This window comes from Malaclemys terrapin, chromosome 1 (genome assembly GCF_027887155.1).
Source record: "Malaclemys terrapin pileata isolate rMalTer1 chromosome 1, rMalTer1.hap1, whole genome shotgun sequence".
Taxonomy (NCBI): Eukaryota; Metazoa; Chordata; order Testudines; family Emydidae; genus Malaclemys; species Malaclemys terrapin.
The window spans coordinates 135,895,794-136,114,357 of NC_071505.1; the positions used below are offsets into that span (position 1 = coordinate 135,895,794).

The 218,564-nt window shown below is 49.6% G+C and overlaps 2 protein-coding genes across 2 annotated transcripts; one reads left to right on the plus strand and one right to left on the minus strand.

Annotated features, from left to right (window-relative positions):
• Window positions 1-5,563: 5,563 nt before the first annotated feature.
• LOC128843419 (alpha-2-macroglobulin-like) lies at window positions 5,564-139,307 on the plus strand. Its single transcript, XM_054040246.1, has 36 exons — window positions 5,564-5,689; window positions 10,524-10,707; window positions 17,733-17,889; window positions 18,191-18,243; window positions 22,371-22,391; window positions 24,932-25,100; window positions 27,125-27,209; window positions 28,253-28,376; window positions 29,349-29,463; window positions 29,642-29,751; window positions 30,221-30,382; window positions 30,768-30,995; window positions 31,378-31,441; window positions 32,090-32,232; window positions 32,742-32,891; window positions 33,370-33,540; window positions 34,459-34,564; window positions 36,322-36,445; window positions 37,158-37,386; window positions 39,678-39,804; window positions 40,764-40,885; window positions 43,076-43,127; window positions 43,729-43,812; window positions 44,303-44,479; window positions 46,011-46,095; window positions 47,333-47,489; window positions 47,838-47,912; window positions 48,764-48,929; window positions 53,972-54,195; window positions 55,227-55,445; window positions 55,732-55,859; window positions 57,169-57,259; window positions 136,287-136,355; window positions 136,783-136,885; window positions 137,821-137,862; window positions 139,139-139,307. The coding sequence occupies exons 1-36, from the start codon at window positions 5,601-5,603 to the stop codon at window positions 139,162-139,164; spliced, it is 4,431 nt and encodes a 1,476-aa protein (XP_053896221.1). The 5' UTR covers window positions 5,564-5,600; the 3' UTR covers window positions 139,165-139,307.
• Window positions 139,308-149,616: 10,309 nt separating this feature from the next.
• A2M (alpha-2-macroglobulin) lies at window positions 149,617-195,973 on the minus strand. The gene is made up of 36 exons (XM_054040223.1): window positions 195,811-195,973; window positions 192,826-193,009; window positions 189,759-189,915; window positions 188,665-188,717; window positions 187,402-187,422; window positions 186,942-187,110; window positions 184,728-184,812; window positions 183,490-183,613; window positions 182,858-182,972; window positions 182,558-182,667; window positions 181,679-181,840; window positions 179,946-180,173; window positions 179,460-179,523; window positions 178,659-178,801; window positions 176,308-176,457; window positions 175,441-175,611; window positions 173,667-173,811; window positions 169,873-169,990; window positions 169,026-169,254; window positions 168,517-168,643; window positions 163,343-163,464; window positions 162,122-162,173; window positions 161,383-161,466; window positions 160,785-160,961; window positions 160,161-160,245; window positions 158,791-158,947; window positions 158,067-158,141; window positions 155,800-155,965; window positions 155,130-155,353; window positions 153,748-153,966; window positions 153,310-153,437; window positions 152,672-152,762; window positions 151,626-151,694; window positions 151,129-151,231; window positions 150,434-150,475; window positions 149,617-149,792 (listed from the first exon to the last, which is right to left on the minus strand). Exons 1-36 carry the CDS (start codon window positions 195,897-195,899, stop codon window positions 149,767-149,769), a joined length of 4,464 nt encoding a protein of 1,487 aa, XP_053896198.1. The 5' UTR covers window positions 195,900-195,973; the 3' UTR covers window positions 149,617-149,766.
• Window positions 195,974-218,564: the final 22,591 nt, after the last annotated feature.

Here is a 218,564-nt window from a genome sequence, read left to right on the forward strand (position 1 = left end):
GACGGGGACATCCGTGCCGAAGACGCCGGCTCCCCCAGTACCGGGGGTAGAGCCGCGTCCGCCGGTGGAGCACCGGAAACAGGTGCCTCCAGCACCGTCGACTCCGGCGCCGAGGCCGTTGAGTCCGGTGCAGATAGTGTCTCCACCGAGACCGGCGGTGATACAGTGCCTCCCGTCGACTCCAGAGACCTTCGCGGTGGCGAGAGACTTAATAGCTCTCACGGAGCCGGCACCGCCTCAACCACCGGCACCGACTGCACCGTTGACTCGCCCGGTCCAGTCGAGGGGGAAACCTGCCTTGATGCGCCCTCCATCGCAAGGGCTGGAACCTCGGCACCGATCCAGGTCCCGAAGCAGGTCCCCACGCCGCTCGCAGTCCCGGCACCGAATATCGCCTCGGCACCGGTCGTACTCGCGGCCAAGATCTTCTTCGCGGCACCGCTCTACGTCTCGGCACCGATATGATCGTCGGCACCGATCAACGTCGAGACGTAGTTCTCGGCACCGCTACGGTCGACGCTCGACGTCGAGAGGCCGCTCCCGGCACCGGGCATACTCCAGGTCCTCGTCGAGGTCCAGATCCGGCTCCCGGCACCGACGAGGTCATCGGCACCGATCGCGGTCCCGGCACCGTTCGCCGGCACCGCGCAGAGATAGATCATCTCCGGACCGGTACCGTGCGGCACCACAGCACACAGGGATCGTTTCATCTCTCTCGGCACCGCCATGGCCGTCAAGATCGGTGTCTCGCTCCTCGGAGGACCTGTCGAGATCGGCATACCCCCCTCAAGGGCAAGCCGAGGAACGGAACTTGGGCCATTGGCAGGAGTTGGCAGAGGACCACTCCCATGGACCATCTCACTGGTCATTTTGGACCCCGTGGGCGTACCACCAGGAGCAAGGGGTTCCAATACCATCGACCTCTCGCTCGGGTCACTCGGTTAGAAGGGCCCCAGAATCCACCATCTCTCGACCTCCGCCAGGGGGCATGGAGGCTTCCGTGTCCACGCCACCTGACACCATAGACCCGAGTACAGGTGATGCTCCGGCCCAAGAGCAGGGGGATCAGGACCCCCCCTTGGATCCAGTACCACCGGAGGCGTCTTCCTCCTCCTCTCCGGATGAGGCAGTGGCGGGCACTTCATGTACGGGTCCCCCTCCGATAGATCTTCGGGCTCACCAGGATCTCCTGCGTAGGATGGCCCGTAATATGGACCTGCAGGCGGAGGAGATAGTGGAAGTACAGGACCCTATCGTGAACATCCTCGGAGCGGATGCCCCATCGAGGGTGGCGCTACCCCTGATCCGCACGATACAAACCAATGCGGATACGATATGGCAAACTCCTGCCTCTATCCCACCCACAGCGAGAGGGGTGGAAAGGAAGTACTTTGTCCCGTCTAAGGACTACGGGTACTTGTATACCCACCCCCAACCGTGTTCACTGGTGGTGGCATCAGTGAACTCACGAGAGCGCCACGGCCAGCAGGCTGCAGCGCCTAAATCAAAAGAGGCTAAGCGGCTCGATTTGTTTGGCCGTAAGGTTTACTCAGCCGGAGGGCTGCAACTTAGAGCGGCGAACCAACAGGCGCTATTGAGCCGTTACAATTTTAACTCCTGGAACTCTATGGGGAAGTTTAAGGAGTTGATTCCCCAAGAGTCCAGGGAAGAGTTTGGAGCCATGGTAGAGGAGCGTAAGAAGGTGGCTCGGACCTCCTTGCAGGCCTCCTTGGACATAGCAGACTCAGCTGCGAGGACCCTGGCTTCGGGTATCGCTATGCGGAGGATCTCCTGGCTTCAGGTTTCGGGTTTGCCTCCGGAGCTGCAGCAAACCCTACAGGATCTGCCCTTTGAGGGACATGGATTGTTCTCGGACAAGACGGACTCTCGTCTGCAGAGCCTCAAGGACTCGAGAACAATCATGCGCTCCCTGGGGATGCATGTTGTGGGCCCTCAGCGCAGACCATTTAGGCCGCAGCCTCAGCGCTTCTACCCCCCCCCGCCTCGTCAGAGACAGGACTCGACCCGGAGGCGAGGGCGAGGTGGTAGAAGAAGGTGGGCCGGCCCTCAACCCGGCCAGAACCAGGGGCCACCTAGACCACCTTCAGGCCCCAGGCAGAACTTTTGAAGGTGCGGTCGAGGACGGCGCCCCAGTCATCCCCCAGGATCCAGCCCCCTCCTTTCGGGATCGTCTCTCCCACTTCCACCGTGCTTGGTCCCTTATAACTTCGGACCGTTGGGTCCTCCGCACAGTGGAGAGGGGATACACTATCCAGTTTTCTTCTATTCCCCCCTCCCACCCCCCTTCCCCGTCCCTCTTCAGGGACCCTTCTCACGAGCAACTTCTTATACAGGAGGTTTCCACGCACCTTGCTATGGGGGCCATAGAGGAGGTTCCAGTAGAGTTAAGGGGCAGGGGATTTTATTCCCGTTACTTCCTGATCCCCAAGTCCAAAGGAGGCCTGCGGCCCATCTTGGACTTGCGCGGACTCAACAAATTCGTAGTAAAGTTGAAGTTCCGCATGGTCTCTTTGGGGGCCATTATCCCCTCCCTCGATCCTGGAGACTGGTTCGCCGCCCTCGACATGAAAGACGCATACTTTCACATCTCAATTTACCCACCTCACAGACGCTTCCTGCGATTCGTGGTAAACATGGTGCACTACCAATTTGCAGTCCTTCCCTTCGGCCTATCCTCGGCCCCAAGAGTGTTCACGAAATGTATGGCTGTCGTGGCAGCGTACCTTCGTCGGCAAGGGATACAGGTGTTCCCGTACCTAGACGACTGGCTGGTACGCGGTCGCACCAAAGAGCAAGTTCAAGCTCACGTCCACAGAATAGTGCACACATTCAACGAGTTGGGCATCCTACTCAACAAGGACAAATCTACTCTAGAACCTACCCAGAGAATAGATTTCATCGGCGCAGTTCTAGACTCCAGACGTGCACAAGCCATCCTGCCAGACAACCGCTTTGGCACCATCACGAGCCTCATTCAAGGGCTCCAGGCCTTCCCAACTACCACGGTGAGGTCGTGCCTTACCCTGCTGGGTCACATGGCTTCCTGCACGTACGTAACCAGGCATGCCAGACTTCGGCTTCGCCCACTCCAGACCTGGGTGTCATCAATATACCGTCCACATCGGGACAGCCTGAACATGGTGGTCACGGTCCCGAACTCGGTCCTGACCTCCCTCACCTGGTGGCTAGATCACAATGTGGTCTGCGAGGGGATGCCTTTTCACACCCCACAACCCTCTCTGCACCTGGTCACAGACGCTTCATCTCTGGGTTGGGGCGCCCATCTCAACGGACACCATACCCAGGGCCTGTGGACTGCACCCCAGTTAGCCCTGCACATCAATGTTCGGGAGCTGATGGCGGTGCGCCTGGCGTGCCAGGCATTTCTCAATCAACTACGTGGCCGTTGTGTGTTAGTTCTCATCGACAACACCACGGCCATGTTTTACATCAACAAGCAAGGAGGAGCACGTTCGTCAGTTCTATGCCAAGAGGCCATTCGCCTGTGGGACTTCTGCATCGCCCACTCAATCCATCTCACGGCATCATTCCTCCCTGGAGTCCAGAACACTCTAGCGGACCGACTCAGCAGGTCCTTCCAGACACACGAGTGGTCTATCCGTCCGGACATCATACATTCCATCTTCCGGAGGTGGGGGTTTCCCCAGATAGACCTGTTTGCATCCCGAGACAACAGGAAGTGCCACGTGTTCTGCTCCCTACAAGGTCGAGCTCCGGGCTCCCTCTCGGATGCGTTTCTCCTTCCCTGGAAAGACCACCTGTTTTATGCCTTCCCTCCGTTTCCTCTGGTCCACAAGGTACTGCTCAAATTGCGCAGAGACCAGGCACAGGTAATTCTGATCGCTCCAGCGTGGCCGAGACAACATTGGTACACCACACTGTTGGAACTCTCGGTTCAGACTCCGATCCCGCTTCCGTTATGTCCGGATCTCATCTCTCAGGACCACGGCCGGTTGCGTCACCCCGACCTGCAATCACTCCACCTCACGGCGTGGCTGCTCCATGGTTCACCCAGGCAGAGCAGCAATGCTCGCTCTCTGTCCAACAGATTCTGCTGAGCAGTAGGAAGCCCTCAACACGAACCACGTACCTGGCCAAGTGGAAGCGGTTCTCTGGTTGGTGCGAACAACGAGCCACGTCCCCGTTGCAGGCACCCATTCCCCTCATTTTGGAGTATCTCCTCTCCCTAAAACAGCAGGGGTTGGCGATATCTTCAATTAGAGTTCACCTGGCCGCTATATCGGCCTTTCACCCAGGGGAACTCGCGTCCTCGGTATTCTCTAACCCGATGGTCGTTAGATTCCTCAAGGGCTTAGACCGGATGTACCCACAACAACGTCAGCCCGTCCCGACGTGGGACCTCAACCTGGTTCTCTCCAAGCTCACAGGTCCTCCATTCGAGCCACTGGCCACCTGTTCACTTCTGTACCTATCCTGGAAGACAGCCTTCCTCGTAGCCATCACCTCAGCAAGGCGTGTTTCTGAACTCAGGGCGCTTACATCTGAGCCCCCTTACACAGTTTTTCACAAGGATAAAGTGCAGCTTCGTCCACATCCTGCCTTTCTCCCTAAGGTGGTTTCTCCTTTTCATATCAACCAGGATATATTTCTCCCGGTCTTTCATCCTAAACCACATGCCACTCGCCAGGATCAACGTTTGCATTCCCTGGACGTACGTAGGGCCCTGGCCTTCTATATTGACCGCACAAAGCACTTTAGAAAGACGACGCAACTCTTCGTTGCAGTGGCCGACCGAATGAAAGGCTCACCGGTCTCCTCACAACGCCTATCCTCCTGGATTACGTCTTGCATCCGGACTTGCTATGACCTGGCAGGTGTCTCAGCACCGCACCTCACCGCTCACTCCACGAGGGCCCAAGCTTCCTCGACTGCTTTCCTGGCACATGTTCCGATACAGGACATTTGTAGAGCGGCGGTTTGGTCATCAGTCCACACGTTTACAGCTCACTATGCACTAGTGCAGCAGTCCAGAGACGATGCTGCATTCGGGTCAGCGGTTTTGCACACAGCAATGTCTCACTCCGACCCCACCACCTAAGTTGGGCTTGGGAGTCACCTAATGGAATGGATATGAGCAAGCACTCGAAGAAGAAAAGACGGATACTCACCGTTGTAACTGTTGTTCTTCGAGATGTGTTGCTCATATCCATTCCAAACCCGCCCCCCGTCCCCACTGTCGGAGTAGCCGGCAAGAAGGAACTGAGGGGGCGCCGGGTCGGCTGGGGTATATATTCAGCGCCATGAAGGCGCCACTCTAGGGGGCTCCACAGCCGACCCGCCGGTGTTGCTAGGGTAGAAAATCTTCCGACGATCGTGCACGCGGCGCGCACACACCTAATGGAATGGATATGAGCAACACATCTCGAAGAACAACAGTTACAACGGTGAGTAACCGTCTTTTCCCTGCCCTCATCTCGCCCCTCCCGGGAGCTGTTTGCAGAGAGGTATAAAGGGGCGGACCCAGCAGACAACCAGGGTGTAGGGAGCCAGCGGACAAGTCTGTGTGTCTGCCTCACTCACCACCCTCGCTCTGCACCATGGGGAAGGACAGGCTGCCCAGTGGCCAGAGCATCTTCCTCCTGCTCCTCTTGCTCCTCCCTGGAGACACCTCGCCCACCACCGAACCGTAAGCTGCACACGAAGGGGCTCGTGCTGTCTTCTCGTTTCTTTCCTTCATCCCCCTCGCAGCTCTGCCAATGCCCCTCAGTCCAGCCCTGCAGCCCCCGTTATTCCAGTTTCCTTGCCTGGGAGGGAGAGCTCAGAAAAGTGTTTCTCTTTTCTCCTCTTCTTTAAAGCCAGTTTGCTTCCCTTGGCAGCCACAGACTGTGCTTGTTCCCACAGAGAGTCTGTGACCTAGATTCCTGACTGTCAGCACAGACCCTGGCAGTGACACACTCTGCTGGAATATCCACCTGGGGCACTGCAAACTCGCAACTTGGCTGCAACCTCGCCTCCATTGAGGGGCCTGAAGAGGGCGCGTGGCCAAGCTCAGCCAGGAGCTGGACGGACTCAGGGTATCCCTTTGGCAGTGTCGACTGGCAGAGAGTTCCCCTGGAGCCCAGCATAGATTAGAGCATTTACCCTCCAATGCACACTCCCTTCTCCTGGTGTAGCACCCTCCTCGCTGGTGTACATGAGCAGGTGCAATTTACACTGCCCTGATTCAGCGGGCAATGGATCTAGGGTTGATAACTTTCTATTCTCACAAAACCAAACACCCTTGCCCTGCCCCCTGCACTGTCCCCTGCACTGCCCCTCTTCCAAGGCCCAGCCCATGTCCCGCCCCCCCACTCACTCCATCCCCCACTTCCTCTCTCGTTCATTCTCCCCACCCTCACTCACTTGCTCATTTTTACCAGGCTGGTTCAGGGGGCTGGGATGCAGGAGGGGCTGATGCAGAGGTGAAATTAAGCTGGTCCGGTCCGGTCCGGCTTCTCCGGTGGTGATTTAAAGGCCCCAGGGCTCCAGCCACTGCAGGGAGCCCCGGCTCCTTTATATCACCACCGGAGCTCCAGCAGCCTGCAGGGCTCTGGCGGCAATTTAAAGGGCCTGGGACTCCCCGCAGTGGCAGGAGCTCCAGGCCCTTTAATTCACCCCTGAACCCTGGAGCTCCCAGCTGCCTCTGCAGTTGGTAGCTCCAGGGTGATTTAAAGGCCCTGGGGCTCCCAGCCACAGCCAGAGCCCCAGGGCCTTTAAATTTTGAAAGGCCCCGCCTCTTCCGGTTGACGCCATGCTCCCGCTCAGGACTCCGGTGTACTGGTAAGTCCTTTAAGTTACTTTCACCCCTGGGGTGAAATGAGGGATTCAGGGTGCGGGAAGGGACTCCAGGCCTGGGTATGAGGTTGATGTGTGTGGGGGGGTGAGGGCTTTGGCTGGGGGTGAGGTCTCTGATGTGGGGCCGGGGATGAGGGATTTGGGGTGCAGGAAGGGGCTGCAGCCTGGGGCTGAGGGGTTCAGGGTGCAGGAGGGGGCTCTGGGCTGGGGTTGAGGGGTTCAGAGGGCAGGAGGAGGATCAAGGCTGGGGCTGGGGCAGGGGGTTGGGGCCCGGAAGGGGATCAGGAGTGCAGGCTCCGCGCAGCGCTTATCTCAAGTAGCTCCCAGAAGCAGCAGCATGTCCCCCTTCCGGCTCCTACGCAGAGGCATGGCCAGGCGACTCTGAGCGCTGCCCCATCCGCAACCACTACCCCTGCAGTTTCCATTGGCCACACCTGGTCACTCTAGATGGATCTAGTCCCATAACTTCAATATCAGATCTCTTAATCCAATTAACTCCATATTGTTTTGAATTGCCATCCTGCCAGAAATTCTGACATTTCAAAAATTTGTTTCATTGCAAATTGGAACACACAGTCCAAATTTTTCATGGAATGGAAATCCCAGAAAAATTGTATTCATAAAATCTAAACACTACCTGTACTATAATATAAAATGTTGCATATCCTAATATATTATATTTAATATTCTATAACATTCATATCATTATATAAAAGTCCAAATAAAACATGTTTACTTTATTTAAATGGGAAAGTCAAAACAATTCATTTAGACATTTTTCCATTCAAAATGTCAAAATTGATACGCTCCTGCAAAATGTCTCCATTGTGATGAAACTGCATTTTCTGACAAAAAATGGTTCCGTCCAAATTCTTTACCCTAGCTCTGTTCCACTCTGAGCATGTAGTTTCATCTGGTCAGACTTGTCTGGATCCTGCACCTTTAAATGGAGAGACGACCCCTCTGTGCTGCAGAAGCACCTGCCATTTTGTGTTCGGTTGCATCCTACAGGAGAGGCCCCACTATTCTCTCTCCATCTGTCTTACCAAGACCTGCCTTTTGTCCTGTCTCGTTCTCTCGGTCTAAACTAAAGTTTGTTCTTGCTGAAAGGGCAGAGGAAGAACAGAACGTGGGGCACTGTCACCAAGTCTGTTCTGCTCTGTGAGACATTTTATGCAAATATTAATGAAATAATTTGCATATTTGTGAATACTTTGCATACGAGCATAAATGTAAGCTCATGGTCGACAAACCCTGCCCCAAGCAGAGGGGGGAGGGCTGGCCAAGGAGCTCAACACCACATGGCAGCTATGGGAGGTCAGTGCTGAAAGGTCTCTGGGGGCAGAGCTGCTGGGGCTGTTGTTACTGCTGGAAGCTACTGGAGCGGTAAGGCTGCTGGGGCTGGAACTCCTGGGATGCACTGGGCTGTACAGATTGAGGGGGGCTGAGGGTTTGTATGGGGGGGGTTGGCGGCCAATATCAGACCCCTCACACTGTGCTTTTGCCCCAGCCAATGTCTGCAGCCTCTGCCATCACCTCCAGGCTGCTTGCTCTGATCCAGCAGAGGGAGAGGAGGCGCCTGGCTGCCTGCTCAGCAAATGCCACAGCTGCCTCTAGCAGCCATAAGGTGCAACTGCAGGAAACTGCCTGCTGCCTTCTTGCAGCTCAGCCCTTGGTCTCTATTCTATGTAGGTTCTCGTTCTGTGCTAATCACTGTAGTACCAGCGAGCCTGCCACTAGAGTGTTAAGCAACACGACTGTCCCGTGTTGTTCCTTCTGTCATCCTCACCCCAGAGAGAAGCGTGTGCCGTGCAGTGTCTGGCAGAGTGGGTATCAAATGCTACCAGAGCAGAAGGGCTGATTTCAGGCCCCCTTTGCACTCACTCTGCACCAGGTGCCAGGCGGGGGAGAATCAGCCCCCAGCCTTTATTGGCTGAGATTGAAGGTAAAGAGAAAATCACTCAGGGCTTGATCCAAAGCCCACTGAGGGGAATGGAAAGAGTCCTATTGACTTCCATGGGCTTTGGCTCAGGCCTAACAAAGGGCGAAGTGGAATTTAATCAGAGCCAGGTTAAGGCTACTCCTACCTAACTCTGTCATTTTGAAATCTTGGCTAAGCAAGATGAACAGCCCCCCGGCAGAAAGCTGGGTGTCCCAGGGAGCTTCACACTGCGGCACATCCAGCCTCCCAGCAGTGAGGCTCTGCCAGCGTCTCTGCTCTGAGTCAGCAGGCTGCAGCCATGGCTGGTGAGATCTCCTTCTGTAGTAGGGTTGCCGGGCATCCGGTTTTTGACCAGAATGCCTGCTTGAAAAGGGACCCTGGCGGCTCCGGTCAGCACTGCTGACTGGGCTGTTAAAAGTCTGGTTGGCCACCCACAGCAGGACAGGCAGGGTGCCTGCCTGGCTCTGCGAAGCTCCCAGAAAGCTTCTGGCATCTCCCTCTGAGTCCTAGGCTTAGGGGCAGCCAGGGGAGTTCCACGCACTGCTTCCATCCCTCCCCCTGGCGCTGGGTCTGCATCTTCCTGGCCGCACCTCTGCCTAGGAGCCGGACATACTGGCCGCTTCCTGGGAGCTGCCTGTGGTAAACGTCACCCGGAGCCTGCATCCCAAACCCCCTCCCACACCCCAACCCCCTGCCCCAGCCCTGAGCCCCCTCCTACACCCCAAAACCCTCATCACCAGCCCCACCCCAAAGCCTGCACCCCTTGCTGGAGTCCTCACCCCCACCACACCCCAATCACCTGCCCCAGACTGGAGTCCCCTCCCGCACCAAGAACCCCTCAACTCTGACCCCACCCCAGAGCCCACACCCCCAGCCGGAGCCCTCACCCCACTCCCGCACCCAACCCCCTCCCCCAGCCTGGTGAAAATAAGCAAGGGTCGGGGAGAGCAAGCGATGGAGGGGCGGGGATGGAGTGAGCAGGGGTGAGGCCTCAGGGAAGGGGCGTGGCAGGGGCAGAGTCTCGGAGAAAGGGCGGGGTAGGGGGCATGGCAAGGGTGTTAGCTTTTCTGCCAAATAGAAAGTTGGCAACCCTATTCTGTAGCCTAAAGCACTCTGTCATTGCTGGTGAGGAGCAATGAGTTCTCTGGCCAAAGCCCTGTCCACTAGGCCACGCTGCCCCTTTAGCACAATGGCCATTCCCTACAGTCAGATGTCAGCGCACACACAGCCATCCGTACATTTGTATCTCTCCATTACTGAGGGCAGCAGGTGACACACCTAGATCGACAGACAGCTAGAGAGGAGATTAGATTAAAAGCCCTGATCCACACTCCTGTGTAACTGCCTGTCAGTCTCCATGGAGGTACAACAAGCATTTCATCTGAGCTCCCTCCCCCCTGTTTACATAACACAGCAAGGGGCTGTGGGATACACAAACCTCAATTAACAGCCTGGAACTTTTCAAGCCATCCCCACTCCCTGCTGGGAGCCTGAACAAACAGCCCTTGGACAGCAATCGCTGTTAGCACAGAACTAGTTCCTTCGCTCCAGGGGGTGTCCTAGGTTCCTGGCTGACTGAGCAGACTGGCTATTATGTTACAAAAGCAAAATGAAATTCACCATCCTGTATGTACAAATTACAGTGCAGATGGATGGTCGGGGATTCAGCTGCCACACTAGCCCATGCCCTTTCATTATTATTCCCCATCCCCGCCTCTCTGACCTGTGCCCTTCCCCTTCCCAGGCAGTACATGGTGCTAGTGCCCTTTCTGATCCACACCAACGGTCCTGAAAAGGTCTGTATCCAGCTGACCCACCTGAACGAGTCTGTGACGCTGAGCACCACGCTGGAATACGCAGGGGAGAACAGGAGCCTGATCGCAGACGTGGTGTCAGAGAAGGACGTGTTCAAGTGCATCCCATTCACAGTGAGTATCTGACCCCCACAGGGTTTATTACCTGAGTCTATAAGATAGTGACAGCCTGGGACTAACCCCTGCAAGGCCTGGCAGTGCTGTGGGTGACTCATTAGGAGTGATCTTCAGTCAGTGCTGAGCTCAGTGCCCGGCACGATGCTGGGAGAGGCTGTGCTACAGGCTGTGGTGTGGCTGGCTTTGTCGGGTGGTTTTCTCTCTGAGTCAGTGCTGACCTTGCAGCTGAGGATTGGTCTCCCATTTCTCAGGGGGCTCCACAACGAGCATAACGAGGGAAGGGAAATGACCCCCAGTCTTGGCAAGAGGCAGCACAAGGGGAGATGGGCAGAAGGAAAAGCTGAGACTAAGATACTGGGGGAAGTTCTTAAGATATGAGCTGCTGGGGTGGAGGAGTCAGAGACTCCTGGTAGGGAGGGTGTCAAGGCTGCTTCCCCACTCTGAACTTTAGGGTACAGATGTGGGGGCCTGCATGAAAACTTCTAAGCTTAACTACCAGCTTAGATCTGGTCCGCTGCCACCACTCCCAAAATGCTAATTCCCTTCCCTGGGTAGCCTTGAGAGACTCTTCACCAATTCCCTGGTGAATACAGATCCAAACCCCTTGGATCTTAAAACAAGGAGAAATTAACCCTCCCCCTCCTTTCTCACACCAACTCCTGGTGGATCAAGATCCAGCCCCCTTGGATCTAAAAACAAGGAAAAAAATCAATCAGGTTCTTAAAAAGAAGGCTTTTAATTAAAGCAAAAGATAAAAATCATCTCTGTAAAATCAGGAGGGAAAATAACTTTACAGGGTAATCAAACTTAAAGAGCCCAGAGGAATCCCCTCTAGCCTTAAGTTCAAAGTTACAGCAAACAGAGATAAACACTCTAGCAAAAGGTACATTTACATGTTGAGAAAACAAAGATAAAAACTAACACGCCTTGCCTGGCTGTTTACTTACAAGTTTGAAATATGAGAGACTTGTTCAGAAAGATTTGGAGAGCCTGGATTGATGTCTGGTCCCTCTCAGTCCCAAGAGCGAACAACCCCCAAAACAAAGAGCACAAACAAAAGCCTTCACTCCACCAAGATTTGAAAGTATCTTGTCCCCTTATTGGTCCTTTGGGTCAGGTGTCAGCCAGGTTACCTGAGCTTCTTAACCCTTTACAGGTAAAAGGATTTTGGAGTCTCTGACCAGGAGGGATTTTATAGTACTGTACACAGGAGGGCGGTTACCCTTCCCTTTATAGTTATGACATGCCCCCATAATCACAGATAGTGTTGGACAGCCAGTTCCACACTGGCTGTGATTTCTTCCTGGAACTCTAGGAGAAAACAGAGTTAATAAGACACATGCACCTTTAGACATACTACTGATTATATAAACACTAACAATATGTTTCACATTCCAAGAACAATGTTTAACCAGTTGATTCTGGGAAACTTTCCTGGGAAAGTGCATCAGCCACTTTGTTAGAAGCTCCTGAAATATGTTGTATTTCAAAATCGAAATCTAGGAGAGCTAAACTCCACCGAAGAAGTTTTTTGTTATTCCCCTTGGCGGTATGAAGCCACTGTAGCGCAGCATGGTCTGTTTGTAGTTGGAAACGCCATCCCCAAATGTACGGGCGTAGCTTTTCCAGCGCGTACACAATGGCGTAGCATTCCTTTTCGCTGATTGACCAGTGGCTTTCCCTCTCAGACAGTTTCTTGCTGAGAAACACAACAGGATGAAATTCTTGATCCGGTCGTTCCTGCATTAAAACTGCTCCCACGCCCCGCTCGGACGCATCTGTGGTTACTAGGAATGGTTTGTCAAAGTCTGGGGCCCTTAGCACAGGGTCAGACATGAGTGTCGCCTTAAGCTGGTTAAAGGCCTTTTGACACTCATCAGTCCACCGAACTGCATTTGGCTGTTTCTTTCTGGTTAGGTCTGTCAGTGGAGCGGCGATTTGGCTGTAGTGTGGTACAAATCGCCTATAATATCCAGCCAAGCCTAAGAAGGATTGGACCTGTTATTTGACTTTGGAACTGGCCATTTTTGGATAGCATCCACTTTGGCCTGTAGGGGATTTATAGTTCCTTGACCCACCTGGTGCCCCAGGTAAGTCACTCTGTTTTGGCCTATTTGACACTTTTTAGCCTTAACAGTTAGTCCTGCCTGCCTGATGCGCTCGAAGACTTTTTCCAGGTGTTCTGTGTCAATGGAGTGGTATGCCCGTTCGGTCCGTCCTGGGGTGGCTGAGAACATTGGCACAAAGCTAGTGCACAGCTCCTTGATCTGCTGCCGCTGCAGATGTCCAAGGGTCGCGGAGAGGTTCACCTCTTCCACGCCACCATTACTTTTTCCTTCATAGTAGACACCTTCAGGCCACTCCGCGTTATCTGTTTCCTGGGCTGTAAACTGGGAAACCTTTAATTCTCTGGAATAAAAGGGCTTAAGAGAATTAACATGGTATACCTTAGGCTTTATGTTGGAGGTGGAGGAGGATATGAGATAGTTAACAGCTCCTAGGCGCTCCTGGACCGTGAATGGTCCTTCCCACAATGCTTCCATTTTATGGGCCTGGAGCGCCTTTAAGACCATGACTTGGTCTCCTACTTTGAAGGACCATTCTCTGGAACGTTTATCATACCAGACCTTTTGCTCTTCCTGAACATCCTTTAGGTTTTCTTTAGGAAGAGCTAAAGAGTGTCGGAGGGTGCTTTGTAGGTTGCTTACAAAGTCTAGAATGTTAGTTCCTGGAGAAGGCGTAAACCCCTCCCATTGCTGCTTCACCAATTGTAATGGCCCCTTAACCTCGCGGCCATACACAAGTTCAAATGGTGAAAACCCTAAACTGGGATGTGGTACAGCCCTGTAGGCAAAAAGCAACTGCTGCAACACTAGGTCCCAATCATTGGAGTGTTCATTTACGAATTTACGTATCATGGCCCCCAAAGTTCCATTAAACCTCTCCACCAGGCCATTGGTTTGATGGTGGTAAGAGGTGGCAACCAAGTGATTCACCCCATGAGCTTCCCACAGGTTTTTCATGGTCCCTGCCAGGAAATTAGTTCCCGAATCTGTAAGGATGTCGGAGGGCCAACCTACCCTGGCGAAAATGTCTGCTAATGCCTGGCACACACTTTTAGCCCTGGTGTTGCTTAAGGGTACTGCTTCCGGCCATCGGGTAGCAAAATCCATGAAAGTCAGTATGTACTGCTTTCCTCTGGGTGTCTTCTTTGGGAAAGGACCCAGAATATCTACAGCTACTCGCTGAAATGGGACCTCAATTATGGGTAGTGGCTGGAGAGGGGCTTTGACCTGGTCTTGGGGCTTTCCCACTTGTTGGCACACCTCACAAGACCGGACATAATTAGCAATGTCCTTGCCCATTCCCTCCCAGTGAAAGGACTTCCCCAACCGGTCTTTGGTTCTGTTCACCCCAGAATGGCCACTGGGATGATCATGGGCTAAGCTCAAGAGCTTTACCCGATACTTAGTGGGAACTACCAACTGTCTTTGAGGATGCCAGTCTTCCTGGTGCCCACCGGAAAGAGTCTCCTTGTATAAAAGTCCTTGTTCTACAACAACCCGGGATCGGTGAGAAGAGCTGAGAGGCGGTGGGGTGCTCCGTGCCGCCGCCCAAGCTTTCTGAAGGCTGTCATCTGCTTCCTGCTTGGCCTGAAACTGTTCCCTTGATGCTGGAGACATCAGTTCCTCCTTGGACTGTGGACTTGGGCTTGGTCCCTCTGGAAGCAATGCAGGTGCTGGGGCTGTTTCCGTTGACTGTGAACCGCTGTCCGCTGGTGCACTATGTTGTATTTCAGGCTCTGGCTGAGCCTCTTGGGTAGGGTTATCTGCTGCTTCTGCCAATTCAGGCTCACTGGTGCCCCCTGGCGTTGGAGTTGTAGACGGGTTTGCAAACACTGTACTCGGTGCTGGCAATGGTTCTGGCACTGGTTGTGTTGCCGGTTCTGGTGCTGGTTGTGTTGCCAGTTCCGGTTCTGGGACTGGCTTTGGCTGGGTCTCTGGGATTGGATCCACTACGGCTGTTGCAGTCGTTGGCAGGGGATCCGGTTCCACCACCTTTGTCTGGGTCTCTGGTAACACGGACGGGGCCCTGGTGGACGGCTCAGGAACAGGGATGGGGGTGAAAGCTTGCTTAGCCTGGCTGCGGGTGACCATTCCCACCCTCTTGGCTAGTTTCACATGGTTGGCCAAATCTTCCCCCAGCAGCATGGGGATGGGATAATTGTCATAGACTGCAAAAGTCCACATTCCTGACCAGCCTTTGTATTGGACATGCAACTTGGCTGTAGGCAAGGTTACAGACTGTGACAGGAAGGGTTGAATTGTCACTGGAGCCTCCGGGTTGATGAGTTTGGGGTCCACTAGGGATTGGTGGATAGTCGACACTTGTGCCCCAGTGTCCCTCCAAGCGATAACCTTCTTTCCGCCCACTCTCAAGGTTTCCCTTCGCTCCGAGGGTATGAGAGAGGCATCTGGGTCTGGGGATCTTTGGTGTGATTGTGGTGTAATGAACTGTAATCAGTTGGGATTCTTGGGGCAATAATCCTTTATATGTCCCAGTTCATTACATTTAAAACATCGCCCTGCTAAGGTATCACCGGGGCGATGTTGGTTGGTGGAGACTGGTGTGGTGGGGTGAGAAGGCATCTGGGGTTTCCCTTGGGATGTAGGTGGGGCCTTGGGTTGTCCCCGGTGGTAAGGTTTTGTTTTGGGTTGCTCCTTCTGATATTTGCTCCAACGGCTACTAGTTTTTTTCTTTTCTGCCACCTCCACCCATTTGGCTCCAATCTCCCCTGCCTCGGTTACAGTTTTGGGCTTCCCATCTAGGATGTACCTTTCTATTTCCTCAGGAACACCCTCTAAAAACTGCTCCATTTGCATTAGGAAGGGCAACTCTTCTGTAGATTTAACATTTGCTCCTGATATCCAGGCATCCCAATTTTTCCCAATGTGGTAGGCATGTCGGGTAAATGACACATCGGGTTTCCACCTTAGGGCTCTGAACCGCCGACGGGCATGCTCGGGTGTTAGCCCCATTCTGATTCTAGCCTTGTTTTTAAAAAGTTCATAACTGTTCATGTGTTCCCTAGGCATTTCAGCCGCCACTTCTGCTAAGGGTCCACTGAGCTGCGGCCTCAGCTCTACCATGTACTGGTCTGTAGTGATGCTGTACCCAAGGCAGGCCCTTTCAAAATTTTCTAAGAAGGCCTCAGTATCATTGCCTGTCTTGTAGGTGGGGAATTTTCTGGGATGGGAAATGGTACCTGGAGAGGGGTTGCTAGGATTGGCTGGTATATCCGGCCTAGCCCGTGCTAATTCCAGTTCATGCTTCATCTCATCTCTTTTTCTTTTTGCTCCATAGCTCTCTTGTGGGCCTCCTCTTTGGCTTTTTCTTCTCTTTCATGGGCCTCCTCTTTGGCTTTCTCTTCTCTTTCTGTCTGCTCCATAGCAGTTTCTTTCTCGAGTTTTTTTAATTGGAGCGGTCTCTGATGTTTCTTTTCATTTTCTTCTGCTTCTAGTCTGACCAGTTCTAGTTTGTTAACTGCGTCACTGGTACTCATTTTCCTGTTTTCTTGTGCTGGGTCACACCCCCACTGCAGTTCACTGAAACTGGGATGCACTCAGCTCAGGCTGCTCAAGTAACAGAAACTTTCTAACTAGCTATCCCCGAGAGGTAGAAAGAAAAAAACAACAACAATTCAGCTTGTAAATTCCTTTTGCCAGCTGTTTGCTCACTGCTTGACTCCTTCTCTTAACAAAGATCCTTGTTAAAAAAACTTAACACCTCTGCCTTCAGGCAAGGAGAGATAAGATATGTATCTACCTTCAGCTCTGCTTTCCAAGCAGCTAGAAAGGAGAAAAAAATCTTACTGGCTTTTGGTTTAAAATGATCCCACTGCTCTGCCACCATGTCAAGGCTGCTTCCCCACTTTGAACTTTAGGGTACAAATGTGGGGGCCTGCATGAAAACTTCTAAGCTTAACTACCAGCTTAGATCTGGTCCGCTGCCACCACTCCCAAAATACTAATTCCCTTCCCTGGGTAGCCTTGAGAGACTTCACCAATTCCCTGGTGAATACAGATCCAAACCCCTTGGATCTTAAAACAAGGAGAAATTAACCCTCCCCCTCCTTTCTCACACCAACTCCTGGTGGATCAAGATCCAACCCCCTTGGATCTAAAAACAAGGAAAAAATCAATCAGGTTCTTAAAAAGAAGGCTTTTAATTAAAGCAAAAGGTAAAAATCATCTCTGTAAAATCAGGAGGGAAAATAACTTTACAGGGTAATCAAACTTAAAGAGCCCAGAGGAATCCCCTCTAGCCTTAGGTTCAAAGTTACAGCAAACAGAGATATACACTCTAGCAAAAGGTACATTTACATGTTGAGAAAACAAAGATAAAAACTAACATGCCTTGCCTGGCTGTTTACTTACAAGTTTGAAATATGAGAGACTTGTTCAGAAAGATTTGGAGAGCCTGGATTGATGTCTGGTCCCTCTCAGTCCCAAGAGCGAACAACCCCCAAAACAAAGAGCACAAACAAAAGCCTTCACCCCACCAAGATTTGAAAGTATCTTGTCCCCTTATTGGTCCTTTGGGTCAGGTGTCAGCCAGGTTACCTGAGCTTCTTAACCCTTTACAGGTAAAAGGATTTTGGAGTCTCTGACCAGGAGGGATTTTATAGTTCTGTACACAGGAGGGCTGTTACCCTTCCCTTTATAGTTATGACAGAGGGGATGGCCGGGGGTGGCAGGCAGAGTCTCCTTTGGAGGAGAAGGTGGAGGCCCCATCACTGCAAAGATTCTGGCAGCATAGAGGAGACATTAGTGAGGATGGAGGAGAAGAGTCCTGCAAAACCAGGGTGAGGTCAGACTGGCAGAGCCCAAGACCCCACAATCCCTGATTCTGGTAGGTACGTGGGGACCTTTTTGGCTGGGTTCCATGTACAACTCCAGCCTCCAAAGGCTCAGTGCAGAGGGGAGCGTCTCTAAGGCAGCGGCTCTTTTGCTGTTCTCCAGGTTCCAAAGTCCAGCAGCTCATCAGCAGCGTTTCTCACGGTGCTGGTGAAGGGGCCGACGCTGGAGTTCAGGAGCTGGAAATCGATGATGGTCAAGAACTCAGAGAGCCTGGTCTTTGTCCAGACGGACAAACCCATCTACAAACCCGGACAAACAGGTACAGGGAATCAGGTGGGGAATTAGATACAGAGCAGGAAATCCTCCCTGCCTCCTCAGAGACCCCACAACTCATCACCAAGTTAGTTCAGCTGGCCGTAAACCTGCCTTCCCACCTCCTCCCCACTAGTCACAAAGCTGGGGAGTGTGGTGCATGCATCCAACCCTGCATGTGTCCATGGGTCATTGCATTTGGGCCAGGCATGCACACAGCAGCTGCCTCAATGACTGATGGTCCCTGGGTGAGAGGCTGCAGGTGTAACAGTGAAAATCTCTTCTTCTCTCTATTTTGCCCTCTGCAGTTCTGTTTCGGATCGTCTCTCTGGACGAAGACTTCCGTCCCCTGAATGAGAAGGTAGGTCTGATCACTGATCAATTTCCATGGCTGACTTGATGAGCGCTGATGATGACCCCTTTAAAGTCCTTTGTGATTCCCGGGGAACTTATTTCTATTAACATCTGTCTAGAGCCGTAAAAGCGACTCTGTAAATCAAATGATCCCATCTGATTCCCCACATCTTCTACGTGGGGATCAGTTTCTGCCATGATTTACACTCCATTCTATTTCATTGACAGAGTGTACATAGGACAGAATATGTCTCTTTATGGCACAATATGAATTATTATACTAGATTACAATATTGTAAAGCTGGCTAGTGTGTAAATGCACCACTGCCCTCTACTGGTTGGAATCTGAAATGCACAATTCTGTATCTTAAGGCTACTACTTTGTTGCAGAGGTCACAGAAATTGTGAATTTCAATAAAATCCATGAAATCTTGGACATGGCTGTAAAAACTCATTTGATTAGCCCCCAGACCAAGTGGTGTTGTGACCTGGCACATGGGAATGCAGCCCCACTCAGGCTTCGCCTGTCTGACCCTCCTTCTCCATCTGTAGCGGGGTGGACAGGCCAAACCTGAGCGGCACTGTGACCCCATGCACCAGGTCCCAATGTCCAAAATGGGGAGTCGGGCTCGGTCCTGCAGGACAGGAGCTGCCGCTGTAGGGTGAGCACAGCATGCCCCCCTCACTGCTCCGGGCCTCCCCTTTCAGCATCCTCACCATACTGTTGTGCATGTTGATGTAGTGCAAACTACATTATTTGGTGTCCTTGCCATAACTTACCATTTCCCCCCCCACACCGCTGCTGTGAAATGTACTAAAAATTTCTGTGCTGAAATCGTAGCCTTAGCCATAGGCCTTATGCTGCGGACAGCTAACATAGATTCTTCTTTGGATTCCATGGCTGAGGCCTGGGCAGGTGGCTCAGAGTTCTGTGCCTTCTGCTGTTGCCATGAGTTTTGAAAGGCCATGGTGTATGGTAGAGTGACAGTCATGACATCAGAGATGGTCACAAATTTGCTATAATGTTCAGAGACAGTGATCGGTTGTTCTCTATGTCCAAGAAGTAATTGATTTTGTTGGCAACAAGGGAGATTTAGACAGTAAAGTAGGAAAACCTTTCTAACTCTAAGGATAGGTAAGCACTGGAAGAGGTTACCAAGGGAGGTTGTGGAATCCCCATCACTGGAAGTTTGTAAGAACAGGTTGGACAAACAACTATCAGGGATGGTCTAGGTTAACTTGGTCCTGCCTCAGCACAGGGAATGGACTAGATGATCTCTGGAGGTCCCTTCCCGCCCTACATTTCTGTGATTCTATAATTCTGTCCTACATGACAAATTGCTCACAGTTGGTGGAGCTAAGAACCTCCCTCTATATTCTGTGTTACATATAAAAAATCATAATCCTCTGTTTGTGGCATCCTTACTGGCCTTCTGAATATAGGGAACAGGACTTTGGGGCAGAGGGAATGAGTAGCAGGGCAGATGAATCTCCAGAGGCAAAAGATGATCATTGTTCTGAAGGTAAAGGAGCAGGCTAGTGTAACAGGGAGATTCTGATCACTTCATCTGATCACAAGGAAACGTAAAACACTACTGGAGAAGTTAGTGCTTTGAACAGAATTGCAAAGAATAACTATCAAAGAAGAAACCGTTGGTTTCAACATGCACAGTAAGACAGGAATAACTGGCTTCTCCAGTGCTTAATTTGTAATGAAAGAGGTGCTGGGGGTTCAAGCAATTTTTTTTACTTTCGTAAGTGATGCAGCAAGCCCGGAGGTGCCGGGGCTATTTACTGCCAAGCCCGGAGGTGCCGGGGCTATTTACTGCCAAGCCCAGAGATGCCGGGGATCAGCCCTGGTACAAATTAAGCACTGGCCTCTCCATTTGATAAGACTGGAAATCAAAGACTTTCAGTGGTGGCTTTAGGAACATCCTAAGGGCCTGATTCCCCAGTGCCGTGCACCTTGCGGCATCATTAACACCAGAGCAAAGTGGGCATAAAATGTTGTCAAATGAGGCTGGTTCTGTGTGCCCCACTTTGCACTGGTGTGAGTGACAGCACTGGGGTGGGCCAGCAGTGAGTCAGGCCCTGAGGAGATCACTTCTGTCTTGAGGGAAGGCATGTGACTGGGCCTCAAAACCCCTATACCTGGCTCTGTCACGCCTTCCTGCATATCATACACTGTGAGCTAGCTGACCCGCCTCAACCACCTCACTGCGAGTTTGCAGGAGCAGGGGTCCCTGAGGAGACATCCCAGCAACAGGCCCCGCCTGATCCTGCAGAGCAGGACACAGAGAATTCAGTTGCCACCTGAAAGCCCTGGAAACCAGCAACTTTCCAAATGGCTACACGCTCGGGGCACATTTCCAAAGTGCCTCAGTGACTTAGAAACCCAAGTCTCATTTTCAGAAGTGACTTGGGCACTTTGGGCCAGATTGCCAAAGGGATTTAGGGCCTAAAGATGCAGGTAGGCACCTAGTGGATTTTCAGAAGCACCTAGGAGGGTTAGGAGCCTAACTCCCATTGGCTGTGGTGGGAACTAGGTACCTCAGCTCTTGGAAACTCCTCTAGGTACCTGTCTGCATTGTTAGGCACCTAAACACCTTTACAAATCTGCCCCCAAGTCTCACTGAAAGTCAGCGGATCTTTGGCTCCTAAGCCACAGAACTGCAAAGGTACGTAGGTGCCTGACTCTCATTGAAATCAATGGGCGTTAGATACACAAGTCCCTTTGTGGATGTGGCCTAAAGTGCCTAAATCACTTTTGAAAAAAGGCTCCTGTGATAAATGAAGAGGGGGCGGGGAGCTCCCTTTTATGGACACCCAGCCAGCCAGTTAGCTACAAAATCCCTGTTAGTAGCTGTTCTCTACTTGCTTTACCTGTAAAGGGTTAAAAAAGCCCATAGGTAAAAGGAAGGGAGTGGGCACCTGATCAAAAGAGCCAATGGGAAGGCTAGAACTTTTTAAAATTGGGGGAAAAAATTCCTTTTGTCTGTCTGTTGTTGGGCTCCGGAGAGAGGAGACACAGAGCAGCAATGATGTAAGAAGCTTTAAATCATCAAACCATACCTTGAAACTACTTATCTGAAACTCCAGATATGTAGGTAGATCAGGGAATGTCTAGGAAGATGCGATTAGGTTTATTTCTTTATGGTTTGTGGACTCCTCTGTGCTAACCCCAGGTGCTTTTGTTTTGCTTGTAACCTTTAAGCTGGACCTCAAGAAAACCATTCTTGATGCTTAATTATTATTATATTTGCTCTTTTTTAAATCTAACAATAGCCTATGTTCCAGATGTATTTTCTTTCTTTTCGTTTTCTAATAAAATTTACCTTTTTTAAGAACAGGATTGGGTTTTTGTGTCCTAAGAGGTTTGTGCATATATTAGGAGGGGGGATAGCTCAGTGGTTTAAGCATTGGCCTGTTAAACCCAGGGTTGTGAGTTCAATCCTTGAGGGGGCCATTTAGGGATCTGGGGGGGGGAAATTAGTCTGGGGATTGGCCCTGTTTTGAGCAGGGGGTTAGACTAGATGACCTCCTGAGGTCTTTTCCAACTCTGGTATTCTATGATTATTTAATTAGCTGGTGGCAACAGCTTGTTTTCTTCCTGAGCTCTTCCCCAGATGGGGGCGGGGTGAAAGGGCTTGAGGGTACCCCACAGAGAGGAATTCCCAAGTGTGCCTTCCTGGGTTCAAAGGGATTTTTGGATTTGGGTGGTGGCAGCATCTACCCATCCAAGGTCACAGAGAAGTTATAACCTTGGCAGTTTACTACCAGCCTGGAGTGGCCAGTATTAATTTTTAGAATTCTTGCAGGCCCCCACCTTCTGTCAAAGTGCCAGAGTGGGGAATCAGTCCTGACAGCTCCTAAGTCATTTGGGTGGGTTTGAAATTTTTACCCTGAATCCTCTACATGCAAAACGAAGTGTTTAATTTCACAGCTGTGTTAAACTGACCAGTTCAGGCTCTAAAACATTAGAAGGCCCCGCTGGAGTTTGTCATTGAGTAACAGAGAGCAAGGGGCAGAGGGAAATGCAGAGAAGAGACGCAGAAGTCCCCTGAACAGGGTAAATGAGCTCAGTGCACGTCTGACCTGTATTTCTAACTCTGCTTCTCCCTGTTTTCCCCACAGTTTGCACTGGTCTTCATCAAGGTAAGTGGCACATTGATTTTTACTCTCAAAGCCGCTAGCTGAAAGCTGGGGCTGCTGTGGGGATGGGGAGACTCCCGTGCTCCACAGCAGAGCGGGGCTGTAGTGTGGTGTTCATTGTGAATGGGTAGTGCGGCCACTAGGGGGCTCAGAGCAAGGAAGTAAGGGTGAGTCTGTGTGAACAGGAAATAGAGTCCTGCATGCACCCGACCCACCCTGGGGGCTGGGTCTCTGGCATATCAGCATTGGATCAGCCCTCAGCTGCAGCGCAACATTGGAACATTACCTGCAAAGGGGAAAAATGAGCCCGTGACCTTTTCTGTTTCTTTAGGTTGTTTAAAGGAGCCTGGAAAGGGTCTTTTGTGAAAGTGAGCCCTGGTCTGCACACGAATTTCATTCCAGTTTAACTTTGTCAGTCAGGGGTGGGATTTTATATCAAAGTAGTTATACTAGTGCAGGCCCTAGCGTGGGCCTGGTTATACCAGCATAGAGGTGCCTTATACTGGCATAGCTCATTCCCCTTCCTGTACAGAAATAAGCTAGACTGGTCAAAGGCACCTTTATCCTGGTATAACTGTGTCCACACTAGGGGGATTGAACTGGTGTCACTACACCAGTATAGCTCAAGCAGTACAACTTTTATATGGAGACGGGCCCTATGTTCATTATTTCTGCCTCTTTTTCCATTAGAAGTTCAGATCTTGTCCACCCTGGAAGTCTCTGTGGGCACAAGAGAACTAGGGAATTTATGATATGTTACGAGTCCATGGCAGGAAAACTGAACGCCTTAGATGGGAAGGGATCTTTAGAACTCTAATATTATTTAGGGTTGTTTGTTTTGGGCTCTATTCCTAACTCTCCCACCCTTCTACTGATGACTTTAGGAAGTGAGTTCACTTCTCTCTACCTCAGTTTCCCCAGATGTGAAACAGGGATAATGATACTGACCGCCTTTGTAAAGCGGGTTGAGGTCTATGGATGCAAAGTGCTAGGTATTTTGTTTATTATTATAATTGTTTCCAACTCCCACCCCTTCAGTTAAGATGTGGCCGCTCACAATAAATACATCTGAGATCTGGTGAGAAACCAGGGGAGACCAGATGTTGCATTCCTGCTATTTCTGAGGTTAAAACAAGAAGCAAGTGTTGGTGGATAGTCGAGACTTGTGCCCCAGTGTCCCTCCAAGCACACATTTTTTTTTTTCATTTGGAAAAAGCTTTCAGGCCTTCTGTCTAAATCCATCATAAAGATGGCAAAGGCAGCACAAGCCCAATAATAAACATTCTTTGCCAGCCTCCTCTGAGCCACATAGTCATGTCATCCCCTGATCCGCATCAGATTGGGCTCCCCACTTTTCACTTGACTTAAATGTGGGGCCAACTCTCAGTAACTGCGACAGCACAGTGGAACTTGTCCGCTGAAGGTCCTTTCACCCACTCTGCCTTCGGTGTCACCTAATTGGGGCTCTTGGAGACAGGGCCTGCTCTCTCCCAGTCAGCCATGAGAGGTCACTCACATCCCCTGTCACTTGGCTCAGGGATAAAGTCGGAATGAAATAAATCCTCTTCAATCAGTCATTTACCTGGGGCTATCTAAAGTAAATAGACTTTTGATGGTAGCCAAGATACAGGGGAGAAAACGGATAGAAAATGAAAGAGTGTAAATTAAACATGTTCCTGAGCGGTCTGGAAAGGGCACATCAAACTATATATCGCTTTTAGTTTAATCTCTTTGATGGTTTCTACTAGAGTTGGGCCTGAGCTGCAGAATTTACAACCAGGTTAGAATCTGGTCACATCAGACCTGGTTTGGGCCATTGCTTTGACCTGTTAATAATCTATTTGTAATTAATATTACTCAGCTTTTACAGAGATGAGGTTTCAGATCCAATCTCCGGACCTGCCTTCAAATTTGCCCCAAACCATACTCAGGCCCTTGTCTAATTTATTCAGATTGGCCCCCACATTCCCCATCCCCCATACATATTGTGCATTGAGTAGCAACCTAAAACAGCAACATATTTAAGCCCAGATGAGCATTTCCATAGCCCATTGCCTTCCACATACCTGCATGGGGAGGGTTTTCTCAGCCCCAGTGGTAAATTGAGTATTTCAATCCTCAACCAGAGCAGTTGCCAATTCTCAAACTGCAAATAGAACATTCAAGCTCCCAGGCACAGAGAAACTCACCGCATCCTGCGTCTGTGCATTGGTCTCTTAGCCTTGCTCTCTCCCATCCTCCTTCCCACTCCATGCGGCCGTGGGCATGTTGATCAGTAGGCAGACAATGGAGTAGATTCAGTGCTGGTATCTGGCTGTTTAATCACACGCTGATTGCACAGGACTTGACTGGTTAATCCTTACAGACTACTGGGAAAGTACAGAGCCAGCCACCAGGTGCCCTAACCTCAACTATAGAAGAGGGCGATGATCGTATATATCCTGTATCTCTGCCGAACATTGGACTGCAGCTGCCCTGCTCTGCAGCCTCGTGCCGTGTAGACACCCTGCCTATAAATGACCTTGTGCTCTCCTCACCTCTAGGACCCACAGAAGAACCGCGTGTATCAGTGGCGAGAGGTGGAGTTAAATGGGGGCCTCACCCAGCTCTCCTTCCCCCTCACCTCCGAGCCCATCCAAGGCACCTACAACGTGGTGGTGCAGAAGGAGTCGGGGACCAATCTCGAACACTCCTTTACTGTGGAGGAATATGGTAAGGAAGGGTCCCACTCGTGCTGGGGTGGGGGTGTTGGAAGCAGGAGCAACCGTCTGGGATTCATCCATTCCAGGCACAAAAATCCAGTTCAGGATTGTCTGGGGTGTAGATGAGTGAAGAGAGATCTGAGGAATGGGCCAGGAAAACACTGGAGGCTTTAAGGGATCAGGATCTGAGCCCCCATCCAGTGGTGTGTAGGTTTCTCCTCAGCACTTGAACTGCCAGGGTCACTGTTCACTGTAAGCCCGGGAGTATCTGGATCTGACTACAAAGGCCTATTCCTCAGGCCTACTGGATTTGGGCTGTGATTCCAGCCTCAGTACAATGCAGCTTTATTTTTGTGTAGGGTCTTTCCTACCAGTTGTGTGCAGTATATGGTACGGATGCAGAACGAACTATGTGCATGCTGCATTACAGTGGCACAGTTTGCTCCTCCTGTGCTCTGCCAATGAAACTGGCTTAACTCACCTCTCCTGTCTACCCTTCTCCCACTCGGGTCTCCACACCTTTGTCCTTGCAGCCCCTGACACCCAGAACATCTTCAAATGTTCAAAATAAATAAATAAAGACACTTTGGCTGGAGACCAAGCCTGGAAAACATCAGCCCCAAAGGACAATCTTTCGGAAGGTTTATGAGGAAAGGAAAACGAGGCCAGCAGGAGTGGTAGATTCTCAAAGAACCCATTTTGCAACCTTAATTATAGTGGTTGCCACTAATCACTCAAGGAGAGAGAAATTACAGCTCTGTCTAGTCTAGGGAAATGTACCATTCCAGCCCCCACCCCGACCACTTGTGAATCGTCCCACAGAGATGCTCCAGCCACTTACAAGCATTCCAAGAGCTTCCTCTCAGCAAGCCTAAGAACCAGCTCATTCTGAACGGGTCAGTAACGGTGGCTCCACTACTCCTCTCCCTGCTGTCCGACAGGGCATTCTGAAACTTCCCAGAATCCACTGCTTCTGGGGTCTGTGCTGGGAACTGCGGGATAGGTACCACATGGTGTCGCAACTGAAGGGCTTTAAAGCAGTGCTCTTGTAGGGCAAACCCGCAGAGCTCCGAACACCAGTGAGCATGGCAGTGCGGGCACAGTGACCAGCCTGTGCTCCAACTGGGCCGATCTCACTGGTTCCAGTGCCCCAGTGTGACCTGGCTCTGGACAGACTGTCACCTCCTTGCTTGGGATGCCTCTGCATGTGCCACTCCAAGCCATGCTGGCTTTTGCCTGAGCCTTATACCTACAGCAGCTCTTATTGAGTTTGCTCTCCACTCTTCCCCCCCCCCCACCCCCACCAGTGTCTCTCTCCCATTATTACCCCTCATTCAGTTAGTTCAGAACTGCTGAGAAAATTCACTTTGGGGCTGAAACTTGACAGTCTAGTGCCCAGCCAGGAGGCGAATGCAGTCTGTGAGCTCAGTCAGCAGGAAACAATATTTGCTTTTACCGTGTTATGAAACAGCTTTTATCCGACTCTTTTCACTCAGGGATACGTTTAAAATGGCTGAACTTTCGGGCCCGGTTCCCTGGTGCAGTCGGTCTGCTTTGTACCACTCCAGGAACGCAAAGTAACCGGGCTTATGGCTGCTTTGCTTCACTGGAGCAGCACACGAGCCAGAGCACACAGTGAATGTGGCCCTTTAAATCTGGTGAGTGACGATGGTGCACTGGGGAGTCGGGCCCTCACTAGGTATCACTTGCGTAGCATAGTTTGGAATACAGCCTCTAAAGCAACAACAGCCGGCGGTTGGGGTTGGGCAAGGGGAGCAAAGGGGAGGGGAGCAGGGTTACGGTGTCTTTCTCTTCAGTTCCACAGTCCCTGGCCAGATACTCAGCAGGTGGAAGCTGGCACAGCTGCACTGCCAGCCATGGAGCTGTGGTGATTTATAGCAGGCTGAGGATTTGGCACCATGCCTTGGGGGTGGGAGAGGGAGAGGCTGTGTCTGTCACTCAGTGGGGAAATGACAGTGATGTACACGTGTTCCCTCTGCTCTGCTCAACGTCTGGCCCTTCTCTCCCCCTCAGTGCTGCCCAAGTACGAAGTGTCGGTGAAGCTGCCCAAGAAAATCACCATCCAGAATGAGGAGCTGAAAGTGGCCGTCTGTGGTCTGTGAGTAGCGGGGTTTGAGTCTCCGTTCTTTGTGCTCGTCCACCATTGCCTTCCTGCTGCTACCCCAGAAACCAGAGCTGGAGAAGGCCTCTTGGGTCACTTTCTCTCCATCCCCAGGGGCCCTGGGCAGGATTGTTCCCTACTGTCTAATCTGCACCCAGCCCAAGCTTTAAAGATCCCAAGAAATGGGGCTCCTCCCCCTGCCCCAGGAAACGATGCCTCAGCCTCATACAGCTCCCTCTCAGAAAGGTTTTCTCCATTATTCAACCCAAATTTCCCCTTTCTTAACATCCTTCCATCCTTCCTAATCAGACCTCAACGTGCCCCCTTACATAATCCTGCCCCCCGCCCTTGGTGATGCCTCCTTCAGGCACTTGTAGGCAGAAATTACGTCCCTACTTAGACATCCCGTAACCAGACTCGCCAGATTTAACTCTTCCTTCCTTCCTTCCTCATAAATCCCTCCCTTCAGCTCCCTGCTCATATTTCTTGCTCTTCTCTGAACACCCTCCAATTTGTCAATGTCTTTCGGGTAAAGAGGTGCTTGGAGCTGAAAACAGTGCTGCAGAGGTGTCGTGTAGCGGTGACAGGAGATGATAATCCCTCTCTATACAGCTTTAGTGTGACCCCACCTGGAAGACACTGTTCAGCTCTGGGCCCCACAGCTCTGAGGAGGCTACACCTGGAATATTGTCTGCAAGTCTGGGCTCTTCCGTACCAGAAAGGTGTGGCCAAATGGGAGGGAGCCGGGAGAAGGGAAACTCAACTGATTAAGGAGGAGAGGAGCCTGAGTATCAGGCAACATTTCCTAATGGGGCAGGCCTGCTGGGTAATGGAATAATCTCCCCTGGGAAATGGCTGGAGTCCCATCATTTGAGTCACTGAAAAACAGGACTAGACCAAGCTCCAGAGATTAGACATTAGGAAACCAGCAACAGAGTCCTCAGGGGCAATGGTATAAAGGGCCCCAAAAGGCCTCTTCTGACTGATTCTTTCTCCCTGTCTAAGCACCTTGTGTCTCTTTAACCCCTCTCTGGTTTCAGATACACCTATGGGACCCCTGTCCCCGGCCTGGTGAATGTCCGTGTGTGCCGGAGATTCTCCCAGTCCAGGTCACACTGCTATGGAAGAGAGGCCGAGGCTGTGTGTGAGGAATTCACCAGACAGGTGAGTCCAAGGCCCATCCCATAGGCAGGAAGCGATTGTCTTGAGGAGGGCGATCTGTGTCTGTCAGAGGGGATTGTTAGACCTCAGCTGGGATTCTTTGTTCTGGGTTGGGCTCTGTCTCACAGGAGGGAGGTATTGGTTAGAAGGAGGTGAGACCAGGGCTGGGGGATATAAATTATGAAGAAAAACCCCTCGGGTGAAATCCTGGCACCATTGAAATCAATGGCAAAACTCCCATTGACATCAGTCAGATCAGGATTCACCCCAAATGGGTATTTCTTCTAGCTGGGAAAGAGAAGACCTTGAGAGGTTTTTGTATCAGTGAATGGGATTGAGATGGGGAGGGGAGCAGGAACAGAGCAGAGGAGAAAGCAAGAGGGAACTGTAGGATCTGGAAGAGAGAGAGAACTCAAGAGGAAGAAAAAAGAGAGAGACAGGGCAAGGAGGTAGCGAGAATGGGGTAGAGCAATAAAGAGAGAGAGGGAGAATATAAAGGAGAAGAAAGTAAGAGAGAAAATAGAGGTAGGTTAGACAGAGATAGTTGGAGGAAAAGAAAGAGAAAGAAAGAGAAGGAGGAAGAGAGAAAGAATGTGCATGGAGAAAGAGAGAGGATTCCAAGAGTGGATAAAAGACACAATGAGATTTATCACACTAATGGGAAGTTTCAGATCTAGGGGATGTAATCTGAACAATCAGGGAACCAGGTGTGTAACTTGGAGAATTTGGGGTGAAGTGCATCAGAGAGGGCAGCATGTTGGATACGTCACTGGGGACCAGAGATGCCTTGATTGGTTTGTTGAGGAAGAAGGGAAGAGAGGAAGTCAGGCCGGATCAAGCCAATAAGAGGATGGGATTAAGGCAAACCAAGCAGTAGGCAAATGTCTTGGGTGCTGGAGTATCTGTTCCTGTTTCACATGGACCTGAATTGTACAGGGATTTCCATGGTAATTTCCTTTTTGGTCTCTGGCTCAGGCAGACGTTCGAGGCTGTGTCTCCAATGTGGTAAAGACTAAAATATTCCAGCTCAAGCGAAAGAGTTATGAGATGAAAATTGAGGTTGAAGGCAAGATCACGGAAGAGGGTACAGGTATGCATCATGCTGACCTGCTGGAGCTGTGGGGCCACACTGCAATAGCAGTGGGCGTTGCAAGCCAGCACTGAAGGGCACTGGCAGAACTGGACAACGTGGGGCAGGATTGGAGCATCTGGAGGTGCTGCAGGTCAGTGCATTAGTTCAAGCCCCTCTTTGCTGTGTTTTCTTTCAGGGGTGGAGTTAACTGGGACAGGCTCCAGTGAGATCACAGGCACCATGAGCAAAATCAGCTTTGAGCAGGTGGACTCTCATTACATACCAGGGATCCCCTTCTCCGGGCAGGTAGGGAACCTCTGAGAGCCCAGGAAATTACCTGACACAAGTGTGCTTGTCTGGGGAGAATGAGAACTTGCAAATGGAAAAGGGAAAACGTGGGAGGATCACAAACCACGGGAACAGGAGCCATCTCCCTCTGCCTCTACACATGCTGCGGTATCCTTGCCATTAGTGGGAATTGCAGCACCTTCCACTGACCCCCTGGTGCTGTCACAGACAAGATACAGAGGAGAAGGCCCATTGGTTTGGCCAGCACAGTCCTTCCCATGTTCCCAATCACACACTCTGTGAGGACACTCCTCAGGTGGTTCAGACTCACCCAGCACATTCACACACACCTGGCCCTTGGTCGGCTCTGTAAGAAACACCCTCTGGAGTTGCCTCATGGGAATAATGTGGGCAAAGGGCCATTAGGAGTGTGAGGACTGCTTTCCCTGCCTCGTATAAGCAACAGAGATTGGATTTGTTCCTTTAGGTGAAGCTGGTGAATGGGACCAATGCTCCAATCGCCAACGAAACAATCCGGATTTCCATAGGGGAAAACAAATACAAAGCCAACTACATAACGAATGAAGAGGGACGAGTCTGGTTTTTCATAGACACTGTCAACTTCACAGACACCTCCATTCAAATCACCGTGAGCGGCTGAATCCAGGGAGCTAGGGGATGGGAGATGTCACCAACTGAGTTTCAGGGGAGATGTCTGTGGGTTTATTGATCTCTCTGCCCATCAGGAGATAAAAGAAAGAGTTTGTTGGCTGGGAATTTCAGTCTCCTCCTCTCTGTCTTGCTCTCTCTCTGTCTGTCCCTTGCTCTCTGTGTCTTGCACACACTTTGTCGCTCTCCTTCTGGTTCTCCATCTCTCTCTCTCCATACGAGCATGGAAAATGCAGATCGATGCACTGTGCACTGAAAAATCTGCCAAGAACATGTTTTTAAAATTACCCACTTTTCCCTTCTGAAATGCTAGTAGACTTGTTACTCACTTTTTGGTCTGATGTAAAAATGTTCTTCTTTATCAGGCAAAACATAAATCTGAACTGAACTGTTACGACAGAGACTGGGTCACCCCTGTGTATGGTAAAGCCGTTCACACAGCAACACGCTTTTACTCCCCGAGTAAGAGCTTTCTCAAAATTGAGCCCCTGTCTCAGACTTTAAGCTGCGGCTCCAGTGAGATGATCCGGGTGCACTACATCCTGAAGCCAGAGGCTGTGGGGGAGCAGAAGGAAATCATCTTTTACTATGTGGTAAGCCCGGACCTAGTGACCTCTACCTCCGTACACATGACACAGCACTGGAGGCCAGACACCCATATATGTCCCAGGTCACCAAAGTGCCCCGAGGCCAGATTCACTTGACCTTGACATTTGCATGTAAAAGCCAGTGAAGGAAATGCAGAACTGGCCAGCCAGTGGATGGTTTCTGCAGGGAGAGAGAATTTCTGACTTGGTCGAGGTTCCGGTAAACTCCAGTCTGGGTCTGGGACTCTGTATGGCTCTGCGGGATTTTCTGCTCCTTCCCCATAGGAAGGCATCGGTATAGACACCCTCCACCCCCAGCATTCCCCCGTGAGCATCTCCCACCTCCAACCAGGACCCCTGTAACAGGAGGGTTTCTTCTTCCTGGCAGGTGATGGCCAAAGGAGGCATCGTGAGGGCAGGCACCGAGGTGCATCCCATGGGGGATGGAGAACGTGAGGAGAGCTGTGTGAATAACTGATTTTCCTGTTTGATGGCCAAACCAGAAACCTCAAAAAACAATTGTTTGGGGGTGACTGAACCATTTCACTTTTGAGCTGCTTTAATCTTTTTAAATAGAATTGAAGGGAAATGGTAAATGAGTTGTTTTGAATTGAAAAATGGAACCTTTCATTTAGGATTTCATTTCATTAATGGCAGTCTCAAGGGATTCCCAGTTTGACTGATTCAGGCTGTCTGGGCAAATTCCACCTTGAGGAGCAGGAGTGTGGAATCCCACCCCCTCTGCAGCCCTGTGTGCACAACCCTCCGCACAGAGCCCCTGTACATGCATGTCTTTCCTCGCCTTCATTATTGCATGGGCATGGGGGTCCTGCACTGATGGAGGACAGTACTAGACTCTAGCTGATATGGATTTAAGGGACATGCTGAGATCCACCAAACCCATCTCACCTGAACATCCTGCACCGGGTGTTTGCAGTAAGAGTCAAAGGCCTCAAGTATGCGCCAAAACTCTTACCCTTGGATAGCGAATTTTTTAGGGTGGCTGATGTTGCAGCCATAATGAGGGAGCCTAGGGAAATGTGTGGCCCTGGAGCTGATTCTCTATAGCTTAGCCCCCGCACCCTCTCTCTGTTTGCCAGATATCCAGGTGTTTGAGCTGAGCCTCCCTGTGGGGCCTGATATCGCCCCCCTGGCCTGGGTACTCGTATACACCACTTTACCCAGCGGGGACGTTATCGCCAATTCCGAAGATTTCAAGATTGAAAACTGCTTTGCCAATAAGGTGAGCATCCGGTTTCTATAACTCGCATTCACCTCATGGACAATGGCCCACCTGTGGAACCTGGAATTGCAAATTTAAAGGAAGACTCAGGAAATATTCAATGGCTCCATGAGCCCATTGGGCACTGACCATGGATCAGCAATTGAATATGAGAGATGAATGCACATCAGGAGTAATTTGCATAGGCAGAATTATGGAGGGTGGAAGCAGAACTGACGTATGGGGGCACTGCTGGTCATGTTTGAATTGCATTGGTCAGGGTTGAGGGGCATTGGCAGAGCTGTGTGGGGAGCTCAGCACTGGAATAGCAGGGGGGCTGCAGGGCAGGACTGAGGGGCATTGGCAGAGCTGTGTGGGGAGCCAGGACTGGAATAGCGGGGGCTGCAGGGCAGAGTTCAGGGGCATTGACAGAGCTGTGTGTGGCGGTTCTAGGACTGAGCTGTGCTGCGAGGCAGAGTGTGAAGGTACCTGGAGAAGTAGCTCCTCTAACTCCTTTCCTGGGTTTGCAGGTCAACTTACATTTCTCACCGGCCGAGGGCCTCCCCGCCTCTAATACTCACCTCCGGATCGGAGCCTCCCCGGGCTCCCTGTGCGCCGTCCATGCTGTGGACAAGAGCGTCCTCCTCATGAAGCCTGAAGCTGAGCTCTCACCCAACTCTGTAAGCACCAGCCTGGCCCAGTGATCAACAGGTGCAAGAGCTGGTCTTGTCTGGAAAGTGCCGAGAATCACTCGTGAGAGCTAGGGCAGAGCAGTCTGTCTGTTATTGTAGGGTCCCTTGTCAGCACAGGGGCTGCGCCCACTGCTTGAATTATGTAGGGCCCTCATGAAAACTATTGCTGCACCCAGTGGTTTATAGTTCTGGGGCCACTTGTGAGGACACAACCACACATACTGATTTATTACTGGTGAGCACTGGTCAGCACTAGTCAGCACACACTGGGTTATTATGGAAAAGTCAGAGCTGAGCCTTGGAATCAGACATTCTGCTCTGTTACTGTAGGGTTTGTAGGGTCACCCTTGGTCACTGGGATTGCATGCATGGATGTGTTGCAAGTTGTCTTTGATCACTAAGGAGGCACACGCTGGTTTATTATTATTGGGCCTGTGGTCACTGACATCAAGACGTGTCCCCACAGGTGTATGATTTGCTCCCGGTAAAGGAGATCAGGGGTTATAATTACCGGGAGCACCATTTGGAGGAAGAACTTGATAACCCTTGTGTGGAACTCGACAACATTATTTTAAATGGATTCATCTACAGACCCACTTCTCCTGACAGTGAAGGGGACGCCTACAATGTTCTCAAGGTGAGCGCCACATCTCCCTTTAGTGTGTGAAATTGCTTTTAGTTCGGAAGATTTCCTCACTTGATGCTGTCTGAGCTGGGTACTTGTTAGCCAGCACATTCAAGGTAATAACTAAAGCTGGTCCAGGAAACCCCAGATGGGAACCCCCCAGCATTGAGGCCTGAGTGCCTCTCTCCACCATTGAACTCTAGAGGTTTCCCATCACTAATTTAAACATGACAAGGAGACATCCTAACAGCTGGGACAAAGAAATGGAGCCCAGAATTGGGCAACTCAGCCTCTGCAGCCATTTTGTCAAAGAGATCCTGTCCCACACGCTCTCTATCCCATCTGTGTATGTCTCAATGAAGTTCCAGTCTCCATTTTATCTGCACACGCACACGCATGCACACATGTGCGGAGTGCTGCTCTGAGCCAGCACCTAGGGTAATTACCCAGCCCCAGCTGGTGAGGGTTTGGTGTCCTGCAGGATCTCAGGTTTGTTCCCAGTGGGACTCGCTCCCAAATCAGCCAAACCCCAGCACACCTGACAATGACTGTTAGGCATCTCAGTAGAGAGGCAGGGGATGGACTGGGCCAGAGAGCCTGAACTCCCTCCAGGGCAGGTCCAAGGCAAGCCGGCAGGGGCTGAGTGCACAGTGGAAGCTTGCACTGCTCATGCCTCTGATGAACCTGCTCTGAGGACACAGAGGACGTCCGTCTCCAGCTGCTGGTCCGGCGCCTTTCACTGACATAGATCTCGCCCTTGGCTTCCCGCCAGCCACACTGGCATTGACCTCTCAGGCCTTAGTATCTGCTCTTGCAGTGACCCATCCCTGCACTGTGATAAGCCCATCAGAACCCGATCCAGTCCAGACGGCACGTTTATCTCCTGACGTATGGTTTACTTTACCACATGGCTGGGTTATCTTTTTACAGGCGATGGGTTTAAAAGTCTTCACCAGCACCAAGCTCCAGAAGCCCAGACTCTGCATGGAGAGAATGTACAGTAGAACATATGTACCTACGAGGGCTGGTATTGGCGGTAAAAGAGCCTGCTTTGTTTTACCCTGCTTATACCCCCCGTTAGGTGCGTTTCCTGCTCCCCTCCCTTTCACCCTCTCCTCTGCATGGAAATTAGACCAATTCGACCAGACTCTGATCTCAGCTATGCTGGCCGAAATCCACTAACGTCAGTCCTCAAAAAGGAATCTGGTCCATTTCCACCTGCTTGCTCACCTACCTGCTTGCTCCACCTGCTTGCTAACCTTCCACCAGCTAAGGAAATATGCACTGTTGTAACTACACTGATGCAGTGGCACCTTGCACCCCCTAATGTAGATTTGGTGCACTGGCAAAAAACAGCTGCTAAATCTTGTTGACTTTGGTTGCAGCTCTCTCAACCTGGAACAGGACAATTTCCACTTCCAGGTTTTCACCTTCCAGCAAGTGCTAGAGAAAAAAACTAAGCAGAAAGAGAGCCAGGTTCAATGGGGAGGGAGTGTGAACCCAGGGGGAGAGTTTAGGATTGGGAAGCAGGAAATATGTTCTCCATTCTTAGCTGTCCCATCAACTTGACCTTGGATGAATCATTTCACTTCTTTGTGCCTTAATATTCCTATCTGTAAAAGGGGACTAATTATACTTACACAACCTTGTGAAGAGCTCTGAGATTAGATGGCTAAATATTAGTGTTAATTATGCTCTCAGTTAACTAGTGGAAATGAAGAGTAACCAGATCAGATTACAGAGTAGCAGCCGTGTTAGTCTGTATACGCAAAAAGAACAGGAGTACTTGTGGCACCTTAGAGACTAACAAATTTATTAGAGCATAAGCTTTCGTGGGCTACTGCCCACTTCTTCGGATGCATCACGAAAGCTTATGCTCTAATAAATTTGTTAGTCTCTAAGGTGCCACAAGTACTCCTGTTCTTTTTTCAGATCAGATTACTGACCCTCTAATCCAATGTCCCCATTCCTACTGTAAAACATCAGACTACTGGTCTATATATGTCAGTGTCCTGCCTCCTGACCATATTGGATCAGCACTGTTGTCTTTTTAGTGCAGGATCCCTCTTCAGACAGTGGCCAATGGTGGCTGCTTCAGAGTAAGGTGGAAAATCTTGGTAATATACCTCACTGGGGCAAATTTCTTCCTGGCCTATGGCTTCTTATCAACTTGTATCCTGATGCACGAGAACTGATATCCCTGATCCTGTGAATCCTAACTGATGTCACTAGTGTTGCTGCTACTCTTAGTCATATACAAACACAATTTTTTTCGCTGTGAATCTGACTCAGCTACTGCATCTATAATGTCTTGGGGCAGTGAGTTCCACAGGCTAATTCCATATTGAAGTGGATATAGGCAGGGCTCTAGGGGTTGCTTCAACACAGTCATTACATCTGGGCTTCCCATGCACTCTGGGATTGGAGGTGGGGGAACAAATATGTCCATCCATCCATCCCACCCCTGTAAGGGGCGCAGAAGTCTTTAGAAAGCAGACAGTTTGAGATCACAATAGGGCAATAGAGATGTTTTTTCAATGGCTTTGAAAAAGGTTCTAAAAAGATGATGACTCTGGAAGTAGCAAGTGGAAGAGAATAATTGGTTGCAGGCAGAGACAGGTCTAAGTTTGGGTCTGAACATGGCTGAAGTTTGTGAGGATGGGTTATTAGATCTTGGGTTTAGGATCAGGTCTATCACTAACTGGAAACAAAGTGCCATGGTTTAGAATAAGATCTAACATGTTATGTCCTCTCTCCCTTCGCCACACCCTGCACCCCTAATGTCTAAAAAAGACCGTACATCTGCACCGAGATATGCACTCAGTTTCGATCACATCGATCGTTTGGATCATGGCCCAGTGGAGACCATCCGGAAGTATTTCCCTGAGACGTGGATTTGGGATTTAGTTCCAGTAAAGTAAGTGATGATTATGGGATGTGGTGAGTGTGGTCAACTGGGTTATACAGACACTCAGAAGAAGTTGCTCAGACACCCATGAGATGTGCTTATTTCCTTGTGTGATTGATTGAGTACCTTTTGTAGATAGACTAGAGAGAGACAAGCATGAGGGATGGATAGGCAGGTAGAGGAAAGACAGGAAGTAAGTTAACTAATTCTATAATACACCACATCCACTCCTTCTCCTCTCAATAACTGGGAGACAATTAATTGTGTGGATCACAATAGACAATCCCCTGTAAAGTGATCCATCACTATGTGATCTGCCTGGGGATGTGTTTGTGTTTGTGTGTGTGTGTATGTGTGTGTGTGTGATGTAATTTCTTTTTGGTCCCAGCTCTCGTGCAGAAGTCGTTATTAGCTATGCATCTCATCCTTTTCTGTATCCGTGTGTCTGAGGATTTTCTGTTGTTCACCATGGAACCCCACCCCCAGTCTTGTTACTTGGATGATTCTTCTGCGAAACTGGATGTAGGATGGGATGGAAGGAAGCGCTCTGCGGTGAGCCTACAATAACCACCAGCATGCACACCGCCAGTGTTCCCGAGGGACCCTGCAGTTACAACGGGGGGAGGAGGGGGAGTTAATTCAGGATGCTGTGAGGGACACTGTTGTTTCGCACAAAGCTAGGAAAGCTCCCCCCATCTCCTTGTTCTTGTTTTGTTACCAGGTCCGTCGGAAGTGCCAAACTGACTGTGACCATCCCCGACACCATCACAGAATGGAAAGCCAACGCATTCTGCAGTTCCGGTGACACTGGCTTTGGCCTGTCCCCGACCGTGTCCCTCAGAGCCTTCCAGCCCTTCTTCGTGGAGCTCACCCTGCCCTACTCCGTGGTGCACGGCGAGACCTTCACGCTAAGGGCCACTGTCTTCAACTACCTGACCCGCTGCATCAGGGTAAGGGACACTCGCAGCTTTGCTCAGCAGGGGCCAGGGAGGAGACCACATAGGCCAGTTGCAACATGGCTTCCCATCCAGGGGAGGCAGCTGATTGGCCCCTTGGAAAGTGTCTTCTTACAGTGGAAAGAAATGGGTGATGGAAAGGAGGAATCTGATTGGCTCCTAGGTGTGTGTTACTATAGGGGTACAGAGTGGGCGTTATGAAAGAAGGAATCTGTTTGGCTGACAAAGGTTTGCGAGCTGCAGATATACCTGAGCCCAACTTCCTGTGTGGCTGAAGGCACGTGGCCTTAGACCTCCTATGCCTATCTCATGACCCCATGGTAAGCAAGGTACCTGGGGTGACCACACACTGTGCATCACCCCTTACTCTAGTGGAGACTCCAGGCTTCCTGGAATGGACACATGTGCTTGGCCTTTGGCCTCATGCCGCACAACACCCCCTGCTGCACTACAGCCGCTGGGAAACTCGCTGGCCTGTTGCATCCATGGAAACGGCACTGACTCTTTAGCCCCACTAGCCTACAGTGTATTCCTGCTCCAGCACAAGGGACTGGAGGAGACTCAGGAAGGGGGTCCCTGCAAAATTGTGGTGACTTTTCTCTCAGCTTTTATTTAAATGGGTTTCATTCTAGATAAAGTGAAATGGGAACAAGCTTTACAGCAGGGGTCGGCAACCTACGTGCTGTGAGCCGATTTTGAGTGGCACGCAGCTCCCTGCTGCGGTCCCAGCCCCCAGCCCCACTCAGCCTCCCCACCCACCGCTCTCCCCTGTGGGGGAAGGAGGCAGAAGCTTGGTTCTGCGGCAGCCAAGCTTCCCCCCTCCCCCGCTTCTTCCCCCAGCGTGCTGCTTTCCTGCCCCGCCTCCTCTCCGTCCCTGGCCAATCAGCTTATGGGCCTAGTGAGGGGGAGGGGGAAGAGCGGCAGCGTGCACACAGCTCCGTAGAGGAGGCAGAGAGAGGTAGGGGCGGAGCCTGGGGGAAGGGGGTGGAACAGGGCATATCCCTTCCAGCCCCCTCCCGTGAGCCGCTCAGGGCAGGCGGCTGGGAGCACCCCCATGAGCCGAGCACCCCAGCCTTCTGCCCTGCACCCCCCACACACCCTCCAGCCCTCTGCCCTGCACCCCCACCCCTAAACCCCCCCACCCCAACACACACCCAGCCTTCTGCCCTGCACCCCCACAGCCCCATCCCTCTGCCCTGACCTCCCCCAACACCCAGCCCTCTGCTCTGAACCCCCCACACCCCAACACACACTCAGCCTTCTGCCCTGCACCCCCACAGCCCCATCCGTCTGCCCTGAACCCAACACACCCCAACACACACCCAGCCTTCTGCCCTGCACCCCCCGCCCTCTGCCCTGAACCCGCCACCCCCAACACACACCCAGCCTTCTGCCCTACACGCCCCACACACACCAGCCTTCTGCCCTGTACCCCCTCCCCCAACCCTCTGCCCTGACCCCTGAAACACCCACCCCCAGGTCTGGGGTCCTGGCCGCAGGCCCTACTCAGCCCTCTGCCGGCCTAGGTGAACAGAACCCCAGGCTGGCAGTGAGCTGAGCAGGCTGGCGGCGTAAGATCAGCATTTTAATTTAATTTTAAATGATGCTTCTTAAACATTTTGAAAACCTTGTTTACTTTATATACAATAGTTTAGTTATATATTATAGACTTATAGAAAGAGACCTTCTAAAAACATTAACATGTATTACCGGCATGCGAAACCTTAAATTACAGTGAATAAATGAAGACTCGGCACACCCCTTCTGAAAGGTTGCCGACCCCTGCTTTACAGTATTAAGGGCCCTCAAGGCCCCTCTTATCCGCTTCCCCATCCCTTTCCTGCCCTTTGCTACGCTCACTGATGGTCCCCAATTCTGTTCTCTCTCAGCTATTCCCAGATAGCCCCCCGCCCCTCACTGCCAGCACTTCCCCTCCTCCCCTAACAAGACACCAGAGGGCTCTCAGACTCATACCAAGGTGGTAAATTTGGGGTCACCACTTTGTCTTTATTCCCACAACTGGTCCCGGGTCCCTCAGGCCCTGCAATCACCTGTTTCTTCAGAGCCATGCACCCAACTCTCTGCCCCTCCTCCGTCTCCTGCACCTCCCCAAACCTCAGTACCCCTCAGCTTTCCCCACCTCAATCCCTGCCCCACCAAATCCCTGTGGCCCCCAAACTCCCTGCCCCATCTCCTCCCCTGCACTGTCCCATCTCCACTTACCCCCAAACCCTTCGAACCCCTCTCTCTCCCTGCCTGATGGCACCTCTCTGTATGATTGACAGGTCAGCATCTCACTGGCTCCATCTGATGACTTCCGGGCTACCCCTGTGAAGAAGGAAAAAGAATCTTACTGTCTCTGTGTGAATGGCCGGAAAACAGTGTCTTGGGCTGTGACCCCAAAATCTCTGGGTAAGGGACCTGGCAACTCCAAAATCTCAGGATCAGGAACTAATGGATGGCTCCAAAACCTCTGTGAAAGAGACCAAGTGGCACCGACATTTCTGGATAAGATTTCTGGTGACTCCAACCTCTCTGGAAGGGAGTGATCTGCTGTGAAAGGAGGAAGGCTGGCCTTGTGGCTGAGGCACTGGACTGGACTCAAGAAACCTGGACTCAGTGACCAGCTCTTGGGCAAGACAATGTCCCTGTGCCTCAGTTTCCCCATCTGACTACTGTGATGGGGGCCATATAAATACCTGGATTGACAGACTGGTTGGGTCTGAAATTTCTGGAAAAGGAAGATGATGGCTCTGAAACCCTGCAGGGGCCCGGGAGGCAGAATCTGAAGAACTGACCCTGCACTCCCCTCCTCTCCATCTTGCCCAACCCATTCGATGTAGCCATTGGAGTCTAGGGGTTGGAACTAAGGCTGCCGCAGAGCTGTGCTAAAGTGCTAACCTACATGTGACTTGAGCTCTGCCCTCTTTAGAGAGGTTTCCATGTAATCAAAGCAGAACACCAAGCGAATGACACTGACACCTCTGTAGCTGCAGTGCCTGGCAGAACACCTATCCTTCTTTAAAAAGAACAGGAGTACTTGTGGCACCTTAGAGACTAACAAATTTATTTGAACATAAGCTTTCGTGGGGCTAAAACCCACTTCATCGGATGCATGCAGTGGAAAATACACTCTCGTTATAGTGTGTATGGTAACACCCATTGTTTCATGTTCTCTGTGTGTGTATATATATATATATCTTCCTACTGTATTTTCCACTGCATGCATCCAATGAAGTGGGTTTTAGCCCCACGAAAGCTTATGTTCAAATAAATTTGTTAGTCTCTAAGGTGCCACAAGTACTCCTGTTCTTTTTGCGGATACAGACTAACACGGCTGCTACTCTGAAACTTATTCTTCTTTGTTTCAGGTAATGTGAATTTCTCAGTGAGCGCTGAGGCCCTGAAGACAGATCTGCCCTGCAGGAACGAGGTAGTGGAGACCCCGGACAAAGGGCAGAAGGACACGGTGATCAAACAGCTGTTAGTGGAGGTATGTGGGCTGTTTAGTCCCTGTGCTGAAGAGAAGCCATGATAACTTACTGATGTGTCGTGACAAGTGATATAATGCTGCAGGTCTTCTTGGTTTTATAGGGAAGCCATAATGACTTAATATGATCTCAGCAATAACACGTTCTCTAATGCTGTAAAGGGAAGCAGTGATAAGTCACTATATAAGCCAATATAAACTGTAATACTGCATAATTTCTTGCAGAAAAATACTGGTATCTTGTTACACCGTGTGACTGAAATAATAAGCAAAGGTGATAAGTTTCTCACAGTCATATCTTTTGGGACAGAAACCAAAGGAGAGTCCAAAGGAGAGCAACAAAAATGATAAGAGGTTTAGCAAACCTGACGTATGAGGAAAGGTTGAAAGAATTGTGCATGTTTAGTCTAGAGAAGAGAGAGCCGAGGGAAGAACAAGATAACAGTCTTCAAATATGTGCTATAAAGAGAATGGTGATCAATTGTTCTCCATGTCCACCAAGGGTAAAACAAGAAGTAATTGGCTCAGATTGCAGCAAGAGAGATTTAGGTGTGATACCAGGAATAACTTTCTAACTGTAAGGGTAGGTAAACACTGGCCCAGGTTACCTGGGAAGGCTGCGGATTCCCCATTATTGCACGTTTAAGAATAGTTTGGACAAACAGCTGTCCAGGGTAATCTAGGTGTACGTGGCTCTGCCATGTTCTGAGGGTGATGGATTACATGACCGCTCAAGGTCCCTTCTAGCCCTACATTTCTATGGTTTTGTCCTGTTACAGTCAATCTGTTTTGGCTTTTGCTTTAAAGTTATCCTATGTGCCAAGTGACATTTGAATTATAACTTGGCTCCCTTTTCAATATATAGGGACCCAAAGAACTGTGAAACACTTCGCAAAAAAATTCAAAATAAGTGATTTATAAACCTCTTCAGCTGAAGAATATTCACTTTGCTTCCGTCACCCTAGTGGAAATTTCCAACTTCATCTTTGGCTGATCTGACAGTTATGGAAACAGAGATGATTTTTCTCAGAATTATGAAGGAGGTGAAAATTGAGCTTAAAATAATAGGAGCCTAGTGGCAATTTTATGGGATGTAGGGGGTGTACTGGTCTTGCCCTGTTATTTTAAAGAAGGGGGAGGGGGTCAACTTTTGGATTCTCCCCCCTTCCCCCTGCCATACACACACACTTTTAAAAACTTTTTACCTTTTCCGACTGAAGAAAGAGAGGTAAAGGTTTTTTAAAAGTGTGAGAAAGTGAGGGAAAGCCCCTTTTCACACTTGGCTACAGTTTTCCACCTGGCAAAAGTTGGAAAACAGTTATAAAAAGGGGGGAAACTGACTATTCTCAGAATAAAAATTTGTGGGGGAGGGGTGTGTTCCAAAAACAAAAATTATTTTGACTAAACCCACTTTTTTAACAACATTTAGTTCCTGAGTTTTAGTCAAAATTGTTTTGGTCATCTCAATAAATAACAGGGCTTCTTCTTTAGCTCAAGCCATGGGGGTCTGGGCCTTTGGAGTAGGAGGAGCTAAGTTCTATCTCTACTGTAGCCCTACAGTACTAATTGGCCACAGTGTGTAATGGTGAATTTCTAGGTGGCCCTGCAGTCACTACAATATGTCATTTCAGGGCACTGAGCGCTTTGGCTCTGACCCAGCAAAGCTTGCTTTACTTTAGGCACATGACTTGTCCCATTGACCTCAGACAGCCTTAAAGTTAAACACTTGGCAGGATCGAGCCCCTACATCCCTTCATTAGCATCACAGCATATTATCAGCACCAGCACATGGTGTAAAGCTGGAAGTTCTCTCTGTGTAACAAGGAAAGTCCACGTTTTACGGTGTTCTAGCAGCAACTAATCACCCATGGTAGAACACTGCAATATCCTCCCCTGGGGAGTGAGGAGGCAATAACTTGTTAGTACCAATTTCCAACTATTATCTGCTGGCTTCATGAGAATTATTATTACATGAGAATTTGCAAGTCTCCCTCTTTCTCTGATTCATGCCCTGCTCTTTCTTTCTTTCTTTCTTTCTTTCTTTCTTTCTTTCTTTTCCCCAGCGTTTTCCCTTCTCCCCATCTCTCCCCATCACCCCATGCCAGATGTTTTTGCCACCAGGTGCTCAGTGTCTCTGCAGGTTCTCACCTTTCTCATTTTCCTTCCCCTTCCCTTTTCCTCCCCAACCCAAAGCCTGAAGGGCTTGAGAAGGAAACGACCTACAACTTCCTGCTCTGTGCAGCTGGTAAGAGCCCCACACACCTGACCTGCCTCTGCAAAGGGAAGGGTGGAAACCCCGGATGTCCGAGGGGAAGAGCTAACTAGAAGCAGTAATATGGAACTGAGAAAGTGGGACACCTCCAGCTGGATAACAAGCAAACGTTTCCTAACACTGAAGGGCTGGAATGGCCCCCACGGGAAGGGCTGGAAGCATAGGTCTTAGGGAAGGTTCCTGCCCGGTCCTGGGGGGATGGGCTAGATGGGATTTAATGGGGCTTTCCCCTTCTCTCACTCTCTGATTCCATGGTGTGAAATTACAAACTGGAAGGTGCCAGGGAAAGAGCTGGAGACTGCAGTTCCCTTGTCTCACCAGGTGGTGGCACCTCGCTCCATGTGAAGGGCTGGGATGGCGGGTGAGGGGATCCACTCCTGAGAGGGGAGTTGGGGATGCGTGGGGGGTTCACTATAAAGCGATGGACGAATGGAGCTGCTAAAGGCAGGGAGCCCCTGTGCAGTGCCAGGGGAAAGACACCAGCAGGGGCAGTGTCCTAGCTCCTGTGCTGGGGCCTGGTCACTGCTACACGGGGGGATTTTACTACAATCCCATCTATGTCACTTTTCCCCAGGAAAGACAGCGCCGCAGCCAATGTCCCTGAAGCTCCCAGAAAACGTGGTGCAGGGCTCGGCCAGAGCCTATTTCTCAGTGCTGGGTAAGTGAGGCAGTTCGAAGAGCCTGGCTGTGCATGCTGCTGCCGTCCCTTCCCCGTGCCTGATGGGGTACTGGTCTTTCCACCCGTTCCACTCCTCACCCCGTTGTGCACCCGTCACAGCCCCTCCCTTTATCCCCCAGCTACCCACTGCTGTAGTCTCTATCTAGCACTTCACCCCTTTTTCTCTCTCCTTCCCCCCACCTCTGACTCTGGGCCCAGGACTCTAGCTATTCGTCCAGCCTAGTGCTCCCATCTGTCCTTCCAGCAGCACGCCCTTCACTTTGCCTTTCATTTGTCCCTTCTCTCTCAGAGCATATTTCTCTGTCTCCTCCTTTCTCTGTGTTGTGTGTGTCTCTCTCTTTCCTTCTTATTGCCTGTGATCTCACAAGCCTGTTATGGATGCCTCACACTAGCATCCTTGCTCTGCGGTGCACTCTGCCTCCGCAGGCCGACTCTGGGCCACACTGACTCCCTGTGTCTCCATCCCCAGGAGATATCCTGGGCACAGCCATGCAGAACTTGCAGCAGCTCCTCCAGATGCCCTTTGGCTGCGGGGAGCAGAACATGGTCCTGTTTGCCCCCAACATCTACATCCTGGACTATCTGAATAAGACGGGGCAGCTTAGCGAGGAGACCAAATCCAAGGCCATCGGATACTTAGTCAGCGGTGAGGAGGGACGGGGCTTTTGTTTCTTCACTTGCTCCCTTCCAAGCTTGTGCTGGGAGCTTTTTGTGTCTGCCTTACTCAGATAATGCTCCAACTGGGAAGGATGGATGGACTGAGGGAATTCACTCTTACCCCAGCAAATTAGACTCGGCTCCCCAGATGGCCTATAGGCCTTCCTAGCCACCAGTGTATTGGCAGCACCGTCACAACTGACCACTCATCATTCACCTTTGAACCAGGGCCTCTGACACTCCCTCCCCGTCAACCCTGCACCAGCGGTCAGAGGTTCCCTTTCCCAGGAGCTACTCCGAGTAGTTACTTCATTAATGGTTGGTGTTACAATAGATCACTTCCCAATAGGGGGTGCCATAGCACGGTAGCATGCTTAGATCTAGGGTGACATCTAGGAACGTAGAAACTCTACTCTCTGGAAGTGCTTGATGGGAGAAGATGGGTCCATGTGGATGAATGACACAGCCTGGGTGCTGCACTGCACTGGGTGCATTTCTGCTGATGACATGCAAGGCGGAGAAGAAGAGCTGGGTTGGTTCTGCAGGTCAGGCAGCAGTAAATGGAGCTAAACCTGGGTTTAAGCCTTGTTTTCACTAGGGGAGATGTGTCTATTTGTAACACATTTAGCTGACTTGTAGTTTTAATACATGTTAGTTGATCAAGGTATACTCTAGAGTCCTCGCTAAGGTTAACTCAGCCAGCTAACATGTGTGAAACTACAAATGCCTTGTCTGTGTTAGGATTGAAACACGTGTTAGCTAGCAATGTTGGTAATGCTCCTTTATTCCTAATGTGGACATGACCTTTGCCAGTAAAGCCAGTAGCCATGACTCTGAACACACACAGGGCAGAGCTGCTGAGTGACAAGTGGCCTTTTCCACATAGTCACTTTTCAGAACAGCCCCAGTTTGGATCACACCTTTGATTATTCCTCATTCTCCATTTCTGCTCCACCCTGTTTTTAATGAGGGTTAGCAATCTTTCAGAGACAGCCTTCCCATTTATTTTAGGTGCTGCAAAGGGATCCTTGAACCTGGTATAGGTGGCTAGTAGATGCACATCATAACCCTGTTGCCTGTACTTTCTTTTAACGCCTAACAGAAGACCCAGGCCTCTCTGCTGAGACACTGAGGCTGTTTTTAGGAATGGGAGGCCTGCCTGGCTTGTGTACTCTACATCGGACCTGCTTCTGCGCCTAAGGCTTGATCTAAACCCAGCTTTGTACCAGTGTAACTATTTCAGTTAGGAGGTGATATTTTACCAAAATAATTTAATCAGTTCAACCCCTAGTGTGGATGCAGTTCTATCCCTTTCCCATCTGGGAACAAGCTGTACTGGTATTAGCACTTTTATACTATCCTAACTACATCCACACTGGGGGATTCACAGCATTTTCATGTTACTGGTACAATTAAAGCAGGATGTTTGTGTGTAGACAGGGCTGAGGATTCTCTTTTCTTGGCTGATGTCTACAGCTGGACTTTATTGCAGTAAAACCCAACTTCATTCTCCCTTTCAGGTTACCAGACACAGCTGAAGTACAAACACCGGGACGGCTCCTACAGCACTTTTGGGCCACGTTATAGGCAATCAAGGAACACCTGGTAAGATTTCAGTGCTGCTGAATTCTTTCCCTTCTCTTGTTATAACCTGGAGCTTGCCCATTGTTAACAGGTGCTGATCATGAAGGGGCAGAGGAGAGGGGAGGAGCTCTAGAGCTGATGATGTGGGATAAGGCAACTATGAGAGGTGGTAGGGAAGGGAGATCTCCTTTAGTTCATATGCTAGAGGCCTGCGATTTTGGATTAATAACCATTTACAGCCCCCTGATTCCCTGCTCAGCTCAGGTTAGAGCAGTCTGGGGGCTGTTCTAACTTGCTCCAGGTGGTCACAGTCCCCTGAGGACCATATATCAGCTCGGTGTGTCCAGAACACAGCACACTCCAGCCAGTCACTCTCTGTACCTGGGGTTGTATGGAGGATGATGTAAAAGTGCCGGCCAAAGATTCCCCTGCTGGGTGACTTGCTGGTAGTTTCAGCTCCCTTTGTGTTACCTGAGCAGGGTGCAGGGGTCAGAACAGGGCAGAGAATCCACCCAGAAGTCCTGATTGTGGATACTTGTCCTTTCTGAAATTATGTGTTTGACCCTCCGATGGAAAATTTAGCCACCACTGCCCTCAGGATAATGAGGTGGCTGGTAACTCAGGGTGGAGCCATCACAGCCCCTCAATGCTTAGTGTATGCCTTGCTGGGTGAACAAACAGTTCTGCAGGGAGTGGCAGTGGGCAGCTCTGTAGGGGTTGCTCTTCCCTCTGCTGCTACTGACTCCATTGCCCCAGTGTGGTGCTAGGGGGCGCTGTGCTGCAGGGAGCGGGGTGGGTGGCTCAGTAAGGGACATTCTTCCCCTCAATGCTGACCCCAGTCTGATGCTAGGGGGTGCTGTGATGCTGTTTTTATAATAAGAAAGTGCAGAGCCAGTGTCCTGGCCATTCCTGATCACTGAAGATTCTGAGGACTGTTCTCCCAAGGGTTCTGGACAACCACCTTCTACCCCCTAAACTGTGCTCCGTCCGTTTGAAACCAATGCAGGAAGCTGGCTCACTTCCTGTCCTAAAATGGGCAGTTTTGCTGTGCCCTGTCAGACAACTGCTGGGTTTTGCCCCCAGGCTCTGCTGCATGTCAGTAGGTGGCTGAATGAGATAATGGTTCCCGGGCCCATGGCCACGAGTTCTCCGGCCCCTGATGCTTCCCCTCAGGCTGGCGATGCCCCAGGACCCCGTCCCCTCCAGCGAGCACAGGGCATGGGAGGGAGCTCTCACTGCTGCCCGCTCTCTGTCGCAGGCTGACGGCCTTCGTCCTCAAGTCCTTCGCGCAGGCCCGCTCTCACATCTTCATCGAGGAGAAGCACATCCAGGACGCCCTGGCCTGGCTCGCTGGCAAGCAGAAGGAAAACGGCTGCTTCCGCAGCTCCGGGACGCTCCTGAACAATGCCATAAAGGTGACGTATCTGCCCAGCTGGCTTCCCATGGGCCTCATAGGACCCATACAGGACTCCAGTGACATGGAGAAAGCCTGCAGCTGTGCATGGGAACAGCTCAGCCACTGCAGCACATGGGCCTGGGGCAGGGGGCTTAGAGATGGGGCAGATGGGATCTACCAAGGGAGGCAAGAGCGGGGGAGAACCATACTGTACATGGAGTGACCATGGGTAGGGGAAGGGAGAAGAGGGGCAGATACTTGGAAGCTACCATAGTGTGGGGAAGAACAGGGATGTAGAACGCTCCTGGGAGGAGGGGCCAGTGGGCGGGGTTTCGGGGTTAATGTCTCTCTCTGTGGTTCTTTGCAGGGCGGGGTGGACGATGAGGTCACGCTCTCTGCCTACATCACCATCGCGCTGCTGGAGATTCCTCTGCCCATCACTGTACGTACCTGTAACCCCTCAAGCCACAGACAGAGCTGGGGACCCCCCCAGTCAGCAGCCTCCCATCCCGAGAGAGAAGCCTTTAAAAAAGGGGGAAATCCAGTCAGAAAAGACTTTAAATTGAGATCCAAATCTGGAATTGGAATTTCCCTGCAGCTTCCCTTCCAGTCCAGGGCGCTGGTTCTGTCTCATCTCTAATCCTTTTATTTGATCTTTATTTAAAAACTTTTGAGGTGGCGTTTGCTTGATCCTCTCTTATAAGTCTACAGCTTAGAGTTTTACAGATATTTAACACTTGGGTAAATAACACTTAACCCCTTGGCAGGTGGCACCAGCCAAATGGGTCCCCATCAAGGGCTGATTTCTGTTCTCTGTCAGTTAGGTCTGCTCCACACCCAGAAATCGCACTGGCAAAAGTTTTATCATCAGTGAGCAACCGAAAAGACTATATTGGTGCAGTGAGTTGACACTGGGCCAGTTGTGCCAGCGCGTTGTGTTCAACTAGTATCGGTCCAGATTGGCAAAAGTGTAGTGCGTTGTGGGTAGGCATCCCAGTGCCCTCTGTGCCGCTTTCAGCAGCACTGCCTTGTGGGGAAATGTTGCTGCGTAGCTTTCGCTGTGCTTGTGGGAAATGTTCACTCAGCACGTGGGACAAGGTAGCAAGTAGCAGGAACAGCTGTGGCTGTGGAGAATGTGCTGACTGTGTAAAAGCCAGGCGGGCTTCCCATCATTGGGCCCTTGGTTCAAAAGTGCTGCCAGACAGTCTCTGCTAAAGGGAATGTTGCACTGTGGGATTGCAGTGGGCGACCTCTCCCCTCCCTCTCTCAGCCCATGTCTCTCTCCCCACACAGCACTCTGTGGTCCGTAATGCTCTGTTCTGTCTGGAGACGGCTGCAGAGCAGGGAGGAAACCACGTGTACACTAGGGCACTACTGGCCTACGCCTTCGCCCTGGCGGGGAAGGAGGAGAAGCGCAGGGCACTGCTGGACTCGCTTGACAAGGAAGCTGTGAAGGAGGGTGAGAGTTCCTGACTGGCCCTTCTCCTGCATCCCAGCCCACTGGCCCTACATCTCCCACTTGGATAGTGGCCATGTATTGAGAATCATATACAGGTGCTCAGAGGGGAAACCACAGCAGAGGAAAGTTAGGAGGGACCAGGACCAGGCGGGAGAATGTTATTTGACATGAAGAAACAAGATTGAGAGAGAGGCAGCCCAGGCAGCCAGAGCCGGCCCCTGGCACATTTCTGACCTCACAGCATGTTGTATCCCTGCCCTTTCAAACTGGGTCATTGATTGTATCCTTCAGTGTCCAACCTACCTATTAGGTAAAATGTCAACATTCCCTTTGCATTTGTCTCCCTTGCGTTTGCCCTTTCCCTTGTCCCTGCCTTCCCTTCTTTTGCCCCCTTCCTCTACTCCAGAGCTTATTAGCTTTTCCTCTGTTTGTTTCAGTCTGTTTTCCCCTTTTGTATACTGTGAAATAACTGATCTCTCCTTTCTTTTCCTCATGCTCTCTTTCTTCTTCCCCAAGTCTCCAAATCTCTCACATACTCCCTTCTTCCCTGCCCACAAAATCTAAGGCATACTGTCCTGCTTCCTTGCACCCCACAAATCTCTCTCTCCCCACACACATACTGAAGCCTGCCCCAGGCACAAGCTAATGCACAAGCACGTGCAAGGTTGCCCCAGGACCCACTCACACAGATAGGCTCCTTCTCCCCCACCCGAAAGCCATTCACACACACACACACACCCTGTTATGCAGGGTCCCAGCACACGCACACTCCAAGTTCCCTTCCCGTCACAACAGACACCTGGGTTCTCTGTCCCCTGCCCTAGCCCCCACAAACACAGAGCCTCCCCCACAATTTTCCCCTTCCCCAGCCCCACACTCACAGGCCTCATGCAGGTGAGGAAACTCACTGTGTTAGAAAATGCATTAGCTGACACACTGCTAAAGACAACTCAGCACCTTGTCTAGACAGGATCAGCTGGGGTGAAAAACAGCAGCTGGTCATGGCCAACCGAATCACATTAGCTGCCTGTAGCTCACCTGAGGGCACCCCGGAGCCTAAATTTACAAACAGCAAATGAATTTATAAGCCCAGCCATCCCTGTTTATGCTAGGTGCCAAGTATTGTTTACCAGCGTGCTGCTTAATGCATTTTCTTTTCTAACACAGAGCATTTCCCCAAGGTAGATGGACCTTCAGGCCTTGGCTACACACAAGTCATACTGCTGTATCTGTACTGGTATAGTTAAAGTGGTGCGACTCCCGCACTGTAGACAGAGTTATAGTAGTGTAAAGGTGTTAATACTGGTAGAACTGTTCCCGTAGAGATCTACCCTGCTTTGAGCAGGGGGTTGGACTAGATGACCTCCTGAGGTCTCTTCCAACCTTAATCTTCTATGATTCGATCAGTATATGTGTAACCCTTCTGCCCATCAGAGTTGGCAGCAACAAGGGCTGGCTTCAGAATCTAGGGATTCCTTTTCAATAACACAATGCAAAACCCGCTCGAGCCCCCACCCAGTGACCTGGGACAATTACATACCACCAGTACCTGATTTACCATGGCGCCGGGCCCATGGTCCAAAGGGGCCCTGGCCCGCTCTTCTCAGAGCCCCTGCTCTCTCCTCTGGGGGCAGAAGCTTGATGCTGCCGGCTGCTGGGGCCCCTGCTGCAGCAGGGCCGGCTCTGCCGGCAGCCAAGCTCCTCCCCCGCCTCTTCCCCCAGCGTGCTACATTCCCTCCCCTCCCCATCTCCCTGCCACCGATCAGCTGTTTGCAGGCAGGAGGGAGGGGGAAGAGTGGAGCCTCAGCATGCTCAGAGGGGGCGGGGCCTTGGGGAAGGGGTTGGAATCGGGGCATACCCCCTCCAGCCCCCCGCATGAGCACACCCACAGCCCTCTGCTCACCCTGACCCCTGCACCCCCCTCATGCCCCCCAGCCCCCTGCCCTGACCTTGCACCCCCCACACCTCCCCAGCCCCCTGCCCTGACTCCTGCATCCCCCTCACACACACCCAGCCCCCTGCCCTGACCTCTGCACCCCCCTCATACGCCCCCAGCCCCCTGCCCTGAGTCACGCAACCTCCGCACACACACACACCCTGCCCTGACTCCTGCACCCCCCCATCCCCCCCCCATCCTGAGCACCAAACAGGAGCTGCCCCAGGTAAGCGCTCCACACCCCAAACACCTGCCCCAACCCTGAGCCCCCTCCCTCACCCTAGCTCCTGGCCAGACCCCGCACCCCAACGTTTTTTTATAATATTTGAAAAGATTGTTAAGTGGTCCATCGAGACTCTCTGCAATTTTCAAGTGGTCTGTGGAAAAATGTTAGACTACAAGGACAATCAAGGTACCGCACTTTATTTTCATTTACTTGCTATTACTTATAGGAGGAGGATGAAGAAAAAAAGAATGAAAAATGGGGATTGGGGGGGTGATAAGAGAGAATGTTCTTTTTTTTGGCTGGATCCCAAGGAGGAGCCCCAAAAATTAAGCTGAGCACAGGGCCAGGGGGCCCCACTAACTCTAAATCCACCACTAGCTGTCATGTCACCTGGGCTGGGGATACTGTGTCAGTTGATCCCCACAGTCTCCAACCTACCTGGGTAGTACAGCAGACATGGCCCTGCCCACTAGCTCCTCTCCACTCCCTAGCCCACTCACCACTTGCCCCCCCCCTTAAGCTTTAGCCCTCTCACTTTTAAAAATGATTGCTTGTCCCGCCCCCCCCGGTTTTTCTGGCAGCCCTGTTGCCAGGTATCCAGTTTCAGACTGGAAACTCCAGTAGAAAATGGGACCTGAGTGTCCGGTTAACAGTGCTGACTGGAAACTAAAAGTCCGGTTATAGGAGTAACCACATTAGCCTCTGCTCCTCCCACTCCCAACACCCACTCCAGAGGGCTGGAAGAGAACCTGTCCTGCTGCTGTGGGAGGAGGGGCAGCTCAGTGCAGAGAGAGACAAAGAGACTGGGCTAGAACCAGGTAGGTACCCGCTCTATGTGGGCAGGGGCAAGGGGGGATCCTGTTTACCCCCTCCCCAGCCCTGCTGCACTTGCAGTTTACTCCTGGCCCCTCCCTTGCTCCAGGGACCAACTCTAGCTCCTGCCCCACTGTGCTTTTGCCCCCAGCCCCTTTTATAATCATTCCCCAGGGGAGCCCACAAATATGTTTGGTGCCGGGCCCACAAAAAGTTAATCCGGCCCTGCATACCACCCCCCTGGGCACCTTAAGAGGCAATACTTCCCCTCTCGCAAACACAGAGTCTGAATGAAGCAAAAGCCTTTTAATAAAGGAGGGAAACAATGCGGCATGATGTTGGGGAAATACCACAAACAGGATTCATAACACAAACCATGAGCAAAAGACCCCCCAGGTAAGTTTGGCTAGGCCGATGAAAACTCTCCATCCGTCACTCAAGAAGATGTCACCCCTGCCCCTGAAGTCCTTTTCCACAGTTCACCACCAGATGTCAGGGTAGAGCTCAGTCTGTGCCCAGACTAGAGGTATCAGTAGAAAAATTACAGCCCTAACCAAAATAGTTGTAGTGGCACAAAATCTGTGTGTTGGCCAGGTCTTAGAGGCGTCTTCTCTCCCTTCCACCCTTCTTGAGTGTCTCTCCCCTCCTCCCCAACCATGTGTGCAGGTTCTCTCCCTCCCTTTCCTGCCCTCCTCCCTAGGATCTCTCACCCAAGGTTTTTCTTTCCTTCTCCCCTGGTTTCTCCTTCTCTCTCCCTCTCCTTGCTCCTTTGGGTCCAGACCGTCGCTACCCTCCTCTCCCCCTTTGCCTCAGGAGGATTCCTGTCCCCCCCCCCATCCTCCTCCCCAGGACTGTCGCCCATTTTGAGGAGGCAGCCTGTTGCAGGGGGAGGAAGCAGCTCAGTGACATCTAGCTTCCTCCTCCCCCCCACCCCAGGCTCTGGTGGCTACAGCAGCCCAGGGGTGGGCCAGCACCGAGAGCAGCTCAGGGGGCAGCAGGTGAGGCAGAGGATGGTTTGGTCCAAGGGGCATTACATGGAGAGAAGCATCAAGGGGGCACATTTTAGGACACTGGGAGATGCCTTACAGCTCCCCAGACATAGGGGTCATAACCAGGGAGGAGAGAGTTGGGGCCGGGTCCCCTTTCCCTAGGGCTGGTTCCTGTGGGGATGGTTTGATTGTTGCTTTTTTTAAGGTGCTGAAATATTCATATAAAGACAAAGGGAACTTTTTAAAAATGAGAGCTGGGGCCGGTACTGCCGGTGCCTGACTTTGCATTGACACGGGTGTATATGGGGGTCCCACCCCCCCCACACCTCAGTGCTGTGAGTGAGCATATCGTGAAACCTGACCAAATGGTACCATTCCCACTGAGCAATAGCACAGCTCTGCCGGTGTCTTCGCTGGCTCTGCTCCATTCCTCACTCCAAACACTGCTCCTCACTCTGAACACTCGTTCCATGGGAGTGATGGCCCCTGGTCAGCACAGAGTGACGTCTGCTCCCTATAGCAACAGACAAACAAAGAGGAGAAGCCTGATGTTTGGACTGATAAAATGAAAAAACAGATCATTCCGGAGGGGCCCAAATTAAGGTCCTGGTGTCCCAGGAAATCCCAGGAAGAACTGGGACTGTGCTGGTAAGAAAAGGACTTATGGGCTCTTCACCCCGCTAGAGTGGGGTGTGACCGTCACTGCTGTAACCCTTCGGCCTTGAGCGCCTGGGGCCACTTAGCGACCTCACACTTTTTGGATCAAAGAGCCCAATAAAGGCTGCTACTGTCCATTCCTGGGATGTGCCTTCATAAGATAAAGGGGATGTAGGCACAGAGGTGGCAGCCTGATTACTTGCTGAGAGTTCGTACCACGAGGTTTGTATAAATCCACTAGACCAGCAAGTGAGGGATTATTTAATCCTTTCACGTCTCATGTCAATATGCCAAACGAGGACGGGGGGGTCTGTTCTCCCACCTGCAGCAGCAGAAGGTCAATAACCCCCTTAGAAATGGCATGTACTGAGCATCTGTATTTCCTTCTCTCCTGCCCACCCTCTCCCTTCTCCCACGGCAGATGGCTCCAGTCACTGGCAGAGGCCCGGGAAGGAGCCGAAAGCCGATCTCCCCTTCTTTCACCCCCGTGCTCCTTCCGCCGAGGTGGAGATGACGTCCTACGTGCTCCTCGCTTACCTCACCACTCAGCCGGCGCCATCCCAAGACGACCTGTCATTAGCAGCTCAAATTGCAAAGTGGATCAGCAAGCAGCAGAATCCCAACGGGGGCTTCTCCTCCACCCAGGTGAGCTGTTCCCATCCCCAGCCTCAGACACCCAGGGCAGGAGGGACAGGCAGACAGGAGAGGGCAGGAGACAGACAAGCAACCTGGTGGATGGGGGAGGCTGCCCTGGGGAGGGGGCAGTCCCCTCACTGTACAGTTTAGATCATGGGATAGTCACAGCATGGAGCATAGTGACATCCAATCCCCACAGGCTCCAGCGGGCTAATGAGGCGAGAGACTAGACAACTGATACTCCTGTGTACGTAGGGCAGAAGATTCGCACTGAGCACCCACGAGTGCAGTGCCATCCCCCCAGCACTGACCTTATCCAGCCAGGCCAATTCAGCTCAGGAGTTGAAGTCTCCCCAGAGAAGCAGCAGCAGCCAGTCACTTCCAGACACACCCAGGGGGAAGCACCATCCTGAGTGACAACCAAACAGGAGGTGCCACCTCCCCCTTTGAGTAGGTGCAGGCCATGCTGGTGCTTGGAGGCTGGGACCTCTGGGAGTGACCTCTCTAGACAGGACCAATCATTGGCTCCATGTTCCACCATATTCCTGGTTGGCTTGATACCCACAGGGCTGAAAGACTTTCTCATACTCCATTACTGAGTCTCCTGGCTGCCTCGCCATGGTCCTCTCTGAGCCACAGGCAGCTCCCATTTCACTTGGTCTGTCTGTCCTGAGCTGCCCCTTCGGGCAGGGTGTCTTCATGGGAGGGTGGATGGTATCTTCCCCCAGCTCCTTTCAGTGGAGTGTCAGAGATACCAGATCCCCAGAGTTCCCAAAGGTATTTAGACACCTGGCTGCTTTCAATGGGAGAGAGGTGCCTAAATACCTTGGATGATCTGAGCCCAAGGGAATAGGGAGCATGGTGTGTGCTGGTGATGGGGAGAGAATGGGTGGAAATGGGAAAAGCCGACCTTTCTGTCTCTCTTCTCCACCTGAGCAGGGCATTGGTGTGTTGGAGTTGCTGTCAGGATGGGGACTCCAGGCCCATGGAAATGGCTAATTTATCCCCTTGGGTGCCTGGGCCCATCTCTTGTCTGGCAGGACACAGTGGTGGCACTCCAGGCACTGTCCCGATACGGAGCCTCCACCTATGCCAAGAGCGGAGGAGCGTCCACAGTGACCCTGCAATCCACAGGGAACTTCCAGGCCCAGTTCCAGGTGGATCATACGAATCGTCTGCTGCTCCAGCGTGTGGCACTGCCAGAGGTGCCAGGGGACTACAGCACGGGGGTGACAGGAGAAGGATGTGTCTACGTGCAGGTATGGGGCCCTGGGACAGAGGGAGAGGGAGAGGCTGCTGCTGAGGGGAGCCCATCTCATTCCCATGGAGATGGCAGGGTGGGTAGGCTGGGTAAGGAGGGAAGGAAAAGAGAGGAAGAGATGGGGGAGGAGAAAATAGGAAAGAGGTGTGCGGGGGAGAGAGAGTTGACAGAGAGAGTTGGAGAAGGGGGAGAGAGAGAGAAGAGATAAAGGAAAGAATGAAACTGAGCGGAGGGAAGGAGATGGACAGATGGAGACACACAGAGAACCATGTATTCTCTTTCAGACCAGCCTGAGGTACAACGTGCTCCCCAAGCCAGGCGAGGCGCCATTCGCGCTGGAGGTGCACACAGTCCCCAAGACATGTGACAGCCCCAGGGCCCAGAGGACCTTTGACATCTCCATAAACATCAGGTAACTCCCCATCACAGGGCCAAGCCTTCTGTAGCAGCCTTAGGGCTGGGGACACATCACTCCAAGAGGGCCCAGGAGTGAGGGGAGACCCCAGAAAAGTAGATATAAATAATTATTTTTCTAAAAATTAAAAAATGGATCTTTACATTAAATCGTGGTATTTTCTTAACTGCAATTGGTCTTTTCAATGTCAATCAGATTTTGTATTTCTGTGTTATCCGCTCTTCTCCCCCCCCACCCCCCCGTGATTGTTTTGTGCTTATTACTCTGAGAGCTTCAGTAACATCCTTTGTGTGAGAGAAACACAAACTCAGACACAAAACTGCCCGGCCAGTAGCCCGTCCTCTATCTGCAAACACCACCACCCTCCCACAGAGCGAACTACCCCTAGTCACAGGAGCTGAATGCTTTGACTTGACCATTCTCCTTCAGCAGGATTTGCAGTCTGAGTTCAATCAGACTCGTGCTCCTAGATCACTTCGGTGCTTTTATAAAACTCACCCTTAGCTGCCAAAATATGGGCTTAGCAGTGTGTATATAAAAAAGCTCACAATTGCTTTGCTAGTGTATGGAAATAACGTCCCAGTGCTAACACTAAACCAGTTTGGATCTGAACTGACAGAAATTTTATCCCAATAAAACCAATGTTTTTAATAATAATACAGTTTTAGCCCCTGATGTTGCAAACACTTCTGCACGTGCGCCAGTTTCCTCACCTGTGCCTCTGTTCATGTGACTGGAACTAGGTACCTGCTAAAAAGTTTGCAGAAACAGTACCTTCACTTCTAATATTTTGGTTTTTGTGTTCAGAAGTTTTGTAAACTTCTAATAGGATCCTCTAGCAGTAGTAGCATTTAGAAACACCGGTTTTATAAGTTAGTTCAGCACACACTGTAATCTAAAGTTTTAATTGCACAAACCTTTCCACTGATTTTCAAAACCTGAATCACATATAAATCAATTATATTTTTAAAAAATCAAGTTATTTAAATCCCAATTTCAGTTGCTCCCTCCTCCTGCCCCCACCAATGATGGGCATATTTTAACTAACCCCCTTATTGGATGGGAAGCCCTGTGCTTGAGGGACTTTCAGCAAACTTACACTGCTCCAGGGCAGGACTGAGGGGCATTGGCAGGGCTGTGTGGGGAGCCCAGGACTGGAATAGCAGGGGCTACAGGGCAGCAGTGAAAGCTAGTGGCAGGACAGGGGACCACTGAGGGTGGGAGATGCTGCAGGTCAGGGTTGAGGTGCATCAGCTCTGTGCTGAGATGCATGAAACCTTGTTTCGTTTCCCGCTTGGTCTCCCAGTTACACAGGGAAACGCCCCGTCTCCAACATGGTCATCGTTGACGTTACGATGCTGTCAGGATTCATCCCTGTGAAGACATCAGTGAGGAAGGTAACGGCCCTTCTGTGTATGGGCGGCAGCTCCCCAGGGGTATCTGCCCCACACCCCAGCGGAATCCAGCTCCCCACAACCCCAACCTCATGCAGTGGCCATCCAGGGTCCCTTCACTCCAAATCCACTTGAGGGGTAGCTAGCCCCAGGTTAGCTCCAAACCCCAACCCCTCATTTGCAGTCTGGCCCCTCCCTTGTCCCTTCTCCAGCATTAAGACCCTCCTTGTCTCCCGTCTCTTTGATCCCATCTTTTCTTTCTGACCCTCCCCTGATTCCCCACTCCTTCCCCGTCCCGTCCCATCCCCCTGAGCTCCTACTCAGTGACTCCCTGATGAATTGTTATGCACAGGGTGAGCAGGCCCGGTTGGAGGCACCTCACAGTCTCCCTTGGAAGGGGCAGCATTCCTGTAAGGGGAAGTCAGGATGGGCTCATGGGGTGCTTGGGAGAGAGAGTGAGGAGCCTCCACCTCCCTGTGCCCCTCTCTGGTCCCACAGCTTTAGCACCCACCCCACACACACTGCAACTCCTGAGCCCACGCCAGGCCGTGCATCTTCTCAGTGAGACCCAGATAGTGGGAGGTGCCCGTTCAGGGGCCCTGAGGTGAGATCTCACCAGATTAATGAAGCCTGTGAGAACAGAGAAGGTAGTGCCCACAGCCACAACCCTCCCCTCAGGGGACGGGTCAGACACTGATCTGATGCTGCACTTGATAGAGGCCCAGTCCCACAGGGTGACTTAGGGTTGCCAGATATTTCAAAACGACAAGTCCAAATGAGTCTCAAAACAAGCCCCAAATGCACCACTCCTTGAACAACCACCGTAAGCACTGAGGATATATTCCTCCCAACTTCCCCACATAACACCCCCCCACACACACTGCGACACCCCCCACACTCTTTGCCAAACCGGATGATCCACGGTGGCAGGTAGCCCCATAGGGGCCTGCCCGCTGTGGGGCTGACTCACTAAAAGAGCCGTGCACCCACCCGTGGGGATGGACTGCCTGGTCAGGACGCTGGCCCCAGGTCCAGCCATACAGCTGCCAGCACATCTAAGCAAGAACCTCCTAACACCACCCCCCTGCACCCAGTCATTGTGGGAGGGCTCTGGCATGGACAAGGGTGACTCCAAGTGCCAGTGAGGCAGGGATGTGTCTGCAATCAAACAGTGTCTGATTGTTGCCAGCTGGGGCCCTTAGTCTTACCGGGGGTATCGGAGTTTAGGGAGTCCAGGCTAGTGCTCCTCTAAGTCCTCTGTGTGCTGAGCTGTCTCCCAATCCATCCTGGCTTGCTGCCACGGTCGCAGTGTTCTTGCTGCCACTGGCAGCCGCGGGCAGGGTGCCACATGGTGGGCAGCGTGGTGGGTGGTGGCGGCCTGGTCCCTGGGTCAGGTTTTGGAATTCGGATGCTCTCAATCTGGGGCATTTCACACCTCAGTGCACTAGGTGGGTAGGGCCACGCTAGAGACTCCACCCCTTCCTTTAAGGCACCAGTATCCCATTGCTTAGGGCTGTGGGGTGGTTTGAAGTGGGGCTCAGTAACATCCTGCTTCTCTCCCTTGGCCACTGGCAGCTGGAAGGACATAACCACATCCACCGCACAGAACTGAGCACCAACCACGTGCTGCTCTACATGGAGCAGGTGAGTGCTCAGATGGGGCCGGGATGGGCCAAGGAGAGTCACCCCCATCATATCTGCAATATAGGCACTGAGTGGAGGGAATCTCCCAGGCCAGGGCCAGGAAAGACAAATCCATGTATCCCCCGCCAGCTGCTGCTGCTCCTCAGTATTTCTCTTCAGCACTTCCTGCTCCCCGAACATACAGAGCCTACGGGTACCGGGGAGAGCGGCTCGTACCCGGGGAGCACTGCCTGTTCAGCGACTGCCCACGCAGTTTCAAGGGCAAACCCCATTCCCTTCTCCTCCTGCTTCCAACCCGAATGGCCCTGCCGCCACCATCCCTGACACTGGTTCACCCCACACAGACAGCGTCCCCCTTTCATCTCTGGACACAACAGGCCCATCTCAGCAGCGTCACCCCTCTCCCAGATGAGAGTGTGGGGCACACCGGGATTATGGGCGAGGGATCATATTCCACTGGCCTCATGCTCGCACCACGAGCCCCAGACCCCTCCCGCACTGTATAGGGAAGGTGCCAACCGAGGTGGGTCAGAGCCAAAGGGATCTGGGAGGGTCCTGGGTTCAGATCCTGCCCTGAGATCCCAGCTCTGGGTGTGACCTGGGCAGGGCCGGCTTTAGGAAGTGCGGGGCCCAATTCGAACATTTTCAGCGGGGCCCCGACAGGGATTACTTAAAAAAAAAAAAAACACGTAAAAAACACCTTTCATTTCTTCCATGTATTATTTACTTTCCATAACTATATAAATAAAATTATATATTACATACATTGCATAATGTATGTGGATGCATGCTAAGCCTACCTAAAGTTATTGACACACACCCCGGTACCCCTGCCCCATCCACCCCCCCCTTCCCTGTCCCCTACTGTCCCCTGCCACCCCATCCAACCCTTCTTCTCATTCCTGATGGCCCACTGGGACCCCTGCCCCATCCAACCACCCCTTCTCTCTGCCCCCCAATTCCCCCCCTTTAACATAGCACCCCAGACCTCCTCCCTCACCCAAACTCCCTCCCAGAGCCTTGGGCGGGTGGGTGAGGGGGGTGGAGTTTGGGTGGGGGCGGGGTCTGGGCACCACCAAAATTTGACATGGTTGCAGAGCCGTAACTAGGTATTTTTGCGCCCAAGGCAAGAATATAAAATTGCGCCCTACCCCAGGGCCAGCTCTTCGGCGGCAGGTCCCTCAGTCCCTCTTGGAGGGAAAGGCCTGCCGCCGAATTACCGCCAAAGAATGAATGAAGCGGCGGCGGTAGAGCCTGTGATTTTGGGGGGTCTAACTCATGATTTTTGACTGCTTGGGCTGGTAATATTGCTTCCAAGATGGTCTTTGGTTCCAGTCCAGGTCCAATCCAGAGAGGGACTCACAGGTTAAGAGAGGAGGGAGGTGCTGGATATCAGCAGTGGCCACTAGGGATCAGCATGTGTCCTGAGAATGCTGGGAGTTCAGGTCTGCAGGGCAGGATCGGGGGTGGCAGCTTTAAATATGAATGAAAATAAGTGGTTCAATGCACCTAAAAGGTGGCTATCTTTAAAGTTGTCATCTTGTCAATAAATTGTATGGTTTTGAATTAATAACCCTGCTGATACTTGTGACAGTAGTTTTAGAGCCTGTGGTTTCAGGTGAGTGAGTGTGGACAGTTGCAGGGGTCTGCACACATAATACAACATTATGGCAGAGAACTCTGCATAAGTGCTGAATATTGTAATAGCTGAGACATGAGGGTTTTTTTATTAAAACAATCTCTATCATAAGTGTTGGAGATTGGCAGGCAGGACTCTTGAGTTTTCTAACTAGCAATGATACTTGATTGACTTTGTGTGTGACTGTAGGCAAGTCACTTAACCTTTGGGTGTTTCACTATACCCATGTATAAAATGGGGGGGAAGAAGAGGAACCGTGGCGGGGGGGGAGGGCAGCTCCACGCAGGAGGGAGGGGAAGGAGAGGGGCTGCGGGGGAGCAGCTTCGCATGGGCCTCGACCACTTCAGCCAAGGAGACCCCATTACATGCTAGCCGTATCAGGCCCCAGCTCATAGCTGAGTATTTCTGTTTATAACCTGTAGCGGGCAGAGAGACTCTACAGTCCCACAGTTCATGTTTACAAGTAAGGAACATCCCGCACTAGTTGCTAGCTGGAAAAGGTGAGGGCTATTAGACACAATGGTGCTTAGCAGATCTTTTCCCATAGACCCTTTCCCCCGGCTGGCTGCGCAGGGCAGAGCCCTAGCTGGATGGGACACACCTGGACCTGAGAAGTCTTGGGTGAAGCTGTGATCTGGGGCTGAACAGGGATAAGCGGGTTGGGAACAGAGAGGCCAGGAGCCATTGGTCAGGGCGGTAAATTCATTTATTTGTAATGTTTGTTTCCCTCTTTTTGCTGCTGTTTTCTCTCTGTTGCTCCATCCATCCACCTCAGCCTGCACAGGGGCTAAGCAGGTGGGACGTGGGAAGCTCGGAACACGACTCCATCCCTCACACTTTGCTCTGCTCAGCTCCCACTGTGAGGGGAAAAGGAGCAGGAACGGATGGGGTTTAGAGAAGAAAATTGCCATGCCTCCCCTAGGCCTTGATACAGAGCCAGCAACACACATCCAGGGCTGGGTATGGCTGCTCCACTGCAGGGAGCACAGCACAGCACGGCACAGCACAGCACTGCCAGGGCCCTGGACAGGAGATTCCATGGCCCTGAGGTCTCCCTGCCAAGGGCAGGGCCATGCCTCATCTGCCTCCACACGGAGTGTCTCAGAGCGCTGGGGAGTTGCAGCACAGGATCCAGCGCTGGCTGTGTCAGCCTAGGGTCCGGCTGGAACCATCCCTGCTGTGTCTGACACTGCAGAGCAGCCATGTGGCAGGGAGACAGCCCAACTGGGATGGACGTGGGGCCACAAGATACTCGGTGCCATAGACATGCTGAGGCTCAGCTCGGACATTGACTTCGGGAGCGAGGTGCGGATCCGAGGAGCACGTTCTCTCCCCGCCCCTTTGTTCCTCTGGGACCCAGCGCAGACTGGAGTGAATCCATTTACACAAGAGCCAGCAGTGCCCAGGGGAGGGAAGGGAGCTCCCTGCACTGGGACTGAGCAGCTGCCTGTGGATCAGCACCAGGGGGAATGGAGCCCAGACCTGCAGAACAAGGCCTCTCAGACCTGCAGAACAAGGGCTGGGAAAAGGAGGCTTCTGCTGAATCCTGCTGCTGGGAGACCCTCCCCTCCTCTGTCTGTCTGGCTCTCCTGTGCTTTGGTTCTTTCATTCACTCTCTGATCCTCCCTGTCACGGATATTTTGGCTCCTCTGATCCTACCCAGAAGCAGGAAGTTCAGACCCAGCTGCTGGGGAAAGGGGGTGCAAGGAGTCGGAGCTTAGAGGACAGGCTGAGCGGCCTCAGGTTCTTATTTGATCTGAGCCGGGACAGCCCATCTCTGAAAACTTCACACAGACAAGTGACCCAGGGAGATGGCAGGGACTTGCTGGCTCTGATTGGGCTGGAGCCTTCGCCTTGCCCCTGGAAGTGCCTCTCATAAACCACTGCAATGACACAGTTTCAATACGGCTCACGAGGCAGAGGCTGCAGCAGGGAGATGTGTAAAGTGAGGGATGAAAGGAGCATCTGTCCCCTGGAATAAGCAAAGACGCCATCAGTGCAGGCAACAAACCCCTGTGCAGGGGGAAAAAGCCACCAGCTCCGACTGCACCGGGGATGCACTGCCTGGAGCTGAGCTCTCGCAGTGGGGAGTAGATCCGGGGGTGCTGTGAGCAGGACGAGGGGAGGAAATGGCTCTTCATACGCTACCTTTGCTGCAGGGGGCGCTGTACTCAGCGATGGCAAATTCGTCTGGAAGACACAAGGGAAGGGAGATGTGATCAGGGCTGTGTGAGACCCAAGCAGGACTCCTCGCACTTCCAGCAGGCCCTGAGGCAGAGAGCTGGCACCGCACCAGAGATCTCAGGCAGGAGGGGAGGGAGCCCTGTCTCCAGGGGCACTGGGGGAACCTCAGCTGGGCTCCATGGGAGGAAGGCAAAGGTTACCACAAGGCTACAGCGCAACAGGCATCTCCAGCGGGTCTGTGCCAGTTACCCTATGGCCGTTTGCACCTCGTCTGACACATGACTGCCGGGGTTGCTGTTGGGCTCTGGTTTTGTCACCCGATGTCCTAGCTGGGGAGGTGGAGGAACGAATGTGCCTCCCCCAGGTCCAGGGCCGGCTTTAGGCCGATTCGGCCGATTCCCCTGAATGGGGCCCCGCGCCTAGAGGGCCCCGCGCAGCTGTCCATCAGGCCCACGGCCCACTTACCCCTCCTCCCCTGAACGCTCCACCCACCTTCTCCTCCCCGCGAATCAGATGTTCGCCGGGAAGCTTGAAACAAGCAGCAGGCAGGAGGTAAGCAGGGGGTGGAGGAGAGTTCCAGGGGGGCTCAGTGCGGCCCAGGTCGAGCGCGCGCGGCTCCCTCAGGTCTGGCCCCGGCCGAACACCCCCAGCCCGGTCCCGACCAAGTGGCTCTCGCCCGGCCTGGCTCGGGCCCCGCAGCGCCGGTCTCGGTCCCGGCCAAGTGGTGCCGGCTCGGCCCGAGAGGCTCCGGCCCGGCTCAGTTCGGGCCCTGTGGCGCCGGCCCGGCCCGAGAGGCTCCGGCCCAGCCCCGAGGCCCCGGGCCCGGCCCCAGACCCGGACCTGGCCGAGAGGCTCTAGCCCGGCTCAGCTCGGGCCCTGCGGCGCCGGCGCCAGCGCGGACCGAGAGGCTCCGGACTGGCCCTGGCCCAGCGGCTCCGGCCCAGGCCCAGACCGAGCGGACCCGGCTCAGACCCGGACCCAGGCCTAGACCGAGCGGACCCAGCCCAGACCAGGACCCGGCCGAGCGGCTCCAGGCAGCGCGGTTAGGGGGCAGGGAGCAGGTGTTGGAAGAGGACAGGGGAGTTCGGAGGGTTGTGGGGGGGTGGATAGGGGTTGGGGCGGTCAGAGGGCAGGGAACAGGGGGATTGAATGGGGGCAAGCCAATTCCCCCCCTTTAACATATGTTTGGAATAATTGTCCAGCTGGGTGAGCACACCTAGCAGCTCTCTGTGGCTGTTTGCAACTGCCCAACTGATTGTGCTGGCTACAGATGCGCCTCAGACAGGGAACAGAGAGGTTAGGAAAACCATGTTCACCAGACCTTAACACCCCACAAGGAACGCCCCTCCCTTTGAAATAGATAAAGATACATGCTAAACAACACATTCATTCAACTCGCCCTAACGTAAAACCTTAACTTCTGGCCTCAGCAACACGAACATATTTATGGCTGACGCATGTAAACTGGCCATATATGCGACCATGGGGAATATATGAGACTCACCCCTGCTTGCTTAGTACCCTCTTCAACTCAAGAAATGTGTTTCAGATTCCTGCTGGCACTGCCAGTCTAACCTGCCTTCTCTGGCTTGTCAAATTGGGTTTATAACTGCTGGTGAACCACAGCGCCACTCATTAGACTGCTTCCCAGGCTGGTGAACCACCTGTGGTTCATTAATTATATACCAGTGTAACTCCACTGATTTCATTGGGGTCACTCCAGATTTACACTGCTACAAGTGAGGAGAGAATCGGGCATAAGTGCTGAGTCTATGGGTGCTCCGGGGCTCAAGCAGCCATGGGGAAAAAAAACAGTGGGGATGGTCAGCACCCACCAGCCACAGCTGGGCTGCCGTTCAGCTGTTTGGCAGCTGATGTGGAGCCTCGGGGGAGAGGGAGGAGCAGGGGCAGGAAAAGGTGGAACAGGGCAGAGCCTTGGGGTGGAGGAGCGGGGCAGAGCCTTGGGGTGGAGTGGGGGTGGAGCACCCACTGGGAAAAATAAGTCAGTGCCTATGCTGCCAGCTCAACAATACTTAGGGCTACAATGTAGATGTGGATGGGCACATTTTGTGCATGCATGTGTGCACACATGCCCCATCTCAACGCTGAAATCCTCACCTCTGCTTCCCTTACTTCTTGGCTGCACTATTCCAACTCCCTTTTCCATGGCCAGCTCATGTTCCCGTTTTCCAGACTGCTGAGACCCAACTCTTCACACAAACCATACTCATTTTATGAGTAAAACGATGTTTTTCCCCACTGCCAGTGCCACAAACTTCTCCAAACTTCCTCTGAGAGCCAAGATGGGCTCTTTCCTTCATCAGCTGCAACGGAGACCCAGCAGGAGAAATTCTGCCCCCAGGGTCTTCACATCTCCCCTCAGTTACACCTGCACCACGCCACTGACTGCAAATGTCATTGAGGGAAGAGTTTGGCCCTGCAACTGAAGCTTAGGCCAAGATCATCCCCAGTGCAGGAAACAGGATAGGAAACCTCAGAACTTCCTCAGGATTGTGCCATCAGGGAAGGGTCTATTCCCTGCCTGCACAACTAAACAGGCCCATGTGATGCACAGATCTTCACAGATCACAGGCACCAGAGCTGTTCCCAGAGAGACCCTCTGTCTCCAGTCACTTCTGATGTCCTGCCAACCCCTCCTTGGCACCGATGGCTGGGAACAGCTCTGGATCTGTTTTAAGGTTGAGGCAAAGGTTACCACAAGGCTACAGCACAACAGACATCTCCAGTGAGTCTGTGCCAAGTGCCCTATGTCCGTTTGCACCTTGCCTGACACACGACCACTGAGGTTGCTGTTGGGCTCTGGTTTTGTCACCCCAATTTCCTAGCTGGGAACAGAGGAGTGAATATGCCTCCCCCAGGCCACACCCAGAGCTGGGATCCCAGGGCAGGATCTGAACCCAGGACCCTCCTAGATCCCTTTGGCTCTAACCTATGTGGATTAGCAGACTGAGGGGTCTGGGGCCTCAGAGACTCCCATGGTGCAAGCATGAGGTCAGTGCAGGATGATCCCTAGCATGTAAACCCTGTGTGCCCCGCAGACTCATCCTGGAGCAGGGAGATGCTCAATCCCATATCCCAGCAGGTTCACTGTGGCTCTGAATGTGACTTCTCCCCCCTTATGACAGGCCCACCAGCCTCCACTGCTGCCAGCCCCACCCGCACACACACCTGTCTCATAGTAATCATAGACTTTCACCACCGCCGGCTTCAGGCTCTGCACGGGGAAGTCCTGTTCCACCGCGAAGGAGAAGCTCTGAGTCACATTGCTCACCTAAGAGGGAAACAGACCAGGCTCAGGAAGCTCTGAGCCACTTCACCCTCTCGTTCCACATCTCCTCCCCCCATCGGTGCCCCCCATGATCCTGCAGGTCCAGCATCTGCCCCCCTTGGCTGCAGGGCCTGGCAGGGATTCAGGCCCTGAGGGAGGTGGGATAAGCCCTGCCCAACCCCAGGGTATGAGCCGCTGTCCCTGGTACCCGTAGGTGGGGGGAGATCAGGGCCCTGGCTCTGTGTTGGGGAAGTGCTGAAGGGAAACACTGGGCAGGAATACATGGGTTTGTCTTTCCAAGCTGAGGCTTGGGAGATCCCCTCCCCCGGGCACTTCTATTGGGAGTACATTGGGGGTGACTCTTCCTGGCCCATTCCGGCCCCGTGCAGCCACTCACCTGCTCCATGTAGAGCAGCACGTGGTTGGTGCTCAGTTCTGTGCGGTGGATGAGGTGATGTCCTTCCAGCTGTCAGCAGCCAAGGGAGAGAAGCAGGATGTAACTGAGCCCCCCTTCGAACCACCCCACAGCCCTAAGCAATGGGATACTTTCACAAATTCATGGAGTCCAAACCCAGAAGGACCATTGTGATCATGTAATCTCACCTCCTGTATAACCATGGGTGTAGTTTGGGGACACTGGGGGGTGTTGTCCCCCCAAACTGCAATCCTTAGGCAGGTGTGGAATTTGCCCCCTCCCCCCCCACACACACACACATGCGCAGCCCCATTGCCCTGACTGGAGCTGCCCCCACCCCCTGCCACAAATACAGAAGTCAAATTATGCCTATGTGTGTAACACAGGCCAGAGAACTTCCCCAAAAGAATTCCTAGAGCAGATCTTTTAGACAAAGACGAACATCCAATCTCGATTTAAAAATGGTCAGTGATGGAGAACCACCGGGAGCTTTTTCCCCTGGTGCTGTCAGGGAAGAGGCGGAGTATGTGTCCCCACCCAATTGGTGGACTGAGGTGTAAAGTGCATCTGAGGGGCTGGACCCCAATCAAAGGCAGCACCAATTCCAGTATACCCAGCCTCAGTCAAACAGACCTAATAGTTCTTCCTCATTCTCTAGGTCTTAGACTGGCTAACACTGTCTGCAATGCCGGGGTCACTGCACAAGGTCTCCATAAGCCCAGGCTGGAGTCAGACATGGAAGGAGCTGCTGTCTACACTGCAGATCCTGCAGCTGGGAAATCTGCAGGTGAAAGGCTGATCTGAACTGGCCCCTGTGACAGAAGTGGGGTGGGGACTCTCAGACCCTTCAGGATTCCAGTGGAAAAGAAGAGAAACAGACGACATGGGGGGCCCTACTGCTGGAGATGAGACCAGGCTGCACCCATAATATGAGGAGTCAGGAATTGGAGCCCACTGGGGGCCAGATACCTCTGAGGTGGGGCTGAAGGCAAGGGGCTCTGGAGAGGCTATAGCCCATACACAGAACAGGCTGTTACCTTCCTCACTGATGACTTCACAGGGATGAATCCTGACAGCATCTTAACGTCAACGATGACCATGTTGGAGACGGGGCGTTTCCCTGTGTAACTGGGAGACCAAGCAGGAAATGAAACAAGGTTTAATACATCTCAGCACAGAGCTGATGCACCTCAACTCTGATTGGCACAGGTGCACACTCCCCCGATCTGTAGCATCTCCCACCCCACCTGCTTGTCCACCTGCAATCTCCTGGAGTGACCCATCCCCAGCCGTAGGACTCAAAGGCGCTGACTCCATGGGTGCTCTGGGGCTGGAGCATCCACAGAAAAAAAGTGATGGGTGCTTAGCACCCACCGGCAGCCCCGCTATCAGCGTCTCTCCCTCTCCCCAGTGCCTCCTGCCCTGAAGCGTCCAGGAGGAGCTGCGGAGAGGGGCGGAGCAAGGTTGGGGCGCGCTTGGGGGAGGGGGTGGAATGGGGTGGGAAGAGGCGGGCGGGGGCGTGATGGGGGTGGGAAGAGGCAGAGCAGTGATGGGGCCTTCAGTGAAGGGGTGGAATGGGGGCAGAGCCTGGGGGGGGGGGGAGCACCCTTTGGCACATTAGAAAGTTGGCACCTAAATTAGGGCTGCTCCGGAAGGCCTGGGCCTGTGAGGGGAGTTACCTGATGTTTATGGCAAGGCTAAAAGTCCTGTGGACCTGGGGGCTGTCACATGTCTCGGGGACCGTGTGCACCTCCAGCGCGAATGGTGCCTCTTCCGGCTTGGGGAGCACGTTGTACCTCAGGCTGGTCTGGAAGAGAATGCACAGTTCTATGTGAGCCTGTGTGTATCTCCTCTCTGCTTATCTCCTCTGCCTCCTTCCCCCCGGTCCATCTCATTCCCTCCTTTGTCTTCTCTTTCTCCTTCCTCCTCTCACTAGCTCCCCATTTCCTAACTCTGGACATGCTCTCTCCTCACACCTTTTCCTATTTTCTCATCCTTATCCCCATCTCTTTCTCCCTTCCCTCCCCTATCCATCCCACCTCACCCTGCCATCTCCAGGATGAGCCAGGCACCCTCAGCAGCAGCTTTGGGAACGTAGGCCTTGGGAATTCTGACACTCCACCCTCCCGTGAAGGAGCAACCTGAAGGGACAGCTGACAGGGCAGACAGATAACAGAGGCATATGCACCAACGTGCCTCAGCAGCAGGAAAACAGAATTACAACCCTAGTGTGTTAACCAAATCCCTCCGTGAAGTAGTCTTCCAAAGGGAAACACTTCATGCACTGTCTTCAAGAGGGATGTGTTTTGGGCTGCCTTTAATCAGGTGGCACTTTCTGGTTCTACATAACTCGGGATGGTGCCCCCACCGCACCTAGGGTGACCAGATGAGAGGAAGAAAATATCAGGACACATGGGGCGGGGGGGCTGCCGGCAGAGCAAAAAAAAAAAAACGGAGCAGGACGTGGGACAAACACCTAAGTATAGGGACAGTCCCGATTTTATCGGGACGTCTGGTCACCCTAGCTCCACAAGGTGTGTCTGGCAGTGGCTAGCTGCTGCTGCTTCTCTGGGGAGTCCTCAGCTCCCGAGCTGGATTGGCTGGGCTGGATGGGGTCAGTGCTGGGGGGAGCTGAGGAAAGCGTCATGTTGGTGGATGCTCAGGGCGACAAGTCTGCCCTCTGTACACAAGAGCATCACTTGTCCAGTCTCCTGCCTCATTAGCCCTCTAAGGCCTGAGGGGATCTGATGTAGCTATGCTCCATGCTGTGACTATCCCATGATCTAACCCCCTCAGAAACAGAGGTTCTCTAAACCCTGCAGCGAGGGCACTGTCGCCCCCTCCCCCTCCCCAGAAGGAGTCTGTCTCTGTTCCAGTGCTGGGTTATTCATTCTTCTCTGGCAACCTGATATATATATCTCCTGCCTCCCCCTCCTGCCCTGGGTGTCTGAGGCTGGGGATGGGAACAGCTCACCTGGGTGGAGGAAAAGCCCCCGTTGGGATTCTGCTGCTTGCTGATCCACTTTGCAATTTGAGCTGCTAATGACAGGTCTTCTTGGGATGGTGCTGGCCGCGTGGGGAGGTAAGCGAGGAGCACGTAGGACGTCATCTCCACCTCGGCGGAGGGAGCGCGGGGGTGATAGAACGGGACATCAGCCTCTGGCTGCTTCCCGGGCCTCTGCCAGTGAACGGAGCCATCTGCAGGGGGAGAAGGGAGAGGGAGAAGAAAAGGAAATGTTTATTACTGAATATCTGGTTTTTGCCAAGAGGGTTACTGACATACTGTCACTGAGGATGGAGAATGGAGTCCCAACCCTTGCTGGGCATGTCAATACAAAGCATGAAGGTATTAAATAATCCCTCTAGTGGGTTGATACAGTCCAGATGTGGAAACTCGCAGTGTCTAATTAGGTTGCTGCACCTGTGCCTGTGTCTCCCACATTTTATGAAGTCAGATCCCAGGAATGGCCAGTGTCAGGGTTTTTAATGCTCATTGATCTAAAATGTGTGAAGAGGCTAAATAATCCCGACCTGCCGCAGTACACACTGAAGGTTATAGCAATAACAATCAAACCCTTCTCCTGCCAGGCTACATAGGGCCAGTGAACCGGGATGCAGAAGAAGAGCCCATAAACAGGTCTCACCCTCTTTCACAGCTTCCTTATCAAGCGAGTCCAGCAGTGCCCTGTGCTTCTCCTCCTTCCCTGCCAGGGTGAAGGCGTAGGCCATCAGTGCCTTTGTGTACACGTGGCTTCCTCCCTGCTCCATGGCTGTTTCCAGACAGAATAAAGCACTATGGACCACAGAGTGCTGCGGGGAGCATAGAGGGGAAATAATCAGTGTTTGTAGTGTGACGATATGAGCTAGGCTTTGGGCAATGCCTGTGCTGGCTGTCATCTCATGGCCCCAGAGCACAGATGGATTTAAATAAGAGGTGCAGTGGATCTAATATAACACAGATGCTGGTGATGGGATGAGTGACTGTTTGACACCAGTCACTTGCATGGTCCCAGTGAACTCAGACTCTTGTACTAATTTGGTCACCCCATCACTGTGGGCCACTGAGCACAGAAATGTGGCTTAAATGTGTCTAGCTGAGACAGCCTCAGCAGTTACAAAAATCACATTCCTGCCTTCCATGGGGGTAGCCATGTTAGATACGAGGCCTTCACAATTTGGAGAAATTAAGGTAATCTGAGGTGTCTAGGGCTATTTATTGAATTTTAACCAAGAAAACATGTGGAAGGCGAATGAAACAGACTGCCATGGATAGCTATGGGCCAACAGCTGTCAACTAGTATATAATCCCTCCCAGTCATTCATCCAATGAAAAGCATGACTAGATGTTAGGATATAGATATTCAGGCCTGTCTGTAAAGGCCTATACTTTAAGAATTTAGGTGTATTCTTATCACTTAGCTAGTTATAGAGGTATAAAAGAAAGAATCAAAATCGCTGTCTGCCTGTGTAAGGGCCTTCTTGTACTGTGACAGTCTGAAGCTCTGTTCTTAGGCTAAGGCCTTCAGCTGAGCAGCAGAGGCAGCCATAAACTGGGAAGCAAACGGTCACATCCTTACATTCCAAACTAGTCACATTGAAATAAGGTGCTGTTAGGCATTATCAGGACAGGATTGTATTCCTATCATCTCCAGAGAAAGGGAAGAGCCTAGAAAATGTAAAAGGAAACTTAGTTTGATAGCATCCTGTCTGGCAAGAATGGCTGGGATGTGAAATCCTCATCTCTTTGTTCTTCTATAGTCTCCACTTCCCTATTGTTTGTCTGTATAATCTCAGTTTGGTTCTGTGATTGTTTCTGCTTGCTGTATAATTAATTTTGTTGGGTGTAAACTAATTAAGGTGGTGGAATATAATTGGTTAAATAACCATGTCATAATATGTTAGGATAAGTAGATAGCTCAGTGGTTTGAGCATTGGCCTACTAAATCCAGGCTTATGAGTTTGATCCTTGAGGGGGCCACTTAGGGATCTGGGGCAAAATCAGTACTTGGTCCTGCTAGTGAAGGCAGGGGGCTGGACTTGATGGTCCTTTCCAGCTCTATGAGCTAGGTATATATTTTATTTATATTATTGGTTAGTTAAATTTCAGTAAAATGATTGGTTAAGGTATAGCTAAGCAGAACTCAAGTTTTACTATATAGTCTGCAGTCAATCAGGAAGTAAGGGGAGGGATGGGAACAGGGACTGGGGGTGGGGGAATTAGAATCATGTTTTGCTGGCTGGGAATAGGAACAGGGAATGGGAACAGGGACACAGGCAAGGCTCTGTGGTGTCAGAGCTGAGAAGGGGGACACTGAAGAAGGAAATTGGAATCATGCTTGCTGGAAGTTTACCCCAATAAACATCAAATTGTTTGCACCTTTGGACTTTGGGTATTGCTGCTCTCTGTTCATGCGAGAAGGACCAGGGAAGTGAGAGGGTGAAGGAATAAACCCCCTAACACTAGACCCCTAGTACGTTTACAGAGACTATATAAAACAAACAGGAATAATGAAGAAGGGAGTAGCCACGCTGTCAGGCTGAAAAGCTTCCATCAGTCAGACCCATCTGAGCTGCAGCCAGACACACAGGAGACAGTGACCGAGCACTACAGCTCTTTTGACATGAATTTGGAATTCTTTTTTTCCATTGTGCATATTAAAAAAAACAAATAAATAAAGAGCCAATCAAAGAAGCAGAGCTCGGCCAGAAGCAGTACTGCACACCTGGATGCTTCTGAGGCCTGGGGACTGTCTCATTCTGGAGCCAGAGCCAAAGCCTTTCCAGACTGTTTTTTCCCTCCTTTCCTTAAAGGTCCCTTTATCAGGGCAGCAGGCTGCCACTATCAGGACTCGGATGGGTAAAGGGAGTGGGGGAGAGGGGAGGCTGCTGACCCAGGGGAACTCATGAAGGGGAATTTGTGTGTGTGGATACGTACAGTGATGGGCAGAGGAATCTCTAGCAGTGCGATGGTGATATAAGCAGAGAATGTGACCTCATCGTCCACCCCGCCCTGCAGGGAACCACAGAGAGAGACACATTAACCCCACGCAGCACCTAAAGCCTTTCCCTGCTGGGCCCTCTACATACTACATCCTCATGCCCTTTATCTGCCCACTCTTGCCATGCCCCATGATAGCTCTCACAAATGGGTATGTCTACACTGCAGCGGAGAACGTGAGACATGCACACACCAGCTCCGCCCAAGCTGGTACACTAACAAAGGCAGTGTGGCCATGGGTGGCAGCTCTGGCTAGCTGCCCAAATACAGTCATGCTCAAGCTTGGAGTATGAACTTGGGCAACTAGCCTGAGCTGCCATGGCCACACTGCTATTTTCGTGGCTGTCTGCCTGTGCTGGGAAGTACACTCCCAGCTGCCGTGTAGACACACTCTGCGTTTCTGTCCCCACTTACCTCCCATGGTAGTTACCATGTATCTGCCCCCTCCTTTCTCCTCCCCATAGTAGGTCCCACGTACAGTACAGTATCTGCCCATCCGTATCTCCAGGGTAATTCCCAAGCCCACGTCATCCCCTGCTCCTCCCACCCTGGCCCCATGTGCTGACGTGTCCATGCGGAGTTGTAGCTCTCTCCATGTCACTGAAGTCCTGTATGGGTCCCATGGGAATCCAGCTGGGCAGATACGTCACCTTTATGGCATTGTTCAGGAGCGTCCCGGAGCTGCGGAAGCAGCCATTTTCCTTCTGCTTGCCAGCGAGCCAGGCCAGGGCATCCTGGATGTGCTTCTCCTCGATGAAGATGTGAGAGCGGGCCTGCGCGAAGGACTTGAGGACGAAGGCTGTCAGCCTACGACAGACTGCGGACAGCGGTGAGACCTCCCTCCCATGCCCTGTGCTCGCTGGAGGGGATGGGGTCCTGGGGCATCGCCAGCCTGAGGGGAAGCAGCAGGGGCCAGAGAGCTGGTGGCCATGGGGCAGAGAGCATGAATACACTGCCTCCACCTTCACCCACCTCCACAGTCTGCTTCTCACTGATTTCAGGATCCAGTTCAAACTCTCTCTTCCTGTTTATAAAATCCTCCCTGGACACAACCAGTCTCTCAAACTTAGGAGCCCTCTTCATGCTAAATACAGCTCTTATAGCAGAGGGCCGCAGGGTTGCAAATGTTGAATCTATATTTAAACAGGGCTCCAAGGGAGTTCCAGTGAGTTATACACCAGTTTGCCTGTACTTAGTAAACTAGTCAAAATGACAATTAAAAATAGCATAATAAAAGATTCAGAAGATCATGATCTGATGGGGTCTAAGCAGCATGGCTTCTGCAAAGGAAAATTGTGTCTCACTAATCTCTTAGAATTCCCTGAACATGTCAATAAAGAGCTGAATGAAAGAGAATTGATTGACATAATTTCTTCAGTAGTGTCTTATGTCAGACCTTCTCGAAAGCCTTTTGGAAAGTCTAAATGAATTGAATAATCATGGGATGAGGGTCAAAGTATTTTCGTGGATCAGAAATTGGTTCAGGGACAGAAAACAAAGACTAGAATTAAATGATCAATTCCATCATAGCACAAGGCTAACAGTGGGGTGCTGCGAGGTTCAGTACTAGGACTGGTGTTGTTTAATATACCTATTAATGATCTTGATAATGGGCGATCGATAGCATAGCAATTCCTATGGTCCTATCTAGCACCAGGTTGCTCTCTACCTCTAACCCAGTTTCACCACTACGGGTATGAGAGTCTCCCCTCTGCAGCTCCCTGTCTGCAACAGCCTCCCCTGGATTTCTTCATCTTTTTTCAAAAATGATCTGAAACCATCCCATCCCCTTTGCCTCTTCAGTTCTCTCTCTCCTCAAGGCCAGTGGGAACAGGTGCTTTTTATACACAGCAGGCTGATGAAACCTATTCCCTTTGGTGTGATATGCCAAGAGACTGTGAAAGCTCCAGCAAGCCATCAGGCCTTTAACAGCATCACCAGTTGACTAAAATTTAACACTTCCTTTATAACTATATAACAGAGGAGGTTTAGGGGAGGCGTGACTGGCATGAAATCTCACCAGGTATTCCCCGGCTGCCTGTAATGCTCCCCAAATGTGCTGTAAGAGCCATCCAGGTGCTTGTAATTCAGCTGCCTCTGATAACCTGAAATGGAAAGTTAAAGCAGGATTTATACATCAAACAAGAGAGAGCAGCTCACCAGCTCAGCCAGTAAAGGGGCTCCTGGCCCTGATGTGTACTAGCCAGCACTGGTACACAAACATACACGTCTCCATCCCACGAGCTAGTCAGCAGAGGGAACTGACACACAACACATGGGCAGCACCATCGTATTCCAGTAGGGGGAGTACCACACAGTCTGGTTAGCTAGAGCACCCAGGCTGAGAAGCCATTTCACCTGGCTACTCTGCAGCATTTCCACACTATAGGGGTGACTCATAGGATGGACACAACAGCCAGTAGCTCTCGTGGAGCAATGAGTGCGCGTAACTGTAGTGCTCAGACAACTGACAATAGTGAGCCAAGAGTGTGTCGAATGGGGACCCCACTCCCCAGATACACAACCCAGTCCCTCTGTCCTCAGCTGAGGGAAGCTCTGTCTGCAGGTCAGGCAGAAACAGAAAGCTCCCAGCACAACCTTGGAAGGGAGCAAGTGAAGAAAGAAAAGCCCCGTCCCTCCTCACCACTGACTAAGTAGCCGATGGCCTTGGATTTGGTCTCCTCGCTCAGCTGCCCCGTTTTATTCAGATAGTCCAGGACGTAGATGTTGGGGGCAAACAGGACCATGTTCTGCTCCCCGCAGCCGAAGGGCATCTGGAGGAGCTGCTGCAGGTTCTGCATGGCTGTGCCCAGGATATCGCCTGGGGATGGAGACACAGGGAGTCAGTGTGGCCCAGAGGTGGCCTGCGGAGGCAGAGTGCACTGCAGAGCACAGGCAGTAACAGGTGAGAGAGAAGGACAGAGGGAAAAACAGGACAGAGCCATACCCTGAAAGAGGAAACACAGAGAGAGAGAATGGGGAGAAGGAAGGGTAGGAAGATGTCTGGGATAGGAATAGGGATACTTAGACAGAAAGGCCAACACACAGAGAAACTGATAAAGGGAGGTGAGGGAAAGGAGAACAGGAACAGGAAAAGAGACAAGAAGAGATGAATGGGGAGATGATGGGGACACTGATGAAGGGAGTGAGTAGCTGACCAGGTGGAAAGGCTGGCACAGCAGGCAAACAAGGAGCAGTGGCCGCAGCTGCCAGGGCAGGTCCTTTCTGAGTTGCTGCACTCACCCAGCACTGTCACATAGGCTCTGGCTGAGCCCTGCACCACGTTCAGTGGGAGCTTCAGGGAAATCTTCCCTGCTTCTGAATTTCCTGAGGGAAAAAATCAGACAGATAAAATGCCCCCATGCTCAGCAGTGAATGGGTCCCAGAGCAGAACCTGGAATGCTGCCTTCCACCCGCCCCCTGCATGGGGAACCCCTGCTTTCAGCAGCTCCATTCCTCCTAGCTGGACAGTGAGACGCCCAACTGTCCCCTCTGGCTTGGGGTCCTGTGACCCATGGGAAAAACTCCGCTCTTTCTATGGAGTGAGGTGCACCACCTGGCCCGATGGGAAACTGCAGTCTCCAGTTCTTTGGCCCTTCCTGTTTGCTGGCAATTGGCAGATGGTAGAATCCAGTTTGTAATTTCACTCTATAGAATAAGAGATTAGAGATGGAAAAGTCCCATTAAACCCCTTTAAACCCATCCTCCAGGGACTTGGGCCAGGATTGCTCATGCAGTCTATTCTCCGGGGCTTTGTCAAGCCCTAGATCTCAATGTTCCAAGCAATGTCCTCATGATTAGGAAATGTGTCTCGACTCTCCACACAGAAACATCCCCACCATTGCTTAGTCTCTATCCTGACACCCCAAGTTCTCACTGCACCCTCAAGAGTCTCCCAAATAATCCCACTCCCTCCTTGGGGCTGTCACTCTTCATCCGCTGGCAAAAGACATAGATGAAGAAGGAGCAGAGAGGTCCTTACCATTTGCACAGAGCAGAGAGTTGAAGGTTGCTTCCGTCTCAATCCCTTCGGGCTTGGGAGGGGAAGGAAAATGAGAAAGGTGAGAAGCTGCAGACAGACTGAGCATCTGGCATCAGGAACAAAATCTGTGTGAGGACAGGGAGGGGAATCTTCAGAAAGGGACAGAGAGGCAGCAGGAGAGGTGGGGAGAAGAGAGAGTTCGACAAAATTGGAGAGACAATGAATGAAGACAGAGAGAAATGTAAAGGGCCAAGTGGGTGAATCAGAGGAAGGGGGAGATTTGCAAATTTCCATGGACTGATGCTTGTAGATTCATAAAATAATAATTGGTTAGAATAAAATAAAAACCAGCTACTAATAAGTTATTGTCTCTTCACACCCAAGGGAAGAATAGTGCAGCTCTATTGCATGGGTTACTAGTTACCTGAAGCACACTGTGCAAGATGGTACCTTAATGCCCCTATAACAGAGAGGACATGCACTATGTGTCATTGCTAACATCAGATGATGCGATAAGTTAAAGACAACTTACTACATAGTGGAATATCAGCAATTCTACATACTGTAATGCTGCAGATTTTCTCTTTCCATTACAGGACAGCAATAGGGTATACGGAGAATAGGAAGGGACAATATTATACATTATTATAACTGGTGTTACTGTTGGTATCATGAAATGTCATTAGTTATCGTTGCTTTTTTATGACACACGGAGAGGCTATGCAGCTTTATGTATCATTTGTTACTGATTATAGATGCTGTATAATGAGCTATTGCTTTCCTGCAAAGATGAGGGTATGCAGCATTGCCCTGTGCTATTTCATTTCACTGGGTAACAATGTCAGCAACCATTGCTGCCCTAGGAAAGAGAGAGGTTATGCAATGTTACCATGTTATGCTTATTTGGCACACTATGCAATGTTTTTTCTGTAAGGGAATATACATTATTATATCCTATAGTGGGTGGGATTTTCCAAAGCACACCTAATTCCCCTAGGTGCTTTGAATCTCCCACACGTGTGCTTCTGTTAGGCTATGTAGCAAGTTGTCACAGCTTCCCTGTAACAGAGGAGGCACGGATAGTTATAGTGTCACACTCTATATAAGTTATTACTGTTTTCCTATCCTACACAGAGCATTATAGCACGGCTTATTGCCTACGTCACACTGTGTGAAAACTTACCACTTCTCTATACCGCAGGGACTAAGAGGCCCACATACCTCCACTAACAGCTGTTTGATCACTGTATCCTTCTGCCCTGTCTCAGGGAGCACTGCTACCTCGTTCTCGCAGGGCAGCTCCGTCTTCAGGGCCTCTGCACTCACAGAGAAATTCACATTACCTGAAACAAAGAGAAAGAAGTGTTCTGCCAGGCACTGCAGCTACAGGGGTGTCAATGTCATTTCCATGGTGCTCCACTCTTCAGCACCACTGATTACATGGAAACCTCTCTGTAGAGAGAGAGCTCATGTCATATCTCATGTAGGCCTGGGCTACACTACAAAGTTAGATTGACGCAAGGCAGCTCATGTCAGTCTAGTTGTGCATGTGTCTATATTTCAGTTTGGTTCCTACATACGTAAGTGCCCTGTTGCACCGACTTAATAACATCACCACCCCAAGCGGCATAGAGCCAAGTTTGATGTCCTTAGGTCAATGCAGTGATAGTGTAAATACTCCACTGCTTATGTTATCTGTTACTGTCCTCCAGCTGCTGTCCCACAATGCCCCACGCTGACTGCTCCGGTCACCATTGTGAACTCTGCTGGCCAGGGGTCACAGAAACCAGAAGCCTCAACCCCCCCTACCACCCCCTTTGAAGCCCTGCAAATTTTTGAAATTCCTTTTCTTGAGTACCCGGCTTTGTGGGCACACCTAGCTACTCTCCCTTGTCGAGTGCAACTGCTCAGCTGACATGCCAGCTACGCACTCCAGGCATGCTCCTGCCTGGAACAGACAGGAGATATTGGATCTTCTGGGCTTGTGGGGAGAAGAGGGCTTGTGCAGGCACAGCTCTGAATCAGGCATAGAAACATGGATATCTAAGAGCAGATATTATGCAAGTGAACAATGCCAGTGCCCCTTCCAATGAGCAAAAGGACATTCAACTGTCATTCTGCACCTGCTGAGCCTCTAGTCGAAATATTCCTTGGTGCTGTCGAGGTGGCCGGTGTATGGCTTCATGAGACAGGGGAGCAAGGGTTAGGTTGGGTCGCCCAGGATCACAACTGGCATTTCAACATTGCCACTGGTAATCCGTCAGTCAGGAATAAGGTCCCTGCTTGCAGCTTTCTGAACAGTTCTGTGTTCTTAAAGACGCGAATGTCATGTGTCTTCCCTGACTAGTCAACACTGATGTCAGTGATCCACTAACACTTGAATAACCACAGAAAAGTAGCCTCTTTTGTTGATGTACTCTGAGGCAAGGTGGTCTGGTGCCGAAAGAGGGATATGTGTGCCATCTATCACCCCACCGCAGTTTGGGAACCCCATTGCTGCAAATCCATCCACTATGTCCTGCACATTGCTGAGAATCATAGTTCTGCATAGCAAGGGGCGATCAATGGCTTTTCATACTTGCATGACAACAGCCCCTGCGGTGAATTTCTTGACTCCAAAGTGAATTTCAGCTGACTGATAGCAATTTGGCATAGCACATTTCTACAGTGTGATCGTCACTTGCTTCTCCACTGTTAGTGCACCTCTCATTTTGACGAGTGGCAGTGGAATACCTATCCATGGTGCACCACACTCTGCATCGATACAAGCACTCCTGGTAAGTATGCATATCTCTGACATAAGGAGCCAAGTATGCGTGCATACAAGTAATGTGCTAACTGTGGCAGCTGTATGCCGATGTAACTTGAGTCGACATAAGTTTGTAGTGTAGACATGGTAGTAGTACCTTAGACCATGCCTGCACTGGGTTTTTCACACAGATGCAGCTGCACCAGAGCAAACTCTGGGAACAGCCTTGCTTCACTGGTGTGAAAAGTGACTCACCCCAGTGAAGCAGGACTGTTCTAAGGGTTTGCTCTGGTGCAGCTACATCTGTGTAAAAATCCCAGTGCAGGCATGGTCTAAGACAGGGATTCTCACCACAAATTATTTGGTGGCCTCAGAGTACAGCCACCAACTTTTAGGTGGCTACTCTGACACTTTCATTTCAAACCAGGGCACGTGGCACTAGTGCAAGTCACAGGTTACGCCAGTTAGTGTGTCTACACTAAGAGTTTGTTCTGGTGCTGCTACATCAGTGACATCAGCAGCTACATCACTAGTGCACTACAATAGTGAAAAAAAAAAAAACAGTGCAGACAAGACATGAGGATCACTCTGCAGCAGCCTTCCCAGTCCTGGCAGGAATTGGGCAAGACGGATAGGAGTGCAGGGAGTAATGGCTCCGATTTCTGGTTGAGGACGATGGCCTCTGTTACACAGGACTAAAGGGTCATTATAGCCCCTTCAGGCCTTAGAATCTATGAATCATAGAGCCCTGGCTGGGTCAAGCAAACAGTTAATGCTCCCGTTTAGCCCATCAGGGCCATGAGGGGAAGAAATAATTAAATTCTCCATCAGATCCACAAATTACTTAACAGGGTCAGCACCACTTATTCCAGATGTGCTCACCTGAGATGTTTCCCAGGAAACGGTTTTAGCCTAATGACAGTGAATGGCAATGACAGCTGCTGAATTAGGATAGTATTTGAAAAAATTCTGTTCCTTGGGGACGGAATTGGCTAGAACCAAGGAGTTAAGTGGAGGGTAGTCAGGAGTTTATTAAGGGCATGTCTACACTACAAAATTAAGTAGACCTAAATTAGGTCAATGTGCAGCCACGGCAGTAATTAAATCGCTTTTGAATGTCCACACTATGCTCCTTGTATCGGCAGTGCGCGTCCACACTAACAGTGCCTGCACTGATGCAGCGAGCAGTGCACTCTGGGTAAGTATTGTACTGTGCAACTCACCACCATCTAGCACGGGGTATTTTGGGAAGGGTTTGCAATGCATCATGGGGGCAAAAAAGTCATGCAGGAGTGATTGGGAACATGGTTTCAACATCCCATGATGCAGTTTTCTCCATCCCATAATAATATCTGCATCCCATAATGTTTTGCACTCTTTTCAAAAACACTGCAAACCTGTGCATCCGCCATCTCTGTGGGAAGCATGGATCCTGCAGAGCTCTGCACTGTTGTGGTGAGCATTGTGAACACAACACACCTGATCCCACAGAATTTCCGGAGCTTAAAGAGCAGCACTGGGGAATATGACAATTCCTTGCAGGCTAGCTTGTCATGCACCATGGAAAGAAATAATTCAAGGTTGTTGTTGGCAGTGATGGAGCAGCTGCAGATGGTGGCACGCTGGTTCTGAGCCTGAGAAACAAGCACTGACTGGTGGGATCACATCATTCTTCAGGTATGGGATGACAAGCAATGGCTGCAGAACTTGTGGATGTGCAAGGCCACTTTTCTGGAACTGTGTGCAGAACTCACCCCAGCCCTCTGGCACATTGACACCAAAATGAGAGCTGCACAGACAGTGGAGAAGTGAGTGGTGATCGCTGTGTGAAAGCTTGCAACACCAGATTGCTACCAATCAGTTGGGAATCAATTTGGAGTGGGAAATCCACCGTGGGAAGTTGCTGTCATCCAAGTGTGCAGGGCCATTAATCATTTCCTGCTACATAAGACTATGATTCTCAGCAGTGTGCCAGACATAATGGATGGTTTTGCAGCGATGGGGTTCCTGAGCTGAAGTGAGACAACGGATGGCACACATATACCTATTTTGGCACCAGACCACCTTGCCAGAGTACATCAAAAGAAAGGGGTACTTTTCTACGGTAATGCAAGCTATGGTGTATCACTGGGAAAGTTTTACCAACATCAACACGGGATGGTCAGACAAGGTGCATGACACATGCAAAAAACTGCAAGCAGGGACTCTCTTTCCAGAACAGAGAATTACCAATGGGGATTTTGAAATGCCAATAGTGATCCTGGGAGATCCAGCCTACACTTTACTCCCCTGGCTCATGAAGCCATACACTGGCTACCTCTACAGCGGCAAGGAGTGCTTCAACCACAGGCTCAGCAGGTGCAGAATGATAGTTGAATGTGCCTTTGGCCACTTGAAAAGCCGCTGGTGCTGTCTACTCATGAGTTTAGACCTCAGTGAAAAAAATATCCCCATAGTTATAGGTGATTGCTGTGCACTTCATATCTGTGAAGCAAAGAGGGAGACATTTCCACTGGGATGGAGGGCAGAGGTGGAATGGCTGTCTGCTGATTTTGACCAGCCAGATACCAGGGCTATAATAAGAGCTCAGTGTGGAGCTAGACACTTCAGGGAGGCTTTGAGAAATGCTAAGCTCTGATTCATTACTAACAAAGCTGCCAAATGAAGAATGAAAGAAGAAACAAAGATCAAATAAAGGAGAAAGATAATGAATCTCATTGTCACACTTGTATTTGTATTCAGTGGCAAGATGATCTCAAACCACAAAGCTGTATCCAGATCTGAGCTGGATTTCAGATACCTCAGAGTTCAAAGCTCTTTTGGATCAGTGGATTGGCTTCATGCCTGTCTCTAAATCAGCACAGGATTTTACAATTTAAGTTCTTTCAGATGGGCTCTTCTCTTTGTCAGGATGGCCATTTAACCAGGACTTTAAGTTTTCCATGGGGTATATCAACTAAATGGTTTCTCCACTATGTGATATGGGCAGGTATGAAGCAGGTGGGTGATGTGAAAGTTACTAGTGACCCCCCCTTAACAGAGAAGCCTTTATGTCAACCAGTGGCCATTAGGGGGAAGCAGACACTTCAAGTACACAGTAGCCTGAACTTCTCAACTGTCTTCCATTCAAGACCTTAAGGTAGTTGGAGCTGGTCCCAAGCCGGTTTTCACTGACCAGATAGCAAAAGCATGGGTCTGACAACCACCAATCAAGTGTTAACACTGCAAGGACCTTTGTCTGAATGTGTATAAAGGATCTGTAAAATGTGTGTAAGACAGAGTTTTTGTACTAAGGTGCAAAGCTCTCCTTTCTTCTGCAGAATAAAGCAACTCTTCCTTATCCCTGTCTGGCTGTTATTGGCTCTCAGCTAGGAGGACCCGATATTTCGGTAACAGTGATAATTGTATCTCAGGCTTCCAGTCTCATCACAAATCACCCTCATTCTGGATGACTGTCCTGGCCCAAGTGAGAACCAAGGACTATAACCTGCTTTTCTTGCTGAAAGAAGAAACCCAGCCAGCTCTCATCTTTCATTGGTGTGTTAGAGAGCAGTATGTTGATGGAGATCCTCACTGTACAGACAGTGTCTTTTGAATGGAGGGGTCCAACAGCTGAAAACCATCTAGGGTTCTCTGTCTTGTCTGAGGAGGAGCTTAGCACTCTCCAACCAAGGATGGGAGTAAAACACCCCAAAGAAGGGTCTTGGGGAAGTTGAATCCCCTACCAACAGATTTTTGAGCTACCAGGTCCCTGCCCCCTGAAATTTCTGTGCCACTCTATCTGGCCCCCAAACATATCAGAGCTAGAATGCTTCTTACCCAGAGATATTGGGGTCACAGTCCAGGACACCGTTTTTCTTCCATTCACACAGAGACAATAAGAGTCCTCTTCCTTCTCCACAGGGGTAGCTCGGAAGTCGGCAGATGAAGCCAGTGAGATGCTGACCTGTCAATTGTCCAGAGAGCTGTCATCAGGGAGGGGGCCAGGGAAATTAGTAGTAACTAGAGATCTAGACAGTACGGCAGATGGGATGTGCAGAGAATTGGGCAGAACAGGGTTTGTGGTACTATAAGGGACAGAGGGGGTTGAGGGAACACATGGGTTTAGAAGTGTAGATGGTTACAGGGGTGTAGAGATTTGGAGTTACAGGGCTTTGGGGTGCTTGGGAGTTATAGGAGCATAGAAGCTTGGGTGCACATGTGTTTGGGGAGGACAGGGGCTGCAGGGAGACCGGGGGCTAAAAAGAGCTACAGACACAGGAGTTTGTGAAGCAGAGAAGTGTGGCCTGTGGGTTTGGTTGCACGGGGATGGTGTGAGTGTCTCTTACCCTGATGCAGCAGGTCAGGTAATTGAAGACATGTGAAGGCCTCGCCACGCACCACGGAGTAGAGCAGGGTGAGCTCCACGAAGAAGGGTTGGAAAGCTCTGAGGGACACGGTTGTGGACAGGCCAAAGCCAGTGTCACTTGAGGTGCAGAATGCATTAGCTTTCCATTCTGTGATGGTATCAGGGATTGTCAAGGGCAATTCAGCACTTCCATTGGAGCTGGTGACAAAAAGAGAGATCGGATCGTGATCACAGCCTGGTCAGACACTGAAGGAAAACCCAAGTGTTCCAGAGAGTGATGTGGGGAACTCAGTAGATAATGCTCTCCCCTGTGAGTCCACACTGAGCTCAATGCTCAAGTCTGATGCAGTGCTTCAGGGAGTGATGTGGGGACTCAGTAGGGGGTGCTCTCCCCTCTGAATTAGCACTGAGCCCATTGTGGTGGGAGGTGTTGTGCCAGAGGAGGTGCTGTCTTTCAGATAACACATACAGCTGATATTTTGACAACTTGTGATAATTAAAGACCCCACAACCCTTTTGAGAAGAAGAGGGGGGCTCACCCTGGGTCATTACAATCCAAATGCTTAGATTCCCCCTGCAATTTCAATTGGAAATGGGGCTCTTTTTCACTTTCCTTTCTAGATGTTAGAGCAGTGTTGTTCTGCACTGTAAACATCTGCCATTGGGGAACAGCCAGCAGGTGGCTGAGTGATTTCTGCACACACAGAGTTTGAAAAGCACTTTGGGATGATGAAAGAGGCTCAGTAACCATCAGGAATTCATATTATCATCACAAAAAATAAGGGAATGTTAAAACAGCAACAACCAGCTACTCACGTCAAAGGCACTAAATCCCAAATCCATGTCTCTGGGAAATACTTTCAAACTGTCTCCACCGCTGCTGGAAGGGTCTCAGCCATGACAGGGTAACCTGAGTCCAGTACCCTTGCATGTCCTGGGTGGAGTGAGTACAACTGATTAACATAGATATAATGCACCAATACCAGCCTGATGCTTCCATCTCTGAGGGTGGGTCAACAGATGTAATTTCCAGCTTGGGTAGATGTATGTACACTACACTACCTGTGATCAAGCTAGTGTGCTAAAAATAGAAGTGTAGCAGTGAGGGCATGACAGGCTAGCCTCCCAAGTACATACATAGGGTCCCAACACCCCATCGGTGCTGCAACAGCTACACTTCTCTTTTCAGCGCACTAGCTCTTGATCAAAGCTAGCACGTGTGTGTCTGTCAGACCTGGAAATTACACCTCCCACTGCAATTTAGACACACCCTGGGACACTTTCCCCTCCAGCTACACTGGTGCAATCAGACACCCAAATCGGTTGTGGTGGGCAGGGTGGGAATGGAAAGTTCCATGTCTGAAGCATGTTTGAGGGGTCACATCACAACTCCAGTGTGTCATTTTCTGCTCCACCATCACTGCGAAGCTCCCAGCCTTTCAAAGGATCGGCCTTAGAACTGGTCACAACAATTTTCTCAAAGATTTTATTTTGACTCAATGGAAATTCTCATAAAAAAACTGTTTCCATCAACAGTTTCTGGGGGGCGGGGTTGTTGGAAAACTGAAAAAAAAACCACTTTTTTATTTTGGATGAAAATTTTAAAAATCCACAAAAAATATTTTTAAAAAATGATGTTCCCATTTTTCCTTATTTTTTCGTGTGTGGAAAATAACAGCCATTTTTTGCTCACCTGTGTATTAGTATTGTTAAACTAGGCATTAGAGTTATAAAAATGTGTTCAGTGTTTAGACTTTACGGAATCCTTGTAAGCAGCTGGAGGCATTAATCTCACTTATAATATCATATCCCATGTTCTAAGGTAATATTTAGTGTTTCCTCTGTAACCGTGAATCACCAGACAGAAAAGAAGCATCAACGAGTGTGAAATACCAGTCTGACACAAAAGAAGGCCCATCAACACCAGACAAACCATTGTGGAACATCAGTTGATTGTTCCCCCTCCACCAAGAAGAGGAGACGGGCCACTGAATTACTCCCAATGACTGAATTTGCAACTCAGAGAAGGGGCAAAGAGATAAAAAGCCCTAATAAAGAGGAACTGTATTTTTTATGCTGCTTGGAGTCTGAGGGGCAAGGATCACACAAGCAAAAGATCCCCAGTGCTTGGCCTGGATTAGCCCTAAAGGTTATATAGATATTGCTTATCATATAGGCTACTATTACCATTTGAACAGGACTGGACTAGCAAGAGGTTGCAGGGCAGGACTCAGGGGCATTGGCAGAGCTGTGTGGGAAGCCCAGGACTGGAATAGCAGAGGCATCAGAGTTTCTGCCTACAATATGTTTAACTAGCCAGATCTATCGGCACCTCACCACTATTTATTTATTTGGATTTATAATACACACGAAACCCCACCAATCCAGTGCTCTAGGCTCTTTGCCATACATTGAAAATGCACCTCTGAAAATCAGATATACACCAATTAAGAATCTCTCCTGCTGGTGGGAAATGTTCAAATCCGTCACCAAGCAACAAGAGCCCAGGTGTTTCCAGACTACCCACCACTCCAAAAAATCCCACTTACTCTATGATAGTGGCAAACAATCCTTTTTTTTTTTTTTTTTTTTTTTTTTTGCCCCCTGTACAGCTATGGCATAAGAGTTAAGAAAATCTTTATATTGGAATTGGTCAGCTTCAACCTCTCTAATGTCTGGTGGTAGAGGCAGTCCAGAGCAGTGATCAAATGTGGGCAGATGATGGAGCAGCTGGGAGGTTGATCAGTATCAGAGGCAGCCTGGGGCAGTGGTCAGAGTTTTCTCAGGGGTCAGTAGCTGGAAGCTCCAATCCAAGGGGTCAGGTCAGTGCATCAGGGAGGCCAGACCAGGCGAGGCAGCAAGGCAGGGTCAGGCGAGGCTGTCCAGGCAGCAATCAGCAGGCAATGATCTGTTGCTCAGACAGCTTCCTCTTCCTGGTGGGGCCTTTAAATAGCCCAGGTACTCACTGACAGTGCTGCCTGTCCATCCAATTGGAGGACCGGGGCATGGCTGCTGTGGGTTTGTAGGCCATTAGCACTAAAGCTGTTGGTCAGGGGCAGCAACTAATGATACCACCTAAAGACCTGGGTTCACTATCAGGGTCTAACAACCTGGGGTCTATTGGTGCCATAACGTGCCAGTGGCAGAAGACCCAGGCTGAAGCTGACTAATTCCATCATCAAGATTTCTTCCTCCCACTTCAATTGTCCCTAATCATCCATAAACCACGGTTGTGACCCTGACCGACCAGGTGCCAGCTCATGCCAGAGCCCCCGGCCAATTCACTTGTGGGTGAGTATAGATCAAAGTGATTGTTAAATGTATCAGAGTGTATGTGGTGTTTCAACTTCATGAAAACGAATGGGATGTTACTTGCTTTGTTTTCACTTATCTGTATCCTGTTATAATGTAGTAGCAAACATTTACATTGTGTAAACCCTGTAACTAAATAACCCATCAAACAAGAAAGAAGCCTTGTGCAATGCAAATGAAGAACTTTAACAGAAAAGTGCAGATTTCAAAGCAAGTGGTCATTACGTGTGATGATCTGAGGTTAAACACGCTAAATGCATTCCTCACTCTGTCACCAAAAGAAAAACCCACGTGGTTAGTAACCGTGTCAGCTTGTTTTTGGTGAGAAGAAGCTATAAGTATGGATTCAAGGAAAGATCCTGCATCTCTGAACTGTTTGGACTCTTACAGGGAAGTGTGCCAGATGCGAAGCGGAGAGACAATCTGGGCACCCTGAAAAGACTTGGGAAACTGGCAGTTTATTACATCACTTCCACCATTTGGAATTACAGACTGTGACTCATCTATGCATATATTTTACCTGCTTTAACCTCTCAATAACTCTAATTTCCTTTTCTTAGCTAATAAACCTTCAGTTAGTTTACTATAGAATTGGCTACCAGCATTATCTTTGGTATAAGATCTAGGGGTAAGTGACTGGCCTCTTGGGACTGAAAGCCTTCTAAAATGTGAGGTGATTTTTGTATAAGTAACTTTTTATCACAAAGTTCAGTTTGTCTGGGTGGCAAGATAGACTGGAGAATCTAAGGGGATTGTCTGTGACTCCATGGCAAGATTGATATAGTGATCCAGGAGTTAACATTTGTCCCTGGCTTGGTGAAATCTAACTATAGAATACACCACCAGTTTGGGGTGTTGCCCTGTTTTCTGACAATCTGCCCTGAGGTAGACAGTCATGGTTGTGAGCCACTCCAGACAGCGTGACAATGATGACTCGGTAGAAAGCTGTGCTTGGGAAACTCTCTACTGGTGCCTGAGGATGGAGGATCATTGTAAAGTCTTAGCGAGCTACCCACAGATTTGTCTGCCAGCAGCATAATATTCTCCCTCAGAACTCCCAGAAACAATTTGGTTCCATTAACCTCCAAGGGTGAGGCTATCAAAGCAGGCCCCTCACTTTGTCAGGAGAAGTGTGCCCCAACTTCAAACTTCAAGACGGAGTGGTCACCTCATGATGTGGGAAAAACTTCCAAATGCTCAATCCACAACTCCAGTCCCAACACTAGAGCTAGCATGCGGCCAGCTATGAGCAACAGCATTCACCCCAAAACACAGATGCGCTCTCTGCTCAGAACAGAATGCTTGTGGCCTTTACCAGTTCTCCTGAGTGCTTGTGCTGATACCCCGGCTTCACTGTGAAATCCTTCAGAACTTCTGTAAACCCAAGCAACTTGAGGGAACTGGAGGCAATAATGTGACTTTCTCACCTTGGAGTTTGTGAAGACCTTTAAACCCATTTCCTGTAGGGAAAAACCCAACACACATTTTGTTATTTATTTCTGTTGAGGTTGAAATTCCAGAACTGACACCAGTATTAGGGAGACAAGGTGGGTGAGGTAATATCTTTTATTGGACCAACTCCTGTTGGTGAGACACAAGCTTTTGAGTTTACACCAATTGGCCCAATAAAAGATATTACCTCATTCACCTGGTCTGGGACCGACATGGCTACAACACCACTTCATACACCAGTATTAGGGGTTTAATGAGCAAGGAGGAAACCTTGACACTTTTCCTTGATGGGATATGGAGCCTATTACCCATTGATAAGGCTATGATCTAGTCATGGAGGTCACAGCAGTGACGGATTCCATGACTTTACCGGCCCTCCGTGATTTCTACAATTCAGGAGGTGGAGGCAGGACTGTGTGACCCTGCCCTGTAGCTGGGGCTGGCTGCAACCAGGACCCTGCAGCCCCAGTCCTGTGGCATCCAGGCTTGGCGAGAGCTGCAGACGGGTCTGTGTGCCCCAGCCTTGTGGCTTCTGCTGGGGGCTGCAGCCAGGGCCATGCACCCCTGCCCGGCGGCTGCAATAGGGGCCATGTGCCCCCCTTGCAGCTTCCCAGGGCCATCCACCCCGCCAAACCCTCCCCCACTTGCTGCAGCCAGGGCTTGGTGGGAGCTGCAATAGGGGCCGCGCACCCCTGTCCCGCAGCTGCGGCCAGCTCCAGAGCGGGGGCTGTATGCTCCCCATGGCTGCACCCGCCACTGCAGCCCCTGGGACTCCATTCCCCCTCCTACCTAGCCCTGCGCCGCCCCCCCCCCCATTATTTTTAGTAAAGTCATGGACAGGTCACGGGCTCTGTGAATTTTTCCTTATTGCCCGTGACCTGTCCGTGTCTTTTACTAAAAATAACCGTGGTGAAATCTTAGCCTTACCCATAGAGCACAGGGTGACACTCAGTCTCAGGTCTGGGAGACTGGATGGCTCAAAGGGATAAGGGAATAGGATACAGGGTCCTTTTATCTCTAGGGCACTGGTTCCAATTTCCAATCCAACCCCAGGTCAGAGGTCGGAGTGAATCAGGGAATGGAATACAGACTCTTATCTCTAGATGTCTGGTTCCAATCTAGCTCCAGCTCAGAGGGCATTCGTTAGTCTTGGGGGATGGTAAGGGCACATGGATTATTTTGTTTCTAGTTCACCAGTTCCAGTCTAGTCTCAAATCAGCACTGAATCCAAGGCGTTCCTATATACTGGTCATTCATTGCTATGTGAAATGAGCTGGTGAGTATTAGGCCAGTTCTTAGTGGCTCAGGTGCCCCCCTTTACAAAGAACACCTTCACCATAAGCACTAACACACCCCTTTTTAGCAGCCTTGGAAGAGAGGTCAAGGATTGAAAAGCCCATGAAGACAGCATTTGCCTCACCCTAGAGGTGCTCAGACCTGATCTTTCCAGGTCAAAGGTGAAGCACATTGATGAGGGACAGTGCATGGTGGAAGCTTGCACCGCCATTGTACTTGCTCCAGATATAGCTCCGTGATCGGCACTCCAGAGCAGCTAGCCCTGCACCACGTGCCACTCACAGCAGGTTTAAATGTCCTCATCTCCCCACAGCCACAAGGACTGGATGAGGAGACTTTACCTTTAAGATGCTATAAGTGTCCTCTTCATCTGGCTCCGACACTGGAGCATAGATGACTCCATTCACAATTATCTTCTCTGCGGCAATGCACTCCTCCTGAGGATCCATCGGCACCATGTCTGCGCCATGATGATACCCCTGAAGTTCCTTCACTGGTAGCAGGTTATACACCTGGACAAACAGAACTGTGTCACTTGGCCTCATCAGTACCAAGTGCCATGAAACACCGCTGGGGGAGACAGACAGGCAGAGGCAGACAGACGGATATATACAGAGAGAAGGTGGAAGTGATAGAAAATAAACCAAGAACAGTAAATACACTACAGAGCAGGGAGAAGGAAAGAGGGAAGCTGCTTCTTTGGCTGAGGGCAGTTTGTTGCTCTGGCTATTATGATCAACTATATCAAAGTACCTGCTAAAGGCTCTAATGCTCATATCAATGGCCCTTCTTTCTTAGCCAGGGACTGTTACTTACTATATGTTGGTCAAATGCCTGAGACTGGTCTAGGCCTGTAGGCGCTACACCAATATAAGTAAATAAATAAATGAATAATAGGCCCTGAACAAGAGAAAATCAGCAGCCCCATTGACCAGGGCTGTTTCCAGACATGGTAGCATCCCAAAGGAGTTGAAAAAGTTCCTGCAATCTAAATGGTGCCCAGTTCTCTGCTTCTCACCTAGTGAAAGAAGATAAGATAAGGGCAGGACAGCATTAAGACATCCGCACTGACAGAAGGGATTTTTTTTCCCAGTAGATGCCACTCCTCAGCACTGAGTTGGTCTTGCTTGGACCAGGCTGCATCATTTTCTGCTACCACGGCCCCTAAGAGAAGACCAGCTCTTGCAGCTGCTGATCAATGGACCAGGCTGGCACTTACAGAGCTGGGAGAGAGCTCGGCTTCAGGCTTCATGAGGAGGATGCTCTTGTCCACAGCACGGACGGCGCACAGGGAGCCTGGGGAGGCCCCGACCCGGAGGCGAGTGTCGGAGGCGGGGAGGCCCTCGGCCGGTGAGAAATGCAAGTCAACCTGCAACCCCAGAAAAGGTATTAGAGGAGCTACTTCTCCAGGTACCGTCACACACTGCCCCGCAGCACAACTCAGTCCTGGAACCGCTGCACACAGCTCTGCCAATGCCCCTCTGTCCTGCCCTGTAGCCCCCTGCTAGTCCAGTCCTGGGCTCCCCAAACAGATATACATTATTATCTACTGAAATTCAGTTACTCTCTAAGGTGGCATTGGAGCAATTGGTGCTTGGTAAATTCTCTGTTCACATTGATGACTCAGTTCATGATTTTATGGCTACCATGAAAACCAAGACACTACCCCAAGTGGTTGCTGGCTCTGCTTGTACAGTGGACACACCCGTGCTCTCGGCCCAGAGCCTATATTGCATCCTGAATATACCAGGAGGGATTGTGGGCCATCAGGGAGCTGATTTTACAGCAGCCCTGGTAAAATGAAGAACAGCCTAGGACCTGGATGCTGCAGATGGGTAATGGCTCCCAAGAATCCCTCCACCAGCTGGAAATTGCCAAAGCAGTGGTTTGAGCATTGGCCTCCTAAACCCAGGCTTGTGAGCTCAATCCTTGAGGGGGCCATTTAGGGATCTGGGGCAAAAAATTGGTCCTGCTAGTGAAGGCAGGGGACTGGACTTGATGACCTTTCAAGGTCCCTTCCAGTTCTATGAGATAGGTGTATATATCTCCACTCCTCATTCTATCACCTGACAAACACTAAGCCCTCCTCTTGTTGAGTTTAGGCCAGTGATCCTCAATGAGGCTCTAGAGGTATTGGGAATACACTGAGCTACACAGGCAGTGCTTTGGACCCATGTCTTCGTTGGCTGATGAAGGCTAGCGGGGAAGGACTGGGGCCTGGTGGAAACTGACAACCGTTCCCAGGCTGTCAGCTTCTCTTAAGGAAGCTACTGTGTGGCTGTCACTTGATGCTGACAATCTGGCTGACTGGGGCCCAGTACCTGTTCTTCTATTTTTTGGTTAAGATTATTGAGAAGGTTGTGGTGAAACAGCTCTCACAGTATCTAGATGCCTCAGCTCCCCTTGACACTGGCCAACCTGGATACAGACCTAGATCTGGTATACTGACTGCACTAACTGCTTAGGTAGATGATCTCCAGATGATGAATAAAGATCAGGGCCCAGATCCTCAAAGATATTTAGACCCCTAACTTCTATTGAAATTAATGGAAGTTAGGCACCTAAATACCTTTGATCTGGGTACAGGTGTCCAAGCAGATATTATCAACTACCTTTGATACCACTGATCTCAAAGGGGCATTCATTTGCCTGTGAACCCTAGGAGAAGAGGGGCAGCCCTTAGGTGGCTTGGTTCCTGTCTCTCAGACGGGTCCCCAAGGATAGTTTTGGGCAATTGCTCTTCCGCTCTGAGGGCCCTCTCATGTGGGGTTGCACAGGGCACATCTTGTCCTCTCTCTTCTTCAAAGAGTATATGGGGTCATTAGGAGGACATAGGCTATGGTCTTTCAACAGGCTGAGGACACCCAGCTCTCCTCTGTCTCATCCGATCTAGTCAGTGCTACTAAATGATTTACTGATTGCTTGATACAACATGTGGCTTGGATAAGGGTAGGCTGGCTGGAGTTCAGTATGGAGGAGATGAAAGTGATGCTGGTAGGATGCAGGGAAGCAGCCAGAAGATACAGCAAGAATTAGATCTGTCCCTTGAATGGAGGCTGTATGGCTGTTACCTGTCCTCCATGATCTGCACTGGTTGCCTATCAGTTACTGGGCTGCGTTTAAGGTGATGGTAGTAAGCTAACTAGATTGTGACCTAGTTACCTGACAAACCCACCTCCCTTGCCATCCCACAGTGCCACAGTGGAGATCAGTGGAGGTGCTAGCGCTGGAGCCCTGTCAGTTTTACAAGGAGGGGCTCTTGGTAGTGTGTTGTGTGGGAGGACCCTTCGGCTATGAAATCTATTCCACCTCCTCACCTCATCTGAAATACCACGAATCAGTTAATCTTAGGGCTATTTTTAAAATATGGTAAAATCACCCAGAGCATTCGACGATAAGTGACTGTTTTAATGTTCGCAAATCTAAATAAATAGATACAAACAGCTGCTGCTCTCTAATCAATGACTTCAAGTGAATTGGGGTTTCTCAATCAAGACACCCACCTTATTGGCAAAGCAATTTTTGACCTGGAATTTGACTGAATCAGCAATAGGCTCCTGATTGGGTGAAATGGTGTATATGAGCATCTGTGCCAGCGGAGCAATATCAGACTCCACGGGGAGCATCAGTGAGAAGGTCCCATTAACTGGCAAATAAAACAAGAGAAAAAGGGTAAGTTACAGGAAGTTGGCTCCAGGCTAGGGCCACACACCTCTCTAGAGTCTCTAGGCTTCCCTTCATGCCAAACTTGTTACAGCTGGGATTCCGACCACATGGAAACACAGGGAATGGAACTTGATTTACTGATGAGAACATCGGCTCTTACTGCTTTGGCAAATACTGGTGACATGAGTTTGGTGAGACTAAATCTAGTTTCTAGACCCTCATCATTAACTGTGTCCCTCAGGAACCCCAGAAGCCCCACGTACCCCAGAAAATAAAAGGGAGGATTTTGTAAGAGCCTGGTGGCTGAGGAAGGGATGCAGATTGGGTGGGATTTCTACACAAGGGTTAAAGCAAACCCAGCCTGAATTACTCAAGATGAGAGTCTCCTGAGACTGACATCAGTGACAAAGAATATATCAGTCAGGAGATGTGAGGAGCTGGGGGGGATTAGAGCTCGGCAAGAGCTGCAGAGCTAGAATGGCTATAGAGGAAAGAAATTCGTTCTCCCCCTCTTTTTCCCCCCATCTCAGGGGATGGCACACGATGATCCTCTCACTGCATATGGAAGCAGCCTGTGTTTCAGTCACAGTGGCCTAGCCTCCTGGGACAAAGATAAGGGAAGGGGTGGTGAGAGCTCACCATCACCATGCTCCACAGCCAGAGCCTGGGTCCCTGCTCGCACAATGCCTCCTTTGGCCATCACCTGCATGGAAGAAGAAGCCTTCCTGTTATGGGTATTATGAGTAGGAGGGGTGTTAGAATGGGGGAACCTGTGAGAGGAATGTCAGGAATTTTGGGCCTCAGGTGGCTGGAGCCAGCAGAGCTGCTCTATTGATCTCTGCTAGCAAAATTCTTAGTGTTTAATCAGGGGCAATAGAACCCAGTTCCTCTTCTTCTCCTTATAAAATGTTGGTATCCAGCATTGGGGCTCAGCAAAGAGCATCAGCCCAAGGAAAAGAGTGTGAAGGATTATGGGTAATATAGGTACAAGTTCTTGCCCCAGGCCACACATAATTTGAGGCCCCACCTAGAATTACTGTCCAGGGACTGATTGTCTGGCAGGCACTTGAGCCTATCAGTTGTTGTCACCTATATGTAGACAAAGTTCAGGATGTCCAGGTTTACCAGATAGTAAAAGACGATTTCCTTCTGCTCCCCCACGGCCTCTGGCTTCAGGATATAGTGCACCAGGACTTCCTGAGTGTGGCCACAGCTTAGCGTCTCTGATAATGGGGTAACTAAAAAGAACAAAACAAAAAGAAAAACCAGGCCCATAGGCTTTATCCTTCATGTGTAATGGATTAATTTTTTCTGTCATGAGTTTGTTCTTTTTACTGTTTTCACAAAATATGCAATACACATCAACTTCACTATGGGAAAAATTTGTCACTCTCAGGTTTGATTAGCCGCTTCTCTTGTTCGTGAGCTATTTTCTGAGACCGGTTTAAAAACAGCATCTGGAGAGAACCTCTCACATCAGGCCAAATCCATTGTGTGATGTTGCACTCTATATGATTTTATGAAAATATGCTAATGAGTTAAATATAATGTAACTGGAATATGCTTCATGCAAAAGGTCTCTTGTAAGGTATCATTACAAAGCTTATCATCTACTGAGTGTGGTCATCCTAGTTGTATAAATGTACCACTCATGTATCTGAAACTAGAAATATGAAATAGAACTCTGAGGGCCTATTGTAATTATGCAAAGTGTGGGCCATTAATAGTGGTTTGGAATCTTGATGACTCCCATTAACCAGGACAATCGTCTGCATATGGCTCTCTTTTACTTGTAAGTCTCCCTGTATACCTGTGTGCTGGCAAGTGGGTAATGTTTTCCCTTTAAAAAGGTGATCAAAGTGTATGTGAACCCCTCCAGGTATTTAATAATTTCAAAAAGCCTGATTCTAGTATCACTTATACTGTATAAATCTGATATTACTCTAAACGAGTCAATGGTTTTATAATGGGGTAACTAAAACAAAACAAAACAAAAAGAACAAAACAAAAAGAAAAACCAGGCCCACAGGCTTTATCCTTCATGTGTAATGGATTACATTTTTCTGTCATGAGTTTGTTCCTTTTTCTGTTTTCACAAAACATGCAATACACATCAACTTCACTATGGGAAAAATGTTCCTAATCTTCAATCTATTGGGGAAATGCCTGAAAAAAAACACAGAAATCACCTCCCAGAATCTACACGATTTAGACATTTACGCTCCAATACGTCTGTTGGTCTATAAGGTGCCACAGGACTCTTTGTCGCTTTTTACAGATCCAGACTAACACGCCTCCCCTCTGATACTTGACACCATTTAGACAATTTCTGATGTCAATTTCTTAATGAAATGATTGAGTTCTATCTTTCTCGGCTTTTATACCACATTATCAATGCAGCTACCTGACCAACTGAATGATCCCTTAAAATTGTAGGATAGTAAAAGAGGAAATTAATTCACAAAAGAAGACCAGGCATTTTAACTGCTTTTATTAGACCATACTGATGCATTTGAAAAGAGCCTTGCAATCAAGTCAATGTCATTTCTCCCAAATCTGGGGTGGCAGTCTCCCCTTTGCTCTGTTCTCACTTAACAGGGACAGGAGCAGGGGCAATCCTTCTCTTGATGGCTCTCCTGCCATTCCTCTTCTTGGAAGGTAAAACCACAGGCTGATTTAAGTGCAGGACTCCGCCCTGAGAGATGGTGATACTTCCCAGCAGTTTCTTGAGCTCTGAGTCGCTGTGAATGGCCAGCTGCAAGTGCCGTGGGGAAATCCGACGCTTCTTGCTGCGTGCAGCGACTTCCCCAGCAACATCCAGAAGCTCATGAGTCACTTATTGAAGCACCGCGGCCATATATACTGGGGCTCCAGCTCCAATACGGTCTGCAAATTGTCCTTTGCGGAGCAATCTGTCTATGCGACTGACAGAGAACTGCAGCCCAGCTCGGGAAGAACGGGTGATTTTGACCTTAGGGTCTTTTGCGGTTGAGGTCTCACCAGAGTGCTCAGACTCAGACCCAGACTCAGACTCAGTCTCAGACATGTTGCAGACTTCTAGTGTTCCAGCAACACTTGGCTTGACTTTCTTGGCTTTCTTTTGTTTTCTCTGCTTGGTTTCCCTGAGTCTTTCCTCAGGAATTGGCCTGCCTAGCTTTTTTCTTGACTTGCTTGGCTTCAGTGGATGTTTCCTTGCTTGGCTCCACTTGCCCGTGTCTTTCTTTGCTTGGCTTGCCTGACTCTCTTTCCTTCTGTTCCTGGCTCTGTTCACTTGGTTTTCTCGCTCTTATTTTGCCTTCTTTGATTTCTTCCTGGTCTGGCCTGATTATGACTGGCCTGACAAAGGGTGGCTTGGTTAAGCCACCTCTTGAAATCACCACAGTAGTATGCTGACCCTGTCTGAGCCTGCAGCCTTTTATAACCTCAGTGCAGACAGAGAAAAAACATACTTTCTGATTGGTTGTCTGAGAACCAATGGGCAGCTACTTCATTTGTTACCCAAGCCGGAGGGGATATGTCATCCTTTGATGACATCATTCCCATTCATTCACCGTTTGTGTTGGATTTTTAGTCAGTGATATCTGCTATTAGCAAAACTCATCCTGTAACGGCATGAAATAGGCTTTGGTTACATTTTGAAAATTAGATGCCTTAAATTAGGCACCTAAATAACTTAGACGTGGCCTGATTTGAAGAGGAGCTGAGCACCCACAGCTCCTCTTGATTTCACTAGAAGTTTTGAGTGCTCAGCACCTATGGAAATCAGGTCACTTGTAGTTAGTTGCTTAAAAGTGGGTTGCGGGGCGGAAATTCAGGCATCCTAAAGTTTGAAAATATTGGCCAGTTTCTCTGGAGCCCTTAACTTGGTGATGCTTCCCGTCTCTTAGAGAACCCTCATGGCACCCAAGCCCACGGTCGGGGTTCTTTGCCATTCCAGAAACCCAAGTGTTCACCATTTGTCACTCTCAGGTTTGATTAGCCGCTTCTCTTGTTCGTGAGCTATTTTCTGAGACCGGTTTAAAAACAGCATCTGGAGAGAACCCCTCACATCAGGCCAAATCCATTGTGTGATGTTGCACTCTATATGATTTTATGAAAATATGCTAATGAGTTAAATATAATGTAACTGGAATATGCTTCATGCAAAAGGTCTCTTGTAAGGTATCATTACAAAGCTTATCATCTACTGAGTGTGGTCATCCTAGTTGTATAAATGTACCACTCATGTATCTGAAACTAGAAATATGAAATAGAACTCTGAGGGCCTATTGTAATTATGCAAAGTGTGGGCCATTAATAGTAGTTTGGCATCTTGATGACTCCCATTAACCAGGACAATCGTCTGCAGATGGCTCTCTTTTACTTGTAAGTCTCCCTGTATACCTGTGTGCTGGCAAGTGGGTAATGTTTTCCCTTTAAAAAGGTGATCAAAGTGTATGTGAACCCCTCCAGGTATTTAATAATTTCAAAAAGACTGATTCTAGTATCACTTATACTGTATAAATCTGATATTACTCTAAACGAGTCAATGGTTTTATAATGGGGTAACTAAAACAAAACAAAACAAAAAGAACAAAACAAAAAGAAAAACCAGGCCCATAGGCTTTATCCTTCATGTGTAATGGATTACATTTTTCTGTCATGAGTTTGTTCCTTTTTCTGTTTTCACAAAACATGCAATACACATCAACTTCATTATGGGAAAAATGTTCCTAATCTTCAATCTATTGGGGAAATGCCTGAAAAAAACACAGAAATCACCTCCCAGAATCTACACGATTTAGACATTTACGCTCCAATACGTCTGTTGGTCTATAAGGTGCCACAGGACTCTTTGTCGCTTTTTACAGATCCAGACTAACACGCCTCCCCTCTGATACTTGACACCATTTAGACAATTTCTGATGTCAATTTCTTAATGAAATGATTGAGTTCTATCTTTCTAGGCTTTTATACCATATTATCAATGCAGCTACCTGACCAACTGAATGATCCCTTAAAATTGTAGGATAGTAAAAGAGGAAATTAATTCACAAAAGAAGACCAGGCATTTTAACTGCTTTTATTAGACCATACTGATGCATTTGAAAAGAGCCTTGCAATCAAGTCAATGTCATTTCTCCCAAATCTGGGGTGGCAGTCTCCCCTTTGCTCTGTTCTCACTTAACAGGGACAGGAGCAGGGGCAATCCTTCTCTTGATGGCTCTCCTGCCATTCCTCTTCTTGGAAGGTAAAACCACAGGCTGATTTAAGTGCAGGACTCCGCCCTGAGAGATGGTGATACTTCCCAGCAGTTTCTTGAGCTCTGAGTCGCTGTGAATGGCCAGCTGCAAGTGCCGTGGGGAAATCCGACGCTTTTTGCTGCGTGCAGCGACTTCCCCAGCAACATCCAGAAGCTCATGAGTCACTTATTGAAGCACCACGGCCATATATACTGGGGCTCCAGCTCCAATACGGTCTGCAAATTGTCCTTTGCGGAGCAATCTGTCTATGCGACTGACAGAGAACTGCAGCCCAGCCCGGGAAGAACGGGTGATTTTGACCTTAGGGTCTTTTGCGGTTGAGGCCTCACCAGAGTGCTCAGACTCAGACCCAGACTCAGACTCAGTCTCAGACATGTTGCAGACTTCTAGTGTTCCAGCAACACTTGGCTTGACTTTCTTGGCTTTCTTTTGTTTTCTCTGCTTGGTTTCCCTGAGTCTTTCCTCAGGAATTGGCCTGCCTAGCTTTTTTCTTGACTTGCTTGGCTTCAGTGGATGTTTCCTTGCTTGGCTCCACTTGCCCGTGTCTTTCTTTGCTTGGCTTGCCTGACTCTCTTTCCTTCTGTTCCTGGCTCTGTTCACTTGGTTTTCTCGCTCTTATTTTGCCTTCTTTGATTTCTTCCTGGTCTGGCCTGATTATGACTGGCCTGACAAAGGGTGGCTTGGTTAAGCCACCTCTTGAAATCACCACAGTAGTATGCTGACCCTGTCTGAGCCTGCAGCCTTTTATAACCTCAGTGCAGACAGAGAAAAAACATACTTTCTGATTGGTTGTCTGAGAACCAATGGGCAGCTACTTCATTTGTTACCCAAGCCGGAGGGGATATGTCATCCTTTGATGACATCATTCCCATTGATTCACCGTTTGTGTTGGATTTTTAGTCAGTGATATCTGCTATTAGCAAAACTCATCCTGTAACGGCATGAAATAGGCTTTGGTTACATTTTGAAAATTAGATGCCTTAAATTAGGCACCTAAATAACTTAGACGTGGCCTGATTTGAAGAGGAGCTGAGCACCCACAGCTCCTCTTGATTTCACTAGGAGTTTTGAGTGCTCAGCACCTATGGAAATCAGGTCACTTGTAGTTAGTTGCTTAAAAGTGGGTTGCGGGGCAGAAATTCAGGCATCCTAAAGTTTGAAAATATTGGCCAGTTTCTCTGGAGCCCTTAACTTGGTGATGCTTCCCGTCTCTTAGAGAACCCTCATGGCACCCAAGCCCACGGTCAGGGTTCTTTGCCATTCCAGAAACCCAAGTGTTCACCATTTGTCATTCTCAGGTTTGATTAGCCGCTTCTCTTGTTCGTGAGCTATTTTCTGAGACCGGTTTAAAAACAGCATCTGGAGAGAACCCCTCACATCAGGCCAAATCCATTGTGTGATGTTGCACTCTATATGATTTTATGAAAATATGCTAATGAGTTAAATATAATGTAACTGGAATATGCTTCATGCAAAAGGTCTCTTGTAAGGTATCATTACAAAGCTTATCATCTACTGAGTGTGGTCATCCAAGTTGTATAAATGTACCACTCATGTATCTGAAACTAGAAATATGAAATAGAACTCTGAGGGCCTATTGTAATTATGCAAAGTGTGGGCCATTAATAGTGGTTTGGAATCTTGATGACTCCCATTAACCAGGACAATCGTCTGCAGATGGCTCTCTTTTACTTGTAAGTCTCCCTGTATACCTGTGTGCTGGCAAGTGGGTAATGTTTTCCCTTTAAAAAGGTGATCAAAGTGTATGTGAACCCCTCCAGGTATTTAATAATTTCAGAAAGCCTGATTCTAGTATCACTTATACTGTATAAATCTGATATTACTCTAAACGAGTCAATGATTTTTTTATGATGGGGTAACTAAAACAAAACAAAACAAAAAGAACAAAACAAAAAGAAAAACCAGGCCCATAGGCTTTATCCTTCATGTGTAATGGATTACATTTTTCTGTCATGAGTTTGTTCCTTTTTCTGTTTTCACAAAACATGCAATACACATCAACTTCACTATGGGAAAAATGTTCCTAATCTTCAATCTATTGGGGAAATGCCTGAAAAAAACACAGAAATCACCTCCCAGAATCTACACGATTTAGACATTTACGCTCCAATACGTCTGTTGGTCTATAAGGTGCCACAGGACTCTTTGTCGCTTTTTACAGATCCAGACTAACACGCCTCCCCTCTGATACTTGACACCATTTAGACAATTTCTGATGTCAATTTCGTAATGAAATGATTGAGTTCTATCTTTCTAGGCTTTTATACCACATTATCAATGCAGCTACCTGACCAACTGAATGATCCCTTAAAATTGTAGGATAGTAAAAGAGGAAATTAATTCACAAAAGAAGACCAGGCATTTTAACTGCTTTTATTAGACCATACTGATGCATTTGAAAAGAGCCTTGCAATCAAGTCAATGTCATTTCTCCCAAATCTGGGGTGGCAGTCTCCCCTTTGCTCTGTTCTCACTTAACAGGGACAGGAGCAGGGGCAATCCTTCTCTTGATGGCTCTCCTGCCATTCCTCTTCTTGGAAGGTAAAACCACAGGCTGATTTAAGTGTAGGACTCCGCCCTGAGAGATGGTGATACTTCCCAGCAGTTTCTTGAGCTCTGAGTCGCTGTGAATGGCCAGCTGCAAGTGCCGTGGGGAAATCCGACGCTTCTTGCTGCGTGCAGCGACTTCCCCAGCAACATCCAGAAGCTCATGAGTCACTTATTGAAGCACCGCGGCCATATATACTGGGGCTCCAGCTCCAATACGGTCTGCAAATTGTCCTTTGCGGAGCAATCTGTCTATGCGACTGACAGAGAACTGCAGCCCAGCTCGGGAAGAACGGGTGATTTTGACCTTAGGGTCTTTTGCGGTTGAGGTCTCACCAGAGTGCTCAGACTCAGACCCAGACTCAGACTCAGTCTCAGACATGTTGCAGACTTCTAGTGTTCCAGCAACACTTGGCTTGACTTTCTTGGCTTTCTTTTGTTTTCTCTGCTTGGTTTCCCTGAGTCTTTCCTCAGGAATTGGCCTGCCTAGCTTTTTTCTTGACTTGCTTGGCTTCAGTGGATGTTTCCTTGCTTGGCTCCACTTGCCTGTGTCTTTCTTTGCTTGGCTTGCCTGACTCTCTTTCCTTCTGTTCCTGGCTCTGTTCACTTGGTTTTCTCGCTCTTATTTTGTCTTCTTTGATTTCTTCCTGGTCTGGCCTGATTATGACTGGCCTGACAAAGGGTGGCTTGGTTAAGCCACCTCTTGAAATCACCACAGTAGTATGCTGACCCTGTCTGAGCCTGCAGCCTTTTATAACCTCAGTGCAGACAGAGAAAAAACATACTTTCTGATTGGTTGTCTGAGAACCAATGGGCAGCTACTTCATTTGTTACCCAAGCCGGAGGGGATATGTCATCCTTTGATGACATCATTCCCATTGATTCACCGTTTGTGTTGGATTTTTAGTCAGTGATATCTGCTATTAGCAAAACTCATCCTGTAACGGCATGAAATAGGCTTTGGTTACATTTTGAAAATTAGATGCCTTAAATTAGGCACCTAAATAACTTAGACGTGGCCTGATTTGAAGAGGAGCTGAGCACCCACAGCTCCTCTTGATTTCACTAGGAGTTTTGAGTGCTCAGCACCTATGGAAATCAGGTCACTTGTAGTTAGTTGCTTAAAAGTGGGTTGCGGGGCGGAAATTCAGGCATCCTAAAGTTTGAAAATATTGGCCAGTTTCTCTGGAGCCCTTAACTTGGTGATGCTTCCCGTCTCTTAGAGAACCCTCATGGCACCCAAGCCCACGGTCAGGGTTCTTTGCCATTCCAGAAACCCAAGTGTTCACCATTTGTCATTCTCAGGTTTGATTAGCCGCTTCTCTTGTTCGTGAGCTATTTTCTGAGACCGGTTTAAAAACAGCATCTGGAGAGAACCCCTCACATCAGGCCAAATCCATTGTGTGATGTTGCACTCTATATGATTTTATGAAAATATGCTAATGAGTTAAATATAATGTAACTGGAATATGCTTCATGCAAAAGGTCTCTTGTAAGGTATCATTACAAAGCTTATCCTCTACTGAGTGTGGTCATCCTAGTTGTATAAATGTACCACTCATGTATCTGAAACTAGAAATATGAAATAGAACTCTGAGGGCCTATTGTAATTATGCAAAGTGTGGGCCATTAATAGTGGTTTGGAATCTTGATGACTCCCATTAACCAGGACAATCGTCTGCAGATGGCTCTCTTTTACTTGTAAGTCTCCCTGTATACCTGTGTGCTGGCAAGTGGGTAATGTTTTCCCTTTAAAAAGGTGATCAAAGTGTATGTGAACCCCTCCAGGTATTTAATAATTTCAGAAAGCCTGATTCTAGTATCACTTATACTGTATAAATCTGATATTACTCTAAACGAGTCAATGGTTTTATAATGGGGTAACTAAAACAAAACAAAATAAAAAGAACAAAACAAAAAGAAAAACCAGGCCCATAGGCTTTATCCTTCATGTGTAATGCATTAAATTTTTCTGCCATGAGTTTGTTCCTTTTTCTGTTTTCACAAAACATGCAATACACATCAACTTCACTATGGGAAAAATGTTCCTAATCTTCAATCTATTGGGGAAATGCCTGAAAAAAACACAGAAATCACCTCCCAGAATCTACACGATTTAGACATTTACGCTCCATTTCGTCTGTTGGTCTATAAGGTGCCACAGGACTCTTTGTCGCTTTTTACAGATCCAGACTAACACGCCTCCCCTCTGATACTTGACACCATTTAGACAATTTCTGATGTCAATTTCTTAATGAAATGATTGAGTTCTATCTTTCTAGGCTTTTATACCATATTATCAATGCAGCTACCTGACCAACTGAATGATCCCTTAAAATTGTAGGATAGTAAAAGAGGAAATTAATTCACAAAAGAAGACCAGGCATTTTAACTGCTTTTATTAGACCATACTGATGCATTTGAAAAGAGCCTTGCAATCAAGTCAATGTCATTTCTCCCAAATCTGGGGTGGCAGTCTCCCCTTTGCTCTGTTCTCACTTAACAGGGACAGGAGCAGGGGCAATCCTTCTCTTGATGGCTCTCCTGCCATTCCTCTTCTTGGAAGGTAAAACCACAGGCTGATTTAAGTGCAGGACTCCGCCCTGAGAGATGGTGATACTTCCCAGCAGTTTCTTGAGCTCTGAGTCGCTGTGAATGGCCAGCTGCAAGTGGCGTGGGGAAATCGGACGCTTCTTGCTGCGTGCAGCGACTTCCCCAGCAACATCCAGAAGCTCATGAGTCACTTATTGAAGAACCGCGGCCTTATATACTGGGGCTCCAGCTCCAATACGGTCTGCAAATTGTTCTTTGCGGAGCAATCTGTCTATGCGACTGACAGAGAACTGCAGCCCAGCTCGGGAAGAATGGGTGATTTTGGCCTTAGGGTCTTTTGCGGTTGAGGTCTCACCAGAGTGCTCAGACTCAGACTCAGACTCAGACTCAGTCTCAGACATGTTGCAGACTTCTAGTGTTCCAGCAACACTTGGCTTGACTTTCTTGGCTTTCTTTTGTTTTCTCTGCTTGGTTTCCCTGAGTCTTTCCTCAGGAATTGGCCTGCCTAGCTTTTTTCTTGACTTGCTTGGCTTCAGTGGATGTTTCCTTGCTTGGCTCCACTTGCCTGTGTCTTTCTTTGCTTGGCTTGCCTGACTCTCTTTCCTTCTGTTCCTGGCTCTGTTCACTTGGTTTTCTCGCTCTTATTTTGTCTTCTTTGATTTCTTCCTGGTCTGGCCTGATTATGACTGGCCTGACAAAGGGTGGCTTGGTTAAGCCACCTCTTGAAATCACCACAGTAGTATGCTGACCCTGTCTGAGCCTGCAGCCTTTTATAACCTCAGTGCAGACAGAGAAAAAACATACTTTCTGATTGGTTGTCTGAGAACCAATGGGCAGCTACTTCATTTGTTACCCAAGCCGGAGGGGATATGTCATCCTTTGATGACATCATTCCCATTGATTCACCGTTTGTGTTGGATTTTTAGTCAGTGATATCTGCTATTAGCAAAACTCATCCTGTAACGGCATGAAATAGGCTTTGGTTACATTTTGAAAATTAGATGCCTTAAATTAGGCACCTAAATAACTTAGACGTGGCCTGATTTGAAGAGGAGCTGAGCACCCACAGCTCCTCTTGATTTCACTAGGAGTTTTGAGTGCTCAGCACCTATGGAAATCAGGTCACTTGTAGTTAGTTGCTTAAAAGTGGGTTGCGGGGCAGAAATTCGGGCATCCTAAAGTTTGAAAATATTGGCCAGTTTCTCTGGAGCCCTTAACTTGGTGATGCCTCCCGTCTCTTAGAGAACCCTCATGGCACCCAAGCCCATGGTAAGGGTTCTTTGCCATTCCAGAAACCCAAGTGTTCACCATTTGTCACTCTCAGGTTTGATTAGCCGCTTCTCTTGTTCGTGAGCTATTTTCTGAGACCGGTTTAAAAACAGCATCTGGAGAGAACCCCTCACATCAGGCCAAATCCATTGTGTGATGTTGCACTCTATACGATTTTATGAAAATATGCTAATCAGTTAAATATAATGTAACTGGAATATGCTTCATGCAAAAGGTCTCTTGTAAGGTATCATTACAAAGCTTATCATCTACTGAGTGTGGTCATCCTAGTTGTATAAATGTACCACTCATGTATCTGAAACTAGAAATATGAAATAGAACTCTGAGGGCCTATTGTAATTATGCAAAGTGTGGGCCATTAATGGTGGTTTGGAATCTTGATGACTCCCATTAACCAGGACAGTCGTCTGCAGATGGCTCTCTTTTACTTGTAAGTCTCCCTGTATACCTGTGTGCTGGCAAGTGGGTAATGAAGTCTTACAGTGACATGTGATCATGTCACCTGAACTGGAATCCATCTTTAACCTGGTGCTTTTCCATTGAGAAGGAGGGGGTGGGAATCCAGAGAGGGACAAAGGATTCCCGCCTTATGCAAAAGATATATAAATGGGTGGAAGAGAACAAAGAGAGAGCCATCATGAGGAATCCCCTAGCTATCACTTGTGCTGGAACAAGGGCTGTACCAGAGGAAGGACTGTGCCCAGACTAGGAAGGCATCCAGTCTGTGAAAGAGACTTATTGAAACATCTCTGTGGAGGAATATGGTAAGGAAGGGTCCCACTCGTGCTGGGGTGGGGGTGTTGGAAGCAGGAGCAACCGTCTGGGATTCATCCATTCCAGGCACAAAAATCCAGTTCAGGATTGTCTGGGGTGTAGATGAGTGAAGAGAGATCTGAGGAATGGGCCAGGAAAACACTGGAGGCTTTAAGGGATCAGGATCTGAGCCCCCATCCAGTGGTGTGTAGGTTTCTCCTCAGCACTTGAACTGCCAGGGTCACTGTTCACTGTAAGCCTGGGAGTATTTGGATCTGAATACAAAGGCCTATTCCTTGGGCCTACTGGATTTGGGCTGTGATTCCAGCCTCAGTACAATGCAGCTTTATTTTTGTGTAGGGTCTTTCCTACCAGCTGTGTGCAGTAAATGGTACGGATGCAGAAGGAACTATGTGCATGCTGCATTACAGTGGCACAGTTTGCTCCCCCTGTGCTCTGCCAATGAAACTGGCTTAACTCACCTCTCCTGTCTACCCTTCTCCCACTCGGGTCTTCACATCTTTGTCCTTGTGGCCCCTGACACCCAGAACATCGTCAAATGTTCAAAATAAATAAATAAAGACACTTTGGCTGGAGACCAAGCCTGGAAAACATCAGCCCCAAAGGACAATCTTTCGGAAGGTTTATGAGGAAAGGAAAATGAGGCCAGCAGGAGTGGTAGATTCTCAAAGAACTTTAATTATAGTGGTTGCCACTAATCACTCAAGGAGAGAGAAATTACAGCTCTGTCTAGTCTAGGGAAATGTACCATTCCAGCACCAACCCCGACCACTTGTGAATCGTCCCACAGAAAACCTCCAGCCACTTACAAGCATTCCAAGAGCTTGTTCTCAGCAAGCCTAAGAACCAGCTCATTCTGAACGGGTCAGTAACTGTGGCTCCACTACTCCTCTCCCTGCTGTCCGACAGGGCATTCTGAAACTTCCCAGAATCCACTGCTTCTGGGGTCTGTGCTGGGAACTGCGGGATAGGTACCACATGGTGTCGCAACTGAAGGGCTTTAAAGCAGTGCTCTTGTAGGGCAAACCCGCAGAGCTCCGAACACCAGTCAGCATGGCAGTGCGGGCACAGTGACCAGCCTGTGCTCCAACTGGGCCGATCTCACTGGTTCCAGTGCTCCAGTGTGACCTGGCTCTGGACAGACTGTCACCTCCTTGCTTGGGATGCCTCTGCATGCGCCACTCAAAGCCATGCTGGCTTTTGCCTGAGCCTTATACCTACAGCAGCTCTTATTGAGTTTGCTCTCCACTCTTCCCCCCACCCCCACCCGTGTCTCTCTCCCATTATTACTGTCTTGTTCAGTTAGTTCAGAACTGCTGAGAAAATTCACTTTGGGGCTGAAACTTGACAGTCTAGTGCCCAGCCAGGAGGCGAATGCATTATGTGAGCTCAGCCAGCAGGAAACAATATTTGCTTTTACCGTGTTATGAAACAGCTTTTATCCGACTCTTTTCACGCAGGGATACGTTTAAAATGGCTGAACTTTCGGGCTTATGGCTGCTTTGCTTCACTGGAGCCAGAGCACCCAACTCTCTGCCCATCCTCAGTCTCCTGCGCCTCCCCAAACCTCAGTACCCCTCAGCTTTCCCCACCTCAATCCCTGCCCCACCAAATCCCTGTGGCCCCCAAACTCCCTGCCCCCTCTCCTCCCCTGCACTGTCCCATCTCCATTTACCCCCAAACCCTTCGAACCCCTCTCTCTCTCCCTGCCTGATGGCACCTCTCTGTACAATTGACAGGTCAGCATCTCACTGGCTCCATCTGATGACTTCCGGGCTACCCCTGTGGAGAAGGAAGAAGAATCTTATTGTCTCTGTGCGAACGGACAGAAAACAGTGTCTTGGGCTGTGACCCCAAAATCTCTGGGTAAGGGACCTGGCAACTCCAAAATCTCAGATCAGGAACTAATGGATGGCTCCAAAACCTCTGTGAAAGGGACCAAGTGGCACTGAAATTTCTGGATAAGATTTCTGGTGGCTCCAACCTCTCTGGAAGGGACTGATCCGCTGTGAAAGGAGGAAGGCTGGCCTTGTGGCTGAGGCACTGGACTGGACTCAGGAGACCTGGACTGAGTGTCCAGCTCTTGGGCAAGTCAGTGTCCCTGTGCCTCAGTTTCCCCATCTGACTACTGCGATGGGGGCCATATAAATACCTGGATTGACAGACTGGTTGGGTCTGAAATTTCTGGAAAAGGAAGATGATGGCTCTGAAACCATGCAGGGGTCTGGGCGGCTGCAAATCTGAAGAACTGACCCTGCACTCCCCTCCTCTCCATCTTGCCCAACCCATTCGATGTAGCCATTGGAGTCTAGGGGTTGGAACTAAGGCTGCCGCAGAGCTGTGCTAAAGTGCTAACCTACATGTGACTTGAGACTTGACCCTCTTTAGAGAGGTTTCCATGTAATCAAAGCAAAACACCAAGCGAATGACACTCACACCTCTGTAGCTGCAGTGCCTGGCAGAACACTTATCCTTCTTTGTTTCAGGTAATGTGGATTTCTCAGTGAGCGCTGAGGCCCTGAAGACAGATCTGCCCTGCGGGAACGAGGTAGTGGAGACCCTGGACAAAGGGCGGAAGGACACGGTGATCAAACAGCTGTTAGTGGAGGTAGGTGGGCTGTTTAGTCCCTGTGGTGTAGAGAAGCCATGATAACTTACTGCTGTGTAGTGACAACTGATGTAATGCTGCAGGTCTTCTTGGTTTTATAGGGAAGCCATAATGACTTAATATGATCTCAGCAATAACACGTTCTCTAATGCTGTAAAGGGAAGCAGCGATAAGTCACTATATTAGCCAATATAAACTATAATACTGCATAACTTCTTACAGTAAAATACTGGTATGTTGTTACACCATGTGATTGAAATAATAAGCAAAGCCATGTCTTTGGGGACAGTAAGCATGACTTTTAGGTTTTGTCCATAACAAGTCATGGGATCGAGCCCTCAGCAGTGTAGATTGGCATAGCGCCATTAAATTCAATGCAGCTCTGCAGATTTACATTAGCTGTGGACGTGGATCGTGGTCCTTGTAAATAGAGCTGTGCAAATAACTGGTTTTTTGGTTTGCTGGCCAACGGAAAAATAAAAAAAAAAACCGTTTTGGGTCAACCCAAATGAAAATGTTTCAGGGTTTTTTGATGAACCAAAATGGACAAAAAAAATGTAGTTTTAAGTCCAACAAAAAGTTTGATAACGACCTGACATGAATCATAATGTTGTTTTATCAAATTGTTTTACATTTTTTCAACATAAAATTAAACTAAAATTTTAAAAAGTAATATTGAATTGAAAAATCAAAATATTTTGTTTAGAAAATGTCAAAACAAAATGTTTTGATTTTTTTAACTGAAACAATTTGGTGAATTTAGCACAAATGTGAGAAATGTTTTTGTCGATCCGAAGCTGCATTTTACTGCAAAAAACAAGCTTTTCCAAAAAATTTCTCCCAGATCTACTTGTAAACCCTGCCGACCCATTCCCAAACAGGACACTTCCAGGAACTGTAACAAATCTTGTGCTGTATGTGACCAGTGTAATGGAATATGGGACAGTGCCTTCATTTTAAAACATTTGTGAATGATTAGTAAATTATCATTATTTATTTTAAATCATTTGATTGCAAACAATTAAAAAGTGCTCAAGGTAATGTGAGCCAATGAATTTTTTGCATATTTTTCTATAAATGTTTGTCTCTTACAGTATTTTGTGATGAGGAACCCCTGGCTTTTCACCTTTTTTTTTTTTTTTTTTTTTTGACATGACACCCAGCCAGCATAAACAATATCTCATAATATAGACCTCCATAGCTATTCTATGTAATAGGGAAGTAGTGATAACTTGTTACATGTCTGATCAGAGCAATATCACGTGATAGAGGTGGCCATTCCTCTCTCCATTATAGGAAAGCACTAATCATTTTTAAATTGTGTGACGTAAGCAGTAACACGTGATCTAATACTGCAGCTCCTCTCTGCGTTACAGAAATGCATCCCACCTTTTTCAGTAAGGCAAAGATATGATTCACATTATTGTATCAACCCAGAAAAAACAACTCTGTAAGCTTCAAGGTAAGAATGAGTCCTGTGGCCAGTCCTGGGTGCCACGCTTTAGGAAAAACATGAGCAAACTGGCGTGAGGACAGCAACAAAAATGATAAGAGGTTTAGAAAACCTGATCTATATGGAAAGGTCGAAAGAATTGAGCATGTTTAATCTAGAGAAGGCTGAGGGGGAACAAGATAACAATCTTCAAATATGTTACTCTTGGGAGAATTCTGCACCATGTCGTCTGCAGATTTCTTTGGTTCCCCACAGAAAAATGACTTCTGAGGGGAAGCAAAGGGAAGTGCAGTCACTCCCCCGTCCCTGGCGGCCTGGAGCAGCTGGAGGAGACGTAAATCAGCACGGTGGGGGGGCAGGTGAGCGAGCAAGTGAATGAATGAGAGAGACTCTGTCCCTGTGATTGCCATTGTGACAGGCCTGGTGTGGAGGGACAGGGCTCTGGGGTGTTTGGAGGAAGACATGAGGCAGGCTCTGTCCCCTGAGGCAGAGCATAATGTAGCAGCCTGCCTGCTTAGTTGTTCCCATTCTTAGTGAATTGTTCCCATTCTTAATGAATTCCCCCAGGAGCATCAAACAGGTGTAAAAGTTTTAAGGCTCCTTTACATTGCCAGAGTGGTGTAAAGAAGCCCTATTGTAAATGACAGTATGGCCTTATAAATGCTTATGGTGCTTGAGTGATTAGAACTGGTCTAAATTTTTGGACTGAAACATTTTCCTATCAAAATGTACATCATTAACTGTTTACTTCTGACCTTTCTGGGGAGGGACAGTAGCCAATATAAACTATAAGTTTGATTCCCCAGCCCTCACTTGCTCTTCAGTTCCCTATGATGTAATATGAACATATGGCTGCATAGAACATTGTTATATCTTGACTAATAACTAGAAATAAAGGGTCAAGCCTAGCTACATTACTATTAGACAAAGAGGATTTGGGGATTTCCTCCAATGATCCCTACTTCTATTCTCCATCCATTGTATTGTAGTTTAAATAAATTTCCAAAATAATTGAAACCGGTGTGATTATATTGCGTTATTTTGACACATAAAATATGTCGAATATTAATATATTGTATGTAGAATTTTTAAAGTTTTGGTGCAGAATTCGCCCAGGAATAGTATGTGCTAGAAAGAGAATGGTGATCAATTGTTTTCCATGTCCACCAAGGACAAGAAGTAATTGGCTTAGATTGCTGCAAGGGAGATTTAGGTGAGATATTAGGAAAAACTTTCTAACTATAAGGGTGGTTAAGCACTGGGACAGCCGTGGCGTAGCTAACATGGGACATTTGGGTGGGCCCCGACTTTGGGTGGGCGGGCAATGATGGGGATGAGGGGGAGCAGGAGGGATCGAGGTCCCATCTCCTCCAACTGGCCTTGCGGGGGGCGATGGATGCTTTGGCCAGGGACCCCCAGAGGTCTCACAGGCGCACCCAGCTCTGGAAGGAGATGCTACTCTCCAGCGCTCACAGCTCCTGGCACCCATCCCGTCCCACCGCCCCATGCCGGGCGAAGCTCCTTGAGATGGCACGGCAGGCTGACCTTTTTTGAGGATCTCCTCTGCCACCGCCGAGCCACCCACTCACCCGCCCACCCTCCTCCTGCTGCTGCACGGCACGTGCATCTGGCACTCCGCTGCTGTGCCACTGCTGTCCCTCTCCCTCCAGCTGGCCGGGGCTGTGTGTAATGCATCCAGCATGCAGGGTCCTCCAGGTCTGGGTGGAGCTAGTGCTAGGGCTAGAGCAGAGCCGGGGCTGCGGGGTCAACCTGGATGCTAAGTGGGTGAAGAAAGAGAGGGAAAGCCCAATTTTCATGCTTGGCAAATATTTACCACCTGGCAAAAGTTGGAAAACAATTATAAAAAGGGGGAAAAGCAACTATTCTCAGAAGAAAATTTGCAGGGGAGGGGTGTGTTCCAAAAACTAAAAATGTTTTGACTAAACCCTCTTTTTTAACAACATTTAGTTCCTGCATTTTAGTCAAAATTGTTTTGGTCATCTCAATAAATAACAGGGCTCCTTCTTTAGCTCAAGCCATGGGGGGTCTGGGCCTTTGGAGTAGGAGGAGCTGAGTTCTATCCCTACTGTAGCCCTACAGGACTAATTGGCCACAGTGTGTAATGGTGAATTTCTAGGTGGCCCTGCAGTCACTACAATATGTCATTTCAGGGCACTGAGCGCTTTGGCCCTGACCCAGCAAAGCTTGCTTTACTTTAGGCACATGACTTGTCCCATTGACCTCAGACAGCCTTAAAGTTAAACACTTGGCAGGATCGAGCCCCTACATCCCTTCATTAGCATCACAGCATATTATCAGCACCAGCACATGGTGTAAAGCTGGAAGTTCTCTCTGTGTAACAAGGAAAGTCCACGTTTTACGGTGTGCTAGCAGCAACTAATCACCCATGGTAGAACACTGCAATATCCTCCCCTGGGGAGTGAGGAGGCAATAACTTGTTAGTACCAATTTCCAACTATTATCTGCTGGCTTCATGAGAATTATTATTACATGAGAATTTGCAAGTCTCCCTCTTTCTCTGATTCATGCCCTGCTCTTTCGTTCTTTCATTCTTTCTTTCTTTCGTTCTTTCTTTCGTTCTTTCTTTCTTTCTTTTACCCAGCATTTTCTTCTCCCCATCTCTCTCCATCACCCCGGCCAGATGTTTCTGCCACCAGGTGCTCAATATCTCTGCAGGTTCTCACCTTTCTCATTTTCCTTCCCCTTCCCTTTTCCTCCCCAACCCGAAGCCTGAAGGGTTTGAGAAGGAAACGACCTACAACTTCCTGCTCTGTGCAGCTGGTAAGAGTCCCACCCCTCTTGACCTGCCTCTGCAAAGGGAAGGGTGGAAACCCCGGATGTCCGAGGGGAAGAGCTAACTAGAAGCAGTAATATGGAACTGAGAAAGTGGGACACCTCCAGCTGGATAACAAGGAAATGTTTCCTAACACTGAAGGGCTGGAATGGCCCCCAAGGGAAGGGCTGGAAGCATAGGTTTTAGGGAATGGTTCCTGGGGAAATGGGCTAGATTAGGGTTACCATATTTTAAGTGTCCAAAAAGAGGACACTCCACTTGGCCCCCTCCCCTGAACGCTTCGCCCCCTGACCCTCCCCCTCCCCTGCTTCCCGTGAACATTTGATTCGCAGGAAGTCTGAAGCAGGCAGGCAGCAAGTAAGCTGGGGCTGGGGCTGGGGGGGCGCGGCCCAATCCGCCCCCCCTGGCCAAGCGGTTCTCTCCAGCGGCTGGCCGGCCGGTCCAGGCCAAGAGGCTCTGGCCCCGGCGTCTCCTGCCTGGATCGGCTCAGCCCCTGGGGCACTGGCCCCCGGCCGAGCACCGCCGGCCCTGGCTGGTCCCGGCCTCCAGCCAAGCACCGCCGGCCCCGGCCCCGCACCGCTGCCCCAGCCCCCGGCCCTGCACTGCCGGCCCCAGCGGCTCTGGCCCCCAGCAAAGCACCGCCGGCCCCTCCCTCCCTATTTTCCCGGACATGTCCAGCTTTTTGGGATTTCCTCCCGGACGGGGATTTGAGGCCCAAAAAGCCGGACATGTCCGGGAAAATACGGACGTATGGTAACCCTAGTGTAAGCAGAGTCAGGATGAGCTCTACCCTGACATCTGGTGGTGAATTATGGCGAGTGTGGAAAAGAACTCCAGGGGCTGATCTTGTTTGCATAGGCACACCCACTCGCCTGGCATGAAACAACAGCAACTCAAAGTGGTTACCTTGGCTGGTGTGGGATCCCCAGTTTCTTTGTTATTGGGGCAGGAAGAATAAAGTTTTGTTACCCTGATTCTGTGAATCAAGGGCAGTGAACCTGTTGTATGACAGAAGGACTGAGTGAGTCCTTCACCATTACCTAAGTAGCACTTGCTTGACAAGGGGCATGGGTTACAAAACCCAGTGAATAGAGAGAGGATGGGGATAGGTATTTGTACTTGATGGTAGGGGTCCTCTCTGAGGGGTTGGAACACCAATTGCACTATCTCCTCTCTCCACTGTTGAATATCAGAGCTAACTTTGAGTCCATTAGGAGTCTAGTTACAGACTGATGAACTGAATTCACTTTGGGCCAATGGTGCACTAGCACTGGGGCTCCCCTACTCTGAGCTGGAATTGCTAAGAGCTGAAATCACAAAAGAACTGAGATCACTGAGGCTGTGTTAACTAGTGGGGGAGCCTGAAGCTATAATGCTAAGGGGCTGGCAGAGCAGCTAGCGGAGTGGAGCTGAGCGACTCACAGGTCGGTGAGTGGAGTGGAGTGCAGTGGCTGGAGGAGCAGCTAGCAGAGCGGAGCCTTGTGGGAGCGGCCCAAGGGACGGCTGAAGTGGAGCAGAGCTGAGCGGCTCACAGGTCGGTGAGCAGAGTGGAGCAGCTGCTGGAGCAGTTCGTGGGATGGCGGGAGCAGCTCACGGGACAGCTGGTAGAGTGGAGCGGCTCGTGGTGAAGGCTGCGGCGGAACCCCGTTGGCCTCGGATCACGTAAGGTGCCCCTTAATGCCCTGTGTGCTGCCCCCCCCCCCCAGAACTCTGGGGCTGCACTGACCAGGGACAGAGACTTTGGGGGGGTTGCTGGACTTATGGGACTTTGGTGATCCTTGGGTTGCTGGTTTCAAGAACCCAAGGGAAAGGACACAGCCAAACTTGCTGGGGTGGGTTTTTTTTTGCTCATGGGTTGTGCTATGAATCCTGTTTGTGGTGTTTTTCCAATTTAATGCTGATGTCGTTTACCTCATGTTATCAAACATTTTCTGTTACACTCAGACTCCGTGCTTGCGAGAGGGGAAGTATTGCCTCTTAGAGGCACCCAGGGGGTGGTATGTAATTGTCCCAGGTCACTGGGTGGGGGCTCGAGCCGGTTTTGCATTGGGTTATTGAAGCGGAACCCCTAGATACAGAACCCGGCCCTTGTTGCTGCCAACTTAGATGGGCAGAAGGGTTACACTAGGCTAGATGGGATTTAATGGGGCTTTCCCCTTCTCTCACTCTCTGATTCCATGGAGTGAAATTACAAACTGGAAGGTGCAAGGGAAAGAGCTGGAGATTGCAGTTCCCTTGTCTCACCAGGGGGTGGCACCTCGCTCCATGTGGAGGGTTGGGATGGGAGGTGAGGGGTTCCACACCTGAGAGGGAAGTTGGGGATGCGTGGGGGGTTCACTATAAAGCTATGGAGGAATGGAGCTGCTAAAGGCAGGGAGCCCCTGTGCAGTGCCAGGGGAAAGACAGCAGCAGGGGCAGTGTCCTAGCTCCTGTGCTGGGGCCTGGTCACTGCTACACGGGGGGATTTTACTACAATCCCATCTATGTCACTTTTCCCCAGGAAAGACAGCGCCGCAGCCAATGTCCCTGAAGCTCCCAGAGAATGTGGTGCAGGGCTCTGCCAGAGCCTATTTCTCAGTGCTGGGTAAGTGAGGCCGTCCGAAGAGCCCGGCTTTGGGTGCTGTTGCCGTCCCTTCCCCGTGCCTAACGTTAGTGGTCTTTCCACCCATTCCACTCCTCACCCTGTTGTGCACCCGTCACAGCCCCTCCATTTATCCCCCAGCTGTCCACTGCTGCAGTCTCTTGCTAGCACTTCACCCCTTTTTCTCTCTCCTTCCCCTGTCTCTGCCTCTGGGCCCACGACTCTAGCAATTCGTCCAGGCTAGTGCTCCCATCTGTCCTTCCAGCAGCACGCCCTTCACTTTGCCTTTCATGTGTCCCTTCTCTGTCTCCTCTTTTCTCTGTGTATCTCTCTCTCTTTCCCTCCTATTGCCTGTGATCTCACAAGCCTGTTATGGATGTCTCATACTAGCATCCTTGCTCTGCGGTGCACTCTGCCTCCACAGGCCGGCTCTGGGCCACACTGACTCCCAGTATCTCCATCCCCAGGCGATATCCTGGGCACAGCCATGCAGAACCTGCAGCAGCTCCTCCAGATGCCCTTCGGCTGTGGGGAGCAGAACATGGTCCTGTTTGCCCCCAACATCTACGTCCTGGACTATCTGAATAAGACGGGGCAGCTGAGCGAGGAGACCAAATCCAAGGCCATCGGATACTTAGTCAGCGGTGAGGAGGGACGGGGCTTTTGTTTCTTCACTTGCTCCCTTCCAAGCTTGTGCTGGGAGCTTTTTGTGTGTGTTTTGCTCAGATAATGCTCCAACTGGGAAGGATGGACAGACTGAGGGGACCACCTGTCTCTTGGGTGGGAGGGGGAACGCACTTGTACCTTCTCAGCCCTGTCATCCCATTGCTCTCCAGTGTGTGAGCCTAGTGGTAATTCACTCTTACCCAGCAAACCAGACTCGGCTCCCTAAATGGCCTATAGGCCTTCCTAGCCACCAGTGTATTGGCAGCACCATCACAACTGTCCCCTCGTCATTCACCTTTGAACCAGGGCCTCTGACACCCCCTTCCCCCTCACCCCGACCAGAGGTCAGAGGTTCTCTTTCCCAGGAGCTACTCCGAGTAGTTACTTCATTAATGGTTGGTGTTACAATTACACATTAGCATGCTTAGATCTAGGGTGACATCTACGAATGTAGAGACCTCTACTCTCTGGAAGTGCTTGATGGGAGAAGATGGGTCCATGTGGATGAATGATACAGCCTGGGTGCTGCACTGCACTGGGTGCATTTCTGCTGATGACATGCAAGGCGGAGAAGAAGAGCTGGGTTGGTTCTGCAGGTCTGGCAGCAGTAAATGGAGCAAAACCTGGGTTTAAGCCTTTTTTTCACTAGGGGAGAAGTGTCTGTTTGTGACACATTTAGCCGACTTGTAGTTTTAATACATGTTAGTTGATCAAGGTAAACTCTAGGCTCCTCGCTAAGGTTAACTCAACCAGCTAACATGTGTGAAACTACAAATGCCTTGTCTGTGTTAGGATTGAAACACGTGTTAGCTAGCAATGTTGGTAATGCTCCTTTATTCCTAATGTGGACATGACCTTTGCCAGTAAAGCCAGTAGCCATGACTCTGAACACACATGGGGCAGAGCTGCTGAGTGACAAGAGGCCTTTTCCACATAGTCACTTTTCAGAACAGCCCCAGTTTGGGTCACACCTTTGATTATTCCTCATTCTCCATTTCTGCTCCACCCTGTTTTTAATGAGGGTTAGCAATCTTTCAGAGACAGCCTTCCCATTTATTTTAGGTGCTGCAAAGGGATCCTTGAACCTGGTATAGGTGGCTAGTAGATGCACATCATAACCCTGTTGCCTGTACTTTCTTTTAATGCCTAACAGAAGACCCAGGCCTCTCTGCTGAGACACTGAGGCTGTTTCTAGGAATGGGAGGCCTGCCTGGCTTGTGTACTCTACATCGGACCTGCTTCTGCATCTAAGGCTTGATCTAAACCCAGCTTTGTACCAGTGTAACTATTTCAGTTAGGAGGTGATATTTTACCAAAATAATTTAATCAGTTCAACCCCTAGTGTGGATGCAATTCTACCCCTTTCCCATCTGGGAACAAGCTGTACTGGTATTAGCACTTTTATACTATCCTAACTACATCCACACTGGGGGATTCGCAGCATTTTAATGTTACTGGTACAATTAAAGCAGGATGTTTGTATGTAGACAGGGTTGAAAATTCTCTTTTCCTGGCTGACATCTACAGCTGGACTTTATTGCAGTAAAACCCAACTTCATTCTCCCTTTCAGGTTACCAGACACAGCTGAAGTACAAACACTGGGACGGCTCCTACAGCACTTTTGGGCCATGTTATGGGCAATCAGGGAACACCTGGTAAGATTTCAGTGCTGCTGAATTCTTTCCCTTCTCTTGTTATAACCTGGAGCTTGCCCATTGTTAACAGGTGCTGATCATGAAGGGGCGGAGGAGAGGGAAGGAGCTCTAGAGCTGATGATGTGGGATAAGGCAACTATGGGAGGTGGTAGGGAAGGGAGATCTCCTTTAGTTCATATGCTAGAGGCCTGCGATTTTGGATTAATAACCATTTACAGCCCCCTGATTCCCTGCTCAGCTCAGGTTAGAGCAGCCTGGGGCCTGTTCTAACTTGCTCCAGGTGGTCACAGTCCCCTGAGGACCATACATCAGCTCGGTGTGTCCAGAACACAGCACACTCCAGCCACTCACTCTCTGTACCAGGGGTTGTATGGAGGATGATGTAAAAGTGCCGGCCAAAGATTCCCCTGCTGGGTGACTTGCTGGTAGTTTCAGTTCCCTTTGTGTTACCTGAGCAGGGTGCAGGGGTCAGAACAGGGCAGAGAATCCACCCAGAAGTCCTGATTGTGGATACTTGTCCTTTCTGAAATTATGTGTTTGACCCTCCGATGGAAAATTTAGCCACCACTGCCCTCAGGATAATGAGGTGGCTGGTAACTCAGGGTGGAGCCATCACAGCCCCTCAATGTTCAGTGCATGCCTTGCTGGGTGAAGAAACAGGTTCTGCAGGGAGTGGTGGGTGGGCAGCTCTGTAGGGGTTGCTCTTCCCTCTGCTGCTACTGACTCCATTGCCCCAGTGTGGTGCTAGGGGGCGCTGTGCTGCAGGGAGCGGGGCGGGTGGCTCAGTAAGGGGCATTCTCCCTCTCAGTGCTGACCCCAGTCTGATGCTAAGGGGTGCTGTGCTGCTGTTTTATAATAAGAAAGTGCAGAGCCAGTGTCCTGGCCATTCCTGATCAATGAAGATGCTGAGGACTGTTCTCCCAAGGGTTCTGGACAACCACCTTCTACCCCCTAAACTGTGCTCCGACCGTTTGAAACCAATGCAGGAAGCTGGCTCACTTCCTGTCCTAAAACGGGCAGTTTTGCTGTGGCCTGTCAGACGACTGCTGGGTCTTGCCCCCAGGCTCTGCTGCATGTCAGTAGGTGGCTGAATGAGATAATGGTTCCTGGGCCCATGGCCAGCAGCTCTCCGGCCCCTGATGCTTCCCCTCAGGCTGGCGATGCCCCAGGACCCCGTCCCCTCCAGCGAGCACAGGGCATGGGAGGGAGCTCTCACCGCTGTCTGCTCTCTGTGGCAGGCTGACGGCCTTCGTCCTCAAGTCCTTCGCGCAGGCCCGCTCTCACATCTTCATCGACGAGAAGCACATCCAGAACGCCCTGGCCTGGCTCGCTGGCAAGCAGAAGGAAAACGGCTGCTTCCGCAGCTCCGGGACGCTCCTGAACAATGCCATAAAGGTAACGTATCCATCCAGTTGGCTTCCCATGGGCCTCATGGGACCCATACAGGACTCCAGTGACACAGTGAAAGCCTGCAACTGTGCATGGGAACAGCTCAGCCACTGCAGCACATGGGGCTGGGGCAGGGGGCTTGGAAATGGGATCTACCAAGGGAGGCAAGAGTGGGGGAGAACCATACTGTACATGGAGCGACCATGAGTAGGGGAAAGAAGAGGGGCAGATTGCTGGAAGCTAACATAGTGTGGGAAGAACAGGGATGTAGAACGCTCCTGGGAGGAGGGGCCAGTGGGTGGGGTTGTAGGGTTAATGTCTCTCTCTGTGGTTCCCTGCAGGGCGGGATGGACGATGAGGTCACGCTCTCTGCCTACATCACCATCGCACTGCTGGAGATTCCTCTGCCCGTCACTGTACGTACCTGTAACCTCTCAAGCCACAGACAGAGCTGGGGACCCCCCAGTCAGCAGCCTCCCATCCCGAGAGAGAAGCCTTTAAAAAAGGGGGAAATCCAGTCAGAAAAGACTTTAAATTGAGGTCCAAATCTGGAACTGGAATTTCCCTGCAGCTTCCCTTCCAGTCCAGGGCGCTGGTTCTGTCTCATCTCTAATCCTTTTATTTGATCTTTATTTAAAAACTTTTGAGGCTGCGTTTGCTTGATCCTCTCTTACAAGCCTACAGCTTAGAGTTTTACAGATATTTAACACTTGGGTAAATAACACTTAACCCCTTGGCAGTTGGCACCAGCCAAATGGGTCCCCATCAAGGGCTGATTTCTGTTCTCCTTCAGTTAGGTCTGCTCCACACCCAGAAATCGCACTGGCAAAAGTTTTGTCATCAGCGAGCAACCGAAAAGACTATATTGGTGCAGTGAGTTGACACTGGGCCAGTTGTGCCAGCGCGTTGTGTTCACCTAGTATCAGGCCAGATTGGCAAAAGTGTGGTGCATTGTGGGTAGGCATCCCAGTGCCCTCTGTGCCACTTGCAGGAACACTGCCTTGTGGGGAAATGTTGCTACGTAGCTTTCGCTGTGCTTGTGGGAAATGTTCACTCAGCACGTGGGACAAGGTAGCAAGTAGCAGGAACAGCTGTGGCTGTGGAGAATGTGCTGACTGTGTAAAAGCCAGGCGGGCTTCCCATCACTGGGACCCTTGGTTCAAAAGTGCTGCCAGACAGTCTCTGCTAAAGGGAATGTTGCACTGTGGGACTGCAGTGGAAGGACCACTTACACTGGTACTTCCAGTGAGCGTACACCTTACCGCTGTGCTGATGTAACTCCACTGACATGGGGCTTATGCCACTCCAGAAAAGGGAGTCAGTGTGCCCCCCAAAGTGGAGGATTTTTGTCAGTAGGCAAGTTGAGTGTGAACGTGTGCCAGGCTATGCCCAGAAAAGCTGAGTTCTGTAACTTGAGTCTAGACCAGGCTTTAGATGTGTGGTGCTACTGGCTGCGGTCAGACAAGACAAGTGGATGTGGCCCAACATGGCCTGCTTGTTAACATTGTCCTGATGATGTGGCAGCCAGTTCCCATCCACTGTCATTAGACTAACCTGATCCCCTGTATTTAATTGAGGAAAGTTGATGTCCTGATTAAGCCCTTCTCAGTTAGAAGGAGTATAAACCCCAAAGGCATTTTGTTTTCAGGCTTTCCTGTCTCAAAACCAGCTGAACTCATTCCCTCTCTTAGCAGACACCAAGTGCTAGGAAGGTTCAGATCAAAACATTTTGAAAAGAGTTTCAAGCCACTGAAAATGGGACTGTCTGCTGGACTTTCCATTCTCAGCCATTGACCAAAACAGATGAACTGCCCTGCTGTGTATGCACCTGTGCACATTGGTATCCCTTGGAATGTCATTATGGGAAATGTCTGATTCCAAACTTTGCTTCTCAAATGTTCCTAAGTGAGTACTGACCACAGGACAAATTTAAAGGGTCAGGTTCCCCAGTACACCATCGCCATTCACCAATCACTGGTTCGCTCTGGATGCTTAGTGCTAGCCTAGTGATGCAACGCAGCTGTAAACCAGCCACTACGCATTGCTGGAGTGGTGAAAGCGAGAGAGTGTCCTGGGGAATATGGCTCTGAAAGGTCAGTTATTGTTTAGAGTTACCCATATGTCAGGAAGTCCGGAAAAAATACTTCATAAAATGGAAAAAGTGCATATTGTTTCCTGCCTGCTGAGCTCACAGACTGAATTCACCTCCATGGTGACCTCTCCCTTCCCTCTCTCAGCCCATGTCTCTCTCCCCACACAGCACTCTGTGGTCCGTAACGCTCTGTTCTGTCTGGAGACGGCCGCAGAGCAGGGAGGAAACCACGTGTACACCAGGGCGCTACTGGCCTACGCCTTTGCCCTGGCGGGGAAGGAGGAGAAGCGCAGGGCACTGCTGGACTCGCTTGACAAGGAAGCTGTGAAAGAGGGTGAGAGTTCCCGACGGGCCCTTCTCCTGCATCCCAGCCCACTGGCCCTACCTCCCCCACTTGTAAGGTGACCATGTATTGAGAATCATATACAGGTGCTCAGAGGGGAAACCACAGCAGGGGAAAGTTAGGAGGGACCAGGACCAGGCGGGAGAATGTCTTATTTGACATGAAGAAACAAGATTGAGAGAGAGGCAGCCCAGGCAGCCAGGACCGGCCCCCGGCACATTTCTGACAGCACAGCACGTTGTGTCCCTGCCCTTTTAAACTGGATCATTGATTGTATCCTTCAGTATCCAACCTATCTATTAGGTAAAATGTCAACATTCCCTTTGTAGTTGTCTCCCTTGCGTTTGCCCTTTCCCTTGTCCCTGCCTTCCCTCCATTTGCCCTCTTCCTCTACTCTGGAGTTTGTTAGCTTTTCCTCTGTTTGTTTCAGTCTGTTTTCCCCTTTTCTATACTGTGAAATAATTGGTCTCTCCTTTCGTTTCCTCGTGCTCTCTTCCTCCTTCCCCCAAGTCTCCCAAACTCTCTCCTGCCTCCCATACCAAAAGCTCTCACATACTCCCTACTTCCCAGCCCACAAAATCAAGCCCTGCTGTCTTGTACTCCACAAATCTCTCTCTCCCCACACACACACTGCAGCCTGCCCCAGGCACAAGCTAATGCACAAGCGCATGCAAGGTTGCCCCAGGATCCACTCACACACAGGCTCCTTCTCCCCCACCCGAAAGCCACTCATACACACACGCAGGCTGCCCCAACCCTAGTGCACATGGGACTTGTTATGCAGGGTCCCAGCACACGCACACTCCATGTTTTCTTCCCATCACAACAGACACCTGGGTTCTCTGTCCCCTGCCCCAGCCCCCACAAACACAGATCCTCAGCCCCACACTCATAGGCCTCATGCAGGTGAGGAAACTCACTGTGTTAGAAAATGCATTAGCTGACACACTGCTAAAGACAACTCAGCACCTTGTCAAGACAGCATCAGCTGGGGTGAAAAACAGCAGCTGGTCGTGGCCAACCAGATCACATTAGCTGCCTGTAGCTCACCTGAGGGCACCCCATAGCCTAAATTTACAAATAGCAAATGAATTTATAAGCCCAGCCATCCCTGTCTATGCTAGGTGCCAAGTATTCTTGACCAGTGTGCTGCTTAATGCATTTTCTTTTCTAACACAGAGCATTTCCCCAGGGTAGATGGACCTTCAGGCCTTGTCTACCCTCAAAATTTGTTCTGCTGTATCTGTACTGGTATAGTTAAAGTGGTGTGACTCCCCCAGTGTGGATACAATTATAGCAGTGTGAAGGTGTTCATACCAATAGAACTTTTCCCGTACAGCTCTACCAGTACAAGACACCTTCATGCTGGTATAACTGTGCCCAGACTAGAGGTACCAGTAGAAAAGTCACAGCCCTAACCAAAATAGTTGTAGTGGCACAAAATCTGTGTGTTGGCCAGGTCTTAGAAGCGTCTTTTCTCCCTTCCACCCTTCTTGAGTGTCTCTCCCCTCCTCCCCAACCATGTGTGCAGATTCTCTCCCTCCCTTTCCTGCCCTCCTCCCTAGGATCTCTCACCCAAGGTTTTTCTTTCCTTCTCCCCTGGTTTCTCCTTCCCTCTCCCTCTCCTTGCTCCTTTGGGACCAGGTGTCGCTACCCTCCTCTCCCCCTTTGCCTCAGGAGGATTCCTGTCCCCCCCCCCCCGCCCCCCCAGGACTATCGCCCATTTTGAGCGGGGAGCCTGTTGCTGGGGGAGGAAGCAGCTCAGTGACATCTAGCTTCCTCCCCCCCTCCCCCCCAGGCTCTAGTGGCTACAGCAGCCCAGGGGTGGGCCAGCACCGAGAGCAGCTCAGGGGGCAGCAGGTGAGGCAGAGGATGGTTTGGTCCAAGGGGCATTACATGGAGAGAAGCATCAAGGGGGCACATTTTAGGACACTGGGAAATGCCTTACAGCTCCCAGTACATAGAGGTCATCACCAGGGAGAAGAGATTTGGGCCTGGGTCCTCTTTCCCTAGGGCAAGTTCCTGTGGGGATGGTTTGATTGTTGCTTTTCTTAAGGCGCTGAAATATTCATATAAAGACAAAGGGAACTTTTTCAAAATGAGAGCTGGGGCCGGGGCTGCCGGTGCCTAACTTTTCAGTGACACAGGTGTATCTGGGAGTCCCACCCCCCACACCTCAGTGCTGTGAGTGAGCATATCCTGAAACCCTGACCAAATGGTACCATTCCCACTGAGCAATAGCACAGCTCTGCCGGTGTCTTCGCTGGCTCCGCTCCATTCCTCACTCCAAGCACTGCTCCTCCCTCTGAACACTCGTTCCATGGGACCGATGGCCCCTGGTCAGCACCGAGTGATGTCTGCTCCCTATAGCAAGACACAAACGAAGAGAAGTCTGATGTTTGGACTGATAAAATGAAAAAACAGATCATTCCAGGGGGCCCAAAATAAGGTCCTGGTGTCCCAGGAAATCCCAGGAACAACTGGGACTGTGCTGGTAAGAAAAGGACTTATGGGTTCTTCACCCTGCTGGAGTGGGGTGTGACCGTCACTGCTGTAACCCTTCGGCCTTGAGCGCCTGGGGCCACTTAGCGACCTCACACTTTTTGGATCAAAGAGCCCAATAAAGGCTGCTACTGTCCATTTCTGGGATGTGCCTTCATAAGATAAAGGGGATGTAGGCACAGAGGTGGCAGCCTGATTAGTCACTGAGTGTACGTACCACAAGGTTTGTATAAATCCACTAGACCAGCAAGTGAGGGACTATTTAATCCTTTCACGTCTCATGTCAATATGCCAAACGAGCACAGGGGGCTCTGTTCTCCCACCCACAACAGCAGAAAGTCAATAACCCCCTTAGAAATGGCATGTACTAAGCATCAGTATTTCCTTCTCTCCTGCCCTCCCTCTCCCTTCTCCCGCTGCAGATGGCTCCATTCACTGGCAGAGGCCTGGGAAGGAGCCAAAAGCCGATCTCCCCTTCTGTCACCCCCGTGCTCTTTCCGCCGAGGTGGAGATGACATCCTACGTGCTCCTCACTTACCTCACCACTCAGCCAGCGCCATCCCAAGATGACCTGTCATTAGCAGCTCAAATTGCAAAGTGGATCAGCAAGCAGCAGAATCCCAATGGGGGCTTCTCCTCCACCCAGGTGAGCTGTTCCCATCCCCAGCCTCAGACACGCAGGGCAGGAGTGGGAGGCAGACAGGAGAGGGCAAGAGACAGACAAGTAATCCAGGGGGAGGGGAAGGCTGACCTGGGGAGAGGGAAGGGGTGGCAGTCTCCTGGCTGTATAGTTTAGTTTAGATCATAGGATAGTCACAGCATGGAGCATGGCTACATCAGATACCCACAGGCCCAGGGGGGCTAATGAGGCAGGAGACTGGACGAGTGATGCTCCTGTGTATGGAGGACAGAAGAGTCACCCTGAGCACTCACAAGGTAGTGCAGTGCCATCCCCAGCTCCCCCCAGCACTGACCCCATCCAGCCAGGCCAATTCAGCTCAGGAGCAGAGGCCTTCCCAGAGAAGCAGCAGCAGCCAGTCACTGCTGGACATACCCGAAAGGGAGGAGGGGAGCATCATCCTGAGTGACAACCAAACAGGAGGTGCCACCTACCCCTTTGAGCAGGCGTAGGCCATGCTGGTGCTTGGAGGCTGGGACATCAGGGAGTGACCTCTCTAGTTAGGACCAATCATTGGCCCCATGTTCCACCATTTCCCTGGTTGGCTTGATACCCAAAGGGCTGAAAGACTTTCTCATACTCCATTACTGAGCCTCCTGGCTGCCTCACCAGGGTCCTCGCTGAGCTACAGGCAGCTCCTATTTCACCTGGTCCTGAACTGTCCCTTCGGGGCAAGGGTGGTGGCATCTTCCCTCAGATGCCTGTGGTGGAGAGTCAGAGATCCCAAGGCCTAGGTTCCCTAAGGTACTTAGACACTTGGCTGCTTTCAGTGGGAGAAAGGTGCTTAAATACCTTTGAGGATCTGGGCCCAAGGGAATAGAGTGAATGGCTTGTGGGAGTGAGGAGTGGAAATGGGAAAATCAGGGCACTGCAGTGTAGGAAGAGCTGGTGGGGTAGCGGCTCCAGGCCCATAGAAATGGCTCATTCATCCCCTTGGGCACCTGGGCCCATCTCTTGTCTGGCAGGACACAGTGGTGGCGCTCCAGGCACTGTCCCGATATGGAGTCTCCACCTATGCCAAGAGCGGAGGAGCATCCACAGTGACCCTGCAATCCACAGGGAACTTCCAGTCCCAGTTCCAGGTGGATCACAAGAACCGTCTGCTGCTCCAGCGTGTGGCACTGCCAGAGGTGCCAGGGGACTACAGCACGGGGGTGACAGGAGAAGGATGTGTCTACGTGCAGGTATGGGGCCCTGGGGCAAGTGGAGAGGGAGAGGCTGCTGCTGAGGGGAGCCCATCTCATTCCCATTGGAGATGGCAAGATGGGGTGGATTGGGGAGGGAGGGAAGGAAAAGAGAGGAAGAGATGGGGGAGAGGAGGAGAAAATAGGAAAGAGGTGTGAGGAGGAGAGAGAGTTGACAGAGAGAGTTAGGGAAGTGGGAGAGAGAGAGAGAAGAGATAAAGGAAAGAATGAAACAGAGCAGAAGGAAGGAGATAGAGGAGATGGACAGATGGAGACACACAGAGAACCATGTATTCTCTTTCAGACCAGCCTGAGGTATAGCGTGCTCCCCAAGCCGGGCGAGGCGCCATTCGCGCTGGAGGTGCACACAGTCCCCAAGACATGTGACCGCGCCAGGGCTCAAAGGACCTTTAACATCGCCATAAACATCAGGTAACTCCCCCTCGCAGGGCCGGACCTTCCGGAGCAGCCCTAGGGCTGGGGACGAGTCATTCCAGAGGTGAGGGGAGCCCCCAGAAAAGTTGATACAAATCAATATTTTTCCAAAAATTAAATCATGATATTTTCTTAATTGCAATTGCTCTTTTCAATGTCAATCAGATTTTGTATTTCTGTGTTGCCAGCTCTTTACTTTCTCCCGCTAAATTATTAGAGTGATTGTTTTGGGCTTGTTTCTCTGAGACTGAAAAAGACAAGTCAGCATCTTAGTAACACCCTTAATGTGAGAGCAACACAAACTCAAACATAAAACTGCCTGGCCAGTAGCCTGTCCTCTATCTGCAACCACCACCCCCCTCCCACAGAGCGAACTGCCCCCAGTCACAGCAGCTGAATGCTTTGACCTGGCCATTCTCCTTCACCAGGATTTACAGGCCAAGTTCAATCAGACTTGTGCTCCTAAACCATTTCAGTGCTTTTACAATACCCACCCTTAGATGCCAAAATATGGGCTTCGGAGCCTAAGGACAAGTCTACACTTAAAACACTGCTGTAGCACTTGAATGAAGACGCTCTACACCGACAGCAGAGAGCTCTCCCATCGGCGTAGTTATTCCATCTCCCTGAGAGGCACTAGCTATGTTGACAGGCGAAGCTCTCTCACCAACCTAGCTTTGTCTACATGGGGGGTTAGATCCATATAACTACATCACTTGGGTTGGGATTTTTCACACCCTAGAGTGACATAGGTATAGGTCTGTAGTGTAGACCAGACCTAACTTTAAGCTCCTATTTTTGAAAGTGTGTATCAAAAAGCTCACAATGTCTTAGCTAGTGTATTGAAATAACTTCCTAGTGCTAACACTGAACCAGTTTGGATCTGAAGTGACAGAGATTTTATGCTACTAAGGGAGAATTTTTTACCAAAAATACAGTTTATATATCCTAGTTTCAGGGCTCCTAAGAGGGTAAGAAGCATTCTCTTATTCATATTCTTTCCATTTGCTTGCTGCTTCCATTAGTATCCAGTACATGGCATTTGTGTATAACAAATTTCTTCAATTCTTTTCTTATTGGAGGCTGTTTATGTTTGATTCATTTCAAGGACTGTATTTCATTTTTAGCCCCTACTATCAATTAGGATCCCTGCTTTTAAGCAATTTCTGTCACTTTCCCAGGTTATACCCTGGTTTATATCTTTTAACATTTCTTCTTCCTTGTGCCAGACAATTCCTATTATTGTTAGACCACAGCAATTATTTACAATGAAAACCAACAAAATCCCTTATCTTCTAAATTTGGAGGACACACTCCACACATTCTTTTATTGTACATAAGCATTTCACATTATGTATTAGAACAAGAGATATTTTCCACATATAGAATGTTGCAAGTTTGAATTTAATAATGATTCAAGATTGTCAAATAACAAGCTCAAATGAGATTATTTAAACAAAGATTAATACAGCTCTATACAGAATACAGAAAGAAGGTCCATCTAGCCCAATATCCTGTTTTCCAACATTGGCTGGTACCAGATGCTTCAGAGGGAATGAACAGAACAGGGCAATTATTGAGTGATCCATCCCCTTTCGGCCAGGCCCAACTTCTGGCAGTAAGATTTAGGAACACCCAAGAGCATGAGGTTGCGTCCTTGACCATCTTGGCTAATACCCACTGATGGACCTATCTGCCATGAATTTATCTAATTCTTTTTTGAACCCTGTTATATTTTTGATCTTCACAACATCACCTGGCAACGAGTTTCACAGGTTGACTATGCACTGCTTGAAGAAGTACTTCCTTTTGTTTGTTTTAAGTTTGCTGCCCATTAAATTCATTGGGTAACTCCTGGTTCTTTTGTTATGTGAAGGGCTAAATAACACTTCCTTATTCACTTTCTCCACACCATTCATGATTTTATAGACCTCAGTCATATCTCCCCCATTAGTCATCTCTTTTCTAAGCTGAACACTTCCAGTCTTTCTAATCTTTTCTCATATGGAAGCTGTTCCATACCCTTAATCATTTGTGTGGGCTTTCTCTGTATTTTTTCTAATATATCTTTTTTGAGATTGGGCAACCAGAACTGCATGCGGTATTTAAGATGTGGCATAAAATGGATTTATACAGTGGCGTTATATTTTCTGTCTTAATATCTATCCCATCCCTAACACCCCTGACATTCTGGTCCCTAACACTCTGTTAGCTTTTCTGAAGGCTGCTACACACTGAGCAGATTTTTTTTCAGGGCTCCAAGATCTTTTTCTTGAGCGGTAACTGCTAATTTAGACTCCCCCATTTTATATGTATGTTGGAATTATGTCTTCCAATGCGCATTACTTTGCATTTATCAACATTGAATTTCCATCTGCCATGTTTTTGCCCAGTCACCCAGTTTTGTGAGATCCCTTTGTAACTCTTCGCACTCAGCTTTGGACTTAACTATCCTGAATAATTTTGTATTATCTGAAAAGCTTGCCACCTCACTGTTTACCCGAGCCCAGCGAGGGGAAATGAGCATGGGGAAATAGTTTAGTTTGTGTAATGACTCATCCACTCCCAGTCTTTATTCAAGCCTAATTTAATGGTATCCGTTTTGCAAATTAATTCCAGTTCTGCAGTTTCTCGTTGGAGTCTGTTTTTGAAGTTTTTTTGTTGAATAATTGTGACTTTTAGGTCTGTAATAGAGTGACCAGGGAGATTGAAGTGTTCTCTGACACATTTTTGAATGTTATAATTCTTGATGTCTGATTTGTGTCCATTTGTTCTTTTGCATAGAGACTGTGGTTTAGCCAATGTACATGGCAGAGGGGCATTGCTGGCACATATCACATTGGTAGATGTGCAGGTGAACGAGCCCCTGATGGTGTGGCTGATGTGATTAGGTCCTATGATGGTGTTCCCTGAATAGATATGTGGACAGAGTTGGCAACGGGCTTTGTGGCAAGGATAGGTTCCTGGGTTAGTGTTTTTGTTGTGTGGTGTATGGTTGCTGGTGAGTATTTCCTTCAGGTTGGGGGGCTGTCTGTAAGCGAGGACTGGCCTGTCTCCCAAGATCGGAATCACCCTTGTCCACATGCTTGTTGACCCTCCTCAAAGAATTCTAATGGATTGGTGAGGCATGATTTCCCTTTACAAAAGCCATGTTGATTCTTCCCCAACAAATTGTGTTCATCTATTTCTGATAAGTCTGTTCTTTGCTATAGTTTCAACCAATTTACCCGATACTGAAATTAATCTTACCGGCCTGTAATTGCCAGGATCACCAATGGAGCCTTTTTAAAAAATTGGCAAATTACTTTAGCTATCCGCTAGTCATCTGGTACAGAGGCTGATTTAAGCAATAGGTTACTGTAGCGGGGCGGCCTGGCTTCCAAGCGCCCCAGGAAGCGATGAGCCAGAACAGCTGCCAGAGTGGGCGGAGCCACAGCGGCCTGTCCCCGCCCCCCGGAAGTCAAGGGGCGGGACAGGAAGTATAAAGGCCAGGCCACAGCGCTCAGTAGCTGGCCGGCAGCGGGAGAGGACAGACGCTGGTGCCCGAGCTCCTGCGGACCTGAGCCTGCCGAGAGCCCGGTATCCCGAGGAGGACTGGCCGAGCCTGCCGAGAGCCCGGTATCCTGAGAGGGTTACCATATTTTGTGCCTCCCAAAGGAGGACACTCCACGGGCCCGCCCCCGCCCCTGCCCCCGCCCCAACTCCGCCCCCTCCCCTGCTTCCCGCGAACATTTGAGTCGCGAGAAGCCTGAAGCAGGTAAGGGGGAGTGTGGGGGGAGGCGGCGCGGCCCAGGCTGTCCCCGGCCCTGGGGTGCCGGCCCCGGGCCCGGCCCCTGGCCCACCACCCCCGGCTCGCCCAGCACTGCGGTCCCCGGCCCGGCTCCCAGGCCCCCGGCACTGCACTGCCGGTCCCCAGCCCGGCCCCGCCGGCCCGGCCCCCGAGCCCCCGACCCGGCCTGGCACTGCCTGAGCCCCCGGCCGAGCCCCGCCGGAGTCCCCGGGCCCGGCCCCGCCGGAGCCCCCGAGCCAGGCACCGCACCGCCGGCCGGCCCCGGAGCCCCCGGCCCCGGAGCCCCCGGCCCGGCCCCCAAGCCCCCGGCCCATCCCGATTTTCCCGGACATGTCCAGCTTTTTGGGCTTTCCCCCCGGACGGGGATTTGGAGCCCAAAAAGCCGGACATGTCCGGGAAAATCCGGACGTATGGTAACCCTATCTAAACTGTTAATTGGGTGCTCAGTCCCTGCCTAAGGGCCTGAGTCCTGAACTGTTAACTGTGTGCTCAGTCCCTGCACAAAGGTTGAGCTCTGGACTATCAATTGCGTTCTTAGCCCCTACCCAAAGGTCAGGGCCCTAACTGTTATTCGCTTTGTAGCAGGGCGGCCTGGCTTTCAGGCGCCCCAGGAAGGGACGAGCCCCACCCCGGACCTACTACAGTTACGTACCACAGTTAGTAGTTCTGCAATTTCCTATTTGAGTTCCTTCCGAACTCTTGAGTGAATACCATCTGGTCCTGATGACTATTTACTGCTTAATCTATCTATTTATTCCAAAACCTCCTCCATTAACAGCTCAGACTGGGACAGTTCCTCAGATTTGGCACCCAACAAGAATGGCTCAAGTATAAGAATCTCTCTCACATCCTCTGCAGTTAAGACCAATGCAAAGAATTCATTTAGTTTCTCCACAACGTCCTTTTCTTCCTTGAGTGCTCCTTTACCTTGATTGTCCAGTGACCCCACTGATGTTTGTCAGGCTTCCTGCTTCTGATGTACTTAAAAAAAAATTGCTGTTAGTTTTTAAGCCTTTTGCTAGTTGCTCTTCAAATTCTTTTTTGGCCTGCCTAATTTTACTTTTACACTTGATTTGCCATAGTTTATGTTCTTTTCTATTTTCCTCTGTCGGATTTGACTTCCAGTTTTTAAAAGATGTCCTTTTATTCTCTAACAGCCTCTTTGACTCTGTTGTTTAGCCACAGTGGCACTTTTTTGGTCCTCTTACTTTTTTTTATTTGGGATATACATATAATTTGAGCCTCTATTATGGTGTTTTTAAAAAATTGCAGGCATTTCACTCTTGTGACTCACCGTCACTATTCAAGTCAGGTGGTCAGTAGCATATTCCTACTGCTGTACTCTTATTATTCAAACATGGAATTTATATCCACAGGGATTTTATGGTACAGTTTGTTTCATTTAAGATTTTTACTATAGTCGACTGTTTTCTTTCACATATATTCCCTTCTTCTGTACCTGGTGGAATGCTGAGAGTGTTCATTCCCAAACTAACTTTCCAACCCTCTTTCCTTTTATACAGTGTGAGATAAAGAAACTTCTTTTTGGAGGAAAAAGTACTTTCCCATGATTATTTTTACCATGTGTTCTGTTTTCCTAGTTGCTGATGGAATTTCCTTTATGGGCCTCCATTTACCTGACTGATGAGTGAAAAGGAATCTCTAATCCAGTCATTATTACTAACAGCTGTAACAACTGAAAGTTCTTAATGAGTTAAAAACGTGTTTCAATAGGTCATTATTCCATCCATTATAGAACCCATCTGTAATAACAAATACCTCTTATCAATCACAGAACATAATTGGATCATAAGCATCCCTTATTCATTACCCAGTCTTGTTTATGATAACATACTTCTGTAGATACCTTTCAGTAGTTTTGAGGGGTTCCCTTCCCTTGCTGTCTGAGCTATATTAGTGAAGTTGGGGTAAAAACCAGAGTAAACGATTGCATTCATTCCATCATCTTCCCTTCACCGTTGGGTTAGTTTCAATATGTATATGGCAATAACTATATAGATACACAAAAGGAAAAGGCTTTTGGTTAGTATATAAAACTATTACGAGAGTTTAACATACAAAAATTATAAAAGGTTAATATTTACTAGCAAGAACAATATTCAGCTTCTAATTTGGGGTGGAAAGATAATCGTTTGGATTTCTTGGGGAAACGGGCAATTCACCCAATTTGACCTTCAGTCTTACAGCCACACTTCTGGTTTGTTTAACTTACAGCTTCCCCACCCATCTCTTGGGCCACTTTGCATAGGAAAGCAGGGAATGACCCTTTCTTGATAACTTGGAGTTCTTTTTAGCTAGATTAGGAGAGAGAAAGAGGTTTTGTCCATATGCAAAGAATGAGAGATTCTTTTCTAGCTGATTAACAATACTCTCGTTAGCCATTTTAGTTTCTCTTCTTGGGGAGAGCAACTTGGCTGAACTGTGGGTCCATAGACAAAGGGTCTCACCTAATGTGAACCATTTTATTCCTAAGTGCATCCTATTTTGGGATAAACAGAGGTGGATAGCTTTTCTCATTTTTGAGGGCTGGAAGGAATCACTAGTTATTAATCATTCATACCAGACCTGTTCTATATATCCCCTACAGTACCTGCTAAACAGTTTGCAGAAACAGCGCCTTCACTTCCAGTATTTTGTTTTTCTGTCTAGAAGTTCAGTCAAATTCAAATAGGATCCCCCAGCCGTAGTGGCATTTAGAAACACGAGTCTTTATAACTTAGTTCATCACAAACTGCAAATCTAAAGTAGCCGTAGCACCAATGCTTACATTGGTTTTACAAATCCTCAACTCTATTTTAAATCAATAATTTAAAAAAAAAAAAGTGATTTAAATCCTGATTTAAATTGTTCCCTCCTCCTCCTGCCACCAACGATGGGAGTAATTTAACTGAACCCCTTATTGGAAAGGATGCTGTCTTGCTTCAGGGACTTTCATCAAACTTCCGCTGCTCCAAGGGCAGGACTGAGGGGCACTGGCAGAGCTGTGTGGGGAGCCCAGGACTGGGATAGCAGCGGGGCTGGGCTGTGGGGCAGGAATGACAGGTAGTGGCAGAGCAGGGAGCCAGGGACCAGGACTGGACTAGCAGGAGTCAGGCAGGGTGGGAGGTGCATCAGCTCTGTGCTGAGATGTATTAAACCTTGTTTCGTTTCCCACTTGGTCTCCCAGCTACACAGGGAAACGCCCCGTCTCCAACATGGTCATCGTTGACGTTAAGATGCTGTCAGGATTCGTACCTATGAAGTCATCAGTGAGGATGGTAATGGCCCGTTCTGTGTATGGGTCGCAGCCCCCTAGGGGTATCTGCCCCACAACCCAATGGAGTCCAGTTCCCCACAACCACAACCTCACCCAGTGGGCATCTAGGGCCCCATGACTCCAACCCCACTCTGGCCCTGGTCAGCTCCAAACCCCAACCCCTCATTTTACCAGTGCAACCTGGCACCTCCCTAGTCCCTTGTCCAGCGTCAGACCCCCCCTTGTCTCCCGTCTCTCTGACCTCATATCTTCTTTCTGACCCTCCCCTGATTCCCCGCTCTTTCCCCATCCCATCCCCCTGAGCTCCCACTCAGTGACTCCCTGATAAACTGTTACACACAGGGGGAGCAGGCCCAGCCGGAGGCACCTCACAGTCTCCCCTGGAGGGGGCAGTGCTCCTGTGAGGGGAAATCAGGCTGGGCTCGCGGGGTGCTTGGGAGAGAGAATGATGAGCCCCCACCTCCCTGCATCCCTCTGTTCTCCCCCAGCTCTAACACCCCCCCCACACACACACACACTCCTGAGCCCACCCTGGGCCCTGCATCTCCTCAGGGAGACTTAGACGCTGGGAGGTGTCCCTTGAGGGGTCCTGAGGTGTGATGCCATCAGACTAATGAAGCCTGTGAGCAGCACAGGGGAGGCAGTGCTCAGAGCCCAGCCCTGCCCACAGCCACAGCCCTCCCCTCAGGTCTCAAACCGTGATACTTCACATCTCAGTCCACCAGCTGGGTGGGGCCATACATAGGCAGGGCATGAAACCCCCGTTCGAAGAGGCTAGCCCCCGCTCTGCCCCTTCCACCCAAGGCCCCACCCCTGCCCTGCTCCTTTTGCCTGAGGCCCCACTCCCATGCCCCCACACTCTCACCCACTGGGGCCAGAGGAGCCCTGAGCCCCCCACCACAATCAGAGGAACTCCAGCTGGCCTGGCGAAGCAGCCCTAATCCCCAGCTCTGGAGGAGCTCAGAGCCCTGCTGCAGCCCAGCCCTGAGGCCACGGCTGGGCGCATTAATGGAGGTTTGGGGATGCTTAGCCTCTCCCAGCCTGCATTATGCACTGCCCATGGGGCCACAGTACAGATTTTGCCTCTTCCTTTAAAGCAGCAGCCAGAGGCACCGACTTTCTGGTTTCCCCGAGAGTGCTTGACCCCTGCTGTGCCCCAGGCCCTGCCTACACTTGCCACCTTCCCCCAAGGACTGTCCCCGCCCTGCCTCTTCCCACCCCGTTCCACCCCCTCCCCCGAGCCCATCCTGCCCTCGTTCTGCCTCTTCCTGCCCCTGCTTCTCTCCCTCCCCCCCCAGAGCCTCCTGCACACCACTGAACAGCTGACCACCGGTGGGTGGGAGGCGCTGGGAGGGGGGAAGGGGAGGAGCTGATCAGTGGGCCACCATTGGGTGCTGAGCACCCACTATTTTTTTTCCATGGGTTCTCCAGCCCCAGAGCACCCACAGAGTCAGTGTCTATGGCACCAGCCAAGAATCACAGAGCTATAGCTATAGTCCCTGTGTCGGACTATTGTAGAGCTCTGCAATGGGATTGGGATCCCGCAGGACCCGTTACCATAACAGCTGGAGCGGGATTAAAAAATAGTCCCACACAGGACTCTACTGTAGGAATGGGAGGGACCACAAGAGGTCATCAAGTTCAGCCGCCTGTGAGGAAGCAGGACCACGTAAACCTAGCTTATCCCTGATAGGTGTCTGTCTAACCTGTCCTTAAAAATGTCCAGGAATGGGAAATCACAGCCTCCCTTAGAAGCCTGTGCCAGTGCTTAATTACCATTACAGTTAGGTTAGATTTAGGAAAAAATTTCTAACTCTCCCTTGCTGCAAATTAAGCCGATTACTTCTTGTCTTACCTTCAGTGGACGTGGAGAACAATTGATCACCACACTCTTTATAACAAACCTTAAGGATATTCAAATATGTTATCAGGTCAGGTTCCCCCTCAGCCTTCTTCTCTCAAGACTAAACATGCCCAGAGTTTTTAACCTTTCCACATAGGTCAGATCGTCTACATTTTTAATCATTTTTGTTGCTGTTCTCTGGACTCTCTCCAATTTATCCACATCTTTGCTAAAGTGTGGTGCCCAGAAGTGGACACAGTACTCCAGCTGAGGCCTCACCAATGCCAAGTAGAGTGGTATAATTACATACCATGTCTTACATATGACAGTCCTGTTAATATACCCCAGAATGATATTAGCCTTTTTCACAACTGCATCACATTGCTGACTTATATTAAATTTGTGATCCTCTATAACCCACAGATCCTTTTCAGCAGTACTACCCCCTAGCCAGTTATGCCTCATTTTAGAGTTGCACATATAATTTTTCCTTCCCCAGTGTAGTATTTTGTATTTGTCTTTATTGAATTTCATCTTGTTGGTTTCGGACCAATTCTCTAATTTGGCAAGGTCGTTTTAAATTCTAATCCTGTCCAAAGTGCTTACAGCCCCGCCCAGCTGGTGTCATCCACAGATTTTAGAAGCATGCTCTCCACTCTATTATCCAAGTGATTAATGATCATGTTGAATAGTACCAGACCCAGGACTGACCACTGCAGGACCCCACTAGATACACCCTAGCAGTTTAACAGCAAACCGTGGATGACTGCCCTTTTAGTACAGTCTTTCAACCACTTGTGCATCCATCTTATAATAATTTCATTTAGACCACATTTCCCTGATTTTCTTATGAGAATGTCATGTGGGACTGTGTCAGAAGCCTTATTAAAATCAAGATATATGATGACTACAGCTTTCCTCTCCCTCCCCGCCCCCACTATCCACTGGTCCCGTAACCCTCTCAGAGAAGAAACTGAGGTTGGTTTGGCATGATTTGTTCTTGACAAATCCATGCTGGCTTTATCTTGTAATCCTGTTACAAGTGACTGTTTAATAATTTCTTCTGCTATCTTTCTGGGTATGAATATTAGGCTGACTGGTCTATGAATTCCTGGGTCCTCTTTGTTCCCATTTTTAAAGATAGATACTCTGTTTGCCTGCCTCCAATCTCCTGGGAAATCACCCGTCCTCCAAGAGATCTCAAAGATAATTGCTAACAGTTCTGAGATTGCTTCAGCATCCCATTACTTAGGGCTCTGGGGTGGTTCGAAGGGGGCTCAGTTACATCCTGCTTCTCTCTCTTTACCACTGGCAGCTGGAAGGACATCACCACATCCACCGCACAGAACTGAGCACCAACCACGTGCTGCTCTACATGGAGCAGGTAAGCGCTCACAGGGCGACGGGATGGGCCAGGGAGAGTCACCCCCTGACATACATTTGATAGAGGCACTGAGCGGGGATCTCTCGGGTGTTGGCCGGGGAAAACAAACCCATGTATTGCTGCACAGCTGCTGCTGCTCCCCAGCATTTCTGTGCAGCTCTTCCTGTCCCCCCCCCAACATATAGAGCTGGGGCCTTCCTGTTCTCCCTCCAGCCTATGGGTACCAGGAAGAGCAGCTTGTACATGGGGGATCGGGATCGGGGCGGCAGGGCTTCTCCCTCAGGGCCTGAATCCCTGCCAGGTCCTGCAGCCAAGGGGGGCAGATGCTGGACCTGCAGAATGAGGGGTGGGGAGATGGGGAAGGAAAGGGTGAAGTGGCTCAGAGTTGCCTCCTGAGTCTCGTCTGTTTCCCCCACACACACCCCAGGTGAGCAACGTGACTCGGAGCTTCTCCTTCGCGGTGGAACAGGACTTCCCCGTGCAGAGCCTGAAGCCGGCACTAGTGAAAGTCTACGATTACTACGAAACGGGTGCGTGTGGGGCAGTGCTGGGGGGACATTAGCCCCCATGGGCCTGTCACAGGGAAGGAAGAGGCCACAGTCAGAGCCACAGGGGACCCGCTGGGCTCGGGATTGTGTTTGCCCTCGTTCTCTCGATGATCCACCTCCCGATTCCCGTGCTGCCTCCTGAGGGTGGGGACAGGTCTGGGGCTGAGCTGGGAACCTCACGCGAGCACTGCCTGTTCAGCGACTGCCCACGCAGTTTCAAGGGCAAACCCCATTCCCTTCTCCTCCTGCTTCCAACCCGAATGGCCCTGCCGCCACCATCCCTGACACCGGTTCGCCCCACGCAAACAGCGTCCCCCTCTCATCTCTGGACACAACAGGCCCATCTCAGCAGCGTCACCCCTCTCCCAGATGAGAGTGTGGGGCACACCGGGATTATGGACGAGGGATCATATTCCACTGGCCTCATGCTCGCACCACGAGCCCCAGACCTCTCCCGCACTGTAGAGGGAAGGTGCCAACCCAGGTGGGTTAGCGCCAAAAGGATCTGGGAGGCTCCTGGGTTAAGATACTGCCCTGAGATCCCAGCTCTGGGTGTGACCTGGGGGAGGCACATTCGCTCCTCCACCTCCCCAGCTAGGACATCGGGTGACAAAACCAGAGCCCAACGGCAACCCCGGTGGTCGTGTGTCAGACGAGGTGCAAATGGCCATAAGGCACCTGGCACAGAACCGCTGGAGATGCCTGTTGCACTGTAGCCTTGGGGTAACCTTTGCCTTCCTCCCATGGAGCCCAGCTGAGGTTCCCCCAGTGCCCCTGGAGACAGGGCTCCCTCCCCTCCTGCCTGAGATCTCTGGTGCGGTGCCAGCTCTCTGTCGCAGGGCCTGCTGGAAGTGCGAGGAGTCCTGCTTGGGTCTCACACAGCCCTGATCACATCTCCCTTCCCTTGTGTCTTCCAGACGAATTTGCCATCGCTGAGTACAGCGCCCCCTGCAGCAAAGGTAGTGTATGAAGAGCCATTTCCTCCCCTCGTCCTGCTCACAGCACCCCCGGATCTACTCCCCACTGCGAGAGCTCAGCTCCAGGCAGTGCATCCCCGGTGCAGTCGGAGCTGTGGCTTTTTCCCCCTGCACAGGGGTTTGTTGCCTGCACTGATGGCGTCTTTGCTTATTCCGGGGGACAGATGCTCCTTTCATCCCTCACTTTACACATCTCCCTGCTACAGCCTCTGCCTCGTGAGCCGTATTGAAACTGTGTCATTGCAGTGGTTTATGAGAGGCACTTCCAGGGGCGGGGCGAAGGCTCCAGCCCAATCAGAGCCAGCAAGTCCCTGCCATCTCCCTGGGTCACTTGTCTGTGTGACGTTTTCAGAGATGGGCTGTCCGGGCTCAGATCAAATAAGAACCTGAGGCCGCTCAGCCTGTCCTCTAAGCTCCGACTCCTTGCACCCCCCTTTCCCCAGCAGCTGGGTCTGAACTTCCTGCTTCTGGCTAGGATCAGAGGAGCCAAAATATCCGTGACAGGGACGATCAGAGAGTGAATGAAAGAACCAAAGCACAGGAGAGCCAGACAGACAGAGGAGGGGAGGGTCTCCCAGCAGCAGGATTCAGCAGAAGCCTCCTTTTCCCAGCCCTTGTTCTGCAGGTCTGAGAGGCCTTGTTCTGCAGGTCTGGGCTCCATTCCCCCTGGTGCTGATCCACAGGCAGCTGCTCAGTCCCAGTGCAGGGAGCTCCCTTCCCTCCCCTGGGCACTGCTGGCTCTTGTGTAAATGGATTCACTCCAGTCTGCGCTGGGTCCCAGAGGAACAAAGGGGCGGGGAGAGAACGTGCTCCTCGGATCCGCACCTCGCTCCCGAAGTCAATGTCCGAGCTGAGCCTCAGCATGTCTATGGCACCGAGTATCTTGTGGCCCCACGTCCATCCCAGCTGGGATGTCTCCCTGCCACATGGCTGCACTGCAGTGTCAGACACAGCAGGGATGGTTCCAGCCGGACCCTAGGCTGACACAGCCAGCGCTGGATCCTGTGCTGCACCTCCCCAGCGCTCTGAGACACCCTGTGTGGAGGCAGATGAAGCATGGCCCTGCCCTTGGTGAGGAGAGGTCAGGGCCATAGAACCTCCTGTCCAGGGCCCTGGCAGTGCTGTGCTGTGCTCCCTGCGGTGGAGCAGCCGTGCCCAGCCCTGGATGTGTGTTGCTGGCCCTGTATCAAAGCCTAGGGGAGGCATGGCAATTTTCTTCTCTAAACCCCTTCTGTTCCTGCTCTTTTTCCCCTCACAGTGGGAGCCGAGCAGAGCAACGTGTGAGGGATGGAGTCGTGTTCCGAGCCTCCCGCGTCCCACCTGCTTAGCCCCTGCGCAGGCCGAGGTGGATGGATGGAGCAACAGAGAGAAAACAGCAGCAAAAAGAGGGAAACAAACATTACAAATAAATGAATTCACCAACCTGACCAATGGCTCCTGGCCTCTCTGTTTCCCAGCCCCCTTATCCCTGTTCAGCCCCAGATCACAGCTTCACCCAAGACTTCTCAGGTCCAGGTGTGTCCCATCCAGCTAGGACTCTGCCCTGCGCAGCCAGCCGGGGGAAAGGGTCTGTGGGAAAAGATCTGCTAAGCACCATTGTGTCTAATATCCCTCACCTTTTCCAGTTAGCGACTAGTGCGGGATGTTCCTTACTTGTAAACATGAACTGTGGGACTGTAGAGTCTCTCTGCCCGCTACAGGTTATAAACAGAAATACTCAGCTGTGAGCCGGGACCTGATACGGCTAACATGTAATGGGGTCTCCTTTGGCTGAAGTGGTCGAGGCCCATGCGGAGCTGCTCCTCCCCAGCCCCTCTCCTCCCCCTCCCTCCTGCATGGAGCTGCCCCCCCCCGCACGGTTCCTCTTCCCCCCCCCCCCATTTTATACATGGGTATAGTGAAACACCCAAAGGTTAAGTGACTTGCCTACAGTCACACACAAAGTCAATCAAGTATCATTGCTAGTTAGAAAACTCAAGAGTCCTGCCTGCCAATCTCCAACACTTATGATAGAGATTGTTTTAATAAAAAAAAAACCCTCATGTCTCAGCTATTACAATATTCAGCACTTATGCAGAGTTCTCTGCCATAATGTTGTATTATGTGTACAGACCCCTGCAACTGTCCACACTCACTCATCTGAAACCACAGGCTCTAAAACTACTGTCACAAGTATCAGCAGGGTTATTAATTCAAAACCATACAATTTATTGACAAGATGACAACTTTAAAGATAGCCACCATTTAGGTGCATTGAACCACTTATTTTCATTCATATTTAAACCTGCCACCCCCGATCCTGCCCTGCAGACCTGAACTCCCAGCATTCTCAGGACACATGCTGATCCCTAGTGGCCACTGCTGATATCCAGCACCTCCCTCCTCTCTTAACCTGTGAGTCCCTCTCTGGATTGGAACTGGACTGGAACCAAAGACCATCTTGGAAGCAACATTACCAGCCCAAGCAGCCAAAAATCATGAGTTAGACCCCCCAGAATCACAGGCTCTACCGCCGCCGCTTCATTCATTCTTCGGCAGTAATTTGGCGGCAGGCCCTTCCCTCCAAGAGGGACTGAGGGACCCGCCGCCAAATTGCCGCCGAAGAGCTGGCCCTGGGGTAGGGCACAATTTTATATTCTTGCCTTGGGCGCAAAAATACCTAGTTATGGCGCTGCAACCATGTCAAATTTTGATGGTGCCCAGACCCCGCCCCCACCCAAACTCCACCCCCCTCACCCACCCGCCCAAGGCTCTGGGAGGGAGTTTGGGTGAGGGAGGAGGTCTGGGGTGCAGGCCCTAGGCTGGGGCAGGGGATTGGGGTGCAGGCTCTGGGAGGGAGTTTGTGGATGGGAGGAGGTGCGAAGGGAGGGGGTGCAGGTTCTGGGAGCGAGTTTGGGGATGGGAGGGGTGCAGAGGGATGGGGTGCAGGGGTGAAGGCTGTGGGTTGTGGCTGCAGATGAGTGGTTTGGAGTGTGGGAGGGGCTCAGGGCGAGAGTAGGGGTGAGGGCTCTGTCTAGGGCTGGGAATGGGAGGTTTGGGATGTGGGAGGGGCTCAGGGCTTGGGCAGAGGGTTGGGGTGTGGGGGGATGAGGGCTCTGGCTGGGACTGGGGATACAGTGGGGTGGTGGAGGGGCTCAAAGCTCGGGCAGAGAGTTGAGGGTGCAGTGGAGGGTGAAAGCGCTGACTGGGTGTATGGGCTCTGGGGTGGGGCAGGGCTGGGGATGAGTTTGGGGTGCAGGCCGGCTGCTCCAGGACAGGGGCCAGAGAGGAGGACTCCCCCCAGCCCTTTCCCTGCCGGCAGCAGCAAGCTCTGGGGGAGGAGCCCCCCTTTCCTACCCCCCCCAGCAGCACACTCACCCCCACCACTGTCACTGCATGTGCTCCTAGGGCCCCTCTCAGGTCCAGGAATCTCTCTCGCCTCCTCCATGGTGGGTGCCAGTGGGTGCTGTGTGCACCTCCTCCCCTGCTGTTGCCCCTGACTAGCCTCACTGGGGGTGAGGGATGGGGCTGCCTCCTTGCCCAGCATGGGGCAGGAGCAGTGACTGCGGTCTGAGGGGGAAGGGCAGGCTCAGAGTCAGTCTGCCCTGGCAGTAGAGTTGGGGGCACTAGGACCTAGCGGCAGCAGTTGCTGCAGGGAGGCAGCATGGAGCTGCAGGGGAGAGACAGTGACTCTGCTCAGGGCCCCGGGAAGGAGGGGGGGCAGCAAGTCGGGGCCAGGGGACACTCGGGGGAGGCGCGGGGAGATCAGCCTAAATATCTCTGTGCCAGCAGCTTTTTTTTCTCTGCCGCTTTCTTAGGGTTACCATATTTCAGCAAGAAAAAAAGAGGACGGGAGGAGCCCCGCCCTAGCCCCGCCCCTGCCCCTCCCACTTCCCGCCCCCCCTAGAACCCCCAACCCTCCCCCCGTTCCTTGTCCCCTGACTGCCCCCTCCTGGGACCCCTGCCCCTAACTGCCCCCCAGGACTCCACTCCCTATCTAAGCCTCCCTGCCTCTTGTCCCCTGACTGCCCCAACCCTTATCCACACCCCCACCCCCAGACAGACCCCTGGGACTCCCACGCCCCATCCAACCACTCCCCACCCCCTGACAGCCCCCCCCCAGAACTCCCGACCCATCTAAACCCCTCTGCTCCCTGTCCCCTGACTGCTCCGATCCATCTCCCCACCCCTGCCACCTGACAGCTCCCCCCAGAACTCCCAAACACTCCCCCCCTGCTCCTTGTCCCCTGACTGCCCCCTCCTGGGACCCCTGCTCCTAACTGCCCTCCAGAACCCCACCCCCTACCTAAGACTCCCTGTTCCTTGTCCCCTAACTGCCCCCTCCTAAGACCCCCCCCAACTGCCCCCCAGGACCCTACCCCCTACCTGTACCCTGACTGCCCAAAACTTTCTCCACTCCCCTCCAAAAGCCCCCCCCCCGTTTCTTGACTGCCCCATCCAGAACCTCCCTGGCCCCCTTACCCTGCTGCTCAGAACAGGGTGTTGGGCTCTGTGCAGCCGAGCCGGACACGTGGCTGAGCTCCCCAGCACAACAAAACCCGGTCCCTGGCCCTGCACAACAAAACCCGGTCCCTGGCCCTGCACAGGGCTGCCGGACTGGGCTGCAAGGGAGCTGCCGGCTCAGAATGCAGGGCGGATCCGGCTCCTCTACAGCTGCTCCTAAGTCCAGCCCGGGACTTCCCTGCAGCCCTCCCAGCCACTCGCTCTGCTCTGCCAGGGGGAAATCCCGGACATTGTGAGTGCTTTACAAATTCCCCCCGGACGCTATTTTTAGCACAAAAAGGAGGACATGTCCGGGTAAATCCGGACGAATGGTAACCCTAGCTTTCTGCGCCCCTCAGCTTTGTGCGCCCCAGGCAAGTGCCTCACTCACAGGGCTGTAGCAACCCATTAGGCAACCTAGGCGGTCGCCTAGTGTCACGGAGTGTGGGGGAGACCAGGCCCTGCACCCCCGGCTTCCAGTGATTCACCATGACTCTCAGCCAGCCAGTTGAATGCTGAGAATTAACTAAAGGGGGAGGGTGCTGTTGTCAGTACCGGCAAGACCTGTTTTGGACTGTGTTTGTTTAGACGACAGGAACACAGTCCAAAACAGGTCTTGCCGGTACCGACAACAGCACCCTCCCCCTTTAGTTAGGTCCATCTGGGGGCCCCAGGGAGGCCACAGCCCCGTCGGGTCCCCACTCCCCATCTTCCAGCCAGCTCCCAAATCTCCACACTCCCTTCAGCCTCCTCCTTTCTGGCCTTTTCCCGGCTCCTCCCCCAGCCTTTGTGTCCTTTGTCCAGTTTCCCGGGCAGAGGTGTCACCTGGCCTCCAACCCCCCTCCTGGGTTCTCATGTTACATGCTCAGGTATCCTCCCTTCCCCAATGCAGGCAGCCCCAGCAAAACTCCCCTGCAACCTTCCCAGGTCAATACTCCCCACTCAGCATTCAAATAACACATCAAGAACATTCCCACTTCGTCACACCTAGGGCGCTACAATTTGGGAGGCGGCAACCGCGGTGGTATTTTGGCAGCGGGACCTTCCGCCGCCTCTGTGGGGGGCGGCATTTCGGGGCGGGACCTTCCGCCACCTAGGGCGGCAGAAAAGCTGGTGGCGCTCCTGCTCACTCGCCTCGCCCTTGTTACGGCATTGCATGGTTGTGAGCCACTCCAGGCAGGGTGACAGATGGGATAGTGGTAAGTTGGTGTGGAGTTGGCAGAGACTGACATAGAATTGAGTGTCCTTTCTGGACAATTTCAGCACCCAACCTGTAAGTGGGAATTGCAGCCCTTGCATCCACAAAAAAAGGAACAGCAAGTGTCACGAGAAGGAGTAAAGATTCTCCATAACTAGTCCAGGACTCTTAACCACAGCATCAAACTCCAGCCTGAAGAAGAATGCATGTTATTATTACATAGGAAGAAGGACGTCTCTTCTTGTGAGCACAATCAGAGCCTGCCTGCTCTTAACATGGCTTTATCTGTACTGCAGTGAGTGTCTAATAAGCTGGCTGTTTGGTTAGAGAAGGGGTTTACTAGAAACCACCATCCTTTCTCTCTCTTCCTTCCTCTGCCCATGATTACATTTTCACTTCTACATCCAGGAAGCTGGTTTGTGGGGAAGACTAAAATAGCAGCGGTTTCCTGAGCTGTGATTGTTTTTCAACACATGTCAACTGGAATCCAAGCATCCTGCCAGCCATAGGTACCGACTCCATGGAAAAAAATTAGTGGGTGCTCAGCACCCCCCGGCAATAGTGGTGCTGCGGCCCCGGCCATGGATCAGGAGTTCCAGGGCAGCCCTGCCCCCACTGATCAGCTGGTAGGCGACTGTGCTTATCAGCTGTTTGGCAGGCTCCCCTGAATGCAGCCCTGCCCCCCATCAGCTGTTTGTGGCCCCTGAGCTGGCTGCAGCAGGGGCTGACCCAGCCTTGCTTCAGCCCTCAGTGGGGAGTGGGGCCTCCAGCAGCCTCGGGGAGCTGCTCCAGCCAGGGTTAGTGGTAGGTGAGCAGGGAGTGCAGGACTCCCTCTGCTCTGCAGAAGCTTTGCCTGACCAGCAGCAATGAGATGCTGCTCACCTGGGTCGCCCTGCCTCCTACCCAGATCTCCTGGGCAGTCTCCAGCTCCCAGCCTGTTCCAACTGCAGGCAGCACTAGGTGAGTCTCCTTCCAGGTAGAGGGAGCCTGGGGCTTGGAGTGGGTGGGGTCCACTGCAGTGTCAGGAGTCCACCATGGGTGCAGTTTGGGGGGCCCATGTGGAGTCACTGCCACTGCCTTCCCCCATTTCTGCGAGGGCTAAGCTGCTCTGCCTGGGTGGGGAGGTGTCTGTCCTCGGGGGTGCCACTTAGGGGGCAAAAGGGGGACTGTCCTAGTCCCCCAGGATAGTAAAAATTTGGGGGGAAATTTGTCTCTCTCATTCCCTCCTTGCACACATGTATCCTTTATCCAAAATACTCAATTGGCACTGAAGTTAAATAGTTATTAACAAAATCAGATAGAACACAGAGTTTTTTACCCACAAAAGCTTATTCTCAAAAAATGTGTTAGTCTCTAAGGTGCCACAAGTATTCCTCATTCTTTTTGTTCTCCTGTTGTAATTGATTGACAATTGCTTGTTAAATGATTGTAAATGCTAATCTAGACCCACACATTTGCAGAGTATCAGGACATGGGGGCTCAGCTTGGACAAACCACAAAACTTGGTGGTCCAGAACAAACATTTGTGGAGAGCCTCAGTTATCAACATAATTAGCATTTACAATCAATTAGCTAAAATTATAACAAGGCCACCAATTCTAGTCTAGACAAAGCCAAAGTATGAGTACTCCAGGCTAGACAGGACCTAGATTTTTAATATAAAAGGAGGCAACATAAATGTATCTTCCCTACCCCCCCAAAAAAACAAACAAACAAATATACAAACAAAAAAACCCACCTATACCCTCAAATCATTATGCCTTCTTTACACAAGAGAAGAAAATCAAACAATGGCCCAGTCTCAGTTATTGCCCCTTTTATAGATCACCTTTAAAAATGAAATTATCCTTTACATTCCTAATTCCTCAAAATCAGGGTAACTGCTGACTTTGTGGGACTGGAGCTAGATGTGAAAATGTGTCCGTTTCCATTATGGCATATGCATATAGAATAGAGTGCTGGGAGCATGACATAATAGGTTAGGGTAAGAGAAAGTTGATTAGGGGAAAGGCCCTTAAAAAAACCTTGTCTTGAAAATAGCCACATGGTTGGTTTAGTAGTCAAGATTGTTTTATGTTGTTGTCATAAATATAGAGGGAAGGGTAACAACCTTTATGTATGTAGTAGCATAAAATCCCTCCTTGGCAGCTGTACTGGATTGCTTTACCTGTAAGGGGTTAAGCAGTTCAAATAACCTAGTTGGCACCTGACCAGAAGGACCAATGAGGAAAGAAGATACTTTCAAATTTCTGGGGGAAGGATTTGTTGTTGTTCTCATTTGTTGTTCCCTCTCCGGATGGAGGGAGAAGCCAAGCAGGTACAATATCTCCTGAAAATATACCTGGAATAATCCATCTAAAATCACAGAAATTGTAAGTAGGACAAGGATATGCGTTAGGTTGTCTTTTGTTTGGGCTTGTGAATTTTCCTATGCTACAGAGGTAGTTTTATTCCTGCTTTTGTAACTGTGAAGCTGAGCCAGAGGGGAATCCTCTGTGTTTTAAATCTTTGTATTACCCTGTAAAGTTACCTTCCATCTTCATTTTGCAGGTGTGATTCTTTTACTTTTTTCTTTACAAATAAAGTTTTTCTTTTAAGAACCTGATTGGTTTTTAGTGTCCTGAAGACAAAGGGTCTGGTCTGTGCTCACATTGCTAAGGCAATTGGTTGGTATATTATTCTCAAGCCTCCCCAGGAAAGGGGGTGAAAAGGCTTGGGGCGATATTTTGGGGGGATCCCTATTCCAAGTGACCCTTCCCTGAATTTTTGTGTAAATCACTTGGTGATAGCAGCAATACCATCCAAAGATAAGGAAAGGAATTTGTGCCTTGGGGAAGTTTTAACCTAAGTTGGTAGACTATAAGCTTAGGGGGTCTTTCGTGTGGGTCCCCATATCTGCACCCCAGAGTTCAGGGGGGTGGAATCCTGACACAGTCCCACTAAAAAAATTAGGCAACATCCACATTTTACACTTCTTATAACTTTTTTTTTTTACACATACTTGGGGCCCAAACTATGGCTCTGATCCTGATATTACTCTCTTGGGATCAATCGTGGATAATTTCCACCATCCACTTCCCTTTTGGGAAAGCAATAATTAAAAAGCTATTATGGGGCTGGGGTAGAATTTATGGTGCAAATTTAGGTCATTTGATCAAGAGGTTTCCAATGTATATCCTCCCCCCTGCATTATGAACTTCTATTAATTTTCAAAGTACTCTAAAATCCACATGCATAATGAGATTATCTAGGATATTTGTATGCCACAACAGGGGCAATGGGGCAAGTTTGGAGTAATTTGGTTCAGGCATTCCTCAGATACTGGCCCCCCCCCCCTTAAAAATATTTTAATATTCCAGTTGCTCTAAAACTGATATGTATAGTGAGATTACCTTGAACAATGGTATTCCACAACTGAAACTGAGGTAGAGGGGAACTCCCATTGCGGTGAATGGGTCATTTCACACCACCCAGAGCTATTGTGTTAGACTAGTCATCTCTTTGGTGTGTCCTAATTCATCTGAGCACACTCCACTGAGATGAATGGGCCATTCCACACATCAACAGCTCTCCTGTACTGCAGAGGGCTACGGAGAGCCCCTTCCTTTGCACTAGCTCCCTGAAGTGGATACAAAGCCTGGGCTCCCTGCTATTCCTCTTGCAGCCTCCAGCCGGTAGATGTGCTCCTAAAAGCCCATCAGTTACCATCCTCCTTTCTTCCCAGGGCCCTTCCAGCCCTACCGCGGGCATGGTGGGGCCAGGAGGAGGGCAGAGCTGGTAGTTAACGTGACAGATCATCATTCCCCTCCCACAGGTGCCCTCCAAACATGCCCCCTAACTAATGCCTCTTCCTTCAGAAACAAAGGAAATTAACTGCCCAAAAACGTGGTTAACACAGGCCTTGTTTACACTACAGCGCCTTTGCCAGTATAGCTATCCTGGCAGAGTCCCTCCATAGAGACATAGGGTAAGCTGACAGGAGTTCTGTCAACATAGCTACATCACCTCACCAAACAACATTAGCTAAGTTGACACCATTCTTCTCATAGCATAATTGTGTCTACAGCAGGGTTTTTGCTAACATAGCTATGTCAGCCGGGAGTATGAATATATTTTTTTTCTTCATGATTCTAGAGGACAAAACTATGCTGGCAAACTTTGTAGTGTAGATTAAGGCCTTCAAAGTTAGGTCAACATAAGTAACCTTTCGTCAACCTAGTTGTGCATGAGGCTACACTCAGATTTCCCTCCTGCTGATGTAGGTGCCCCGTTATAGTGACACAGTAACACCACCTCCCCAAATGGTGTTGAGTCATGGTCGACCCTACTGTGGTTGACACAGTGCAAGTATAGACATCGCAGTCCTCCAGCAGCTGTCCCACAATGCCCAACACTGACCGGTCGGGTCACAATTGTAAATACCAATTCCCAGGGGTCACATACAGCAGAAGCCAATTCTCCCCCTTTAAAAAGCCCACATATGTTTGCAATGATTGTCCAGCTTGGTGAGCACACCTAGCAGCTCTGCATGGCTGTTTGCAACTGCCCAACTGATTGTGCTGGCTACAGATGCGCCTCACACAGGTTACAGTGAGGTTAGGAAAACCTTGTTCACCAGACCTTAACACCCCACAAGGAACGCCCCTCCCTTTGAAATAGATAAAGATACATGCTAAACAACACATTCATTCAACTCGCCATAACGTAAAACCTTAACTTCTGGCCTCAGCAACACGAACATATTTATGGCTGACGCATGTAAACTGGCCATATATGCGACCATGGGAAATACATGAGACTCACCCCTGCTTGCTTAGTACCCTCTTCAACTCAAGAAATGTGTTTCAGATTCCTGCTGGCACTGTCAGTCTAACCTGCCTTCTCTGGCTTGTCAAATTGGGTTTATAACCGCTGGTGAACCACAGCGCCACTCATTTGACTGCTTCCCAGGCTGGTGAACCACCTGTGGTTCATTAATTATATACCAGTGTAACTCCACTGATTTCATTGGGGTCACTCCAGATTTACACTGCTACAAGTGAGGAGAGAATCAGGCATAAGTGCTGAGTCTATGGGTGCTCCGGGGCTCAAGCAGCCATGGGGAAAAAAAAACAGTGGGGATGGTCAGCACCCGCCAGCCACAGCTGGGCTGCCGTTCAGCTGTTTGGCAGCTTGTGTGGAGCCTCGGAGGAGAAGGCGGAGCGGGGACAGGAAGAGGTGGAACAGGGCAGAGCCTTGGGGTGGAGTGGGGGTGGAGCACCCACTGGGAAAAATAAGTCAGTGCCTATGCTGCCAGCTCAACAATACTTAGGGCTGTAATGTAGATGTGGATGGGCACATTTTGTGCATGCATGTGTGCGCACATGCCCCATCTCAACGCTGAAATCCTCACCTCTGCTTCCCTTACTTCTTGGCTGCACTATTCCAACTCCCTTCTCCATGGCCAGCTCATGTTCCCATTTTCCAGACTGCTGAGACCCAACTCTTCACACACACCATACTCATTATATGAGTAAAACACTGTTTTTCCCCACTGCCAGTGCCACAAACTTCTCCAAACTTCCTCTGAGAGCTAAGATGGGCTCTTTCCTTCATCAGCTGCAACGGAGACCCAGCAGGAGAAATTCTGCCCCCGGGGTCTTCACATCTCCCCTCAGTTACACCTGCACCACGCCACTGACTGCAAATGTCATTGAGGGAAGAGTTTGGCCCTGCAACTGAAGCTTAGGCCAAGATCATCTCCAGTGCAGGAAACCGGATAGGAAACCTCCGAACTTCCTCAGGATTGTGCCATCAGGGAAGGGTCTGTTCCCTGCCTGCACAACTAAACAGGCCCCATGTGATGCACAGATCTTCACAGATCACAGGCACCAGAGCTGTTCCCAGAGAGACCCTCTGTCTCCAGTCACTTCTGATGTCCTGCCAACCCCTCCTTGGCACCGATGGCTGGGAACGGCTCTGGATCTGGTTTAAGGTTGAGACTATCCTGCAATCTGATCCCAACAGGGGAGAAGGGATAAGCCTTAGTAACCAGGAAAGAGGCCACAAGCATCTGATCAGAATCATGACAATTTATTTATAACATGAATTATATGGTGCTGAGGGGTTTTCCTCACCACTATATCAAACCACTTCGCCTGGGGGAATTGCTGCATGCAGAGATGAGCAGAGAGGATTCAGCAGGGCCCAGAATACAGCTCCATCACTCACGCATTTTCCTGCTCAACATTGGCTATGATGGGGAAAAGAAAATGTGAGAGAGTTACAGAGGAATCAATGACTCACGGAGGGGAAGCTTTCCCTCTTGTAGGTCACCTCATTCTGGAGCTGCAGAGACACTGCCCTGACCAGACTATGGCTTCTCTACCACAGTGGCCGGACGCATCCCTAGAACATTCAGGGCTTCAGCCCTGACCCCTTTCCCAGCAGTGTTTTCACCCCAACCCTGGAAGATGGTTTTTCATTAATCTGTTTTGCTTTGCAGCCTGTTTAAAAAAAGCCCTGATGAGAAGAGGGATCCCAAGCTTCGGTTTTGGAAGGACTTGCTCTTGCTCTGTCCCAGCAACACACATAGAAAGAAGCAGAGACTTGTCTTGACTGAGGGGGAGAACGTAATCTTGGGACTAACCAAGCCTGCTGCCTCAGACTCAAGGCCTGAATCTGGAACTTGACAATGCGGGGGAGTTGGTGTTCCCTTCTCCCCTGAGCACTTAGGGGTGCTGGCAGACCACCCCAGGACATGGGGCAAAAGAGAACAGCAACTTTTACAACCCTCCAGACAGGCTGAGGAGACTCAGCCTGGGTTTCAGCACTGTTCTAACTGAGCAGCCCTGAGCAGTCTGAAAACCTCACAGTCGTCTCTTCATACGCTACCTTTGCTGCAGGGGGCGCTGTACTCAGCAATGGCAAATTCATCTGGAAGACACAAGGGAAGGGAGATGTGATCAGGGCTGTGTGAGACCCAACCAAGACTCCTCACACTTCCACCAGGCCCTGCAGCAGAGAGCTGGCACCGCACCAGAGATCTCAGGCAGGAGGGGAGGGAGCCCTGTCTCCAAGGGCACTGAAGGAACCTCAGCTGGGCTCCATGGGAGGAAGGCAAAGATTACCACAAGGCTACAGCACAACAGGCATCTCCAGTGAGTCTGTGCCAAGTGCCCTATGTCCGTTTGCACCTTGCCTGACACACGACCACTGGGGTTGCCGTTGGGCTCTGGTTTTGTCACCCCAATTTCCTAGCTGGGAACAGAGGAGTGAATGTGCCTCCCCCAGGTCACACCCAGGGCAGGATCTGAACCCAGGACGCTCCTAGATCCCTTTGGCTCTAACCTACGTGGATTAGCAGACCGAGGGGTCTGGGGCTTCAGATACTCCCATGGTGCGAGCATGAGGTCAGTGCAGGATGATCCCTAGCATGTAAACCCTGTGTGCCCTGCAGTCTCATCCTGGAGCAGGGAGATGCTCAATCCCATATCCCAGCAGGTTCACTGTGGCTCTGAATGTGACTTCTCCCCCCTTATGACAGGCCCACCAGCCTCCACTGCTGCCAGCCCCACCCGCACACACACCTGTCTCATAGTAATCATAGACTTTCACCACTGCCGGCTTCAGGCTCTGCACGGGGAAGTCCTGTTCCACCGCGAAGGAGAAGCTCTGAGTCACATTGCTCACCTGAGAGGGAAACAGACGAGGCTCAGGAAGCTCTGAGCCACTTCACCCTCTCGTTCCACATCTCCTCCCCCCATCGGTGCCCCCCATGATCCTGCAGGTCCAGCATCTGCCCCCCTTGGCTGCAGGGCCTGGCAGGGATTCAGGCCCTGAGGAAGGTGGGATAAGCCCTGCCCAACCCCAGGGTATGAGCCGCCGTCCCAGATACCCGTAGGTGGGGGGAGATCAGGGCCCTGGCTCTGTGTTGGGGAAGTGCTGAAGGGAAACACTGGGCAGGAATACATGGGTTTGTCTTTCCAAGCTGAGGCTCGGGAGATCCCCTCCCCCGGGCACTTCTATTGGGAGTACATTGGGGGTGACTCTTCCTGGCCCATTCCGGCCCCGTGCAGCCACTCACCTGCTCCATGTAGAGCAGCACGTGGTTGGTGCTCAGTTCTGTGCGGTGGATGTGGTGATGTCCTTCCAGCTGCCAGCAGCCAAGGGAGAGAAGCAGGATGTAACTGAGCCCCCCTTCGAACCACCCCAGAGCCCTAAGCAATGGGATGCTTTCACAAATTCATGGAGTCCAAAGCCAGGAGGACCATTGTGATCATGTAATCTCACCTCCTGTATAACCATGGGTGTAGTTTGGGGACACTGGGGGGTGTTGTCCCCCCAAACTGCAATTCTTAGGCAGGTGTGGAATTTGCCCCCACACCACCCCACATGCGCAGCCCCATTGCCCTGACTGGAGCTGCCCCCACCCCCTGCCACAAATACAGAAGTGAAATTACGCCTATGTGTGTAACACAGGCCAGAGAACTTCCCCAAAAGAATTCCTAGAGCAGATCTTTTAGACAAAGACAAACATCCAATCTCGATTTAAAAATGGTCAGTGATGGAGAACCACCGGGAGCTTTTTCCCCTGGTGCTGTCAGGGAAGAGGCGGAGTATGTGTCCCCACCCAATTGGTGGACTGAGGTGTAAAGTGCATCTGAGGGGCTGGACCCCAATCAAAGGCAGCACCAATTCCAGTATACCCAGCCTCAGTCAAACAGACCTAATAGTTCTTCCTCATTCTCTAGGTCTTAGACTGGCTAACACTGTCTGCAATGCCGGGGTCACTGCACAAGGTCTCCATAAGCCCAGGCTGGAGTCAGACATGGAAGGAGCTGCTGTCTACACTGCAGATCCTGCAGCTGGGAAATCTGCAGGTGAAAGGCTGATCTGAACTGGCCCCTGTGACAGAAGTGGGGTGGGGCCTCTCAGACCCTTCAGGATTCCAGTGGAATAGAAGAGAAACAGACGACATGGGGGGCCCTACTGCTGGAGATGAGACCAGGCTGCACCCATAATATGAGGAGTCAGGAATTGGAGCCCACTGGGGGCCAGATACCTCTGAGGTGGGGCTGAAGGCAAGGGGCTCTGGAGAGGCTATAGCCCATACACAGAACAGGCTGTTACCTTCCTCACTGATGACTTCACAGGGATGAATCCTGACAGCATCTTAACGTCAACGATGACCATGTTGGAGACGGGGCGTTTCCCTGTGTAACTGGGAGACCAAGCAGGAAATGAAACAAGATTTAATACATCTCAGCACAGAGCTGATGCACCTCAACTCTGATTGGCACAGGTGCACACTCCCCCGATCTGTAGCATCTCCCACCCCACCTGCTTGTCCACCTGCAATCTCCTGGAGTGACCCATCCCCAGCCGTAGGGCTCAAAGGCGCTGACTCCATGGGTGCTCCAGGGATGGAGCATCCACAGAAAAAAAGTGATGGGTGCTTAGCACCCACCGGCAGCCCCCCTATCAGCGCCTCTCCCTCTCCCCAGTGCCTCCTGCCCTGAAGCGTCCAGGAGGAGCTGCGGAGAGGGGGCGGAGCAAGGTTGGGGCGCGCTTGGGGGAGGGGGTGGAATGGGGTGGGAAGAGGCGGGCGGGGGCATGATGGGGGTGGGAAGTGGCAGAACAGTGATGGGGCCTTCAGTGAAGGGGTGGAATGGGGGCAGAGCCTGGGGGGGAGCACCCCTTGGCACATTAGAAAGTTGGCACCTAAACTAGGGCTGCTCTGGAAGGCCTGGGCCTGTGAGGGGAGTTACCTGATGTTTATGGCAATGCTAAAAGTCCTGTGGACCTGGGGGCTGTCACATGTCTCAGGGACCGTGTGCACCTCCAGCGCGAATGGTGCCTCTTCTGGCTTGGGGAGCACGTTGTACCTCAGGCTGGTCTGGAAGAGAATGCACAGTTCTATGTGAGCCTGTGCGTATATCCTCTCTGCTTATCTCCTCTGCCTCCTTCCCCCGGTCCATCTCATTTCCTCCTTTGTCTTCTCTTTCTCCTTCCTCCTCTCACTAGCTCCCCATTCCCTAACTCTGGACATGCTCTCTCCTCACACCTTTTCCTCTTTTCTCATCCTTATCTCCATCTCTTTCTCCCTTCCCTCCCCTACCCATCCCACCTCACCCTGCCACCTCCAGGATGAGCCAGGCGCCCTCAGCAGCAGCCTCTCCCTCTCCCCCTGCCCCTGGGCCCCTCACCTGCACATAGACACATCCTTCTCCTGTCACCCCCATGCGGTAGTCTCCTGGCACCTCTGGCAGTGCCACACGCTGGAGCAGCAGACGGTTCTTGTGATCCACCTGGAACTGGGACTGGAAGTTCCCTGTGGATTGCAGGGTCACTGTGGATGCTCCTCCGCTCTTGGTGTAAGTAGAGGCTCCATATCGGGACAGGGCCTGGAGCGCCACCACTGTGTCCTGCCAGACAAGAGATGGGCCCAGGCGCCCAAGGGAATGAATGAGCCATTTCTATGGGCCTGGATCCCCTACCCCACCGGCTCCTACCACACAGCACCGCCCTGCTCAGAAAGGTCAGTTTTTCCCATTTCCACCCATTCTCTACCCATCACTCCCACAAGCCATTCACCTATTCCCTGGGCCCAGATCCTCCAAGGTATTTAAGCACCTTTCTCCCACTGAAAGCAGCCAAGTGTCTAAGTACCTTTGGGAACGTAGGCCTTGGGAATTCTGACACTCCACTACAGGGAGCTGAGGGAAGAAGCCACCCACCCTCCCGTGAAGGAGCAACCTGAAGGGACAGCTGACAGGGCAGACAGATAACAGAGGCAGATGCACCCACGTGCCTCAGCAGCAGGAAAACAGAATTACAACCCTACTGTGTTAACCAAATCCCTCCGTGAAGTAGTCTTCCAAAGGGAAACACTTCATGCACTGTCTTCAAGAGGGATGTGTTTTGGGCTGCCTTTAATCAGGTGGCACTTTCTGGTTCTACATAACTCGGGATGGTGCCCCCACCGCATCTAGGGTGACCAGATGAGAGGAAGAAAATATCGGGACACATGGGGCGGGGGGGCTGCCGGCAGAGCAAAAAAAAAAAAAAGCGGAGGAGGACGCGGGACAAACACCTAAATATAGGGACAGTCCCAATTTTATCGGGACGTCTGGTCACCCTAGCTCCACAAGGTGTGTCTGGCAGTGGCTAACTGCTGCTGCTTCTCTGGGGAGTCCTCAGCTCCCGAGCTGGATTGGCTGGGCTGGATGGGGTCAGTGCTGGGGGGAGCTGAGGAAAGCGTCATGTTGCTGGATGCTCAGGGCGACAAGTCTGCCCTCTGTACACAAGAGCATCGCTTGTCCAGTCTCCTGCCATTAGCCCACTAAGGCCTGTGGGGATCTGATGTAGCCATGCTCCATGCTGTGACTATCCCATGAACTAACCCCCTCAGAAACAGAGGTTCTCTAAACCCTGCAGCAAGGGCACTGTCACCCCTTCCCCCTCCCAGAAGGAGTCTGTCTCTGTTTCAATGCTAGGTTATTCGTTCTTCTGTGGCAACCTGATATATATATCTCCTGCCTCCCCCTCCTGCCCTGGGTGTCTGAGGCTGGGGATGGGAACAGCTCACCTGGGTGGAGGAAAAGCCCCCGTTGGGATTCTGCTGCTTGCTGATCCACTTTGCAATTTGAGCTGCTAATGACAGGTCTTCTTGGGATGGTGCCGGCCGCGTGGGAAGGTAAGCGAGGAGCACGTAGGACGTCATCTCCACCTCGGCAGAGGGAGCCCGGGGGTGATAGACCGGGAGATCAGCCTCTGGCTGCTTCCCAGGCCTCTGCCAGTGAACGGAGCCATCTGCAGTGGGAGAAGGGAGAGGGAGGAGAAAAGGAAATGTTTATTACTGAATATCTGGCTTTTGCCAAGAGGGTTACTGACATACTGTCACTGAGGATGGAGAATGGAGTCCCAACCCTTGCTGGGCATGTCAATACGAAGCATGAAAATATTAAATAATCCCTCAAGTGGGTTGATACAGTCCAGATGTGGAAACTCGCAGTGTCTAATTAGTTTGCTGCACCTGTGCATGTGTCTCCCACATTTTATGAAGTCAGATCCCAGGAATGGCCAGTGTCAGGGTTTTTAAGGCTCATTGATCTAAAATGTGTGAAGAGACTAAATAATCCCGACCTGCCGCAGTACACACTGAAGGTTATAGCAATAACAATCAAACCCTTCTCCTGCCAGGCTACATAGGGCCAGTGGACCGGGATGCAGAAGAAGAGCCCATAAACAGGTCTCACCCTCTTTCACAGCTTCCTTATCAAGCGAGTCCAGCAGTGCCCTGTGCTTCTCCTCCTTCCCTGCCAGGGTGAAGGCGTAGGCCATCAGTGCCTTTGTGTACACGTGGCTTCCTCCCTGCTCCATAGCTGTTTCCAGGCAGAATAAAGCACTACGGACCACAGAGTGCTGCGGGGAGCATAGAGGGGAAATAATCAGTGTTTGCAGTGTGACATATGAACTAGGCTTTGGGCACTGCCTGTGCTGGCTGTCATCTCATGGCCCCAGAGCACAGATGGATTTAAATAAGAGGTGCAGTGGCTCTAATATAACACAGATGCTGGTGATGGGATGAGTGACTGTTTGACACCAGTCACTTGCATGGTCCCAGTGAACTCAGACTCTTGTAGTAATTTGGTCACCCCATCACTATGGGCCACTGAGCACAGAAATGTGTCTTAAATGTGTCTAGCTGAGACAGCCTCAGCAGTTACAAAAATCACATTCCTGCCTTCCATGGGGTAGCCATGTTAGATACGAGGCCTTCACAATTTGGAGAAATTAAGGTAATCTGAGGTGTCTAGGGCTATTTATTGAATTTTAACCAAGAAAACATGTGGAAGGCAAATGAAACAGACTGCCATGGATAGCTATGGGCCAACAGCTGTCAACTAGTATATAATCCCTCCCAGTCATTCATCCAATGAAAAGCATGACTAGATGTTAGGATATAGATATTCAGGCCTGTCTGTAAAGGCCTATACTTTAAGAATTTAGGTGTATTCTTATCACTTAGCTAGTAATAGAGATATAAAAGAAAGAATCAAAATCACTGTCTGTCTGTGTAAGGGCCTTCTCGTACTGTGACAGTCTGAAGCTCTGTTCTTAGGCTAAGGCCTTCAGCTAAGCAGCAGAGGCAGCCATAAACTGGGAAGCAAACGGTCACATCCTCACATTCCAAACTAGTCACATTGAAATAAGGTGCTATTGGGCTGTTAGGAATACAATCCTGTCCTGATAATGCCTATCACCTCCAGAGAAAGGGAAGAGCCTAGAAAATGTAAAAGGAAACTTAGTTTGATAGCGTCCTGTCTCTCTTTGTTCTTCTATAGTCTCCACTTCCCTATTGTTTGTCTGTATAATCTCAGTTTGGTTCTGTGATTGTTTCTGTCTGCTGTATAATTAATTTTGTTGGGTGTAAACTAATTAAGGTGGTGGAATATAATTGGTTAAATAACCATGTTATAATATGTTAGGATAAGTAGATAGCTCAGTGGTTTGAGCATTGGCGTACTAAACCCACAGTTATGAGTGTGATCCTTGAGGGGGCCACTTAGAAATCTGGGGCAAAATCAGTACTTGGTCCTGCTAGTGAGGGCAGGGGGCTGGACTCGATGGTCCTTTCCAGCTCTATGAGCTGGGTATATATTTTATTTATATTATTGGTTAGTTAAATTTCAGTAAAATGATTGGTTAAGGTATAGCTAAGCAGAATTCAAGTTTTACTATATAGTCTGCAGTCAATCAGGAAGTAAGGGGAGGGATGGGAACAGGGATTGGAGCTGGGGGAATTAGAATCATGTTTCGCTGGCTGGGAATAGGAACAGGGAATGGGAACAGGGACACAGGCAAGGCTCTGTGGTGTCAGAACTGGGAAGGGGGACACTGAAGAAGGAAATTGGAATCATGCTTGCTGGAAGTTTACCCCAATAAACATCAAATTGTTTGCACCTTTGGACTTTGGGTATTGCTGCTCTCTGTTCGTGCGAGAAGGACCAGGGAAGTGAGAGGGTGAAGGAATAAACCCCCTAACACTAGACCCCTAGTACGTTTACAGAGACTATATAAAACAAACAGGAATAATGAAGAAGGGAGTAGCCACGCTGTCAGGCTGAAAAGCTTCCATCAGTCAGACCCATCTGAGCTGCAGCCAGACACACAGGAGACAGTGACCGAGCACTACAGCTCTTTTGACATGAATTTGGAATTCTTTTTTTCCATTGTGCATATTAAAAAAAACAAATAAATAAAGAGCCAATCAAAGAAGCAGAGGGCGGCCAGAACCAGTACTGCACACCCAGATGCTTCTGAGGCCTGGGGACCGTCTCATTCTGGAGCCAGAGCCAAAGCCTTTCCAGACTGGTTTTTTCCCTCCTTTCCTTAAAGGTCCCTTTATCAGGGCAGCAGGCTGCCACTATCAGGACTCGGATGGGTATAGGGAGTGGGGGAGAGGGGAGGCTGCTGACCCAGGGGAACTCATGAAGGGGAATTTGTGCGTGTGGATACGTACAGTGATGGGCAGAGGAATCTCTAGCAGTGCGATGGTGATGTAAGCAGAGAGCGTGACCTCATCGTCCACCCCGCCCTGCAGGGAACCACAGAGAGAGACACATTAACCCCACGCAGCACCTAAAGCCTTTCCCTGCTGGGCCCTCTACATACTACATCCTCATGCCCTTTACCTGCCCACTCTTGCCATGCCCCATGATAGCTCTCACAAATGGGTATGTCTACACTGCAGCGGAGAACGTGAGACATGCACACACCAGCTCTGCCCAAGCTGGTACACTAACAAAGGCAGTGTGGCCATGGGTGGCAGCTCTGGCTAGCTGCCCAAATACAGTCATGCTCAAGCTTGGAGTATGTACTTGGGCAACTAGCCTGAGCTGCCATGGCCACACTGCTATTTTCGTGGCTGTCTGCCTGTGCTGGGAAGTACACTCCCAGCTGCCATGGAGACACACTCTGCGTTTCTGTCCCCACTTACCTCCCATGGTAGTTACCATGTATCTGCCCCCTCCTTTCTCCTCCCCATAGTAGGTCCCACATACAGTACAGTATCTACCCATCCATATCTCCAGGGTAATTCCCAGGCCCACGTCATCCCCTGCTCCTCCCACCCTGGCCCCATGTGCTGACGTGTCTGAGCTGTTCCCATGCGGAGTTGTAGCTCTCTCCATGTCACTGAAGTCCTGTATGGGTCCCATGGGAAGCCAGCTGGGCAGATACGTCACCTTTATGGCATTGTTCAGGAGCGTCCCAGAGCTGCGGAAGCACCCATTTTCCTTCTGCTTGCCAGCGAGCCAGGCCAGGGCATCCTGGATGTGCTTCTCCTCGATGAAGATGTGAGAGCGGGCCTGCGCAAAGGACTTGAGGACGAAGGCTGTCAGCCTGCGACAGAGTGCGGACAGCAGTGAGAGCTCCCTCCCATGCCCTGTGCTCGCTGGAGGGGATGGGGTCCTGGGGCATCGCCAGCCTGAGGGGAAGCAGCAGGGGCCAGAGAGCTGGTGGCCATGGGGCAGAGAGCATGAATACACTGCCTCCACCTTCACCCACCTCCACAGTCTCCTTCACACTGATTTCAGGATCCAGTTCAAACTCTCTCTTCCTGTTTATAAAATCCTCCCTGGACACAACCAGTCTCTCAAACTTAGGAGCCCTCTTCATGCTAAATACAACTCTTATAGCAGAGGGCCGCAGGATTGCAAATGTTGAATCTATATTTAAACAGGGCTCCATGGGAGTTCCAGGGAGTTATACACCAGTTTGCCTGTACTTAGTAAACTAGTCAAAATGACAATTAAAAATAGCATAATAAAAGATTCAGAAGATCATGATCTGATGGGGTCTAAGCAGCATGGCTTCTGCAAAGGAAAATTGTGTCTCACTAATCTCTTAGAATTCCCTGAACATGTCAATAAAGAGCTGAATGAAAGAGAATTGATTGACATAATTTCTTCAGTAGTCTCTTATGACAGACCTTCTCGAAAGCCTTTTGGAAAGTCTAAATGAATTGAATAATCATGGGATGAGGGTCAAAGTATTGTCGTGGATCAGAAATTGGTTCAGGGACAGAAAACAAAGACTAGAATTAAATTATCAATTCCATCATAGCCCAAGGCTAACAGTGGGGTGCTGCGAGGTTCAGTACTAGGACTGGTGTTGTTTAATATACCTATTAATGATCTTGATAATGGGCGATCGATAGCATAGCAATTCCTATGGTCCTATCTAGCACCAGGTTGCTCTCTACCTCTAACCCAGTTTCACCACTACGGGTATGAGAGTCTCCCCTCTGCAGCTCCCTGTCTGCAACAGCCTCCCCTGGATCTCTTCATCTTTTTTCAAAAATGATCTGAAACCATCCCATCCCCTTTGCCTCTTCAGTTCTCTCTCTCCTCAAGGCCAGTGGGAACAGGTGCTTTTTATACACAGCAGGATGATGAAACCTATTCCCTTTGGTGTGATATGCCAAGAGACTGTGAAAGCTCCAGCGAGCCCTCAGGCCTTTAACAGCATCACCAGTTGACTAAAATTTAACACTTCCTTTATAACTATATAACAGAGGAGGTTTAGGGGAGGCGTGACTGGCAAGAAATCTCACCAGGTATTCCCCGGCTGCCTGTAATGCTCCCCAAATGTGCTGTAAGAGCCATCCAGGTGCTTGTAATTCAGCTGCCTCTGATAACCTGAAATGGAAAGTTAAAGCAGGATTTATACATCAAACAAGAGAGAGCAGCTCACCAGCTCAGCCAGTAAAGGGGCTCCTGGCCCTGATGTGTACTAGCCAGCACTGGTACACAAACATACACGTCTCCATCCCACGAGCTAGTCAGCAGAGGGAACTGACACACAACACATGGGCAGCACCATCGTATTCCAGTAGGGGGAGTACCACACAGTCTGGTTAGCTAGAGCACCCAGGCTGAGAAGCCATTTCACCTGGCTACTCTGCAGCATTTCCACACTATAGGGGTGACTCATAGGATGGACACAACAGCCAGTAGCTCTCGTGGAGCAATGAGTGCGCGTAACTGTAGTGCTCAGACAACTGACAATAGTGAGCCAAGAGTGTGTCGAATGGGGACCCCACTCCCCAGATACACAACCCAGTCCCTTTGTCCTCAGCTGAGGGAAGCTCTGTCTGCAGGTCAGGCAGAAACAGAAAGCTCCCAGCACAACCTTGGAAGGGAGCAAGTGAAGAAAGAAAAGCCCCGTCCCTCCTCACCACTGACTAAGTAGCCGATGGCCTTGGATTTGGTCTCCTCGCTCAGCTGCCCCGTTTTATTCAGATAGTCCAGGACGTAGATGTTGGGGGCAAACAGGACCATGTTCTGCTCCCCACAGCCGAAGGGCATCTGGAGGAGCTGCTGCAGGTTCTGCATGGCTGTGCCCAGGATATCGCCTGGGGATGGAGACACAGGGAGTCAGTGTGGCCCAGAGGTGGCCTGCGGAGGCAGAGTGCACTGCAGAGCACAGGCAGTAACAGATGAGAGAGAAGGACAGAGGGAAAACAGGACAGAGCCATACCCTGAAAGAGGAAACACAGAGAGAGAGAATGGGGAGAAGGAAGGGTAGGAAGATGTCTGGGATAGGAATAGGGATACTTAGACAGAAAGGCCAACACACAGAGAAACTGATAAAGGGAGGTGAGGGAAAGGAGAACAGGAACAGGAAAAGAGACCAGAAGAGATGAATGGGGAGATGATGGGGACACTGATGAAGGGAGTGAGTAGCTGACCAGGTGGAAAGGCTGGCACAGCAGGCAAACAAGGAGCAGTGGCCGCAGCTGCCAGGGCAGGTCCTTTCTGAGTTGCTGCACTCACCCAGCACTGTCACATAGGCTCTGGCTGAGCCCTGCACCACGTTCAGTGGGAGCTTCAGGGAAATCTTCCCTGCTTCTGAATTTCCTGAGGGAAAAAATCAGACAGATAAAATGCCCCCATGCTCAGCAGTGAATGGGTCCCAGAGCAGAACCTGGAATGCTGCCTTCCACCCGCCCCCTGCATGGGGAACCCCTGCTTTCAGCAGCTCCATTCCTCCTAGCTGGACAGTGAGACGCCCAACTGTCCCCTCTGGCTTGGGGTCCTGTGACCCATGGGAAAAACTCCGCTCTTTCTATGGAGTGAGGTGCACCACCTGGCCCGATGGGAAACTGCAGTCTCCAGTTCTTTGGCCCTTCCTGTTTGCTGGCAATTGGCAGATGGTAGAATCCAGTTTGTAATTTCACTCTATAGAATAAGAGATTAGAGATGGAAAAGTCCCATTAAACCCCTTTAAGCCCATCCTCCAGGGACTTGGGCCAGGATTGCTCATGCAGTCTATTCTCCGGGGCTTTGTCAAGCCCTAGATCTCAATGTTCCAAGCAATGTCCTCATGATTAGGAAATGTGTCTCGACTCTCCACACAGAAACATCCCCACCATTGCTTAGTCTCTATCCTGACACCCCAAGTTCTCACTGCACCCTCAAGAGTCTCCCAAATAATCCCACTCCCTCCTTGGGGCTGTCACTGTTCATCCGCTGACAAAGGACATAGATGAAGAAGGAGCAGAGAGGTCCTTACCATTTGCACAGAGCAGAGAGTTGAAGGTTGCTTCCGTCTCAATCCCTTCGGGCTTGGGAGGGGAAGGAAAATGAGAAAGGTGAGAAGCTGCAGACAGACTGAGCATCTGGCATCAGGAACAGAGTCTGTGTGAGGACAGGGCGGGGAATCTTCAGAAAGGGACAGAGAGGCAGCACGAGAGGTGGGGAGAAGAGAGAGTTCGACAAAAGTGGAGAGACAATGAATGAAGACAGAGAGAAATGTAAAGGGCCAAGTGGGTGAATCAAAGGAAGAGGGAGATTTGCAAATTTCCATGGACTGATGCTTGTAGATTCATAAAATAATAATTGGTTAGAATAAAATAAAAACCAGCTACTAATAAGTTATTGTCTCTTCACACCCAAGGGAAGAATAGTGCAGCTCTATTGCATGGGTTACTAGTTACCTGAAGCACACTGTGCAAGATGGTACCTTAATGCCCCTATAACAGAGAGGACATGCACTATGTGTCATTGCTAACATCAGATGATGCGATAAGTTAAAGACAACTTACTACATAGTGGAATATCAGCAATTCTACATACTGTAATGCTGCAGATTTTCTCTTTCCATTACAGGACAGCAATAGGGTATACGGAGAATAGGAAGGGACAATATTACACATTATTATAACTGGTGTTACTGTTGGTATCATGAAATGTCATTAGTTATCGTTGCTTTTTTATGACACACGGAGAGGCTATGCAGCTTTATGTATCATTTGTTACTGATTATAGATGCTGTATAATGAGCTATTGCTTTCCTGCAAAGATGAGGGTATGCAGCATTGCCCTGTGCTATTTCATTTCACTGGGTAACAATGTCAGCAACCATTGCTGCCCTAGGAAAGAGAGAGGTTATGCAATGTTACCATGTTATGCTTATTTGGCACACTATGCAATGTTTTTTCTGTAAGGGAATATACATTATTATATCCTATAGTGGGTGGGATTTTCCAAAGCACACCTAATTCCCCTAGATGCTTTGAATCTCCCACACGTGTGCTTCTGTTAGGCTATGTAGCAAGTTGTCACAGCTTCCCTGTAACAGAGGAGGCACGGATAGTTATAGTGTCACACTCTATATAAGTTATTACTGTTTTCCTATCCTACACAGAGCATTATAGCGCGGCTTATTGCCTATGTCACTCTGTGTGAAAACTTACCACTTCTCTATACCGCAGGGACTAAGAGGCCCACATACCTCCACTAACAGCTGTTTGATCACTGTATCCTTCTGCCCTGTCTCAGGGAGCACTGCTACCTCGTTCTCGCAGGGCAGCTCCGTCTTCAGGGCCTCTGCACTCACAGAGAAATTCACATTACCTGAAACAAAGAGAAATAAGTGTTCTGCCAGGCACTGCAGCTACAGGGGTGTCAATGTCATTTCCATGGTGCTCCACTCTTCAGCACCACTGATTACAAGGAAACCTCTCTGTAGAGAGAGAGCTCATGTCACATCTCATGTAGGCCTGGGCTACACTACAAAGTTGGATTGACGCAAGGCAGCTCATGTCAATCTAATTGTGCATGTGTCTATATTTCAGTTTGGTTCATACAGACGTAAGTGCCCTGTTGCACCGACTTAATAACATCGCCACCCCAAGCGGCATAGAGCCAAGTTTGATGTCCTTAGGTCAATGCAGTGATAGTGTAAATACTCCACTGCTTATGTTATCTGTTACTGTCCTCCAGCTGCTGTCCCACAATGTCCCACGCTGACTGCTCCGGTCACCATTGTGAACTCTGCTGGCCAGGGGTCACAGAAACCAGAAGCCTCAACCCCCCCCCCCATCTCCCCGCCCACCCTTTGAACCCCTGCAAATTTTTCAAATTCCTTTTCTTGGGTACCCGGCTTTGTGGGCACACCTAGCTACTCTCCCTTGTCGAGTGCAACTGCTCAGCTGACATGCCAGCTACGCACTCCAGACATGCTCCTGCCTGGAACAGACAGGAGATATTGGATCTTCTGGGCTTGTGGGGAGAAGAGGGCTTGTGCAGGCACAGCTCTGAACCAGGCATAGAAACATGGATATCTAAGAGCAGATATTATGCAAGTGAACAATGCCAGTGCCCCTTCCAATGAGCAAAAGGACATTCAACTGTCATTCTGCACCTGCTGAGCCTCTAGTCGAAATATTCCTTGGTGCTGTCGAGGTGGCCGGTGTATGGCTTCATGAGACAGGGGAGCAAGGGTTAGGTTGGGTCGCCCAGGATCACAACTGGCATTTCAACATTGCCACTGGTAATCCGCCAGTCAGGAATAAGGTCCCTGCTTGCAGCTTTCTGAACAGTTCTGTGTTCTTAAAGTCGCGAATGTCATGCGTCTTCTCTGACTAGTCAACACTGATGTCAGTGATCCACTAACACTTGAATAACCACAGAAAAGTAAAAAGAACAGGAGTACTTGTGGCACCTTAGAGACTAACAAATTTATTAGAGCATAAGCTTTCGTGGACTACAGCCCACTTCTTCGGCTCTAAGAAATTTGTTAGTCTCTAAGGTGCCACAAGTACTCCTGTTCTTTTTGCGGATACAGACTAACATGGCTGCTACTCTGAAACCTGTCACAGAAAAGTAGCCTCTTTTGTTGATGTACTCTGAGGCAAGGTGGTCTTGTGCCAAAAGAGGGATATGTGTGCCATCTATCACCCCACTGCAGTTTTGGAACCCCATTGCTGCAAATCCATCCACTATGTCCTGCACATTGCTGAGAATCACAGTTCTGCATAGCAAGGGGCAATCAATGGCTTTTCATACTTGCATGACAACAGCCCCTGCGGTGAATTTCTTGACTCCTAAGTGATTTTCAACTGACTGATAGCAATTTGGCATAGCACATTTCTACAGTGTGATCGTCACTTGCTTCTCCACTGTTAGTGCACCTCTCATTTTGACGAGTGGCAGTGGAATACCTATCCATGGTGCACCACACTCTGCATCGATACAAGCACTCCTGGTAAGTATGCATATCTCTGACATAAGGAGCCAAGTATGCGTGCATACAAGTAATGTGCTAACTGTGGCAGCTGTATGCCGATGTAACTTGAGTCGACATAAGTTTGTAGTGTAGACATGGTAGTAGTATCTTAGACCATGCCTGCACTGGGTTTTTCACACAGATGCAGCTGCACCAGAGCAAACCCTGGGAACAGCCTTGCTTCACTGGTGTGAAAAGTGACTCACCCCAGTGAAGCAGGACTGTTCTAAGGGTTTGCTCTGGTGCAGCTACATCTGTGTGAAAAACCCCAGTGCAGGCATGGTCTAAGACAGGGATTCTCACCACAAATTATTTGGTGGCCTCAGAGTACAGCCACCAACTTTTAGGTGGCTACTCTGACACTTTCATTTCAAACCAGGGCACGTGGCACTAGTGCAAGTCACAGGTTACGCCAGTTAGTGTGTCTACACTAAGAGTTTGTTCTGGTGCTGTTACATCAGTGACATCAGCAGCTACATTACTAGTGCACTACAATAGTGCAAAAAAACAAAAAAACAGTGCAGACAAGACATGAGGATCACTCTGCAGCAGCCTTCCCAGTCCTGACAGGAATTGGGCAAGACGGATAGGAGTGCAGGGAGTAATGGCTCCAATTTTTGGCTGAGGACGATGGCCTCTGTTACACAGGACTAAAGGGTCATTATAGCCCCTTCAGGCCTTAGAATCTATGAATCTATGATTCTATCCATAGAGCCCTGACTGGGTCAAGCAAACAGTTAATGCTCCCATTTAGCCCATCAGGGCCATGAGGGGAAGAAATAATTAAATTCTCCATCAGATCCACAAATTACTTAACAGGGTCAGCACCACTTATTCCAGATGTGCTCACCTGAGATGTTTCCCAGGAAACAGTTTTAGCCTAATGACAGTGAATGGCAATGACAGCTGCTGAATCAGGATAGTATTTGAAAAAATTCTGCTCCTTGGGGACGCAATTGGCTAGAACCAAGGAGTTAAGTGGAGGGTAGTCAGGAGTTTATTAAGGGCATGTCTACATTACAAAATTAAGTAAACCTAAATTAGGTCAACGTGCAGCCACGGCAGTAATTAAATCGCTTTTGAATGTCCACACTGTGCTCCTTGTATCGGCAGTGCGCGTCCACACTAACAGTGCCTGCACTGATGCAGCGAGCAGTGCACTTTGGGTAACTATTGCACTGTGCAACTCATCACCATCTAGCACAGGGTATTTTGGGAAGGGTTTGCAATGCATCATGGGGGCAAAAAAGTCATGCAGGAGTGATTGGGAACATGGTTTCAACATCCCATGATGCAGTTTTCTCCATCCCATAATAATATCTGCATCCCATAATGTTTGCACTCTTTTCAAAAATGCTGCAAACCTGCACATCCGCCATCTCAGTGGGAAGCATGGATCCTGCAGAGCTCTGCCCTATTGTGGTGAGCATTGTGAACACAACACACCTAATCCCACAGAATTTCCGGAGCTTCAAGAGGAGCACTGGGGAATATGACAATTCCTTCCAGGCTAGCTTGTCATGCACCATGGAAAGAAACAATTCAAGGTTGTTGTTGGCAGTGATGGAGCAGCTGCAGATGGTGGCACGCTGGTTCTGGGCCTGAGAAACAAGCACTGACTGGTGGGATCACATCATTCTTCAGGTATGGGATGACAAGCAATGGCTGCAGAACTTGTGGATGTGCAAGGCCACTTTTCTGGAACTGTGTGCAGAACTCACCCCAGCCCTCCGGCACATTGACACCAAAATGAGAGCTGCACAGACAGTGGAGAAGTGAGTGGTGATCGCTGTGTGAAAGCTTGCAACACCAGATTGCTACCAATCAGTTGGGAATCAATTTGGAGTGGGAAATCCACCGTGGGAAGTTGCTGTCATCCAAGTGTGCAGGGCCATTAATCATTTCCTGCTACATAAGACTATGACTCTCAGCAGTGTGCCAGACGTAGTGGATGGTTTTGCAGCGATGGGGTTCCTGAGCTGCAGTGAGACAATGGATGGCACACATATCCCTATTTTGGCACCAGACCACCTTGCCAGAGTACATCAAAAGAAAGGGGTACTTTTCTGTGGTAATGCAAGCTATGGTGGATCACTGGGAAAGTTTTACCAACATCAACACGGGATGGTCAGACAAGGTGCATGACACATGCAAAAAACTGCAAGCAGGGACTCTCTTTCCAGAACAGAGGATTACCAATGGGGATTTTGAAATGCCAATAGTGATCCTGGGAGATCCAGCCTACACTTTACTCCCCTGGCTCATGAAGCCATACACTGGCCACCTCTACAGCGGCAAGGAGTGCTTCAACCACAGGCTCAGCAGGTGCAGAATGATAGTTGAATGTGCCTTTGGCCACTTGAAAAGCCACTGATGCTGTCTACTCATGAGTTTAGACCTCAGTGAAAAAAATATCCCCATAGTTATAGGTGATTGCTGTGCACTTCATATCTGTGAAGCAAAGAGGGAGACATTTCCACTGGGATGGAGGGCAGAGGTGGAATGGCTGTCTGCTGATTTTGAGCAGCCAGATACCAGGGCTATAATAAGAGCTCAGTGGGGAGCTAGACACTTCAGGGAGGCTTTGAGAAATGCTAAGCTCTGATTCATTACTAACAAAGCTGCCAAATGAAGAATGAAAGAAGAAACAAAGATTAAATAAAGGAGAAAGGTAATGAATCTCATTGTCACACTCGTATTTGTATTCAGTGGCGAGATGATCTCAAACCACAAAGCTGTATCCAGATCTGAGCTGGATTTCACATACCTCAGAGTTCAAAGCTCTTTTGGATCAGTGGATTGGCTTCATGCCTGTCTCTAAATCAGCACAGGATTTTACAACAATTTAAGTTCTTTCAGATGGGCTCTTCTGTTAGTCAGGATGGCCATTTAACCAGGACTTTAAGTTTTCCATGGGGTATTTCAACTAAATGGTTTCTCCGCTATGTGATATGGGCAGGTATGAAGCAGGTGGGTGATAATTGTATCTCAGGCTTCCAGTCTCATCACAAATCACCCTCATTCTGGATGACTGTCCTGGCCCAAGTGAGAACCAAGGACTATGACCTGCTTTTCTTGCTGAAAGAAGAGACCCAGCCAGCTCTCATCTTTCACTGGTGTGTTAGAGAGCAGTATGTTGATGGAGATCCTCACTGTACAGACAGTGTCTTTTGAATGGAGGGGTCCAACAGCTGAAAACCATCTAGGGTTCTCTGTCTTGTCTGAGGAGGAGCTTATCTCTCTCCAACCAAGCATGGGAGTAAAACACCCCAAAGAAGGGTCTTGGGGAAGTTGAATCCCCTACCAACAGATTTTTGAGCTACCAGGTCCCTGCCCCCTGAAATTTCTGTGCCACTCTATCTGGCCCCCAAACATATCAGAGCTAGAATGTTTCTTACCCAGAGATATTGGGGTCACAGTCCAGGACACCGTTTTTCTTCCATTCACACAGAGACAATAAGAGTCCTCTTCCTTCTCCACAGGGGTAGCTCGGAAGTCGGCAGATGAAGCCAGTGAGATGCTGACCTGTCAATTGTCCAGAGAGCTGTCATCAGGGAGGGGGCCAGGGAAATTAGTAGTAACTAGAGATGCAGACAGTACGGCAGATGGGATGTGCAGAGAATTGGGCAGAACAGGGTTTGTGGTACTATAAGGGACAGAGGGGGTTGAGGGAACACATGGGTTTAGAAGTGTAGATGGTTACAGGGGTGTAGAGATTTGGAGTTACAGGGCTTTGGGGTGCTTGGGAGTTATAGGAGCATAGAGGCTTGGGTGCACATGTGTTTGGGGATGACAGGGGCTGCAGGGAGACCGGGGGCTAAAAAGAGCTACAGACACAGGAGTTTGTGAAGCAGAGAAGTGTGGCCTGTGGGTTTGGTTGCACGGGGATGGTGTGAGTGTCTCTTACCCTGATGCAGCGGGTCAGGTAATTGAAGACAGTGGCCTTTAGCGTGAAGGCCTCGCCACGCACCACGGAGTAGGGCAGGGTGAGCTCCACGAAGAAGGGTTGGAAAGCTCTGAGGGACGCGGTTGGGGACAGGCCAAAGCCAGTGTCACTTGAGGTGCAGAATGCATTAGCTTTCCATTCTGTGATGGTATCAGGGATTGTCAAGGGCAATTCAGCACTTCCACTGGAGCTGGTGACAAAAAGAGAGATCGGATCGTGATCACAGCCTGGTCAGACACTGAAGGAAAACCCAAGTGTTCCAGAGAGTGATGTAGGGAACTCAGTAGATAATGCTCTCCCCTCTGAGTCCACACTGAGCTCAATGCTCAAGTCTGATGCAGTGCTTCAGGGAGTGATGTGGGGACTCAGTAGGGGGTGCTCTCCCCTCTGAATTAGCACTGAGCCCATTGTGGTGGGAGGTGTTGTGCCAGAGGAGGTGCTGTCTTTCAGATAACACATACAGCTGATATTTTGACAACTTGTGATAATTAAAGACCCCACAACCCTTTTAAGAAGAAGAGGGGGGCTCACCCTGGGTCATTACAATCCAAATGCTTAGATTCCCCCTGCAATTTCAATTGGAAATGGGGCTCTTTTTCACTTTCCTTTCTAGATGTTAGTGCAGTGTTGTTCTGCACTGTAAACATCTGCCATTGGGGAACAGCCCGCAGGTGGCTGAGTGATTTCTGCACACACAGAGTGTGAAAAGCACTTTGGGATGATGAAAGAGGCTCAGTAACCATCAGGAATTCATATTATCATCACAAAAAATAAGGGAATGTTAAAACAGCAACAACCAGCTACTCACGTCAAAGGCACTAAATCCCAAATCCATGTCTCTGGGAAATACTTTCGAACTGTCTCCACCGCTGCTGGAAGGGTCTCAGCCATGACAGGGTAACCTGAGTCCAGTACCCTTGCGTGTCCTGGGTGGTGTGAGTACAACTGATTAACATAGATATAATGCACCAATACCAGCCTGATGCTTCCATCTCTAAGGGTAGGTCAACAGATGTAATTTCCAGCTTGGGTAGATGTATGTACACTACACTACCTGTGATCAAGCTAGTGTGCTAAAAATAGAAGTGTAGCAGTGAGGGCATGACAGGCTAGCCTCCCAAGTACATACATAGGGTCCCAACACCCCATCCATGCTGCAACAGCTACACTTCTCTTTTTAGCGCACTAGCTCTTGACCAAAGCTAGCACGTGTGTGTCTGTCAGACCTGGAAATTACACCTCCCACTGCAATTTAAACACACCCTGGGACACTTTCCCCTCCAGCTACACCGGTGCAATCAGACACCCAAATCGGTTGTGGTGGGCAGGGTGGGAATGGAAAGTTCCATGTCTGAAGCATGTTTGAGGGGTCACATCACAACTCCAGTGTGTCATTTTCTGCTCCACCATCACTGCGAAGCTCCCAGCCTTTCAAAGGATCGGCCTTAGAGCTGGTCACAACAATTTTCTCAAAGATTTTATTTTGACTCAGTGGAAATTCTCATAAAAAAACTGTTTCCATCAACAGTTTCTGGGGGGCGGGGTTGTTGGAAAACTGAAAAAAAAACCACTTTTTTATTTTGGATGAAAATTTTAAAAATCCACAAAAAATATGTTTAAAAAATGATTTTCCCATTTTTCCTTATTTTTTCGTGTGTGGAAAATAACAGCCATTTTTTGCTCACCTGTGTATTAGTATTGTTAAACTAGGCATTAGAGTTATAAAAATGTGTTCAGTGTTTAGACTTTACGGAATCCTTGTAAGCAGCTGCAGGCGTTAATCTCACTTATAATATCGTATCCCATGTTCTAAGGTAATATTTAGTGTTTGCTCTGTAACTGTGAATCACCAGACAGAAAAGAAGCATCAACGAGTGTGAAATACCAGTCTGACAAAAAGAAGGCCCATCAACACCAGACAAACCATTGTGGAACATCAGTTGATTGTTCCCGCTCCACCAAGAAGAGGAGACGGGCCACTGAATTACTCCCAATGACTGAATTTGCAACTCAGAGAAGGGGCAAAGAGATAAAAAGCCCTAATAAGGAGGAACTGTATTTTTTATGCTGCTTGGAGTCTGAGGGGCAAGGATCACACAAGCAAAAGATCCCCAGTGCTTGGCCTGGATTAGCCCTAAAGGTTATATAGATATTGCTTATCATAGAGGCTACTATTACCATTTGAACAGGACTGGACTAGCAAGAGGTTGCAGGGCAGGACTCAGGGGCATTGGCAGAGCTGTGTGGGGAGCCCAGGACTGGAAGAGCAGAGGCATCAGAGTTTCTGTCTACAATATGTTTAACTAGCCAGATCTATTGGCACCTCACCACTATTTATTTATTTGGATTTATAATACACACAAACCCCCACCAATCCAGTGCTCTAGGCTCTTTCCCATACATTGAAAATGCACCTCTGAAAATCAGATATACACCAATTAAGAATCTCTCCTGCTGGTGGGAAATGTTCAAATCCATCACCAAGCAACAAGAGGCCAGGTGTTTCCAGACTACCCACCACTCCAAAAAACCCCACTTACTCTATGATAGTGGCAAACAATCCTTTTTCTTTTTTCCCCCTGTACAGCTATGACATAAGAGTTAAGAAAATCTTTATATTGGAATTGGTCAGCTTCAACCTCTCTAATGTCTGGTGGTAGAGGCAGTCCAGAGCAGTGATCAAATGTGGGCAGATGATGGAGCAGCTGGGAGGTTGATCAGTATCAGAGGCAGCCTGGGGCAGTGGTCAGAGTTTTCTCAGGGGTCAGTAGCTGGAAGCTCCAATCCAAGGGGTCAGGTCAGTGCATCAGGGAGGCCAGACCAGGCGAGGCAGCAAGGCAGGGTCAGGCGAGGCTGTCCAGGCAGCAATCAGCAGGCAATGATCTGTTGCTCAGACAGCTTCCTCTTCCTGGTGGGGCCTTTAAATAGCCCAGGTACTCACTGACAGTGCTGCCTGTCCATCCAATTGGAGGACCGGGGCATGGCTGCTGTGGATTTGTAGGCCATTAGCACTAAAGCTGTTGGTCAGGGGCAGCAACTAATGATACTACCTAAAGACCTGGGTTCACTATCAGGGTCTAACAACCTGGGGTCTATTGGTGCCATAACGTGCCAGTGGCAGAAGACCCAGGCTGAAGCTGACTAATTCCATCATCAAGATTTCTTCCTCCCACTTCAATTGTCCCTAATCATCCATAAACCACGGTTGTGACCCTGACCGACCAGGTGCCAGCTCATGCCAGAGCCCCCGGCCAATTCACTTGTGGGTGAGTATAGATCAAAGTGATTGTTAAATGTATCAGAGTGTATGTGGTGTTTCAACTTCATGAAAACGAGTGGGATGTTACTTGCTTTGTTTTCACTTATCTGTATCCTGTTATAATGTAGTAGCAAACATTTACATTGTGTAAACCCTGTAACTAAATAACCCATCAAACAAGAAAGAAGCCTTGTGCAATGCAAATGAAGAACTTTAACAGAAAAGTGCAGATTTCAAAGCAAGTGGTCATTATGTGTGATGATCTGAGGTCAAACACGCTAAATGCATTCCTCACTCTGTCACTAAAAGAAAAACCCACGTGGTTAGTAACCGTGTCAGCTTGTTTTTGGTGAGAAGAAGCTATAAGTATGGATTCAAGGAAAGATCCTGCATCTCTGAACTGTTTGGACTCTTACAGGGAAGTGTGCCAGATGCGAAGCGGAGAGACAATCTGGGCACCCTGAAAAGACTTGGGAAACTGGCAGTTTATTACATCACTTCCACCATTTGGAATTACAGACTGTGACTCATCTATGCATATATTTTACCTGCTTTAACCTCTCAATAACTCTAATTTCCTTTTCTTAGCTAATAAACCTTCAGTTAGTTTACTATAGAATTGGCTACCAGCATTATCTTTGGTATAAGATCTAGGGGTAAGTGACTGGCCTCTTGGGACTGAAAGCCTTCTAAAATGTGAGGTGATTTTTGTATAAGTAACTTTTTATCACAAAGTTCAGTTTGTCTGGGTGGCAAGATAGACTGGAGAATCTAAGGGGATTGTCTGTGACTCCATGGCAAGATTGATATAGTGATCCAGGAGTTAACATTTGTCCCTGGCTTGGTGAAATCTAACTATAGAATACACCACCAGTTTGGGGTGTTGCCCTGTTTTCTGACAATCTGCCCTGAGGTAGACAGTCATGGTTGTGAGCCACTCCAGACAGCGTGACAATGATGACTCGGTAGAAAGCTGTGCTTGGGAAACTCTCTACTGGTGCCTGAGGATGGAAGATCATTGTAAAGTCTTAGTGAGCTACCCACAGATTTGTCTGCCAGCAGCATAATATTCTCCCTCAGAACTCCCAGAAACAATTTGGTTCCATTAACCTCCAAGGATGAGGCTATCAAAGCAGGCCCCTCACTCTGTCAGGAGAAGTGTGCCCCAACTTCAAACTTCAAGACGGAGTGGTCACCTCATGATGTGGGAAAAACTTCCAAATGCTCAATCCACAACCCCAGTCCCAACACTAGAGCTAGCATGCGGCCAGCTATGAGCAACAGCGTTCACCCCAAAACACAGATGCGCTCTCTGCTCAGAACAGAATGCTTGTGGCCTTTACCAGTTCTCCTGAGTGCTTGTGCTGATACCCCGGCTTCACTGTGAAATCCTTCAGAACTTCTGTAACCCCAAGCAACTTGAGGGAACTGGAGGCAATAATGTGGCTTTCTCACCTTGGAGTTTGTGAAGACCTTTAAACCCATTTCCTGTAGGGAAAAACCCAACACACATTTTGTTATTTATTTCTGTTGAGGTTGAAATTCCAGAACTGACACCAGTATTAGGGAGACAAGGTGGGTGAGGTAATATCTTTTATTGGACCAACTCCTGTTGGTGAGAGAGACAAGCTTTTGAGTTTACACCAATTGGCCCAATAAAAGATATTACCTCATTCACCTGGTCTGGGACCGACATGGCTACAACACCACTTCATACACCAGTATTTGGGGTTTAATGAGCAAGGAGGAAACCTTGACACTTTTCCTTGATGGGATATGGAGCCTATTACCCATAGATAAGGCTATGATCTAGTCATGGAGGTCACAGCAGTCACGGATTCCATGACTTTACCGGCCCTCCATGATTTCTACACTTCAGGAGGTGGAGGCAGGACTGTGTGACCCTGCCCTGTAGCTGGGGCTGGCTGCAACCAGGACCCTGCAGCCCCAGCCCTGTGGCATCAAGGCTTGGTGAGGGCTGCAGCCGGGTCTGTGTGCCCCAGCCTTGTGGCTTCTGCTGGGGGCTGCAGCCAGGGCCATGCACCCCTGCCCGGCGGCTGCAATAGGGGCCACGTGCCCCCCTTGCAGCTTCCCAGGGCCATCCGCCCCACCAAACCCTCCCCCCCTTGCTGCAGCCAGGGCTTGGTGGGAGCTGCAATAGGGGCCGCGCACCCCTGTCCCGCAGCTGCGGCCAGCTCCAGAGCGGGGGCTGTATGCCCCCCATGGCTGCACCCCCCACTGCAGCCCCTGGGACTCCATTCCCCCTCCTACTTAGCCCTGCGCCTCCCCCCCCCGTTGTTTTTAGTAAAGTCACGGACAGGTCACGGGCTCTGTGAATTTTTCCTTATTGCCCGTGACCTGTCCGTGTCTTTTACTAAAAATAACCGTGGCGAAATCTTAGCCTTACTCATAGAGCACAGGGTGACATTCAGTCTCAGGTCTGGAAGACTGGATGGCTCAAAGGGATAAGGGAATAGGATACAGGGTCCTTTTATCTCTAGGGCACTGGTTCCAATTTCCAATCCAACCCCAGGTCAGAGGTCGGAGTGAATCAGGGAATGGAATACAGAGACTTATCTCTAGATGTCTGGTTCCAATCTAGCTCCAGCTCAGAGGGCATTCGTTAGTCTTGGGGGATGGTAAGGGCACATGGATTATTTTGTTTCTAGTTCACCAGTTCCAGTCTAGTCTCAAATCAGCACTGAATCCAAGGCGTTCCTATATACTGGTCATTCATTGCTATGTGAAATGAGCTGGTGAGTATTAGGCAAGTTCTTAGTGGCTCAGGTGCCCCCCTTTACAAAGAACACCTTCACCATAAGCACTAACACACCCCTTTTTAGCAGCCTTGGAAGAGAGGTCAAGGATTGAAAAGCCCATGAAGACAGCATTTGCCTCACCCTAGAGGTGCTCAGACCTGATCTTTCCAGGTCAAAGCTGAAGCACATTGAGGAGGGACAGTGCATGGTGGAAGCTTGCACCGCCATTGTACTTGCTCCAGATATAGCTCCGTGATCGGCACTCCAGAGCAGCTAGCCCTGCACCACGTGCCACTCACAGCAGGTTTAAATGTCCTCATCTCCCCACAGCCACAAGGACTGGATGAGGAGACTTTACCTTTAAGATGCTATAAGTATCCTCTTCATCTGGCTCCGACACTGGAGCATAGGTGACTCCATTCACAATTATCTTCTCTGCGGCAATGCACTCCTCCTGGGGATCCATCGGCAGCATGTCTGCGCCATGATGATACCCCTGAAGTTCCTTCACTGGTAGCAGGTTATACACCTGGGCAAACAGAACTGTGTCACTTGGCCTCATCAGTACCAAGTGCCATGAAACACTGCTGGGGGAGACAGACAGGCAGAGGCAGACAGACAGATATATACAGAGAGAAGGTGGAAGTGATAGAAAATAAACCAAGAACAGTAAATACACTACAGAGCAGGGAGAAGGAAAGAGGGAAGCTGCTTCTTTGGCTGAGGGCAGTTTGTTGCTCTGGCTATTATGATCAACTATATCAAAGTACCTGCTAAAGGCTCTAATGCTCATATTAATGGCCCTTCTTTCTTAGCCAGGGACTGTTACTTACTATATATTGGTAAAATGCCTGAGACTGGTCTAGGCCTGTAGGCGCTACACCAATATAAGTAAATAAATAAATGAATAATAGGCCCTGAACAAGAGAAAATCAGCAGCCCCATTGACCAGGGCTGTTTCCAGACATGGTAGCATCCCAAAGGAGTTGAAAAAGTTCCTGCAATCTAAATGGTGCCCAGTTCTCTGGTGAAAGAAGATAAGATAAGGGCAGGACAGCATTAAGACATCCGCACTGACAGAAGGGATTTTTTTTCCCAGTAGATGCCACTCCTCAGCACTGAGTTGGTCTTGCTTGGACCAGGCTGCATCATTTTCTGCTACCACGGCCCCTAAGAGAAGACCAGCTCTTGCAGCTGCTGATCAATGGACCAGGCTGGCACTTACAGAGCTGGGAGAGAGCTCGGCTTCAGGCTTCATGAGGAGGACGCTCTTGTCCACAGCACGGACGGCGCACAGGGAGCCCGGGGAGGCTCCGATCCGGAGGTGAGTGTCGGAGGCGGGGAGGCCCTCGGCCGGTGAGAAATGCAAGTCAACCTGCAACCCCAGAAAAGGTATTAGAGGAGCTACTTCTCCAGGTACCGTCACACACTGCCCCGCAGCACAACTCAGTCCTGGAACCGCCGCACACAGCTCTGCCAATGCCCCTCAACCCTGCCTTGCAGCCCCCTGCTATTCCAGTGCTGGGCTCCCCACACAGCTCTGCCAATGCCCCTCAGTCCTGCCCCGCAGCCCCCTGCTAGTCCAGTCCTGGGCTCCCCAAACAGATATACATTATTATCTACTGAAATTCAGTTACTCTCTAAGGTGGCATTGGAGCAATTGGTGCTTGGTAAATTCTCTGTTCACATTGATGACTCAGTTCATGATTTTATGGCTACCATGAACACCAAGACACTACCCCAAGTGGTTGCTGGCTCTGCTTGTACAGTGGACACACCCATGCTCTCGGCCCAGAGCCTCTGTTGCATCCTGAATATACCAGGAGGGATTGTGGGCCATCAGGGAGCTGATTTTACAGCAGCCCTGGTAAAATGAAGAACAGCCTAGGACCTGGATGCTGCAGATGGGTAATGGCTCCCAAGAATCCCTCCACCAGCTGGAAATTGCCAGAGCAGTGGTTTGAGCATTGGCCTCCTAAACCTAGGCTTGTGAGCTCAATCCTTGAGGGGGCCATTTAGGGATCTGGGGCAAAAAATTGGTCCTGCTAGTGAAGGCAGGGGACTGGACTTGATGACCTTTCAAGGTCCCTTCCAGTTCTATGAGATAGGTGTATATATCTCCACTCCTCATTCTATCACCTCACAAACACTAAGCCCTCCTCTTGTTGAGTTTAGGCCAGTGATCCTCAATGAGGCTGTAGAGGTATTGGGAATACACTGAGCTACACAGGCAGTGCTTTGGACCCATGTCTTCACTGGCTGATGAAGGCTAGCGGGGAAGGACTGGGGCCTGGTGGAAACTGTCAACCGTTCCCAGGCTGTCAGCTTCTCTTAAGGAAGCTACTGTGTGGCTGTCACTTGATGCTGACAATCTGGCTGACTGGGGCCCAGTACCTGTTCTTCCATGTTTTGGTTAAGATTATTGAGAAGGTTGTGGTGAAACAGCTCTCACAGTATCTAGATGCCTCGGCTCCCCTTGACACTGGCCAACCTGGATACAGACCTAGATCTGGTATAGTGACTCCACTAACTGCTTAGGTAGATGATCTCCAGATGATGAATAAAGATCAGGGCCCAGATCCTCAAAGATATTTAGACCCCTAACTTCTATTGAAATTAATGGAAGTTAGGCACCTAAATACTTTTGATCTGGTTACAGGTGTCCAAGCGGATATTATCAACTACCTTTGATACCACTGATCTCAAAGGGGCATTCATTTGCCTGTGAACCCTAGGAGAAGAGGGGCAGCCCTTAGGTGGCTTGGTGCCTGTCTCTCAGACGGGTCCCCAAGGATAGTTTTGGGCAATTTCTCTTCCGCTCTGAGGGCCCTCTCATGTGGGGTTGCACAGGGCACATCTTGTCCTCTCTCTTCTTCAAAGAGTATATGGGGTCATTAGGAGGACATAGGCTATGGACTTTCAACAGGCTGAGGACACCCAGCTCTCCTCTGTCTCATCCGATCTAGTCAGTGCTACTAAATGATTTACTGATTGCTTGATACAACATGTGGCTTGGATAAGGGTAGGCTGGCTGGAGTTCAGTATGGAGGAGATGAAAGTGATGCTGGTAGGATGGAGGGAAGCAGCCAGAAGATACAGCAAGAATTAGATCTGTCCCTTGAATGGAGGCTGTATGGCTGTTACCTGTCCTCCATGATCTGCACTGGTTGCCTATCAGTTAGTGGGCTGCGTTTAAGGTGATGGTAGTAAGCTAACTAGATTGTGACCTGGTTACCTGACAAACCCACCTCCCTTGCCATCCCACAGTGCCACAGTGGAGATCAGTGGAGGTGCTAGAGCTGGAGCCCTGTCAGTTTTACAAGGAGGGGCTCTTGGTAGTGTGTTGTCTGGGAGGACCCTTTGGCTATGAAATCTATTCCACCTCCTCACCTCATCTGAAATACCACGAATCAGTTAATCTTAGGGCTATTTTTAAAATATGGTAAAATCACCCAGAGCATTCGACGATAAGTGACTGTTTTAATGTTCGCAAATCTAAATAAATAGATACAAACAGCTGCTGCTCTCTAATCAATGACTTCAAGTGAATTGGGGTTTCTCAATCAAGACACCCACCTTATTGGCAAAGCAATTTTCGACCTGGAATTTGACTGAATCAGCAATAGGCTCCTGATTGGGTGAAATGGTGTATATGAGCATCTGTGCCAGGGGAGCAATATCAGACTCCACGGGGAGCATCAGTGAGAAGGTCCCATTAACTGGCAAATAAAACAAGAGAGAAAGGCTAAGTTACAGGAAATTGGCTCCAGGCTAGGGCCACACACCTCCCTAGAGTCTCTAGGCTTCCCTTCATGTCAAACTTGTTACAGCTGGGATTCCGACCACATGGAAACACAGGGAATGGAACTTGATTTACTGATGAGAACATCGGCTCTTACTGCTTGGGCACATACTGGTGACATGAGTTTGGTGAGACTCAATCTAGTTTCTAGACCCTCATCATTAACTGTGTCCCTCAGGAACCCAGAAGCCCCACGTACCCCAGAAAATAAAAGGGAGGATTTTGTAAGAGCCTGGTGGCTGAGGAAGGGATGCAGATTGGGTGGGATTTCTACACAAGGGTTAAAGCAAACCCAGCCTGAATTACTCAAGATGAGAGTCTCCTGAGACTGACGTCAGTGACAAAGAATATATCAGTCAGGAGATATGAGGAGCTGCGGGGGATTAGAGCTCGGCAAGAGCTGCAGAGCTAGAATGGCTATAGAGGAAAGAAATTCGTTCTCCCCCTCTTTTTCCCCCCATCTCAGGGGATGGCACACGATGATCCTCTCACTGCATATGGAAGCAGCCTGTGTTTCAGTCACAGTGGCCTAGCCTCCTGGGACAAAGATAAGGGAAGGGGTGGTGAGAGCTCACCATCACCATGCTCCACAGCCAGAGCCTGGGTCCCTGCTCGCACAATGCCTCCTTTGGCCATCACCTGCATGGAAGAAGAAGCCTTCCTGTTATGGGTATTATGAGTAGGAGAGGTGTTAGAATGGGGGAACCTGTGAGAGGAATGTCAGGAATTTTGGGCCTCAGGTGGCTGGAGCCAGCAGAGCTGCTCTATTGATCTCTGCTAGCAAAATTCTTTGTGTTTAATCAGGGGCAATAGAACCCAGTTCCTCTTCTTCTCCTCATAAAATGTTGGTATCCAGCATTGGGGCTCAGCAAAGAGCATCAGCCCAAGGAAAAGAGTGTGAAGGATTATGGGTAATATAGGTACAAGTTCTTGCCCCAGGACACACACAATTTGGGGCCCCACCTAGAATTACTGTCCAGGGACTCATTGTCTGGCAGGCGCTTGAGCCTATCTGTTGTTGTCACCTATATGTAGAAAAAGATCAGTATGTCCAGGTTTACCAAATAGTAAAAGACGATTTCCTTCTGCTCCCCCACAGCCTCTGGCTTCAGGATATAGTGCACCCGGACTTCCTGAGTGTGGCCACAGCTTAGCGTCTCCGACACAGGCTCTATTTTGAGAAAGCTGTTACTCGAAGAGTAAAACCGCTTTGCTCTGAAATAGCCCAATTCGTATGAAGGACTGGTCCAGGAACGGTCATAACAGTAGGCGCCTGTTTTATGAGTTGCCTGGTAACAGAGAAAATATTTATATAAAACATTTAAAAATGGAATTGAAATTCACAGCATGTGTTTAAAAGAGCGAGATAATAATGGCCTGCTTCTGGACAGGGCCAGCTCCAGGCACCAGCACAGCAAGCAGGTGCTTGGGGCGGCCAACGGAAAGGGGCCCCTTTGGCAGCAATTCGGCAGTGGGTCCCTCAGTCCCTCTCGGAGGGAAGGACCTGCTGCCAAAATGCCACCAAGAAAGCAACGTGGTGGAGCTGCTGCCGATCGCGGCTTTTTTTTTTTTTTCCTTCCTGCCACTTGGGGTGGCAAAAACCCTGGAGCCGGCCCTGCTTCTGGAAGGTGCTAGGTGCTTTGTTCATCAGAGAGTCAATAGGAAATCAGGGTGCTCAGCATTTCACAGGACAAAACCCACAGAGGACATGGATTCCTTGCCATGTACAAAACAAGACACATTATTTATTTATTTATTTATTTATTTATAGTACTAATCCAAAATCCTTACTCAGCCAGAGCTCCCATTGACATCAATGGGAAAGCTGGCCCATTATTTTTATGACATATTATTTGTATAGCACCAAAAGTGTGCTAAGAACTTTACAAACAACTTTGAATGATTTACCTGGTACCAACAGAATTTAAAATCTGAACTGAACAGCAGTTTTGGAGATGAGAGAATTCTGGTCTGAGAGCAGAGAGGAGAGAACTACTTTGTATTTGCAGGAGGAGGTTATTTAATGCCTTGAGCTTGCCCCACATGCTTGCCTTTCTTTATTTTAACCTGTCTGATTTGAAATTCTTGAAATTTTTCCCTATAATCCCTGAAAATTTCAAAAATGTCCCTGGTACATTGTAGATATTTTCAATGTTTTTAATCTGGGACAAGACAATTACAATCAGAGGGATAGCCGTGTTAGTCTGGATCTGTGAAAAGCAACGAAGAATCCTGTGGCACTTTATAGACTAACAGAAGTATTGGAGCATAAGCTTTTGTGGGTGAATACCCACTTCCTCAGACACATTAAAAAAATCAAGCATCATAGAATGTTCCCTCTTTGAGGGTGAGATAACGGAGAATGAGTCTATTTTCCACCTGTTATATATTTGGACAATAAGATAGGCCACATATTGATGCTCATTTATTCTGATGTTGCATCTCAAGCTAATGCAATCTCAGCAGGAAACTCGGCAAAAAAGCCATTTGTGTGGCAGGTTGATTTTTTTTATGGCAGCTCAGAGGTTTTGAATGTTGGAATCGGTCCTGGGGGATGAGGACTGATGGGCAGAGTGAGATGGTCAAAAGTACAAGATATTGTGTTTATCACATGAGGCTACACAACTGATGGCAGGGTTGTTGCCACCTCATGGCTATGAAGGAGATATAGATATATACACACACTCCCTGGGTGAGAGGATATCTGTTTTCAGCAGAAAAGCTATATAAACCCCTAACAGTTACTCCCCTTGAAGCCCCATCAGTAACTCCCCACCCTCCCCCAGCCACTCACTCTGAGCCCAATGGAGGCGAACTTGAACTTAGATGTGTCCAGGGCAAACCGTGCTCGCCCCTGATCATCTGTCGTGTAGTTGACTTGATAGCCGCTCTCTTCCACGGAAATCTGGACTGTTTCATTGGCGATTGGCGCTTCGGTCCCATCCACCAACTTCACCTAAAGGAGATACACCAATACCCCATGTTTACACTAGGCAAGGAAGTTGGTGCCCACAATCTTACTGGCCCTTTACTCCATCACCATGAAAGGTGCTTGCTGTGAAACACATTGTGGTTGGGGAATCTGCTGAGGGACTCTCAGAAGCAGGTGGAAGTGAATATGCCAGAGGATACTAAAGTGTCTGAGGTAAGGACAACACCTTGTGCCCAGAGTGGGAAATGCAATCTCTGAATCCCGTTTCACTGTCTCTTTCTCATCACTCCCTGTGGGTCAGATGAGTGCACAGTGGGCTCAGAGGCCACACATCCCAGAGCTGTGAGAGTTAGAGAAGCAGCACCTTGACTCGACCCAGCAGGAGGCATCCTCAGAACAGAAAAGGGTAGGCGAAGGGCCAGAGGGAAAATTCCACCACAAACGTTTCATCTGGGCCCTCAGGACAGTCAAGGAGAGTAGCTGGGGTCTCACAGAGATAGGTAAACTCTAGCTCAGTTTGAGCATAACCAGCTTTGCACAACCCCAGGTCTTACGCTGCAGAGACGCTGGTGCCAGAACTTGTGACGAAGAAGCAAAGGCACTGGGTGTTAAAAATACTGTGATCCGGCAGCTCCCATGGAAGGAGAGGAAATATCACCACGCTGTGACTGCAGATTCTGTGGCACACTCATTTGATGCTCACATGTCATTTACCTGCTTGTGGTTTCAGAGGTTCCCTACCTGCCCAAAGAAGGGGATCCCAGGTTTGTAATGGGAGTCCACTTTCTCAAAGGTGACTTTGCTAATGGTGGATGTGAGTTTGCAGGAGCCCGTCCCAGTTAACTCCACCCCTGCAAGAGAAGAGAACAAAGAGGGGGCATGAACTAACACATCTTAATCATGCCTTGCAGCCCGCTGCCATTCCAGTCCTGGGCTCCCCCCGCCCAGCTCTGCCAGTGCCCCTCAATCCTGCCCTGCAGTCCCCTGCTATTCCAGTCCTGGGCTCCCCACACAGCCCTGGCAAGTCCAAACAATTCATACCTGTCTCCTCCTCTTTAATCTTGGCTTCCACTTGGATTTTATCCTCGTACCCAGCTCGCCTGAGCTGGAATATCTTGGTCTTTACCACTTCAGAAATGCAGCCGTGGCTGTCTGCCTGATGGACAAAGAAGAACAAAATTCTTCAGGACTTTGTCTCTCATTCACCTGTTTGTAAGGTTTATCATACTCAGAAAATCCATCCCTGCCCATTGAACTGAGAAAAAAGAAATTGGCAAACACCACATTTTCACTGTTCAGGGTTTTTTCCCCCAGATTTGGAAAGCCCATAAACTGACAATGAACATTCTGAAATATACAGCAACATTGCTGCCAACACCACCCAGTACCTGCATGTTCATCCAACAACCAAAAATTAGGAGACTAGGCTATTATGTGCCACAGGCAGAGAATAAGAGGGACTGGGGTGCACCAGTGCCTGAGGCCACTGCAATGGCAAGGAGTCCAGATCCGTTATTACTGGTACATCTAGTCTGGTATCCCACAGTGTTTTCATGGAAAAAACCTATTAACCTATCCAGTCCAGCTCCCTGTCAGTGCAGGATTGTACCCATAGCGTATATACAGTTTTATTATCCATGCCACCTCACACCACCAGAGTAGCAATAACCCACCTGTCCAGAGAACTCCTCACACACTGCCTTTGCATCCTCGCCATAACAGGAGGTGCCTGGGTGGTTATATTTCCGGCATACACGGACGTTCACAAGGCCAGGGACTGGCTTTCCAAAGGTGTATCTATAACCAGGGAGGGGTGAAAGAAAACCAAGGCCATTAATGACATGGAAGAGATGGAGGGATGGTTAGTCCATCCCCACAAGGACCCAGGCAGGGTTGTTTATTGTCCAGGATGCAGCCTAGTGATAAGTGGGAAGTCCTTGGTGGCCACAGCTTTGTTAACATATTGGGCTCAAATTCAGCTATGAAGTAAGCCCTACCTACATCAGGCTGACTGAGCCTGTTAGCTATTTTGTCCTTCCTCGTGAGTCAATCCTTCCAGCCCCTCCATTATTTGTGTTACTCTTCTCTAAGTCCCCTCCATTTCAACTTGGATAGTAAGTGCCCAAGAAATAAAAGTACTATTCTAAGAGGGTCCTCAACAGAGCCAGATAAGGTGTGCGTCTATATGAGGGGCAAAACAATGCTGCCAGCTGTCCCTCTGTAAATCCCATCCAACTCTACTGAAGTAATTTGCCATGTTTCTTGTATAGCCGAGAGCAGAACTCAGTCTTGAAGAACCCATTGCAAGAATACCAACTGCTGGAAATGCTTGGCTGAATCACTTGTCTGCATGTTGCATAGTGTCCATTTTTGACTAAACTACTACATAGCAAACGTCTTGCAACTCACTGTCGCCGTGCATTCTGCCGTGCATTTCAGAGTGCTCAGCATAAACTCTGGAGATTGCCAAACATGAGACACGGCACTGCAGGGCAGCACTAAGTGAACTAGCTGAACCAGGGTTGCCTCGTAGTTTCCCCATCAACAATGATGGAGCAACCTTTGTTAAAAGCACCAGTCCTACTGGACCTGAGCCAAACACTTCGCCACAGGCATTGCAACCAGCAACTGCAGAACACCTGGGATAGCTCCTGTGTTATGGCCACAAGGGGTGGAATTCAAGGTGCTCCAAGAAGCAGTTGATGAAAAGCTTGTTAGCCTATTATAAACAGAGCCTTACAGGAAGCATTTCACTTCTTGGTCCTGGGCCTTGAGGCCTTTGTGTATAGGTCCCAAAAACTGTATTAAGAAATATTTTAAAGCATACTGATCTCAGCTCCCAGCTGGGGCTTCATTAGCTTCGGGGCTGAGAGACCCACCAAAAAGGAGTGAAAATAAGAATGATACTCACAGACCACAGACTGTCACCTTCAACTTCTCCTCCAGGATGCTGATCATCTTGGGCAGCTTCACCAGCACTTCAAATTTGGGCAGCACTGCAGAAAAGAGACCAAACGGAACCGCAAACTCAGTGGAAAGGGGGTAACATGATAAGGAGAGCTTGTTATTGCTCTAAGGCTTCTTTCCCAAGCGGACCCAAAGCATTTCATAGCCTTTCTCATTGGCCTGATTTACCGAGGTTCTGATCACCTGCAACTCCCACTGAAATCAATGGAGCTACGGTTGCTCAGCCCCTATTAAACTAATGCCATATTAGTATGGAGATTACTTCACCTGCCACCAAAATACAGCTGCCTCAGAGCTGGAACACGGCAGCCAGTCTGTCCCACAATGGTGTCTGACAGTAGACACATTTATTAAATAAATCACATACATGCATACACACGCAGAGGGAGCTAAGCCTAAACCCGGGTTCCTTCAGTTCCAAAATCACACGCCTCTAGCCAAAGGAGATCTCCCCTAGCTGCTGGCAGGGCAAAAGCCTTTTCTCTTCTCTATGAGCCAGTCACTAGAGGGCAGCATCACACACGCCAAGCCAGCCACACTACACAGCAGTGTCCTAAGAGAGGCAGTGAACACTTTCTGTGGGGGGGACTGCCAGGAGGCGTTTCAGGGAGGTAGGATGGTAATGGAACTGGAATGTGGTCAGGGTACTGGGGTTCACACCCCTGCTCTTGCAGAAAGTTCCTCAGGACTTTTATTAACCAGGAAGAGTCAGGGCCTTGGCCTTGTAGCGCATCTGAAACCTCAGGACTCCAACAAGCACAGTGCCCCTAGCACCAGGCTGCTGCACTGGTGTCAGCACTGACTCAAAGGGGAGCACAGTCCTGTCTGATTGGAGCCTTTCTAAGGTGGGTGTGTGATGTATGGCTAGAAAGGATTAAACATCCTGCAAAATAAATAACCTTCAAAAGACATGTGGGGAAATAATGTTTGTGTTTTTGTGGATTTCCATATGTATGAGTAGGGTCGACAATGTAATCAACAGTCCCTATCTATGCTGTATTCTGATCATTCAGAGGTTAAAAGAACATCCTAGCGTTTAAATGAATTGTAAACATGGGATATCTCTGTATTCATCTCTCTTTGAAATGCACTGTGAATGGTGGAGAAACAAGCAAATGGCCTTATGTTAATCCATATAGCTAAGTACTGGTGATGGACCTTCTTCAAAGTCATCCTAATTACCTTTTGTTCCCGGAGGAACTCCCAACTTGCCAGAGAGGACATGAAATTGTATAAAAGATCCTTGGGTCCTGACACTGTCATCTCAGATCTGCTTAAGCTTCATTGGGGGAAGTTTGAGTCGCAAGACTGAGGTCCCAGTTATGCTGGTTCGCCCTGAATAGGATATTTGGACATTGAACTATAACCTATGAACTATTTCCAACTACAAAGCTCACCATCTCTGCTATGAATCTGAACCTCAATGAATCGAACTCATGTCTGTATGTATATTGCTCATTTAACCATACTCCCTCTCTTTTGTTTTTTTAATACATTTTAGTTTAGTTAATAAGAATTGGCTGTAGCGTGTATTTGGGTAAGATTTGAAACATTCATTAACCTGGGAGGTAATGTGTCTGATCCTTTGGGATTGGTAGAACCTTTTCTTTTATATGATGAAATAAGATTTTCAGAAATCATCATATTTGACTTAGGTATCTGGATGGAGGCCTGAGGCTGGATCACTTTAAGAGAAGTGTGGTTTTTGGACTTCTGAGTAACCAGTAAGGTAATAAAGAAGCTGTTTTATGCTGGCTTGGTAAATCTAAGTATTGGAATATCCACCAGCTTTTGAGAGATTTTCTGCCCCATTCTTTGCAGTTCACCCTAATTGAGTGACCACAGCTGGCCCCCACTGGGACCCTGATCACAGGTTGTCTACCACTCCAGCAGTGAAGATCTTGTACTGGTGGTGCTGGGTGGAAGATTCACTGAGTTCTCTGGTACTCGACCCTCAAGATAGACAGTAAAGGACAACTCTGAAGAGGGCATTACCCCAACCTGTGGGAGTACAGACTCCTCCCTGCCCCATTCCAGCTGTACAGAAAATGCTGATCAGACCAACTGACCCATTCAATCCAGCCTTCATTCTCCATTGTCAACACCTTGGATCAACTACCAGCAACTGGCTTGACACTATGAAAGCAGCCATCCTTACCATATTCCTCCACAGTAAAGGGGTGTTGCACCTTGTCCCCAGAGCTCTTCTGCACCACCACTTTGTAGGTCCCTTGGATGGGCTCGGAGGTGAGGGGGAAGGAGAGCTGGGTGAAGCCCCCTTTTAACTCAACTTCTTGCCACTGATACACACGGTTCTTCTGTGGGTCCTAGAGGTGTCAAGACCACAAGATTACTTGGACAGTAAGGGGTGATGTCGGTGAGAAATGAAAAGCATTGGCAGAGTTGTGTGGGGAGCCCAGGACTGGAATATCAGGAAGGTTGCCTGGCAGTATTTGGATGCATTATTGACACTCTGGGGGGTAAAGCGTATCCCTCTTCCAGTTAGCGCTATGGATCTAAACAAAGTCAGCAAGAAGCAGCTTGAGGCAGCCAGGGGCTGATTGCTGCCCACGGTGAGATGTGATAGTTCTGAACATGAAGTAAATTCCTCTACATACCTCGATATAGGCCAGTGGAACCTGGAAAAAAGTGCAAAAGGGAGAATGAGTTTAGAATTCATACCAAATGGAAATGTCAACAAGTGCAGAAAAAGATCAGAGACATTAATGAAAACGAGAACAGTTTGAGTGACATCAGCTAGGCTACAAATTACCAGGGCTATGGATCATCGTGCTTCAGGCATAAGCCAATCACCAGCTAAGGCCTGGAAAAAATGTCCCTCCATGGGACAGCACTACATAATGAGATGTATTATGAGAGTTTTAAAGCTTCCTGCGAGGCATGTGGCACTGGCCCCAGTCAGAGAGAGGACAAGGTTAAAGTAGATAGACCATTGGTCTGTTCAGCTCTAGCAGGAAGGCAAGATAGCAGCATGGTGGATTCAAGGTTGTGATCTGGTATAGCAGGGAGGAGAAATACCAGGATAAATGGTCCAATTGCAGTGATCTGGTATAGACTCATAGACTTTAAGGTCAGAAGGGACCAATAAGATCTTCTAGTCTGACCTCCTGCACAACACAGGCCACAGAATCTCACCCACCCACTCCTGTAACAAACCCCTGACCTATGTCTGAGCTATTGAAGTCCTCAACTTGTGGTTTAAAGACTTCAAGGTGCAGAGAATCCTCCAGCAAGTGACCCGTGCCCCATGCTGCAGAGGAAGGTGAACAAACCCCAAGCCTCTGCCAATCTGCCCTGGAGGAAAATTCCTTCCTGACCCCAAATATGGCGATCAGCTAAACCCTGAGCATGTGGGCAAGACTCACCAGCCAGACACCCAAGAAAGTATTCTCTTTAGTAACTCAGATCCCACCCCATCTAACATCCCATCACAAGCCACTGGGCATATTTACCGCTAATAGTCAAAAATCAATTAATTGCCAAAATTAGGCTGTCCCATTATACCATCCCCTCCATAAACATATCAAGCTTAGTCTTGAAGCCAGATACATCTTTTGTTTCCACTGCTCCCTTTGGAAGGCTAAGGGCAGCTCCTATGACCCTAGTAACAAGTGAATTTTGCTTCATGCTGAGGTGGCTAACGGCATGTTGTCTGTGTGTCATGTCATTCCCAAATCTTTCCAAGATTGTAATGAGATGACTTTATGAAGTAGTCTAAAGGAGGAGTCCTAGAGTGTCAGAAAGCACTGGGATACCCCTGGCACTAGAGCCCCACCTTAATCTGAGGAACACCTCCTCTTGAAGGGATGTTTCTCTCATCCTTTTCCCCTTACTGATGACTTAATGACTAGCATACTTACCAACCTATTCAGAGGATGGAAGTTTTCATCCAGATAGACAACTCGAAACAGGACTGAGAGAGACAGACAGACAGAGAGATTTCCATGATGAGACATTCAGCCACCAAATCAGGAAATGTCAGTCATATGGCATGATGGGGAATGGGATATGGAGTCTTTCATCTCTATGGACTTGGGTTCACTACAAAATTAGGTCATGTTAGAATAAGATCTTGAAGAATCATGTTAATTAACACAATGTGAAAAGCAGTTTTGCAGTCATTGTAGACATGGACAAGTCATATTTCACATGGTGGCTACTGGTCATGGGTAAATGCTACTGGAACCGTAGGATTCACCAGGACCAGCTGACACAATATCAAACGCGGCTTGTTTATGCCTACACTGATTGAAATGTTGTCTGTAACATCATGTTAATTAACACAATCCCTCAAGGTCGTGTTCTATATAACAAGGTCATGTTAGAAAAGACAATCCCTAGGAAATCAGCTCCACTCCAGCACCAGATTGATCGCTCTGAGCCATTACTCTCAGGCTGAGAATATTGGCTCAGGATGATCAAGGAAAATAGTACAGAGTTTTCCACCTTCAGGGCACCAGTTCCAATTCAGCTCCAAGTCATGGGGATGGATGGCACAATCGACATGACTTATGGAATTCTTTCGCCTCTATGGCACTTACTCCACGTCTATAGTGAGCAAAGTCAGTTTCCATCCTGAAGGCTATTTGATTGCCTATGTGAAATGAGTTGGTTGGGCCTCAGTCTAGTTCTTAGTGGGACAAGTATCCAAGTCATAAAAATACATCATTGCAGTGAGTGACATCTCCTCTTTGGTGGTCTCAGTAAAGAGAATGAAAACTGCCTAGGCCACAGAGTTTGAACTCCCTCCGGGCACGCAGGCAGTGTGTGTGCGTGGCTTACATTGGTGCTCCCCAAGCTGTACCTATGTGGGGGATAAAAAAATTCTTCATTCTCCGGGGACTATTGATCTGGCACCTTCAGTGCACTGCAGATGTCAGGCCAATGTGGATCCAATGCATATAAGGGCTGTGGAGGATTTCCTGAATGCAGTTCCCCACCCGATTCCCTGTACCTGTTTGTCCCGGTTTGTAGATGGGTTTGTCCGTCTGGACAAAGACCAGGCTCTTTGAGTTCTTGACCAGCACCGATTTCCGGCTCCTGAACTCCAGCGATGGCCCCTTCACCAGCACCGTGAGAAACGCTGCTGATGAGCTGTTAGATTTGGGAACCTGGAGAACAGTAAAAGAGATGCTGCCTTAGAGACTCCCCTCAACAGCCTCTTTAACTGAACCTGCCTTTGAGAGATGAGGGCGTCGTGGGAAGCCATCACAGGCCCAACCACAGCGGTGACAAGGATTAGAGTAGGGGGCAGGGGCACTCAAGCTGACCTCCCCTATCTCCACATTTCCACTAACATCCCCTCTAACGTGGTGCTTTGCAACAACAGGGCCTCCACCAGCTTCCTCCACCCCAGTCGCTCTGACTCTGACAAATTTCCCCTTCATGTCTTAGCCCAAAATGTATCTTCCTTTTTTCTTGCCATCTGCAGAGATTGGGAATAAACCCCCTTTCTCCTGTTATACTGTTCCCCTAAAGGGATTCGTCCACTGCAATCCTGACTCTGTGGAAGCTTCTTTTCTAGATTAAACATGTTGACTCCCCGCACCCAATCTCCAGTCTACGTGTGACAAACCCTGGCTATGTACACTGTATTCATCAGCTGGGATTTAACATCAGACCCAAAGGCCAGGTCCCTGTCTCCTGAGCTAAGCGAGTACTCTTGTTAGCTCTCAGTTAGTAGCAGGGTGTTAGTCACCGAGGTAGCCAGTCAGACTCATGACCACACACAATACACCCATTTATTACACCCACAAGACAAGCTATTCCCAAGCATCTGAGGTCCGATCTGAAGGGCCATTTGTACTTAACTGTGGCTGCTGGAAGTACAGTGAGATGAACCTGCTGAGCGGATGCCCGCTACCACCAAATGGTGAGATAGACCAGCAGGAGGGGTAGAGCAAACCCAGTCCCCTCTCCTGGCCAATAACATGAGGGGATTGGAAGGCAGCTTGCTTTCTGAGGAGCCAGTAACAGCCACGGCCAGCTGAGAGAGGCTCAGGAGCATTTAGCAGAGAGCAGACTGCTGATGGCAGCAGGATACAGGTGCAGACAAACCCAGTGAAGAAGCAGTAGATACTTGGAGCAGGCAGCCCTGCAGCCAGAGAACCAAACAGAGGTTGGCATGGGGCTCCGTGAACAACAGAGGCAGCAGCCCTCCAAGACTTAAAGGTGCAGTAACTGGAAATAAACTATTGCAAAACCCTTGCTCTAGACCAGCAGTTTCCAAACTGTGGGACATGACCCCAAATGGGGTCACGCCATCAGCAAATGGGGTCTCAGCAATCCCTACTGTGCAGAGGATGCCAGTTTGCTCCACACAGCATGGCCTCACATGTATGGGGCAGGCAAGGTCACGATGCATGGAGAACGCCATTTTGCTCTACAAAATGGCTTCCTCTGCACAGCATGACCTCGCACACACCATACATCATATTGCATAGACGATGACACTTTGTTCTTCAAAATGGCATCCTCCATGCTGTCCCAGGAGGAAATAATTCATTAAAATTTGGGAACTCCTGTTCTAGATACCGGGGATTTGCCTGGGGAAAACATCAACATGATTTGACCAAATGGTAGACACAGGGAACAGGGAAGGTGCTGCGGTGCCCATAAAGGGGAATTGCATAATGGGAAGTTTAAGACGGGCCTTGTAGCCTAATCGTTGCCTATAGGTGAAACAACATGCAAGCAGATGTGAGTCAACTGCTACATTTGATGACAGGACAGGACAACACAGAGGGACCCCAGTGATACATCAGACTAGGGGACTGACCCTTGCCAGTGGGACCTGCAGGCTAATTGCCCTTCTAAAAGCAAGATGGTCTAGAAGGGACATCCCAGCTATTAGGCCTGAAGAGCCTCATTGGACAAATTTTGCCTTGTGTCCTCTAGTGGACCACCCCTGAGAGGACAAGTTTGGCAATTACTGTGTTCATCTTTGCTTGTAACTCACTTCTCTGATGCCATTTGCATCTTTCCTGCCAACCTTACTAAATAACCCTTTCATTGGAGTTAGCATTACAGTATTGCCAACCTCAAGAGATCAACCATCAGCATCAGACCCTAAAAAATCATGAGATGGTTCCAAAATCATGAGACCAAAAAAACCAAACAGCAAATCATGTTTTTTATTGTTTTTTCACTGTTCAAAACTCCCCTCTACTCCTCTGGCTATGTGTGTGGTGATAATTTCAGGTAGAAAAGTCTACCTTTCATGCACCCAAAACTGCACACCTCTCCCACAGCACCCCCTACTCCAGCATCCCAACTCCTTCCTGTACCCTGATTCCCCCCACAAGTCCTTCTGCCTCCCTCACATGCCTGCTGCCACTGATTGGGGGGACCCTGAGGAGGAACAGTCAGTGACTCTTTCCTCACCATTGAAAACTATCACGAGGAGCCACAGAGAACCTGGCCACTGTTTATGATGCACTGCACTGTGGGATGCAACTCACACAGTCATCTGGCCCAGCCACTAAAACCCTTGTAGCTTCCTGTCCACACTGGCTAGAAACCATTGCAGTAGCCATCTGGATAGCATCTGTCTTGGATGGTGTAGATGCAACAAATCCTGCCTCTTGGTGGGGGGTTAGCTAGATGACCCTTGTGGTCCCTTCTAACCCTATGGTTCTATAATTCTAAGGTTCAGCAGCAGCTGGCCTTGAGTTAGAGCTCTCGTCCCAGGTGTTCCAAAGGACCGAGGAGAGTTTCTAAGAATAAGAAGGGGAGTGACTTTGCAGAGAGGACTGAGAAAGTTTCCAGCAGCAGAGAGGGGGATCTTGAGGCTGGATTTCTAGCAGTGGGGAAAGGAGTTGAATATGGAGTGGGAATTGGGCAGGTCAAGCACAGGGCAGGGCAGGCCCCAGTCCAGGCAACCTCCTCTATTCTCAGACTAGCTCCACTTAGTTAACCTTGCTAAACAACCAGAGCTCCAAGAGTTAATCCCTCTGGTCACTATCCTTATTGCTTTACTGTTGTGACACAGATAATAACCGTTGTGGGGGTCAGATACTCACTGTGAACGGGACGCACTTGAACACGTCCTTCTCTGACACCACGTCTGCGATCAGGCTCCTGTTCTCCCCTGCGTATTCCAGCGTGGTGCTCAGCGTCACGGACTCGTTCAGGTGGGTCAGCTGGATACAGACCTTTTCAGGAATGTTGGTGTGGATCAGAAAGGGCACTAGCACCATGTACTGCCTGGGAAGGGGAAGGGAACAGGTCAGACAAACCAGTTTGATGGTCTCAGCCTTTGCCTTCCAACGGGAGCTGTATATTTTATCCAAATGATGAGGACTTTTCCTTTGTGTCTGTAACATATTACCAAGGGAGGTGCTAGTGAGTGAGGAAGGGCCAAGGTGACAAGTGGAACAAGACTGGCAGCTGTTAATGCTAGCGTCTGACATTGATCCACTGCCTGTACCCTGCCTGTACCCTGGTACAGCAACAGTGGCATTGGCAACTCCATGCCACACCCTTAGTGCAGGGTGGGTATTAGAGAGGAGTGACGAATGCCAGAAATGACCACAGATGTCCCATTTGCTAGATAATGTAATCAGGATTCACAAACACTCTTTCCAATGGGTAAACAATAACAGAGTGTTAACTCCAGAGCTCTTTTTTACAGTCTGAGACGTGACCTGCAAAGCAATAGAAACTAGAGACATAATGTGGCAGAGAAGAGGAGTACTTGTGGCACCTTAGAGACTAACAAATTTATTAGAGCATAAGCTTTCGTGGACTACAGCCCACTTCTTCGGATGCATACAGAGTGGAATAAATATTGAGGATATATATATACACACATACAGAGAGCATAAACAGGTGGGAGTTGTCTTACTAACTCTGAGAGGCCAATTAAGTAAGAGAAAAAAAATGTTGAAGTGATAATCAAGCTAGCCCAGTACAGACAGTTTGATAAGAAGTATGAGAGTACTTACAAGGGGAGATAGATTCAATGTTTGTAATGGCTCAGCCATTCCCAGTCCTTATTCAATCCTGAGTTGATTGTGTCTAGTTTGCATATCAATTCCAGCTCAGCAGTCTCTCGTTGGAGTCTGTTTTTGAAGTTTTTCTGTTGTAATATAGCCACCCGCAGGTCTGTCATTGAATGACCAGACAGGTTAAAGTGTTCTCCCACTGGTTTTTGAGTATTATGATTCCTGATGTCAGGACACAATCAACTCAGGATTGAATAAGGACTGGGAATGGCTGAGCCATTACAAACATTGAATCTATCTCCCCTTGTAAGTACTCTCACACTTCTTATCACACTGTCTGTACTGGGCTAGCTTGATTATCACTTCAAAATTTTTTTTTCTCTTACTTAATTGGCCTCTCAGAGTTGGTAAGACAACTCCCACCTGTTTATGCTCTCTGTATGTGTGTATATATATATCCTCAATATTTATTCCACTCTGTATGCATCCGAAGAAGTGGGCTGTAGTCCACGAAAGCTTATGCTCTAATAAATTCGTTAGTCTCTAAGGTGCCACAAGTACTCCTGTTCTTTTTACAGATACAGACTAACACGGCTGCTACTCTGAAATGTGGCAGAGATTATTTAGTAAATAGTACAAGTTATTTAGTACAGTTACTACAAATGGCCACGAGGTGGTGCTAGATCTTAAGAAAGGACTGGAGCAAATGCACTTTACATGGTCTCCCTGGGACAAAATTTCTCCCTTCTCCTGGACCCCTTTGCATCTCAGCCAGAGCTCTGGGACTCTGCCAGGGTCAAACACTGAGCCTTGGTCTACACTACAAACTTATGTCAGTATAACTATGTCACTCAGGGGGTAGGGTGGGTGGGAAATCCACGCTCCTGAGCAACACAGTTATACCAACCTAACTCCCGGTGTAGACAGCGCTATGTCAACAGGAAGGCTTCTCCCATTGACATAGCTACCGCTTCTCGGGGAGGTGGAGTACTCATGCCAATGAGAGAAGCTCTCCTTTCGGCGTAGGTGGCATTTTCACTAAGTCCTACAGTGGTGCAGCTGCAGCTCAGTAAGTGTAGACAAGCCCCTGAATCCAGGTCTCCCACGTGGCAGAGCGGAGTGTTAACAAGTAGGTGCCACAATGCTCAACCTCTTGAGAGCCCAAGTGCCATCCTGAGACACAATGTCCACACTGCTAGTTTTCATGAACTAGCAGGGCTCACGCTAACAACACAAGTCTGTAGACCCAGGCTGGGAGGCTCCTTCCCAGATGCAATGTAGACATACATCAGAGAGAGCCTGGGAATCAAACCTGCCTCTCCCACGTGGCAATGGAGAGCACTAATCTCTAGGGGGCAGTAGTAGGCCTAGCCTTCCCAGTACTCCCAGTGACTGCCACCCCCAGAGTAGTGAGGAATTGGGACAAGGAATCGAGCCCTTTGCTATCAGCACAGAGCATTAGCCCTCAGAGATCTCTCTGCTGGGTGGTATGTCGGGGGGCTTGTATGCATCTCAGAGGGAACAGGGGTCAGTGCTAGCAGCACTGTTATCTCCTTCAATCTGTTTGCATAGAGGAAGCACTGACCGCATAGCTGCCGTCTTTACCTATGTTTGTTAAAACCTAAGAGCTGCTTTGCAGTTGCCCCCAGTGATTTTCTGGCACCAGAGGAGGGAGCAGTATTGCCAAAGCCCCGGGTGAGAGAGTCTCCCTTGTGACAGAACCCCTTACTTTTACCTATTAACAGTTGGAAGGGAGTGCATGGGCAATGAGAGAGAGAGAGAGAACACAATATAATGCACCGACCTGCTGCCAGCCATCCAGGGATCTCAAAGCACCTTATAGACCTTAATGAACTCAGCCCTCCCTCCGTCCTCACACATACACACCATGTGTTAGCAAGGTATCAGTATCCCCATGTTAGTGATGGGAAGGCAGAAGCACAGAGCGGTGCAGTGACTGCCCCATGGTGACAGAGTCAGTCAGTGGCAGAGCCAGGAATAGAACCCAGGACTCCTGATTCCCCAAAAACAGCATAAGCCCCCTCTCCGTGTGCAGCTTACGGTTCGGTGGTGGGTGAGGTGTTTCCAGGGAGGAGGAAGAGGAGCAGGAGGAAGATGTTCGAGCCACCGGGCAGCCTGTCCTTCCCCATGATGCAGAGTGAGAATGGTGAACGAGGCAGACACACAGACTTGTCCGCTGGCTCCCTGCACCCTGGCTGTCCGCTGGGTCCACCCCTTTATACCTCTCTCTGCAAACAGCCCCCGGGACAGTAAGATAAGGGCAGGGAGCCAGGACCATCTGGCAAATAAGAAGAGGAACGTGAGTAGAAGCTGGAGCCAACAACTCTGAATCAGGGCACAGAGAGGGATCTAGCCAGTCCCTGACAAACTAGGGGGAGGGGGTGAAGTAGGCTCTGTCTGACGGGGGAGAGGGACAGAAAGGAAGGTGCGGGGAGATGGCAGAGCAGGCAGTGGCAATGAGAACCTCCTTTCTGATGGAGTTCAGCATGCAGGGCTGGCCATTTACGTTGAAGCAATGCTAAATGAGGTGCTGTGGGAAGGGGAAGATGCTCCTTCAAATTGGGGGTGCAGTGGTCAAGATGTTTTATGGGAAGCAATGAGGGATGGACCTGAGCCCTATGTGTATAAGGAGGATGAGAACAGTCCCTGCTTGGTTTGAAAATGTGGCTCTCTGCTGAGCCCTCTTCCTTCCTCTGAGATCCCACCCACCCACACATCTGCTTGCTCTCTCCCACACACAGACCTATCCAGGCCTAATGCAGGCAAATGGGGCCAGAGAGAGGTTGGGCAATCACCTCTCAGAGATAACACGGCCTTCACCTCCCTGCCCAGGCACAGAGGGAGGGTAACAGGGTGGGATGGGGATGGGAAGCTGCCAACAATTTCACACATTAACAGTCTGTAACACATTAACCAATTCCGCAGGACAACAGCTTAGCTATCCCCACGCAGCACAGGGGTCACTGACCTACAGCAACAGTCCATCTAGTGTAGTCTCCCACTTGTTGCCACACTGGATCAGCCTATTGGTCTGTTTAGTAGAGTATCCTGTGCTTGACAGTAGCCAATGCTGGATGCTTCAGAAGGGGAGAGAAAGCCCCATAATGCACCTTATTAGATAACACTGTCTCATGGGGGGAAATTTCTTCCTGACCCCTGACCCCTTGCTAGCAATCTGCTCCTGCCTTGAGCATGAGCATCCGTAGCTCTGGTAATGATTACCCTACTAGCTGTTGGCACCATGAATGCTCCTCTGAGTCATATTCTCAAAGAAAAGCTATGCTAACAGAGTTAGTTATACTAAAGGGAAGTGTGTATGCATAATTTAAGGGGGAAAGCTTCACAGGGATAGAGTAATTACCTGAAAAACAAGCAATTCTGAGTTAAGGTTGCATTTAAAAGAAAACCAAACATATTCAGATCAGAAAGGCACAACTAAGGTCCCCAAACAACCTTCACTCTATCCTGTAGTGACATACGATGGGAAAGAAAAAGGAACCTTGAATCATTTTAAAAAAATCTGTTTACTCTGCTTTGGGACTGCAAACCCTGACATGTCAAGCTCATTCTAATTATCCAACTGAGTAACCAGAGGGCAGAGCTAAGGTGGTTTGAATGGCCTAGCTGTGCATTTCCCATAGCCAGAGGCAATGCTTGCAGGGGGGCATGCAGGGTAACATGCCCTCCCACATTGCTCGGTCACATGGTGCCTCCAGGCCCCCTCCCTACGTCGCAGCTGAGTCCGTGAGCTGCGCCAGGCAAAGAGAGGCAGGAGTGGAGGACAGCTGAGAGCTGCTGGGAGGCAACCCAGCTTTAACTTTGCCGGGAGAGGCAGAGGAACAACTGGGAGCAGCTGAGAGACCACTGCTTTCCCAATGGGGGGGCTGCTTTCTGGAAGGGGGGGCTGCCAGGAGAGTGGGGGGAGATGACTCCAGCTGCTCCGGGGTTGTGCCCCCACACTATCAGCAGGCACAGGTCATCTATGCCCATAGCACTTGTCACGGGAGTGTGCCTCCCACTTTCCCCTTCTCCATGCCCCCTGTAGCTTTTAGAGGCTAAAACATCGGGGGAGGAGAGGGCAGGGCGAGGGGGAAACTGGCAGGCAAACTCACCTGACAAGTAGAGCTCTGAGCTCCATTACTGAGCCAGCTGCCGGGCTGACAACTTTGCGTGTTTAGGTTAGAGGTGGATTAAGATATATTGGGGCCCTGGGCACAAGGAACATTTGGGCCCCCCACACACACCCCTGCCATGGAGCCATGCCCCCTGCTCCTCCCCTTCCCCCCAAGGTCCCACTCCCTGGCGTGGCCAGAAGCCGGGCCATGGTAAGAGCTTCCCAGGGAGCCTGAGCCACTGTGGGAAGCCCCGGACCCTCCACCTGCCCTGGGCGGTGCACCCTGCGGGGTAGGGACATGGGTTGGGGACTGCTCTCGGGCATCCTGGCCCCTGCTCAAGGCAGGTGCAGGGTCCGTGGCTCCCCACAGCTTCCTAGGCTCCCTGGGTAGCTCTTACCACAGCCTAGGGCAGTGGTCCCCAAACTGTGAGACATGCTCCCCTAGGATGGCACAGAGGAATGTTCAGGGGGCAGCAGGGCACAGTCCTACCCCCAGCCCCAGCCCTGCTCCTGGCTGCACCCCCCCTCACAGCTCCCAACTGTGGGCCCCAGCCCTGCTACTGACCCTGGCTCCTGGGGGTGGGAGACCAGGTAAGGGGGAGCCTGACTGAAAGCACACCCCTGGCCTAGGGTGACCATACATCCCATTTTGGCTCCAGATGTCCCGACTTTTTTGGCAAAACTGGGCATTTGTCCTGTTTTCCTTGTCAACTGATCACCAGTTATCAAGAGCAAATGGACAAATGACCAGTTTTGCCAAAAAGGAGTTTGGGGGGAGGAGGGGGAAAGGGAAAAGGGGCTCAGGTAAGCTCTGTACTGCACAGGGGGGAGGGAGAGGGGCTCGCTCCAGCCCCGCATGGGGGGCCTTCGGTCCAGCGCTGCGCCATACTGGGCGGGGGCTCAGGCCAGCTCAGCGTGGGGGCAGGGGGAATTGCTCACCACCCTGTGATGGGTTGGATCACAGAAACCCCCTTGGGAACTGCCACCCGATGTGCCAAGACTACTTCTACCCCTGCTTTCCCTGCCAAGCTCGGGACCCCAGCACCCTGTCTTGCTGAGCCAGACACTCCCGTCTGCTCCAACACAGACCCAGGGTCTGAATTACTTGCCCCAAAGCTGCAGGTTTACCTGAAAGCAGCTCACAGAAGCGTTCCTGTCTTTAACACTCAGATGCCCAACTCCCAATGGGGTCTAAACCCAAATAAATCCATTTTACCCTGTATAAAGCTTATACAGGGTAAACTCATAAATTGTTCGCCCTCTATAACACTGATAGAGAGATATGCACAGTTGTTTGCTCCCCCAGGTATTAATACATACTCTGAGTTAATAAGTAAAAAAGTGATTTTATTAAATACAGAAAGTAGGATTTAAGTGGTTCCAAGTAGTAACAGACAGAACAAAGTAAGTCACCAAGCAAAATAAAATAAAATGTGCAAATCTATGTCTAATCAAACTGAATACAGATAAGATCCTGACCAGTTCCAGAATGCTCCATTTTACAGACTAATCTCCTTTTAGCCTGGGTCCAGCAATCACTCACACCCCTTGCAGTCACTGCCCTTTGTTTCAGTTTCCTCCAAGTATCCTGGGGGGTGGAGATGCTCTCTCTTTAGCCAGCTGAAGACAAAATGGAGGGGTCTCCTGGGGGGTTAAATTGACTTTCTCTTGGGAGTGGAGACCCCCTCCTCACTCCTATGCAAAGTCCAGCTCCAAGATGGAGTTTAGGAGTCACCTGGGCAAGTCACATGTCCATGCATGACTCACAGTTTTTACAGATAGCATCCATTGTTTACATGCTACCTTGAACGTCCTCAAGTAGACTTCTTATGTGGATTGCAGCATTCCAAGATTCATTGTCCTTTAAGTGTTTCTTGATTAGGTACTTAACTTCAACATTCCTTTCTCCAGGAACTAACCAAATGCTCTACTAAAGTTATTTAGAAATCAAGCCAGTACACAGCCAACATTCATAACTTTGAATACAAAAATGATACATGCATACAAATAGGATTAATACATTCAGTAGATCATAACCTTTGAGATATGTTACATGGCACATGTAGCATAAAACACATTCTAAGCATATTTCCATAAAGCCTTATGGGAGATACCGTCACACACCCTTCCACAAGCTTCCCGTTGGGCTGGAGGCGGGGCCTCAGGGGGAAGAGGAGGATCGGGGAGGGGGACAGAGGAGGAGCAGGGGGTGGGGCCAGAATTCCAGCCACTCCTGCGGGGCGCCCGAATTGGCTGGGACCTCTGGGCACAGGCCTCCTCCAGCCATACAGTAATTCGCCACTGGTTTAGCCACAAGGGAGAGCTGTTCTGTGACAAACCTGGGAAGCTCATCAGCCCAAGACTGTCACAGATCATTATGGTGAGGGTGGGCAGAGAGGTGGGGGTTGTGGTGAGGGCAGTGTGGGAGAGCCATACCAGTAGTGTTACCAAACACATGCCTTCCAAAGTCGTGAATTGCACTCCACTCCCAAATCATCAGGTTGGCTTAAAATTGTGAGTTTGAAAAAGGAAATAAACCCCTCACTGCTTATTTGGTCTGCCTTCTGATTTTGGAGCCTTTAGGATCCCTTTGCACTGCTCTACTAGCACAAAGGAGCTGCAAGCCTGGAGGATCTGCCCTGTTGGACATCTCCCACCACAGGGGAATCCTTGTGTAGAGCAGAGCTGACACAATAACATTGACACTCCATCTTGCAGCTGCTTGGGTAGGGGGCATGGCTGGGTTTGGAAAGGGGAGTGGCCAGAGCATCTCTGTGCTCCAGTCCTGGATGGCTCCTTGGCCCCTAAATCAGTGGGATTTAGGTGCTTAAGGGGCTTTTGAAAATAGGATTTAGAGTAGGGGTAGGCAACCTTTCACAAGTGGTGTGCCGAGTCTTCATTTATTCACTTTAATTTAAGGTTTCGCATGCCGGTAATACATGTTAACCTTTTTTAGAAGGTGTCTCTCTCTAAGTCTATATTATATAACTAAACTATTGTTGTATGTAAAGTAAACAAGGTTTTCAAAACGTTTAAGAAGCTTCATTTAAAATTAAATTAAAATGCTGATCTTACGCCGCCAGCCTGCTCAGCCCGCTTCCTGCCTGGGGTTCTGTTCACCTAGGTCTGCAGTGGGCTGAGCAGGGCCTGTGGCCGGGACACTGGCTGGCAAGGGGCCGGCAGCCGGGACCCCAGACCTGGGGGGCGGGGTTCAGGGGTCAGGGCAGAGGGCAGTGGGGATGTGGGCAGTTCAGGGCAGAAGGCTGGGGGTGTGGGGAGATTCAGGGGTCAGGGTAGAAGGCTGGCGGGTGTGGGGGTGCAGGGCAGAAGGCTGGCGGGTGTGTGTGGGGGGGTTCAGAGGTCAGGGCAGAGGGGATGTGGGCAGTTCAGGGCAGAAGGCTGGGAGTGTGGGGAGATTCAGGGGTCAGGGTAGAAGGCTGGCGGGTGTGGGGGTGCAGGGCAGAAGGCTGGGTGTTGAGGGCGACTCGAGGTCAGGGCAGAGGGCTGGGGTGTGTGTGGAGGTGCAGGGCAGAAGGCTGGGTGTTGGGGGCGACTCGAGGTCAGGGCAGAGGGATGGGGCTGTGGGGGTGCAGGGCAGAGGGATGGGTGTGTGTTGGGATGGGGAAGTGCAGGGCAGAGGGGTGGGGCGCTCGGCTCATGGGGGTGCTCCCAGCCCCCTGCCTTGAGCGGCTCACGGCAGGGGGCTGGGAGGGATATTTCCTGTTCCACTCCCTTCCCCCAGGTCCGTCGCTACCTCTCTTTGCCTCCTCTACGGAGCAGCGAGCACGCTGCACTCGGCTCGGCTCGGCTCCCCCTCCCCCTCGCAAGGGCCATCGCCGGCAGGGAGAGGCAGGGGGAGGAGGAGGGGCCGGAATGCACCATGCTGTGGGAAGAAACGGGGGAGGGGGGAAGTTTTGGCTGCCGCAGGACCAAGCTTCTGCCTCCTGCCCCCACAGGGGATAGCGGTGGGCGGGGGGGTTGTGTGGGGCGGGGGGCCGGGACCCCCCCACCACCGCTCTCCCCTGCGGAGGCAGGAGGTAGAAGCTTGGTCCTGCGGCAGCCAAGCTTCCCCACTCACCCACTTCTTCCCCCAGCGTGGTGCTTTCTGGCCCCTCCACCCCTCCTCCTCCTCCTCTCACCGGGCAGGCAGCGTGCCACTCAAAATCAGCTCGCGTGCCATGTTTGGCACATGTGCCATAGGTTGCCGACCCCTGCTTTAGAGTAACGTTTTCAAAAGTGGCTCAACACCAGATATTTAAAGATATTGTTATGAGCTGGGAGAAGTCTTGTTATGGGTTGAGTTAAAACCCACATGGAGATTGGTAGATGTGAACTCACCCTTCAATTAACATAACTGTAAAGATAAGCCCCACTTAGGACAAAGGGTATGTGTGAACCCGCCTAATAGTTTTAGCTGAGGGCTTGTCTACACCATGCAGCTTTTAGCGACAAGCTTTTAGTCGCCACAGCCTTGTCACTAAAAGTCAGCGTGTGTAAATGCTCTTTTTCGGTACTTTGTCGGCACTTTTGCTTACAAAATACTTCCAGCCCCGCGAGTGGCGTTAGCTTTGTCAGCAGGAGAGCGCTCCTGCTGATAAAGCCGCATTCACACTGCCACTTGCGTTGGCAAAACTTTTGCCTTTCGCGGGGGGGCTTTTTTAAGTACCTGTGAAAGACAAAAGTTTTGTCGACAACTTCACAGTGTAGACAAGCACCGAGTGTAGTTTTTGGATAAGCTTATGTGTCTGTGGCCATGTCTACACTACAAACTTTGGCCAATGCAAGATACATCGGCATAAAGCCACCACAGTTAGTATAAGGCTATGTCTACACGACCGCCTATGTTGGCAAGACTTATGTTTCTCAGAGGGGTGAATATTCCACCCCCCTGCGTGACATAAGTTACACCAACATAAGCACTAGTGTGCACAGTGTTATGTTGGCGGGAGAGCTTCTCCCACCCAACATAGCTTATGCTGTTCGCAGGGGTGGTGTTTTTATGCCGACGGGAGAGCTATCTCCTGTCAGCATACAGCATCTTCACGACACGTGCTGCAGCAGCGCAGCTGTACCAGTACAGCTGTGCCACTGCAGCGCTGTAAGTGTAGACATGCCCTAAAGCTGGTGCACAAGTAGACTTGGCTCCTTGCGTCAGTGCTACACATACTCACCAGGAGTGCTTGTGTCAAAGCACAGTGTGCTGCACACTGTCTTTTGGGAAGTTTTGGCAATGCATTGTAGGGCAGCAATGAGTTGCATAAAGGTGACTAGGAGCAAGGGGGTCAACTTTCCAGTATGCAACTTTCCCCACCGTATAATGTCATCCATAGCCCATAATTTTTGTGCCTTTTAAAAAAAATCCCATGTACCTGTGCAGCTCTCCACGCTGTCTGCCATCTCTGATGGAAGCATGGAACCCACACAGGTCTCCACTTTTGTCATTAGCATAGCAAGCAGAGGGCACACAATCCTCTGGTATTTGCAGAGCCATAAGAAAAACCAAATCAGTGGGGAACATGACGATTTCTTGGAGCACACATTGCTGTGGGATGCAGTGAAAACCAGTTCAAGATTGGTGGTGGTGTTCATGGAGCAGCTGCCACTTCTGGACCCAAGAAACAAGCACTGACTGATGGGATCACCTCATAATGTAGGTTTGAGATGAGAAGCAGTAGCTGCAGAACTTTTGGATGCAAAAGGCCACATTCCTGGATCTATGTGCCAAGCTGACCCCAGCTCTCCAGCACCAGAATGAGAGCTGCCCTCACAGTGAAGAAGCAAGTGGTGATCAGACAGTAGAAACTTGCAATGCCAGCTTGCTACCATCAGTGGGAAATCATTTTGGAGTTGGAAAATCCTCAGTGAGGGGCAGTCATGCAAGTGTGTAGAGCCATGAATCATTTCCTGCTACATAGGACTGTAACTCTCAGCAATGTGCAAGAAACAGTGGATGTATTTGCAGCAAAGGAGTTCCTGAACTGCGGGTGGGGTGACAGAGGGCACACATATCCCTCTTTTGGCACCAGACCACCTTGCCACAGAATACATCAACAGAAGGGGCTACTTTTCTATGGTTATGCAAGGGTTGGTTGATCACTGGGGATACTTCACCAATATGAGTGTTGGCTGATTTGGGAAGGTGCGTGACGCTCACATCTTTAAGAACACAGGACTGTTCAGAAAGCTGCAAGCAGGGACTTTCTTTCTCAGCTGGTGGATTACCAATGGTGACGTCGAAATGCCATAGTGATCCTGGGGGACCCAGCCTACCCCTTGCCTGTGAAGCTGTACACAGGCCACCTTGACAGCAGCAAAGAAAGAGTCAACTATCAGTTCAGCAGGTGCTGAATGACAGCTGAACATGCTTTTGGTAGAGTAAAGGAACGATGGTGTTGTTTACTCACAAGATTGGATCTCTGGGAGAAAAATATTCCAGTGGTTATAGATGCCTGCTGTGTCATGCACAATGTCTGTGAGGCAAAAGGGGGAAAGTTTCTGCCGGGGTGGAGATGGAGCAGCTGTCTGCTGAGTTTGAACAGCCAGACACAAGGGCTATTAGAAGAGCTCAACACGGACTTATATGGGTGAGGGAGGCCTCGAAAGAGCACTTTAACAGTGAGCCACAGTAATGTCATGTGGTGTACTGTGCTCTGCCTGGCCCTGCTGTTTTGGGGCCTATTAGGAACTGTGTGGTGCTTGTTGTACATTATGATTATCACACTGTTTGTCACTGATCCTATGAGTTGTTTCACACTGCACAATAACAAGTGAGTGGGTGCTTTCAATACCACTAGGCACTCTGCACACTTTTTTTTGCTCTGTTTTTGTTAATCAATAAAGCTCTATTTTCTGGAATATAATTCATCTTTATTAGTTCACAACATATGGTGCAATTCAAAAGCAAATACATTACAAATGTAACAAATTAATGGAAGAGAACTTAACAAGGGGAAAGATTATGCACGTCCATTTTTGCTACACATACAGCAACTGTGGCTCTGACAGGTCAATATGTGTGAAGCTGTGGTTGTCCTTATAGTTTCCCCTGGTGTGGAGTGTCGGGGTAGGGTGCCACATGGAATGTTGAGGGAGGTGCTACAATTGAGTTCTCCACTGCAAAGGGAGGCGAGCCCAGTATTATTGAACCTGTATGTCCACAAGAGTCTTCAGCATCTGTGTTTGCTGCCGGAGAAGCCCCATTACGTCCTTGTGCATCTCCCTCTCCTTTTTCTGTTGGGAGTCCTGGGCCTTGCTCCAGTCTGCTCTTTCCTTCTCCAGGCTGTGTTCAATGTTTACCCTCCAGGCCCTCTGCTCACAGTCTGATGCAGCAGTGGCTTGTGGGATCTCACTGAACAGGTCATTCCCAAATCCTCTTCTTTCTCCTCCTTATTTGACTCAGGTATTCCATTGGTGTGTAGGGGGAGCCCTCAAGGTCACAATGGCAGCAGGTACAGAAAAAAAAAAACCACACAGAGGTTCCATTGTCACTATAGTCACAAAGGAAAGTAGAAATTAAAGTTCAGAACTCCCTTCCCTTGCTCCCCTAAAGTTTTACACCAGCCATGCTAATTGACACTTCTGCTTTGGAGTTTGTGCTCAGTGCCAGCCACTGCACCATCCAGTCTGAGTGTAGCCCACCAGGGGTGAGGGAAATGAGGAGGGAATTGTTCTTTTTCATGAAACTATGTATCATAGGCCAATGGCACTGAATACTGGAACCATTTTCCACAGACAGTGGTGATTTTAGCGGAGGGTAACAAAGGCAGAGAGAGCAAAGCTGCTGCTGGCATCTCAAAGCCACCTGAGCCCATATGCTACTAGCCTGTGTACTGCAATGTCTCTTGCCAGAGTTATCGCTGACTGGTGTGGGAAAGTGTCCTACTGTGGAGGAAGAAATAAGGCTGTCATCCCTAGAAACCTTCAAGACAGGATTGCAGATCATTGAGCTCTCTCAGGAGGATTCAAGGGACATGTACATGTACATAAACAAACTGCTCTGCATGGTCCTCCTCTGCCTAACTCTACAGGGAAATGCAAGGCAGATAGCAACTCTACCTCTCTTAGTTGTACCGCTACCTCTTCCTGTATGAGTAAATTAATGCAAAGTCGATAGCTGTGTCCTGTTAAGGTGGGGGCTCCATCACTGTAATGGGAAATAAATTTACATACTTACTCAAGGTTCCTTCCCCTGCATAGGGCTTGTCTATGCTCAACTCTTAGGACTGACTGGATTGCGGTGGAGTCAAAAACAGGTCCTGGCTTGCAATATAGACGGATCTTACATTGATATGCCCTCCCCCCTCCTCCTATTACTCCCTCCTCCATCTTCTCAGTTCACACCAGTGGCCTGTGACTCAGACTCCTCAGAGGTATCCATGGTGGCATGCAGGGTCGTGGTGGAGTCTCTGCTGAGGATGGCAGGCAGCTCATTGTAAAAGTGACAGGTCTGCAGTTCAGCATTGGATCAACTGGTAGCATCCCTGGCCCACTAGTATGCCTGATGCAGTCCCTTCACTTTCAAGTGTCACTGCTGCTGGTCCCAGTCATACACCTTCTCTTGCCTCCCCTGTGCAAACTGATCATAGATGTCCACATTTCTATGACTGGTCCATAGTTGTGCTTGCATATCCTCTTCTCCCCACAGGCCCAGGAGAGCCAATATCTCCGGTCTGCTCCAGGCTAGAGTTCACCTCGGGTATGTAGCCGGCCTGGTTGGCTGGGCAGTTGCACAAAACAACGGAGACCTGCTAGATGTGCTCACCTTGCCGGGCAATCAGGGAAAGGCATTTCAAAAATTTGCGGGGTTTTCAAGGGGAGGCGGTTCCAGTTTCCATGACCACTGGACAGTGGTGTTCACAACTATGAAAAGATCAGTCAGTGCTGGGCATTGTGAGACAGCTGCTTAATACAAGGTCTACACTCACACTGTGTCAACCTCAGTACGTCAACTGTGGCTCAGTGCCGTTCAGGGTAGTGGTGTTACTGCATCACTGTAACAGGGCGCTTGCATCGATGGGAAACAAATGTAAGTGTAGATACATGCACAACTAGGCTGACGCTAGGCAGGTTAATTAGACCTAACTTTGTAGTGTATACTAGGCCTATGGGAAGTGGGGGTGGGGTGGGAGGGAGGGAACCAGAGGACAAGACCAGAGTGGGAGAGAGAGAGAGAGCCTGAGGGAGCAGCTGAAAGCACAGTGACTGTCCCTGAAAGAAACCCAGGGAGAGATTTATTTGGAGTGAAAGGTGCAGACTGAAAGAGTGCTCTCAGTGCTGCGGGCAAAAGAAGCTGTTTCCTGCTATTTCATTTCCTCTGTGTTCAGAGACACAGGACTTTGCACTTACTTGTGAGCAAACAAAACTGCATCAAAGAAATCCCTGACTGTCACCAATTTCTATTGCCACAATCTTTGACTTAGCATTCAGGTCAAAAAGGGACAACAGTATTTAGGCAATGAAAGATGCAGACAGGTGCCTAGTGGGATTTTCAAAAGTACCTAGGGTGCCTAACTCCCACTGGGAGTCATTGGAGCAGGGGGACTGGACCCTGGGTCTCTCAGATGGGTGCCCAAACCACCAGGCTGCAGTGGCATTCTTGCTCATTGTCTTTGGCCCAATGCCTAGTTACCCATGTTCAAATCCTTTCTTGACGCTGGACAGGGGGGAATTGAACCTTGGTCTCCCACATCCCAGCAGAGTGCTCCAACCATTGGGCTAAAAGTTATAATGGCAGCAGTTGTGGCAGCACCATTATCTTCATTTCGAACATGGCCCGATCTGGTAGATGGCCTCTGAGCGTGGCTACTGGATCAGGCCCCGCATGCAAGCTCGGCAAGCAAACCCCCTAGTCCCCTGGCTTGAAGATCACACGGGGGCTGAAGCAGGAGATGGGTGTCTGGACGCCTAGAGTGAGGCAGCAGTGCACAGGCCCAGGTGCAGGAACATAGGATACTAGCGAACTGCCATCGTGAATGCAGTTGAATACTCCTCACTGCTGCTTACTTCAGTTATAGGTCAACAAAGAGAAATACTAAGTATTGTCCAGCGATTTGCCGACAGTGGGCTTCTGAAAAGCATTTGATTTTCATTTCCAATATCAATCCCAATGCAGTTGTGTTAAAGCAGGAATACAAAAATCACCAAAACCATGAGGAACAACAAGGAACGTAGCTTCTTGCACATCAAACCGGCTCAGCTCTCACTGAGATTCTGGCTAGAGTTACACGTACAAAATCTTTATGAATGCAGAGAATATAAGCACACACCACCCAGGTAGGTCAAAAGTTAGAGTTCCTGCAAAAACTCTGAGGCCTGGTCTCAGTTAGGCAGATCTAGGGTGGGGTAACCAGATGTCCCGATTTTAAAGGGACAGTCCCGATTTTTGGGTCTTTTTCTTATATAGGCTCCTATTACCTCCCACCCCCTGTCCCGATTTTTCACATTTGCTGTCTGGTCACCCTAATCTAGGGGCTGAGCTTTATCAGCAATTTAAATTCTAGCAATCATTGAATAAAACCAAAGACTCTCAACTGAGTCTGAGCAACTCTGGCTTTAACACTGGAGAGGGGGAAATCAAGGGATATCTAGGACTCTTTAAACAGAGTCCCCATCCCCTCTGACTTTCATATGGAGTTAGAATCACTACCCCTGCTTAGCAAGTCAGGTTAAAGTCAGAGTGATCCCCTCAATCAGGACCTGCTAGGCATAGTTCCACTGTCCTTTGCTCATAGAATAAGGATAACAACATTTTGTTACCCCTGAATTCAAATTTAATTTTTTTTATTAACGCTAATGTTCAAATGATCTAATATACAGGTTAAGGAAAGTGTGTCCGTGAATCTGGGCATAAAGCTTAAATTATCCCAAAGTAAAAAGTTTGGTTTAAAAGTCATAAAATAAATATAGTATATAATCTGTAATATCCCAAATTAAGGTTAATAAATTTAACAATACAGTTAAAATATTAGCATCCAAATATTCTGCAACAAATATAGCAACAAATGTAGATTGTCCTTCAGGAATTAAGATGGATTGTATTTACTGAGGGACAACCTAGCAGAGAAGTATTTCAGTTACCTTCCCGACTTCACTAAAGTGAATTGTGACCCAAAACAGCCAAAATTGATCACTTTGGCAAAGCAGCTCTCTCTGCTGATCATCTAGGCAGGGTAGGAGTGTCCATGCACATATGGTCTGCTCCTGAGGTCAGGGGAGAACTTATTCAGACCCTTTTTACAAGAAGAAAGCTCATTAACCCTACTAACACACACAAGCCAATAGCTGCCATCAGATAGCTGTGAAATGTATCCTTGTAAAACAGAAAAGGGATAAGCAACAGTTCCCCGAATCAGTGTCCAAGCATGTCTCCTGTAACGTGGAATCCAAACAGAATAAAATCCATGATTTGTTTGGCTGTTGCAATCTGTGCATAGAAATGTATGCTACCCCAGGTGATTAGGATGTCCATGTCATTGCCTAGTTTTCAGTCATTCACAGCTGTACAGAATACAATCCCACTGGATGTGTTAACTTTTCTATCTACTGTACCCATGTACGACACAGCAGTAACTTTTCCCACATGGGTCTCTAGCGGGGTATTTCAAGACGTCCCACCAATCTCGGATTTTCGGACCAAATCTGCAGCTGGTTTAGGATATCACGGTTGCCATTTTGCTGCACCTCACGGCCACTAGGAACTTAACAATAGTAGGGATAGAACTGGGCTCTCTCTATTCTGTGTGGATTGGCTTTTTGCACCAACCTTCTCTCTCTGCCTCCCTCACAGTCTCTTCACTTCAGCTTCACTCCTGTCCACACCTCACCCTCATTCCCTGCCCAGTCCCAGTGCTTGAGTCCTAAAAGAAGTGTCGGAGCTCACTTCTCCACTGGAGCCCTGCTGACTCCAATGCAGGTTGACTTGCTCACAGGAATCAAAAGAAAGGGTGGGGGGAGTCACTATATTCCTGCCAGGACCCTTCAACCTGTGCGGCAGTAAAGAGCTCCTGTAATGGAATTATAAATTGCATTATACTGCTCAGACACTAGGTGACACTGTGTGTAAAATACCTTATTTAAGCGAACCTCAGCCATACCTGGCAGAGCTTTAAAGGATCCTATGATGATCACCATCTGGTGTGTATAAGTGAGCTCTGTAACCAGTCCAGACGTATACTGGGGATGGTAAATTACCTTGATCAATACCTACAAGACCCTTCCACAGTGACAAAACCACTGGAGTAAATTATTAAAGTCCAACACATCTTGGCTATGGAAGCCAAATCAAGAAATTGCCTTCAAAAAGGTAAAAGAAGTTATCCCTACAGTTCCAGTTCTCAAGTACTGTGATCTGAGCAAGCCCACAATGGTCCGTGCAGATACAAGCAGGTGGTGCATTGTTGCAACAATATGGCTCTGAGTGGAAACCAGTTGCATTTTGCTCTTGCACATTCACAGAGGCAGAAAAATGATGTGCACAGATGGAAAAGGAGTGCCCGGCAAGAGCATGGGCATGTGAGAACTTTTATGGATATTTGTTTATACTGATAACAGACCATCAACTGTTTGTAACTCGCATCAGCGGAACAAATCTAGACCAAACACTGCTGAGGTGTAAATGTCTATTGCTAAAGTTAATGCAATTTAACGCAACTGATAAATATATTCCTAGAAAAAATCTGGTAGTAGCAGACACTCTGTCATGGAGCTCAGCATTGCATTCAATTACCTGTGACTCAAAGATGCCCTAAAGGCATGCTTTGGACACATACAAATCAGTGTCAGAAACATGGGCTGTGGGTGGAGCCCCCCCTTTGGGGAGGCTAGCCCCCCAGCCCCAGCCCTTCTGCCCAAGGTTCCCCCATCGCAACCTGAGCCCCATCGTGACCAGAGGACCCCCAAGCCCTACCCCACTCCGAGCCGCTCCAGCCATGCTGTGCCCCCCCCAAGACCTGCAGCCGCCCCGTGGGAAAAGCTTGTCTCGTCCCGAACAACCTGAGTCCAGGGAGATTACTGATGAACCCAAGAAGCTGAGTAGCACATACTGCCTCCTCAGCCACCCCACATATTCTGAATTTTAAAACGCTGTTTTGAAAATGTTTCAATTTACTCTTCAACTGTATATGTTAAAATTTAGAACTTGTCTTCACCAAGGGGGGTAAATCGACCTAAGTTATGCTTCTCTAGCTATGTGAATAATGTAGCTGGAGTCAACGTAGCCTAGGTCGACTTATCCTGGTGTCTTCACTGTACTGCGTTGACGGGAGATGCTCTCTGGTTGACTTCCCTTATTCTACGGGGATCGACCAGAGAGCGCTCTGCCATCGATTTAGCAGGTCTTCACTAGACCCCCCTAAATCAATCTCTGCTGCATCGATTGCAGCAGTGTGGATCTCCCCATAGGGAAGACTTAGGAATCTCAAGAAAAGTGCCGGCATGAGTCATATGAATATGCCTATAAAATGTGTGACCTAATGAGAAAATGGGTAACGGGGTTTTACAGTGGTTAGGAATATATTATGGGATAAATCTTTAGATTCTGTGCAAGTTATGGCAGTTCTGACAGATGCCTTTGTGCAAGTCCAGATGTCCAATGAGTGCAAGCCACACAAGGAGGGGTTCAAACACAGTGTAAAGGGGGGATCCAGTTTTACTCCTGGGAAGGAAGGTGGTTGGGAGCCTAGGCACTCACCCCCTCTGAATCATTCCTCTCCTGGAAATCGCCATCACAAACTTCCAGTAAAGGAGACGGGACCAAGAAGGTGTTTCCAATGTAACTCCACTGAATACCTGAAAAAAACAGTACTCTAAGCTAAAAGAAACTAAACCCCCTTCAACCATATTAATGCAACTGTCCTTAACACAGAAACTCCAGGAGTACCTACAGTTCACCTGACAAGTTTTGTGAGGACTGACCCTGTGGGAGTAGATATGGAATTCATTAAAGCTGCCAGAGTAAATAACCTTTGCACAGATCTCTTCATTATTAACAGATCAGGTCAGTTGGAGAGGGAGGTAGCTGCTTCTGCAAAGAAAGTCAGGAAAACATAGCTTCAGACAGCTGCTTCCCGGTCTCTGGGATCCTACTTCCAGAGAAGGTGGAAGTACAAACCTCTCATTATGCGATGCTCGCTGTATCTCAACATAGCTCTGCAGCTGGGAACATACATCCTAGAAACCCATTTCATGCAGCAACCACACCACTTCTGCCTAAGGGAAATGAGAATGGGACAGCTTTGTACCATATATACTGCCCCTAACCCCCACGGTATAATGCATTTTATGCAATTCACCTTGCATGCTGCACTGTGCACGATGCACCCTGTATGGCTTATACCGTGCAATTTGCACCCTGTATTACGTACCATGCACCCCATTTATTCAGATTCAGCTAATACTGGTGAAAGTTTTTTGTTTTTTTTTTTAAGTGTGGTGTCAGTTCGTGAGCACAAATAGAAATAGTCATTGTGTCACTCCTCTGTACTTCCTTGCTAGTTGCCCTCAGAAAAGATTCCAAACCCTGTATTTGAAAAGCCAACAGAGAAATAAATTAAAAAAAAATTAAGTGCTAGTGCATACAGTTTGAAGGGAAATGAGAAAGGCAAATCACCAATTTGGAATACATTTAGATTTCTTATTAATGAAAACGAAGATACGGTGGCTAGATATGTTTCATGTGTTGTATGCAAAAGGGTCTGTGCTTTTACTAGCCATAAAACTGGTGCTTCAAACTTATTTAAACAAAAGCGTAAACCAGAATCAGGATTCAGTTTTCTGAAGATATTCACCAAGAAATCTATCACTATCACACAAGACCTGAAGACAACTGTGACTCAGGAATTAATGATGTTTGTAGCAACAGACATAAGACCTTTCAAGGTAGTCAGCAGCTAGGGATTCCTTGCATATTCTCAATGTTTGATTAACATGGGTGCCAAATATGGTCAAATGGATACACGTGCGCTAATACCACATTCCACAACATTAGCCTGGCATGCTGCACGTCTGGTAGAAGAAAAAAGAAAACGAATCTCCACAAAGCTGAAAAACATTCTTGGCACAGTGGGTGGGGAGTTACCCTCAATCTGTTGAGGGATGATTACAGAAAGGTTGCCTATTTGGGAGTAACTGTTCATTACACAGAGCCACAACAGTTCGGAATGGCGGAGCGGGTGCTTTGTGTGGCTCAGTTTGAGAGCAGGAAACCAAAAACTGCAGAGAACATTCGTTCAGCAGTTAATCACTCTAGAAGATTTGCTATACATAACATTACCAACCAGATGGCTTTCATTACGACCGGGAAATAAATGTGGTTGCAGCCCTCAAGTCCTATGTGTGAACAAGCTGCCTAATGCACATTATAAATACCGTATTTGAGAACACTACCAAACCAGGAAACCAGAAAGAGGAAACAGTAACCAAACTGATCAATGCAAGCCGAAATCTCATTACTTATTTCAGGAGATCTGGACTTCAAAGCAGACTGCAGAAGTCTCTGAAAGGCGAAGGAGAAACATGATGGAACAGCAACCCAGCCATGTTTAAGACAATTGAGGAGCAGTAGGACAGAATATATGAAATTTTGACAGAAAAGGGGAATACTCAGCTCATTGATGGCATTGACCACAACACTTTGAGCATGTTAATAGAATTCCTGCAACCCTTCAAGGAAGCATTAGATGCGCTAGAGCAGTCATACAGCCCACTCTCCACTTGGTGTCCATTTGGTACGAAAGGCTGAAAAAGCATCTCCATCCTTCTACCACTGATATAGATAGTCTAAGTCAACTCAAATCCAAAGTCTTGCAATGTCTCATCAAAAAGTTTGAAATCAAGCCTATGCACAGATAGCGGTTTTCCTGCACCCATGAATGAAGGGGATGAAAGTGTTCACTGAAGAGGAGAGAAAGGAAGTTTATCAAGAGACCAAGAAGCTTGTCTCTTTGCAGGAGAAAAATATTCCTGCAAAGAATCTTACACTTCTTTCATCAGCTACACAGACTTCATCATCAAAGGAGGTAAAATGGTCACATACAGAGTTTGAGGATTCGGATAGCAAGTGTGGAAGTGACAATGATGAAGCTGACAAAGAATGAAGATGTGCAACTGCTGGAGTGGTGGAGACAACACAAGCACAACTTTCCCCTTCTCAATCGAGTTGCACGTTTGTGCATTCCATCACCGCATTCAGTGCACCCTCCAAGACAGGCTTCTCAGTCTCTGGTCACACAATGAGAGTCGTACTTCACTTAAGCCAAAAATGGTGGATGGTTTAATGTTTTTACACAGTAACACGTCAAAGAAAATCAGCTATCCCTAGAAAGAAATTTAAGACGAAGTCCTGCAATTCAAGGCTGGTACATAGCCCTGCAGGGCTTAATTTGTATTGAAAGAGGTGCCAGGGCTCAGCCCCACACAAATTAAGCACTGGCTGGGTGGCCGGAGAGCACCTTCACTCCCCTCCTGTGCCCCTCACTCCTGCACTGTGCCACTTTTGCACCTAATCCCTGACCCCCTCCTGCACCCCACTCCTGTGCCCATGTGGGGAAACTGACCTGGAGTCACGGAGCACCTGTCATTGCTCCTCCCTCATATACTCCTAGGGAGATGTGGAGGACGACCCGCCAAGCCAAGAGGTACCAGGGCTCAGCCCCAGCAAAAAAAAATAAGCACTGTCTGGGCAGCTGGAGAACACCCTCACACTCTCCCCCCGAGAAGCTAACCTGGAGTCACGGAACACCTGTCGTTGCTCCTTGCTCCCCGCCCCAGCACTCTAGGGAAGTGCAGAGGGTGACCTGCCAAGCCAAGAGGTGCCAGGGCTCAGTTCCAGCACAAATTAAGCACTGTAGCCCTGTGATAGTATTCCCCTTGCATGCCTCCACAGGGAGAATGGACTCCCTGTCCCTTGCCCTATGGACTATTTAGACTAGAGTATCATCAGCTTCAGTTACCTCTGTCAGCAACTCACACTGGGTGATGCAGATAATCCCCTCACCTAACCACAAGGGGGGGGGGGCTCTGTGATCAATTAAAAAACCCAAGCAACATGCCAGAGGAACTAGTACTCATGGCATTTTTTTTCCCTCAACATCACCAGCAACACATTGCACACATGCAGGAAACAGCTTTATTGATTGAGACCTCAGTGGGGCTTTAAATCAATGGAATATTGCACACCACAGCAAGAAGTGTTGAGCAGGAAGCCTGGAGACTGACAGCTGCATGACAAGGAGGTGAAGGCTCCCTCCTCAGCCCCTGACATTCCAGCTGTTGGGAGAAGACTGCAAACCCCGAGTGATAAGGGCAGGAATCTGGATGGAAACACTCTGCTAATTTCCTCAACACATGAACCGCTACAGGGAGAAAACCAACCTTAAGCCAAAGAACTGGTGACTGGTGCAAAGAAACTGGAATTGCTGAGCTCCCAGTGTGATAACTTGATAAATCACAAGCTAAACAGGCTGCCACCTTTTTATTTTATAGTTCAGTTTGTGATTTTGAGCATTATTGACTTGAGATGTTTATTACTTTTTATATAAAAGGCTATTTGTTCTGATGCCCGTTGTATAATCAGACTGATGTTTAAAATAATAAATAATAATAATAGTATGCTTATTTATTAGCTTTCTTATACAGAACACGCACCCACACAGATGCTCTTCCTGAGAGAGGCACAGAGATAGAGTGTGGGTATGATGCAGATGCGGATACAGAAAAAAGTCAGAGTGCGGACCACAGGTCAGATACAAGTTGATTCTCCTGGATGCGGGTCAGATGCAGATCCAAATCTTTGTATCCATGCAGTCCGTGAAGGGCTCTAGAAATATTGTGCTGGGATCCCAGAGAGGTGTTAAAGTCTCAGAAACTGGAAGGGGGGAGGAGAGGTTATTCTACCTCCTCTACAACAGAAGGAAACTCTGTGTTTCCACGTATGGGAGGGGCTGAGGCTGGCTCCTGAAAGGCAGAGAAAAGCAGCACGCCCATGGGGTTAAGGGTGGACAGCTGTGTTGTCAGATACTAATGTTTTTCAGTTGAACAAGGGGCACACCCCATTCTCGAGAGCATAAAAGGGCATGTCCTAAAGGAAGCCCCAGGAAAGGAAAAGGGGAGGGGGGGTTTGAAGAAGTTGGGGGATTGTATAGAGAGGCGCCTATGGGAAAAAACAAAAGCCCTGGGCAGCCCTAGAAGCAGTTGGTTGTGCCTGCCCAGCACCATGGGGAATGAATGTTGCTAGCACATGATTGTCCTTTTGCTGGTCACCTGGGGCACAGAGAACCCATGAAGGTAAAAGAAAAATTTCTACTGGCCAGGAATACAGAATGATGTGAGGAATTATTGCAGGAGACCTGCAGGACCCCAGAAAGTCCACTACACCCCTTGCCTGTAATACAAGAGGCATTTCTGAGGGTAGCAATGAACATTGTGGGCCCTGTGCCACATCCTACTCAAAGAGGAAAGAAATGTAGTTTGGTGATGGTGAATTTTGCCACTAGGTATCCTGAAGCATTAGCTCTGGCTAATACTGAGGCACAGGGAGAGCCAGTGACTGAATATGTACAAAGGTTCTGAAAAGAGTTAAAAGACATGAGGGGTGCTGTTCAAACTAACCTGAAAGACAGCCAGTCCAAAAAAAGGTGTGGTATGATAAACATACTTGTAAACATTCTACTGAAATAGGAGACTTGGTGTTGGTATTAAGCCCCGTGAAAAAATATACAATGCAAAATTCTTGGGAAGGACCTTCTGAGGTGATAGAGGTAAATGAAGATATGTATCATGTTAAAAAGCTTCATGGTAATGTCCCACAGCTACTACATGTAAACAGACAAAGTCTATCACAGCAGGAAAGCCATGGTAGAAGGGGAAACTGAGGCACACCAACTCATTGATTTGATGGCTGAATGCCAAACTGATTTCTCTGGAAAGCATTGATATCTGCAGTTCATTAACACCAGTTGAAAGGGCAGAGGTGTTGTTTGTGCTGGAAGAACATACAGAAGCATTTTCTAACAAACCAGGGAAGACATACTTGCTGACTCATTACAGAAAGGACCACAGCCACCTCCCAGCAGACCCTACAGGGGCACTGGCAAGGTGCAGGAACAAATTCATATAGCTATACAAAGCATGTTAGATCTGGGAGTAATTAAAGAATCTGACAGCTCGGGGGCATCAGATGTGGTCTTGGTCCCTAAGACAGACAACGCTGTAAGACTTTGTGTTAATTACAGAAAACTCAGTGCTGTCACAGCGTCAGACTTGTATCCCATGCCTAGAATTGATGATATGCTGGACTTTTTCGGCAAAACGAAATATCTCAGCTCTTTTGATTTAACTACAGGTTATTGGCAAATTCCTTTAGATAAGGTGCACAGAAAAAAAAAACAGCTTTCAGCACTGAGAGGGGCCTGGATGAGTTCACAATATTACTATTTGGGTTAATTAATGCAGTAGCCACCTTTCAGAGGCTGGTCAACCAAGTGCTAAATGGTTTGCTGAGCTTTGCAAGGGTACATCAAGGCAGTGTTTAGCAAGGCTTGGGCTGATGACAAAAAACACTCACAAATGGTGCTGTCAAAGCTCAAAGAGGCGGCCTAACTATAAAAGTCTCCAAGTGCAAAACTGAAGCAGCCAGAGTTCCTTTTCTGGGACACTGGGCAGGGGGAGGTCAAATATCCCCTGATCCCTTGAAAGTTGAAACTATTTTGTAAATTGGCCTGTACCCCAAATCAAAAAACAGGTCCAATTGTTCATAGGTCTGGTAAGCAGTTACAGAAGGTTTGTGTGTGGGTTCAGTGACATTGGTTTTTTTATATAGATCTGTGTTTGCAGAGACAAAGCCCAACAAAGTTTTATGGACCAAGGCATGTCAAGAGGGCTTTGATAAGGTAATAAAATTTTGTCTGAAAAGCCTGTGCTAACTAGTTCAGATTCTGACAAAATGTTTGAAATGTATACAAATGCATAAGACATTGGTCTAGGCATTGTACTGATGCAGAGAGGGGAAAATAACAAAAAACACTCCATTGCTATCTTAAGAAAAAAATTGGTACCTACTGAACAAAATTATTCTGTTATAGAGAAAGAATGTTATGAAATAGTGTGGGAAGTCAAGCAATTAAGGCCCTATCTTTTTAATAGAAAGTTCAAGGTGTTGACAGATCATTTGCCATTAATCTGGTTAAACAAAACTAAAAGCTCAAATTCCAGACTTCTACATTGGAGTTTTATACCCCAATAATCTTATATGGCTATTGTACATATAAAGAGAAAAGAAAACATGGTGGCAGATGCCCTAACCAGGAAAGAGGGCCCTGAGCTGCAGCCTCCACGGCAGCCAATGGCTAACCCTACTATAGCTTTGTAAGGGAGGAGATGTGACAGAATATACCCGCATCCACACACTATTGTAATAATGTCTGTACAAGGTATGCCTTGTGAGATATTATTTAAAAACTCAACTTGCTGATCAGTAATATCATGGCAAAATACACATAGCAACATTATATGTAAAGTTATGAACATAACCTGGTATCATGACTGAACTATGTTTCAGGATTGTGCCCTGGTATATCTCAAGACATCATTATCTGGTTGCCAGGTATATAGAAATAATGTACTTGAAAGGTATTACATGTCATTATGTTATTGAGAAACTGAAGTACACTTTTTTTTACATCAGTAT

Bases quoted from the DNA above. Each gene is read 5' to 3' on its own strand.
- LOC128843419 (XM_054040246.1), top strand. From the start codon at position 5,601: ATGGGGAAGGACAGGCTGCCCAGTGGCCAGAGCATCTTCCTCCTGCTC. The intron at 10,708-17,732 runs GTGAGTATCTGA...GCTGTTCTCCAG, and splicing joins TCAAGTGCATCCCATTCACA to GTTCCAAAGTCCAGCAGCTC. The intron at 28,377-29,348 runs GTGAGTCCAAGG...TCTCTGGCTCAG, and splicing joins GTGAGGAATTCACCAGACAG to GCAGACGTTCGAGGCTGTGT.
- A2M (XM_054040223.1), bottom strand. From the start codon at position 195,899: ATGGGGAAGGACAGGCTGCCCGGTGGCTCGAACATCTTCCTCCTGCTC. The intron at 182,668-182,857 runs GTATGAATTGTT...CTTCTCTTGCAG, and splicing joins GATTAAAGAGGAGGAGACAG to GGGTGGAGTTAACTGGGACG. The intron at 173,812-175,440 runs GTAAAGTCTCCT...TTTTCCCTACAG, and splicing joins ATACTTATAGCATCTTAAAG to GAAATGGGTTTAAAGGTCTT.